Source organism: Emydura macquarii, unplaced genomic scaffold (assembly GCF_026122565.2).
Source record: "Emydura macquarii macquarii isolate MOO-44397 ecotype Brisbane River unplaced genomic scaffold, CSIRO-AGI_Emac_v2 contig_3603, whole genome shotgun sequence".
In the NCBI taxonomy this organism is placed as follows: domain Eukaryota; kingdom Metazoa; phylum Chordata; order Testudines; family Chelidae; genus Emydura; species Emydura macquarii.
In genome coordinates this window covers 1,469,800-1,714,931 of record NW_027133740.1, presented here as the reverse complement: position 1 = coordinate 1,714,931, position 245,132 = coordinate 1,469,800, and the positions used below count along the sequence as shown (strand labels likewise).

Below are 245,132 nucleotides of genomic sequence, written 5' to 3'. Positions count from 1 at the left end.
CTAGATTTGCCTCTTGCAGAATCTCTGAGTTTGCTACAATCTCACCACTTGTGCACCCATTCCAGGCACACACACAAAAAGCCCTCCAGTGCCTAAATCTAAACAAACCATTTTAAAAAGTACATTCTGAAAGATGAAAGGACAGTGTGTGGTGTGTGTGTGTGTGTGTGTGTGTGTGTGTGAGACAAGCACTGTAAAAATAAGGCCGATCTAAGAGAAGTCATAAATCATGCCCACTTATATATTCTTTGAAGTGCAACAAGTCCAAGAAGTAGGTAAAGTGTTTTCCCTCCTTGCTTAGCTGAAATTGCAGAACAGAAATCACTTCCCCACTACTGAGAGAACAGGTACCCTTAGGTCCAAAATGATTCATGCTCTAGGCAAATCATGTGGTCTATGAGTGAGCTCTTCACTCAGTTAGCTGAGAGGTTTATTTTAATTCGTCCAGCTGAAGGGGCTATATACAAATCTGCTCCCAAATTGTACAGCGGCTGGGATTTGAGATTCAGGCTATGACTACACTAGAGAGCTGCACCGCTGTAAACTCTCTAGTGTAGCTGCTCTAAGCTGCTGGGAGATAGCTCTCCCGTGAATTTAATTAATCCACCCCCCAGTGAGCGACAGCAGCTATGTCAGTGGGAGAAGCTGTCTTGCCAGCAGCACTGTCCACACCAGTGCTTAGCTTGGCATAAATTACATCGCTCGGGGAGTGGCTAAGTCACACCACTGAGCGACGTAATTTATGTCGATTTAAGATGTCAAGGTGCCATAACCTTAGATTCTTTGTTAAACTGGGCCTAGAAGAAGATTCAGATTCATTGGTGCTAGAATCTCATAAGCTGTACTTATGATATTTTGTTTTTGTCCAAAATAGCAGCACATCAGCTCTTGCAAAATTTCCACCATTCTAGGCTCTATCCAAACTGGATCCAGAAAATAAGCCCGTTTTGGATCCAATCTGGAACCAAAAACCATTGGAGTGGATCCAAACACATGGGTCTGATTTTGACCCCCACTGCTACCATTCAAAAAATAATAATTGTGCAAAGGGGTGACGGTTGCGGATTATATGATCCAGATCAGCCGTGCCTCTAATCTTGGCCTGTTTTCATTTCAATCTGGAAAGGACCATATGTCACTTCAGTTCTAGCTAGTACTATAACCTGAAAATACAAGTCAATGCAATAGAAGGGCCACATCTGTTAGCATGACTAACATCTCAGCTAACAAATATTTTTATCAGTGGGGATTTCATTACGCCAACATGCTTTATTGTTCTATTTGAACTCATCTTTCCAGTTCAGACTCTCCCAGATTTTAATTTAGATGCTTTGGCAGCCATTGTATTATCTTGCTTATGGTCATGCTGACTATGGTCCTTGAAGAGCAAATGCTGTTGCTTTGGTCTAGCTAGCCATAGCTGAGGTTTGGTGCATCAACCCGACAAAAATAGAAAAGAGGAAGATGTAAGTTAACTCGTTTTCTTTAAGGTTGTGAAACAGCCTTGAATTTCAATTAATTTAGGTAGAGAAGTCACAAGCATTCAGTACTTCTCAGCTTTGGTACACAAAACAATTGCACTAACCATTTTGATGTTTTCAATATAACATTTTTTTGGGGGGGGGGGGGGGGAATTCAAAGGCAGGAACTTTTCATGAAAAAGGAAAATTTTTCAAAATAAATTGATTTTTCATAAAAAGCTCATTTTTTGATGAAATAAATTGTCCTTGGAAAATTTCAACCCGCTCTGCTAGGAAGGTTGTTAGGTGAGAAAAGCAAGAGTGAACCCATCGCTTGCTGGGTCTCCACTTGGGTGGTCCTGGTCATTAGCAAACCCCAGACTCTCTCCATCAGCCTAACGTCCATGGCCATTCCACAGTGGGCCGGGTTTTTTTTGCGCCTCTCAGTCAGAGCGTTGCCTCTCTTGCACCATTCAGGTGGCTCGCGCCATCTTCTGAAAAGACATTTGGCCAAGCGACCTTCATCCCAGAGAACAGGTCCCGGTGCTTGTTGGGGTTGTTCTCCGGGTGCGGGTTTCACAGCATTCCCTGGGCCTGGGCCAGTCCCCAGTGAACTGAAGCCAGTGTCCGTGGAAGGTGGCAGCCGGTGACTGTCCCTTACATGTGGGGATTACACTTACATAGAGATGACCACCCACCCCGTCTCTGAGCCCCAGCCTGCCTCCGAAACCGCTGTGGCACATCCCTGCTCCAAGGGCTCCTGCAAAGGGGTAGGGCAAAGCTGAGAGGCGTAGATGTTGCTATTAACCAGGAGGACGTACAGCTGCTCTGTGCCAGGCTGGCACAAAAGGCCGTTGTGCAATGATGAAACAGGCCCCATGGCTCTTTCCATTGCCCCGTCACACTTCAGAGCATCTGCACCTGTTTCTCCGCTCAGTTGGTCCAGCAAGGGCACCCACTGGCTTCCCAGCTGTTGCCTTTCTTGGCTGGAGACCCACGTCTCACTCCCTTCTGACCAGGGTATTGCCAGGCTGCCCAGGCAGGCCTGCTTGCTTTCTCTTCTGAGACAGGTCACCGGTGTAAGTGCTACACTGATAACTTACCACACGGTGCTTTCTCTGCAAGCCTACTTAATTCTTAAGGTACAAAGCACTACAGAGAAAACAAGCAGAGCTAATAAGCTCACCAAAGTTTACCCTAAGGTGGATTCTGGCAGAAGCAGTCCTTCAACCGCCCCCCCCCCCCCGGGGAGTTTCCTTTTGCTTACAAGTTTGTCACAGCTCCAGCTCAGAACAAGCACCCAGTTTTGTGGCTCTCAGTAGGTCCAGTCCTTCCAACCTGTCTCTAAGGATTGGGGGCCTCCATGAACTAGGGGTCCTGTCCCTTGGTTGGCTCAGGAAGAAGACCTTGAGCCTGGGTAAAACCAGCCTATTTATCCAAATGTAACTCCTTTCTTTGCCTGTTGATCCCGGGAGAGTGAGAATCCAGTTTGAACTAGTATATGTGCACCTCTCCGGGGGGGGGGGGGGGGGGGGGGGGCCTCAATGGGCTGATAATGGAGGAAGTACTACTAAAGGAGTTACATACAGTGCCACAAATGACACATACACTGTTGCATTTTTAACCCAATGGACCCCAAAGGTAATAATCCTAATTCAATCAACTGTAACTTCATTCAATGGAGTTTATCTTAGTTCGCTAAGATTTATTCGGGATATTACAGGATGTTGTCAGGCTGTCACAGTCCCCATCTCATTTTGAGTCAGGATGACTCAAAGCTTTATATAAATTCCCTGTTGCTTCTTTAGACACTCAGCTCCCCAGCAGTTCATTTTTCGAGATCAGTCTTAATTTAAATCAGGGGTTTTCAAACTGGGAGTCGTGACCCTCTCAGTTGGTCACAAGGTTATTGGGGGGGGGGGGGAGGGGGGGGTCATGAGCTGTCCGCCCCTGTGCATGCTGGTAAGAGTGACATGGCATGGGGAAAGGTGATCACTTTTGGGGGGGGGGTCATCACAGCCTGAAATAGTTTCAAAGGGGGTCCCAGTAAAAAAGAGTTTGAGAATGCCTGGTTTAAAGCCTCTCTTTCTGCCTTGGCTGATTTAGGATTCAATTCGTGAGTGTTGCAGATCCTGAGAATTGCATTTTTCCCCTGCAGTCCTTTCAGAGTTAATAGAGTTCAAGTGTAAATCTGAAATTGAAGGAACAGGGCAGTTTTCAAAAGTTCCCTTTTACTACTCTGGGTTTGAAATCCCCAGTTTCATGCGTTGATGGTGGAGGAGATGGACATTGATTCAGGCTGAGATTGTCACGGCCACCACAGGAATTTAGACACCCAATTTTCATAATTGTCAGTTGGGGATTGTGCATCCGAAGCCCTTGAAAATCTCAGCCTTTGTTCCTTTCAGATCTGAGTCCCTCCCACTCTCTGCACCCCTACCCATTCACTTATCCTTCTGTTTAAGTTATCTCCTCCTAAGTAACCCCCTCCCCCCCCCCAAAAAAAACCTGTGGTACTAACATGACATTGGCTGCCATCCTACTCTTCACCCTGCTTGTGTGTTCTACCCCTTCCCCCAGCCTGTGTCTGGCTGGTCTATTTAGACTGTAAATTCTTTGGGGCAGGGACCATCTGCTACTCTATTTGTACAGGGCCTAACACAATGAGGCCCTGATCTTGCTTGATCCTTAGGCACTACCATAATAAACCTGATTAATAATCATAAATACATAAATAAATACTAACTATAAGTGGGACAATAAAGAAATTGGCCCATAAGTTTTTCTCTCGTCCAAATCCCTTCGCTCAGCTTTACGCTCAGTGGCCACTCTGGGTTTTCCCTTTCTATACTGTACCCAATACATGGCTGCTTTTAATTGATGGACTTGGTAATAGGTACAAACATAAGGCCTGATCCAGGACCTATTGTAGTCAGTGGAAATATTCCTTTGAATCAAGGCCTTCCGGAAGTGGGAATCCACCTAATTTAGTTCCTTTATAAAGGGTCACATCCAGTGGGAGTTTTTCAGGCCTCCAGACACGGGATCAGGCCCCCAGCCCTTGACTTGAGGCTCCCCCTCCCTCCAGTCACACACACAGAAATCTTATTTTGCAGGTTTTTCAAAAATTCATACCCAATTTCTAAAAGGGAAGAGCTGAAATAGAAAAAGATCCTGGGGAGCAGTTTCCTTCAGATCAAAGGCAGCACAACATTATCAGTTCATTTCATTTCCCCCAGTCCAAGGGCTGGTCTACACTACACAGTTAGGTCGACACAAGGCAGTTTACGTTGACCTAATTACGTCAACGTCTACATTACAGCCTTCCCATGTAAGTGCCCCACTAGACCAACATAACTCCACTTCCCTGGCAGGCATAAGGCTTGTGGTGGTGTAGTTAGGGGTGAGGTAGCGTCTGTGCAGACACTGCATCCCTTACATCTGCTGTTGGCCGTCTTATCAATTTCACGGCTCCTGCCATGAAATTGACAAGACACCCAGGCAGTGAGAGCACAGCTGCCCCCCCTCTGCTGGAGAGCTGTCCGGCTGCACCCCGCTCTCAACTGGGAGCCTGGGGGAGAATGGACCCTGCTCCTGGCTGGAAGCTGGGGCAAGAAGCCCAAGCGGTCTTCTCCCTGTCTGCTTCTCGGAGGGAGGCTGAGAAGCTGGGGCAGCTGGACCCCACTCCCTGGAGGCAAGAAGCTCAGGGCGGCTTCAGCTCACTCCTGGCAGGGAATGGGGAGTGTGTGTGTGTGCGCAGGGGGGTAACCTGACGGGAACCCAGGAGCCTGTGGGGCAGCCAGGCTCCTGGCAGGGAGCTGCCAGCAGAGCTGAGAGACTGGGCTCTCAGATCCCCAGTCTGCCCCTTAGGTCAGGGGAAACACTCCTGGTGAGGACGCGCAGCACTGACCCCAGGATGGTAGTGTGGACATGCACCACCGCTGCACGTCGACCTAATATAGGTCGATTTACGGTTCTAGTGTAGACATACCGTAATTCTGCTTTCCTTTACAGCAATATAAATTCAGAGCAGCGCCTGTGGAGCTATTCCAGACACACACCAGGGTACTGGAAAGCAGAATTTGCCATTATGTTTATTACTGAAGTTACTGTGTGTACAATTAATCTGATGTTTTCTCCTGCTCAGTGTATTGCTGTGGTTAATGCTGCTCGGGGAAAGATTTTTGACATTATTATTATGAGTGTCTTGCCAATAATCAGCACAGAACTACAGAACAGCACAGAGCCACCACGTCCAGGTATTTCACCGTTATTCCAAGGTTAGATAGCTTCATGTATTTCCTCAACTGATCTATCTTAAATTAATGCAGGTATTAAGAGATGTCTTAATATTTTGGGCCAGATCCTCAATCTGGCGTTAAATCAACGTAGCTATACTGAGTTCAGGGGAGCAAGACTGATTACACTAGCTGAAGATCGAGCCCTTTGACTTTTATTTCCATTTTTGTTTAAATCAGTCCCATGTAATATTTCACCTCTGTTTCCCCCAGCTCTTGCCTTGGCACCATATAGATGAAGGACTCCATTAACTGTGCATTAGTCATTGTAGGTGCCTGGTCTAGTGTTTATCTAACTCTTAAGCTTTTCTGTGAGCTCTGTGGATTTGTTTGGAGATATCTCTTATGCAAATCACCTGCTTCTTATTAATGCATTTAACCTTTCCTACTGTAAGCTCAGGGCTACTTTCAACACAGAATGCAAGGGAAACCATCTAAGGGAAAACAGTGGCTCTACTGAAAAGTCAAGATATAGTCATATGTATTAGCACATTTCTAAGCAATAGGAATATCTTAATTGCATCATTATTTATATGAGCAAATTTGTTCTCCACGTGTTAATCTGTTGTAAGAGTAATTTTTTTTAATGCAAAGAAGCACAAACTTGCCATGACCGAGGTCACACTGGGTATTAGAAAGCGACTGGGAGGCTAGAACTCACCACAGGCGACGTTTAGCAGTACCACCTCCAGAGCGCGCCCGCCCATGGTCGAGACAGGACTGAACCTCGCTGCAGTTATCCTCGCTGGAGGATAAGGTGCTGCTGCTCCTCTCTCTAGAGCTGCAAGGTAAGGCACAAATGCCTGCCCAGAGGCTGGTACATTTCAAACTGTGCAGACACCACTAAGTCACATGAACAGAGGATGGGGGTGGAGCAGGGGGGGAGCCAACCTTTTCTCAGTCTTAAGCCACTACCCAGGAAAAAGTCGATCATGGGTGGAAAGTGAAAACAGGAACAAGGGCCGGTGTTCTAAGCAAGGTGTTTCATTCCCTCCCTGCAGCCCATGGAGTGGGTAGCAAAAGATTATGCAGAGTGGTTTAATGTTGTCCCTGGGTTTCCAGCTTCTAGTTCTGGCTGTTTGATGCTCGGCGTTGACGGCTGCAGTTTTAATGGTCGAAAATACCGAGTATTAAATGGGGAACAGAGAAAGTTGCTTTGCCCCAGTGTTTAAAAATGGTTGTTGTTGTTTTCAGGCTAAATTATTTAGTTAAATGCAGTACTGGGCGAGGCAGAGGTTTGCACACTTACAGTGCACTGCATGGGATGGGTGCAAGAAGCCGGTTCCATTCACCTCCACCAGACAGAGCCCAGTTAGAATGAGTAGCGGGCGAGCAAAACCAAAGGGCGAGCTAGCAGTCCTTGAGCCCTATGGGCAATGCTGACTAGCATACCTGCTCATGCTCCAGGATCTCAGTGAGGTGTGACCACCTGGGCTGACATGGATATACTAATACTGTATTCTGACCACTACTGACCGTTAGCCTAGTACACAAGCTGCTGGAAGGAGGAGCAGACGGCTGAAGTTCTGTAGATAAGAGCATTAACCCCGTCCCGGTGTGTGTCTGGATTTCTTTCTGCAGGACTCTACACATGCCCTATACCTGGAGTGGGGCATGCTGCCCATTTCATCAGCAGGATAAGGGGTGCCATACATTGTTCTCCCCCAGCCATCCCGGAGGCATATGCTTGCATCTGCTCCACGCAGGAAGAATGCTTTCTAGAATGCACACGTGGGCTCTCCAGCTCCACATCCACCCCCCAGCACCCGCTGAGAAGACGGGGGGGCCCTCAGCAGCTCACCCTTTTCAAATACTCTGAACCAGAAAGAGCAGACTGGAATTTACGGCAGGCATCTCGATTCCAAAATGGTGCCAGCCTGTCATCCAAGTCTCTGCCAGAGCTGGGGAAGGATGGGGCTTAGCCCCTCTCAGAAGAGGTGCCATGGCCTAGAGCAAAACAGAAGTACTGTGAAAAATGCTGCAGAGCAGAATTTAATGCTTCCCCATATGCACGTACACCTGTCACCTGAGGCTGTTTATGTCCTAATGGGCCCAAATGCTAGGAACAGATTGAAAGCAGAAGCTGCTAGAGAATTTCCAGGCACTAAGGGACTTGTTAAAGCTCAAACAGTCAATCAGTGGCTCAGCTGGGATTAGAACCCAGGCATCTTTTTGGCTTCCAGGCCTTTGCTCTAAGCAGTTGACAACACAACATCAGTAACGGAACAAATCTTATTAACGTAATAATTATAAATTACATTGCACTAGGAAATGCTTCTGCCAGATTAGCCACTGCAGCATTCAGGGCCTGGTTCTCCTCTGAGTTACACTGTCGTAACTCCATGGTTACTCCTAATTTACACCAGTGTAAGTCAGAGGAGAATTCAGGGTCTTGGTATATAAAAGTGAGAATCATCTCATTTGCATAAGACGATATGATAATTTCACCACCAACGTACATATAAACTGCACGCTAGCAACATAACCCCCACCCCCACTTCTGTTCAGGGACTCTGGAATAATCTCTGCGCCTCCTACATAAACCTTTACCAGGAAGGGCTTTAAAACTAAGCTATTGGGAGTATGTCCAACTCCTGCTCTATTGTTAACACGAGGGCTGCCATCCTCTAGTGGCCTGCAGGCTGTATTACAGAGGGCACTTTCACTGAAGGGGTTTACCAGTTCTTGGCTTCTTTGATTTTTAAACAGGCTACTTTCACTTCCCCTCGCTCTCGTTCCCTTTATTTTACCTATTTATTTGCATTCAGATGTAGAACAACGACCCACCATGTAGTTTGTGGGCACGCGGCCAAACATTTTAAACCTCATAGTGTCACCTGCTGATGAACATCCACCCAGGAAAACTCACCACAAAACACAGCTCAGTTTGTTCTTTACCAGTGGCGCGCTCTCCCCCCCCACACGCAGCGCGCTCAAACAGTCCTTTGCAGAGACAGAGGAGCTATGCCCCCACCCTGAAGGCTCCGTGGGACCAAAATGGAGGCAACTCCTAGACCAGACGGGTCTCCACGGAAACACCGTCGCCCATACCCGCATTGTTCAGGTGTATGGTCTAATGGCAGAGGCACCTCAGCTGATCTCAAGCATCAGATTGGAGCTCAAGGTGAAAGATAGTCTCATCGATAGACAGGCTCCCAAACCGTACAGGCTTTATCAGTCTATTAACATTGTAAGTCACACCCATGTGTAAATATGGAGCCAGGGCAGCTTTTGGAGAAGAAGGGTAAAAATGCTCCATATACAGTGCTCACTGAACTCACCCTGCCCTCCCAGAGCAGTACAAAGACTTCTGGGAAGTGGGGAATAAGGAGGAGAAGCCACAAAACAGGCCGCAAAACCTCACACCTGCAAGGAAAAGGATCAAGAAGAAAATTGAAGAACAGAGGGAAAAAATAGCAGAAAATAGAGTGTGTGGGGGACATGGAGTTGGCTGTGATAATTTATGAGCCACATATGTTATAGCCTGCTCAGTGTGGTGTTTTGCTGTATGTGTATTTTAAATGCATTCAATAGTAGGGTTGTCAAGGATGCATCAGGCAGGGGGAAGTGGATCCAGATACATGATGGGCAGCAAACACTTGAGGGACAATGCCAGAGCTGGTTGCTTTGCTGTGCTGGGGTGAGTCCCTGCAGGGCTTGCCAGGCAGGCTGCCTCAGGAATGAGTCCGTTCTTCTGAAGGGCGGAAAGCAAAAGGTTCAGGAAGGTTTAAAGAGACACAGTCTCCCTTAAGAACAGAGACGTAGATTTTTGAGACTAAGACCCCAGAGCCTGTTGTGTGGAGATCTGGGGGAAGCTGGACCCACTGAGGTCCCCAGCAGGAGTACGGTTAGATTTGAGGTAAGACAGACATGCCTCTTGACTGCGTGTTGTTTTAAAATCCTTTTGCTCTGATGTTATACATTGTTCCTACTTCCTTGATCTGAGATGGCTGTCTGGTCACTCTATGTTCCCCTAACCACTAACTCCCAAAGGGAAGAACCATAGGTGCCTAACCCAGTAACATGGAAGATAAGCAGGGTACTGCAGCCCAGTCTAAAAAAGTGAGAGAATTGCTTGATTCCACCACGGAAGAACAAAGCCAAGAGGCCTGAGAAAGTGCACTCAGACAGATCAGAGAGGGGTTGTCCTGCACAGCCTCAGGATATCCGTGGTTACAAGGCTGAGGATTACTGAAGCCCTTCCAGGCCTGGGTAAACCCCACGCAGTTGGCTCAGATCTTGCAAACACACAATTAAAGTCCAAAATATACTCTGCAAATACATTACTTGGGGCCCATTTACAATATGGGTTTGTTCCAGAGTCTGGTTACAATCTTAGCATACATGAGTCTTAACCATGTTGTTGTAAAGCCTTGGACTTCTCTAAGGGGTTAACGTGATTCAGGGACACAATTAAGGGAGATCTGTAATAGGAAAATGGTTTCATATCTCTTGTGGCCAAATATGTGATGGCCATAACTCAGGTTAAATTAAATGTAAACATGAATTTTTCAAAGCCTCTCTCATTTAAAATGAATGGAAAGCTCAATTTTCTCCTTATGTTACACAGAAATACCAACTACACCGAATGTTTTGTACTACAGTATTTATAATTTTTTATAAAGTCCAAACAAAGTGTGGTTTTACACAGTTCAGAATGGCCTATTTACAGAAATTCCAGATTCACACACTTTGTTGTTGTTGTTATAAATTCATACATTCTGTCCTGATCAGGAGGGGGGAGGTATGGAATGGGAGACAGGCAATTTATCAAGAGAGTTCTGTGCTTTTTCCCTGTCTGATTATCTCTCATCAATCACAATATACAAATACATCATCATCAACATGGAAAATATGTAAGAATTACAAACCGTACCAATTCTCAACTGGGCAGAAGAAATCCTAGCAGCTATTTTCAGCTCCTGCTGCTGGCAGAAATACACAATTTGGCTGTTTTAAATACTTCTGATCATCTAACAGTAAATCAGACTTGAAGCACTTAAAAAAAAAAAAAAAAAAAAAAAAAGGAAGCTCCTGACTTTTCTGCCACCCAAGCCTGTTCGAAATCTCTGAGCATTTAAGAAAAGGCTGGCTATTAAAATGGCTTTTCTCACCTAAGCAATTGGAATACCAGCCACACAAATCTTGATTCACGCTGGCAAGGAAAGCCAGCATTAGAACATGATTGGGCAACAATCATTTACTACAGTGTGTAAAGACTATGGACCCCATTCTCCACTCCATAAAACTAGTTAAAACACGTGGAGGATCAGGACCGGTTATTTTTAAAGTATAGACTGGGCCTGAGACCTTGTCTCCATTAGAGTTGACGTCTGTTAGGACCAACCATTTTTAAACCTCCTAGTGATTTAGGGCTCATCTACCCAACAAAAATGACTGTCTCAGAGGATCTCGTTACAGTAGAGCTGCCCCTTAACACGTGTTAGTCTTGCTGAATCTTAACTCTGTTCCCAAATCATGTTCCAGACCACTTGTGAAAAACAGCTAATGTTAACAACTCCTTGTTTGCCAGAAGATAACACACCAATTAAAAGATTGTCCGGGCAAGCGGAAAAATGAAAATTCCTGTCACTGAACCCTGTTTTTGTCATGTCATCAAAGCCAAAAAGTGTCAGAATTGTCATCAGCTTGAACTTTGACTCCCCATAAAGTAAAAGCATTTGTATTTTATTATAAAAACCCAACAATACGGAACTGAGTCTAAGGTTGACACTACAATGTAAAAATCAACCACCTCAGGGGACCCAGCTACAACACAGCAATAGCCAAAATGGGTAAAATATGGTCTGAGCTTGTAAGGTGGATGGTACAGGTCTATACAATAACCCTGGACTCAGCAAGGTTGGTGGACACAGCTAAAACACTATTGACAGCTTGCTACACACTGAGAGCACTAAGCATGTAAGCTGTGTCTGAAGCCAGCTGTGTTATAAACCAGTCTCCAAGCACCACTGAAACCTGAGTGCTGTATCCAGTTCACACAGCCAAATAGTAGGGAATTACTAGCCCAGTCTCACCCTCCCAAGTACATTCATGGTGTCAGCGTGACCTACAGATCTTGGTCAAACCAGGACAAACTGAAATTTTGTTGAAACAGGAAAAAAAGTGTCAGAAATTTGCAGAAACTGTTAAAACCAAAGGAGGTTGTGGCAGGGAAGCAGTTCCAATCTGAACTATAATTTTGTGGCCTTTGTTGCCTTCATGCACTGAAGGAAAGGAAAAGATGATGCAGGAACCTCTTCCTCCCCTAGCCCCAGGGCATTCAGGTAGGACCCAGAGAGGCTGTTATGCTAGCACTCCTTGAACGTCAAGGTGTGTGTGTGTATGTGGGGGGGAAGATCGCTATCAAACCTGGTGATGCTTCATTGTACAAGAGTGCACAGGTTTCCATAGTGGATGCAGGACCAGGGGTCCTTTACCTTATGTTCACCTGCTGGCACCCAGTTGCAGGTGTGAGGGGAGAGTGTAAGCTGACACCTTCTGCAAATGACAAAGCGTCATTATCCCCATTTTACAGATGGGGAAACTGAGGCACTGTGGGGTTAAGTGGCTTGGCCCAAGTTAACACTGCAAGTGGCAGAGGTAGGAACAGAACCCAGGATTCCTGATCTTCCGTCCTCTAAAAGGTAGACCCCAGTGGCTCCCACTCCCGAGAGACGGATATTTTATCAACAACGATAACGTCGATTCCTACCCTTTCATCTAGAAATATTCTAAAGTGCAATTTTTGGCCTTTCCACAAGTCAACAATAGCAGTACAAATAAATCTTAGGTTTAGCAATTTCATATAATCCCCCCTCCATATGAACATGCAATAAAAACTCTCTACCCCCACTGCTTGGGGAAGGACGGGTGCAAGAGAGAAGCACTGTTACCAGACAGTGCGTAAACTACTGACAATAACAAGGAAGTCACAGTGAAGTTATTCTATGGGGAAAAAATGACTTCACTATAAGAAGATTTCATTGTTTTGGGGACTGGAGGGAGGGACTCAACTATGCCCTTAAGTCGCTCGTACGACTCCAATGAACTTCAGCAGGAGTTGTTTGTGTGCTCCGAGGGCTATATTTGGCCTGAATGTCATTTAGTGTAAATGAGATCTATCCCCAGGGCAACATGGGCCAAATTCTTATCTCAGTGCAACAGCACCGATTTCCGTAAACGAAAGAAGGCTTTAGCACATTGAATTGTGTTTCCTCTAGACATGAATCAGCAAAACAGAAAGCAGCATAAATCAAAGGAGTTAGGTATTTGAAGGTTGGATGAGTGTTCTAAGTCAGCATCCATTCTGTTTGCTACTGCAGTCAACTCATCATTAAACCAACAAGCTCTCTAAGGCTCCGATTCAGCAGGGTCTGATTAAGCACATGCTTTAATTTTGTCTTTGCTGGGACTATTCCCGTGCTTCAGTTTGTTGCTGCATCATAGTTAAGGTGCTTGTGCCTCCAAAACCCCAAAAAGCTGCACAATACAAAGAAAAACACTTGTATCCCTGCAACGAAACCATAGTTAAAACATTATTAATTCATTGAATTATTTTGCCCATGGTAAAATTCATAATGGATTTTTGGTATGGCCTTTTCTCCCTTTTTAGTGCTATTACAGCCATTTATTTACACAGAGCATCACTAATCATAGTACAAAAAAGGTCTAATTTAGTCATAACCAATCACTGACTTTTTGAGCTCTCTAGTGTACTTTCTTTCAGGCCAGTCTTTTTCTGTTTGTGCAGTCCTAGGTCAATATTTATGTTTGCCAAAGTTAAGGTACAAGCGGCTTTGTGGGATCTAAAACTCCCATTTTGCATCAAAATACCTCCATGCAAATGCCATCAGACCTGCTTGGAAAGAGCTAATGATTTGTGTAGGAAATTTAATGTGTCACAGATCTACATTCTTCTACATCAGATCCTTATGCAGCAGAGATTTGGTACAGTCCTTAATAAAATATCCTGGAAAGAAGCACTTAATGAGAACACTTTATCTATTCATCAGTGCTTCTAAAGCCCACCGCCCATTGTAAATGCCTAAGTATAGTCTGATGCCATATGGGGATGAACTGTACCTATTCCATAGTCCAACACACAATGAAAGTGTACAGCATGCAGTCTACGCAAATGTCGAACATTAAATGGCATTCAACAGAATTATCAGCACCAAATGTGGGAGGGTTGTGATCCAAAAAACACAAGACAGGAGGAAAGAATCTGTTTATACTGCAAAAAGACCTCGAAATGTCACAGTAGTTGCCACATCTCAGTTCCTGCCCAATGCCGAATCTCCATCTCTTAGTCAGAAGTCGCCAATCTGTATCCTGGAGGTCATTCGCTGAGCTGTTGAGAAGCAATCACGCCATCGCTATGCCAAGTTTCACTGCTGATTGTGATTCAGGACTTGTATTTCCCCCACCAGCACCCTGCAGTTTTCTGTTCCTATTAATGGTCCGTTAGAAATGACTGAATACATCACGTTCAATCCAGTGGAATTAAGGGAGGCAGCGGAAGGCACAGCAGCAGAGCCAAAGGAAAGGAAAAGTCCCAGGACATTCCCATGGCGGAGCAGTGACTGGTAACCATGACAACATCTAAGTGATGTCACGACAAGATAAGTGCATAGTAACTTTTCACTCTGCTGTCGACCTAATTTAGGCCACATCCTCTCGAACGGTTCAATAAGCAATGCGAGGATCTTTTTTTTTTCTGTTCAATACCGAAGAGGATTTTGACACCGCTTCAATTTTTAAAGCTCCTTCCGTTTTTCAGCTCATGCAGTGGACCCAGCAGCTTTCATGTCAATGGGATGAATTCTGAAGCTCAGAACTTATGGGAAAGGCGACTTAATCCAGCATCCACCAAAACAAAAAAAGAAGAGGAAGGAGTCCTGAGGAAAACCTGTCCTGCAGTTCAACTGCCTGCCCTCTGTTCTGCTGTTCTGCTTCTGGCCAGCTCACTTTCCTTCATTTCAGTCTCTGCCAGTGCCGGGCTACATGTATCACTGTATATTTCTGAAAAACAAGCACACACGTTGTCAGTACAGTGATATCTCAGGGACTTTTAAGTTACAATTTGAAGGTTTCTTTTTAATATCCCAGAGTACACAGCAATAAAACAAATGTTTAAAAAAACCTAATCACAACCCTCATGCTTCGTGGCATTAGCTGATCATCGGGTAGGGTCAGGAAGGAATTCTCTTGAACAACTGGCTTGTTGCATTATGTGTTTTTGGTTTTCTTCTGAAGTATCAGTTATCTGGCAGTGGCAGGTCATCAGTCTAGGTGGAACACTGATTTGTTAGGATCCATCTTTAACTACAAAGTGTTTCTCTTAAACTGCAGCAAGAAATCCTTGTTCATTTTCAAAAGTGCTTTCCTAAATCTTAGCAAATTGAAAGATAACAATAACAACAAAATCATCATTGGCTCTCACTTTCAGATCTCAAGTAAATGGATCACGACGTGTTCTGCTCTTAGTTCCATATTGTTTCCAATAGGAGATAGAACTGCGTAACTGAGTGCAGAATTCAGCCTGATATTTTTAGATATGGGCCAAAACTGTAATCTTAAACCCTTTGATCTTCAAATTCAACTCTCCAAATCCAATCACTGCCCTACAGTTTGGTTTTGGGTCCGATCCAAACCTAGAAAACGACTATTTCTAGTTCAGGTTTGATTGAAATCTCACCGGGACAGCCCTTCTTGAAAAACATTAGCCCAAGACGGTGGAAATATTGTGAGAGAACTTGATCTGCAACAACAGCTCTTGAGATTTTAATGTCATCAAATACAAACCTAAACTGTAGCCCTGATCTTGGGTTTAAATCTTGAGCTCCAACTGGGATTGAAATGACACCTTCTCTAGTGAGGCAGAATGAATATATATTGTACTGTCGTGTGTATGTCTGATCAGGTGCCAAAGTATCTTTTCATTAAACAAAAAAGGAAAATTGGGGAGCTTTTCAAACACCATTAGAATCTGTCTTTATTACCGGCATTGCTCTTCCTGAGGATGCTGTGACTATCGCCCTCTGCTGGCTGTAACACACTGGAAGGAACCCAATTGCTTTTCTCAGAAACCAGCTTCTTTACTAACCTGAAAATTCAGAGAGAACAATCAGTGCATTTCCCCACCTCTCCCCCCACTGGTACAGTTCTTTGTGAAAATGCACACTATAAGGCTAGCTCTTCTGCGATGGCCAAGGGGTAACAGGGGTGTAGATTGCTAGGGTGAGAGAATAGATCTTTTGTAAATAATAACCCATCTTTAGGCCATCTTAGAATCTGCCACAGACCAGACAATGTGGGGTTCTTTTTATTTTCTACAGGTTTTCTCCTGCTTTAAGTTTTGTTTCTGCAGCTGTTTTCAGATTCGTCTAATTGCTTTTTCCACAGCTGTCCTATCCGCTGTTTTTTCTCTCTCTCTTTCTACTTCACTTACCATTGTCCATTTTCTCCTTCCTGTACAAAATGCACTAAATCTCCATCCTCTAGAGTAAGAGAATCTGGGAAACAGGTTTCATAACTGCCTTCTACCCGAAAAAGATTGGATCTCTATGAAAAATGAAAAAAAATACAGCATAAAGTTACTATGAAGGGAGGAAACAAGAAAGGGAGACTTCTTGGTTAATGTACTGAGGTAGGCACTGCAGAGGTTTATTCTTCAGGTAATGTCATAGTTTTTTCATTCTTTTATTTTTGGTCAGCACCTGAGGTTAGTGATATTCAGATAGTGTAGGACTCGCCTGCTCCTTCAAATGCTGCAATTAATAAATCAGCCATCACTCTGACAATGGGTTTGTGTTTGATTTTACTGAGTCATCAGTTTGGCTAATCCAGAGCTCTTCGAATTTACTTATTTTTAAAGGGGTTCCTTTATTTATGGGGGTTTATAGCAGGGCTGAGCTAGTTCATTATAGGATGAAACTGACACTATCTGAGCATGGGTGTCATATTAATGACAACATATTGTACCAATCATTGGGATGAATCTCAATTTGGAGAAAAGCAAAATAACTGTTGAACCTTTCTGAGTTTTGGAAACCAAAAAAAGTGTAGGGTGGGGGGGAGGTGGAGGGACTATGCTGCTTCCCCTTGTTTCTGTATCTTATGTATTTAAACATAGTTTAAAATCAGGAGGTTAAAAGTGAGGGAAGCTTTTCTAAACAACCTAGAGAAGAATTCGATACGTCCCAAAACACTGCCCAGTGTGTTCACAGAGCACTGATGCTACCAGTGCTGTGCAATACTGTAGTTGCAAGTATTCTGGACCCTGCTAGATCTTATACCTACATACGGTCATGATGCAGTTAAGTAGCCTTACATCTTAAGGTTCTTGAAAACTCAAGTTGGTCTCAAACCAACACCATCAATGTGAACTACCATGAACTTCAGGAAATCTGGACACTATTTCAGTTCTGAACTTCTGCACCCTTCTAGAACCAAACCAAATCCCCTAATCAGAATACCCCTATATTCAGGAAAAGTGTGGATCCAAACACTGCAGTTTATACCCACTCTGTGCTAGGAGGAAAGGCTTACAATGAGGCGGGTGTGAAAAGAATTACATTGTTAGGATTGGCCTCTTCCTCCATGTCAGAAGAGTTGGAGAGTTCATCAGTGCTGGATGGGATGGCTTCAAAATCCTCAAAGATGTCTAGTGATGGCATCTGCCTGCTGGGCCAACCTTTGCAAAAGGAAATGAAACAATAGGCTTGAACTACAGTGCATCAGCTCTTAGAGGACTCAAACATTTAAATAGACAGTTCATAGATTCCTCCCCCACCATATTACATACGTGTTTAGCATTGCTAAACGCCTTCAGTTCAAGAATCACAGAATGTAGGGGACACGGAATATTGCAACAGAGCAGACAATTGTGGCAAATAGTGAGTTTGTAGAGACACTGTGGGTTTTCCAAGAGCCTTTTCAGAAAGGCAGGCTGTGTCTCTTCCAATTTTCAAGCTTCTAGCTCACCTCACAGTATGTGTCTAGTATTTGAGGCCAAAGGCTTTTGAATAACAGTCCATCCAACCCCAACCTCCCGCTGATCTTATGCCCAAACAGCTTCCAAAACCTGGCAACTATGAGGCAGAAGTTGTGGGGGGAGGGAGAGGAGTCAGAATGATGCGGGGTGGGCCGGTCTTTTGACCCAGCAGTGAGACAAACATAGCTAAGGTATCAAAAAGAGATGATCTGATTAACATGCATAATGTGAATAATCCTTTTTGCCTGATCAGGGCAGTTGATATCTGATATCAGACAAGATCAGCTGAATTGTTCCTCTTGCTGTTATAGATGGCAGTTAATATACTGTAATATCATAATAGAGAGTAATGTGTTCCGATAATAAATCTGCAGCCACCTAGGATTTCACTGCCGTCATTACAGTGCACATGGCCACTTGGAACCTCACAGCTTTGGTGAGGGTTGGACTCAGATCTTCCAGCTCTGAAAGTGCAGGCCACTAATAGTTTCAGATAAAGGAGAATCTCCGTTAGCTATTAGCAGTACAGAGCCTATGACCCACAGCGGAGCCATTCTAATGCCTGCCAGTGCAACACTCACAAATGGCAAGATGCTGTACCAGGAAAGTGAGCACTGCTGTGGAATACTCCAGGACCCAGCAACTTGTTCTCTCCTGAGTGACTGGCTTTCCATTGCAAACAGTGGTGCAAAGGGAGAGAAGTTCCCACACAGAAGTACAATGTTAGGTTTGAGTGTGTCTAAGAAAAACGGCCAGTGTTCAGGCTGACATTCGTGAGACTTAAAGTTGGAACAAATAAACAGATTCACTGCATGCCCCCACCCCCATGCTGCCTTTGCCCAGCACTTGAACCTGAACGGAATGACTCTTGAAACCATTTCACCTTTCTCTCTGCTATTCATCTGCATGCACCCATGGAAACAGAAGTGACCTGATCCTGCCAGATGGGGTTCTCTTGTTGGGCTCTCTCCAGCATTGCCCCAGCAAGAAATACCAGGGATCTAATGTGAGAGGCAGATTTCCAGCCCAGACACAACAGTCTCGTCTTAGTGCCCTTGGACCCGAAAAGGGGCGTCAAGATACCACATTATTGTATATCCCAAGAGGAATTCTGCTCAGTCATCCAGAATTCAGCCTCCCTCCTCCAGGAGACTCTTGGGATGTACGTGCTGGAATGGCAAATCTGATGCTCTGGGACAGGGAGCAATGTGCTTCCTACTTGGCCAACTGTGGGGGGCTGGTGCGGAGGAGTGGGTGGGGCCATCCCCTTTCAGACAGGTGAGGAGTACATGTTTACTAGGCAGAAGCAGGGACCCCACTCTTCCAAAGGACACTGGGCAGCCCCTGCAGAGGTGCATGCTGGGGGAAAAGTGGAAGAACCGTATGTCTTCCCCATTATGTACACACCACAGGGGCCCAGCAAACATTTGTCTCATGTTAATGTATCCAAGAGGGGTAGATAGCCCGGATGCCGATTCAAACATTTTATAGCTTGTGGATCATTGCCCCTATCAAACACAAAATCGCTACCAAGGGAAAAACAAGATGCAAAGCCAGATGCTCTCACAATATATTTACACACGACACAGACATGTATGCACACTCCATAGCAAAAGCTGGTTTAAAACAATGCAAACCCCAAACTAGTTTTTTTATTTATATGTGACTGTAAAACAACCCTCTTCCCCCCAAAACAGGTGGCAAACAGGGGGTTGGGAAAGGCAAAAGAATAGAAAGGTACAGGAATGAGAGGGGAAGGTGGAGGGAAGGGAAAACAGAGTGATATCTCGGTAGCTATGTGTTAGGGATTATTCAAAGATTGAGTTCAGATAAATATGAAAAGATCTGGTCTAAGTCCCTCTTCTTCCAAATGTTACTGGCTCTTTAGCTGCCAGGTCAGCCCAGGCGCTTGCCTAGCATCTAACCCTGGGCACAGCCTGCCCGTCCAGCTAAGTCAGTGGTTTTCAACTTTTTTGCTTTCGGGGAACCCCTAAGAAGTTTTGAATGGATGTGATGACCCCTTTGGAAATCTTAGACAGTCTCCATGCCACCAGGGGCCAATGAGCCGCAGGCTGAGAAGCACTGAAAGCAATATAAGCTGTTTGGCTAGAAGCACGGCTCTGGAGAACCAATCTGAGAGAGAGATTTTAAAATGGGAAATGTCTGACTTAGAACCATTCAGGAAAGTACAACAGAGACCGAGGCTTTGTTGACGTGGGAAAGTTCTACCAGTTATACTGATACAGTTACACCACTAGAACGCTGTGGGTGGACACTCTGCTTCAAATACGAGAGTGGCTTTTTTTTGGTTTAGCTTAAACCCCTTCCTGAGCTAAATAAACCAAACCCTATTCGTTTAAATTCACCCCTTAGATTATAGCAACAACAACAAGAACAAAAAGCTTTCTTGGACAGACAGAGCCTTAATAATCTCATGCCATTGTCATTCACAGCCGAGACTCAAGATGTTCAGTGTAATCCTTAAAGACCTCCCAGCAATAAAGATTCCTACAATAACTCCATCTCCTCATCCCTCCTCTTCTCTGCTAATTTTCATTGCAATGATAGGATTTCAGAAACAGCACATGTTCAATAGGTTTTCAGAGATGCTATAAAATAACACAAGTCAGATTCTGATCTCACCACAGTTAATTCAGAATGGTTACTCTGAATCCTCTAAATAAAATCAGAATCCAGTCCATTATTTCTATGTTCTGCAGTGACCTAGGCTTGAGGTCACACTTCTTTCAAAGGAAATGATGTTTCCTTTAAAAAAAGGAAAAGGAAGAGAGCAAGGTAAAGAGAGTTTAACATGGTCATATACATCTTCAGATTCACATGAAACTCTCCAAGGAGTGCACTGGGAACATTTTAATTCTGTTTACCTGTCTGTGAAGCAGATCTAGGAACTGGTCTTGTGATGGAACTGCCGTTGCATTTAGTCTGGGCCAATATGGCGTTCTCAAAAGCATCTGTGACAGGAAGGAGAATTTTCTCGCTTACTGAGATTCTTCTTAAAAGTGAAAAACTGACCATGGAACCACTACAAGTGTATTCCTTTACTGCCAGCAACAGCATGTTTGGTCCCTTTAACGCAAATATTGCTGTAATCACATGACTAAAACACAGAACCGATGTGCAGAGAGCAAACGGAACAAACCAAAGAGAAATGTGGATGTCACTTATTCGCTGGAAATAATTGTCAAATGAATGGTGCAGTGTTCTATTCCTCCAAAGTTTCCTTCTTTTTTCCCCTTAACAAGTCGGCCTTGCAGCATTTACAATACTTCTATAGCTCCTAGCGTTTGTTTTGGGTGGCTTTTAATAGCCATCCAAGTGGCAGCTGTTATAAAACGGACTAATAAAACGTTCCTCCCGACCAGGAATGAATGAGATAATTTCTGATCAGTGCAGTTTGGTTGGGGAGGTTCAGCGTTTTTCACGGAAAAACTCAATCCCTTCACGTTACTAATTGTAACTCACGTGGAGCTTTGGAAGCAGCAGCATCCACTAGGAAAGATGTGACAATTGTCACTGCTCATGTGAAGAGAGACTCAGCGTGACAGGGTATGCTGCCCAGAAAAGGATCAGGATGATCCTGGACTCCGGAGCTGGGGTCACCAGGGAGAAGAAAACTGTACAACCCCTTTTCCATCTGTGCCCTGAATCCCGGCCCTCCGACAGTACCCACGACTGTTTCCTCCATCCTCTGCAGTCCGATTTCCTCTGCTGGGGTTTATAAGGCAGCTGGCCCCAAATATTGAATTGGTTCCATCACTGAACCAGCCACTCACCCCTGGCCTACCCAGATTTCTGTAGAGCAGCGCAGATGAAGGAAGCGTTCTGCAGTTTACCTCTCCCTGGATAGCCCAGGCTCATGAATCTAGGGTCCTCCCAAGACCCTGACTGTATGACTTAGCCCTGTCACAGCCAGCCATTAAACTTTAAAAGGGGACATTGTGTCATGTAAGCACCTGCTATTCCAAGTCCATGGTGACTAAACCCTCCCTGAATTGTGAACATTTTAGCATCATTTGTTCAGTGCAGATCTACCTCTTGCCAATAGAAGAATATTCTGCGAATAATAGTCTTAAACTCTGCTTGAATGAAATGAAACACTGCACCTTTAATGGACAAAAATGCCCGAGTCTAGCCTTCTCTCTATGCAGCATGCACATTCCTTCTGCTACCTGCGATGTCTGGGGAGAGTGGACAGGGATGGCCAAACTATAGCTTGCAGGTCAAATGCAGGGTAGGGGTAATCTAATGCTGTCAGTGCTGGTCTCCTCTTTAATGTGAAGGTGCACCACAGTGAGAGTTTATATTAAAACTAAGGCAGAATGTCATTGGCCCCTCTTAATGTCAGTTAAGTGCCTCTCCCTTAGAACCATAGAAGAGTAGGGTTGGAAGGGACCTCAGGAGGTCATCTAGTCCAACCCCCTGCTCAAAGCAGGATCACCCCCAACTAAATCAACCAACCCCAACTAAATCCCTTGATACACTGTCAGCAGGATTCCCATTTGGGCAGCACTGCTGTTAATTCCCCTACTCTGGACTGACGAGATGAAGAAGGACTCAAATGGGATCCAGATTCTGCTTTTGAATAACTCCCCATCCCCACCAAAATCAGAGGGCTGTGACCAAAGAAAGCAGCCACAAAAATCCAGATTTGGCACTGAGTCCAGATTCTGGAACTCAACTCCCTCCCAAAGGGAGTTTGGATCCAGGGTTTTGATTCAGGCCCATCCCTAAATGGGACTCTTTAAACATAGCACAGGTGCAGAGAACAAGCAATGAGGTGATAAACTGGGTTTATGACAAACAGACACCAAACTCAGAACCCCTCATGGATTTTAATGTACTCTACCACCAGTAATGAAGAGATGTGCATTTCATGGATGGTATCAATGAACTATGGACAAGAATTCCATGCATGATGCCAAAACTTGTACCTTCAAACCCCAGGGGAGTTGGATCACTCTTTATTTCATGCCTCTTGACTTTAACTGCAGAACCCAGGGAACCTGTGTGAAGTTTGCAGATGCACAAGACTGTAAATATAGTTGAAATTACAACTTGTTTTCTCATTATCTGTTTGTGAGAAACATGATCGGGAATTGCTGGAATTGACCAGTGTAAAGCGCTTAGGATAATGGATTTACCAAAAAGTAAAAAACAAACAAACCCCCTCCAAAAAACAAAAACAACCCACTAAGCAATTCTGTAAAAAGGGAAGAAAACCACTTTTGTGATAATACACTAAGAAACAAACCCCATCTTGCAGCTTTGATCATTTATAACTGCAAGTAAAATTGAGAGAAAGTAACTGGCCCCAACTTTCATCTCCTGTTTGTCCAGCTGCTGGCAGGAGCCCATTCAAATGTTTCGGGGAAGAACCAGCTCAGCATGGCTCTCCCTTGGATCAGTGAATATACCCGAGCTGGTCTCTTGAAGAAGAGAGGATGTTGTTGTATTCTTGGTGGCAGGGTGCCCCTTGCAAGTTGATTTATTGATAGTCATCCTGTGCCGGGCTTCACCACCCCAAGATGAGGTGATATGATGGGGCTAGTCTGTTAGCGGGAGGATAAGGGAACAGTGGCAAATAGTAGCCCTTGAATGAGTGAGTGAGAATCTTGACTGGATCTGTACTTGGATAAGGGCGAGGCAAAGGTTATGCTTTGGGCATGTCACCCAAAATCTTTCCTTAAAGTAGCTGCCATCAATAAAATATGTAATTGAAAACCATTGACTCTGCCTCATAGCTCTTAAAAATCATTAAGAATCGGGTTTCATTTCTCATCTTCCAGCCAAGGAACCTGCCTACCAATTTTGTTTTGATTAGAATCTCAGTTATGATTTTTGGATTTAAAACTTGAATAATGCAACTGATGTTCTCATCATCATACACGTTTCCTTCAGTAAGCCAATCCACAAAACAATGTTGGGGATACGATCTCCCCTCTGTTCCTCTGTGCGTCTATGGCTTCCCATTTCGTCTCTTTCCTAGTCACATTGTATATCGCACCAACCTACCCACAGCCAAAACGGCAATCAGGCCTCTCCTTTGGGAGCCAGAGGTAGAATGAAAACAACAGATGAAAAGCTCTTTCTCCACGCCATGCCCATTATTTCCATGGCATCACTAATGCAGCTTTCAGGAACTCATCATCTCTTTGTACAGCTCAATGGCACAGCTCATATTATTCAATGCAACTTGAAGCCAACTGTGCTAAGAATAAGGGGCTTGATCCTGTCCCTGCTTAGAGCTAAGCAAGTAATTTGTAGCAAAGAATTTTACTAAATGAATTTAGCTACTTTTCTGGTTTGCAAATTGCCTGCAAATAAGCTTACTATTTTCTCCAGTTTCTTCTTTAGCTCAGAATTATTCCGGAATACTTTCTGTAAATAGCTCTTGGTCTATACATTGTTCTGGAGTGGTTTGTTGTGAGGACCGGGTGACGAATGCGCACATAGATATCACGATTATATGCTTCAGTTTCCTCACTGTGGATGAAGATGACTCTTACAACCATGTTTCTCATGCAAACCCTTGTATTTGTGAGCTCAAAACTGACTACTGCCGTTCCTATTTTCTGCTATCCACTTCTGCTATTTCTATCCACATACCTGCCAGTAAGTATGCCTGAACAAATATTCATAGGAAGAAAACTCAAAAAGGGTGCAGACTCTGGCAAACCAAATTCAATTTCAGTGAATATCTGTGGGACTCTTGTGAGGTATATTCATCCAGATCGACTATGAAACTAACAACAAAACTTCCATTGATTTCAATGGAAAGGGGATCAGGTCCCATTTATATGCATATGATTCAGATATATAGTTCCAGCTGGGCCTCTCTCTCTCTCTCTGCAGATTACATATACTGGAGCCCTCTGCATATATAAAACTTGAGCCTGATGCATAGACTTATCCTTTAAACGTAAGCGTTTGGCAGTAGATGTATCGCAATCAGCATGAAGGGGAAAGAGGCTAGGTTAGCAGGCAGCATGACGGTACCTTTGGTCAGAGCAGATGTGGTAACTGCAGTGCTGATGGAGGAGGCTAAGGAAAAGCGACGGGTAACTTCTCTCTCTTTAGATTCTGGATCTGGGAGAACAGAGAGATTCAGTGCAAGGCAGGGTTAGAGGTTAGTAAGCAGAAGAGGTTATACAGGCCCAAAGCAAAGCAGTAGTTGAAAAAGGGTAAGGTCAGTTGCTCCCCTTAAAAAGACCAAGAAATGTATAATCTAGTCAATGATATACACAGAAAAAAGATCTTTGAAAACATTTGCAGGTAAACCAACTATAATAGCACAGGGGGGAACCGGTGCCAGTTAAAAACGGAGAACCAAACTAGAGTAAGAACAACTGCAAAACACACAGAGATGAACATGACAGTTAACATGCCACAGTTAAATAGATGGGTTATGTGGATTTTTAAAAAGAGAAATATTGGAACTGTTTTTTCTGTGATGACTGATTAACTGGTGGCTGAAAACCACTGAAAAATAAACCCTTCTGGGCTAGGGCCCAGGTTTGTTAAGTATTTAGCTGCCCATTGATTCTCAGCTGGTGTAAATCAGCTTGACTCCAGTGAAGACAGGGAAGTGTCACTGATTCACATCAGCTGAAGATTTAGAGCTCTGGATCTTTTCTTTCAAGGAGCCAGATTCCATTCTGGAGGCATAGGTGCTGGAGCTAGAGGTGCGGGGGGGGTGGGGAGGGGGTGGCCGTATCCCTTCGCTTAAAGTGGTTTCCATTATATGCAGGGTTTACAGTTTGGTTCAATGGCTCTCAGAACCCCCGCTATAAAAATTGTTCCAGCCCCCGTCTGGAGGGAGGCCTCAACTTGCACAGATTTTGATGTGAGCTGCACCCACCTACCTACCTCCAGCTGACTTTGACTTAAAGTATTTTATAACATGGTCCTGTGGACTAATGAACTGTCAACTCCAGAAGGCAGGTGGCATTTCTAAACTTATCAAAACCCCACAGACACCTGTTAAAGGCGCTATCCTGTGAACAAGTAGGCCTGGGAGGAACTCTGCTGACACGGACTTCAATAGCATCACACTTGTGAGAAAATGTGCTCACTTCTGTGCGCTTCTGGATTGGATCCCGTGGGCCCGGATTCTCCAAACACGCAAGCAAACAATTAACTTGACTCAGCCCTGGTCTGCACTTACCTGGTGATTCGGCGGCAGTCGACGGGAGTTATGCAAGCGACGCAGAGTAGCTTGCATAACTCCCATTAACTGCTGTGCTTCCCTTCTGCGCGGCGTCTTCACTGCACTGCGCCGATGGGAACCGCGTCCATTTCCCGTGCTGCCAGCGTGGACAGAGCTTTGTCACTGTTCTCCGCATGGCGACTGCAAAGCCCCAACGCGCTCCAGCATGGAGTCGACCAGAGCTCTTAGATCTCATCGGGCTGTGCGGCAATGAGTCCGTTCTGGCTCAGCTCAGAGCCAGCAAAAGGAATCTGGACATTTATGGGAAGATATCCCAGGGCATGCTGGAGAAGGGACACAAGAGGGATGCTCAGCAGTGCCGAGTGAAGATCAAGGAGCTGTATCAGTCGTATCAGAAAGCCAGGGAAGTTAACAGCCATTCCGGCTCCTCGCCCAGAACATGCTGCTTCTATGATGAGGTGCGTGCAATTCTCGGTGGTGATCCCGCCACGGTGCCGCCCCGCAGCACTGATACCTCCACCGGGTCACAGTCCATGGTCAATGATGAGGACTCCGTGGACTAGGAGGAGGAGGAGGCTGAGGAGAGCAGGGTGCAGGAGAGCAGGGTGTCCGTTCTCCCTGAAATTCAGGACCTATTCCTGACCCCCCGAGCAGCCCAGCAGCACACAGGACAGCACTAATGATCCCAGGGAAGGCACATCTGGTGAGTTTTTTTTCTTCTTAGCATTTCTGTCCTTGTACATTGGGGTGGGGGGACACGAAGGGGATTTCAGATGTTTCGGTGACTGGACTGTGGGGTTACCCAAGAAACAGTTGATTTATCTGATGAGAAACGCTGCGTTTCTCATCAGTTGATATCTCATGGAAACTTTAATGTATATAATCTGTTATCCTTCACAGAGCTTTTCAGGGGAGGGCTGCCTTGTTCCTCCCTCCACGGTAGGATACTTCACTGCAATCAAGGGAGCCTGCATCATGGCGGAACACTGCTGGTACCCCGCTGCGTCCAGCACGTCTTTGTTTTAAGCAGAGCCTCCCCCCACGCTCGCTGCAGTTCCTCTCTGTAAGGGTTTAAAAGACCAGCAAAGGTTCACCCCCCCCCCCACGCTGTCCTCAGATCCTCTCTGTAATGGCACAGTGAGCAGACCCTTCTGGGACGTCAGGAATGGAATGAGGCTCTGTGTTTGTCCTGTGCACTGCATGGCGATCATTTTCTGCATTGCATCAGGGGATCATTTTCTTCACTATGCTAACAGTGGCTACGTTGTTATTTTTCTTTCATTCTGTAGACACCTCTGCATTGGACCGACCCTCATGAAATGCTGCGGAAAGACTAGCTCATGAACACCTCAGCTGCCGGAGAGACAGAGCAAAGAGCATGGAGGCTGACCTTGTCCCAGAATATGGACACGGACAGGGAGAGTCGCAGAGAAATGATGGAGCATAATCGCAGTACCACGCAGGAAATGCTGCAAATCATGCGGGACCAGGCAGACATGCTCCGGCGGCTTGTGGAGATTCAGGAGGAGCGGAGGCGGGACAGAGTCCCACTGCAGCCCCTCCATAATGCTCCTCAACCGAGGGCTTTGCCACCCTCCCCTGACCCCAAGAGGTCTCGGAGGAGATTGTCCAGGCTGCAGTACGTGCTCGCCTCCACCCCGGTGGAAGCGAGCAGAAAGCAGCGGCGGCCACACTGACAGCTGGCCTGCAAACTACCACCCTCCCCCTTGAGACAATGAATGAACACTTCTCCCCTTCCCCCATTACTTGAATGTTCAGAAATAAAGTTTTGCATCATTTCAACACATTTCTTTATTAACTCATATCTTGTTCAGGAGGGATTTGGTGGGCACAGATATTGATGGGGGAGAGGGGGGGAGTTCACCAAAGGCAAACAACAGACAGGAACAGAAATCAGTCCTGCATCTCATTGCAGAACCTGGTTTTCAAAGCTTCCCTAATGCAAAGCGCTCTCAGCGTAGTGCTGGCATCTGGCTGCTGATAATTGGCAGTCAGTCTTTCTGCCTCCACAGCCCAGCCCTGTGGGACCTTTCACCCTTCGCTTCACACACATTATGAAGAACACAGCAAGCAGATATCACAGAAGGGAGGTACTTCTCACTCATGTCCAGCCTAGTGAGGAGACTCCTCCATCTACCCTTTCAACAACCAAAGGCACATTCTACAACCATTCTGCAACTGCTTAACCTCTTATTAAAACACTCCTTATCATTGTCAAAGTGACCAGTGTACGGCTTCATTAGCCAAGGGAGCAAGGGGTAAGCAGGATCCCCCAGGATCACTATGGGCATTTCCACACCCCCGATGTGAGTTTTTTGTCAGGGAAGAAAGTGCCCGCCTGCATCTTAGAGAACAGCCCCGAATTACAAAATACACGAGCATCATCCACCTTCCCAGACCACCCTCACACAGATGTTGGTGAAACGACCCCTGTGATCCACAAGCCCCTGCAGGACCATGGGAAAGTACCCCTTGTGGTTTATGTACTCGGTTGCCAGGTGTGCAGGCGCTAAGATAAGGATGTGCGTCCCACCAATGGCCCCCCCCCGCAGTTTGGGAACCCCATCATGGCAAACCCATCCACTATGTCCTGTACATTTCCCAGAGTCACTACCCTTCGTAGCAGAAGTCTATTGATGGCCCTGCACACTTGATTCACGGCTATGCCCACTGTAGATTTACCGACTCCAAATTGATTCCCAACTGAGCGGTAACAGTTAGGGGTTGCCAGCTTCCAGACAGTGATGGCGATTCTCTTCTCCACCGTCATAGCTTGTCCCAAGCAAGTATTCACGCGCGTCAGGGATGGGGCCAGCTCCAAGCACAGCTCAAGGAAAGTTGCTTTTCGCATACGAAAGTTTTGCAGCCACTGATCATCATCCCATAGCTGCATAACGCTGCGGTCCCACCAGTCTGTGCTTGTTTCCCTGCACCAGAACCGGCGCTCCATGGACTGCAGATGACTCGTTACAGCCTGCAGCAATCGGGAATTGTTCTGCTCGAAGGCTTGTAGCAGGGCAGCATCGGTGGCATCGGTGTTGTCTGTGTTTTGGCTTCTTGCTCTATTTCTAAAATAATCGATGATAAGTCGCGATGTATGTGTCATGCTCACAATAATAGTGCAGAGTTGAGCTGGCTCCATGTCTCTGCAGCAATGGCGACTGCAGGGAGTAAAAAAACGGCGCAAAAATCCTTTTCCTGTTTGTTTGGGTGGTAGAAAGAGGGGGGGAAAGCAGCGTTGCATCCTGGAATGATGCATCCTGGGATGGTCTCAACAGCCACCGTGGCTAGTTGTATTGTGGGATAGCTACCCACATTGCATTGCTTTGCGATTCGAATTAAGGCTGGTCGGTGTAAACACAGGAGACCTGCACAAACAGCATAGTGTGTACATGCTGCTGTGATTTCTAAAAATCGGCTGCTGAATGTCGACTTAAAGTAAGTCGACTTCCCTCGGCAGTGTAGACATAGCCTAAGTCATTTCAGAAAACGGCTTGCAAATTTTATTGCCCATTTTCACTGTCCACATTTCTTCCTTTTTCTCCAAAGGCCTCCTGCTCACATAACGACCCCAGAAACATGCAGCACTTTCCTTCCAGGGATCCTCGATTCTTTCCAAACATTCTTGAGTCAAGACTCACAACACCCCATTCCACAGATGAAGAAATGGAGGAACAGAGAGGTGAAGTGATCTGCTTAAGGTCACGTGGCCAGTCTGTGGCAGAGATAGGAATAAGCCTCGGATCTCCTGATTATCAGTCCCCCCGACATAACCACTAGGCCATGCTTCCTTAACCACTGACCAAGGTTTCTTACTGAGCCTAAGTGATCATACAAGTGAAAATGTAACACATTAAACCAAAAAGTGGCACATTGCAAAGTGGCTGAGTGTTTCCTCCACCCAATCCAGAAACTACTGAAAAAGTGATTGTTGGGTGTGTGTTTTTGTTTTGTGGTTTCATAGAATCTTTCACAATTAGGTTCTTGTGAGAGACAGATCAAAATGGATTATTTCATGTCTACTCAGTTATGCTTTCCATCATCACAATAAAGACACAGACTTTGTCGATACTGCCATGGGAACAATTTTGTAAGAGAGGATTTGAGCAGAGCAGCATGTGCGTGTGTTTGGACGGGAGGCAGCAGCACCTGAGAAGGCAGTGATGGATGGCGCTATGGAATGGAGAGAACATCATGGGATTGTACGCAGGAGACAATGGCTGGAGACTAAATGTTGCATGGGGTGATTTTACCTTTAGGTGGAGCTCTGCGGTTGGAAAGACCTTGTAATGTGAATCGCTTTCTAGCGAGAGCTGAGCACTCAAGGTTAAGGCTGGTGGAAGCATCAGCTAGGAGAGAGAGGCAGAGGGAAAAGAAATAAGGCAGGAAGGGGCACCCTTTTAGCTTATGGGAAAGGAAAGGCTAGAGCCGAATGACAACCAAAAAAAAAAATCCTTTCGATTAAGTCCAAGCTTGTGAAACAGCTGAAAAGGTGACATGAAGCCAGGTAAATTCAACTAGCTGGGCCAAGCTGACCCCTGGGATAAATCAATGGAGTTGCACCAGGGATGAATTTGGCTCGCTGAATTTCCATGGAGAGTAAAAACAGAAAACTGGAGAGGAACGTGGCTATTTGAAAGGGAAACTAAATACAGTTTAGCAGCAAGCTGATTAAACACATAACCTGGCCCCTACCGCCATGCAAAAGTGTCACTGTGATTTTAATTGGCAGCTCATGGCTCCAGTGGGAAATAAGAGATGAAGCATTATCGTGCAGGAAAAACACCGACAATGAGTATTTGTAGCCTCACTGCCACTGCTGTGGTATTACACTTTGAAGCCTAAATCAATTGCTCATATGCTTGGTGTAATTTAAGCCTTACCTGCTGGCTTCTTTCCAACAGCCTCTATGCAATTCAGCTGGCTTACAATGATGCACTGTATCCCTTGATTAGCTGGGATGTCTTCTATGCATGCACATGCCAATAAAACTAACAAACCAATCTCCTAGCTGAACAAACAGTAAAGCTCCCTGATAATTACATTTACGGGGAGAAGTCACAGTTGGGGCTAGATCCTGTGACTCTGGGCTTCCAAGACTAGCAGACACTCAAACAACCACATTTATATTAAGAAAAGAAATGGACCTGAACCAAGACCCCAGATCCAAACACAACTGCCAAACTTTGCACCTTCTTCTATCTCTATAATGGGCAGGTCACACAGGAAAGTCTATGGCCAAGCAAGGACTGTAAGCCAGGTCTCCTGACTCTGTGTTTTGACCACTTGACCATGACTTACACTGTTCTGTTTCACTGCCAATTGATTATCACAAAGATGACACAAATGGAGACCTGAAGTACAAGGGAAACACAGGGAGACAATGCATCCAGATAATATCTAGACTGACAAGCGACAGACAGATACACTGATTCCAAAGAAAAGCACATCCCATCACTTCCTATTTTGCAGACAAGCTGCTATACAAAGGAAACGATCCATAAGAAAGAGAGAGTGTGTGGGGGGTGTTTTGAACAGGGTTTTGCAAGGATTATAAAAGGAATAGGTCCTAAAGATGCCAAGAACAGGGAAAATAAGGTTTATGTACATTCCATCCTTTTAAAGCAAGGGATATTTGTTCATGGCATTTCATCAGGAAGGAGTCGCGAGGAAAATTGTAAGACGTGGATGTGGAGGTTGGGAGTAGTGTTTCACCCTAATTTTGAAGTGTTTATTCACATGGGGGAAAAGGAGAAAGAAAGAAATTGAGTCCTTAATTTCAAGTCGTATCTTTGCACGGATGTGTGCACTAGGATGTTTTGACTCAAGTTCCCATTGTTTCCCAATGCTCTATGTTGCTTAGAAGTTGGGCTTCTATATGTTGTACCACCTTCAGTGGCCTCGAGACATTCACTTTCTTCTGTAGCTATAGTGAGTTGCAAAAGGCTGGGTCCCCACACCGAATACAGCTTCTTGGCCAGCTGATGTTGGCACTTATGGCTGCTAAAGTCATTTGGTCTACTCTGTGTGTAGATATAGGACTCAAGTTTTCAACAAGTCAGGTGCACAAATGCATGCCTAATTTGCATTTGCAAATACCACAAATGCATGTGCAAATCAGGTGACTGCTTGCAAAAACAACCATATTTAGCTATTTACATGCACAGGTATATGATTTGCAGCTACAACTGCATGAACAAATTAAATGCCAATTGCACATGCAATAGCCCATATGACTGATTTAAGAATCAGGTCTATGCATGATATTTTGAAGGCTTTCAAGGATTCGATTTTTATCAGTAAATGTTGCTAAACCTAGACCAACGAAAAAATATTTCCACTGATAATAATCACAATTTACAGTTAGGTAAAGTAAGAAAAATGCGGTTTGAGAACTTATTAGAGACTGTTATTAAATAAGTTAGTTGGCTCTCCCTGGCTAAATAATCTGCCAGTTACCTTCTGAAGTTCACTTTAGCTTATGCTGGGATTTTAAAAAATAGCTATGAACATAGTTGACTAAGTTCTGACTGTAAGTTTTGTAAAACCTTGTTTTTCATAGTGTGAGGTTTGATTCATTCCAACAGCGTCCCTTCGAAGAATCCAGAGCTGGGCGTGCAGCGATGTAAATATCACCCCCAGGAGGTAACATTCCACACTGCCTCCAAACTCCTACCTCTCTTCTGTCTAGTGCTGGGACTGGAGTTCCTGCTCCGGTTGTTAGATGTTTCCAGGTTGGTTGGCTCAAATTTATTTTCATACACACTGGAGGACTTCCTGCTATATCTTTGGACAAAAGAAACAAAATAATAGATAGGTTATCACATGGTGACTTAAGGGGCACTTTTATGTTGATGTTATCCTTCGCTGGCTACTGTGGCGTTGTAGCTACGGCATAATCAACCATGTCATCACCCTTTTCCCCACACACATAATTTACGCGCTGACTGCAGCCTTTTGTGTTACATCCTGTTGGCGGGAAACAATCAGAGATAGAGTGCGACTGGACTCTCGGATCGGAACCCGTTCAAATTGGATAGAAATCCCTAGATCCAAAACCACCTGTATGCTTTTGGTGAGTCAGCTCCCAAACTGGAAGACACCCATTTCTGGCTCAGATATGGCCAGAATCATTCTTGCCAGAATTTGGCACAAGAGGGTGGAAATCTCAGGAGAGCGGCTAATCTTGTGAGATTTCCACCATTCTGGGCCAAAATTTCATCGAAGGAGCTCAGGAGATTCTGGTGCCACGGACTGCAATCTCAGGCTCTGATTTGGCCTATGAACCCAAACACTGGACCAAACCTAATCCAGATCTGGATCCAAATCATACCTTCTTGCCCTATTAATTTCTGCAAGCAACAGCAGAGCGGCACAGTTGCCATGATTTTTTAAGAGTGTTTAGTAGTAGCAGAATTCTGCTGAAAGAAAAAAGCATTTGGATACAAGAGGGTTCCCCTCCCTACCTGTAACACTCTATTCGCTGTTAGGACACTTTCCTTCCTAACAGTGGCTAGCTAGTCCCAGCTGCTCTAGAGGATGGTGCGGTGACCTAAGAGTACACAATTCTGGAATAACCTGCCCCTAGGAAAGTTTTTAAATAGCCATGTCAGTTCAGTATTGGCTTATGCTGTGATGCACGAGGGGTTGTATCACTTCAAAATATGTTTTATCCCACTCAACACAACAGTGGATATTCTCATTATCCATACACGTAGCTAAGATTTTTGTAACCCTACTAAGATCTTCACCCCAGTGTCTAGCTGCAATGTCATGTGCCATCTGCGTGCCTCAATTTTCCCCTCCATAAAATGAGAATTTTCCCCTCCATTATAGGGCCTTTGGGAAAGATATGGCGCTTTCCAAATATCTGTGCTTTAAGTCCCACAGAGAAGGCACAAAATGTTATTGAATGTCCTTATGCTTTTGAAATATTGGACATAACATTAAAGTTAATTTATTTCCTAAACTGCAGGGCATTCTGAGGCCCACTTTTGTATTTTGAACTTCTGACTTGCTTTCTATGGAACATCACCCAAAGTTTATGAATCTCTTTGGACTAAATTTGAATCTGCTTTTGAAGCTAGTAGATGTAGGGGATATTTTTTTTTTAAATCAACAAGGGAACAAATCCAAAACATGCTGACTTTTCGCATTGTTTTCTTCTAACAGTTCCTTTCACGTTATGCTGTGATAAGTATAAATGTGCAGGTGATATAGGATGAGGCCACCCACTTCCCACTTGGACAATGGGAAAGACAACAGTGAAATACTACCTGCGTTTATGTCTTCATTCTCCAGGAAAATAAAATAGAGTTTCAAAGGACAGAAGCTCAGTTTGTGTATCTATATGTCTTTGTGTTCCGTATCTATGTATACACTGATGTATGACTAAACTGTTTGCAAATAAGCAGACAATGACTAATTCACTTATAGTTACACATTTAAAGTTATAACCCATTTAAGTTTTATAAACTGAAATGGATATTAAAATATATAAAGGGATCACTTCACCATCACTGAAATGCCATCGCCTCTAGGGTGAAACCCAGCAACCACTTCCCAATGCATAACAGCAGCACATAACTGTCCAGGGTAGGACCTGACGCTGTGGGGTGAATTTAGACAAGCAGAATTTAAATGAGCAGAGCTGCAATTTAGCCAAGACATCAAGGTTAACACCACTTTGAAAAAAAGTGCTCTGAGATCTTGTATTACCATAAGCATCCAGGATAGTGGTTTTGCCCGTCTCTCTCTTCTGAAAGAGTGGTTAAGGCACTTAACTACACTCCTTTGCAGGTTGCAGTTGCAGGTTTGAGTCTCACATGATCTCATACTGAAAAGCCACCTCCAGTTCACCCAGCTGCACAATGGGTACCTGGATCCATCAGGTTAGAGCAGTCACACATGGTCAGATGTGACGCTGGCCACATCGCTCCTGTGCGTACTGGGGGCTGTGAAACTGACGTGCTTTACCATGTCAGCCCAATGAGCCACTGGCTTGGGGAAATCCAACTTTCCTGCTGCACACTGGGTTTTCCTAGGAGGTCTCCTCTCCATATACTAACCCAGCCCAACCCTGATTTCTCTTGCGGAACCATGACACAAAGGGGGTGTGTCTGCATATGACCAGATGAAAGAAAGCATACCACTCAACAGCACAGAGATGACTAAGTGGCATCATCCAAACAGACTTCTCTGATGTTGCAATGAAGGTTTAAAGTATGACTGTAAACAACATGACTGCTGTTACATTTTCAGTGGCTGAAATACAGTCTAATTAATTAATTAGGTTCTAGCCACAACTGGGGCATTAGTGATACTGGCTGCTCTTCTGATGATACTGTCATTGAATTTGAACTAATCAATGCATCTTTTCCAGTCACAAGGTGGCTCAGGCTTGTCACAGTCATAGGAAGCTCTTCCTATACATGGAAGCATGTCACAGGGTAGGACTGTCCTCTGAACCTACGCCTCCCACCTCTGGCTCCGTGCGAAAATCCATGGAACCCCAACCATGCAGAATGGCTATGTATGGATTTCAGCAGACTGGGGGAAAGGTTGGTGCCACTCCTTCCCTTCTGCTGGTTTAGGATATTTTGTACCCTAGTTCCTGTGTCTTTAATCCCACTGAATCACCCAGTAGAGAGAATTATGCTGGTTAAGATATCTGGTGGAGCAGATTGCATCACTGTTCCTTCATAAAGGTCTCTCATTCTCCTCTCTGCCCATATAAGCAATCACCATGCCTGGGTCTTGCACTGTTGTGACAGTTTGGATGAAAAAGGGCATCTTGTCCAACTTCCTTTTTCCCTAGGATAGTCAAGACCGTAAACGCCTTATTTTTCTTTCTGTTTAATCCACTGCAGGTTGTACTGAAAAATGTGGCCAATGGTTCCCTGAGTTAATTTACCATTGGCTGGAGTATTATACCTAGTATTTCTACTTTGGAAACTCAAAGTTCTGACATTTTAATTGCCAAATAACATGGTTAAATATCTGGTTTGGTTTTGTAAATTTTTCTGGTTGCATTTTACTTTTCATTGGACTTGTTTTCTCTTTCTGTCCTCTGGACAATTTTACCCAGAGATCTTCATCTTGGTTAAATCTTAAACAAGTAAAGCACTATCACTGTAATACTTCCAGGTCTTGAAAAACGAAGGAACACAAAAATCACTTCAGTTTAAAGTCTCTGAAATGGTACTGCAAAGAACTAGTCGGTGAGCCAACAGGCTGGCTGTGTTGAACAGGACCTTTGGGTTTGGTTGATAATGATAAAAACAATCCAAAGCTGCAGGAAATGTTCACAATGATATTTCCTCCGCCACCCCTACCCCTCCACCCACCTACAAAATCTGCCAGCATCCCCTTCACAAGCTCAGGCCGCGTTTGTTGATGGCCTTGTTAAAGTCCATGATCCTTTACAACGAGTCTTGGCCCAATTTCAATTGACCCTGGTGCTGATCAAAATTAATGTGTGCCCGTGGTTCCTTGGCAAAAGCAAACTCCAGTCTGTTGAGTGCATTTTACTTTGAAATTATGGGTTTGTATAAACTCAAAATCCTTGTCTGCATTTATGTGGGTTGAAGATAGTGAAAACTGGGAATGCCTGGGAAGCAACATAGCACACACGTAATTCATCTGTACCTAAAGATACTGAGATGGGAACAGCTAAAAGATATTATTCTGATATCAGTGCTTGGCAGATCACCATTAAGACTGCGATTACCTGGTTGAGTTAGAGGAATTCATCGGCGCATGGTAAACACTTTCGGTGATTCGTTGGTGTAGCTGGCTCGCTTCTGTCAGAGAAAGAATAAAAATAGCTCCAAATTGCACTGATCATTTCCTTGTTGTAGACAGATAAGAGAACATGACAAAGAAAACTGAACTCAGATGTTGAATCAGCTCTAAACCAGATCCCTGGATCCAAATACATCTGAAATGTCACATGTGCTGCTCAGGTGAAAATCTTCAAGTAAAAGCACAGGGCACAATATTTTGGGAGCGTCAGCCTCACTATTGAGTTAGAGAATCAGTGAGATACTGCTGACCTTGACGCATGGCTTCAACCTAAGCATATGTTGATAGAACAAATAGCAAGGGTGGTTCCCCCTCAGTGACACAGATATCCCATTATACCGTCCGTGTATCACTCAGCCCAGAGGCCCTGTAATGTGTCCTATGGAATATATGTTTTCAGACCACCACTTGAGTGCATATTATCCACTCATCTCTTCACAATACTCTGAATCAGGGTCCACTCCATTTCTAGATGTGACACAGTTGGCCCAATCCTGTTTTCATGAAATACATGAAAGAACAAAGCCAAACACCCCCTCTCTCTTCCTACCAAGAGGCACTTCAGCCTGACACATTGTAACTTTAATCAAAAGTTAAAACCTCAACTGACTGTTCTACCCTTTGAAATGTTCACTTCAGCCTTTTTAAAATACCCATTTACTGCATAATAATTCAAGTCTGTCTTTACTTTCTATAATTCTATTTGTTTTAAGATTGTGTGTAAAACCACTCCACTGACCATTTTATCTGTTAATTTACCCACTTTCAATATATTTGTAAAAACCCTATTTTAAGTGTAAGGAGCGACACTGTGAAATGTAATTTACCTACCTACTTGTGAAAAACACTGACAAAAATGAAATAATGTTTGCTTTAAAAATAATATGTGAATTCTTCAGCTAGGAGTTGGCACTGAGTGATTGAAGTGTGAATGGCTGAGCAATTGAGGTGGGTGTAGACAGGGAGAGTGACTGAACAATTGGTCTGAATCAGGGATGTCGAAGCAGATGAAGAAAACACCAGCCTCACCTAAAACATTTGAGGGAGGAAGAAAGGAGCAAAGATAATAACTTTTACCACTCAACTGGCCGAAGAGGAGCCCACCCTCATAACTTTGGAGTCAGCCCACTTCAAAGAACAAAATCTGATCAGACTTGAAACAATGTGGGTGATTAAGGATCACAACAAATGCAGATGCAGCATGACAGAGCAAAAACCCATAGACTTACATGAGGTCTTTTCCCTATAAAATGAGACAGAAAGATGAAGGCTGGGGGTTCGGATCTACATCACCACATCAGCCAGGAGTACCGGTGCGCATCGGCAGAACCTTGCTCCTCACCCTCGTGCTACAGTCACCTGGCCAGTGACTACCACGAGCACCAAGAGGCTGGTAACTATAACATCTGTGAGACCCCTGTGTATGTTTGTCTGTCTCCCTGTCTGTGTGTGCCTGTCAGTGTGTGTGAGTGTGAATGAAAGTACCAATTGAAACGTGTGTCAACGAAGTATATTTTATTAACAAGAATCTCTGTAACTGTAGTATTGATACAATGTTGATATTGTTTTCCTAGTATTTACATTATTGATACTATTTCACTAAGTAAAGAACAATATTGATGTTGTTAGTGTTGATACTTTTTTATTGATACTATTTACCAAATTTCTGTATTCACAATAAACGTGGCTTGTTGCCTTATCCCGAGAGGAATCCTGTGATATTTGTTATTTGAATAACAACACACAAGATACAGAGGGCCCCTGAAGTTAGTGGAGAGACTCCCATTGACTTCAGTTGGCCTTGAGTCAACTGCAGAATGAGCACAACAGACTTCAACTATTGACACCCAAATTTTCAAAGCAGGATGTCTACTCTGACCACTCCTAGTCTGATTATACGTTCACAGTGCTAGAAAACCACAGCGGGTTCCTCGACCCTTAACCAATCTGGTAACTGCTGCCCTAACAATGTGTTCCCATTCACAATTATCAAGTTTGCTGGCGCATGCACAAATTAGAGACAAGTGTGACTCTAGACTCAAGATTGCATCGTACATACAATGAGGCAGTGGATCTGGTGTTTCCTCCTCCTCACCCTTTAGAACATGTTACAATCCATGAAAGGAAGCATTTTTCCCCAGGGAAGCCGAGCCAGTGGGTGGGCAATGGGAAGATGCCTGTTTCAGATCATTTGGAAAGTCTACATAGGAGAGTGATTGGATTAGGGACCTGAAGAGCCTGTCGTAGCTGTATGAGAGAGAGAGAGTCTTCTCAATTGTTTCAGTAGAGACTAGGCCAAATTTCTGCTCTCATATTTGGAGCAGATTTCCTGAGCTCAGTTTCCCCACTATGTCTAACCAATTAAAGGAGAAAGGTGTGATGCCATCTCCAACTTAGGAATGCTATTCAGAGTGCTAAAGAAGCACTCAAGGAAGACCAGGCCATTGTGGAGAAGCTATATGAATACTTTGCATTGGTTTTTGCTGCAGGAGATGGGAGGAAGATTGCCACATCCTGAGCCATTCCTTTAGGTGACAAATCTGAGGAACTGTCCCAGACTGAGGTGTTAATAGAGGAGGATTTGGAACAAATTGATAAATTAAACAGTAATAGGTCACCAGGACCAGATGGCATTCACCCCAGAGTTCTGAAGGAACACAAAGATGAAATTACAGAACTACTAAGTGTGGTATGTAACCGACCACTTAAATCAGCTTCTATATCAGATGACTGCAAGATAGCTAATGTGATGCCAATTTTTAAAAAAGGCTCCACAGACGATCCTGGCAATCACAGGCCTGTAAACTTAACTTCAGTAGTCGGCAAATTGGTTGAAATTATAGTAAAGAAAAGAATTATTAGACACATAGATGGACACAATTTGTTGGGCAAGAGTCAACACGTCTTTTTTAAAGGGAAATCATCAATCTCTCACCAATCGATTAGATTTCTTTAGGGGTGCCAATAAACACGTGGACAAGGGTGATCCAGTGGATATAGTGTACTTGGACTTTCATAAAGCTTTTGACAAGGTCCCTCACCAAAGGCTCTTAAACAAAGTAAGCACACATAGGATGAAGGAAGGTCCTCTCATGGATCAGAAACTGGTTAAAGGGCAGGAATAAATGGACAGTTTTCACAATGGAACGAGGTAAACTAGGGGTACCATTTGGGGGAGGGGCAGTGGTGACTTCTCCCCCTGCCCCCCCGAGTTTCAGCACATGCACCAGGCAGAGCTCTTAACTGCAGCACGGCCTGAAACCTTGTCTTCACAAGCACTTATGCCAGCAAAACTTTTGTCGCTCAGGGGTGTGAAAAATACCCCCACACCAAGTGACATAAGTTTTGCCAACGTAAGCACTTGTGTGGACAGTGCTACGTTGGCGGGAGATGCTCTCCTGCCAACATAGCTATTGCAGCTCATTTAAGCGGTTTTATGATGTCGACAGGAGAGCTTTCTCCCGTCGACATAATGCGGTTACACAAGTGCTTATGCCAGCAAAACTTACGTCACACAGGAGGGGTGTGTTTTTCACACCCAAAGTTGTGCCAACATAAGTGCTAGTATAGACAAGGCCTATGAGTGGAAGATGAGTTCAGCAGAGGAGAGGGGCTGCTCCCAGCTGGCGTCCCTGGGGCAGGGAGTCTGCATTTTGTTTATAAACAGAGGCAGGGTGATGAAGATAAGAAAGGGCTGGTAATTAAATTAAGGATCTGGAAGTCCTGGGTGAGCTTGTAAAACAGGAATCCCTTTGGAGGGAGGGGTTTGAAGACAGAACGGCAGAAGGAATACAGAAGGAATCCTCTGTGGAATTCCTCAGAAGGAATACAGCCAAGGTTACATTCAGAAAAGAGAGAGATGTGAAGAGGATAGGTGAAAAAAGGGGCCAAAACCAAGGGAAGGGATAGCATGCAGCACCCTCGCTGCAGGATCTGAGTGTCTCACAATGTCTAACCTATTTCTCCTCACGGTCTCTCTGTCAGGTAGAGCCGTGCTGTTATCCCCATTGTACAGATGGGACACTGAGGCACAGAGAGACGAAGGGCCAGATTTTCAAAGGTATTTAGGCAGCTGGTGAGATTCTGAAAAGCACTTAGAAGGTTAGGAGCTTTGTAAACCCCACTAGATGCCTAGGTGCAACTTTGGGTGCCTAAAAACCTTTGAAACTCTGTCCCTAAGGCATTGGCCTGAGGTCACACAGGAAGTCCAGGGGGAAAGTAGAACCCAGGTCTCTGAGGACTAACTCCCTATCCACTGGACCAGCCTAGCTCTCTGCTGCATGCTGCAATAAAAGAGGAGTCTAAGAGATGGGAGCAAAACCAAGGCCAGTTCTCTTGAGACTCCAGCAAATAGTCCCAGGCGACTGGGAAGGATGGCATGGTTGATAGCATGAAAAACAGCACAGAGGTTAGGATGGATGAAGAAAGAGAGAGAATGAGAGTCAGTGGAAACGAGATCACTTAGCCCTCAAAGGTTGGTGGGTTCTGCCCCAGGCTAGGTTGCCCAATGGCTGCTGTGCAATTTTACATTGAAACTGAAAAACATTTTGGTTTGTCATTTTTTGTTCTGAGTTTGAGAAAAGGAAGGAATGAGGAAGTGTCTGTCATATGAGTAGCAGATGTGTTTATGACCCAAACTCTTAGGGTTTCAGCTGTATCCAGGCCAATTATAGAACAAAGAACAGAAATTGCATCCACAGAGTTCACAAAGTCGACAATAATTGTCATGATTTGTATTATTCGCTGGCCACCGTCGGTGTGCTCAGCATTGTTCAAAATATGCCAGAAGATGTAGTCCCTGAGCCAATGCATATAAAATGTGTAGCCCTGGATAAGACGGCTCAGATATTTTAGTAAGAAGTGTATAATTATTGAGCACATGTTAATATCTATGAGTGGAGCTGCTGATGGCAACAGAAGTTTTACCTGATTAAGGACTGGAAGATTTGACCCTCCAACTTATTTTCAACTGGAAGACCTGCCCAGAGCTCCTGTGCCCATTTATTTTCCTTTTCTGCCTGCACTGGCCCTGATATACCTCAGAAGACTCTTTTTTCCCCCTCAACTTTAAATGTGGAATTTTCTTGGTGTTTGGTTTTAAATATTCTCCTGTGAGAACTGCAGCTCACTCGCTGTGGTGTTGTGTTTAAGAGCCTTCTGGAAAATAACTAGCCTTTAAACAGAAGCGAAAGTGTTGCCAACGCTCATGATTTTGTCGTGAGTCTCATGATAATTATTGTTTTCCTTAAAGCCCCAGCTCCTGGAGTCAAGTGGATCTGTGATGATTTAAACCTTCATTCTGAAAGGAAAAGTAAGTTTTTAGCCCTCGTGGCTGTGGAGAAAGCTTCAAAATGTGACCCCAGCTCACCCTAAAGGCCCCAAAAGCAGAAGGCAAATAAAAAGAACACCAAATCTATTATTTTTACATAATCACATGATTTTAAACCAGTCTTATGATTTTTGTTGAACCTGGCTCATGATTTTTGATTATTTGAGGTTGGCAATACTGTGAAAGTGACTCGAAAGTGTCAGTTTCATTCCCGTTTAAAATCAGTTTCTAGTCTATTTATTTGTGGTATGGTAACACCCCCTATAACCCCAGGCAGGTGCAGTGTAAACTCACAGGGTCTTGCCCTAGTAGGAATTTTCCAAAAGTTAAATGATCTATTCCAAGCTTGGTGATCTGCAAAAAGGAAGTAGCCTAAATGATAGAAAGTAATCTAGATTTCTCTACCATTGTTTCAATTGTTGTCTTCAAGATAAGAATATAGATTAAAATTTTAAACCTAAGCAGTGTTCCTTAAGCGATTTGACACAAGATGTCAGAACATGTTAGTATTAGAGCTGAATGGGTTTAATATTTATCATTTTCTTTCTCTATATAGGAATTAAATACAGTGCTCCTGTCAGGTAATTTCTAAGTTATCACCTGCAAAAAAACCTAGAGTTTTCAGGGGACTAAGCAGCCCCTGGAATCACAGTTAAAGTTGCCCCCCCCCCTCCCAATTCTGAAACAGCGCCTCTGTAAATAGCGGGGTCCCCCAAGGACCAATAAAACTTTTACAGTGTGCTCTGCCATCATGCATTCACAGACATGCTCTTTTAGAGTTTCTCTGCAAGCTACTTTTCACTGCTGAGTTTATCCATTTTCTTAGCCAATTACTTTTTTTAACCTGATTTTATCTTATTGCTGTGGCATGTTTAGTACAGGTCAAAGACAACAGCTTGTAAGGAAGAAGTATGCAAGGCCTCACTGCACAGTCTGCACTGCCCACAGACAGAGTCACAAGGCCTGACATATCAATGCTTCTTTTTATAGCTATCTATCTATCTCTTAGGTACTTAAACGGCCCATGAGCACCTTATCTGAGCACCTCACAGTCTTTCCTATAGTCATCCTCACAACACTACCCCCATTTTAGAGATGGGAACAGGCCCAGAGAAATGAAGTGACTCACCCAAGGTGACACAGGAAATCTGTGGCAGAGGAGAGAATTGAACCAGGGTTTCTTGAGTCTTAGGCTACTGCCCTAACCACTGGTCTCCTCTCCCTCTTTTCTTCAGGCGTTGTCAGCAAAGCAAAAGACTAATACTCTCTACTTTACTAAGTGCCGAACTCCCATCAGGTATTTCACTTACAAATGATTATGTTGATTTTTCAATATACTGGGCCTGCTCTTGCAGATTTCATTTGGCAGCACACGCCCATTCAATAACCCATCTTACCTCCCCCCTCGGATACAGAGTCAATGCAACGTCACAAAAATCACACTCTTTGTCCTACCTCGGCATGCTTCCAGTTGTCCTGTCAGGACTTTTCTAATCTCAGAAACCCAGATGTTTTTCAACTCAACGGAAGATGCCTATAAACACAGGAAAGGTACACAGAGCAGATATAATTCAACAACGTTGCTAATCCTATGGCTGCTTTAACCTAAATTTGCTTTTAGCCTTTCTTTGTGATAAAACTCTTTGAGCAGAACTAGGACCAAAAAAAGTAAAGGGCATTATACAAAATAAAAAAATTATACTGGCTCTAAAAGTTCCCATCGTTATTTTTCTATCTGGACTCCCAAGTCATTTTCCATCATTTCGTTTTCTTTTTACCCACACCGAAGTCAGCGTTAGAATTTCATGAGCAGCATGACAGAGCAGGCTCAGAATCACGGATGCTCTGAGGTACATTTTGATAATGTGTTTTATTCTGAGAAAGGGAGTAATATTAAAATCACACAATTCATATTCTCTCTGTCTCCTCAACTCCAGGACCAGTGGCATCCAGAATAGAGCATAAGAGGAAATTACAATCTTGTTAGAGGAAACAACAACTCGAAGGAAGTAAACTCCTTTAAAGAAACCATTGTCTTTACCTGAATGATATAGACCTCTTCTCGACCATTATACCAGATCTCAAACTTCTTGTTGTCACCCTTTACATTTTCTGTGATGCCAACAGTACTCATCTGTTTCCAAATAAAAAAGGAGAACCAGGAACCTAATGTTAATTTACTTTTAAATTATATCCCCTCTGATGGGCTCTTTAAAAAGGACGTGACCCATTCTGGAGAACTTTACCGAGTGCATAAAATATGATCGAAATATTTTTAATCAACATAAAATGAATCATTGCGTCCTTTTAACTGTCAGTATGTCTCTAACGGATTACAGAAAGCACTCAGCAGCAGCACATTCGTTAAATTCAAATATTGACCCTGTGATCCCAATCCAGCAAAGAATTTAAGCACATGAATCGACGCATTGACTCTATCATCAAATGTAAGTGCTTTGCAGGCCCTGTAAAATGAACCTCTTCCTGTGTGCAGGCCTGTTGACTTCAGTGGTTTTCCATGCTGACGCAGAGCTCTCTGCCTGTACAAAACTTATTGGGGACCTGGGGCCTAACACGCTTGTGGCAAGGACTCGAGTGCTGGGCTCCCACAACTCCCATTCCATGTTCAGCATCTCTATAGATCAGGCCCTAAGGCTGCAGCTTGGCAAATCATATCACATAAGAATCTGGAGGCCAAAAAAAAAAAAAAAAAAAAAAAGGATTCAGGGCAAAACTGCAGAACTTTTGATAGTTTCCAAACACATGAGGACAAGAGACTGAAAACGTCAACACAACAAAGCTAAGGTCTATAATTCTATAAAACTCTTATATTGTATTTCTCATCTCCCAGATCATCAGGTTAGATACAGAGTCTGTATTACACACGGCACTAATACAGTCTGGTATATACTGCATGTGATTTCTAGAAAAGGTTGCATCAGAAATCCCCATTTGTATACTTGGTCAGATTGCATTTGATTTGTCAAATAATGCAATGATAGAAAGCAGGGCCATATTTAGAACACATACAGAGGACAGAGGTAAAGCTGGGTGCTCGACCTTAACTCTGCATTATCTGATTTTTGAGTGCTTGGTTGCTCAACCTTAATTAGACTGTTGCATAGAAAGTAAGGGCTGGACTGGGTCCTTGTATTTTATAGTATATATAGCAAAATTGGTGGCTCCCCACCACTGCCCTTCAGCACGGAAAGGGAGAATTCCTTATATGTAGGCTTGGAAGGATAAGATTTTTATCAGTAAATGTCGGTAAACGTCAATTTCACTGTCCACATGCAAACCGATGAAAAAAATATTTCCATCAATAAGCCTCAAAAATTACGGACAAGCAGCATTTTTTCATACTTTGCCCGACAAACCATTGGAGTTTGATTTAAGAATATTTACTTTGTATATTTTGACATGCAAAGGTGAAAATTTGTGTTTAACGACTGTAAAGTTTTAACTTCTTGAATCTCGTTATCTATTGTCATTAAATAATGATTAACTGCTCTCCCTCCCCACTCCACAATTTTATACAACTGAAAAATGTAAATAGATAAAAATCTTTTAAAAAATGCTTAAAAATACACATCGATATTATCTGTCAAAATTGTACAAAAAATAAAAATGGAATTCTGCCAAGTGTACTTATAGGGAAGAGACCCTTCACATACATGTCCAAAGAGCATATGTTATAACATGTGCGTGAGCTTAAGACAAATTGGAATTCTTACCCGATTTTACATACGGTACACATATACTCTATACTCTTATGTTTTTGCACAGTTGATGCTTTCATAAACAGACACTATTAATGAGTGGCTAGTGTATTGCAACGGTACACACGCTGAGCCAGATGTTGCTCACTGAAGCCCAAAGGATCACACCATTGTACTTGATGGGAGAATTTTTCCCCTAGTAGTGTAACTGATATTAATAAATAATATTACAATTCAGGGGTGGGAACACCACGCTGGTGAATTTCAAGAGTCAGACAGTTTTTTGGAGCATCATCTGTAGCTATTTTTGTAACAGAATATAGTTTGGAGTTCACAAGCCCGATTCTCCTCCACTGATGTCAATAGGAAAACTCCCAATGATTACAACACGATGGAGCCCTCTATGTGGAACAATGAGAGATGGACACAAAAACTGCTTATCCCTATTCCTCTCTATAGGGCATAACCAGTGCAGAACAATTACAGCTTCACTTTGTACTGAGCTAACTAACGTCATCATTTGGGGCCCTTTCTGCTATAGAAGAAATGGAGTTCAGATGAAAATTCAGACCCAGGTTTCAAAAGCCTCCAGGTTTGTGGGTGATTCACCAAATCACGAAGAGAGGGGTCAATTAAAAAAAAATTCAGAACCAGGCCTGGGTTTGGAATTCAAAGACGTCTGAAGTTCCAAGGTTCATTGGCCCACCTCCAAGAGGAGTTTCACCCAATTAAAAATCAGCCCATTCTCAGAGCGGCTGCCTTATTCAACTTGCCTCCATAGAAAAGGTCTTTCATACGTCTAATCTTGTCTTTAAAACGTCCACCTCATCGCTATTTTAAACTGGATTCAGTGGTGGATATATCCTCTCCTTTCCTTCTGCACCATACCCATTACCTTTAAAGAATTCTTAAAGCTGTATGAAGGAGATTTCTCGTGGCCGTCCGTATTTTCATCCCGTTTCTTGCAGAAGAGCAGGATCTTTGCGTAGAGAAAGAGATGTCTCTGCATTGGTTTGAACCTAGCCAAATCCTTCACCTTGCTATGGCCTTTCTTGTGATCCGTCCAGACGTTGAAGGAGCCCTGCATCAGCAGCTTCCCAAGCTCATGCACATCTCCCTATCGATGGGAGGGGGAAAAAAGAAGGATTTTCACACGGGTGACGTTCAAACCGGAAAAAGCCAAGTCCGATTCATTTTCCCCACTGTTTGAATCAAAGGATTGATTGGTGTGACTAGGGAACCAAAGGTGCCCATTGGGGCCACAGCACTGGGATATCTAGGGTGCTGGGGAGCAGTGTGCAGCTGGGGCCAGCGAGTCAGCTGGGTGCTTCATTTTTGTCCAGCTCCCCAGCCTGTGTGACTCGTAATGGGGTTCACAAGCCCAATACTGAGCATAGGTAGCAGCTTCCCTGCTTATGGGAAATGAGGCTGACCCCAACACCCACAGCTGTCAGTAATAAAGCAAACAAGCCCTGGCTACGAGGGAGGAAGAACAGAGAGGGGCAGCAGAGCGGCTCCATACCAAGCTGCTTCTAAGACACTGACATGGAGACAAAGGAGGCCTGCAAGTCCTGGAGTTTAAGGGCTGATAGATGCGTCACCTAAATTGACTCTAAGGACTGGTCTAACTGTAGGATCATTAAAGGGGACCACTTAGGAGAAAGCTGGGGCCCCTAGAGCGCCTGGCCCAAGATCAGCTGGCAAGGTCCATTCTCCCCTGCTATTTTCCATGCCCGCAACACCTCCGTCACCCCCACTCACAGTTTAGGCCAGTGGTTCCCAACCTGTGGCCTGGGGGCCAAAAGTGGCCCATGGGGGCTTTCAAAGTGGCCCGCGGCTCCACTCCTGCTGGCTGCAGAAGGGAACCACTGCCTAAAGACCCAGGTGGAATGTGTTTCCATAGGGCTAAAAGATCGGTGCAGGCTCCTTACTGAAGCCAAGGGAATGGGAGATCAGCGCTGCCCTCCCCCTGGCTGGGGTGGCTCCAGATAATCCTTCCCTGATGGCTTCCTAATAGATGGTTAGACTCCAGCAGTTTCTTACCCAGGAGTTCTGCCCTTCAGCTCTGCACATGCACATCCCAAAAAGTAGACTATCCTACACAAGTCAAGGGCTCTTGGCAGATACCTCCTAAACCTGCTGCTCTACTGGGATAATGCCTCCCTCAAAGAGCATGTTAGGCCAGGCCAGCTAAGCACATCTACCACACCTGTTTGCCTGAAGAGTCCCACTCCGAATATGGGGAGCAGTTTGACTATAGATGGAAGATGTTTGCCCTGCAGTACTCAATAGTTATCATAGTCTACCATCTGAAAAGGGCGTATCGGCAATGAATTTGAGTGCAATTTATTCCACATCTTTGCTCCAATAAATAAGCATGCCCGAGCCGCCTTTAGAAGTGTCGTCAACACAGATCTTGTATGGCTACACTGTGGCCATCTTGGCTAGCTCCATGTGAGACTTTACCCACATCTTTTAGCTTGCTCAAGGAAGCAAATACAAATATTCTAGCCCCTCAGGGATCGCTTGCGGTTTTGGTGCCATTCCCTGGAAGAGTTTGGGGGGCAAATTCAAAAGTGGAGGTGCCAAAGAGGTGTTAGGTGAGTTCACAGGTGTAAATCTGACATAAGATTTAGAGGCAAGAATATGCAAATTAGATTGTGTCCCCCAGACTCATGTGTGTGGGGAGTTAGTCTTTCCATGCACAGATCACCCTAGTGCCAGGGAAGGGACGTCAGCTTCCTTTGCAGTAGCTCCCCACCCCAGCCCTTCCACGCTCTGCAGCATTTTATGGACTAAAGAAAAAATATCAGACATGTAAAGGTGGCAGAGGGAATTTTAGGAGAGATAATGTTACTACCTAAATTTAAATTAGACTAAGAGAGTAGAAATGCTGATCCTCTCCTTTTAGGCGGACCAAAAATACTGTGAAAACTGGAAAAGTAATCAGAAATGCCATTCCCATGAGATTTCCAACCCAGTTCTGCAGTCCCAAGAGGTTCTGATAGATTGTACAAGCATCTGAACTTTCGGGTGCTCATCCAAACTGAACATCTGAACTTGGAGAGGCCATTGCTATGATGGTTTTGGGAGCCTTCCACAAACCAATGCCCCTGAGACGTGGGAGATCGTAGGAGAATCTTTCCACCCCTCGAAAACTGAAGGGATAAAATTTAAAGATCCCCAACCAAACTCAAAAACAAGAACTCAAGGAAAGCCCTGTCTTTTGCCCCAAGACAACGAAGTCTTCATTATTTCAATAGTATAAACAGTAGACAAATACAGCATGTTCAACAGTGTCACAGTTCCACCAGGTGTCACTGCAGACACTGAGAACTACTGCAGGGATCTGAGAGGGTTTGTAGCTAGAGACAGCCGTTCAAAAAGTTTCAATGAAAATTAACCACCTCATTTTGAGCAGTGGCATCAGGTCAAACCTGGCCTTCAAACTATGATCTTGTTAATGAAGGGTTTGCAAAAACCTGAAATCAGTAGAGATATGTCCTGTCCAGTTTTTTGTTTATTTTACTGCAACGGAAACAGCTATTCACAAATCCAAAAATGTTCTCAGGCAGCATATGCACTGTGAGCTTCTAGTAGTAATATGTCACTAAAGTGAGTGGGAGCTTTGCCCTTGGCTTCAATGGGAACAGAATCAAACCCAGAGCCTATGAAAACCTGAAAGTGAAACTGACTACTAAAAAATGAAACTGACTAGGTCAGTTATCCTTTTCTATTTCAGACATACAAAAAGTAACAAACAGTATAAATGATTTAAAAAAAAATCGTTTTTACAATTCAATTTTAATAATCTAAGGCAAACATACGGCGTGAGACTTCTCGGCGGAGGATAAGTATGGCCCACTTGGAGTACATTTTATTCCAATCTGGCCCGCCATAGAAAGTGACTTTGACACCCCTGATCTAAGGTGTACAAGATCCTCCCCTGGAGTTAACTGGTAGCTTCACTAAACAGATGGCCTCAGGATCTGGCCCTACATATTTAAATATGATATAAGTCTGATCGTGTCCCTTTAAATCCTAAAACAAAATTACAATATCGGGAAAGATGTAAGTTCACTTCTGTAGGTTGGGGTCATAGATTATATAGCCTTTCCCCCCTGAGTTAACACCTTGGAATTTTTTGGGTCCATACTGGGGTCACACACAGCTCTCAACCACTGCTTTACTGTGTACCAGTCAAGCCTGCATCTTCCCATTTACAAACTTCAGTGTCAGACTCCTTGCTCAAAGGCAGTGCATCCTGCTGTCACATCCCTCCCACACCCACCCGCCACACACTTTGCTCAGGTGAAATTTTGTCATTTATGTTCAATCACGGCTACATCTCATCATGCGTCTTTCTGTCAGAGACCTGTTCCATGGGAAGGCTCTGAGCTAGAGACCAGTAATCCAGACTTCTGCAATACTGGTTCGTATATCATGACTGGACCCGGCTGCAACACTGCCAGGTCCACGACTAGGGTACAAATAATAAATAATAATACCACCTCATATCCCGTGATGGCTATTTGGTGCATGGAATCATTCACTGACTTGATGATATCAAGCATGGTGGCCAGTGCCTCTTCCAGTTCAGCGGTGCCGTCTGAATTCTTGCTGCATTTCAGCATTTCCTATTTAAACAATAACAACAGCCATATCAAGCCATATCAAGGGACAGCCATATCAAGGGACAGCTCAAAAGTCCATCCTGAAAATATCCTTGATCAGGGAGCTATGACAAGACCACGACACAGAGAGGACTGCAATTATAGGAGTGGCAGGAGATTTTCTTTAACTACCATCAGAAATAGAGCTTTTAAGCTTTTGGACATGTTTAAGTTCATTTGGATTCATTTATGACCAAACAGGACCATTATGATCATCTGGTCTGACCTCGGCTTTAACATGGACCATAGAATTTCTCTAAGTGGTTCCTGCAGCAAGCCCGTAACTTCTGATTGAGCTACAGCATTTCTTTTAGAGCTACCCCCAGTCTTGATTTAAAGACTGCAAAAGATGGAGAACATCCTGAGGTAGATTGTTACAATGGTTACTTACCTCACTGTGAAAAATGTGCATCTAATTTCTAGTCTGAATTTGCCTAGCTTCAGCTTCCAGCTGCTGGATCTTGTTATGCCATTGTCTGCTAAGTTAAGGAACCCTCTATTATCAGCAATCTCTTCCATTGATGTACTTGCAGACCATCAGTAAGTCACCTCTTACTCTTCTTCTTGATAAACAAAGTAGATTGAGCTTCTTTAGGCTCTAACTGGAAGGCTTGTTTTCCGGATGTTGAATTGTTAGTAGGAGCAGGGAAGATGCAGAGAAATCTTCCGGATCACTTAAACCCTACCTCCATCCCAACTATTTACCAACCCGTTTTGGAAATTTGCAATGTCTTTTTCCAGGATGGTCACTTCAAAGGACAGTGTTTATCTCCAATCAAAAATATATTAAAACTACTTTAAAAATGGGCTGGTCCTCCGCTTGAGATAAGAGAACTTCTCCCAGAATGGGGAATGAGGGGCAAAGTCCTAGGCTTTTTGGAGAACGGGCAGCCAAAAATCAGGAAAATAAAAATAAAACAAATTAAAAGGCCATAATGTGCAGTCTCTCCACATATGGACCTCCTGCTCTGGGCTCCATATATCTAGACCTACACTGTGCTCACAGGGTCCCATACAAGCACATCTCTCTTCACTCCTGTCTTTCATTTCCTAGTCACTGGTTATCCCTGAAGATCTCTAAAGAAAGTTTGGGGCTTAATTCTCTTCTCAGTTACTTACTGAAGTCAATGGAGTTACATCTCGGGATAAGCTGAGAGGAGACTCGGGCCTTTTGATTTTAAATTGAGCCTTCCCCAACATCAATCCTTTGCTCTTGTACAGGTGGAAGTTGTAAGCCTGATACTGATCTAATTTTTATTCCAGTTTTGTACCAGTGCAACTCCACTGCATTTAATGGAGTTATTCCTGATTTATTTCCATCTGAGATCAGAATCAGGCTCTCTCTGTCTTCACTCAAAGTGCCTAAGAAAGAAAAAGTCTAATAGATCGAGCATTTAAAAAGATTTTAAAAAAATTGGCAGGGTCAATACTGAAGTCTTGATGATCAAAGGTGCTGGAGGTCCATCACTCCACTGGGGATCTGCAGGAGCCACTCAGCAGTGCATAGCAATTTGCTGATAAAGCATAGTTGTTGTATCCCAAGCAGCGCGATAAATGCTGTGTGGAAGATTCATCTATTAACTTCTTGGGTTCCAGGAATATGTTTTTTGATTACCAAGTGAGGAGACTAAAGTTTCAGTGACTGACTTCATTTCTAGTGACTCTAACAAGCTCAGGCAGGTTCCTGTTTGTTAACCATTCACTGGTCCTTAATTTAATTTATTATCACGATGACCTGAGCAGTTGGTTGGGCAGCAATGCTGCTGGCAATGGAATGTCACAAATGTCTGCATTAATTATACCAGTAAACAAACAGCACTTCCCATTAATTCAGTTTTGTCTGTCAACTTGCCAGCTATAAAGCCAACAACAGTACAGTCCTTTCACTGTATCTACTCAAGCAAATGGGAATAAAGATTCTGATTGGTTTTGGCGTGTTCTTCACAGCTGCTGAGAGCTGACATGCCACTGGGAGTTAGAGTTAAAGGTTCAACTATTGTATATTTTCTCCATAACAAAATCATGACCCCTATTGATGCTTCTGAAAATGCGTCCCCTCCCTGCTAATTTCCATTTGCTATGGTAGGAGACAGGCTCCTTCAGCAGAGCTGTGTGAACCTTCACCTGGTTTTGTTACAAACCTGAAACTCAGGCCAGACTTGTGAACCTTTTGCCGAAACAAGGTCCAATTTCAGCCCAGGCGGGCCAAGTCTCAGGTGAGCAGAAGTAAAGTTGTGTGTCAGATGGGGCTAAGTTCCAGGTGGAAACCACACAACAGTCAATTGTTTCACCTAACTTTGATTCAAAACTCAGCAACGATAAGCCACAGATGCTACATCTTGGACTGGAATCCTCCTAAAATTCAGATCTGTGGTTTTGGTTCAAGCTCATCTCAACTTTGCAAACTCGGAACAAAATGCAGCTGAAATTGTTCAAACCCAAAGCTCCAGAGGCTTGTATCCAGGTGAAAAGGAAACTGAAAAAAGGGATTCACACAAATCCCAAACTACTGACGTCATACAGTGCTGCCCTTAAATACTTGGCTGTCCATGCCTCTGAAGGAAAGAACAAGATGCACTCTTATGTGACCTGCTGTGGAATCCCTACTATTATGATCAATCTCTACCATTATTATTTAGTTAGGAGGCTGCCATTTAAAATGAGCTGAACTGATTGAAACCAAACAGAGTTTGTTAAAAAACGTGATCCAGGAGCTAAAAGTTGATCTGCCCTTTTCTCACCAAGCTTAGCCTCCTATGCATTACCTCTTCCTAATGATCTATTTCTAATTGTGAAAGGTTCTCCAGAATCACCACTTCCCCACCCTCATAGAAGCTCCTTCCCAAAAGGGCTTCGCGTGCTGCTTCTCGGTGCTCTCAGAATTGAGTGTGTTAAGTGTCCTTTCAAAGGTACTGTGAGATGTGTACAGAACTGGTCGGACCTGATTTGATTCCAATGGCTGTGCCTGTTCTGCCTGAGAACTGTACTCCTTGATCTAATCTCACTTTTGTTCACTTGCATATGTCAAATTAAAAACAGAGCACAGTTTATTATTGCTGTACTGGAGACCTTGAACGTTTCTTTTCAATTCTCTCTCTCCCTTCTACCACGACAGTTCCTAGAAACTGGAAGCGCATGAGTCAAATTTACTGCTGGAATAAGCAGATGCAACTCTATGACAATCAATGAAGTTGCACCATGGTGCAATTTGGCCCACTTACTATATTGAGGATTCTTCAACTTATCTATCCTAGGATTTCCTATATAGCCCATCACCTTGAGATATAGGTGCTGCAAAAATAAATGATTGGCCAGACGGTATAAACTGGAGTCACTTTGTTGATGTCAATGGAGCTATGTCAGTTTGCACCAACTGAGACACTGGCCCTAGATAAGTATACGAAGTTCCATAGTGGACTTTATAATGCTACTTAGCATTTTTAATAGTCAAAGTGCTTCGTAACAGAAACCAATTAACTCCCACAAAACCCTAGTAAGGAAGGTGAGAAAACAGAATCTCCATTTTAGAGATAAGGAGATGAAAAAAGAAATGAAGACCAACGTTTTCAAGAGAGCCCACTGGTCTTGGTGCTTCTATCTTGGGTGCTCAGTTTGGACCTGAATTTCAAGGGTACAAAGTACTCACAACTTCAGCTTAAGTCAAATGTGATTGTCTGAAACTTAGGGCCATTCTGCCCCAAGTTGGGCCCTGAAAAAGTGAACACACCCAAAACGACGTCCTTTTGGAAATTTCGGTTGGGGTAATTTATTCACGGCCAGAGAGGAAGTATAATAAGGGTGAAATCCTGGCCACATTGAAGTCAAAGGGAGTTTTGCCACTGATCAGAACTCAAGACAGCCTGGCATGAAGGCCTGTGTTCAGGCTGCTAGACTATACTTCTCTCCAGTTAAAGCTCCCATAAACTCTAACTAAAGAACTAGATCATTTCTATTCCGTTGTGGAAAAGTGACCTTATTGTTTATAGTGAAACAGTGCTGAATCCAGAACCCGGCTGCACTATGGAAGTGCCGGTTTAATGGTCTTCAGTACCTGTTTTAGGGCATGATCCTGCATAGTACCCTTAACTGTCATTGACTTTAGTGAGCGTTCACAGCATGTGGACCTCCAGGATTAGGCTCTTATTTTGGTTCAACAAGAGTCCTTACTTTGTCTATACTTGCTCATCTACTCAGTCAATTTAACATTGCAAAAGTAGCGCTAATTTATTTCAGGTATCGTCTTTAAGAGGGTTCTGCTATGCAATTCCTTAAACAAAACAGACTATCAACAAGAGACTCAAAGTTCAAGAACAATTGATTGCCTTATCATAGAGAATGTCCTTTAAATTTATTTACCTTTAAAAGCAACTGGTACTTTGTGATCCTCTGGACTGGCTTTAAAAGATAAGCATCTAGAGAGAGTTTATGATCCAGTTTGCGCTGGCATTCCTGTAAGAGAAAGAAGAGGAGGAAAAAAACATTACAAGTCTTAGAAATAGAACAGGGGTACAAATCCTGGAACTAACGTTTAAATTAATAGGAGATTGAACTGTCTGTTGATTCAACAACACAAATATTCACATGCACCAGATTTCACTAGCCAATTTACAAAGGGAGTTTCCTAGCTGCTCTGTATATAATACAAACATCTCTGAATCAGAGCCAAGGTCTGGGTTCAGATTAGATGGTGTTGAAATCCTGTAAGATCTTCTTGTGAGATTTCAACCAACGTAGTTCTGTGAAAGAGGCCCCTTCTGGGACTAGATCTGACCTGGAACCAAAACCAAAGAGACAGGTTCACATCCAGGAATTCCATCTAACAATCTATTTAGTCTCTCATACACCACTCATTGACATGGTTGCTGAGTGCCTCCCAGAATTATAAAGTGTACACATAGTTATATTTTCCTCTATATCTTTTTGAAACGACATGAATACAGAAACTTTCTAAGGAGAGCTGGATGGGAAAAGAGGCTCTGACAGATTTGCATTGCCAGTCTGCAACTAAACTTTACCTGAAAGAAGAGACTATCTCCACATTGCCTCCAGAGGGCTTCAGATCTCAGCTTGTTCTGACAGTATTTTTCATAGACTTGGAGATCCTCTTTCTGCAACAAAAAGAAAAGTTTAAATAACTCAGGAGGAAACAATCCACTGAACTTTAACCATTAACCATATCTTCTCTACATCTTCCATTCCAGACATACGAGACCGAACCAGTTCCTGGTAATAAGTTTCGGTGTAAAAATCTATTGTATGAACTATTTTTATTCTTTCAGATTTCATTACACTAGCAAGATGAGCTTCCTCCTCTCAAGGTCAATTGCTTAGGAGGAGGCAGGTACAGCATGGGGGATGTGAGCATGATCTACCTGCTAGACGAGAGCTTCGAATACAGGGCTAGGAGTTGAGAAATTTCAGCTCAATTCCTGGCTCTGCCACAGACGCTGCAGGATCTTGGGCAAGCCAATTAGGCCCACATTTTCTTGCATGACCATTAAATTTGACGTCCTCAATTTTTGGGTGCTGAACCTGACACAGCTGCCACCTGAGAACCCACAGCTCCCATTGATTTCACCTGTGAAAAAACAGGCCCTGTGATTCTCACATTGGGCACCAAAACTACCTATAATTCAGTGGTCCCCAAACTTTCTCTTTCATGCCTCACCTTACCTGTAATGGAATCTGTCCGTGCCCCCCAGGAGCCACAGTGGAGAGCAGGGGCTGGGAGCAGAGCTGTGGCTAGGACCGGGCCTGCGGTTGGGGCCAGGTGCTGGGACCAGGGCTAACGCTGCAGGTGGGGCCAGGAGAGGGGCCATGGCCAGGAGCAGTGTGGCAGAAACTGGCTGGGGCCAGAGCCATGCCCCCCCCAAAATGTTTCTTCAGAGGCGCGCCCCACATTTTGGGGACCAATGCTACAATTAGTGGGCATTTCTGAAAACATCGCCTTGAATTCATGAAGGTTTATAGAGGGCTTTGAGATCCCTGGATAGAAGGCGCTGTGGAAGTGCAAAGTATTATCAATATTCGATACAAACCTACTAATCTTGGCCAAGATTTTCAAAAGCGTCTAGTGATTTTGGGTGTCTCCATTTTTGGATCCTCAACTTGACCCACCTTAAAGGGGCCCGATTTTCAGAGGGCAGGTGTTCAGCACTTTCTGAAAAATTAGGCTGGTCACAAGTGGGGCATCCAAAACCACTGCACACTTTTGAAAATCTTGATCAACTTTTCTATAAATCCCTAAAAGGGAATTACCATGACCTGGGTGATGATCTAAATGAACTAAGCAGCAACATCTGAACTCGCCAGGAAATCAAACAGTTTAGTTTAAATCCACAGGGAGCTTTTCTTCTCAAGAAAATTTTCCCTTGTCAGCCTTCAGAATTCTCTACCCAGAATAGTATTGGAAGAATCCATACTTCCGGAATTCAAGGTGGAAAAAAGCTCAGTAATTACTTAGAGAGCAATGTTATTTTGCAGCATACGGGGGATTAGATAATCACCTAATGCAAATTCAGATACACAATGCACATAGTTAAACTGCCTGGCACATAATAATAGTATTTATCTAGGGCTTTACATATTCAAAACACTGAAAACATTACAGGGCCCAATCCTGCCCTCACTGAAGTCAGTGGCGGGACCCCATCAAGCTCAATGAGATAGGTAATTATTTCCCAAGGTCACACAGGGGCCACATCTCCACGATGAACTTTTGCAGCTGCAAGCTTTGTCGGCATAAAACAGTTGCAGTCAGTATATCGTTTGTCCGCACGCAAACTTGGGTCCTTGCATCAGCGCTGCGCATATTCACCGGGAGCGCTTTTTCGATGCACAGCGTGGTGTGCGATGGGTAGGCATCTCATTGTGCAACTCGCCACCATTCCGCGCACTGTCTTTTGGAAAGTTCTAGCAATGCATGGTGGGGCAGAAACGAGTCACACAGGGATGACTGGGACTGTGGGGCCAGGTTGCCACCTTGCAACTTTCTCCATCTCATAATTTTTTGCTCCTATTGTTAAGATCCCACAAACCCTCATGGGCCTGGCTGCTGCCTGCTATCTGACAGAAGCATGGAGTTTGCAGAGCTCTGCACTGTTGTCATGAGTATTGCAAGCACAGCGCACACAATCCTGCAGTATTTGCATGCTGCAAGAACCACCAGATCAGTGGGGAACAGGATGATTTCCTGGAGGGCAGATTGCTGTAGTACAGTGAGAACCAATTTAAGATTGTTGATGGTGCTCACAGAACAGCTGCAAATGGTGGAACACCGCTTCTGGGCCCAAGAACAAAGCACTGACTGGTGGGACCACATCCTAATGCAGGCTTGGGATAACAAGCAGTGGCTGAAGAACTTTCAGAAGCAGAAGGCCACATTCCTGGATCTTGTGTGCCAAGCTCACTCCAGCCCACCAGTGCAGGGACCCCAAAATGAGAACTGCACTGGTAGTGGAGAAGCGAGTGGCGATTACACTGTGGAAACTTACAACACCAGATTGCTACCAGTCAGTAGGAAATGATTCTGGAGCTGGAAAATCCACTGGGGAGGGAGCATTGTGATGCAAGTGTGAAGCCCCATTACTCATCTGCTGCTCTTCAGGACTGTACAGAACATAGTGGATGGATTTGCAACAATGGGAGTTACATTGGTAGGAGACAAATTTAAGTGTAGACAAATGCCCAACTAAGATAATGCAAGGCAGCTTCCGTCAACCTAACTTTGTAGTAGAGACCAGGCCATAGTGAATCAGAGGCAGAAGCAGGAGTAAAATGCAGGAATTCCTGGCTCTCTGTCCTGTGCTTAGTCCACTAGACAATTCTGTCTCTTTGGGAGGGGGAAGGAATTTCTTTCCAAGGCATAGATTTTGGCCATTGACCTTGTTTGATTGTCACCTTCCCATGTAGCACTAAGCTGAAATCACCCATTAGGATCAGGTAAAAGGGGGTGCTGGGGCGGGGACAGGCCAATGGCACCTTTCACTATGTTTCTATGATTATGCAGTTGCAACGAAAACAATATTAGTGGTGCAATTTCAAAGCGAGGTGCAAACCTTCCTTTGCCGGAATAGGATTGTTTATGTACGTTGCCATGGAGGGAAAGTGGCAGTGAGTAGAGAACGCAGAACTGAAAGGAATCAGAAAGGGTAATCAAGCAGTACTACTTGCCCCTGGCCTAAAGAAAACAGATACGCTTCAGTCAGGGAGACAGCGATGGTCATTTCAAAAGCAGCATCCAAGGGACAAAAACAAATCTGTGTTCAAACCGGAGAAAGGACGGAAAGCAATCATTAACCTACATAAAAACGGCCTTACTGAGACAGACCAACAGTCCATCTAGCCCAGTATCCTGTCTTCCGACAGCGACCAATGCTAGGTGCTTCAGAGGGAGTGAACAGAACAGGTATCATTAAGTGATCTATCCCCTGTCATCCATTCCCAGCAAGGTCCCAGTGACCTACCAGTCACTTGCCCTGATGTAGCAGCCCTCTGTGTAATCATCATACAGTGCTGCACAAATCAAGGGAACACCAGCTCAGAAAAACATCCCGTGTCTTAAACTAGCTTTTAATTATGGCAAGGACTGAGGGTGTCTAATAGTCAGAATCGGGATTCCCCAGGAGAATACATAGGGCTGAGCTAGTGATTTAGAGCCAGATCTTGAAAATCTCAAAGTTGAGGAATGTTTAGCTCCAGGATTTCCAACTCTAGATCTGCCTATATATTTATATCATGCTCACCCCTGTTGTATCTGTAAGCCTTTGCTCTTCTATGGTGCTTTCTAGCCAAGGATCTCAACGTGTTTTACAAGCATTCTTTGGATTTAATGCAGTGGTTCTTAACCTTTCCAAACTACTGTACCCCTGAAGCCTGAGTCCCACCCCCACGGGGCTGAGGCATGTAAACTTAGTTTCATGGCGCCCCTGTGGCTCCAGGCAATTGCCTTTCTTGCCACCCCCAATACCAGCTCTGCACTTGCGACCCCTCTAAAACTGTCACAACCCCTAGGTTGAGAAACACTGATTTAATGTATTTGGGGCACATATGCACAACTCCAGTAAACTGTATTGGCAGCTGATGGGTGTATTGTTTCACATTGGCTAAGAACAAGGTTTGTTTCCACTCAAAAGGAGCGTCACCTTCAATAGCAAAATTTACCCAGTGCCAAAGCAAACATGGCTGTAGCTACAGGGGAAAGCCAGAAGTCTTTTCTCAGTGGGAAGAAGCAGAAAGCTGCCAAATCGCAGGGAACACAAACACACAACCACGCTTCTGTTTGTGCCTCTCCCCAGGTGCAAATCAACTTTCTTGGAGCTGGTGTGGCTCCTTCAAAAAACAGCCCAACACCAGGAAAAGTCCTTGAATCAGAAGAGGTACTGTGTTAGGAGGGAGTGAGGCTTTTGCCGTTAGTGAAAGATTTGAATTATGGGGTGAAGAAAGTCTGATTTGACCTCTTATTCCATAGACTGTTTTACTAGTTTATTTTATTGGTTCATAGAAACTGACAGACAGTAGAAAGAAAGGGTCTGATTTTCTTTGCACTTTACACCAGTTACACTCAGGTAACCCCATTAACATCACTGATTTATGCTGCTGTATGCGAGAGGGGAATCAAGTCCAAAGTCTTATTGTTCACAGAACGGGGCCTCAAGATGCAAAATTTAAATCCAGATTTTGTGGTTTGTGGGTCTTCAGGTCGGAACTTTTGCTCTGGCACATTATAAAGACGAGGGACCCTTGCAAAGTTTTGATCCCTTGTTAGTTTTTGAACTCCTCAAAGTTCTGGCCTGTTTGGACCTGAGGTTTGTATTAGTCCCATCTCCAATATAGACTTCAGTAGGAGTTTTGCCCAGCTAAGGACCTTAATCTGCCCCTTACACTATAGCTTGTTCTATGCTTTAGTGTATTCATTACAATTAACACTGACTATCAGAAGTAGCTTAGAAAAACAGATATTTAATTGATTTTATTACTAAAACCCTTTGGATCTGAATATTTATCATGAATCCAATACTGAATGGCCTAATTAACTTCACTTAATTAGGATGTAATTATAGAGTATAATAGTTACATTAGTACAATGCCCTTCATCTCAAACCATTTTATAAATTATGGACCTGCTTTTCAGAAGTATGAGTACCCACAATTCCCGTTGAAGTCTTTGGGAGCAGACTGCTCAGCACGTTTGAAAATTAGGATATGTACGTTTCAGATATCTATATAGTCCTTAATACAGGAATTCCTTCATGTACTATGGAAATGCAGCCATCTCTGGTGTGGGATGCATCAGACTGTCAGACAACTGGATGACATCAGGACAATGGGAGAAGGAAAGGTTATGACCAAAGATGGTAGGACAAATCTAATCTCTTATGAAAAGTGGCATGGGAATGTTGTTACTTAGAGCAGACAAGAGCTTGGCTTTTCACATCTCAACCAATCAACCAACCACAGACAATTGCATGGAACTAAATTTGGATCCAGTTTTGCAAGCCTTACTCGTGAGCGTAATTCCATTCTTTTTAATGGAAATAATTTAAATGAATCAGGATTACTCACTTGAGTAAACAATTGCACAGCTGGGCCCTTTACATGGTAGGACAGAAGTATAAATCAACTCTCCTAGAATTTGAACCAATAGCACTTGAAAGTCTAAGTAGTCTAAAAGCAATGTTTAGCACATGATGCTAATTTTCCCAATACAAAAATCTTGTTTTCAACTCTTTTTTCTTGGTCAAACCCTCTGTTTTTAATAAACATGTTTTAAGACCAGTGTGTCTTAATCACATTAATTACTTTTTAATTTCCTTGGAGTGGAAGACAGGTGGTTTTCCCACGCACATAATTCCTAATTACTGTGTAAGGCCATGCATGTCAGCTTTAAATATTCAGTAAAAGGCAGTTAAAGGCTTCTTAAGGAAAAATTAACAGCCAGTAACAGCCTGTAAATCTAAGAGAACCAAGGAAAACGTAGTTCTCAGAAAGGCTGGAAGGTTCCATGAGATTCTACAAAGCTCCAGAACATTCTAGAAGGTTAGTGAAAAATGAATCCACATATGGAATACCTGAAACGTTTCACTTCAAACATTCTATTTTCCCTTTTGTCGCTAACAACAAAAAGAGCACCCCGAGAGCAGCACCTCCCAAGCTGAGCACCCCAGGTGGTCTCCTGGGTTGCCTACCCCTAAATCTGGCCCTGCTGAGGGGAGATATGATTGCTCTCTATAAATACTTCAGTGGGTTAAACCCCAGGGAAGATGAAGAGCTATTTAAAGTAAAGGACAATGTTGGCACAACAACAAAATGGGGATAAATGAATAAAATTAGAAGGTTTCTAACCATCAGAGGAGAGGGTTCTGGAACAGCTTCCCAACAGGAGTAGTGGGAGCAAACAATCTAAGTAGCTCGATAAGTTTATGAATGGGATTATACAATGGGGTTGCCTCCGATAGCAGGGGACTGGACTCAGTGACCCAGAAGGTCCCTTGCAGTCCTACGTTCCTATGGGCTGCTGAATTCTGTGAGCAAGTAAGAACCTGACCTCATCTAAATTAATGGTAAAACTCCCATCGTCTTCAAAGGGAACAAGCCACACAAACCTGGCACTGTTCCACTGCACAAGGGAGGAGACTGGAGGCCAGGGGTGGCCCGAGGGGGGTGAGTTTCATGTACACCGTGGAGCTCAACACTTCGGAGCTTGCTGGGATAGAGCATGGGCAGGCCAGAGGATCTGCTACTGAGCCATCCTCCTCTTAGCTGTGGTGGGGCTGGGGCGCACAGGGCTACTTTGAGCACAGAGTTGCTTGGGGTCAGTGTCAGGATCCCTCCCCGTCATGAAGGCAACCAAAAGGCTCCAATTTAAGAAATCCACATTAATTAACAGCAGCAATCTTCTCTAAACTCGGGCTCAATCCAGCAGCATTTACTCCCGTGACCGTGCCTCACTCACCCAAGTGGTCCCATGGATGCAAGTGGGATGAGTCAGGTGGCTGGTGTGGACGGAGCTATTTGGCTAAGCAAGTGCAGCAGGATCAAGCTCTTGGTTTTATACAAACCCACTGTTTACTTACTCTTTTTAAAAAACACCGACCAAGAAGCTCAGGATTCTCAATGCAATTTTCCAGCTCCTTAAGGAAAATTCTGAGAGGGAGAGAGGAAAGTCATTTACAGGAGATCATTTACATGTGTAACCTAGAAATAGGCGCTATGCTTCCTTCGCAAGGGAGATCAGTGAAAAACCATGATGTCCCTGATCCAATTACTGGACATATACATTATGGAGGGTGGGGAGGGGCCCTTTGGAGAACTGAAGTCCTCGTCAGAGTTCAATAATCAGTAAACCTGAATCAGCTAGTTATTGGACCAAGCTTTTATCTGCAAGTAATGGAGTTATGACCTGTCTGGGTCCCATAGCTGTTGGGGTCCAGTTCCAGTTGGGTGGCCCAACCTTCTGCTTCTCAGTTGGTTCTGAAAGTTGGTGTAGGAGCAGAAAGGGGAAGGGCAAAGGGGTGCAGGGCACATGCAGGTGGGCTCAATGATCCATCGGGCCCAAAATGCTGAATATGAAAGCAAGGAGTGGGAGTTTAGGGCCTGATCCAAAGCCCACTGACTTTGATAGACTTTACATCAGGCCTTTAAGTGGGGGGAGAGACCAGGCTTAAGGGAAGACTGAATGTCTGTTTCCTGCCTGAACCCCAGAAGGGGAAGAACTTTTACTGTAAAAAAAGTGATGGATAAAGCTGAAAAACAGAAGGACTTGTATTGGAATAATTATTATACCTTGAAAAGGGGAGGGACTTTTCTTGTTTTGTTCAGCCATTTGTTACACCTTACGCATGCCTTCTCTACAGAAGGTAATTTGAAATTCCCACTGTTGTTGATGTCTGTTCTGAAGCACTGGGCTTAGCAACAATGGCAAATTTTTAGTAAGTTTCCAGTCTCCTGAAAGAACATGGAATGTGATTTAATCTTGTCTATTAAATTAGTGTTTTCAACACTAATCCAGCTGAACTGATTTCTGACATCTGTTGTCAGGAACAAGTATATTTCCCAGTGTAGACAAGGATTTTGGAGGGGGCACCATAGATGAACATTTGGCAGATGTAAACACCAAGCAAAAGAGTGTAACAAAGGGATTACAGCATACCAGTAGTGGGATGACAAAGATGGGAAAAATTAGGCTGAATATTAGGAAAAATTTTCCTGACAGCAGAGGAAAATTAGAGTCTTGCCTGATAAAAGGCTGCAGAATTTGGTCCCATGACTTATTAGTTTCTCAAAGAAAGGGGTAAAATACCTCTGATTAGGGACATTTAAAACCACTGAAGTCAGGACAAATCATTAGTACATGTACAACAGGGTACAATCCTACACTGAGAAGGAGATGGATTAGATAACCCCATGGGTCTTTCATATGGTGCACGATTCTATAGTAGGAGGTGGATGCACAGACAAACTGAGAACTACATTTCTTGTCTGCTTATTTGTGGGAGACATAAAACCGGTGTATGTAATAGCTTATTAATTACTGCAGTACATTAAAGTGCAGATAACTAGCCAGTAAGTACATGCCTGTTGTGGAATTCGTAGATCTCCAGGAGGTTGCCAAAAAGAACTTCCTTTTTGTTCTGAAGTGCAGATGGAATCAGATGAATTAGGTCAGGATTGTCCATTTCTGAAGCATATCCCTATGGAAAGTGAAAAAACAACAAGAAGCAGCTAATTTTCACCAGGAAAAATAAATACCGTGCTTGATCCTCTGCGACCTTGAGTATGGTGATACGGTCACTCTGTACTGCTCAGAAATCGCACAAGTCTGCCCCAGATCCTATTTGCTCTTTGTTCTCTAAGTAAGGCAGGGTTCAAATCAAGCTGGTTCATAGTGGCTTCCCAAACACCAGCACTTCTCTGGGGGCCCATCAATTCCTGTTGATTTTATGTTTCCATTGAGCACCTAGCCCTTCGTGTTGTATAGATATTGTCCCGACCATGAATGGAGAAGGCGCTGAGTCTACAGACAGACTAAAACAACAGTTCTGAGGGGAAGTCTATGCTTCGAGCTGGAGGTGTAGTTTCCTGCCCGAGGAGACCTACCTACGCTAGCTCTGATCAAGTTAGAACACTAAAAACAGAAGTGTAGCGCAGTGGGGAGAGCAGCAGGAGGGGCTAGCTGCCCCCATGTGATCCCATTCGAGAGGCCAGGTACATCCCTGTGAAGCTAGCCCCTCCTCCCGCTGTGATTGCCAGGACTACACTTCTATTTGTAGCAGGCTAGCTGGATAAAAGCTAGCAAAGAGCTGGAAATCACACCTCCGGCTCCAAGTGTAAACATACCCTCAGAGTCAAAAACTGACCCTGCCCTTTGGGAAGGGAAGGGAATAAGCAGAACAGGTTCCTTGGAGTTCTGCTGCACAGGGATCTCCACACAGGAGAGTTGTGTGTGTCGGGGTTTATTTTGATTTTTACACTCAATGAGAGAAGAGCACCTGGGAGCAATTGACAGGCCTTAATAAATACACTAATAAACCAATAAACAGACCTGTCAATTCCCCCAGCTCAAATCAAATAACCAAGTGACAATGTAAGTATGAAAAAAGTTAGTTAATCCCGCACACAAGTCCCATACAACCACCACCACCACCACCAGCCTTAACCAACACCCATCTGCTCACAGACAATGGAGAACAGGTGGGCCTTTCCAAAGTGAGTTCCAAGGAGTGAAGGGTCCAAGGCCCTAGGTAGGCAACAGCCAGCCAGCTGCCCTGCTGAGGAGTAGCCAGTAGATCTGCCAGCAGGTGGATCCACAGACCCATAAAGGGGTTTTAATAATAGCTGGGGTCCATGTCTTGTATTAGCACCAGTAAAATGGCTATACAGCTGTTCTGTGCTTAGACACTAGATTGGGGGAAGGATTTTTTCCCCCTCAGCTGTACTTATATCCTATGTGCAAAGCCCATACTTAAGTTTGGTGCAATGAAGTTTAGCATTTGGTCCTAAGACAGGTGTGAATTCATTCATCTCAGCAAAGATGGTTTTGGAAGAAATACGCTCTAGATCACAAGGAATTATCTGGGGAAAGTTCTACGGTCTGTGTTATACGTAGGATTGTAAGGATAGATTTTTATCAGTAAACATCAATTTCACCGTACACAAACTGACAAAACAATATTTCCATCGATGATCATCAAAATTTACACATATGCAAAGCAAGAAAAATGCTGCTTGAGAATTTACTAGAAACAAAATCCAGTGATTTAGACTTTTGAATTGGGCTTGGTACAAACGGACTAGCGAATCAATAGAAAAAGTACCATTTGTTGATTTAAGGAATGTACTTTGTATATTTTGACATGTGACATTGATAATTCGTGTTTTAATGGTTTATAAGACTTTAAATTTTTGAATCTCAATGTTTCCGGTCATTAAATAACTGTCTGACCCACCCATAATTTTGTGCAATTGTGAACATTTAAGTAGATAATCTAAAAAAATTGTTTAAAAATAAACACCAATATTATCCATCAAAATTTAACAAAAAAAAAACATTCTGCCAAGCCTAGTGTGACGGGGTGGACTTACCCTGCATCGAAGGCGTTAAGCCAACTCTGTGGGCTGCCGGAAGTCCCATCCCCCAGACCCTGCTGGGCATGCTCCATCTGCTGCCCTAGCATAAAAAGGAGCAGCCCAGCTCGTTCTAGGCTGACCACGGAGGAGGTATGCAGGAGGCTCTGAGCCAGGAGCTGCTTCAGCCCCTGACGGTGGGAGCCAAGAACCGGGGAGACCTCGCCGGAGACCGGCCACCCTTCGTCGGCTGCCCAAAGCCAGACACCCAAGGAGATGCCTTCGCCAGGGGACTTCACGACCCATGAGAGACGCAGGCGGCAGCTGAGCAGGAAGGGGACCGGAGGCCTGCGGGACGACCCTATCGATGACTGGGCAGGAAGTAGCCCAGGGGGCTGGCATGGTGTAACCGAGGGTGGCGAGAGGCACCGGTCATCATGTTTCAGGAGAATCCCTGCTGACCTGGTGTTGAGCTACCCTGGCACCAATAGGGCCCTGGGCTGGGGCTCAGAGGAGCGGGGAGGGTCTGAGCCCCCTACCCCAGATGCCAACCCCATAAAGGGGGCGCCCCACTACCCCAACAGACTGCCAGAGCATGCCACCCTGACCTGAGGGTGATTATTGACTCTGGCTACTAGGCTGTACTGCCCTGATCCGAGAGCGGTTATTGACTCTGACCACTAGGCCGTGTTACCCATCACGGGAGCCAGCCAATAGGCCTTGGATTTGCAGGATGCAAGGCCGGAGACAGTCTTATTGACTGCACTCACTGGAGGCGCCCCATTCCCCTCGTTACCCCCTTGAATTTCCCCACTGGGGGGTGACGGGGAGGGCTTACCCCGCAACACCTAATTATACCGAAGGTCAGAGTTGATTATCACAGTGTTACCTTCCGATGCTGGAATCTATGAAAAACAAGATGTAGACGCCTAATGGTGATGTTTTCAAGTTAACAATGTTAACTATTTCACTGCTGATCCTTATGAGAAGAAGTCTGCTCCCCAGTTTTGTGGGCAGAACTTAGATTAGGGGGGTAGTCGTGGTACCCTATTCAACTCCTGAAGTAAGTAAAATATGCCTTAATTCTTCCCCTTCTTGGCGGAAGTGTCTGATAATGGAAAACCTGGGCAAGGAATGGGAGTTGAGTGCTCAGCACCTCACCCAGGTGATCCAATAAAGGGTAAAAATCAGTGCAAAGAGTACATTTATCGCTCATTAATTAATACATCAAAAGATAAATACCGGCAGCTTGCACAGGAGCATTCACCTTACCTCTATTATACTCTGGAGTTCTTCTACATAAACCCGTTCTGTTTCTATCAGTTCATTTATGATGTGGCTAAAAGAAAGAAAGAGAGAGAGAGGGTTATAATAGTTATCAATGTTGCAACAAAGCATAAAATCTGTTCCTTTTATGTCGCCGCCTCAGGACTGTCCACAAACGATCTTTGACACCTAGGATGATCAGACCCTCACTCTTCAGACTTGACAGATAAGCTCAGAAGGTTAGTATATTTCTCCAACTCAGTTTTATTTTCACCTCTGCTTAAAATGCACCTTGATTATTTCTGTCTCTTTTACATCTATCTGGATCACCCTGAGGGAGGTGAGGGTGGGGGGAGACTTCCTCTTATAGTTTTACTGCTAGCATATTAATAGGCAATAAGACAGAGGCCTTGATTTTCTTAGGTTATGCTTATTTCTGTTTTCTTTCCTTGTTACAAAATAAGAAGAGACTAATGATATTTTTCCCCCAATGCACAAAGGAAATTGCATCGACATAAGATTATAGTGTAGACATGGTCTTAGTGGAGAAAGGGCACTTGTAGCATTAACTGAGAAGTAGCTAGGTGAGATCAGCACTTTATATACCTTTCCCCCTCACACATTCTCACCTCCTAATCAATGGTTGTGAATAGGCCTCAACTACTTCTCCATTGTTGTTTCTTAAACTTGGATATGTATATATATACCTGCTATCTGATTTCTATTCCTTACATCTGACGAAGTGGGTTACAGCCCATGAAAGCTTATGCCTGCAGAAATTAAATTTGTCAGTCTTTAAAGTGATACAGAACTCTCATTGTTTTTGACCTTATCTAGTTTATCTTGCAGGAAAACTACAATGCTTTGTTTCCATTCTTTTACAGCAAGATAACTAAAGTGTGTTAGATATCCTACAGTAAAAACACATCTTTTTTAATCAGTGAAGACATACCGCTAGCTTAGAGTACATATGCCGCTGGCTGCCACTGGCATTTTATGCACTGTTGATTTGACCTTAGGTTGCCACCGCTGAGGTATTAAAGAACAAAACAAAACAGGACATCCGGGGTATCCTGAGCCCACAAAATAGGACAGCTGGCAGTCTGTACTGAGCAATCCTACAGATTTCCCAGGACAGCTACCTCAGAAAAGGGATGATCCTGGGACAGGTAGCAACCGTAATATCACCTGCCCGGAGGAGGATTGGATCACCGTGCTTGAAGTACTGCTGGCCCATCAACACTAGGCCTTCCAACATCGAGAACACTAGTGGGTTTGAACCCATCTTAGCAAAACATTTTTTTGTAGAATTTCACTACTACAGACAAGGTTTATAGTGGTTCGCACAAATATCTGTGCAAATAAAATACAAAACGCACTGTGACTCACACATTACTCAGGACCGTAAACAAAGCATAACTGGGTTCCCCTCCCCCCCAATAAATCCATATTGCCAGCACCAGGCCGTGGATAAGCCAGACCTAGCAGTCAGAGCTTGCATCCAGAGTCACAAGACTGGAGGCAGCTGGGACAGGAAATCAGGAGGTCAGAGTCAGGAGACAAACTGGGAGGTCAGAACCACAACTCAGATTCCAGGAGTCACACCAGAAAAATCAAGTAGTGGGCACAAGAAGCACACAGTCCAGAACAGGGTGAAGCCCAATTGTTCAGACAGCTTCTTCCTGCTGGTGGTTTAAGAAGAGCCAGCCGACCAATCAGCTTCTCCAGGACTCCACCAATAGGACTGCAGGGGTGGAGCCTCAAACCAGAGCTGAGCTCCCAAGGTAAGCATAAGCAATCATCAGGCTGCCAGCTGGAGGGGTGGAGCATGGCTGCTTCTGAAGACCCAGGTTCAAGACTCAGGGGTTGTGACACATGTAGTAAACCAGCTTTATCTCAGCAACCCCAGATATGTAATAGACCCAGGACGAGGAACAAGATGCAGCTGTAGTGATGCCCACTATACCAGATCCAGCCATACTGAAGTGCCAGTGGAAAACTGGTATCTTAAATAAGACAACTCATTACTCACACCCTGATCAGATACACATTGGAAATTAATGTTTTTTTACTTCTGCTTCAGTTCTGAAAGTATTCAATGTTTGTAGGCTTATTACCTGTTCTGATATATTATGCATTCAATGTCTGACAACAATGCTGCACTCTGATGCCACCTTTAATACTGCAATCTCCTGCAATGTCATCCTACATATGGTGATATCTTGATCATGGTTGCTTGCTATTACTGATATTAATAAACAAAAAACCCTCCATTTAAAAAACCCAACACTGCAATGGAGTTCAGCAGTGCTCAATGGAGCAGAGGTTGGGAATTGAGCCACTCTATCTTCCACACACAACGCAGATCATCTGGCCCAAAATCCTGCAGTGGATGAGACATGATGGGTCACCTCTTAGAATCATAGAAGGTGAGGGTTGGAAGGAACCTCAGGAGGTATCTAGTCCAACCCGCTGCTCAAAGCAGGGCCAACCCCAACTAAATCATCCCAGCCTGGGCTTTGTCAAGCCAGACTTTAAAAAGGATGGAGATTCCACCACCTCCCTACGTAATGCATTCCAGTGAAATTCACTCCTAGTGAAAAAGTGTTTCCTAATATCCAGCCTAGATCTCCCGCACTGCAACTTGAGACCATTGCTCCTAGTTCTGTCATCTGCCACCACTGAGAACAGGCTAGCTCCATCCTCCCTGGAACCCCCTTTCAGATAGTTAAAGGCTGCTATTGAATCTTGTCCAGTGCCTATGGTAGTGGCTTCAGGTCAATTCTCAGCTGGCTGCATGCTGGGGTTCAAATTCCATTCCTCCCTTATGAAGTAGTACAATAGCAGTGATGCTCAGACCTCAGGGGTTCAGGAGCAAAATCAGCGATCAACATGACCCAAAAGAGACGCAGTAGTGTGAAGTCATTGTTTCATTCACTACAGTACTGTATGTTCATATTTAAACTGTATGACAAAGGAAATATTTAGTTGTACATATTATTCTCACAGCAAAGTGAGTGACCAAGTACTATCATATTATCAGCTGTAATTGGTTAATAACACAGTAAAAGCATCCAATAATAATTAAATCATACAGTGTTTTAATATCATGTGCTGCAAAGAGCCGCAGGAGACAAAGAGCAACTTGCAGCTTGTGGGCCTCAGTCTGAGGATCACTGCTCCCCAGTTTTCTACAGCGACGGTATAAAATACCACACCTTAGAACAGGGGTACTGCAGCGTTCCGAGTTATTACTATGGAATATGGTAGTAACTGTTGAGTTCTTCAGCCCTGTGCACCTTTTCCTGAGTGCACACTCCTTTTGAACCATGCACTCTGTGTGAGGCTTTGGCTTTTAGTGTCAAGTTTTGCCTCAAGATATACACATGCAACTCTAGCGGACTTCAGTGGGAGCTGCACATGCAGAGCTGAGTGTGGTATTTGGCCCAAGAAGTGTTTTAAGAACATAGTGCGACTTGCTTTACTTACCAGTTGTAACAAATAAAGCTGTTTCTGGTTACTCTGCTCTTTCTTTTCACAGCTGGGCTGTCCAGGTGCAAGCAGTTACTAGCATTCACCAGGGTGTTTTGCTAGCTTTTTAATGTTGCAAGTGATAGTAAAATTAGAATGAAATAATAAAGACAGCATATGGATAGCTCCTGGAGACAATGATTAAAGACCGATCCAAAGCCAGGCTAGTAAGCCTAATTAATATAAATTACAAATCTCAGAGGACTAGTTAAAATTCAGCTAAGGTCATTAGTGGCTCAAAGTTGTTACCATCTGATGGCCGTTTGGTGGTCTATTTGAAAGCAGTTAGGTGATCCCTGTTTCATTTACTCTAGACTAGCACATTTGGCACCCTGCTAGTAGCAGTCTCAGCAGAGACGCTAAGGATTAAGTTGTCCATGAACTAGTAATATGGCCTGGGAAGAAATGCACACACACATCATATGCATGGATAAATGCATGTGCAAACCCCATATTTGCATGAGCAAAATGGTGCTTGCACATGAAAACTCCTATTAAAGTGCACACTCACAGTTTGTACACACAACTGTGGGTTTTGCACTTCCAGTCATATAGATGAATATGGTTTTTTTTTGTGGACACACTTTAGAGGTCAAGGTCCAGGGTCTGTTCTCAGTTATATTGGTGTAAAACTAGAGCAACTTCATAAAGACAGCAGAATTCTGCCGGGTTTATTTTGGTGGACTTTTGAGAGCAGAACTGCAACTCAAGTTTTTTAAACATGTCCCCACAAATTAGATTGTGAAAGATCATCTCTGAATCATAAATTTATAAACTCCTAGACTCTAAGGTCACAAAGGATATGATCATCTAGTCTGACCTCCTGCACAATGCAGGCCACAGAACCTCACCCACCCACTCCTGTGATAAACCTCTAACCTATGACTGAGTTATTAAAGTGCTCAAATGATGGTTTAAAGGTACAGAGAATCCATCAGCAAGTGACCCATGCCCCATGCTACAGAGGAAGGCAAAAACCCCCCAGAGCCGTTGCCAATCTGCCCTGGGGGAAAATTCCTTCCCGACCCCAAATATGGCGGTCAGTTAAACCCTGAGCATGTGGGCAAAACTCACCAGACAGACACCAAAGAAAGACTTCTCTGTAATAACTCAGAACCCTCCTCATCTAACATCCCTTCACAGGTCATTGGCATATCTAATACCAGTAGTCAGAGATCAGTCAATTGCCAAACTAGGCTGTCCCATCATACCACCCCCTCCATAAATGTATCAAGCTCACCTTGGAAGGCTATTCCAGAACTTCACTTCTCTGATGGTTAGAAATCTGTGTCTAATTTCAAGTCTAACTTCCTGATGACCAGTTTATATCCATTAGTTCTTGTGTCCACATTGGTGCTGAACTTAAATAATTCCTCTCCCTCCCTGGTATTTATCCCTTTGATGTCTTTATAGAGAGCAATCATATCTCCCCTCAACCTTCTTTTGTTTAGGCTAAACAAGTCAAGCTCTTTGAGTCTCCTTTCATAAGGCTGGTTTTCCATTCTGCAGATCATCCTGGTAGGCCTTCTCTGCACCTTTTCGAGTTTGAATTCATCTTTCTTAAACATGGGGGACCAGAACTGCACACACTATTCCAGATGAGGACTCACCAATGCCTTGTATAAAGGTACTAACTCCTCCCTATCTCTACTGGAAATACCTCATTTGATGCATCCAAGGACCACAATAGCTTTTTTCATGGCCACATCACATTGGCGGCTGTGTAGTCACATAGTCATCCAGGTCATCAGGTCCTTCTTCATCCTGTGATCAGGCCCTTCTTCTCCTCTGTCACTTCCAACTGATGCGTGCCCAGCTTATAGCAGAAATTCTTGTTATTATGCATGACCTTGCACTTTCTACTATTAAATTTCATCCTACGTCTATTATTCCAGTTTACAAGGTCATCCAGATCTTCCTGTATGATATCTCGATCCTTCTCTGTATTGGCAATACCTCCCAACTTTGTGTCATCTGTAAACTTTATTAGCACATTCTCACTTTTTGTGCCAAGGTCAGTAATAAAAAGGTTAAATAAGATTGGTCCCAAGACCGATCCCTGAGGAACTCCACTAGTAACCTCCCTCCAGCCTGACAGTTCACCTTTCAGTATGACCCGTTGTAGTCTCCCCTTTAACCAATTCTTTATCCTTTCAATTTTCATATTAATCCCCATCTTTTCCAATTTAACTAATAATTCCCCATGTGGAACTGTATCAAATGCCTTACTGGAATCTAGGTAAATTAGATCCACTGCATTCCCTTTGTCTACAAAATCTGTTATCTTCTCAAAAAAGAGATCAGGTTGGTCTGACATGATCTACCTTTTGTAAAGCCATGTTGTATTTTATCCCAATTACCATTAACCTCGATGTCCTTAACTACTTTCTCTTTCAAAAATTTTTCCAAGACCTTGCATGCTACTGAGGTCAAACTAACAGGCCTGTAGTTACCCAGATCACCTTTTTCTCCCTTTCTTAAAAATAGGAACTATGTTAGCAGTTCTCCAGTCATACTGTACAACCCTTGAGTTTACAGATTCATTAAAAATTCTTGCTAATGGGCTTGCAATGTCATGTGCTAGTTCCTTTAATATTCTTGGATGGAGATTATCCGCCCCCCGCCCCCTGATTTAATCCCATTAAGATGTTTGAGTTTGGCTTCTATCTAGGATGTGGTGATTTCTACCTCCATATCCTCATTAGCCATCCTACCACTATCCCCAAGGTCATCATTAGCCTCATTAAAAACGGAGATATTCGGCCATGCCTAGATTATCCTTAACGTCCACCTGGGATGCAGGTTTCAGATAGTTCCTGTAACTTTGACTTGAAGTAATTCCAAGCCTCCTCCACCTTGAGCTCCATGAGTTCTTCAGTCCAGTCAACTTCCCCAACTAATTTCCTTAATTTTTTCAAGTTAGCCCTTTTGAAGTCAAAGACCCTAGTCACAGATCTATTTTTGTTTATCCTTCCATTTAGTTTGAACTGAATTAGCTCATTCTCACTCGAACCAAGGTTGTCCCCTACAACCAGTTCTCCAGTGAGGTCCTCACTACTCACTGATACCAAACCTAAAACGGCATCCCCTCTTGTTGGTTCAGTATCTATTTGGTGAAGGAATCTGTCAGCTATCGCATACAGGAAAATCTGGGCCCTGTTATTACTACTAGCACTTGTCCTCCAGTCTATATCTGGGAAGTTAAAGTCTCCCATAATCACAGTTCCCAGTAATATTTACTTCATTAAAAGCCTTAAAGAGGTCCCTCTCCATGTTCAGATCAGATCCTAGTGGTCTGTAGCACACCCCAAGCACTATCCCAGGGGAAACGCTAGTAGTTTTCTTCCCCAGTGTGATTTTTACCCAGACAGACTCTGTCTTATCAATTTCATCACTTCTAATTTCTTTACAGTCTACCTCCTCATTGATATACAATGCTACTCCACCACCTTGGCCTTTATATCTCTTTCCTAAATAACACATACGCTTCAATACTTGCACACCAGTCGTGACTACTATTCCATCACGTTTCTGTTATTATCTGGTTTCACTTCTTCTACCAGTAGCTCTAGTTCCTCTATTTTGTTACCCAGGATCCTTGCATTGGTGTACAAACATCTTAATTTTTGGTGTTTGGCTTCACTCACATTCCTTACCTGATTTCGCGCAGTCATTCTACTGCCAATATTGCCTATTAGACTGGTATCTACACTACTCTTCCTCCTAATGTCCATTCTGCTCCCCACTGCTGTGTCCTTTCTTACTTCATTTTCCTACCTCTCAATGTTAAAATCAAGCATGGTGATTACCTGGGCATCTCCCAACCATCTTCCCCAACTCCCTAGTTTAAAGCTCTCTTCATCAGTTGTGCCAGCCTCCATTCCAGAAGTGCATTTCCCTCCCTACTCAGGTGAAGTCCATCCCAAGAGAATAGTCCTCTGTCCATGAATGCCTCCCAGTGACCATACATCCCAAAGCCCTCCTTGTAGAACCACTGCCTGAGCCATCTGTTGATCAGCAGAATCTTGTCACGCCTGTGTTGTCCTCCTCTAGGGACAGGCAGAATCCCACTGAAGATCACCTGAGCCTCCATTTCCTTAAGAGTCTTCCCCAGCCTGGCATAGTCTCCCTTGATATGTTCTAGTGAGAATCTGGCCGTATCATTTGTACCCACATGAAGGACAATCAGTGGATTCTTTCCCGCTTCTGTTAGGATCCTCTTCAGCCTCAGGTCCACATCCCATATCCCAGCACCTGGCAGACAGCACACCCTTCTGTTCTCCAGATCAGCTCTGGTTACAGGCCTGTCTGTTCTTCTCAGCAGGGAATCCCCAATCACGTAGACTTGCCTTTTCCTGGTGACGGTGCAATTCTCCAGCCTATCCTCTGTTCTTCTGACTGCAAGTCATCTTGTCCTTTGCAATGCTCTGCAACAATTCCTGTATCTTCCTGGAGCTCTTATTTGGTTGTATCTCCATTGGCTTATCTTCTCTTCTTACTTGCCCTCCCACCTTCAGTAACCATGTGCTGTGCCCCTTCTTCATTTTCCAACTCTGCAAACCTGTTTCTGAGCTCTATTTCTCCTTCACTAGCCTGTCTTTTCCTCTGCCAGGTTCTTGCAGTCACATGCTTCCACTGGCCACTTTTCTCACCCAGCATTCCCCCTCAGAGTTGGTTGGTCCTGCTTCCATCTGCAGATCTGGGTTTTTCCCTTCAGCTTCCTCATTCCTTTGCTCCATCATCTGCTCGAACCCCCTTCTAAACTCAACCAGAGTTCCCACCTGCATCTCCAACCCTCAAATCTTCTCTTCCATCAGCTCTATGAGGCGACACTTCATACAAACAAAGCTCTTTTGAGGTATCCCCTCCAGGATCATGTACATCCCGCAGTTTCCACATCCAGTCATCTTCATTGTCTCTACCACTACCGCCTTCTGTATCTGTCGTAGCCTTTCCCCCTACTTCCTGTCAGTCAGACACACAGAAACAAAAAAAACCACCAAAACCAGCCCCAACGAGCACCCCAACAATACCAGAGCACCACACACTCCCTCCCCAAACTCCCACTCCCCTGTTTTCAGCTCCGTTTGCTGGTTCCAGTGCTGCTGCAGCTGTGCCTGTGCCAATGCCACTGCCCAATTGAGTGGCTGCCTTTATAGGCCCCCTAATTAGGGTCAGCTGATCTCATTACACCACCCAGTACCTGCTCCTGAAAACTGAAGGGGAAAAAAAGAAAAGAAAACAAAAACAAAGACACACAACTCCCCAAAACTCACCCCCTGCCCGTAAGGCCCACTCAAACTCCCCTGTTTTCAGCTCTGTTTGCTGGCTCCTGTGTTTAAAGAAACCTCTAATTTTCTCCACTTCTCTCTCTCCTTCCCAAAATTAGAAGGCCTAAAAATAGAATAAAAAGTCACTACATAGTAAAGAGAAAATTAGGCGCTGGATCTGTGCAGCAGCATTGGGAGCTGGTGGGGTTTTGTTTAATATTCGCAATGTAAATTTTTAAAGAATGGTTGCACAGTTCAAAGATATCATTGCATAAATGTGTCATTTGGCCTGCTGGAGAAGGTCATCTCAGATGAACCTTGTGTGTGTTTGCATATTGCGTGCAGTGATGCTGATTTACTTGAAAACAGGATGTAGATTTTTCCCTACATCATTTCCCCTTTTACAGAGCAGGTTTTACCAGGTCTTAATTTGAACCTGATGGAGACACTGAGTTTACAAGGGAATCTGAAGAGCAAATTATTGGTCAGCTGGTTTCCCAGTAACCTGCCATGCACAAACAATAGTAGGATGCCTTTCCAAGGTACATAATAGAAGAGTCCAACAAGGAAAGGAAGCCTTGAAAACGTGTTGTGTCTGACTGACTATAAATAAGTAAGCCAAAGAGGATGGTTTTAAAAGCTTGACTCTTTTCTGGATCATAATTTATGTAGAGATTGTCTGCTCTTTATTTCATTCTTTTGAATCTTCGCTGTAGAAACCCTGTTGTTTTTTTAAATTTACCTATTATCTTCCCTCTAATCTTGATGAGAGAGAAATCTCCATGCAGAGCATATAAAAATACAATTCCTCACATGACGAAATGGTTGCATTAATGGAGATTCTGCAGGGACGCCTGGGCTAGGTCCATTACAATTCTAAGGACCTCACAGAATCTGACAGACTTTTCTTTCGTTAGGTTTGATTTTATTATTTTTATTTAATTCTATAAGTGAAACAGATATGCAGATTTATTACAAATAATAAATACTTTAATATTCAAAATGTTATACAAAATTTACTTAACTAATCCTTACCTCACCCCTGTAAGAGACAAGGTCTGTGAGGCAGTATGTTTTATCGGGCCAACTTCTGTTGGAGGAAGAGACAAACTTTCAAGCTTCACAGAGTTCTTTGTGAAGCTTGAAAAGTTGTCTCTTCCACCAACAAAAGTTGGTTCAGTAAAAGATATTAGCTCACCTACCTTGTTTCTCTTATATCCTGGGATCAACACGGCTACAAGAAACATTGCAATCATCCCTGTAAAACAGGTAAGCTTTATTACCTCCATTTTACAAACAGTGAAACTGGAGCAGAGAGGTTATAATTCAGGAGTTCCTGGCCCACAATCTGATGTTCAGATCATTAGACCATGGCTCTGAACACTGGGATTTATAATTTTTCCCCTCTTCTCCCAACCCTCCTGCCAAGCCCTGGTAGCTGGGCTTGCCATTGGAAGGTTCTGCATGGAAGGAAATCTCCCTGTTCCTGTCCAAGGCTGTGGAGTGGTAGCAAAGCCGCTCAATAGCTGCTACTGCAGTTCCAAGAGTACAGTGTCTTTCACCCCAGGTGCACAATGGATGGTGGATGAAAATTCTTTTCTGCTGCTGCTACTGGCTCAAAGTGGGACTTAAGGGGGCTTCTGTAATCAACCAGTCTTTGCTCATCCGAAGATCTCCAGCTGCTTTTACAAAGTGTTATGTCACTACTGTTTCGACTCTAAGATCCTTATTTTCATGTGCATAATAGCAGTTTAATCAGAGATCCAGGCCCCAGTGTGCTAGGCACTGCACGAACATGTAGTTCAAATAGTTTTTTCAGTAATAATAATTCCTATCTATTCGAATTGCATTTATCGCCCCTCAAGTGTGCACTGACAAAATGATCGGTGCAAAATTTAGTCACTCATTAAGATCAGAACGTTTCCATCAGGGACATGGACGTGATTCTAGAGGTATTAAACCAGGTATTTTTTTCTTCCAGTCTCAAGAAAACAACTTATACTGAGGGACAAATTTTCCCTTTGCCTCTTGGCAAGCTCAGGTGAACAGGCCTGGCACAGACTGTTTCTCTCCTGTTCAGAATTACATGCTAGGTAGGATCTCAGCAGCACAATCTTAATCATAAGAGACAGCCTGCAGTGATGAGGTATTCTTACTTCACAACAATGCATTCTCTTACGAAACTATTGACAGAATAATACAGCGCACTACATTAAGGGCATTCAGTGAGACTCTGAACCTCCCTAACAGAGCTGCAATCAAGGTGCTTTACAGTGTGATTGTGTATGGACACAAAAATATACGAGTTTTAATAGAGAAACTCACACACCCCTGCACAGGGGATCCAGTGACACCTGAGATGTTCTAATGGTCTGGAAATTGGTGGTGACATCCCTCCAGCTGGGGTGGAATATTCTCTGAGTCTTCCTTGATGTAATGAGACAGTGAGAGTGTAACCTGACACCTGCTGCAGGGATGTCACGTTCAAGGAAAAATACACTGCATCTATTGACACAACTGTTGTTGCCAACAGGCAGCCGCTTTTTTTGTTGTTTTGTTTCTGTATGCTCCAGAACACGATGGGGTATAAAGTCACTCATGCTGGTCAACATAAAGGAGACCCTCACCCTGGTATCTGGTACGTGTGTAAAATTCAGATTCAAAGTGCAAACTCAAGTCATTTTCTAAGGACAAGGGCACTGTAGTATAAAAAACAAAAGCCCCCAGGAAATGGAGCAAAAAACTATTCCATTGTTTCCTTGACCCAGTCTTCTCCTGGGTGTTTCCAGCTGTTATGTTAGAAACTACTCCCAAAGCTTAAACAGACCAGTCAGTGAAAGGACCAAGAGACCACAAACTGAAAAACAAAAGACCATAAGCAAATCACGTAGCTCAAGGGATGGTTTAGAGCTGGCTGGAAAATGGAAATTTCCCATGAACAATTTTGATTTTTTGGGGGGGGGGAGGGGGAATTCGGAGTCGAAAATAAAAAAAAATAAAATAAAAAAAATCAAAATATTCACCATTTTTCAGAGGAGGAAAAATTTTGAAAAAATTCCCTTTCACTTCTCCCAAAATGGAAAATTCCTAGGGCAGCTGCCTGTCCGTGCTGCCTTACTTCTTGAGAAGTTGGGCAGCCCAGGAACAGAGATGACTGGGGTGTCAGGGAATCAGGTCCCATGCAGCTGCTGCCTAGTGTTGCCCGACTCCCCAGAGGAGCAGCTGCCCAGAGAGCCAGGGGAACCCAGCCTGGCAGCGAACCAGGCAGGCCACGGTTCAATTAAATCAGCACATTCTCACAGAGTGCTTCAATTCCATCAAATCTGCATTTTTTTTTGGACAGAAAACTGTTCTGCTGGAACATTTTCAACCAGCTCTACTGATATCTCAACCCCAGTGAAGTCAAGGGGAAGACTCTCATTCACTTCAATGGACCGTGGATCAGGTCCCAAGTTCGAAACAGGTACTAGTAGACTTCCTAGAACCACAAGTTCAAATCTCAGTAAAGGATAACTCTGTCCTTTCTCCTTCAAAGACAGGTAACATGAACACCATGTAGCTTATTCTATGTGGCTCTTCTGGATGAAACCTTGTAAACAGAAATCCTCTCTTCTATGCATGAATATCAACAGACGTTCTCTATTAGAGGAGAGATTTTCCTTGTTCGCTTAGCCAAAATTTCCAGTGTCTCCACTGCAGTGCTGCATGGTCACCGCAGAAGTAGCCCCCTTTAAGTGGTTTTGTGTGCATTATATATAGTCAGTAAGGCCAATGGGATTTAGATCAGGTTCTTGACAGTTAGGGCACTAAGTCATCCGTCCAGCTTTATGACTGTCACACAGAAGGTGAAGGTGTAGGTGGTAAGTCATAGTGGTCAGAGCAGAACCAGAGGGCAGAACTGCAAGCCAATGATCGAAGCCACAAGTCAGGAGCCAAAGGGCAGAGCCGGAGGTATGGTAAGAAGACAAGCCAGTGGTCAGAACCGGGAGTTAGGAATCAGGAGTGCAGAGGCACGCGAAGATTAGAGCTGGAGTGGAGCAGGCAAGGGCAGAGCAAGAGCTGGACAGGAAGCATGCCTGGCTCAGCTGCAGGCATGGGATGCATTGAGCAGTCACTGTGCGGCTGCTGTTCTATCGGGCTTAAATGATAAGCTCTTGGCTCTTCTGGTCAATCAGGGAGCACAGTCCCTTAGTGCAGGTTTATTGGGCCCAGCCAACCTCACGGGGTTGCTAGTCAACTGAGCCTGGACACAGCTGAATTCCTGACAGTGATCTGCATTTCTTTAACTCATCATCTTTATTTTTCTGTTATGATCTTCCAGAACTTCACTGTCTGGTCTCCTTAAACTTTCAATTAAATATTAAATCTCAATTATCTCCAATGATAAAGGCCTGATTATGTCCCTATGCAATAAGAACATAAGAATGACCATACTAAGTCAGACCAGTGGTCCATCTAGCCAAGTATCCTGTCTCCAACAGCGGTCAGTGCCAGAGCTTAGGAGAGCATGTACAAAACAGGGTAATTTTTGGAGAGATCCCCCCACCCCATCATCCCCACCTGCCTGCTGATGAACAAAGAGTTAGGGTCACTCCAAGCATGGGGTTACATCCCTGATCATCTTGGCCAATACCCACTGATGGGCCTATCCTCTTGAATTTATTCTTTTTTGAACCCACCTATACATTTGGCCATCACAACAACCCCTGGCAATGAGTTCCACAGGTTAATGTTGCATTGTATTAAAAAAAAAAAACTTCCTCTTGTTTGTATTAAACCTGCTGCCTATTAATTTCATCGGGTGACCCTGGTTTTTGTCTTTTTGGAAACACTTCTCTATTCACTTTTTCTACACCATTCATGATTTTAAAAACCTCTATCATATTCCCCCTTAATTGCCTCTTTTTTAAACTGAGCAGTCCTAATCTTTTTAGTTTCTCCTAATATGAAAGCCGTTTCAATACTCTTGATCATCTTTGTTTCTCTTCTCTGAACCTCAAAGTGAGGGTGCACTATAGATTTATACAGAAGAATGATGATGTTTTCTGTTTTATTTTCTATCCTTTTCCTAATTCTTCCTAAAATTCTGTTAGCTTTTTAAACTGCTGCTGCACATTGAGCTGAAGTTTTCAGAGAACTACCCATGGTGATTCCAAGATCTCCTTCTTCAGAGGTAACAATTTAGATTCAATTTAGATTTCATTATAGATGTGTAGTTGGGATTATTTTTTCCTGTGTGTAGCCGTCAGGCAACTCCCCAATGTTCCCTTTCACTTACATTCTTCTTCTATTTCTTCCATTGTGATTTGGCCTTGTACATGGTGTAAATACATCCTATACTGATAATCCTCTCTGACTGCACTATTTAAAAGGAGTTCACTATTGGCCTTTTGAAGCCATAGTTAAGGTGCATCTGTTAGTCCTCCTTAGCTGGGACAAAGAGGACGGTGATTGAATTACACCTCAGCACCTAAAGCATTCACATGTTTCAAATTTAAAATAATCCAGTGAGCACACACTCTGCTGTTGTAAACTTGAGAGTCCATAGAGATTTCAGTCTACCAGAAAAAGGCCATCCTCAAACAGGGACGTGGTGGGGAGGCGTCTGGGAAAGAAGTCTGTGACAAATGTGTATGCAAAGGGCACTGAAATTTATTTAGGAGGCGTGATCACCAGCAAAATAAACTACTTCAAATTTTTTTATTGAAGAAGCTCATTCTTTCCCTACTCAGCTAACAAGGCGGGTCCATCAAAACCAGTCATGAGTTTACTGAGCATTTGTTCAAGTGTTTGCCATATAAATACATTGTTTTCCTGCCCCAGTGACCGTGATAAACAGGATTAAACAGAACTGATGCTTTCTCTCTTTTCCTAGCCAAAGGCTCCATTTGTTGTCACCAGACTGGTCTCAGAGTCTACATGCATTATCACCTGCTTATATGGGATTTGACCCTGAAGGTGCTAGCTAAGGTATGTACAAACAAGCTGGGGGATCTGGAACAATGTGAAGTCTCAAAAGGAAGATCTGGGAAATTCTTGTTTATGCTAAGGACAAATGAACCATTCAATTTACTTGGGCAAGTTTATTGGTAAAGGTCTCATCAAAGGGCTTGACCCAAGAGTGGGAGTAGAGAGATATCATGTGCTTCAGCAGAGAGATTGAGAATGACCTCGTACCTGGGAGTCCTTACTTTGTTAAATTCCCTGTGCAATGAGTTTTAATCCACCTTAGGAACTAGAGGACCAAGACATCTGAGAGTTTAACTCAACTCCATTGGAGCCAGGAACACCCCAATTTTACTCCCAGCTCTGACACTGCTTCCCTTTGCAACCTTGGACAAATCTCTCCACTTTGTCTCAATTGCCCCATTTGCATTATCTGGTTGTGTTAGAGCTGTCTAGTTCTCAGCCCTCAAGAAGTAGATAGGCAGACCGTCAGCATGCAAGGTGAAGTCCATTGTGCAGTCGTAAATATGTGCACGCTGAAGATGAAAAGGGGGAGCATAGCTAGGCCAAAGCTCAATGTTTTTGAAAATCCCATCTTATAGCTTTAGATTGTAAATACTGGAAGTGTCAGGCTACAGCCACTGCCAGGACAGGGCATAGAAGGCCCCACCATTTGAACTGACCTGATCCATCCGCTCTGAATTGTCCCCTCAGTTATGCAGGGAGTTTTTAAATGGAAGCATATATCAAACAGACAAGCAGGAATGACAATCCATTAGATATGTAGTTTACATAATAAGGCCAAGGGCAGCTTATTTTACTGAGAACTGTTAGCATTCAGGAAAATAGATATTCAAAGCCAAGAGGTAGGACTTTTGATATAGATTTTTTTCCCCATGACTAATTAATTAATTACTAAATGCTCAACTACCACAGTGATGAGTGTGGGTTGGATCAGTGGTTCCCAACCTGTGACCCGGGGACCGAAAGTGGCCTGCGGGGTCTTTCAAAGTGGCCCGCCGCTCCCCCTCCCGCCGGTTGCAGAAGGGAGCCACTGCCTAGGTAGCCAGGTGTACATAACAAGACTTTCAAAAGTGATCTCATGATTTTGGATGCCTACATTTCTAGGTACAGGCCCGGATTAAGGCATAGGCACATGCCTAGAGCCTCAGCCCCTGGGGTCATGTGTCTTCAGACTCTAAGCTTCTGTTAAAAAAGGAGAAAACGGTAAAAGTGTCTAGTGCTTATGGTTGCAAACAAACAAACCACAACTGAAATGAGAACTGAATGTAACCCATGTAGTGATGTTTCCCGAGTCTAAAGGCAGCCTGAATCTACAGCTCTGAGAAATGCCCCATTCATCTTAATCGCTTGTTAACTGCACGCACAACCTCTTACTCTGGGGAAACCCCTGGCAGCACCACACTACTGGAGGAGTCTGTATGTGTATGTTCTCACTTCCACGACCCCATCTTAGTTCTGCTGCAGAAGGGTCAGCAAAAGCCCTGACGTACAAAGTCCTCTCCTACATTGCATGAATCCTTTCTCCTTCAAGACAGACCACAGCCCACTTGAAGACAGGTAGAGGTGGTCCAAACTCTCATAAGATCCAATGCATAGAGCCCTGGAGAGTATCACCCCAACAGTGCTTAAAAACCCCATAGAGGGGCAAGAAAATCCACAAACTTCCAACACGGGGTTTTTTCCCAATTGGGAGGGTCTCCTAGTTGTTTCTTTTAGGGAGAGGATGGGAATACTTTGTGTCCTCCATAGAAATAAGGGTTTAGTGGCAATTAGGAGGCTTCCAATTTGGACGTTTTGGGATACCCACAAGAGGTCCAAACCCTCCATGGAATTCTTGGGCCACCCATCCCCCAATGCAGCATGACCTTCTCAGGAACTGTGCTACAATGCAGTCCCTGCTGTCAGCTGCTTCTGAATTCCCACTCAGAAGGAGTTTCATTACCCAACCTTTTCTGATTTATGAAGTCCAAACCATACAGTACAGGAGCTTCCATGGGATTAGAGGCAAGGGGGAGGATATGCCATAGAAATGCAGTTTCTACAACCTCCCTCCCCCTCATAGACCTGATCTGGCTTCCCTCTGCACATAGGAGCCAAGGGGATACTTGGGCCCTTTATTATCTTGAACCACAGTGCTGAGTCCATAGTTAACATTACAAGACCCTTCCTATTCTGAGTCATAATTCTGAATCTACACAAGGGACCAAAACCAACCTTCTGATTGGTTTGAAATTCCCCATACTTATAGTAGTTGTGTATTGGAGGTGATTTTTTTGTGGGTGCTTTCTTGTTGAAAACCTGAAGGGAATTGGCTACGTCCATTTTCAGCGCCAGAGCTGTGACTTTTGGAGGAGGCATCTGGCAATTATTCATCTGCACTTAAGCTGAACTTGTCACAGACGCGTCTTCCACGTCACGCACAGTATATGTTTCCATTCCTTTGTAGTCATAGCATGGCGTTGTCCTGTATGTCAATTAGCCTAACTGAGGAGGAAACCTGATGGAGACAGGTAGTGATGGGGATTTCCCCAGGCAATGTCAGCCTAATGAATAACAGCTCCACTTAAGAAAAGGGAGTTTCGATAAAAGAGAAGACTTTGTAGGTTAAACAAAACAAAAACCCTAAACATTTCAGGTTGCTACAAAAAGAATTAGTAAAAGAAAAACCAGAAGCAGATGAGAGGGGGTGTAAAACAAACTACACCAGTAGAAATTAGTGTTTGACATAAGGGTTAAGGTTTTAATCACACTTACAACAGAAACTCAGGGCCAGTTTCAGAGGTTCTGATTAAGATGACACAGCTGACAGATCAGTGAGTGGGTGTAAGTGTGAGAGGATCTAATTTTATTCTATTTGATATAAGTTCTCATGCCACTTTCATCAGACAGTATCTCACCCCCTTCTGATAGTGCAGTAAATCAGCGTTTTCAATGACCAGTCCATGGACCAGCGCTGGTCTCAGAGATCTCACTGACAGAGTTTAGGAAGGCAGCAAGTCAGTCTCTGGCATCAAAAAGGTTGAGAAACATTGCATTAAATGATATGACTAACATCTGTAACATGGTTTGTTCTTTATATCACCCTCTCCCAAGGGAAAATAATTGTGTGTGCTGTATGAGGCTTTGTTTTGTAAGGGTTTTTTTTGTGTGTGTGGGGGGGGGGATGGGAGGGTTGTTTTTTGTTTAAATACATGGTGCTCTGTGTTTATATTAGAGAAGGAAGGTTGAAGAAGTGCACTGGGAATGAAAAGTGCTGAGGACGGTGGTAAAAGTCCTGTGAAAGTTTATTCTATAGCTTCAGACTTGACCCTGAGAAAGCTCTGTCTCATGCACATCTGAGTTTTATTATTATGGTGGAGGGTTCCACTGTGCCTGAGGAGCAGAGTTGCCAGTCACAGTCTTCATCCAGAGCTTTTAGATCCTGAGCCATCTTTTAGATACCCTGGGCTAAGACCATTAAGTGCCTTGAAGATAAAGACCAAAGCCTTGAACTTGACTTGATAATCTATAGGAGTCAAAAGAGTCCAAAGGTGTAATTTGCATGCCAAAAAGGGTGTAGCAGCAGGAAAAAAAATAATAAGGGGTGCAAAGATGTATATTGAAGTAGGTAGAGTGCTTACTTTACTTTAACTGATCCCTTCTTGGCGTGTAAATTGCAGCAGCTTAGACATCTAAGCGCCATCCACTTCCTGACATATAATTTAGGCCACCTTTCACATCCCCTGAATTTAGCCCTCAGAATTTAACAACAAGCTTAGCTAAAGAGGAAAAGGCATTGTTTGTTAAGGCTGCCAAGGCATAAAAGGAGTGAAAATTTCTTGGAAGACAACTTTATAGAGTAGGTGGCTTGGTTTCAAGCAAAGCTCTGCTGTGGATTTAGAAGAATAAGGATGACACACAGGGCAGGAAACCTGACTTACCAGTCTCAGAGGGTGTGACAGATCTAACACAAGACTTGTGTATACTAGACTTTTTTGAGAAGTCTCCAACCACTGCACTACCAGCAGGTGGGAGCGTTAGGACTCACGCAACCACTGGCATTACCACCTTTAATTTAGACAACATGAGATTAAAAACACCTGTATACGGTGTACTCTAGTTTACCAAACGTTGCTATCAGCCATGGAGCTGCAGCAGATGGAGATCGTGGTCTCTTCTAACCCTAGGATTCTAGTGCAGACACAAATAGTGTGCCTAAACGATGGCCGGCAGAGAAAGTCAGCAGAGCTGGGTCGCTGACAATGTGGGTGTGTGTGTGTGTGTGTGTGTGTGTGTGAGCTCTGTGTGTAGAGAGAGAGAGAGCGAGCTTGAAAGCTGGCCTCTCACATCCCCAGAAGTTGGTCCAGTAAAAGATATTACCTCGCCCACTTTGTGTCTCTGATATCCTGGGACCAACACGGCTGCTACAACACGGTGTATATTTTGGGGAGATAGGGTTAAAACTTGAGGGCATGTCTACGGAACTGCTTCAGTAGGTCTAACTTATGTTGCTCGAGGGGGCAAAAGAGACACCCCCCTCTCCCGAGCGACAAGTTACAGAGATCTAAGCACTATCCACACCAGCGCTAGGTCGGCGGAACATGCTCTCCCAAAGGTAGAGTAATTATGCCGACAGGAGAGCGCTTTCCTGTCAGCATAAAACGTCTTCACTAGACGCGCTACAGCAACGGAACTCCGTCAGTGCAGTTGCACCAATGTAGTGCTTCTAGTGTAGATCCACCCTTAGTGAAATCTAGCTTGCGTCTGCTGGCTGAATTACACTTTACTGGAGAATAGTATTATGATTTATGCATGGCAAATAATGAACTGAATGCTAAGGGAGAAGAGAAATATTTGGTGTGTGAAATAGAGAGGATGAGGGTCTGAAAAGAAAATGCAGGATCCTAAACATTAGATGGCTCATCTCTTCCACACCCAGCCTGGTAGGGCCTTGGTAATTGAGTTGCTCCTTAAATCAAGGAACTGAATTCAACAGTGAGCTACATAACCATGCGCTTTATTGACCATGTGTGGATGATGCATCCCACACCCCAAGCAGCGTGACCCCTATATATTGCGTACTTGGTGAGGGCTCACACGCCTCTTACGTGTAAACCAATCATTCCTGGGACATAGGTTAAGACAAACTCCGTTTGTTGTGATCCTAATCCCCCAGTGTGTCTTCTGCAAACAGACTGTCTGATTCTCTGATGTTTGTATGGCAAGCTGCAATCCACAGCGTGCAAGGACCCATCTAGCTACAGCAGATTTGCACAAAAGATGGGCTGAAGTGATTTAAAATAACTCTGTTGTCCAACACAAAATGGGTACCAGAGTTAACAGCAAAAGTGACTGCTTGTTCTAGATATCCTGATTTGGGTAAGATGGTTTGAATAAGAAATACTATGTAGGGTGAGACTGTCTGTATCATGCATTGTTCAGACTGCAGACTTTTTTGGGTAGCTATTTTGTTGCCTTATAAGCATCGAGCACAATACCAATAAACAAACAATGATAATACCACAGCACCATCTCCTCTGGGAATGGAAATTCACCCTCCCAACCACCCAGAACTACTTGAAAATGTCAGTAAGAATGTAGTCCCATTGCTATTGTATATACATCTCTATCTGCCTCAAGATCTCTCAAACTTGCAGCACATACTTCACTTCAAAGGTCTTCCTAAGCCATTGGGCTGTAATTAGAGTTGTGAATGCTGGAGTCAATCTGAAAAAAACACTAACAAAAACCAAAAAACCCTGCACCAAAGCTTGCAGGTTTAAGAGGAACTATGAAAAACAGGCAGCAGCTTGAATATACTGTATTTGGTTTCTGGCTGGCTGGTCTTTGACACAGGTACATGAAAGAAAATAGATCTCTGTGTCAAACAACAAAGCACGAAGTATACTTTTTACATTAAATCTAGGCTCCAAGTCTTTATTCTCAACCAGCTGGATTTTTACAGGACAGGACGTTAGCTATAAAAACAGTACTTTCGGGGCTCAACCCAGAAGCCTCTGTCTCCAACATTCAATCATCCCTTCCCCCAAGAAAAATTACCTTAAATACAAGTCTGTATTATATTACAGTGTTAACTTAATTGCCCCAGATCCTCCTCCCACATCTGCATGCTGGAGGGACCCCTTGCAAGGCAACCTCACTTCTTCTACGGAGAAGGAGAGGCTCAGCTGTCTCTGGCTCAATCCTAGTTTCTCTCTCCCGCAATACAAAGTTAGTAGTGAACACAGTGGTGACAATTACAAGTATCGGACCCTGATGCTTTCATTGGTCCCTTGCACTAGTAGACCTTTTTAAACACTGGTCCAGGCCAAAATTTTGCAATTCCCAGAACTAAGGTCAGTGCAACTTTGCAATCGCTGATTCAGAACAGGAACATGACACAAACAGTCTCAGTCTGAAAACAGACACTTCCCCCCACCCCCAGAGAATTCTGTCCAGTTCACTCATTCCAGCACTCAAAGCTCTGAAAATGGAAATGGCTAAGTATTATTTTAAAGGACTATACAACTACTGACTTATATGAAGCCTCCTGATCCATGTTGAGGGGGTAGATTGGTGTTATGAAAGATGAACCTGATCCAAAAATCCTGGATCTGAACACTCCAGGAGTTTGACTCCAGCTACAAACATAAACTTGAAGCCCTTCTCTATTATCTCCATTTAATAAATGCGGAAGAATAGAGAGCTTAAGTGAATTGCTTGAGGACACACAACAAGGCAATGGAAGAGTTGAGAATAGTCTTGTCTCCCCAAACTTAATTTAAAAAGCAAGAATTATGGTGGCATATCCTGCCATCAGCATAGGGTGCTGGGCTTGTCCCTTGCCAGATAACACTTCTTTACAATGTTCCAGTCTGAGTCATTATTCAATAGTAACAGAATGTGGAAATTTATCAACAGAGATGATCCTATAATCTCCAAAATACAAAACACACACACGTATGTATGTATAAAACACACATACAACCTTCGTTACAGGTGTTGCTATGCTCAAAATAAAACAACGCACAGGCCAGAATGATGGCCCATTGGTAGTACCACTAACATGGAAAATCCAAGTTCAAAGCCTGTGTGAGATCTTGTCAATAGAAGCTGTGACCGAAGTAAAAGCAGCACATTCAGGGATAGGTAAGCTACAAACCTCTTCAAATTTAGCAACCCTTGCAGGACAATCATGGGCAGTGCTGTGTGTGAGCCCTGGAAGTCCTTGCAGTCAATACAAAGAAATGAATGTCACCTCCATTTTCCATGTCCTTCAAAAATCTTTCACTAAAAATTTAAATAGCCCAGTGGATGCGATATTTAACATATATTTTCCATGGCACACATACCCAGAATAATTCAATATATTAAGTTCTCAAAATTGGGAGTGTGTCTAGATGGTAGAATGAGAACTGGGGGTCAGAATCCTTGGGTTCTTGTCCTAGTTGCACGTCTGAGATCTTTGTATTTTTACTCCTTTTCTTATTGCAGAAACATTACAGGATGAAATGTCAACATTCTAGCCCTTCTGTCAGGCACATGTTGCAAGTTCTGTCTGTTTTGAGAAAACTCAGTCTGCTAGAATCATCAACATTTTGTTTGTCACGCTGAACCGGGGGAAAAAAAAAAAAGGCTATAAATAGAAATGATGAATATTGAGGTTACTGGTGAACTTCATACTAAGGCTCTGGGGGGAAGCTGCATGCAGAGATACCTGCCTTGTCATTGTGAATGTAGAAGGCTAATGATGCAAGGAAAGAGCGAGCTTTAAGAAGTGCCTTTGACACCACTTTGCATAAGTAAACTATGCAAAGGAAAATGAAAAAAAGACGGACTATACACAGTTTTGTCCTGGCTGAAAACACCCTTCTAATAAACATAAACAGGGGAATAAAAAACTCCTTATAAACATGTTTTAAAATAAATCAATTAAAAAAATATCAGCACATACAATTCAAGAGTTGTTCTGTCAGGAACAGAAATTTAAAAAAAAATTAGACATTTGCAAAATATTCCAGTTGACCGTGTCTGTTTCAATTTTTTAAAAAGAATCAAATCTGTAGACCAACCTAGCTAGCCGTCAGTTATTGTCATGGCTTCTGACAAGAAAGACCATGTTGAAAAACGTCTGGAGTCCTTTAAACATATTCTTGTCATTCAAAAAAAAAAAAAAAAAAAAGAAGAAGAGGAAATTCAGAAGACTATAGGGAAACAGAGAGACAAATATGAAAACGTTGATTACCGCAGTCCTAACCATTTCCTAATTTGAAATGGTTAGGACTGGGATGGCCTAAATATTAGTTTGGGGAAGTTGTTGCTTTACAATTAAGTCAGCAAGTTTGTCAGAATAGGTCAGAGAATGAGTGATTTGCCTTTTGTAAAATGACATCAAAAGCACTCCATTTTTTAAAAAAATTTCAATGTTTTCATCACATTGAGCACTTCCAGACCACCACTCTGACCAACTCAATTCCCATCATAACTATCGTATATCAACTGCAAAATACTACAAGCAATGCAACATTACGGTAATAAAGTTAGATGAAGTCCAGAAATGCACAAATTTAGGTTCCTGCATTAACCTGGTCACATACACATAGGGCCAGAACTTCAGGCCCATTAAACTGCTTTGCCACCCTGATGGTGCAAAACCAACCTTAACGGGGGCTTTGTCAGCCAGTTGAGGATTTTCCCCTTTGTTAGTGTTGTAGCGCTGCTGCAGGGACTTTTACATTCTTCCTTCCCAGCTCTGAGTGTAGGTAGGAAGCCTTACTATGCAGTGTTGTAGTTGGGGTTACAAGTGGCAATAGAGGTAAGTCACATTGTTTTCACTGTTGAAATAAAATTCCAGCATGCTGTTTTAATTTCTTCTCGGATTACCCATTTAAATGGATGGTGAAAATAGGACAAATTGGTGATCCTAGTGAAGAACTGCTGAGACTCTCCAGAAATCTACCATTAAGTAGAACTACTTTCCACAGTGAAAGGAAACAGAGGAGGTAATAGACCAAAACCTATTAACCTGATAGCCCATTAAGGAAGATGAATGAAAACAGAGACATTTTGTCTTGCCTATCAAAACCTATGAACTCTGGCAGGAATCACCAAAAAAAAAAAAAGGAAATGTTTGGGAGCAGCAGGGTAGGAAAACTATTCTAAATTATCTACAGATTTTTCTCAATTACGGTTCTTTAAATGTCACTTGAAAAATGTGGTAAAATTACACAGCACTCTACAAACATTCTCTGGCAAAGAGATTTCGCCATCACAAAGAATCACACATATTGCTGTAGGATCAGACAGAAGAAAAAGGTGTCTGGGCAGGAGAATACAGAGCAGTAGTAATATTAAGAAACACAGCAGCAGAAAAAAAGATAAGTGAAAGGTCCTTTAGGCATTAAAAGATTTCCCCATATAAAATCCACCAAAGGAAAGCAATATCATTTAGCAGGCTGGAACAGATGTTCTAACCATTGTACTGCCTCTGTTCTTAGCATGATAATTAACATTACTAGTTGGTTCAGTTTCACGCTTGTGATTTGCAGAGATCACTTGTTTCATAGAAGTGCTGTTGCGGTTAATCAGTTAATGATCACAAAGTAGTATACAAGCACTGAGGATCATTATGATCAGTCTGAAAGCATCAGCAACTTAATAGAGACTATCAAGTATTATTCACATTCAACATCAATTATGCGAAAGAAATAAAAATAGGCTAACATAACAAGACTGTGCTCTTATATATTGGCATTTAATAGCACATCTCAAATTGCTACATAGATTTCCTCTTAAAAACACATGTAATAGTTGACAATTTACACATGTAATAGAGACACACGTAATGGAGACAATTTAACTTCATCCTAATGAGTTATGTCCCCTATGTATTTTTTCTTTGTGAAAAATTTGGCTCAGATCTTATAGTGTCTTTTTTTAAAAACAAAAATCAGTTTTACGGCTTTATTAAAAAAAAAATCTCAAGACCTGAAACATTTATACTATCTTTCTTTCTTTCAACCAATTAATCCAAATCTATCATTGTCTGAGAGTGATTTAACTTTGACCTACAAGAATTAAAAGGGATACTGTCAGGCCAATTGAAATTTTTGTGTAAAAACAAAGGGTTCAATTTCAAAAGCGTTTGGCATCTGCTCTTACCAGCAGGAGGCACCTTTGAAAATAATGCCGCAAAAGATCAATAGAAATATTTCCATGGTTTAAAACAAACAAACAAACCAACCAAATTTTTAAAGGTTTTTCTAAACAACACTCTCCCTCAGCATTTGCAACCCAAACATTGCAACACCTTGCTAGTACACAAAAGCCAGAAAAAGGGAAACTGGTTTTTTGTCCAATGAGAGAATTGCAAGAAAAAACCATCCCCATGAAGGGCAAGTAGCAAATCTGACTGTCAAATTCTTATCATGTAAATGTCCTAATCTATGGTCAATTACACAAGGAAAGCCAATTTGCAGATATGTTTTTAACCTTGAAAGGGAACATTTGATCTTTTTAGAGTTCTTCCCTGCTCCCCGATTTTGTTAAAGAGCATAAGGAGAGAAATAACTTTCCTGTCTCTCCTGAAAAGTACTTTCAAAGTAGGCATAGAGCCACCACACAAACAAACAGCACCTGGAGAACCAAGCAGGAGAACTCCAGCATTGGAAACACTCACGGTTATGGGACAAGAGCAAAGGAATTAATGTATGATCTATAATCCTGGCACAGCTTCACTCTAGAACTACACTGCAACATTTTGAAACAAGAAGTGATACTCCCATTCTCACCTAAATTACTGAGTCTCATTTTCAGGAGCAAACTGATTGGCTGATGACTTCCCTGTTATATGGTGGGTGTGGCGGCTATGCGAACAAGCCAACTGGCTGTAGATGGTTAGAAGGACAGAGGGCAGGGACAAGAGTCGGGTTTTTTTTTTATTCCTGTTTGACCGGGAAGAGAAAAAGCTAATATCCAGCTTCACTGATTGAAGGCAGCTGACTCCTTTGTCGGGTAAGTGTCTTTCTTCTTCTATAAAGTTGGTTTGGTGTGATGAAAGGGATCTTATTTTTAAAGACCCTCTAGAAAATATCCCCCCTTTGTTTAAAGGAGCAGTTGGCTGGCTGTTCACTGAAAACAAGTATCTCCAACTACATTGAACGAACCCTTTAAAATCCCACGTATTTGGGGGAGCGACGGGGTTTTCCTCTGGTTTCGGCTCGTGGGGTCAAACCGTTTTACAACTGGCTTGTTCAGGGTGCTTCCTTTTACATTCGATAGTGGATAAATGCTGCTTTACAAAAAGTGGGGGGCTCTGGCCCCATTTTAAACCATGTATTGCCGCGTGACCTACTGGACTTACATAGGGACAGAGCCGGGTTAAGTTCGGGCGCCTCTCTTCCCGAACTCTAGTTCGGATGGACTTCGGAAGTAGAGGAGGTAACTTACTAGCGTTCTGCTCGCTAATCAGACTGAGCTCGCTCTTTCTCTTCCCGGCTTAATGGGGGATCCTCTACAAGAAACTTCCCATGGCCCCTTGGGGATTTTTTTTTCCCCGCCCAAGGAGGGGAAAGCCTGCAGCTCCGCAGTGAAACAGGCCATTCAAAGTGGCGGGGTGATGTGAAAATCCTTTTACTCCATCCTGAAATCCTTCTCAGCCCCCCCCCCCCCCTCCTCCTGATTCTTGCTGCTGTTCCCACCTCCGCCCAGAGAAACCAGCAAAGCCGGCTCCAAGAGTTTCTCTGCTGCTAAGTGGATTGCAACATTCAACCGCACATCGGATCCCTGCTGAAATCTTCCTTCCTAGCAAACAGGCGGATCTTCTCCTCCCCAGAGAGTGTAGCATGCCTAGGTGCTTGAGCGATTCCTTTTCCCGCTTCGCGGGGTGGACAAAGGCCCCCTCCCAGCTCTCCACTGAAAACGACTTCGGCTCAAAGTCAAACCTGAAAGTGGCATTGCAGAAAAGGGGCTGCAATAAGGGCCAGGGAAACTTTTTGTCTCACTGCATGGGGCTGGACGCCTGGCTTTTCAACCTGAATGCAAGTTTCCATTTCTATTGTGTGTTGTGGTGGATGAGCTGTGCCGTAGGCGGGCGGGACGGAGAGTGTTTCCACAGTAACCTTTGTTTCTTCAGAGGAAAAAAACATCCGCCGGCCACGTGGTTGCAAATTGCAATGAGCTGCAGTAGCCTCTATGACCCCCCCGGCCGGAGCCCAGTCCCAGGCCAGTCCGGACGGAGAAGCTTTGTTCCCCTAAAGAGAAAGTCTTGCTGATTTTTTTTTCCCAAGGATGAAACCGATGTGGTTCCTCCAGAAGCTACTGTAAACGCCTGTAGAACTTAATAGAGTGAGATGTTTTCTAGAGGGCTTCCCCCTCTTCCCCCCCCATCCCATAGAGTTCTAGGACAGTGATCCTCTTCCACATTTTGTAGGACTTTTCCATTAGGGTGGAGTATACAGGGCTGAAGCTCCAGCCAGATTTGCAAGGGCTTTTAAATGTTCAATGGAAATAGGTGGTGCCTTTTCCATAGGGTCTCTATATCTTTTTGACTTGTTCACAATCTCTGTCTGGACAAGGCTTGGGGTTTATGGAATGGATTCAGATTTCTGATCCATCTCACCACAACGTGATGAGGGGCGTGGCCCAGTTTTCTGCTAGTCTTGAAGTCTTGCAGCCCAGTTTGGTCATTAGCTGTTGTCTGGGCCAGCAGAAAACGGTGGCCGTTGTGGAGTATGGTTCTTTAAATCTTAATCTGCACTGCAGGAATTGAGGGAAGGCTGCTCACAATTTCCTGGTGATCTGAACCAGTCAGGATTACTTCATACAGTTTACCCTCTGCTGGGTGAAAGCCTGACTGCAGGGGCAGCATGAGAGGAGGGCTTCTGTGAAAGAAAGGGGTGCCCTTAAGAATATGGAGGCCCCCTTGCTTTGTTCTTGGAACCACAGTGGAAGGCGTGCAAACTGTGGGACACAGGTTTTTGGAGAGTCTGCCCTCTTGCCCATCCCAGGGGGGTGGAAACCTAACTACTTTCCTTGTAATCCTATTGCTAGTGGGGTAGGAGGAAAGGAGTCAATTTAAACTCCCTAGGCCTGGTTCTTCACTGCCTTGCATTTCGTGGAGTTGATTTACACCCGTGCAAAGTGGCTGTAAAAAGCTACTCTTTTGAATTAGCCACACACAGCAGGGGAGGATTGGTACCAGTGATTTTCTGCCTCCTAATGGGTTTTTCCCACATGCAGAAAGCTTAGTTTTGTGACTCCAGTACCCTTTATGCCAAATGATGCAGCACCTCATGGCAGCAGTGTGTGTAAGTATCCGAATCCAGTGCAATTACTTCAGGGCAGGGAGAGAGGAGTTTCTTCTGTCCTATCATCTCTGCAATATTTTGTTTCCACCGCTCCCTCCCCTCCATCCCAGCCCCTTTGCCTTTTCTCTTTGCAGTTGGAAAGGGTCGTCCAGCCTAGAAAATAAAGGAGCAGACTTTTTTAAAATAAATTAAGTCACTTCCTGTGGTTTTAAAAAAATATTTGCATAGAAATGCTAGCACGTAAATGGGAACAAAAGGCAGTTAACACTTCTCTAATGGGACAGACAGGGTGCGCGATATATCACACCTGATGCAGCAAGCACAGAAAAATCTCTGGTGTCTAGCTGGAGACAAGTTTTCTGCAAGGCTGGACTGATTTCAGTGTGAAGGTTGTAGGCGTTGGTGCTATTTTAAAAAAAAATTAAAGTTACAAAGACCCTGTTGAAGGGAACAAGGATGGTGGCTAGACAAGTGAACAAATATATTTAAAAAAAAAAAAAAAACCCAACCTCTGCACCCATAACTTTTTCCGTGGTTGCACCTACTGCTTAGTAAGGTGGAAAAATCTGACTTTGATCCTTTTGCTGTGGAATGGAGATACGACTTAACTGTGTGGTCTTAAATTGCTGTAGAAATGTTAGTAAGAAGCAAGATGTTTGGGGAGGAATGCTGTCCATTGTGGTAGTCAGGACTCTACCTGAACCTGGCCAAACTGGTAATGACTATTTGTACTGAGTCAGAAGAGTAATTACCCAAAGGCTGGGGAGGAGCATGTGGAAATTTCTGAAGGTCCTCCTCATCTATGTGTCTGAAATACTGTAAAGGCTTGGCCACTGTTTCTACAGCAACCAAAACATATTAAGCTGTTTACATATGAAAACGAAGTGAGATCCATGCCCTAAAGAACTTGTAATCTAAATAATCCTGCTAATTGAGGGCTTCATCTAACTCCAGTGTTTTTGACTACATTGAGCTTTTTCTTAAAACCTCCCATTGTTGCTTGTGTGGCCAAAACTACTGCTTCCATTGATGCTAATGCAGGTGAAACCCAATGCACAGGAGCTGTGAAAAAAAGCAAGGCTTTGGTGTCCCCTGAGTATCTTACTATCTACTTACACTTAATTGTAGTGTCTCTCCAGTAGCTATGGATAATCCCATGGAGGTCTCTTGAAGAGACAACTTGAACTGAACTCTGTATTCAATGGGGAGCCAGTGCAGAGACTAGAGTATGGGGCGGTGTGGTGGTGATGTGTTCACTAAATCATAGTTTCTCAACCTGTGGTACGTGAGACACAGGCAGGCGGTACCCAGAGTGAAGGGGAAGCGGGCGGCAACAGCCCTCTTCCAGCCAAGCCACAGCTCCCCGGTGGGAGGTGGGTGGCAGCTCCCCCCCCATTTCCTGTCAGGTCCCAGCCCCCAGCTTCTGGGGGAGGTGGGCGGCAGCCTCCTGTGTCTGGTGAGCTGGACTTGCAGCTGGGTGGCAGCCACCTGCGTCCTGGCTCCAAGCTGAGGGACAGCCTCCAGCGCCCTGGCTTGAAGATGGGCAGCAGCCGCCTGCCCACATCTGTGGGTCTCAGCCGGCACGAAAGCCTCCTCTGCCCCAGCTGGGATTGGGTGGCAGTCAGGGCAGCTGCCTGCAACTTGCCCGAGTGGCAGCCCCCCTCCCTGGCTCAAAGCCCAGAAAACTTGTTAGTTTCACTGCTCTAGCTGAACAGTGAAATTGACAACTATGACAGCACCAGATTTTACCAGTTACCCTCTTTTCCTGTCTCTCTCTCTCTCACCCCTTCCCCTTCTCAAATCTATGGCAAAAAAATTGGCCTGGCGCTTTATATTCCCCCGCATTGGCATTCCTCTCAAAACCTCCTAGCTTTGGCCAACATCACCTCTAGCCCAGGTACATACTTGAGTTGCACACCCCTGGTGTAAAGCTGGTAAACCTACCCACACGAGATCTGACATCTGTCATATCCCGGCCTTATATACTCAGCCCTTCTTCCAACATACGGCTCCCATTAGTCTGTAAATATAAAATCCCATGGAAAATTGAGAGTGTTGGGGTACTTATTAAAATTTTCAGAAGTTAGGGGGTACTTGCTACTTAAAAGATTGAGAAACACTGCACTAAGCAAATGGTCTGCTGCGTCTTGTACCACTTAGAGCAGCGGTTCTCAGACTTCATTGCACCACCACCCCCTTTGGACAACAAAAAATTACTACATGACCCTGGGAGGGGAGACTGAAGCCTGAGCCCCACCACCCTGTGGGGTGTGTGTGGGGGGAGATCTGTCACCTGAACCCTCAAGCTTTGGCTTCAGCCCAGGTCTCATCAAATCTAATGACAGCCCCGACCCATAACTGAGAACCACTGACTTAGAACCTTTTCAGGGCATTGGCTGTGCTCTCAGTTACTATAACACAGCCTGGTGCTCATGTGAATACTTAGATCACGGTGGCCACATCTGTGTCTGAGAGGATGTGGGTGTACTTGGTGGTTGATGATAAATTTAATTTGCCAGCCTGACTCTCTCATAATGCGTATCTACTCTCATTTCATCCTCCTCCCGTTCCTGAGGCCTGTCTCTCTCATGACTTTCCCTTCCCCCATTTTGTATAGTGGTCCTTTCCGTGCTACTTCTCCCAACTTCCCTTTTCTGTTTAAATGCCTTCTTTAATACATTTTTCACTAAACTTCCCACAGTGATTTCCTTCCACTCACACCTCCCCCCCGCCGCCATCTTAAAGAGGTGCTGGTACCAACCCTTCCAGTGTATTATGGAGCTTAACTGTATTGTCTGTCTGACTTGGATTCAGAACTGCCAGTTTGTTCAGCGCCATACAAACCTGAAGGGGACGTAGCTCTTACTCCAAGAGTTCACAGTCTGTCTCTAACTACAGCATGTATCCACAAAAATACTGTCTGTCTCTGTCCTTCAGAATCTCTTCAGTTGGCACAGGGGTGGCCAGCCAGTCAGAGACCAAGAGCCAAAAAATAGCTATAGATACTGCAAAGAGCCAATTCTGGCAGATCAGTCAATTTCGGTGGCAGCTTGTCAATTTCACTTTTCAGTTTCCCCTCCTCTTACCCTCCTCTGAAAATTCATTTGGGGGGCAGCTTGTCAATTTCACATTTGAAAGTAAAATCTTTTTGGCACCCCATACAATGCGTGGAGCCACATTTGTATGAGCAAAGAGCTGCATGCGGCTTGCGAGCCGCAGGTTGGCCACCCCTGAGTTAGCAGATGTCTAATCACAGGCACGCGCACGGGGTGTACCCAGGCACACCCTAATGCAGGGGAATCATAGATGCCTTTTGTATCCGGGCACTTTGTATGTCGCCTGCATAGTCATCTCTGTCAGTTTCAGGTCACCGCTGAAATTGTGGCGGGCGCGTTGGCGCACTGCTTCTCTGCCGCCAAAATACCCTGTCTCGCGTTGTTTCTCGGTGGAGACTAGTACGTTCTGAGAATTCCGCTGGTGGGTAATTCAAATGTTGCCTGTCGGCGGAGTAGAGTTTGACACCCCTGATTACCTGGGTGCACACCCTAATGAAAATGTGCTGCGCACGCCTGTGTCTCTAATGTAGTAATGGGGATCTAAATGGTGTGACATAATAAGCACTATTCAGAAGGAAGTCTTGGAGGTTTTTAATATTTATACAGTTACAAGCTATTTCACTGTATTAATGGAGTTTCTTGGGGACCTCATGATCTCCCAGTGAGAGTGAGGAAAGTTCTAAGGGCCTCTCTATAATGAGTTCAATTTCCTGAATTGAAACATGTACAACCAACTGCTTCATAAGGCACCATCAGCACCAAGCCATAAACTGCTTGCAGCTTCTTAGGAATAATGGGAGCACTGTAGCAAGCTTGAGGCTACGATAGTGCCAAACAGGAACTGCAGAATGATGCTCTGAGCCCCAACTTTCACAACACGCTCCGCTTCAAGCAGTTGATGCTTTGCTGTCTTATTCTCTCGGTTGCTCAATCCTGGGCCTGATCTGTTTGGTGTGTGTGTGTGTGTGCGTGCTTTTTTTTCCCCTAGTATCTCAGTAGTAACCAGAAGTAGATGAGGGTCTCAGAGAGTTTCTCTGACTGAGCAGTGGAAACCAATCTCCTGCAGATCTCTGTGCCTGTATTCTACCCAATTCAGGTCTGGTTTAGAATGTCTGCTGTCCTGGATTGGTGGCATCCAGCCAACTGATCAAGTTCAGAAGCAAACATAGCTATGTAATGAAATGAACGGTCTATATTTGAATTCTATCATAGAAAATAAAGTAACTCCAGAGGACATGGCATCTATGCTAATAGCACAGACTCCTATACTGCTGCCTCTCCACATGAGATCTCGGGTGGTTTGGTGCCATGCACTAAAATGCTGCTGTCTGGAGGGTTGTAGGATCATTCCCCTCAAAGGATAACTAACTATAAAGACACATAAGATTTCCCCCAACCCTCCCCTGGCTTATTTCTTTGATTTGCTAATCCAGAGTGAGGTGGGGTAAGGGGGCCCAGACGTGGAGCAACACTGGTTCAGGTGCTGGATCACAGCAGGTGACAGCAAGCTAGGTGGGAGCGAGGTTTAATAAGTACAAGGATTTGAGACGAAGTTAATATAATACTATGTATACTGGTTAGCACCAGGAGCTGTATTATAGCAATATCTAGCACGGTTGTAGATACGACCAGCTTAAAGATCCTTCTTGAAACAAAATCCGGTTATTCCATGCTTTGTTTTTTCTTCTGGTGTCTGAAAGCTTTTTAATTTTAGCTCCTGCACAAATAAATGACTTTCTAATCTGACTCTTGAAATGGATTAATAAAACTGGTAAACGTATGTAAACTAATCCCTGAAGCAAAAAAGTTAGTTAGATTTCCCCGACAGCCAGCTAAACCATCTTTTTACTTGAGTTTCATCCATATTAAATCCTTAAATTCCTCTCTGGGTTGGTGTTTTAAAATGAAAAAAATCTATGGTTAACTTTTTTTATTTATTTTTTAATGTGAACGCTTGATATTATGGTTTACAGATCTATAGCCCATGGACTGGAATAGAAATTGCTTACTTTTTGTGGAAAAAGGCCAGTAAATAATGGGCCTAACAAATCTAGTAGGAGATTAAAATCACGTTTAGATCTTCAAGGACATCTTTCATTATGTTGCTGCAGCCTGTCTTGCTCAAGTGTTGGTGTGGGGGAATGCTGAATTTTTTTTCTATGCTAAGGAACTTCATAACTGCTATAAAGCTTGCAAGTGCAGATTTGCACAACTTGCAGGTTTCTCTGCCGCCACAGTCTAAGTAGATGGACTGGTATATTAACATTGCACTGACTTATTTACTACGGAAATTCAAAATGGAACTATTGTGTGTGTCTGTAGCTCTCTCTCTAAAGGTGACACAAGCCATCTTTAAAGTGGGGAAAACTGGACTTCTATTTCTTTATGATGTACAAAGAAAACCTGAGGATCTTTCTTTTTTTCTTTAGAAATTCAGATACTGTCTAGTGTGGGAAAACTCCACTCATGGCTTTTACACTAGCAAACTTAAGTGTAATTTCAACACTAGCGTAGGTGCATGCTGGTAACAAATATCTACATTGTGTGTATATCCATTACAGCTTCCACTGGTGGAGTTGTATGGGCTGCAATAAGGTCTAATTGACAAAGTAGTGCCAGCCAATGGTCTATCAACACCAACACTCCTTATTGTTGGCATAAGCAAAATTGAATTAGTGTTAGCTACCATGAGAAGCTTACAAAAAATGTACCTGCCCTACATACCTACAGTGAAAGCAAATTCAGATTCCTAGTATACACAAGATTGTACCAATTTGCTTTGAAAGTTGTATGGCATTGGAATAAAAATATGAATGTTTAATTGTTCCACTCTTGTATTGCTAATTTGCAACAGTTTGCTCTGAGATTCCAGTTGTATTTTATGGTACTACCTAGCAGATGATCTCCACTGTAGAAAGGAAGAAATCCAGGAATTTAGCAAAGTTGTAAAAAACATGTCTGGCTTTGACTTTTCAGCTTTTCCTCTTTCTGTTTTCTAGTGACAAACTTGACTTCCTATTGCTAGCTTGTCCTGCAATGGTTTCAATCTCTTTACACTTTGTATATTTGAAACAACAACATTTCTAAAAAATTGTGTTGTCCTCAGCATCCGTATGGCCTACCACATAGCAACTTCCTGAGCAGTGCAGCTACTCAGCTCTTCCTACTCCAAAGTAAATAGAAGGTGAAGGACTAGGCTTGCAAATGAGCATAGGGTTTAAAAATTAAAACTAGATCTCCCGGGTTTGTTTTGGTATGCAGGAAGTCACCTCAGGGTCTCTCCTCCACTCCGACAACCTACTTTGGTCTCATAAGCAGACAATGCAAAACTTTTGTGTATATTAAGTCTGTTTACTTAGCTCTTCAATATTTAAAAAAAGCTTTGACTTGGGCCTGGTCTACACTGGCCACGGATTTCGGCGGCAGTCGATGGGAGATACTCAAGTTACTGTACATAGGTTGCATATCTCCCATTGACTTCCTAACATCTACTTACTGCAATGTCTCCGCTGCGCTGACAGGAAATGCCCTCCCATCAGTGCAATGCTACGCTTCTTGCCAGGGTGGATTAACGGAGTTGGCTTCCGGGTTCAATTGAGCGAGTCTTCACTGCCACTCAATCGAATCTGCAGAATTGATCCTGCCCTGTCAGCACCAGCAGTGTAGACATACCCCGAATGTGGCTGCAGAGAAACCTGCTGTCAGAGCAAGCAGCTGGACCTCTAAATCTGTTGTAATTTCTGTTCTGAGGAGCAGATGCTTGTTTTGGAGCCAGGATGTCAGTTAAAAGGGAAGGAATGAAAACTTTTTTTCTTTTCTTTCTAGTAGAGGATAACTTAGGTTTGGCAAGTCTGCCATCTTATCTTCAAATTAACATTGTACACATAGACGTGCGCACAGGGTCACCCTAGTGGAGGGGTATCATAGATACCTTTTGTATCCGTGCTGCGAACCTTTTTTATGGGCACCCGCGGCGCCATCTTGATCTGCTTAATGCTGCCGCCGAAAGTGTGGAGGGCATGCGGTTTCTCGGTGGACGGAGCTGCGTGATCTTGCGGCGGATGGGGAGAGGCCATGATCTGCTGCTGAAATACCCTGTCTCGTGTCATTTCTCGGAGGAGACTAGTACGTTGCGAGAATGTCGCCGGCGGGTAATTCAAATGTTGCCCGCCGGCGGAGTTGAGTTTGACACCCCTGATTACCTGGGTGCACACCCTAATGAAAGGTGCTGCGCATGACCTGTGGTTGTACACAATGTAGTTATAGCTGTGTCAGTCCTAGGACACTAGAGAGACAAGGTGGGTGAGGTAATATCTTTTATTGGACCAACTTCTGTTTGAGCGAGGATAAGCTTTTGAGTCTCACAGAACTCTACTTCAGGTCCCAGACCTGAAGCTCTGCAATATCCAAGTTTAAATACAAGCAACTCCCTTTGAATAAACTGTTAGAGAACCTAATGTTGTAGAAATAAAAATCAGAAGTCTTGCCAAAATGGGAAAGTTTGCTTGTAAACAGTGTTTTGTTTTGTTTAAACTATTACAGATCCCTGTGCTGACATTCTTATTTAATTTTGAGTGGTTTGTTAACTGATGCTAAACTAAAAATAAGCCTGGTTTAAACTAAAATAAGGCTGTCTACACAACCTCTGTGCTAGTTTAACTTTTTTTTTGTTTTTGTTGTTGTTGTTCTTTGGGTGTGCCTACATAAGAGAGCTGCACCAGTTTAATTAAAAATGATGTATCTAATGTCCCTTTATAATAGGTATTATAAGTCTATATCCACGTTGAATCTCAAAAAGACTAGTTTTGGGAGTATGAAAGGGGTACCCTTCCTGCTAACAATCTGTCTATGAAATGCTCCTTAATGTTTTCTGTGTCCTTTATTTTAAAAAAGGATGTTACAGGCCAAATTCTGCTCACAATTAATCCCTGTAAATTTATGGTGTCTGCGTCAGAAAGCCTTGTAATATTCCCAGTGTAACATCACCTGTTGTCAAGAATGGGTGTCTATAACCGGTGTAGTGAAGCAGTTTAACAGGTGGTAAAATCTGGACAAACTGTACTAAAAACTGGTTAAAACCTGCTCTGAGCTAAAGCCGGTTTAAACCTGTAAAAATTCAACAATGTTGCAAAAACACTCTTTTGTAGCAGCCTTGAGTGCTGAGAAAGATGGAGGGAGAGGTAGGTAAATATCAAATTGGTTCTAGAAACTGAAATGTCTGAAGAATTGTGCAAATGTGGCACAGCAATTGGATATGGCAATGCAAATCAACTATCAAAACTATGGTAGATTGTCGATTTTTCTCGATAACCCAGCCGTGTGCGTCCGTGCGTGCGCATGGTTGGGTTTTTTGTTTTGTTTTGTTTTTTGTTTTTTTGTTTTTTTAATGGTAAGGCACTTAGGGTTAAATGTTGGGCAATAACTTTACTCAATACACATGCAAGGCATGTGATTCATGGCTAAAACAATGCCTTGCAGTGCCTCTCTGGCACAGACCTGTAATGTATGCCTCCTCTCCCAAAACCCCACCTACTGATAGTCTATAGAGAAGCAAACTTGCAAACCTACAAGGTTGCTGTTTAAAGTGGTTTGGTCTCCAGGATTTATTGAGGACCAGTGACTCTGATGGGTTTTGAAGACCCTTTTAATTAGAACACTACAGTATTGAAACACTGAAATGGCACGTCGTGCGTGTGACTTTATACACTCCCAAGCTGGGGGGGAGGGGAGAAGGAAATAGATATTTGTGTCTAGCTAGAGCGTAAAAATATATATGAAAATAAATATTTCATGTGATTTTCCACTCAAATGTAAGAGTGTCTGTTCAAAAGCACCTAAGCACCCAATTTTCAAATGTAAGTCACTCAAGTTCACTTAGGGATAGGATATCTATCTTGCTTTATTAAGAGATCAGGCATGTTAAATGCCAGTGCTACAGTCAAATAAAGCGACACAGTAGACTTTTTTTAAGCAGGCAAAGAATGTTGCCCTTTCAGTATGTGAGGCCTTAGTCTGATGGTTTAGGAGGTGGTTGAAAGTTGGTGAGTTTTCTTCACCTGCAGGCCGTGCCAGACAGAGCGAAATAGCTGTGCCAATGAATGACTATGAAACATCAAAAGCGTTGGAAACAAAGTAGTCCTTGTACTGCATGTGCCCATGGCCAGTCTGTGCACAGAATTATTTATAGAGCTCCACGTTATTGGCACTTCACAAAAAAGGTCCGTGGCCTGAGTGATTCTGTGGTCTTATGAGCTAAACAATGTTATGTTTGGATACTGCAAAAACTTAGTGACAGCAGATCTCGTGTCTTGTTTCCATAATACTTGTTCAGCGTCTTAGATAAAACAAACGCTTTCTTGAGAGGAGGATTAGGATTTTCTTTAGGCCTCCATGGAAAATTTTGAGGGTGGTTTTGTTTCTTAAAGGAAAGACCTTGAAGGAGAGGGTGGAAGCATGATGGAATCACAGTGGAAGAAGACACTGAAGCAAAAATGACAGAACAGTGCTAAAGGGTCAGGAAGTGAAGGATACTCCAATTTATGGATATTGTGGGAATCATAATTTGGCTACGTGGCATGCTTACCATACATGTAATGGAATGTGTCTCCTCCCCCCTCCCCCTCCCCCCAAGCATTCTGAGGGTACTTATTTGTGTCTGCAAATGGGGACTGACACGCTTTTTTCCTGGTAAGTGCCTGACTTTTTTGTGGCTTGCCAACTTGAGACGCCTTAAAGGAGTGCAATTTTCAGAAAGTGCTGAATGCCCATTCTCTCTGAGGTCCAGTCTGTTACAAAAGTCAGCTAGGAGTGTGCAAGAAGTCACAAGTCCAAGGTGACATAGCTATGCTGCAGAATCCCCAGTGTAGACACAACTAAGCTAACAGAGAGCTTCTGTTGGTTTAGCTAATGTTGTTCAGGGAAGTGATGTTACTATGGGCTGGTTTACATTAGAAAATTAGATTGACCCAGCTATATTACTCAGAGTGATGTAAAATCCACACCCCTGAGTGACATGGTTAAATTGTCATAAGTCCCTGTGTAGAAAGAGCTAGGTCAACAGAAAAATTCTTCTGTTGAGCTAGCTTCTGCCTCTTGGGGAGGTAGACTTGGACTTGTCTACACTGGTACTTATGCCGGCAAAACTTTTGTCAATCATGGGGTGTGAAAAAAATCACTCCCTCGAGTGACATAAGTTTTGCTGGCATAAGCGCTGTCTACACTAGCACTTATGTCAGCAAGAGAACACTCTCTGCCGACATAGCTACCACCACTCGTTTAGGTGGTTTTATTATGTTGGTGGGAGTGCTCTCTCCCATCAACATAACGCAGCTACAGAAAAATTTTGCCAGCATGAGCACATGTCGCGCAGTGGGGTGGCTTTTTCACACCCTTGAGTGATGTAATTTAGATCGACATAAGCAGTAGTGTAGACCTACCCTTACTACAGTGCTGGGAGAACCCCTTGCCTGTGTGCTGCTTTGGTCCCTGCACAAGTGATTGCCGATGGGCACAGGAAAGTTTCCTACAATGGGGGAAGAAACAGAGCAGCTCTGCCGATGAACATCGAGCAGTGGCTTGGTGATTACCTCCAGGAAAGTTTCCTAGAAATCTCTCTGAAGGATTTCCTTGAAATCTCAGTGTGCATTAACACACTTTTCCACAGCACTGCCTAGCTGAACAGGGGAATGGGACGCACATGCAAACACAGCTACTCTTGTGCATTTCTATTCCTTCAGCCAATGCAACAAAGCAAAGGACAGCTGTACCTCATGTAACCGAGCAGCATCAGCTCAAAAAAAATCACTTACCCAAGCTCTCCTCTCCTGCACGCCAGAGCTGTAGGGCTGAGACTGACTCGAATCCTCCTGGATAGAGAAGAGGTCTTAGCTCCCCATGTCAGCAAACAACCTGGTCCGTTGCTCCGCATAGTCATACAATTCGACCTCCTCATTCACGACTTCTTCGTTGGGGTCTGGTGTCCACTGCCTCCAGGCCGACAGAGGTATCCATAGGTCTCTTGGTAGTGGAGGTGGAATCACCACTGAGGATGGCTTCCAGCTCCTTATAGAAGCAGCAGGTCTCTGGCTCCGCTTCAAAGCGATGGTTTGACTCCCTAGACTTTTGGTACCCCTGCTGCAGCTCCTTGATTTTTCACACGGCACTGCAGTGTTTCCTGTTCATAGCCCTTCTCTGCCATGCCGCAAAATATCTGACCATAGGTATCCTAGTTCCTTTGGCTGGAGCAGAGCTGGGACTGCACAGCCTCCTCTCCCCAAAAGCCAATCAGATCCAGAAGCTCCGGTGTGCTCCAAGCAGGACAGCGTTTTGGTGCATGGAACCGCCATGGTCAGCTGGGAAGATGAGTTGTGAGCTCTCTACACCAACGAAGCAGGAAGTGGAATTTCACAAATTTGCTGGACTTTAAAGGGTGAGGGGTGGATGGCTCTAGGGCAGTGGAGTTCAAACTGATGGCCAGAGTGGTCAGGATGGGCATTGTGGAACACTTCCTGGAGACCATTTACCGCGACAAAACCGAGCGTGGTGTCTACACTTTAGCTTTGTTGCTAAAAGTTTGGCACAAAAAGCTCTACGCCTCTCGTCGAAGTGGTTTTATTTTGTTGCAAAATCGAGGGAGTTGGGTCGGCAGAGGAGGGGGGATTTCAGTGTGTACACCAGCTCTGTTTTGGCACAAAATGCCAACTTTGGTTTACAAAAGTCTCTAGAGTAGACCAGACTTAAACAACGCACTGTTTTTGCTTCTTTAGACGGTGAAGTAACTTTCCATTGAAAAAACGGTCTTAAACAGCTAGTTTGAGATATGGAAACTCACTAACAATATGTATATAGCTAGTACACAAATACCTTGTAATGCTGGCTGCCACACAGGCTATCTCTGCAATCCACAAGGGACTATAAAGACTGTATAGCAAATACAATTGGAATAAAACATGGTCTGTCTAGAAACTTGAATGGGTGAGGAATAAATCCTGCTCTCAGCTACATCTGTGTTTGCCCTGTTGCCTTTGGTTGGGTGAATTAACAGAACTTGGCCCTGGATGATTTAAGGTGACCCCTGGTTATTCCTGATCTTATGAATTTTGAGGGTGATACTATGTTGAGCCATGTCTATGCTTAATATATTGCTATAATGCCATATGTTTATAGTAAAGGAGTCCTACATTTTTATGTGGATTATGCTTTGCTCTCAACTTGGTTGTATGTGGGTTGTAGGGTGTGGGTTTTTGTGTTCTGGGGTTTGTTTGTTTTTGTTTTTTGGCACAAATAACTTGGTTAAAGCAGGAATTGGGTGTTAAAGATGGAACAAAATAAAAGTAGCCGGGGTGAGGAATGTACTAACTAACAAGGGATACAAAAATAACAAGGTGGGAGACCAAACAGAAAAATCTGAGGACAATGATCTGGTGAACCGCCTGGTGCCCAAACTCGCCTCCCCTCTATTGAGGATACTGGGATAACTGGGTGCTATTCCATGACTTTATTTGGGGATGTGTGCTTGAATTGTCCTACCAGCTTTTGGAAAGTTGGGTTGTGTTTTTTCAACCTTTTCTCTGCAACCGCAAGGGCTAGAAATTTCTTTTAAAAGAAAGCTGAGATTCTGATGGAACTACTTGACTCCATAAACAGGAGTTTTAAGAAAAATGCTAAATAGGAGACATGTTAGTTTCACTGCTGTTTTTCAGAACTCTACTTTCCCATCTGCTGCTGTTTGGCAAAGCTGTGAGGAGGAGGAGGAGGAGCAGAGGCATTGGTGCTGTCTGCAGACTCCTTCGGTAGATGGCACTTCATTGGCTCATGATCTAGTAATGTTTACAAGATTACCTATGCAACTCTACGATTAATAAACTACTTTTTAAATAAAATTTTAAATTCTAGAAAAATAAATAGTTTGGGTCCCTGCACTTGCTGGAGAAAGCATCTCCCTCACCATGGGTGATTATATTTTCAAGCCATGAACCTATCTCTGTATTTAGATTTGGGGTGGGTTTTTTATTTTTTATTTTAAGAATTATCTGCTCCAGATGCATGCTTGGGTCTAGCAAAAGTTGCTCCTGCTTCAGAAAGGTCTTAGTGGGAGGCACTAAGTCAGCAGATTTAAACGGATTGTATTTGTGGTAAGGAAATATGCTGCTGCACTGAAAGAGCTGACTCTGCCTACATTCCCCTGGAGGATAGAAATATTCCTCATTTCCCCCTTCACATATACACAGCCTCTTAAATTATCTGGAACAGGAGGAAATGTGTTAACCTTTCACCCTCAGCAAATCTTGTGTAGACTTAACAAAGGAGAACCTATGACTTGATGGTATTTGGACAGAAAACGGCTCTTATGGAAAACGATACATTTTGTCCTAGACTAGCTTGCAGCTTAAACTCCTAAAACTTGGAAAGCTGCTTGAAATCCAAACTCAAAAACTGAAACAACCCTCACCTTCTAAAGAGAGAGAGAAAATACTTACTGAAGAATGGATAATCTAATATAGCCTTTACCTCCTGACATCTCACTGTTACCTACAGATAAGGTCAAAGATTACTTTTAGAAGACGTTCATATCAAAGTCAGATCCTCATCCTGCAAATATTTACTCCCATCAGTAGACCCATGAAGTCACGGGGGCTGCGTATATCATATATAAATATGTGTGAGGTTTTAAGGAACCGGACGTCCATTTCAGGCTAATGTGACTTAAAAGCTAAAATGTCAAGCAAATGTGCCTAAAATTAGGCTACTACTGCCATATATTTTGATCTTCAGATACACAAGTCTGAACTCCCCTCCTCCCCCTTCGAAAAAACTGCTGAAAACCAATGTCTGAGTGAAGCTCTGTGTTTCAGTACCTCCTGTAATATAGATTGTGAAACCATGTAGGAATAGATTAATTATGTACATGTTTAAAATACATATTTTACATGTGATACCAGTATTGTCAACTCTAGTAAGTGTTCAAAAATCATGTCTGCCCCACCACAATCATGAGATTTAAAAACAGTAATTTTGAGAGGGGGTTCTTTACCATGTGACTCCTTTTTTTGAATCTTTAGGATACCCAAGGGTCACGTTTTTCAAGCTTTCTCAGCAACCAGGAGGGCCAGAAATTTACACTTTATTTTTAAATGAAATCTGAGATTCTCATATAATTGCTTGCCTCCAAGAGCTGGGTCTTAAAGAAAAACAAGTCTTGTCTCATGAGAGTTCACAACACTGTTTAAGGCACCATATTGTAGCCTATAGAACTAGCCTGCTTGCTTGCATTATTATTAGAAATATTTTTCATATATATTTTCATACAATTGTGCTATTAAATAATACAATTATATTTTATTCAGCTGTAATGCAAAAGTACCTTATAGGCCATCCTGGATGACAGCTATCACAGGCCTCATCCTGAATGACAGCTACCGTTAGTATATATATATATTTAACCTTTGGCTTAGATAAGTATCAATGTATAACCGGATAAGACATATATGGTCATAACCTTTACCCTAAACAAGTCAAGAGACATTAAAAGGGGAAGGGGCTGTCCCCGGTTACGCCCAAGAAACTTTACAAGAACACCACAGAACCCACAATAAGCTAAAAATAACAAAGGTGAGATAAAAGACCACTTGGAAAAGGATGTGGATATGTCAATAATATGTACGAACTTAATAGCCAATAAATTATATGTACCCCAAAAGTTTGGAGGTGGAAAGGCCAAGTATGGGCCTGGAAGGAGGATCCATATTCTTGGGGGTATAAAAAAGATCAAATCTAGCTCATGGGGGCAGTCGACTGTCAGCTACCCCTGCTTCAAGTTTTATTTAGTGTTAAAATTCATTCTTTATTTTATATTCTTAAAGTTGTAATGTTAGTCTTAGCTTATAGCTCTTAGCTTTAAAGCAGCTCTTATTCCACTCAACTCCAACTAGAGAAATTAGACATCTCTTTCAACCAAGTCCAGGAAGGGTGTGAGTATACTAGTTTAAAGCATATCATAAATATATCTATCAAATAAGTCTTTACCTTTAAGATTGTATTAATCCATTATCAATTTAATTATTCATTTTATTTTCTCTATATCAGTGATTTGTTTATTATTTTGTGTTATTTTAATAAATTTACAAAATTATACAAATACTGGTTATCACTGAAATTTTTCCTGTGTTGTACCCGGTGTCCTTATAAAACTCACCTAAAGCCTGATTTAGAACACAAACCCCATAATCCTTTAATTAAAGCAATTGGCAAACCTCTTACCCTCTTCAATAAATTAATAACTATAAAATCAGGCTACAATATACAAAATGAGATGTCAGCATTTCTGTCCTCATTCTATTCTGCTTTCTTAAATACAGTATTCTTTTGTGGCTTTTCAGGAAACAGTCTTTAAACAATCTAAATATTAAACAGCCTGCCTTTGTGTCGCTTATAGCTATATATTTTCTTATGCCATAGTTGCTCACTGTTCTTCTAAAATCTTATTCATTTTAGGGTGATACTGATCCTAACTAAAAAATACAAACTTGTGCTGGAGACTTCTTGCATATATCAAAATAAATATTTTAATATTTTGCCCAGTGCCTTCCTTCTTGGCAGGTCTTATTCTAGCAATAATATATCTAGGTACCAGTCTACAAAGAACACCCTTCGAACACATAACTGTTTTTGAATGCAACATTTTTTTGGGAGGGTGTGGTCTGGTGATGAGAAAACAGTAAAAGCAATTTATAGGCACAGGATATTGTGAGAAGCCTAATTTCTTTCTACTCAGATAGTTTAAAATTTTTAAAATGTATAGAGCTTTGAGATCTTACAGCTATCCTTACCTCTTACCCAATGTACAAAAACTCCTGAAACACTAGGAATTGCAAATCCATTTGCAGTGACAGAAACACACTAAGAACAAATCTGTAATTGAGAAACATCTGCTGAAAGGTGCTACTTTTGTGGGGGATGGGATAAAAGTATACTAGTTAGTATACCTCATTATTGTGAGATGAATAGGCGTGAACTCACCTTCAGTTAACATAATTGTAAGGATAGGCCCCACCTATGACAAAAGGGGTGAACCAACACTGGAATTTTTGGCTGAGTATTGTTTTGGGCAGCTATGTGTGTGGAAAGAGAAATCACAGAAATAGAAAACAGACCAGAACAATGGGGGGAGAGGCAAGAAAACCAAGCAGCAGCCTGTAAGCACAGTGTGACCCTCTGAAGAAGCTTGAAAGCTTGTCTCTTCCACCACCAAAAGCTGGTCCAAACAAATATAGTACCTTGCCCACCTAGTGTCCTAATATAGGTTGACTTACAGCCACCACAATAATTACTGCAGTGCTGATGTTCACACTACCCTCCTTGGGTCAGTGGAGTGCATCCTCACCAGGAACACTTTTGTGGGCCTAAGAGGGGCAGTGTGGGGAGCTGAGAGACAGGGCTCCTGGTGGAAAGCAGGCATGGGGGGGGGAGATGGGGCAGCTGGACCACCACTCTCCGTTCCATGCCGGGAGCCAGTTCCGGGCTTCTCTCCATGCCATTCCCCACTGGGAGCTTCTTGTTGCTGGGGAGTGGGATCCAGCTGTCCCGCTTCTTCCCTCCCCTCCCTCTGCCTGCTGCCCTGTGAAATTGACAAGGCTGCTCCATTCCTGGCAGGGAGTGGATGGAGAAACCACCCACAGCGTCTCCCCTTCCAGCTCACAGCCAGGAGCCCAGGTCCAGCCACCAGCGGCTTTTCCCCCCACTACCATCTGGTTTTCTTGTCAATTTCAAAGCTCGGTGACAAGAATGAGAACTACCCATGTAAGGGAACGCAGTGTCTACATTGATGCTGCATCACCCTATCTATGCAAACATAAGCCCTACACCTCTCGTTGAGGTAGTTTTATTATGTCAACATACCAAGGGAGTTACATCAACTCTCTAGTGTAGACCAGCCCTAGTAGAAATCAGCTTTCTTCCTCCATCTTGCACACATTAGTTTGTGTAAGGTATGTGATTCATGAAGAGTTCTGTACTATTGAAAAATTCTCTTTAAGAACACTGAAGCATATGTGGGAAGATGCCAGGTTATCTTGGGGCTAGGAAATGAAATAGACAAAAAATGCTGTTCTCTGAAGTGGGCCTGACTCACTGTTTTTAACTAATCCTTGTAAAGCGTACCCAGATACTGCAATAGAGCTCTATAAATTCTAATACTACATCTTTCTGCTAAATAAACTTTGCTAGTATCCCTTTTATTCAGTTTTTGCCAGCAGTCTGAAAGTCTACCGTGTATGTACACTGACTGATAGGAGGATTTTTGTGTTAGAAAGCGGGGGGACATTGTTTAGGCCCTAGTAAAGGTAAACCTCACAAAGGACACACCAAAGGTAATCTCTCTGATAGCAACAGTAAATATACTATGTAATCCAACGAGGCAAAGTGCTATCTCTTCGGGATAGCACTAATGTGCTCCTATAAAAGCATAAGGAATTAATAGAATTATTTCCTTCTTAGTTTCTTCCAAATATTAACTCATTTGGGAACTTGTTTCCTTCCAAAGTAACTATTTTACTTTTCATGATTATGGCATTCTCAATTATCACAAAAACTTCCTTGATATATCTTGATTACACAGCAAATTTTGTAACTCCTTTCATCCCATTGCATCCTAGAGTACTTTTTAAACAAAATATAATATTTTTGTATCCTTTTTATCTTCAGCTGGCATTTTTAGCCATATATGCATGGCAACACTCCCCCCACCCCATATTGAAATTGCATGGAAAACTATAGTTACCATAGGAAGAACACAGCTAGTCTAACTGGAGTTCAAGCAAGATGTAGATGCCAGTGCCCCTATATTTAGAAAAAGGGCCATTGGATCTCTAATGGCCACAAGCAGTCAAGATTTTGATTTCACATTATCAGTCTGGGCATCTCCAGCAGCTGAACTCTTCCTAGCCATATATCCAATGCTGTGTAGAATGATTGGTTATTTCGCTTTTGTCCTCTAGAACCAATCTCTTGGTGCCTTTTGTAGGCTAGGCATTCTAAGGCTTTCCACAAAGTAACAAGTTAGCAGTAGTGTAGTAACACCTAACCCGTATCACTCTGGACAACTTAACTGGTTAACTCATTGGTATCAGAAAACAATTCTAGAGCATGATTCTGCCTTCACTGTGGACAAGACCTAACAATGTAGGCAGGGAATTGGAGGAGCATATCAGATAGATCATGCTGCTTTTCATTCTATCAGGGAGCTTGTCACCAACTGGGTCCCTTAATTTTAAAGATGGAAACCAATACATTTTCTCAATAGTGAATCAGCTTGGTTTTATTTTGTGGGTAGTGGGGAAGAAGTACAAACATTGCTCCTTTGGATTTGTTTGCACTTGTATGTTACAGAAATCAATGATATTGGTGGTTTGTCTTGTCAGGCATCTGGACCCAGACCACTAGTAGCTTAGAGTACAGTTGCTATCATGGGGATGCAGTGAGTCTGATTTTTAAACTTGGTTTGCAGCTGTAGCTTTGCTGGAAACTGCATCCCTATTGGATGCACTGGCTCCTCTCTTATGAGCACTAGGCTCCTCTCTTATAGGCTTTTCTAATCAGCCTATAGTACTGGTCACACACAATTATGCCTCCCAAGTACTTGATCGGTGAGGCTGATGGTACTTCCCTTCCATCATGGCTACTCTGTTATTTAGCCAGAGGAGATGACTGGCTCCAGTGTGTCCCCAGACCATATTGGTCAACATAACTCAAGACATGAATTCTGATCCATTACAGCACTGAGTTGCCCAATCATCTAAATTGAAGTTGATCTAATTTGTAGCAAGAAAATTCTACTAGCTTGAGGCCTAAACCTATGAACGAGAGAGAGGTAGCAAATACAAATGTGGGAGGGCCACGCACAAAATGAGTAAATCCAATCCCTCCACACTATACTTTCCGCCCTACTAGCATTTTAGGAGCTTAGTTATGGGACTTCTACCAGGGTGTTGCCATTGGGCTTTCATATGTGGCTCTGGTTAGTAGGCATCTGCAGCTTGAGCCCTGTTAGTTTTCTGAGAAGCTGTTTTGTCTCTCCAATTCTAGAGCTTCCTGACTGTTGGGAGGGAGGGATGGAACGGAAGGAGAAGCTTTTGCTATTCTACCACTTCCTTGCTCTTTTTTTTTTTTTTTTGGGGGGGGGGGGAGGGGAGTGACCTCCACCTTCCGTTAATGTTGGTTTTAAAACTTATCCCAGCAACAATATGAAATTGACTATGACAATTCCTTGTTGGCAAGTGGTTTCATCATCTCATTTCAGACCTAAGGAGTGGTGCTTCTTGGTAAACAGACTAAGCTGGCTGTCTGCAAAATTGATAACCTTTGAGCCAATAGCATTGCCTTATTTGAGTAATTGAGGGATATGGGCAAAGGGTTGGTTGTTTGTTGTTTAAAAAAAAAAAAAAATCAGCCTACATATTAATAGGGAAAGAATAGTTTTCTCATGAACTGGCAAAATTTTGTGCACCATACTGTAAGCTTGATAGGACAGAAAACAATTACAACTTTATAGAAACTACTTTTCCCCCCATGTCTCTCCCCCTCCCCCCCCAAAAGGCTCATTTAATATCTGGATTTCAATAATATTCCAGCATCTCATCTGTATTCTGCTTACCCACTGAAACAAGAGTAAGCTTTGCAATGGCATTCTGTTGTAGAGAGTTGCTGAGTTTTTAAACTCGGTGGAGGTGCATTGTGTAACTTATGTATCCAAAATAAAAAGGGTTTAAACTGATGCTATAAAAAAGTGCTGATTGTTTTATTTATCAGACTGCTCATACAGCTGTTTTGTTGTGCATCACTATCTGTAAGCCTTAGTTCTATCACCCAGTGCTACCATTTAGCAACCTTGCCAGAAACAGAATTGTACAGAATTTTGCTCTAGCCAAGAGGCAAGTGACTGTCTACACTGTGGTGTCTGTTTTTTGTCAGCTTGAAAGCTTAGTTGCAAAATACATGTATGTGTTTCAGGTAGTAACGCACGCTTGCAGCAGTAGAAATAATTAACTCAAGCGGATGTGTTTGTGATGTGGTTGGTTGGCAGTGAATCTTTCCTTTTTGAAATGTAGTCCTAAATAAATTAATTTTTCAAGGAATGAACAAGTTTACCCTGTGTTGGATGGCTAGGTATCAGTTCATTTATCTAATGGTTATCAAACAAATAAGGGCTGTGTGTGGTGAGGAACAAGAACTGCATACCTCCTAAGCCTCTGCTTTGTTTCTACCTTCTAACAAACACTGTTGGTTTTTTTTTTTTTTTTTTTTTTTTTGGGCTTCCTGTCATATAAACAAAAAAGGTCCTTCATGTGGTGATGGAGGGGGGGTGATGGCAAGCTAACTATGCTTTAAAACATTATCAAAGGAACAGAGGCATTTGATATCAGTGGCAACTGCTACAGGGCTTTCAAAATTTTCATCTGCAACTCTATCCCGTCTGGAGATGCATAACATTAAAACCTACATCTACAAAAATTATATTTTAAAATCTACGTCTACAAAAGCCACATCCAGATGTGAAAACGTGCTGCTTGACGAATCTTTCGGAGGAAGGGAGCGTGCTCTCAGAGGGAGCAACTGTCTAGACTACAGCTCCTCCCTTGGCCCTCAGGGGCCTGTTCGTGCCTCCTGGCAGGTTAGATGATGGGTTGCCAGGTGGCTGTGGCCTTGCCCTGTCGGTATTGCTGGCTGGCAGCTTGGGGAACCCTTCCCCCGCCCAAGGAGGCCTGGAGGGGGGACCGGAGGCTGAAGCGTGGCTGGCACGGGGTGGGGGCCGGCCAGGGGCCACCCTTCAGGGCTTCCCGACCCTGGCACAAGGAGGGCCCGGGGCCGAGCTGGCACCTGCTGCCCAGGTGGTACTGGCCAGAAACCTGCCTAGGCAGGCGGGCTGCAGCGGGGGGGGAGAGAGGAGGCGCTGCCACCTGCCCGGGCTGCTCCCTCAGGATGGGCCCCCAACATCCTCCCCTCCCCTCCCCCCCCACGGGTGCGTTCAGGACCCCCGGAAACGCGGCCCCCTGGGGTGCGGGAGGGGCGGTGGCGGCACCGGAAGCGGCGCCCCTTCGAGCCCCAAAAGCCCCCCCGCTGCCCCGTCCCAGGCCGAGCGGCGCTGAGGCAGCGGCGCTGAGGACAGAGTTTTCCACAGGACGGTGCCCGGGGCCGAGCACCTGGACCCGCCGGCAAGGGAAACCGCGGCACGAGCCGCCGCCTCAGGTCCGCGCCGGGCCGCCCTTTTCCCGCGCTCTGCCCCGGCTCCTGGCCCTGAGGGGAGAGGGGCTGCCCCGCCCCCATCGTGCAGAGAGAGAGGTGGGGGCTGCCCCGCCTCACTGGGGCCCTCTCCCCCCACACATCCCTTCCCCCCCCTCAGCCCTGGGAGCCTAGAGGGGTGCAAGGCTCGGGTGTGCCTCTGCCTGCCTTGGACCCAGAGCTGGTGGTGATGGTGGGGAGGGGAGGCCGTGTTAAGACCTACCAGAGGAGGCTTTGGGGTACCCCAGGTTCAGGAGTCGTTAGCACCCTCCCCTGATCGAGATTTAAAAAAAAAAAAACTATCTCTGCACCCAACCTTGCTGTCCGCCTGCCTGCAAAACCCTCTCTGGGTTCAGGCAGAAGCCTAAGGGCGCACCTTTACTCCTTAAATACCGGTGTTCTCTGCTCCCATTTACATGCAAACTGTCTAAAGACACACCCTTAGCAATCAAACCTCCCACCCCCAATCGTTGGTAGCCTAAAAGTCACATTTGTCTGAATCCTTTTTCCCTTCTGTTGTTGAGAACTCCCGTAAAATTACTGTCCCTGGAAGATTAGAGAGGGTATCTTCCCCTGCCCTCCATCCCCACGTTTACTTGGCATATTGGACAGTACTTTTGACAGTAATTTTGCTGTCTTTCTTCCCCCCCCCCCCCCCCCCCATGTAATCAGTTTCCTTGTTGGTTACATGGATCTCTTAAAACAAGGAGAAGGTACATGGGGGTGGAGGTAGGAATGAGATCAGTACAGAGACTGGAATTGAGGTGTGTGGGTTTTTGTTTTTTAAATCTCTGGTGAATAGATTTCCAGTTGAGATGTCTCTCTTTAAGAACCCTAGATGTGTATCTTTTGCTTTCTCCAGTCTTTTCATTCTTACAACTGTTGTATGTAGGGGGTAGTTCTTGCTCTAGATGTACAATTAGTGGAGATCCACTTAATTGTTCTTTTTAGAAGTAAATTCTGAATCTGCCTATAATTGCTTTTAAGTTAATATAGTGCCTTACTAAAATTGTTTTTGTTTTTTTCCACCTTTGATAGATCTTCACCTCTCCTGAAGCAAAGGAGTATGTAAGAAAACATCTCTTTGGAAGTACACAGTTTATTTCAGCAAAATATGGTGCAGAGGAAAACATCTGCTCTGCAGGTGTTGTGCTTCAAACTCTTCTGCACTCTTTCATTCTTAGCAAAATGGCTCTTAAAAACAGATGATTTGTGAAATCCGTGCACTTAGCTGACATTACGAGGATACTGTACAAAAGGCAACATGCATTACAATGGACATCTCTTGTGACGGGGAGATTCTATGAATTCAAATGAAAACAAGAACGTCCTAAAAACACTGATCCTTAACTGGAACAAGTATTAAAGGGACTGCATCAGAATGTTTGTCAGTGCCAGGAAAGTCAGAAAATGCCAGTTTGTGCAGATACTTGCCACTTGCTTCATACTGTCTCTCATGATTTTCTGGGGACCACTTGATAATCATATTGTGAGCCATATGAAGTCCTATTCTTACAGATACCTCATAAACAGCTATAACTTTGTGAATGATAGCCTGTCTGTTAGCAGGGGCAATTTGGACAGAGTAGTAAGCTACCGATACTTGATCAACCACAAGGAGAAATGTCAACAGCAAGATGTCCTCCTTCTATTGTTTGTAAAAACTTCTCCAGAGAATCGACATCGGCGAGATGCAATTCGACAAACCTGGGGTAATGAAAAATATGTACATTCTCATCTTAATGCCAACATTAAAACCGTTTTTGCTTTAGGACGACCAACATCTCGTATGCAGAGAGCACAGATGCAAAGAAAACTTCTAATGGAAGACCGGAAATATAATGATTTGATCCAGCAAGATTTCTTGGATACTTTTCACAATCTTACCCTTAAGTTCCTTTTGCAGTTTGGATGGGTGAATGCATACTGTCCTCATGCCAAGTTCATTATGTCTGCAGATGATGATATTTTTATTCACATGCCAAATCTCGTGGCATATCTCCAAAGTCTAGTGGAAATTGGTGTTCAAGATATCTGGATTGGACGTGTCCATCGTGGAGCTCCTCCCGTGAGAGATAAGACTAGCAAATACTACGTTCCATATGAAATGTACCACTGGCCTTCTTATCCTGACTACACAGCTGGAGCCGCATATGTAATATCAAGTGATGTAGCAGCTAAAATATATGAGGCTTCACAGACCCTTAATACAAGTCTTTATATAGATGATGTTTTCATGGGTCTATGTGCCAATAAAATGGGAATTGTACCACAATATCATGCATTCTTTTCTGGGGAAGGAAAGGCTCCGTATCATCCCTGCATCTATAACAAAATGATAACCTCTCATGGACATGTAGAAGACCTTCATCACCTTTGGAAGCAGGCAACAGATCCAAAAGTCAAAAGCCTTTCCTCTAGATTTTTGGGTAGAATATACTGCAAAATAGTTAACATTATGCTTCTTTGCAAACTATACTATGAGGATACATATCCCTGTTCAGCTGCATTTTCCTAATACTTGAATATCTGCATAGAGATTCACTGAGCCAAAATGGAGTGACAACTTTTAACTGTTTATCCAAAATATGTCAAGTAAACATGAAAAGAGGTAAGATTGAAATGTGAATAGCTTTAGGTCCCAACTTATTCTGCTCAGGAACTTTACCAGAATAGCTCTGTATTGCTGTGCTAGTTTCCACATACTGCAGCCTATATTTTTACACTCCTTTTGAAGGGATTTAAGTATTGACTAGATATAATTATTAACGGACTTCATTTTTTTAGACGTTGAAAAGCCTGTGAAAAGTTATTGAACTTGGGAGTACAGAATTTGTCAATAAGCCTTGTTAATTGCACTCTTCCATTTGAAAACCAGAGTGTAAATTGAAGTACATCATTTCAAAGAAATGACTTGCAGTTGATGCTCCATTTAAACATACTTTTCCATAAATAGCACTTTCCAAACAAGAAGAAATCATATTTCTGGTACCATGAGTAGAAGGGTATATGGCAGTTTAAAAAATAAAAAAAAAAAAAAGTCTGGGTAAACCAATCAAACGTTCACCATTTCTGAATACAGTTCTGCAAAATCAGACTATAAAAATCAAAATCCACAAATGGTGCTACAGGTGAAAGTTTGCTACAACATTTTGTTCTCTTGAGTTTACCTAAACCCTGCACAGCATTAGTATGGGGAAAATAGTATTCACACTGTCCTTTTAACTGGTGTTTTCAAGTAATGCATGAGCTCTCTTTAGAACAGAAATTTATGGAAAGGCACATTAATAGTTTCTGCAACACTGCTTTAACAACAGCAAAATTTTAAAAATTAAGTAGACTAATATTTTTAATCTTAAAACACTTTCTGAAGTGGTATTTTTTAAACACTCCAAATGTTGATAAACTAAGAGCACATGTGTCGAGTATGGCCTTCCAGTTGTAGGCAAGTTAAAATTCTCCATTAAATAATTCAAGGAAGTCTGTCATAATGTAGTTAGTTCAAATTATTCAAAAAGTTGAAGTCAAATTTGTGCATACTTGAGCACTAAGAAGAATGTGTGGGTGGAGCTGGAAGTAAAGGCAGACGGCACAAAGAAGGGGTAGGATGGAAATATTGATAGTAACTTGTAAAGATAGAAAATTTAGTAGAAGAATTGAAAAGAATCCATTAAATTGTTCCCTCTAAACCTAATGGGTTTCAAGCACAGATCTTTGCCTTATGACCTTGTGAAATAGTCAGTGTCAAAATAGATTTGGTTAAAGAGAAAGATACAGGTTTTCTATTTCATATGAAACTCTTTAACATAAGCAACATAGCTAAGATTTCAGTTTACAAAGGCTAGAAGTAGATGCGATTAAGACCCTGAATACCTCCATTGCTTGTAATCTGGTGGGCCTATAACCATGTCAAATCTTTTTAAAGCACAGTTCTGGGAGAAGGACTCAACCATCTTTCTTGTTGCTAGTCTGGTTGTAACACTGTTTCCCTGTGGTTTGTGGACAGGTATTTGTTAGTAACTCTAGTAGCCAAAGCCATGGTAGCTGCTTGGATACTGTTAGGTGTGGGTGCAAGCGGTGTTTGTCTCTTGTTTTGAGAGCTGTTTGACATTTGGTACAGTTCCAGTGTGAAATAGGTCATAAAATCACTTCAGAATGCTTGAATTCAAATCCTCACTCAGTGGCATGGGAGTAGAAATACAAAACAAAGGCTGGAAATGACAATGAGTCTTCACTTTTAGTGGAGCTTTGGCATGTTCTAGGAGGTGGGCTTTTCAACTCCAAAAGCATTGCTACTTGCTTTCTAGGAGAATATCCACACTAGTCTTTTTTTTTTCCCTAAATTTCCCACCATTGACACCACAATGCTGTAGACAGCAAGAGAGCACTAAAGTAGGCCAGCCACCTGTATTTAACCCGTTTCCTCTTAACTTTGCTCAAATCAGGTCTAGATGATCTGCTAACTTAAAAAGGAGGCAGCTGTTTGCACCTTCTTGTTTAAGCTAGTGCTCACTCTACTGCAGCTATCTGTAGGACTGCACAATGGTAGCACATAGACATCTTCGGGCAAAAAGTCTAGTATCAACAAGATCCAGGAATAAACGTCTGTCAGCTGGTTATTGGAGCATGACTGATATTTGACTCTCTGCAAGCCACTCTCTTACTCTTCCAGCTGGAATAAGAGCCTGATGTCTACTAGAATGAGTGTTTCTCTAGAGTGAAGATGTAAGGAAACCACTGAACTGACCATAGTTGGACCAGGTCTTGACTACCCAGAGAAACTCACAAAACAAGGTTTGGTCTCCTACCAGCAACTCAAAAGTGATACTTTTAAAAATGAGAAATTACTCTTATCCCATCTTGCTGGATAATGTTATATAATTTTGCAACTCTAAAATGTTTACAGCAAGACAAATACAGTTAATCCATGTTTTTAATGAAAAAAGAGGTTGATTTACTGTACTCGGGGAAAACTAGTTTTGCTTAACCAATGTTGAAGGTAATAATGGCAAAATAACTAAAATATTACAAGTTATAGATTTAAATTCCTGAGAAATCTAAAAATACATCACATTGTGGAAAAACTTTTATAACTGGTAGGAAAATTTTTGATGGCACTAGCCACTCTGAATTGATTATAACCTGTGGCAGAAATAACACACTAGAAATCCCAGCTAGTGTAAAATAGTTAAAATGCAGTATGCATGTAGATGTATACCATTAAGGCCCTGATCCTGCAAGCAAATGTAAGTGCTTAACTTGACTCACATGAGTCAAGTCAAGCATATGCTTAAGTGTTTGCAGGATTGGGGCCTAAGTTAGTATCTATAACTTGCAACTTTATCTAAAAACTTAATTTGCCATTGGGTGAAAATATCAATGTCCCTTTTGACCATTGAAATGCTTTTGTTTACAGCAGGTCTGTTTTGTTAGAAATATTCCTTATCTTAAAAAGGACCTTGATGTTTGTTTTTGGTTTTGGTTTTTTTGCTGCAGTTTAAGAGGAAAAAGGTTTATAACTTTGAAGAAAATATGATGGCACTCCTTTTTCAAGGAATGGAGAAGCTAGAAAATTTCTTAATCTTTGGCTCTAAACATTGACTTAATTTGTACTGATTGGTTTAGGGAAAAATTATTTTTGGAGAGATGCGCGTGTCAGTGCTCCAATGCAGGGCTGTCGTGTTTTATTTTCACAATTAAAACATGCACCGGCCTGAATGGTCACTTCTCAATTACCAGTTTTGACATTGTTGCACAAAATGTTTAATGCTGAAATTGTTTATCTGTTTGTAGGTTTGCATCAAGTTTCCTTTGATATTACTAATTTTATACAAAGAATTAAATATTTATTCTTGAAACTTTTTGCTCTATGACAAATGACAATTGTTTTGTAAAACTTCTTTCCATTTTGAATAAACAGGGTTTGTGTATTTTTTAAACTGGTAAACTTTTTTGCATTTTTCCAATTTGCACTTCTAGTACCTGACATCCTCTGCTTTGGTGCTTAAAATTGAATTCAGAATACACTGTTTACTTCCTCCTTGAGAGAGAGGACTTGAACCTTACTTTAGTACGTGGTGGGTTTTGTTTTTGTTTTTTCTTTTCTCTGTTTAATATGTCAACCTTTTTAACTTCTCCTCTTGGTTTATCATCTTTCTTATGGAACACTAAAGAATCCTTTTGCTCACCCCGGAGTCCCATGTTGCATTCACCACCTTCTATTGGAGGATTCTGTTGGAGACTCCCTTAATGATCCACTGATAACAGGCTTTGTGGTTTTTTTTTTTGTTTTTTTTTTTTTTAACTGGCAAGAGGGATTACTGTTTGGTTTACAATGTGTTTCTCTCCCTAGGATCTGAAAGCTCCTCCCAATAAAATTAACAACTTTTTCTACAACTTCCTTTTACGGTGCTCATCATATAGTTGCTTTATTTTAAAGCCAGGCAGCGAGCTTTACTAAGAGAAGAAGAAATTAATTTTAGTATTTGGAAGAAGACTGTTGTTCCTCCCAAATGGAATTATTTTATGCTTCAGTGATCTAGATGTGGGTTCTTCAGCTCTAGGAGCAGTGCTATTTGCTTTCTAAGAAAATGTCTGTGCTAGCCTTAGTGGAAACAGGTAGAGCTAAAGACCAGTATTGCTGCCGGCTTTCAAAAGTGGTATCCCTCTCAATACTAGGAACAAAATTAAGTTAGTTTTGAAAATTCTTTCAAAATTGCCGTTCATGGAACTAGTTTAGAGCATCCACGCTACTGCTCTGTTAACTAATCTCTGCTGCACTAATCTATCAAATCTATGTTCAAGACTACTGCTTGTCTCTAGAGGATTGAAGACCTCTATTACAGTTTTAAGAGATGCTGACAATTTTTTAAGTCACTATCTTTTAAAAAAATCATTTTTATTTGATAAAACACTAAGATCTTCAAAGGTATTTAGGCACTTAACTCCCATTGAATTCAGTGGAAGTTAGGATCTTAAATACCTTTTTGAGGATCTGGGCCTGTGTCCTGAACTTAAAAAAAACCCAAACAAACAAAAACTTCATTTTTTTCTAATCCACCCGTTGATTATTATAAGGCTCTTTTAATTTGACACACTTTCTTCCTTGCTAACTGACTATATACTGGGAAACTGGCAGTGTATTTGACAGTATTTTGTATATAAAGTAAACTGAATGAAAAGAAAATCATTTTTCTAACTTCAACTTTAGGTGTTATAAATAACAATAGTAAAGGCAAAATTCATCCAGAAACATCGCTCTTCAAGATGAATCTCTCACATTCACCATAGGCAACTTTGTCATATTACAGTCTTAAATCTCCATTATTTATGGATTGGATTTGCAAATCTGGCCTGGAGGGGAGAGAATCATTGAGAAAACTTAATCTCTTTTAAAGTTCTGACTCATGTGCCCATCTCCAAGGGGAAAAGCATCTGACTATGGGATATGAACGTGGAAATGTCATCCGTTAGTACAGGTTCATTTCATTTCACAGGTTTATCATTTCAAATAAACAACCCAAATTTTTAAAATCTGCTGCCTTTATAATAGTGTGGGTGTTAGGGGGCCCCCCCTCAGTTCTTGGTTCACTGACAGAAGCCGAAGTCCAGAGTCCTGCAGCAGGCAATACAATGGGTTTACTGAGATAATCCAGTAAGCATCAATTCCAATTCTTCACACCAGTAATTTTTTCTTCCCCCTACTTTCTGGTTGACCTCAGTTTTTATAGGGTATCTTAACCAATCATTTAAAAAAAAAATTACAAGATAATTCTTTAACCAATCCTAACATTGTAACATAATTCTCTAACCAGTCATACCCCACCAGCTTAACCGATTACAATTAGTTATGCAACAGACAGAAACCATCGAAGAATCAGACAGAATTTATCAGAAAAGTGGGTATGGTAATGACCAAACAATATGAAGTCTAGATTCTACAACCCCAACTGTTGACAAGTGTTTAAAAACCAGACAGAATGCTATCAAACAAAGTTTTCTTTAAACATTCTAGGATCTTTTCTTTAGCCGGAGGCATTAGACTTGATTGCCACCTTAACAGCCTGGTTGCCTTATTTTAATGTAATTTGTTTTGGAATGTGTGGATGACTGCACACTTCCCAGTTTATGGCTGCCTCTGCTGCTTGTTTTTGCTTAACCAAAGTACAAGGCCTCAGACTGTCACAGTGAGAGGCGGCCTGTGATTGACAGGCAACCTGTGACTTTTGTTTCTATACCCTGTAACAAGCTAAGTGATAAGAATATACTTTAGAAATCATAGGCCTTTACAGGCAGGCCTAAATATCTATATTCTAACAATGGGTTCCAAGAACAGCGCATCTTCAGCACCTGCAATGCTATGTAAATAGAAATCTAGGCTTTATTTCCTATGCTCTATTGTAAAAATGTTGTATTGAATAGTGGTATTTTTAACAGAAATGACCATGTGAGGTAATAAATAAAAGTGCCCACACACAGTAGAGAGGATTAAAAAATGCATAGGGAATATAAACCAGACTGTCTCCAATAAAGCTTCAATCCAGCACATCCACTTAGTGGTTCACAAGCAAACATACTAAAATTACTTCTCAGGTTAAATGTTTACTTTTTACTTTTTTTTAAAAAAATCTCTCACAAATCTAGGTTAATTGCAATGAAAACTATAAACCCATTAGCCAATTTTCTATGAAGATTTAGCTTATATGGACAATGAAATGTCAACGAGACTACACCAAGAAGAAGGGGGAGGAGGGCTGAGGGGACAGCAGCATCATGTGCACTAAAAAACAAAATGCCCACATACCTTTCGCATTTCCTGATCACACACAATCTTCTCTTGCTAAGTAGTTCTTTAAACCCAAGCTATTTCAAGATGTTTATGTATAAACTTGTCGATGAATATGCAAAGCTCATTCTTAGTTATGGCCTCAAGTATCATTTTATATAAACAATATTCCTAATTTTAAATTTAATTGATTCAAATGTAAAATATACCCTCCCTCATGCCATGTTTTGATGACTTTTCTTGGTCAGAATTCCAAATGTTCTTTAATATGGTGAGTATCTCTGAGTGACTCTGACTCTCATAATGAGTGATCAATCTAGTCTTGAAGAAAATAAATTTCGTGTGGTCATGTGCTTTTGAGGGAAGTATTATCACTGAATAAAAAAAATACTACCTTCCATTACGGCAAAAGGAAAACGGTAGTTCCTGTCACTAACAACACTCTTCTGCATTCTTACCTCCTCCTACTGGAAAGATTCTCCTCGCTTTCACTCATCACCAGGACTCTGCTGGATCCACCTTGACTGGCTTCATGCATCACTTCAATCTGAATTAAAAATAAACGCATTTTAAAAACTGAATAGTTGTAATTTGCTGACTGAAGACTCACCTTTCAGTTGCTTTAAAAAAAAAAAAAAAAAAAAGGCAACAAAGGCAGAATTTGACCCTATGTATTTTAGTAAAGCAAGTGGCAACTTCTATATTTAATTCAACTTTTTTACTCCAATAATTAACTTATAATGTGGGTTTAAAAAAACAAAACAAAAAACGTCTTGCATTTTCAAGAATATTTTACGACCATATGTATTATTCCTTTTGGCTATGAATTGTTTCATTTATCCTATTGTGAAGAAAATTACTCCAGATACCAGAGACATCCTTGGCTTCTTGTAAGGTTTTTTATAAAAATCTTCATTCTTAGCTCATAACATGAGATAAATGTTATATAGGGAGTAACTCTTTGTACTTATCTGACTTGAATAGGAATATCACAAACTTAATTCAGTATTTTATGGATGCTTAGCATGTTATTAAGCATGGTGTTTTTTTGTGTGTGTTTTTTTTTTTTGGTCTTGCCCAAATGATGATGTGTCTTAAGCTAAACTGCATTCAGTTGTCTTCAGACTTCAAACTTTATATACAGTGCAGAACAGTGCATTCCAGAGTATTGAGGGGTTTTCTTGTTCTCTCTCTCAAACTTTTAGAATCGGTTTGTCATTCTTTTGATGATGATGCTTTTTCACAGGCTTTTAACATCTTAGATTTATAAAATAGGAAAGGGTGGATATGCTTAAATTACCCAAGGGCTAAGCATTGCACTGTGAATGATCTTTCAATATATTAACACCCTGAAGTAAGTTTTATACAGTGTACATAAATATCAAAATGCTTTCTACTCAGCTACACGAATAGCCTGGTAATTTTCCCCTAGGCTTCAGTGGAAGTCTGGGATTCACTGTGCTTCTCTGGTTCTGAAGATCTGGGCCAAAACTTGCTTGCCTTAGGGCTGGTCTACATTACAGAGTACGGTTGACAAAAACTGTCTCTTGTCGACAAAACAGGGGAGGTGTACCCACTGAAATGCTCCTTCCCTGATGTAACTCCCCTGCTATGTTGACATGATAAAACCACCTCAATGAGGGGTGTAGAGCTTATGTGGGTGTAGTTAGAGCGACACAGTGTCAGTGTAGACACTGCGTTCCTTACATCGGCTGTTGGCTCTCCCCACTGGAGAGCTGAGGGGCTGGACCCTGCTCCTGGAGGGGAGCAGCGAGCCGAGAAGCCCTGGGCTGTGGGGAGAAGGAAGGGGGAGTGAGAAGCCGGGGCAGCTAGATCCTGCTCCTTGGGGGAAAGAAGCCTTGGCTGGCTTCGCCCAGCTCACAGCAGGGAACAAGGAGGATGCAGAGGTGTGTGGGGGAGCCTGTTGGGAGCCTGTGGGGCAGCTGGGCTCCCGACAGGGAGCTGCCAGTAGAGGTGAGAGACCAGGCTCTCAGCTCCCCACACTGCTCCTCTTAGGCCATTGGAAGCACTCCTGGTGAAGATGCACACCGCCGACCCAAGGAAGGTAGTGTGGGCATCCACCAACGCAGTGATTAATGTGATGGCTGAAAGTTAACCTAACATAGACTGACTTGTCTTTGTAGTGTGGACAAGGCCTTATTCTCAAAAGTAATCTGCCTTGATTTCAGTGGGACTACTCATAAGAGCAGAATTTGCTCCTTCAGTAGTGTCTTCCATGAAATCCATTCTCGTAATTAATCTCCTAAACTGCAGCTCAGTCATGGAGCTGCTGAGCCCCCTCATTTCCCTCTAAAGAACAGTATCTTGTATGATCAGATACTGGATTTTTTTATTTATTTATTTAGCCATAGCATGTAAACTGTACTTGGAGAGATTAACATAGCAGGCCCAGTTAAGCAAGCCACGGAGTGAGTTTTGGATATGGTCTCCCAGGAAGGCCTAGAATTATTTACACATTAATTACTGATACTTCTTGCTTGCTTGCTTTCTGTTAAGTGCCTCACTCCATTTTGGTTTATGGTGGTTAATTATTTGATTGGACATTGAGGTAGCTAGATTAAGCGCCAAAGCTGCTCTTTAAGCAACCACAATCAGAAACTTGCTTTTTCATGTGTAAGCAGAGCAGCCACATGATTATTCAGAACTGATTAATCTCAAGGGAAGTATCTATTTAAAGCAAGCTCGTTTGATTCTTTTTGCAATAGTTCTCTCTTCGGTAAGAAGTCAAAAGGCAAATGTTGAGGCAATGTTGTTGCAGGTGGCTCTACCTGTATATGTTACAGAACTTTTCAAACAGGTCAAGGAATGCATCAAGTCTTTGGGAAGAATAGGTGTTTACATTTGGAAATGGGACTGAACCACAAATTTTGGATGCAGAGCTAAACGTCCCTCAAGTTTCTGAGGAGGGTGAAGACCCATCTCTGATTTATATCTAATATGTGTAGGTTTTTATTCCACACTCTTCACCCTAGCGTCAGAATATCTCATATCAGAGAGTTTCAAGGAGAGTCAGCTTTTGTGTGTATGTGGGTGGGATGGAGATGCATGGCAGGAAAGTTATGTTAAAGTGTTCTACTGTTGTTTTTGAAAACAATGATGGTCTGTCTTGTTTGTAACTCAAACCAATGGTCATTTAAACTTGAGCTGCTAACACAATCGTGGATGATAGTGTAGACACTCCATAAACCTTTGTTCCTGGCTGTGTCGGTACTAGGGTGAACTATGACCAGGAACAAATGTTTGTCCTGGAACATATATTTGTGACGTGTCCATACTACCATTTACAGTTGGTAGTGGGGTTAACTTGAGTTACACCATCACCAAAATCTCTAGTCTAGATGGGTCAGGGTAGATTGCTAATTTAAGAGGAATGAGCCCATCTAGGTGTTTGTTGAAAGGTCATCAGGTCTCAGTTGCAGAGGAGTGCTCATAGAGAAACTCCCAGAGAACCACAGGCCCCGAGGAGGTGGAGGACTGCAACTCCCTGAAACCAAGGGGAGATGCTTTATTTCAAGTTTATTTGGCTTTAATAAAGAAGCACCCCAGCAGGGGAATTTTATTGTACACCCCTTGGGACTCTGGGGTTCTTAAGGGCCCATGAAAGAAGGGTAGCTGCAGTGCTGCACTCTACCAGCAGGGAGTGCTATGGCACAGGTACACTATGTTAGAATGGGGGACAGGCAGCGTGGGGGGCGGGGGGGAGAGAAAAGGGAATGTCAGGATATTGTCATGTGAGCCGGTTTTTTTAAATATTTTTAAAAGCACAAAATTGCCTTTGACTCCTTTTATAGGTCCCAGCAGTAAATTCCATCGTCAGGAGCTAGCTGTAAAATGTACATAGAGCTTTAACAATAATAGAATGAAACTCAGTCCCTGTCTTGAAAAGCTACCTTACCAACTAACTGAGATGGGACAACTCAGGACAGCAGTTCTGGTAAGGGAGTCTTCTGGAAGACCACTAAAGGAAAAGTTTGGGAAGACATGGGTGTTAAGGAGCCACTCCCCAAGATGGGACAATGTACCTGGCAGATAAGAAGTGAGATGTCTTATGGATATAGAGGATCATAGGAGAGGGCATGCAGTTGAGGGGGGGGAAGGGGCTGGAGAAAACAGATGAGTATCAGCAGAGTAATAAGTAATGATACTTTAGATGGAGCTATGAAGGAAACTTTTCCCTTTGCTTAATATCCAGCTTTTAAAATTCTGTCTGGTGTCCCTGTGACTGGTCAGGCGTGGGGGAAAGCTCATTGATACAAATGAACTCACTAATGATGCCTTTCACCTTTGTGCAAGTGAGGCCATAGGGATGAGTCATGCTTTTGCTTGCCAACTAATGTTTTTTTTGGGGGGGGGAAACAGGAACTAATCCAACAAACAAACCCCATGAGCATGAATCATGCCATTTTCTAGGAGCATTTCAATAATGCAGCTGAATAACTACTATAGTAAGTGTCCAGGAAGAAGCTGCAGTTGTTTGTGGGTGCAGCCTGAAAGGAAGTTTTGGAATACGGTACATCCCGTAATCCGGTCTGAGAAAAGAATGGCTTTATTAAAAAAAAGTCACCGTTAGAATGACTTTCAGGAGTTAAGTCATTTTCCTCTAGTTACAAAACAGCGTGCTACTGTGTCACCTCCCTTGCCTCACTAATAAACCTCTTTGTAGGGGGCTTTTTTTGGGAGGGATGTATACACGATCCAAAGTACAAAGAAACACTGCCCAATACGGATAAAGGGGACAACTGTGGTTGGACTCACATTTTAGGGGCCGTGCTCAAAACAAGATGACCACCACCAATAGCCCTCTCTCCACTGCTTTCTGAACCCTTGGTGTCCTGGTGCTCTCCTTCCCCCTACCCACCTCGATACGTTTTAGGCTGAGTCCAATTGTTAATGGAAAAGTAGATTAGGCAAAGAAGGTAAACATTAAATGTATTCATTTTATTACATTGCCTCCCCGTAGGCAGAGCTTTGTACAGCAGCTTTGGGCTAGGTGTGTACGGAGCTTACATTGGCAGTCAAAGAATTGAATTCATCTCCGTGTCATGTAAAATCTGGATAATGCCTACAGATGTTGTCTGGTTGTATGATGTCTTAGGACAAGGTAAAGAGAGCTGGTTGAACTCAGTACTAATGGAATCTGCTTCCAGCTACAATGACTGCAGAAAGGAGACGCCTTTCCAATGCATTTGGAGGGATGATGGTGGTTCTAGATTTCAGTTTGAACAGGTAAGTAAGAGAGGCCTGCTGCTGGGTTCAAGCGAGCTCTGACATTCTCTTAAATTCCAGCTGAGACATTTTAGCTGAGTTATTTATTCAATGAGCACCCACAAGTGTGCAAGGTACCAGAGAGACAAACTAAACAGCATCTCTGTGCCAAGCAAATTGCAATTTAAGCAGCAAAATGACACCGAGGGTCAACCAAGGGGAGTAGAAAGGTACTGTAGCGGAATGAGTCAGTGTTACAAGGCCATGATTAAGCAACCGATAGTGCACATCTCTGACACATTTTGTAAATTTGTAGATGTCTTTGCAGATGGAAGTATGTGGACATTGGCAACCTTATGAAATATGCTCATACTGGAGGCACAGGGTAAACTTGTAACTGCACATGAAACAAGCTGAGCAGACTACCTTACACTTGCATAGAGAGCTCATTTATCCAATCTCTAAAGAAATCATTGAAGTATGAACTGCAGACCACATTAAATTTTGGTTTAGATACGTTAACTGCATGTGACCAGGGGGTGGGGGAGGCTACCCCTCTTGGTCTGGATTATAGTAGTGTAATTTATTTGGCTCTGAAAGCATCAGCTATGAGGAAACCACAACTGCTGCAGGATGTAGCAGTATTCCTTCTGAGCAACCCGAGTTAGCAAATGAACCTCACTCCTGTACTCTACTGGCTCCCCAGAGACTATCACGATGAGTTTAAAGATCAGCTTCTAGGCTGCAAGGGGATCAGGGCCTGGATACAACAAGGACTCTCTCACTCTCTGGGACCTCAACCATTAGCTACAGTTCCACTTCTCAAACAGTGGAAATGTCTACTGCAAGGATGATGCTCCTGCATGCACAAGACAGCACTTCCTTGGAGGAGTGGCCCAGGCTTGTTGAACTTGCTCACTACAGCAACCAAGAACAACCACAAACCCCACTGTATGTGGGCCTGAAAGCAAAGTACACTTCCTTGATCTTGCATGCAACAGCAGGTATTGGATTAGTTTACTTCAAAGTAATGAGTAAATATCTCCCTTGGTGAAAGAAACTCCATCAGATATGTCTTATTGTTTAATTTTTTCTCTGGAAGGGGCTTGGATACCATGGTGATGAGTGTGATACAAGATCCTGAACTGAACAGCACACTGTTTTTGTGTGGTTAATTTTACTAAGGTGAAGTCAGATGAGAGTCCCACTTTAGACAAAAAGCTACTATACGACACCTGTAAGCAAAGAGAGACAAGGTGGATGAGGTAAAGTCTTTTACTGGCCCAACTTCTGTTGGTGAGAGAGACAAGCTTTTGAGCCACACAGGGCCCAACACAGCCACAACTACTCTGCGTACATGTTAGCTAATGCATTGTAATGTGGGAGGGGTATTCAAGATGCACTTACAATACATAAATGGCCAGGTATTTTCTTCCCAAAGGAAATTCAGCTTTCACTTGAATGTTTATGCTCATGTAATCCAGTGTGAAACTGATGTAGAACATATGGGAGTGGTGGAGGGTAGGTAGGGTATTTTTCAGATATTTTTAAGGAGTTTTTGTTGCACCATACAGTGATATCACCTTGCATTCTGTCACAGTAGAGACTGTTTTAAAAAAAACAAAGATGTTCCTACCTTAATTCCGCCTTTTGTCTTCTTAACACTTTTCTTTTTTGATAACTCCACCTCAGAAATGGACTTTGGTGGACATGGAATTTCTGCTGATCTCCTAGTGGTAGCTGAGGGAATCAATAGAAACTAATATCAGAAAACTTGTGCTATCATGCTTAAATCCTAGTTCCTATTGAAATCAATGGAAAAAGTTCCAATGACTTCCTATGGGGACAAAGCATTGGCCTTCAGTAAACTGGCTAGTGGCAGGTAGTTTAGCTTCCAGCATCATGAATAATAGAAGGAGGAATATATCAGAGCATTGTCTTCAGTGAGATGTTAATAACTGTAAAAGCATAAGAATAAAAACACCTGACTTAACTCTCCACCCACAACAGGACTGCTTGTCAGTTCTAGTTACCAGGGAATTCCGCACTATTTTAAGAGTTATTTTTGGCATGGAGGTGGATGGGAATCTTGTTCAATTGGGTACAATAGCATTGGTGCCAAAAAAAAGACCTGAAAGTGTCCATAACTTTCAAACCAAGTTTTCAGTGCATAGCAGTACAATTATTGGTTTTCTTTTGTACTCACAGTACCTAGACACCAGTGAATGACTGGATGCTGCCACAGCTGCTATGCCACGGGGAATGTAAAAACAAAACACACTTCTTTTTTTTTTTTTTAATGGGGTTGGGGGGAAAAAACTGTTAGTGGAATGGAGATTGCTAAATGCTCAGAGTCTGGTGTGCCTCCGAATCAAATTACTCGCTGTCTGCGTCCATGTTCCGGACGGGTTACAGAAAGCGCCATCAACTATGTGGTTGAAACCATACTAGTGAAAGCTGAGGACAGTTATTACTTGCATGGTTTCCTTGTTCAGTGTAGAAAAGGAATTTTTGTTTTTCATAACTGGGACAAAGCTATCCTGTAAGGAGTGTTTTCCCTGTACGATTTCAGCACATGGATGTGTCCTATGAATGTAATCATGGAGTGCTCAGCCAGTTGTGGAAATGCTCATGAACCTGAGAAGACTACAGTCTCACAAGAGGCTCCATTGTGTCAAGCGTCTTTAGTTTGGCTGACGGTGACTGAAGCCACCAATGAACCAATTGATGCTACTGGCAAATCATCAGCAGCAACTAGACTATGTATCCTTTGGCTGCCATCCAAAAGAAAATGTGTTAGCACATTCTGAGGGAAGGAGATCTGTAATACACATGGCTCCAGAATGCAGTTATTTCTGTTATTTAATAATAATATAACCAAACTAGACAAACAAGTAACTGAGCTGGCTCATAGCAAATGAAAGTGCATTTAAAAATGTAAGGTAAACATTAGTTACGTTTATCTTTGATCACCACATTGATATAGGCATGGTTATATATACTGTTAGAAATAAATCTGGACCCCAAATGAAATGGTTAAAGCAGGGCTATGTCAGGTGGCAAAGGACAAACTTGCTCCTATTCTAGTGTGCAGCCCTTTCATTGTTTGTTCTAGGGACACTTTCTAGTTAATTCACCTAAAGGCCATCAGAAAAAATAAAAGCCAATATTTTTTGGGGTGTATTCACTGATTTTGAGTCCCTCCATAGGTGGGTTCCCCAAAATAAAGCTAATTATGGATTTAGGTGTGGCTTGACATGAGTAATTAAACAAAGGGGAGGTCCCATTTCTTGGACAACAGGATTCGGGCAGTAACTTGATCAGTATGCCAAAAATGGAACATTTGTACTAAGATAAGTAAAGGGGTCCCCAAGCTAAAAGACAGAATGCCTGAGCTACCTAATATAAGAGGGAGAACGCCCAGGGAACCATTTCCTCCGAACAAGATAACAATGGACAAGAGAAGTCGGGGGCGTAAAGATGAGGTGAAGAATAAAGCTGAATATGCACAGCACAGGGACAGACTTTACAAGGAGTGGTTCTTGCAAAGTAACCAAGCCCCTCCCAAAACATGTGATGCAATGTGAATATAGGAAGGGGGTTTCTGTGTAACTGTGTAACTTTGGATATGTGGTAACCCTGTGACTTATGTCTGAGGCTGACCAACTCAGCATAGCATTGCTATATGCCAAACAAAGGAACCTGAGTGATGAGACAGGAGCTGAACTGAGTGGAAGAGGTCTCCGAGCCTACACTAACAACGTTCAGAGATGTTATGGACTCTCAGCTCTCACTGACACCTGCCTGTCCTTCTTGGTGGGAGTCAGGGAGGGCTGGTACTTGTGCCAGAAAGAAGCAGATAAGCCCGAATGGAGAAGGCACTGCATAATAGAATCAATAAAGAGAAGAACTGAAATGTCTCTCCTTTTTCATACATTCACAGAAATCAGGGTGACCCCACCCCAATTATGCACTCAGACAGAAGGATTGTGTCTATCCCAGAAATGTATCAAAACAAGAAGGATATTTCTTCTGTCTTTATGCGCTGCCTTCCCCTTAGCCAACTGCACAATCACTGCAGTTAGCAACAAAACTTGAGATGGCCTCTCTCTGAATCCTTCATTTCTCTTTGCAACTCCCCACCCTGCATCCTGTCCCAAATCACACAAGGAATTTGCAGGTGTACTTATGCATTTAATTATTGATACATGAAGATTTGACCAGAGACAGCTTCCTGCATAGAACAACTGAAGCCATTACCATGATGAGTGAGAATGACTACAAAACAACTTAGTTGTATGGGGTCCCATGAGTGAGTTGAACTCCATCCACTGATTGTTATTCAGTTCTCCAATAGCTCTTTATTATGAGGTATAGTGGGAATCTGATTTGTTTTTAAGTACCATTTCCAACTGCTTGGTAGAAAAAGACTTTTATATGGAAACAGCTGTTCCCTCTGGAAGGTGGTATAATTTCACTTAGAAAATGGTATAACTAATTTTTTTAGCAGGAGGAAACAATAGTTAGTAAAAAAATTAAATTCCCCTCAAAATTCTGAAAAGACGTCCGGAAAGGCTTTCATTCCTCACCCTCACCCCCTGGTTCAGGTGTTCACCTCCTCTTTTCTCTCACTTTATGCACTTTTCTTGCAGTAGAAAAGTACAGTGTGTGTGTATGTATGTGTGTTTTGTTAAAATTAAGCACATTTTGAAAAAAATAGTTGTCCAAAGTTTCACCAGAACCAAAACTTTTTTGTGAAAACCCTTGGGTTTGATCAAAAAGCCATTTTGTGTCCAAAAAAAGTTTCCTGGAAAAGCATTTCAACTAGCTCTGCTAAAATAGCCTCCCACCCTGCTCACACTGAACTATCTCCCTGAACCTGGGGTTTAGTCAGCTGGATTGCTCTGGAAGGCGGCTTGTTTTCTAAAGTTCTGCATGTTAAACATGCAAGAGCTGGGCTGAAAGGAGAGGAAACTGATGTGAAACATGAGAGCTTTGCCTAATGCAGCACTGTCAGCAATAGCAGCTACACTGAACTAATCATTGCTCTGAAGGCTAGAGAAGTGATGATAATACTCCTATAAAAGTCCTAGCTAATAACAAAATGCAGTCAGCCAGGAGGAAGGAAAATCAATTATTCCTTTGATGTCTTGACCATGACTTGAGGTTGAGGCTCCAGTTGGTTCAGGTACAAGTGCCTTGGATATTTAACTTAAAGATGAGTTCCTGAAAAACCTAAGCACAGCTTGGTCTATGACCCAGCAAATCCCCAGGATCAGTGTTTTAAGTCAGTAGTGGCTTTACCGGAACAGTTTGTATTTCAGATGATGTGAGTAAAGAGAAGCAAACAGAAGTAAGGAATCCACACCATCAACTCAAAACCAGCCCTCTGAGTTTCAGGGAGAGGTTTAGGTCCTGTATTCCATCTCCTGAGATGGATCCAAAATGGGAAGTGGTCTGTTTTCTGTCATGCAATAAAATGTGTTTTGAGCTAGGCAATGTCTTCTAGAGGTGGCTGCATGTCACTGATACCGTACGTGAATCGTTGGGGAAGAAATGAGCTATATGCATCTCAGCTGTTATTGTTATTAGTTAGTTCCAGTAATAGCAATATTTTTTACTCCAACTGTCAGATGAGGCTGTATGTTTCAGCCCCTTTCCTGACATAGTTATACTCTACAGCTCTTTATTGAAAGTTTTGCATCAGCTACTTGTTGCTATGTAAATATTAACCCAAAACACACCTACTAAAAAGAATGAGGAAACAGGCCAAAAAGGTATCACAACACAGTCTATTTGCATCCAGGTAAAGTCTTTATCTCATCCAGCTGACAGCATGCTTTTCCATGTAAGAGTAATCAATCATCTTGCCCTGATGAGAGCAGATGTGAAAGGAAGGAAAATGCATAGCTGTTCACACAACTATTTGAAAAAAGACCTTTTACTAGCAGAGTTGCTGCTACCTGGAAATACGATATTCTAAGTAGTTTTTAAATCTGTAATCTCTAGGCAATAAACTCTTAGGGTGGGATATTCCAAGGGACATAATGGAGTTGGGGGCAGAGGGTTAAAGATATTTAGCTGCCTAGTGAATGTTCAAAAATGCTTGGAGGCTTAACCCCCTCTGAAAATAATGGGAACCAGGTGTTTTTGAAAATTTCACTAAGCACCTAAAAATCTTTCCTTAGGTGCCTAACTCCCATTGAAAAGACAATGTCATGTGGGCACCTAACTCCCTTAGGTTCCTTTTCTAGTTTAAATCTTTCATTCATAAAATTTGATTTACACAGCTGTTAGAAGGCTTCATGCGCAGAACAAAAAAGTTGCGTAAATACACTAAATTTATCCACATAAATTGAGAGTCTGCAGCCACAGTTTCGCTTTGAAGTAGGGCTTGTAAAGCAAAGATTGCGGCAGAGGGGAAGTTACTGCATATGTTTTGTTAGGGAAATTGTATTAATTAATTATTACAGCATCCTAAGCCTCAGATTCCATCACCCATATTGACGATGAGTAGTACTTGTTCCTCAAACCGGGCCCTAACCATGTTTCCTGATTGCAGACTGGGTTTACAAATAAGTTACACATTAAGGGTTGGCTCATCCATTCAGGGTTTAGCTCAGAGGAAAGGACAGTGTGTTGTTGGGCTGTTCCCTGAGGCAGCCCAGTAGGAAGCATAGGACCTAGGGAGCTAGTCTCCCTACTGCTCCAGTGGGGGAGTAAGCCAGGACAGGTTGCAGTGCACACATCCTGATGTGCTGCTGTAACTATACTGCCATGCATATTATATTGAGTCAACTCCAGCCACCTCCTGACCTTTTCCAAACAAAGATGTCAGTTAGTGGCTCTGTAGAATCAGCTTCCCCCTGCATGCAGGAAGTGGAAAAAAAGGATGCACCTTCCCCATCTATTCTTTTGCACAGGACAGGCTACAAGCTGGCCCTAAGCATATTAACCTGTGTCTGTAATCTATAAATATCTGAAGGGTGTGTACACCAGTGACTGAGAATTATTCAGCATAATAAAAGTAATTAGTAGGAGTAATGGGATGAAATTAAGGAACAGAGCTGAATCCCTTCACACACTGAAAAGTACCTTGATCCTCAGTTCAACTGATTTCAAGGAATAAGGTACTGCTTGATATGAATAAGGGTATCAGGATATGGCCCTATGAGAGGGGAAATTTTAGACTGCATATAGAGAGAAGCCTCCAAAGGGGGAACAATAGACACCTCATTGCCTGGGACATTTAAAACTGGAATGGAAAAACACAAATAAATGTACTAGATCTGCAGTCTGTGGAAATGAAATTTTCCCTAGAGGATTAAGTGGTGCATAAATTTTGTTTGTACTGGTCCTCTGCACGGGAGTGAATTCACCCAGGGAAAGGACCCAGGGCCCACATCCTCAAAGGTCTTCAGGCACCTAACTCCTATTTAAATCAATGGGAGTTAGGCACCTAAATACTTCTGAGGATCTGGGCCGAGGTGTCCTAAAACAGAAGGTCTATTAACTCTGGTTTTCAAGCCCCAATTCTGCACTCCAGACCCAGTTAAAATTGCCATCAAGCGCAAGGAGTACAGAATGAGGCCCCTCATATAAGTATCCCTCTGTAAGAAAAAGAGACCGATCAGTTTCTCAGACATTGCCATATATTGTTGCTGTCCTTGTAGCCACAAAAATAAAAGCCTCTCTTCTCCCTGTCCTCTGTATAGAAATACTATGGGCTGTAAGAAGCTAGTGGTTTCCCCAAGAGCCATTAATGGAATTCACACATTCCTAAATCAGATAATTCTCTTCTGTCCACCTCGTCTTCTCCTTCCTCTATTTTGCAGGATATCTTCCTTTTATCCTCGGTCCAGATGTTATTCATTAGTGAGTGAGTGTCATGTATTAGTGAGCGTAAGGAATGCCAAAAAGGAGCCAATGAGCGGTCAGCTAGAGATGAGACGTAGCTGGTTTAGCTTTTAGTACTGAAAAGGCTCCAGGTGTGCTCCCTCAAACGAAGTCAGATATCCAAGCTGCCTGGAGGATGAGTCATTGTGTTTGTCTCTGCTATCTAATATACACATAATAACATAATTGGACAGTGCCCATTGATTCAATACTTTGTTTTATCCTCATTGTTCAACGTGTGGCCCTAGGCCTTATTAATTGCACATCATTCAAACCCTGCTCTGAAGACAGACTTATTAATTTCCTCACGGGCTTTTCCATGGTGCTCATCATTATAGAATCTGAGGCACAAACAATATACCTGGGAGGTGAGGGGATGGTATTACCTCCATTGTACTGATGGGGACCTGAGGCAAAGAGATGAAAATCGAACGTTTCCACTAATTTTGGGTGTCAAACCTGTGCCACCTAGGACCTGATTTTTCAGAGTACTTAGAATTATATCGCACATTATATAATTCAAAAGCACAAGCAACCTTCATCATGGCATGTCCTAATTTTTGAGTGCTTGACTTTGCAACATTTTAATGTTCTTCCTATGCAGCTTTTTTTTGTGTGTGTGGTTTCCTAGGTTTTTAAAAAAGCAAACTTGCTGTTTTTATCATTTTGTTTGTATTAGGCAGGTTCAGGCATGTGGCCAGCCCAATGCCCATGTGCGGTGTGTAGATTAATTTATGAAATGAGGTGCTTCAGAATGCAAGTTGGTCTGAATTTCAATATTTCGATTTCGGCCCTGATTCTGCAGTCCAACAGAGGAGCACATGACACAAGTCCAGAAGGGGTGGGGGAAAGGCAGTTTGCAGCTACCTGTCCATGACCTGCCCTCTCCAGGTTGCCTGAAGCTATGCCACCTGCCAACAGCCACCAGCTGCAATTAGGACAGAGGTCACACCCATTTACCTGGCCAAGTCCCCTGCACTGACATGCAGGAGTGGGTGGCCCAAGTTTCTGCCCCTTCCCTCACACACGGCAAAGAAGAATTTCTTTTTTACCTAGGGGTGTGTGTATGTGTGCGGGGGGGTGGGGTGTGTGTGTGTGAATCTCACAATAAAATTCACAGGAGCATTTAATGCCCAACCCCTGCCACCACCACGTATGCCCTTTCTTTGAGCATTCTGTACTGGGGTGAATTGCACCGTTCGTCCCTTTTCTTGGAGAATCAGAGTGGGGAACAGGGTCAGCATTTTGTTCTGCAAACAGGGAGTGTCCTTCTAGAGAGCTGGCAGGCGAGAAGCATCTCTGGATGTTTGTTTTTTTCCCCTGCACAGGGGATCTCAGTTAAACAGTCAGGTATTGCGCATCTGTGGTCTAATTAGATATGCAGCCTATAGAACAAGAGCCTTACTTTCAGGCCTCTAGCAGCTGCTAACCCCATCGTATTTATTCACCTGCCTACTTATTTACATAGAGATTCTCTCTCTCAATGCAGTAGCTTCCTGTTGGCATATTCTGCTTTGCAATAAAGTGACCATATTTCCCTAAGCTGAAAACGAGACACCAGGAGTGGATAGAGACAATTCTTCTGCCCCAGTCCTTCTCCCTCCTATTTCTCCCCATCTCCTCCTCTTTGTCCCTCTTCCTGACCCACTCTGCCCCTGTTTCCCTCCTCCCCTGCCCGCTCCTCACCTCTCTGCATTGAGAGAATATGAGCCGTGTTGCAGGTGGCCTCAGCCCTGCTGCGCGGGGCTCTCCTGAGTCGCCTGGCGTCGCTGCTTGCCCGAGTCCTGCCACATGGGCAGTGCTTCATTTCAGCTGAGCCCCGGCACCTCTAGACTTGGCACCTTGGCACCTCTGGGCTCCCAGCCGCCACTCTCCAGCCACCCACCTCGGAAGGCAGAGCCGCCACCAGCAGCAGTGCAGAAGCAAGGGTGGCAACCCCCCATACCATGCCACATTTACTTCTGCACTGCTGCTGGCGGCAGCGCTGCCTTCAGACCTGGCCACCTGGGCCAATCTCTGGCCACCCATCCAGGGCTTAAATTGGGCACCTCTTTCATTATAGATTAAGCACCGCATGTGGGGCTGCCCCCAGCCACCTGACGTTGCTGCTTGCCTGAGCTGATGTCATGACTTTTTTGGGGCAAAAAATGGGCATTTATCCCGTTTGCTCTTGCCCTGGGGATGGGGAGACACAAGCAGAGGAACATTCAGAGGAATCCTTCCATATATGGGCTCCAACCCTGCAATGGAATCCCATGAACTCATGTAGAACCTCACTGACTTCGGCTGAACTTTACAGAATTGCGTGGGCCTGCCCACATAAATCAAAGCGTCAGGCCATAATTCAGAGAAAAATAATTAGCTTCTAGATATAAATGAGTATAAGGCTGTGTGACGCTGGCTAGATGGGGGAGGGGCATTTATTATATTATTTAACATCAGTACGTCAGAATCATAATAATTCATGTGAGATATGCCAGGTCAGGTACTGTTAGATAGGCTATAATGTGCTAAGTAAGATGAGGATGTTTGTGTTCATGTGTTATATGTGTAATGGAAGTTATGGATATGGTTGATATATCTGTATTTCAAATTGTGCTGTGTCTGGGTGACACCCCAGACAGGATGGCTGCAGCACTAGCCTGCTTAATGGCCCATTAAGGAAATTCACAGGTACAAGGGGCCCAGGGGGAGAAGCCAGGGATATACCTGATGAGTCACCAGGACTTACTCATGTGACTCTGAACTCCATCTTATTCTTGTAAATTTCCACAAGCAGCATGGCAAAGGCCAAAGGACATAAAAGGCAGCTGCACCACATCCATTTTGTCTTCAGTCTTCAGCCTACCTCTGGATCAACTCATCTACAACTGAACTTAAGCTGTGAAACAAAGGACTGAGACCCATCCAGGTACTGGATGTACACCAGAGGAACTATACAAACCTGCAAACTCCACATTTCTACTGGAAATCTGATGTATATGGACTTTCCAATCATTTGTATGTATGTGATCGCTTTGATCATTTAACATTTCACTTATGGTTTGTTTCTTTCTTTTTATAATAAACCTTTAGTTTTAGTTACTAAAGGATTGGCTGGCAGCGTGGTATTTTGGGTAAGATCCAAACTTATATTGATCTGGTGCTGTGGCTGACCCTTTGGGGTCAGTAGAAACCTTTTTGGTAAAAAGTTATTTAAAACTCTATGCTCATCTCTTTACTGGACCTAGTGGCTGATTGGGAGCCAGAGACTGAAATGCAGTAAAGGGGGCTGTGTACATTTTTATTTTAGCTTCTTGATAACCAGTGTGGGGAATCAGAAGCACTGTTTGTGGCTGGTTGGGAAGTCTGACTTCAGTGTCATCGATCAGTGTTGGGAGAATCTGCTCTCCTTTTACAGCCTGCCCCGACCTTGGCATTTTCAGGTGGCTACCCTAGGCACGGATGGGTCACAGGCTGCTTAAAGAAAAACTGGTAGCTACATTTGGAGTAGTGTGTGCCTGGTAGTACTGATCCTCTTAATATGCAGAAAGGATCTTAGGGAAAGTCCAAAAGAGGACAGCTGGAAGAGGTATGGGATGTGAGGAACCTGCACTTGTTTAGCACATTGTAAATAAAACACATAGAGAAACACCCGAGCCACTCTTTTTAGGTGACAAATCTGAGGAACTGCCCCAGATTGAGATGTTGATGGAGGAGGTTTAGGAACAGATTGATAAATTAAGCAGTAATAAGGCACCAGGACCAGACGGGATTCACCCAAGAGTTCTGAAGCAACTCAGTTATGAAACTGCAGAACTATGAACTAGTATGTAACCTATTGCTTAAATCAACCTCTGTACTGGATAACTGGAGGATAGCTAATGTAATGCAGATTTTTTTAAAATGCTCCAGAGGTGATCTTGGTAATTACAGGCTGCTAAGTCTGACTTGGAAGCCTGGGCTTCTGACGTTGACACTGAATGTCAAGCACAAGCTTTCATGTTCACTATAGGACTAAACCGAACTGTGAGAACAGAATGGGTGCATGTCTGAAAATCTTCTTTCCGTGGCCTACCTAATGTTGCAGGCCTGGTGTTCTTAGGTGATGCTCGCTTGGGGGAGGATTCAGGATGCGGGGCGACAGGTTGTACCGGCCGAGTCTGCTTGGCTGCCAGCTTCTTCAAACTCACTTGCCTCTTGTCAAACATTTCTTGCACATCTTCTAGTTTTTGTAAAACTTTTTGGGCATTGGCCTGGAAGCAGAACAGGTGTGGATTAGAGATCATTCACAGATGGACAGAGGTGTGGGTGCGGGATCCTTGCAGTCAAACCTCAGACTAGCAGCATTAGGCAGGTAACGGGAATGAGCTGGCACATACGCTGCGTTCTGTCTTAGAATAGTGTGAGCGCTGCACTCAGCAGGCACTGTACACCCACTGAGTACTTCCCTCTACAGTACACGCTCCCCGACACAGGCTTTGTGGAGCTACCTGATAAGGACTACTTGTGTGAATAAGAGCTGCACACCTGAGTAAAGGCCATTCCCCCAAGTGTCCACGTTTGTGAATACCTTGCTTTCTTAGATCTCCTTTCACATTTCTATCTGAACAGAAGCCAGGAGAGAATATTTGAAGGGTACATTTTGAAATTCCCTGCTGGTTTGTAGGAAGGTTTAAACTGGCAGTGTAAAAATTCAACAAGTTTCACCTTTATCTCCGGGGTTAGAATCATGTCAAACTGATTGTAGAATTCCTTAGGGTTAGACAACTGGTGTTCCTTAGCCGTTCCCAGGAATTTCTCTATGTCACCCAGGGCAGTTTCTGCTCCCTCTTGTGACTGGCACTTGTCCACAGCTTGAGAAGCTAAGAGGTAGATTCCAGTTTCACACCACTGGCTCGCCTTTAAAAGAAAACAGCGCAATTAGGACTTCGTAATAATGGTACAGTCTGAGCCTTCAACGCCTTACAGGTTTGCTGCCTCTTCCTGAACACTCTTCAACAGAACCAACATGCCCATGCTGAGAGAACAGAGTCAACACAAGATGCAGTGTGCATTAAATACAAGGAACTACAATAAAGTGTATTGGGCCAAATATGACCCAGCAGTGTTTTCCTCAGGAATTGAAATTAGAGGGGGTGTTCAAATTTACAGAGGGGGAGGGGTTGGAAACCACTAAATTGGCAACACAGTGACCACTGGGAGGATGGGGGAACTTTGGGGGGGGAGGTCTAGGGAAAGCCCTGTGACCCACTGTAACCCCACTGACTCAGCATTGTGCTTCAATGGAGTTGCATGCCAGCACAGAATTTGACTCACTGTATTGAATTTAAACAAAAGCAAGTAAGTCTAGAGTCTGTCACTCTATCATTAATCTGCCTTGTTGTGCCTAGTTTTTGGAGGGATCTCAGAGCAATTCCTACAGCAATCCACTTTCCCAGCAGGCTGGGCTCTGATTCCCTCCTTACCTGTTTTAAAGTATTGGACTGTCGATGATGACTTCATTTTTAAAAATAACGTAATCACCGTCCATTATTTTTATACAGCAGAAGAAAGTTAAAAAATAGATACTTTTTCAGCTGTCTGCTCCCCCAGAATGTCTGCGACACTGTTAACATAGCCAAATGTCTACTGTTACAAAACCAGTCTCATATCTTTACTGCTGCAAAAACACAAAGTGATTGTGCAAAAGAAAAGAAACTCCACTGAGGCTTAACTTATGCACCAAGTTTCAAGCCAAATTGATTTTAAAACGAGGGAGTCAAATGTTTGCATTATAAACTCGCTGTTTCAAAACAACTGCTAAACCTTCATCAACTGTTAAATTGTACAGTTCCTTCAGACATCAGATTGTGTACTGTAACTCTGTGTGAGTAGATATACTATACACTGTATTATGTGCTGTTACTTGAAAAATAGCCTGACCCAGCCAGACATACTTTTCTGTCTGATGAGTCAGTGGGAGCTGAGAAAGCTGGGCACCCACTAAGATCCAGCCCACAACACGTATGTAAAGCAGTAGAGAGGATAGCTATTTTTTGCTCAATAACAGTGATTTATGCTAATAGTGTAAACAGCTGATACAGTAGGTAGACTCTGCTGGCTGAGGGGTTTCCATTCACTTAGAACAAGTCATCCATGAAACAGTAGATTGGATTTGACACGCACACTGTTTAATTGCCCGATGCACTTCAGTTCCAGGAGATACTCTCACTCTGCAAAGACCCACATGCACCAACACCTCAGCACCTTCTTGAGCCTGCCACTTCTCCAGAATGCAGCGTGGCTTGCCACCTCTGTGCGTAATTGGCTAATGGACCGTAGAAGCTATGTGCCCTGAGCAGAGGCAGCAACTAGGACAAGTTCCCAGCACAGACGTCTGTAGCTTTCCCTCAGAAATCTCTTTTCAGATGAAGCCTAGATCTTCTTGGGGCAACCTCTTTCTGCATTCCCAATCACCAACAGCAATTTGTAACATCAATAATCAGTAAATAATTTGCACATATAATTTTCACCTGCAGACCCCAAAGCCCTTTACAAAGACAAGTAAGTATATAGTACCCATTTCACAGAGGGGAAAACAAAGGCTCAAAGAGGTTAAGTGATGTGCCCAAAGTCACACTGGGGCAGAACGGGAAATAGAATCCAGGTGTCCTGTCACCCAGCACTGTGGTCAATCCACAGCTGTCGTCATCAAATGGAAACAGGAATATCCTTAAGTAAACTAATTGTGCCCTGTACCTGAGCCCAGATCTGCAAAGAATTCATCTCTAAATTTACAGGCCAATCCTGTGACGTGCTGATCACGTCCTGTGACAAACTGAGCGCTCTCACCTCCCATGAGAAGCAGCTGGTGTTGAGGATCCTAACTATTCCACAGCCCTTGGCCCTGACTGTCCACCTAAAACCCCGCCATATTATAGATGTGAAAAGCAGCAAGCCGCAATTGACTGACCCACCTCCATTGACTTCAACGAGATTGCAGGCCCAACATATGAACAAGGAATAATCTGCCCGGAAAGTAAGTGTGGCTATAGTACGAGCTTCAGATCTCCCTTGGCACTAGCATAGGATTGAGTAAATGGACTCATAAGGGAGACTAGAGGATTTCATTAGTGCTGTCTCACTTGGTTTAACATTCAGTTCAAATCAATCCCTATGAGTCCAGATAGATAACTGAACCTTATCTGAACTCCCCAAACCTCTTGGGGCTATAAAACTGGGCTAGCCATCTCATGAATAGGTGTTTACAGGAGGTTTCTGGTAATTCCTGTACCAGATCCGGCTGAAAATACCACAAGACCAGTCACTTTCTCATGGCATTTGAGCATTTCTGCTTCCCATTCCAGGCAGATCACAGAGGTGTAGAGAAGCCTGAAAACAAAAGAATGTACCAAGCAATGAACTGATCATGGGCAAGCCCCAATAGAGGTTTGGTCCTTGTTTTAGGTTTAGATGACTTATTTTACCTCAAACCCTAGTTCTAATCTGTATAATTCAGGGAAACCACTGTTCTATTTTATGCTATCCATTCTCTCTCCCCTTTCTGAGGCTGGTTCCGCAGCTATCTTCCTCCAGCTGTGCAGAGTTGCTGATTTGGGGTTAGAGAAAAGCATGTTCACTATTTTCCCCAATGTATGATCTTTCAACTCAATATTTTTCAGTTGAGCATTACTAGTGCTTTCCTGTATGAAGACTTGCTCACCTTGTCTAACTGCTTATGCAGCTCGAGGGACTTTCCCAACATATCGTATTTCTTCTTCGTCTCATTGGTAAAGTCATCGCAGATGCGCCTGAGTTCAACACACTTTGGCCTAATGGAGTCAACTGCGTAATGGTTGTTTTGGATGAGCTGGTCTCCATGGAGAGCTAGTGACTGGGCCTTTTCCAAGGGTTCCTGTGCAAATAACAAGAAGAAATGAAAAACCGTCACATCTTCCAGGACAAGCCAAATCTAGGCGACTCCTCTCTAATTCCTGCTGAAACCTAGAACTGCATTCATTTGGCTGACACCATGTATTGTTTTACACCTGCCTTGAAGACTGGCCTCATGATCTGTGAGGTTGGTTTATTTTAGTTGTCGTACAGATGTTTAGCTGACTCTGTAGGCTAAATCCAGAAGTCAGTCTAAGGGACTCTCGTTGTAATTTATGCCTTCTTCTCCTACACCTATTTAGACTCAATGAGCTATGCTCAGACGTGATGTGTAAGAGGTGAGAGTTACAGTACGTATGTGTGGTGTCTACGTTGCTGTAATTTACACAATGAGAAGGGTGGGGAGAAGGAGCAAGTATGCAAGATTATACTCATTTAGACTTCCACGGTAGACAGGAAGAAAATCCAAGTCTCCTGGATCTCAGCCGTACGCTTTAGATAAAAATCATTTTCTGCTTTTGCAGCTGTTCATGTGAACTTGGTGTTATTTAAATGATTCACTTGCTTGATGTTTCCCAATGATGGTAAATCTACTGATTATCACAGCAGGCTAACTGATGGAGTTAGAAGGCAAAAAGATCTGGAAAAGAAAGGTTGTTTAACGCATGCTGTATCCTTTGCTGGAAATAACGGCTCTGACAATACTTACTGCAAGTAAAACAACATTTAAAGGTGTCTGACTGGAGAATTTTTCAAACTTTTGCTAACTCTGTGCTTTCAAGTTTCAAGAGGGAAACCTGATCCAACACCCCAGATCCAAACCTCCTGAGCTTTGTCGGTGTTGGAATGTCAAAAGCAGATTTTGCAAGTAGCCCCTGGCTTTATCGCGGACCAAATCAAACCACTAGATCTTAACACCCTTGGAGATTGGACTATTTTACATCTGGATCCAAATTTTAAAAGGCTGAGCTCATGTCCATTTGTAAACATACCTATTTAGGAGTATGTAACTGCATTTTCTGCCTGTGTAGCTCTGAAAAGTAAGTGTGGTATGTGGACAAAGTTCTACAAGTGACTGATAGCAGTAATATGCAGTATCTGAAATATGAAGTCCAGTAAAGTGCAAACCTGTCCTTTCTCTTCCAGTTGTTTCCGTTCCTTCAGGAGATTCTCCACTCGAGTCACGCTGTCTCCAATGTCAGTGAAACCAGCCTGAACTTCCATCAGATTATCCAGTTCCAGTTTTACCTACAAGAAACACAAATAGCTTCATATTATAACAAATCCACAGCCTCCTAGGACTTAATGGCTCTCTCTACGCTGTACACCAGGGGCATGCAGAATTTCATGGTGAAAGCAGTGATAGAACTCAGATCCTCCTGTTCCACGGGCACCAGCCCCAGTAACAGAGAAAATTCATGAGCTGTTAGCAGTACGGGGCCTACGATAAAAAATTAAGCAATTCTTATTCCATCCAGTAGAGGACAGTGGTAGACACACTAGCCAGATGGTTGTACAATATTACCATGTTACTCCATCATTGAGTGAATAGGTGTAAGGACAGAGCAGCTTCCACCTGAGACTTGCTTAGTATGTTGCTTCTACTGGACCAGCCAGCCAGAAGCTCTCTTTTGGATCAGCTGATACAGCTTCTGTCTACAGAAAATGTGATGCTTCTATTTTGAGTTTCTGTGATAACGCACAGGGAACTAGAGCAGATCAGAAAAGGGGGGGGGGGGGGGGGAGATGATTCCTGCTCATCTCCCTCTCCTCATATTTTTTAATCAAAATATAATTTTGACAGGAGTTTTCTTGCCTGCTGTATTGGGGACGCACACTCAGTCCAGTCTCTGGCTGAAGGACTCTGATAACTGAGGATGTCCACCCTAGCCTTTGGCCAACATTTGGCAGAGATGGATCCAGCCTAAAACTGTTCTGCTGTTCCACAGGATTATTGGGGTCTTTAATAACCCTACTCCTGTAATTGTCAGTGTGTTTATGCAGCAAGGAAGCGTGGCAGACTTTTGCTGAACCAGTGCACCAGATTAACGAGTGGCTTGGATTCAATGGTAAAAGTCATATACAATGAACAGGCAAATATAGCCTACTCTCATCTGTACCTGCTAGAAATGCTTGTATCCTTTCCCTGGACTGATACTTCCTCCCATACTAGGCCTTCTTTCCTGGACAGTCTTCCTCCCCACACGTCTCCCATCTGCCAAGGGACTCTTTCTGTTCCCTTGTCTGGGCTTGGTGCTCCACTTAATACTGAGCCTTTGAGCTACCTTCTAAATGGAAAAGCCTCTCTACGCCAAGGCGGAGGGCTGCAACCAGCCACGCACCACAGAGCCATTTTGTTCTTGATGCATTACTGAGTTTGACCCACTCATATTTAAGGGCATGGAACCTAAGGATTCTGCATTAATCCATCTCTAGGGCTTAGTACACATTTACCGGGAAATTCGGCAGCAGTTGATGGGAGCTATGCAAGCTACACAGAGTAGCTTGCGTAATTCCCGTCGACTTCCTAACTTCCCTTTAGCATGCCGTCTCCATTGTGCTGCGCTGATGGGAAACGCATTCCCGTTGACACAGCACTATGCCTTTTGAGGAAGTGGTTTAATTGAATTGACATCCAGATCGATTGAGCGGGTCTTCACTGCCACTCAATCGATCCGGATAGATCGATCTGACGGTGGCGAATTTGCCCACGACAGTGCGTACATACCCTAGTTGTGCAATTAAGACCTGACTCAAAGTCTGTTGAAGTTGATAGAAAGAATTCTGTTGACTTCAGTGGGCTTTCGATCAGCTCCTTATCAAACATCAGTTCCTTCAAGATGGTAACACTTTGCATGAGGCTACCCAATGATTTTACTAGGAAGTGAACTCTTCCTGCCCCTGCATCACTCTAATTCTTCCTTTCTTACTGTGACTTATTGAGATACCATGTCATATTTGATGTCTGGATGAGATTTTCATTTTAGAATACATGATTCCTATTTCATTATAAAGATAGCTTTCTTTTGACGAACAAGATACACTGATTAGAAGAGCTATCTGGAAACATTTGAGATTATACCAGAAAAGAAAGTCTATATTTAAGAAAGAAGTAAAATACCTCTCTGAAATCATGTTCAAAGTGTCGGAGCTGCAGGCACTGTTCTAGTTTTAGGTGATGTTTGGACCAAAACTGATCAAAAGCTTTTTCTGTTTCATCCAACTGGGCCAATAACCTGTTAAGAAATTAATTGGAGAGTGAAAATGACTTGATATTTATGAGTCTGCTGTTGTTTAGTTAGTTAGCTAGTTATGCAGAGAAGGGGAAATTCAGCCAGATGTTTAGGGATTACAGAAGGGGTCTCCAAAGCAGAGAAGGCAGACACGGTGGTGCTGGGGACTCTTCACCACACATATGAGGAAGAGCTGGGCTCCACGCTGACTCTGCAGAAGCAAATGTGGAATGGAGTTTCGCAGAGGGCCAGAGGAGGGGTGTGACCAATGAGTCTGTGATTACATGGATACAGTGGTCACAAACTCTTATGGAAGAGATGCCCAGGGGCTGCAGTCCCTCTTGCTGGGCTGGAGTAGCAGCTGCAGAGCTGTTCCATACACAGCGTGAGGACTCGGGAGTGAATTCTCTCCCTCCCAGTTTCCTTTTAGTTCTTCAACAAAGTTAATTTATTCCACCTTTGTGCAAAGTGTGTAAATTTCCCTCGTTCACTTAAAGAATGTTCAAAGTATATAGCGCCTATAGCTCGTCATTCCAGACTGATCCATCAAGTCCAGTATCCGACCTGTGGCAGTGAACGATTTCGAGGGCAAGCACTGTAGCTCAACGTACCCGCTCAGCTGTTCAGTGCTGTATGGGGGGAGTGGCGTGAAAAACTTCCTTCCCCGATGCAATCATCTGACGCTCTGAGCATGCAAGTATTTTAGCATGAAAGTTGGACTAGTTGTAAATGTGCCCTGCTTACATATTATTGTTCTTCTGTCTTTTGCATCAAGCGCCTGTAATTTCCAAAGGCTGGTTGTTGACCACACTAACAACTTGAGAGCTGAGCAGAAGTCAGTTGAAAACCCCCAACCATCTTTTGCCCACGAGGCCAGCACGAGCCAGTTGTTTAAATGTCAGGGTAAAGGAGACATGGAACAATAATCACTAACGCTGAGGAGGGAACAGCTACAGACCAAGGTGCAGAGAGCTTACACAGAGCCACTGTCACCTGCTCCAAAGCTCCCATTCCACATCCCGCTCCAGTCAGTGGGAGTTTTGCCAGAAGCTTCAGTGGGAACCAAGAGTCGCCCCATTGTATTTAATGTAACCTGAAGGATAAACTGAAATGCAAGGAAACAAGTTCTATGCATTATTCTACCCACTCTCAGCAGACGGAAAGCTGGACGTATTTCCCATAGGCACGGTTGGACTCGATGCTATGGCTCACTTTCTCAGAGCACAAACCCTCAGCAGCAGCGAAATCTAGGCACAACACATTTCACAGCACTTGCTGGTTTCCAAAGGCCAGCCCAGACAATGCTGCTCCACCCCAGCTGGGATAAGCTGAAGTGTCAGGCTGATGTTTAGTGCTTCGCTTCCAGTGCACAACGGTGTGCATTACAAACTGCTGCACAATGACTGTAAACTCCGGGACACTAACCAGAGCCCTCCAGGGGGAATTGGGACATATCCCTCTGGATTGCAGCTGTGGATGAGATGCATTGCAGAACCTTCCATACCTCTGTTTAAGAGGAGCATCTCCATTCACAGTTCACTGCACGTTTCCACCAACACACACATAGCATTCTGGTTTAACACACATATAGGAACGCCCCACTCCCACCTGGATTAGGAGAGTGTGCGGGCGGGCGGGAGAGTAAGATTGCACATTAAATCTTGGGCCTTGTAGTCAATAACCTCACCAAACAGGACCAAGGAGGCTCAAGGTTTCTTTGAACTAGCCCCGTTAGTTTCACCAATGAATGGCTCATAACTGGACCTTCCTCGTACAGAACATCCAGTAACCTATCCGATAAACGACCTGTGAATTAATGATTTAATATTTTGTTTACAAACTACCTATAAAGAATTATTCAAATTAGGATTTAAATCACATTTGCATTTTTCAGGGGGTCAGTTAGCAACCTGGAGGATGTAATCCCAATTCACCCACCTTTCCACTGTAGCTACGTTCTCTAGCTCATCCGGATTGAGTCTGCTCGTGGCGCTCCGCGTGACTGGCTCTCTAATGCACGTCAGCAGCGTGGCACCCTGCTTCACAGCTAGTTTCAGCTCATCCTGGAGAGAGACAAACACACACACCAGTTCAAATAAGGTTGTACCAAACCCCAGGTTACTGAAGCACTGCCAATGCCAATGGAGGATATTTTTGGAGGGATTGAAGTCTGGAACAAAGCCAGAGGTGCTTGTTTAGTGGCCTGCCTAGAAACAAAGAGAGGCAGCCAGATGTGCTCAGTGACAGTAATGATTTTGGTGTCTCTTGATAATTCTGAGTTTTCTGGGTTTCTAAATGGCCAAAATTCTCCTTTTGTCAGAGAGTTTAAAGCCACAAGGGACTACTGTATCAGCAAGTCTGCCCTCCTGTATATCACAGGCCACCAACACCGCCCAGTACCCACATACTAAACCCAATCACCAAAATTAGACCAAAATATTACAACCCCAGGGGACTAGATTATTGGGTGCCACTGGAAGAGACCAGTGCTCAGGACCCGCACAATGGCAGGGAAATGGTTAAATGAGATATACCCAAATAATCCTAGCGAGTGACCCACACCCACACGCTGCAGAGGAAGGAGAAACCCCCCCAAGATCACTGCCAATTTGACCTGGTGAAAAATTTCTTCCCAACCCCACACATGGTGACCATAGGATTAGTTCTAACTGCTTACCTTGCCCATCTATAAACTGTTGTCTTCCCTGATAACCAACAGGTCCTCGTCTTCCTTTACACAAATTATTTTACCCATTTATAAATAGTTAAGTAGCTACAAAATACCAAGACTGGACTCTCAATAATTTGGGGAATCAAACCGTGGTCTCAATTTGCCCAAAAAAAAGGGCTCTCCTTGACATGGGCCCATTCACAAAGGTATAATCTCTGTTAAAAACTCTCCACAAAAAGGCATAAAAAAAACCAATAACCGAGGTAAACCGGTTTATCATTTGGGTTCTGTGATTTCTGTTCTTTTGTTTAATATTTTCTCTTCCTTTTTTAATAATAAAATAAGTATGGTTAATAATTGCAGTTATTTTGCTTAGCTTTAATCATGGAGTCGTAAGGTATGTGAAAAAACCCTATCACTAAAACAGAGGGAGTCACAGCCCTAAGTTTGCTGTAAAAAAGACAACAATCAGTCAGAGCTGCCCTTCCATTTCTTGTGATTCTAAACTACATATTTTTAGTCGTTTTAAACTGTAATTTCTTGGGATCCAGCTATTAAAAGCAACCCCTTTCAATTTGTAATTTAGAGAGTTTACAAGGCTGAAAAGTGTCAACACTGAGATGTCCTCACACACAATGGAATTCGGCTGGACATGGTTTGCTTACAATGCCGTCCGCAGAAGAAGTTCAACAAGTGCAGGGTCTCAATCTCCAGCAGGGGATAAGGGCAGGAAAGAGAGGAAGGAAAGTCTAATGATTAGGGTGTGGGAGTATTGGGGGACTGTCTCTAAGAGGCTCAGCTTCCCAGACAGAGTATTGGTGTTATGCACAGCCAATTGGCACTGGACACAGAAAAAGCAGATCTCTTGCAAGTACCTTAAGCACTGAATGATCACTGAACACCATGGGGTACTAGCGTGAGACTTAGAGACCAAAGCTCAATTCCCTGTGTCACCACAGACTTCTTGGGTGACCCTGGGCAAGTCACTTAATGTCTTTGTACAATGGGGATAATAGCACCGCCTTAACCTCACAGAGGATACATTCATTAAACATTGTGAGGTGCTCAGGAACTGTGGTACTGGGGGCCAGATAAGTACCCAAGGAAGATGGCATCTAGTGAGCGGCACTAGGTGAGCAGTCATTTGAAGTTTGTTTTGACCAGAGATTAAAAGGAGGTTGATTCAGTATCACTGGTGGCCTTGTGCAATTTGCTGCTGGGTTCTAACTACAGCATGGCTCCTTTTGTGTGGAATAGAACTGTAAGTAACTAGAGCATAAAATTGCTCTGAAATGCATTTTAAAGTCTCGTGAGGATTTCCATTAAAAAGTCTTTGCTACTTTCATAAGTTTTTGTCTCACTGTGCTTCATTCTCCCTCCCACACTGAGCTGGGCTGCACAAAGGAAAGTAGCCTCTCTTTTAAATCCTTGGGGGTGACCGATGTTGTTGTTCAGTGCTAACAGAACAGAGCAGGAGTGAGTCAGTGCAATGCCTATTTGAGAACACTAGAGGAAGCTCAGGAAAGGAGTCGGGGACGAGGGAATAGCAAGATGGCAGAGAGCTGTTCCATTGATTTTTGTGAATTAATAAAAATTCAATTTTGTTTTAGTGCTTCCCTCCTTCAGACAAAATCCTAATACTATATTTCCTTCTCCAGTTATGTATATGAATTAGTTTAGTTGATGCTGTTCTCCTCCACTTTCTGCAGCAAAGCTCCTTTGACACTGACTTACCTTGCTTGGCATGCCCCCACCAGATGAAGGGCCTAATCCTACTGAATCCTACTGAAGTCAATGAAAAGACTTCCACTGATTTCACTGGGCTGTGAAACAGGCTCTATGCTTTCAGCAATCTATTCTAGGCTGACTTCACAATTGATTTCAAAATGCTGAATTTCCAAAGCTGCCATGAGAAAAAAAATGCAATGCAGCAAAGGGTGCTCACTTCAGTGAACTGAAATAGCTATTTAGTATCCTTCTGGTGCACAGTTATCTCTGCCAGCGGCATCTCAAGAGCACATTGACTAGCTAAGGCCTGCTCCTGCTCCCACAGAAATCAATAGCAGCAAGAGAGATTTTAGCAAACAGAGACAGTATAAAGGAAAACGTAACCGGGATGTAAAAACGTTATTAATGTTACGTATGTATGTGGTATGTGAAAATGTTATTAACCGGTATGTAAAAATATTCGCTCTGAGTGAGGAACGGGGGTGGGTTAAAGCAGTTGGGAGCCTGCAGCCCTGGTTTTTATCCTGGCTCTGAGAGGAGAGTGGGGGTCATTACCTGCTCTTGCGAAACCTCAGTTTATTTCCTCACTGTCTGTTGCTTTTGTCTGCATGCCAAATGGATTGCAGGAGTGCCCTTGCCTGCTGTAGTTACGTGTTTTTGGGCAACTCCATGTGTTAATGCATTAATTTTTGATGTTAATGCTTACTCTCAGTTTTTCACTTTGAAATCCTTTTCAATCCATTCTCCTGCAATCAAGTCGCAGGTCCTGTCTTCTAATGTGCTCTGTGACCTATTCCATTTTCCCCTTTATTTGATTTACCTATCCAGTGAAAGTATTGTTTGCTACTTCTCCCTCCTGTGCACTTACTTTTCCCGTTCTGACAGGCACCAGCCTAGATCTGATCTTTATCAGCCTTTTTTGGGGCACTCTCCCGACTTGGGCACTAGCCCTTGTGTAGCTCCCTTGGTGTCAGTAACAATGGCAGCGCTAGAGTAGAGAAACGTGCGTGCTTTCTACCACCAAGTCATCTGGACCTGCTCTGAACCGCCAGGTTTCCTGAAAGATGCTGGCAGAGACACAGCCAGGGAGCGTGGATATTTCAGAACTGAGACTCATCCCACTCAGCCTTACTGTGTTAAGTAAGATCGCTGATGTCAGGTGTTGCTGTCAGAAAGGAAGGAGGCGAAACTGACCTTTAGAGCCAGCCTACAGCACTCGGTAAAATTTGTACCCATTCTGTCTCCAAACGGCACAGGCAACGCAGCCCTGCCACTCCTCTACCAGGCAACCCCAAAGAGTCAGTACTCTCGTTCTAACACATCTGTGGGCCAGCCTCTAGCATTAATCTAATGCCAGCTTCTGTAGCTTCCTAAAGAGCTTTAGGAATTACTAGTTACATTGGAAAAAAAAGAATGGCACTTTATTTTTAACTCCTCCCTGGAGCAAGCCGAGGCGGAGTCAATGCAGAGCGCAAACCCTGCTGTTGGGAAACCCTACGTTGCCCCAAGGGGCAGGGCGGTTACACAGCATTGCTCACCTTCAGCTTGTTGTGGTGCCCTGTGTGGGAGGAGAGGAGTTGCTCCGTGTACTGCACGTCGTTGGGAAGCTCAGTCTCTGCCAGGTCGGTTCCAAAGGTCTGGAGCATCTGTGCTGTCGTTTTCACTGTCATGGCGAAGTTCTCGATGGCCTGGAAGAGCAGTGGCATTACACAGAGTCACAAGCTGGTTGTTTCACAGTCCAACAGTATTACTTAGTGTACGGTACTGTGCTTCGAAGTGGTGAATGTAACAGACTGATGAAGTGTGTCACGTCGCCCTCTAGTGGATGGTCCACTATGGGATAACAGATAACTACTGCTACTAGCTAATGAAGTTAGTCCCTTAATTCAAGTGATCGAGTTCTGTGCTGTAGTGCTGAAGGTCCCAGGTGCAAGTCTTGCTGACAACCCAGGCAGTGCATCATTACATAAGGTAGATCAACAGGTATAATCACCTCCATTTCCCTGCTGGGGAAATTCTCAGACCTAATGTGGCTTGCCCAAGCCGCAGGGGGTTGGTGTCAGAGCCAAGATTAGAACTTAAAGAGTCCTGTTCAATGCCCACTAGAACATTCTGCAGTGTTGAAAGCATTTAGGTAAGGCTTTGTTTAGGCAGAGAGGACACTGAAATACTCAGCAAGACCGGTTAATGTCTTTATAGTCAGATCCTTGCTGATTGGAGAGTATCTGTCTACCTCCCATGTGGCAGGATGCACAAATCCAGAATGCCCATCTCTACTTGTCATTCCCTTCCATTCCTTCGCCCATATCGTTACTGAAAACTTAACACAACGTTGCGTATTGCTGCTTCCCCATCCCTTGAATGCTCCCACACAACTGTTTCTCACAACCAAGTCAAGACTGATCAATTTCTTTCCTTTTTGTAGATGAAAGTGAGAGTTGTGAAGGCTATGGAAAGAAGCAAGGCTTCAAACCACTCGCTCCCAAACTCGTTTTTCGGGGTGAAATACTTTGATCAAACATCAGCTGTGACAAAAAAGGCTTTTCATCTTGCATCAAGCAACTGCATGGGATTTTTTTCTTCATGCTCCAGGAATGCTGCCCTATTTTATTTAGGCACAAGCAGAGATTGCGTTCCTTACAGCTGCTAATGATTCCTACTTTGCTTTGTCTCTCTCAAATGTTTACACTCAGACCAAGCTAGTTACAGCTGTGCTCAGGATGTTTTCAAGGCCAGCTGTGCAGTGCATAGATAGTTGTTGCTAGCTTGATTGCTGTAAGATTCCCTGCTCTGGTGAAGACTGGAATTCTTGATTAACAACTATGCTATCTGCGTGCTATATGCTCAGTGAAAAACAAATCATGGGAGACAGTGTTGAAAAAGCAGCAGAGAAAAATTATAACCAATAAACCTCCAAAACCCAGACAGTATATATACCACATACATGCCCAGCTTAACTTTTGTGGGACTCTTCTGTCCCCAATACACAGCACAGGCGTTCCTCCTTTAGCTAGAAAAACATCTTTTTAAAAAACTGAATCATGTTGCAAGTTTGTGACTGTTTGCAAAGCCCACAAATAATCCACAAGTTCCATCCTCCCCTGAAGGGACAACTTCTTGTCTTTTGTAAAGGTATCTCTTCAGTACAGCTGAGACTAGAGGCCTGATTCTCTTCTTACTTAGGGTGAAATCCTGGCCCCACTGATACCAGTGACAAAATTCCCATTGGTTTCAGTAGGGACAGGATCTCATTCTTACACTGCTGTAAGGAAGGAGTGACTCCAATGAAGTCAGTGAAGATACAAAGTTTGGGAGCCCAGTATAACATAAGAACGGCCATATCGGGTCAGACCAATGGTCCATCTAGCCCGGTATCCTGTCTTCCAGCAGTGGCCAGTGCCAGGTGCATCAGAGGGAATGAATAGAACAGGTAATCATCAAGTGATCCAAGTATTGCAACTTGTCTACACAAGGACGTTATTTCAGAATAAGGTAGGATATGAATTTAAAGCACAAAATAGCTATTCTGATCAATTTCACCATGTAGACAAACTCATAAGAGAATGGAAAATGAGACCCTAAGTTGGTATGGCTAAAAAAGATCATCATGACTTCAAGGGGGCGGGGAAACTCAGCTTTATAAGGGCAGCAACACACATCCAATTATATTATTAAAGTGGCATGGCAATTTAGCAATGAGGCATGCCAGAGAGGCCCATTGGTGGTTCACCACTCAGTCAGCAACTCTCTTCTGGCCTGATATACTCACTACACCTAACACACTGTGGTCATGATATTTATCCAAAAGGTGGTGTCACCGGAAAACTAATAACTCAACGATTATTAACACTCTTGTACGTATGGTAAATCCACAAAGGACTTGATGGATACATGCTGGAAATATTGGACTAAAATATGTTTAAACAAAGCATGTCCAGGGGAGTTGATAACTAGATTTTCTCCAGATCAAGGAAAGAGGGCAACACCTCAAGCTAGGTGTGGCTAAATTCAATGTTTATTTATTTGTCTGGGTTGCAGGAAGAGATCATTTGCCGTGTAAAAATCACCAGTGGGGGGAGGAGACAGTATGGAGTCTACACCTGACAGCATGTTTCCACACCCTGCAGGGAAAAGGAGCTTTGTCTGGGCTAACTTTTCATAGACTACATTTCAAAGGTTCACTGGACTCTAAAAAGAAAGGGGAGAGAACCCCACAGTTATCCATAACTGGGCAGATTCAAGGGGCCTGTGCTCTTATATATCTGAGAAAAGGGGATCCTTCAACCAAGAGGGTTGAAGTCTCTGGGGAGTCAATATAGGTGAGAAACCTGCTTAGGCCAAGACTGTAACTTGCTGAAACTAAATTCAGTCTTAGAAGCGTATTTTTGCTTTTGTTCGTTTGTAACCATTTTTATCTTTATCCCTTATACCTGAACTCACTGAAATCCTCTTTTTAATTGAATAAACTTGTTTTATGTTTTCTCTAAACCAGCCCAGTGCTTTGACTGCACTGACATGATCGTTAATGCCAGTCAAGATAACAAAGCTGCTGTTTCTGTCTCTTTAAAGGAGAAACACATTTAATTGCTCTGTGGGTGTTCCAAAAAGGGCTGGACGCTGCAGGGAGACAGTTTTGGAGAAATTGGAGGCTGGGAGGGGAGTGCTGGAGTCACTCTGCAAACAGTATTTGTGCGGGGGAAGCTTGGGTATGACCAGCATGCTTGTCTGCTGGCTGTTGGTGTATAGCTGTGAGCCACAGCCACATAGCATTGAAGGCACCCACAGCAACAGGGCAGGTGGTGACACAATCCTTTACTAATCTGGGCTGAACCCCAAGACATCACAGAAGGAGACATTATAATCCCATAAAAAAGCAAGAGGCACGAACAGCTGGAAAGCACCCCTGCATGAGAAAATCATGCCCTTCGCGATGCAGTTTGTCATAAGAAATTAGCCAGAAATATTCTGAGACATTTCTTCTGAGAGTTTTAAGCCTTCTTTGGTGGACAATAACAGAGATCGATCAAAACCAACCACTCCGCTCAGAACACTTCCAAACTCAGGGTTTAGTTCTGAACCTCCCCTAAGGTCCCAATCCTACATGCAGATATACCCAGGTGGACCTCTGCACCGCTCACAGCCCCAGCGAAATCAATCCCTTCGCAGGGTCAGGGCTCAACTTTGTATCTTGCTCCTTTCTGCAGAAGATGAGCCAACACCTTGGATCTTAACACTCCTGAATTTGGGGAAAGGTCTTTGCAGCTGCCATCTTTTCCCAAACAATAACATACTGGTGTGTATGGAAGATCAGGCACTGAAATACATTAATCAACCATCCAAGCCACCAACATGTTCCTTCAAGGTCAATAGAATAGACAAGTCTTTCTTTGTGCCTTCCAGTTCCAATTATTAATGACATACTGCTCTTGGGTTATTGAAGAAATGAGACCCACTCTGTCATGCATTTTTACATCGTGAAGAAACGAAAACAAAGGAAAATAAAATCCAGTGGCTTACGTATTTTTTTCCTCTCAAACACAGGGATATTTGATTCTCATGAAAGTGAAGTTCTTAAGCTCTGGTTCAGCAAAGCACTTAAGTACATGCTTAACTTCAACCACACACTGAAGTCTCATTGCTTTGCTGCAAAGAGATGCTTTGTTGAATTGGGGTCCTACTACAGAGAATCATAGAATCATAGAAGATTAGGGTTGGAAGGGACCTCAAGTGGTCATCTGGTCCAACCCCCTGCTCAAAGCAGGACCAATCTCCCCAACTAAATCTAAATCTAAATCAGAGAAGCATTGGAACGTAAGCTTCTTCACACACCAGTATTACCATGCCCCCACAAGATTTTGGGAGGACCTTTTCTTCCCCCATTGTGTAGTGGATTTGTGTGAGTAGATTCCATTAAGCTCTAATAAAAGTCACAGGCCTAACTCCAATTTGGAGAATCCTCCCTTAATATTTCAGCTGAAAACATCATCTGGAGGCTTCAGGATGCAGAATTGAACGAATACAAGATGCAATACTCACCGTTCGATGGTGTATCCACTGACTGTGGCCATATTCCAGGGTTCCCCCTAACTCCCGGGTTAGCTGACTTTTGTCAATGTAGCCATGTAGATCAGAAACAGAATTTAACATGATGATCTGCAATGATGAATCCAAACACAATTCATTAATAGAGAGAGATAACGCTGCACTTTAGATCTTTCCTCCTAAGTTCCCTATTTACCTTATATGTGTACAGCCAAATTCTGTGCTCACTTAGACCCTGCACCATTCCAACAAAGCCAATAATTTGTCACTATTTTAATATACATCTGCACTTTCATCTGAGCTCCCCTGTGATATATAGATAAATATTATTTATTTTACAGATGGGGAAATCAAGGGAGATGGAGGTTAAATAACTTGCCCAAGGTCATACAGTGTGTCAAGGGGAGTGCTGGGACTAGACCCTGAAGGTCTAATTATCTCTGACTTACACCAGATTTATACCAGTGTAACTCAGTGAAGTTACTCCTCATATACCCGGTGTAAGTAAGAGGAAACTCAAGCCATGAGTCCTGACACCTATTTCCCTGCTCTAACCCCTACATGAGCTTCCTTCCTAGCACCTTTTAAAACCTAGAACTGCGTCATGAAGAAAGGTAGATTTGTATTAAGCTTCAAATTCTTGGATTCAGAGACTCCAAGTCCCAGAAAGGACCACTGCGATCATCTAGTCTGACCTCCTGTAAAACACGTCAGAGAATTTCCCCAAAATAATTCCTACAGCATCTCTTTCAGAAGAACATCAACCCTACCTTTCTGCTACGATCACACACAAGTAGTTATGCAAATAACACACATTTAAACGTACGGTGTTTTTTTTTAACAGCGAGAATGCACAGTGATTTGAGCAGCAAAATGGAGGTGATGAGTAAAAAGAAGTAGAAATCTGAAATGCCAGGTTTTGACAAAACACACAAAACATACTTGTTTGCTGTACCATTCAATGTAATGCAGGAGGTGTGGCTATGCCATTGAGATGCTACCCCATTACACAGCCTGGCAGCTGCGCCAAAACACCATCCAAGTTCGTCTAGTCAAAGCCATCCCGCCACCCATGGGGAAGGCTGCCATGAACACTGCTATCCCTGAACAGACAGTCAGCTGCAAAAGGAGCAGGAGAGGACGGATGATACAGCTTCTTTTGAGAACAGGACCCCGGTCTTCAGCAATGCCCAAGCTCGAAAGGAGGAGAAATATGCCCCTCTGGCCAAAGCCTTGAGTGCTAGGGGATACAAGCTTCAAATGCATGTGCTGATCCTCAGAGCCTTGGGTGCATGGGATCCCAGTAATGGGCAAGTGTTGCAGGAATGTGGACTCGGTCAGCACTCTGCTCTGCTGCTGCAGCGACTCTTAGTGTCAGATACCATCAGACGGTGACGGGACATCTATTTAGAACATATCACCGGACGTCGGCAATACCAGGAGAAATTAACCAGAGTGTCATTGGGAAGCGAAGCCAGGAAAGTAACTGAAATACTCTTCTGATGGATTGTATTTTCTGAGGGACAATCTATCCTAAAATTCTCAATCACTGAGGGACAATCTACACTCATTGCTACATTTCCTTTTCACAACCTTCTCTTAGTATAATTTTTTTATGAGTGAAGATTTGGATGCTAATGTTTTAACTGTATTGTAAAATGTATTAGCCTTAATTTGGGATATTGCAGATTATGTACTATATGTATTTTATGACTTTTAAACCAAATTTTGTACTTTGGGATAATTTAAGCATTATGCCCAGATGTATAGAAACTCTTTCCTTAACCTGTGTATTAGATAACTTTAATACTAGCTTTAATAAAAAAAAAATTAATTGAGCTTTTCTTTAGCACTTTTCATCTTTGGTTGGATTTGCCTCCAACATCCCACCCTGTTAGCAAGTGTTGATCCTTTTGGGGAAAGTTAAGTGGATTCTGCAAACATCTTGTTATTCCACCTGGAGAGAAGGGAGATGGAAGTGGGTGTCAGTAGGAGAGAGGATATATGGTATGGGCCGAGCAGTTCTGCAGGAGGAATCCTAGGAGCAGACATGCCTGGGAAGAAGGGTGGAGTTGCTCTTTGTTACCGGATTGTTGTTTTCTTTGTTAATAAAGTCATACACGGGGAAGAAGATGAATGTAAACTTTACACTGGGTGTGAGCTGAGTTTTATACAGCAGGTTGAGAAAGCCTGTTTACTTCACCTTAGCAAATAAAGCATAATCTGTCTCAGGTCTGAAACGCATAAACATTTCAACTGAAGGCTAATCAGTCGAGGGAGGCTACGATATGGAGAGCACGTAAGGCCCTGGAAAGTGAAGTCCTCCACGTACATCGCATACACAACGTGTCAGTAATGTTTCTCCTCGCTTCCCAGTCAACATGCTGCAACGTGGACAGAGCCTTTGGGGAAATAGTAGCTCAGTCTTCCTTCCCATTTGATTCGTGGCTTCTCAGCTAATGTTGCTAACAGGACACATGTCCAGCAGGAACTCAAAATAAGACCACTCCGGTTGTAGGCCTACAAACTGCCACCAGCTGGAAAAGTCAGTGAGTCACGATAGTACCAACCTGGGCCAGATTCAAATCTCCATATTTCCATAACCCACATCTCCATAACTTCAACTCTCCATAGCCCATTTCTAATCCTGTGAACCAACCAGTCCCTTGGCACCCTTTATGTGACATTTTTAAGCCTATTGGTAGTTATGCCCTTAAATCCCTTACATGATGGATAACATTCTGTGGGTAAGCCAGTGAGAACAGACTCATTCAGCAAATCCTCAGTTGTTTATTCCAACAGAGCATTTATTTCAGACAGGTGGACCTGACCCTTGGTGCAGAAAAGGAACTGGAACGTCAAAGACCGTTCTTATTGCTACAGGTTGGAGGGAAACAGACAGCAAGAGCGGCCATTGGGCCTAACTGTCCTTTTCAGAAAATGATATATTGGACTCCTGCAGCACCTCCCATCTAAGGATCTGAAAGTGGGTTACGAACATTAATGGATTCATCTGTACAGGGCCCTTATGAGGTAGGGAGCTACCTAGAAAAGGTATCATTATTACCCCCATTTTGCAGAGAAGTTATGTGGCTGATATTCAGACGTCCTGATTGCCCACAGCTCCATCTGAAGTCAATGGGAGAAATTCAGCATCACTGAAAGTCACATACTAGATGACTCGTGTTGTAAAGAATTGGGAATGGAACCCAAGTTTCCTCTGTGTTAACCTAGGAAGTATGATGTAAGGATTAAGAGCACAGGAGTGGGAAACTGGAGTTCTGGGTTTTATCCTTGCCACTGATCTGCTGTGACACCTTGGGCAAGTCACTTAACCTCTCTGTGCCTCTGTTTCCCAAGCTATACTGTGGAGACAACAACAGCATGCTTTGAACACGATCCTGAAATTGACTCCATATGGATGGACGTTTGCACCTATGTGGAGTTAAACGCAGGATCATGGCCTCAGGTACTCCGGTAACTGGCACTTTTTACATGCAATAGACTAGATGCTTCAAACAGGTTGCAAGGTTTAATTCACCAATCTTTGTAAAGCACTTTGAGATACTCAGGTTCCTGGACCCTGAACTCAAGGATCCTGCCATAATCACCTCTGTGCACCGTGTGATATCATGGGATGTTTCATCTACCCAAGTGAAACACATGAAAAAGAGTAAAGTCCAAAGAAAAGCTACGCACAGAATGTTCATCCAGAGCCTGCTTGGTGGTGATGGAAGCCAGAAGGCCCACAGAGACTAGCTCAGTTTGGATTAGCATCAGCCTGGAGCATAAAATCTGTAAGCTGGATGGGAAGTGCAAATCAGTTTAGAAACGTCAGTCTTAACTGCTTTGCTGCTGATTTCACCCCTCCACACTCCACACTGACAGTCTGCTGCTGCTCCAGTCTTCTCCTGAAATCGCCATGGAACACTGGCACGAACTTCTAACACGCGGGAAGAGTTTTACCTCATCTAATCCTAACTCAGCCGCCTCTCTGCAGAGGAAACACACCACCCATCGGCTGCGTGATGCAACGACCCTTGCCAGCCCAATGACTTTCTTTAATTAATACAAATCTCCAAACAGTTTAAAGGTGAAGGGACAAGTAGTGTGGTCTAGTGAATAGGGCAACTGGTCCAGGCGTCAAGGCAACTGGGCTCTTTTGCTGGATCTGACACAGATTCACTGTGCGATCGTGAGCAAGACACTTAGGAGGAAATCGTTTTAAAAGTCGCCACTGATTTTGGATGCCTCACGCAAGACATTTTGGTCCTCATTTTCAGAGATGACGGACACGCGTAGCTCCCACAGATTTCAGTCTGAACTGTGGGTGCTAAGCACCTCTGAAAATCGAGGCCTGCAGTGTCTGAAGCTGGGCATCCAAAAATTGAGGAATCTAATATGAATGGAAGCTTTGCAAAATGGAGGCCATAAGCTCTCTGTGCCTTAGTTTCTCCACCTGTAAAAAAACACTGAATCATTCTTATATTAAGATAAGAATAATAATTAATAACTCAGTGCCCAGTCCTGTGAGCACCCTCAACTGCCAGGCATCAACGCTCTTGACCCTGATTTCAACCACCACCCAGCATCTAAAGCAGAATCTTTACTCCTCTCTCAAAAGATTTCAGTAGTACAAAAGAGGCTGAACTGCCAGCAAATGTAATTCTTTAACACACCCGTCCCTATCTGGGCAGTGACATCTGATGCAGCAGTTGCTATGGAAATATCCTGAGCTAACTGAGGACAAGAGCATGCATTTTTATAAACAGGGTTTTTTTCACTCTTGCGGGGTAATGGGAACATTTTTCATCTTTAATCTGACAATGTAATGAAAGATTTTATGTCTTTGTATTGCTTTTATGACTATAATTAACCAACACAAACCTGCACCACCGCAGCCAATCGGAGAAGGACCAGGGCCAAATTCTTCAGTGAAAAAGGTGGCTCTAAGCTACTGCCCACGTTGCAGTGGAGATGGGGGTGGCTTGCACATGAGACATCGTTCCTGTAGGCCTTGTGATTGGCTGAGGCAGGCGCTAGGCACGCACGATCACAGAGGGAGCGCGGCACACACCACTCCATCCAGTTACAGGACACAGCATGTGTTCTTGTTCAGCCAGCCCAGCTCTGTTGGCCCAGAACTAAGCCACTTTCAACCCACCCTGCCAAGTCCCATTTAGGAATCCTGTGACAGCTAGATTCCACCAGTCCTCGTGTACCAGAAGGACCGTGCCTACAATCACCCACTGGTGAGTATATGTTACAAGTCCCCTTCCTCTAGGCCCAGTCCATGGAAGATACGAGTCTGTTACAGCCACTGGTACAAAGCCTCGCCTCATAAACTCAAACTGGAGCAGCTCATGATTTCAGCGCTGGAGGTCCCCACTTCAGTCCCCCAATGGGGCGGCCAGGATGGCAGCTGTCAGATGCCCCTATACCTGAGTTACAAAGGGGAACCAAGGCTACTTGCGACATCTACCTCCATCTCCTTCCCTTCCACATCGATACAGGGCATGGCACAACCTAGCCCACAAAGAAGCATTAACAGTTCTGCTCCTGCACATCATGAGGGCAATGGGCATTTGCCATATGGAATCGGGCCCAAACACTGAGATATCCACCAGTTCCTAGCAATTAAAGGGGAGAGGGTGGGTTCTTTGGCCAATCAATTTACACCCAAAGCCCAGTGTAAAACAATTAAATAAAATCATGATGAAAGCTCCCTATAAAATTGTTGTTATTTACTATTAGCGGGTTCAGCAATGCACAGAATATGAATTAAAACAGTGTGAAATAATAATAACTATTACACATTTTTATTTGTAAGAGACCCCCCTACCCAAAGGCAAATATACAATTAGGAACAAATCTGAAAGAAGCTTAGGTAACATGGCTTAATGTGGAAACCTCAGAGCTGGCACAGAATTGACAACATGCATCAAATTATACTACACTCCACACAGCCCAGCCCTAAACACACACATTTAAGGTATATAATGAAGGAAATGAACAAACATGCCTTGGGTTGTGGGGTGGGCTGGGAGCACAAGGTCCAATATAAACGGATATAATGGCATGCAGACACACAACAGGGGCTCTGACAGATTGTTGGTGGACAAGAAGGCCTATGGGACTACAGGGGAAATAGAATAACCCTTTGTGACAGGGTGCAGCTGGCATTTGCAGTGCCCTAGGGAGACCCCACGCTCCTACTACATCCCGCCCACGGAAGCAGCAATGTGGGAGGAAAGGAGCAGCGAAGATGGGTCTTCCAGGCCTGCCTAGAGTGGACTGGCTAGAGCAGCCATCTTGGAAACTACAGAGACATGGTCCTCCAGGGGCTAGAAGGATTAGCAACAGCCAATCAGAGCCCAGCCGGCTCAGATAAAAGGAGCTGCAGGGTCATAGCAGGGCAGTCCCTGGCTGGAACCAGAGGAGCAGGGAAGAGTGCTCCTCTCCAGCCAAAGGAGCCTAGGGATTAGCCAGGGTTTATCTCTGGCTGCACTTGCATAGTTGGGTTGCAGGGAGAGAAGGAGTTGGGAACTGTGGCCCTGAGCTAAGGATGAAGATAAAGGGGCCAGGTGGGAAGAAGCCCAGGGAAGTAGCAGCAATGAACTGAAGTGAGCAGTATGTAGCTGCTGGGTATAGGGCCCCTGAGTTGGAACCCAGAGTAGTGGGCAGGCCCGGGTTGCCCCACCAGCAGAGTGGCATAAACCCAGAGAAGTGGGGGACAGGCATAACCTATGCACAAGAAGACGACAGGGCTCATTGGGAAGCCTGAGCAAAGAGCTGACTTTCAAGGGCACAAAGCCAGGGCTGAAAGCCACTGGTGAAGGCAGATGGACTCTTGCTGGACTCTTTGGTACCCCAAAAGGAGCTCATTTGACTCTCTGACCCGGCCAGAGAGCTGAACCACTGAAATGCGCCAAGCAAGGTTGACAACCTGAAAGGGGCACCAGGAGTGGGAAAGGACTGCAGTACTGCATGCAGCCACAAGGAGGCATCCAAGAGGCGAGAGTCCCCCTTCAAACCCTTATAGGGAAAAAAAACCTGTACTCTACCGCGTTCGCCCCAAATCACCCAGCATCTAGACCACTTTTGTAGTATTTGCTTTTATAAATAAGCACTTGTAAAATACCACAAGAGTATTCATCAGGACAGGAGATTTACAAGGGTTTTACGGTTATAGTCTGCTCTGCTGCCGATGTCATCAATTTCTTTTACCTGTCACTATACGAGGTCACTGGCATTTATGACTCAATGGCAACAAGACAAAGCCTGGATCTGCTCTGAAAAGTGATTCCATAAAAATGGCTTTGTGGGCCTCCAGACTGATTCACTATCAAGGATTTCCGTATCCAATGCTTGCCGTTTACAAGCTCGCAGACCATGATTTTTTTGTAGCTGTCAGCTCTGCAAACTCTGCCTGGGATCTGAGAGTCAAGCTGGGTTCTTTCCTTCTCATGCATCGTGACCTGACAAACGTTCTACAGATCAAATCATGCCTTGAGTGACATGTTTGCAACCCCACTGTCTTCAGTTGGTTTGCCCAATTATAACCTAGTGGAATATAGGCAAATCTGTAGGTGATCCATGAGGTGGAACAGAACTCCGCTTACTCCCTCTCAGTGCCGCTAGCTCTGCAGAACTAAAATTTAATTTTCATCACCTGAGTGAGAGGATGACTCTGAATATACCCTGGGAACAGCTCCATTAAGTAAGAAGGTGTTATTTATTTCAGAGCAGGACTGCACTGTGATGTGAGGTCATATCCAGTTATCATCTTATGGCAGCTCCAATGGCATCTCATGGTTAACTCATCAGTATTATTGTGACTGATGGTAGCAGAATCAATAAACACTATTTAAAAAGAGCAGTGCAAAGGTTACAACTCATTTACCTTCCCCTTCCCAGTATGTGAATCTATCCCTGAAACAAAAACAGGAAGAGAGAACCCATTTGATCAAGACAACAGGGTTCATTTGAAATATCCCCGCACATCATGGCTCGTTTGATCTTGTCTGAGTTTCTTCTGGGGCTTTAAATAATTGACACACACTCAGGCCTGCTTGTGTGGCGCTCTGATTGCCGGGGCAATTAAACTGTAACAACAGGGTTCAAAGAGAAGTTGACTGATACACAGCGACAAAAGACATGGAAACAAAGAGGACACGGGGACAAAAAATGCATGCTTACCGGTACCTTCATTTTAAAGTCATCTCGAAAGAACTTAATGCCGATGTCAGCGATTGTCCTTTGAATAAAGCGGGAGGGCCGCAAGACAAACACCAGCTGCAGGTTCCCTGGAAACGCTCCCTGGAAAGAACATAAAAATGTTACAAGGGTGCAGTTATCAAATCCTATCCGCGTGGAGGAGCACCGTGACATTTTGGATGCCTTCTGCCTCAGTGGGCTGCTGAAATTCTTCAGGAAGTAGGCAAAAGTGGGGAGGATGTGATGATTCCAGAGCTGCCCAGATTGAATGGCTGTCATCATCCGTTCCATTCGCCATGCGCCTGGCCCATTGCCGATAAAAGTCAATGGAATGACTCCCACTGACTGCAGAGGGCTTTGGATCAAGCAGCACAACTGCCACATGGGCAGACAGCGGGGACACAACTCAGAACCTTCTGCACCATAGAGTGCAGATTCTTGCAGGCCACTTGAACTAAAGGAGAATCTCCCGTAAGCGACTGTAATATCAGGGCTTCTCTCCTCTTTAGGCTGCAGCCACTAGAGGGCGACAGTCACACCCATTTGAGCAGGTCTGGCGTTCAATGGCGTTCAAGCAGTGGTTCTCAATCTTGATGGCCTGTTGCAAGCCAGTAAATTGCTTTAGTACAAAAAATATCTGGCTTACTAAATATTTCTTGCCCACAATACTTAATGTACACTAACGTAGTAAGTACTCGGCGTGTACCCTAGTGGCTGCTCCTGTCCTGCGGGGCTGGTGGCCTTGACTCCTTGCTCCGGGCAGTGTGACCTTTGGGGTCGCAGTGCCACTTAGGTTTGGCCCAGCACCCCTGAGCAGGGGCTAGCCAGGCCCAATTTGCGTGGGTGGTGTTATTATGCCTTGGCACATGGGCTCTCGGCGCCACTCACTCAAATCTGGCTCACCTGATCCCTTCTCCATCATCATGCCTGAGGGACATCTGTCTGTGTCACATGGTTCTCCCCAGAGCTTGCAATGCACAGAAAATAAAATCCAGTCCAAGCTGAGTGCAGCTGAACAGAGCAAGGAACTGAACAGCTCCGTGAGAGGGTCTGCGTCCCCAGGAGGAACTTGAATCCAACTCAGACGTGCACCTCTGAACTCTAATGCGACAGGCGTTCGAATTGAGTATTGCATGTAAGCATGTGCATTCAGTATAGAGTGCGTGTTATATACAATACACACATATTCACCTGCTGCTCTTGTTAGCGCTAACAACCACTTTCTTGAATCTGACTCTCTCAAATGAAAGTGGGAACAGCATTCAAGAATTTCTATCAGATCTGCTGTCAAGAAAACATGAGTCTTTAGAGACGCCTCCTATGGGCCCCTTTGTCATTCCGAGTACAACAGGGACAATCTGTTACCTACTTCCTCTAGCGTGGCCCACTTTAAATCAATGATTTGTCACAAGGTCATCCCCGTGAATAGGGCTCACATTTAAATTCAGTAGGAAACAAGGTGGTGGCATTCATTATTGAGGCTAACCCGTCTCTGCCCGTTAACACGAGTGTGGCACAGCTCTCCAGGGTGGGGAAGATGCTGCATTAGCAGCTGAAAAGGAGTGCAGGAGATCATTCGCTGTGCTGAAGGGGCAGCGGAGAGTTCTCATTTCTGGAAGGTAAATGACGGTAAACACAAAAGCCAGGCACTTACTGCTATCCGTGTCAGGGATGCCTTTACTGCACTCCATTTGTCCCGCCGTCTGTCTATAACGATGATGAATCCAATGCTGGCAGCTTCCAGGCTGAAAAACAGATTACACGGGTATGCTGGATTACATGGAGGTAGACCAGTTCCGAGCAACCGGGCTGCAGCACGACACAGCATCCTCCGTGTCACAGTCCCAGCCCATTATTAAAATGCAAGGTAGAGCGGAGAGAGCGAATAACCAGCACTAATCTGCGTGTGCAAGGGAAGCCAGCAAATTCCAGCATCAGGCTAGCAGCCTCCCCGAAACATGAATATTTTATCCGTTATATCTCTCGGCTGTCTTGCTACTGGCTGCCAAAACTATGTGATGTGAACAGTTTAGGATCACATATTGCTTTGTACTGGGACTGAAGGGAAAGCACAGCTCTTCCTTGCTTTGCAAAATAATTCAAGTTCTTAGATACCCGTCCTCCCTCTTAGACCTTTGCATTGTTCTCCTAAAATGCTGACAACTGCATTTAATCCTTACAAGGAGTGGAATTTACCCCTCCTCCACATGAGGCCCAAAGAATTAGGGGGACAAAGCGGGAATTAAGGAGATTGGAGTCTCACCCCTGCCCAACCCACTGGCAGGCCATAGGGCTGCCTGCAAGCCACTCAATGGATGTTACGTCAGCATATGGGCTGGAATTGCTGAGTTACTGGATGCATGGAATTGCAGATCTGCCTATTCAGGGCCAGCATGGAGCCCCTCTCCCTCGGTGACGTTCCTGTGATGCTGCTCCTTTCACCCTGCTGGCCAAAAGAGCTCAGGTGGTCCTTGAGTAGGGCGGAAGCTTTTCAGCAGCTGAGCGAGCTTCCCCCGCCATGCGCAGGTAGCACCTCCCGCCATTGTCATAAGCCAGCAGTTTTCCTGCAGAATCACCACAGATGTGGGGCAGACAGGAGCGAACAAACAGGCTGGTGCTTAGTCAATATTGTGCTCCAGGAAACAACTCAGTATTCAAGGCACCGCTCCACCAGCGCCCCCTTCCAACACACCTAGAGTCAAATAATTCGTTTTACTGGGGAAAGGTGACAGATACATTTGTCCTAGAGACTGAAATCCTCTCATCTAGTCCAAGACGGAGTAGAGCATGGACGGCAGCAGTGCAAGCTTCCTCACAGCAGCAAGCCTCAGTCACGTCCTAAATCACCAGCTGGAGGGACCACCATTCATAGGCATGAATGGGTCCAAGTCTTACTAGCGATATGCGCTCGGACAAATGGGAAGAGAAAGAGCTTATGACCCTGCTCCAAAGAACATTGCAATCAAAGGGCCAAATGCTGCCTGGCCCTTGCCTGGATGCAGGGCGGGATGAGTGGATGTAAAGCGCCTGCACCTGATTCCCGCTTGCACAATCCATGCTCTGGAGAGCACAAGGACTGCTCCCACCCTGCTCTGCTGGCCACGTGTGGCTCCCCCAGGGAAGCAGGGAGGGATGGGCAGGAAGCAGGACATCAGGGGCAATCCTGTGGATGGTTTTATGATGTGATTGCCTGACTTAACACCACCCCGCTCATGTCACGTAAGTCGCCAAAGGGCCATCAGATGGTAATGCTTTTGAGCCTTGTGCAGGATGCAAACCAGCAATCTGGAAGCAAAAGTTCTGATGCTATATAAATGATCATCACTAGGATTAACATGAAACCCAGGAAGGATCCCTGAGCTACCTAGTCCCCCAAATCAATAGCTTTTACTACTATCCTCTGATGAGCATTAGAGCATTCAAAGGCCAGAAAACTTTTTTTTTTTTTTTTAAAGCAAGATTTTCTTTTCTCTTCAAATAATTCAGTGAACAGCATGAAAATCTATGAATGCCGAGGAAGGGCCGTGGCTGTAGCAATTATTGAGGTACCTCCTGCCTCTCACATGCAACAAAAATACTTCCCAACTGTTTCTTGTCAATAGCAGCCAAGTCTTTCAAGAAAGACTCTGGTGTGCATTTGCTTTAGAGCAGAAAAGACGACCTCCTGACATTTTGCTTATTGCTAAACTGTTACAGGAAGGGAGGGGGGGCCTAACCCCGGATCAGCACACTTTGACATTACCAAAGGTCTTTATGGATCTTATGGATCTTACCAAAACAGCCAACTGGGACTAGAAAGTCCTGTAAAAGTTTGTCAGTCTCAATACATTTGGGCAAACCTTAGAGGTTTTTAAGGCGCGGCTTGACAAAGCCCTGGCTGGGCTGATTTAGTTGGGGTTGGTCCTGCTTTGAGCAGGGGGTTGGACTAGATGACCTCCTGAGGTCCCTCCCCACCCTCATCTGCTATGATTCTATCATCTATCAACTTCCAGCTGGAGTGCTGCCTACAGTCTCTACGCATGGGCACCCTCTCACATCAGATGGAGAGGAGCCAGGACATGTGGTTTGACTCAGTCTCTCTGCCACAGTGATTGATGCTGCTGCACCACAGATGAAATGCCAGGAAATTGGGTTACAATCCTAACATCTGGCAGTCTTTGACGTGAGCGGATTGAAAGCCTCCACAGCAGAAAGGGAGAGGCTAGAGGGGCGCACGTGGGTGTTACGGGGCAAGAAAAAAGTTTGGAAAGTTATAGTAACTTCGGGTGAGGGAAGTTTTTCAGGGATACGTCTGACACAACAGCAACAGAGGAGGTCTCTTCAGCAGCACAGTTCATAGAACATCTTCATTAGCACAATTCCTGCTTGAATTAGAGACACAGTAACAAACCCTACTGTAGTTCCCTGCTTGGCCTGTGGAAAGGCCACTTGACACCATTTAAATTACTTCCTCCTTTGGGTGCTTTTTTTCCTCCTTTGTTTAGTAGCTTGTAGAGAAACAGTCATGCCACTATGGAAAGGAAACAAACCCCTAAACAACTGCTTAATGTTGTAGCAGTGTAACCAATCTGTGCGCTGCACCAAATATGTAATTACAGTATTGATTGCAGACATACCTAGGGGCCAGAAACCTGATCTTTCAACTTAGAAAACCGCAGACCTCTACTGGAACATGTGTAGGGAAAACTTCCTTAGCTTGCTGCAGTAGCTGGTCCTTTCTTATTCCTGCCACTCGAGGGCACCATCACTGACATCCACATAGCTAATACACTGCAACTGTAAACTGAACAACTTCCTTGGTTTTCATTATAAAAAGGCACTTTTAGATGGCAACACATTTTAGTTAAGGCCGACCTGGGCTTGGTTCAATCCACTGGCCTAGTGATTAAAATACCTATAAACGGACCGTTATTGATCCATCACAACTCCATGTAATAGACAAGCGATGTGGTTTGTTAAAGGTAAGACAATATTCATTCGCAGATATTTTAAACTCTTCTTTGAAAGCAATATCCAAGCTGAGGCTAATCTGAAGCAATGTAGGCAGACATTTGATGCTAAATGCTGTCACAACACAATAGGCACCAAAGCAACCCTTGCAGCCTCATTTAGTCATTCATTTCAAATGCTGACACGTGCAGACTCAGTCTCCTAATTAATGAAGCCTAGCTCTTTCTCCGTCAGTTTTTTAAATTAAATCCAAGAAGGCTCCTCTTACGTTTAGTTCCCTCTGTTCTGACTGAGGGAGAGGACCATGCTAGCTGACTAGAGGACCTGGTTCTGCAGGGCCACCAGACTCAGACACAAACCTCTCGGAAGGTCTAAAACGCCGAACACAACTTATAGCAGTGATCCACTCCGGCGTCAGGCCTCTGTGCTTTGGCTCACCTGGGAATGCTGGTTAAATACGTCACGACGTTCAGAAAATCCTCATCGGGTATATCGCTGAACCCTGCATACTCTGGGAAAGTTATAATGGGTGCCCCGTCCTTCCCTCTGCCTCCTGCAAATAAGAGAAGTTTTCAAGAGGTTAGAAAAGTCCCTAGAGCAGAGGATCAGCCAATGCGCAGCATGTCACGAAAGGTTAGCACGTTCCTCACTGAGAAGCAGTGTGACCCACTGGACTAGGTGCCAGACTAGGATGCAGCAGACCGGGGTCAGATTCTTAGTTGCTATAAATCAGTGTAGCTCCATTATGCCAATTTACACCAGCTGAGAATCTGGCCCCTAGGTTCTGTTCCCGGCTCTGCCACTGAATGGCTTTGTGACCTGGGTCAAGCCACTTCACCTCTCTGCCTCAAGTGATCATTAGTGATGCTTTCGGGGTTCACAGATACCTGCAGTCCTGGGTGGTGACTGTAAACGCTTTGGAGCCGAGACCATGTCTCCCTATGTATTTGTGCAGTGCCTAGCATAATGGGAGGCGGCGCTGAACCTGACTAGGGTCTTTGGACCCTACAATAATGTAAATATTAAACAATATTTGAATTAGAATAATAGAACTCCAGGAGCAAAGCAAGCTTCGGGCTTTCATTCACAAAAATACTCAAAGAGGGGTGCTTTAAACGAATCAACCAATTCTTACTGTTTGTCCCTCCCTTTATTAACTACTCAATCATACAGGCAGGACAACTCCATTTTACCCACACCCACACACACACCACACCCACACCCACACCCACACCCACACCCACACCCACACTCTCTCTCTCTCTCTCTCTCTCTCTCTCTCTCTCCATCCCCGAACTCCAGATCACACTTCATGCCTCGCCCGTCTCTAGGATGGGGCTGATCCAAACCCCCACGAACCTTGGGGAAGTCTGGATGGAGAGCTGAGCTTTGAGGCTCACGCCCCTCTCTTGTTCTCCTGTTACAATACTCAGCTCAACAGGGAAGCCTTAAGCCATTAAGTAATGCAGGAGTTCTCCAACGGGGGTCGGGACCCCTCAAGGGGTCATGAAGTTATTATGGGGAGGGTCGCGAGCTGTCAGCCCCTGCACATGGTTGTCAGCTGGACCCTTCAGAGCTGGGGGGCCAGAGAACAGTAGCTGCTGGCTGGGTGCTCTGAAGTCTGTGCACCCCCAGAAGCAGGGTAGAAGTAAGAGGGTGGGGGTGGCATGGCATGGGGGATTCATCATTTGTGGGGGGGGTCATCAAAGCCTGAACTATTCTCAAAGAGGGTCCCAGAAAAAAAAAGGTCTGAGCACCCCTGAAGTAACGTAGCCCCAATCCAGCCCCCAAACCAGGTTTCCTGATTAGTGGCTGTGCAGCTGGGCTGATGAACAAGGACATAACCCAGAGCCCGTTAAAGTTAATGGGATTCTTTCCATTCACGTCAGTTGGTTTGGGACAGGAGTGTCAGCGAACGTCTGGACGAACAGGGTGGGCGTAAGTAAGGGCGTGAGAACGTTCAGGGTTTTTACTCCACGGGTCCCATCCGATAATTGCAGCTCAGAAAGGGTGTTATAAAAAGATCTCTTCCTCTTTAGTGAGTCTCTCCCTCTGCCCATCCTGCTCAAATCAGCTGTTTGGCCCCAGCAGCAAACCCAAGGAAAGGTTAACCCCACAGCACTCCTCGCCATTTACTCAGGCCTTTCTCACTGACACAAGGCGAGATCTGCCTGAGGAGGGGCTGAGCTGCACCTGCTCCTGCCTGAGAGAGGACTCAGCAGACGGTAAACTCTACGACCTTCACCTCGGGGAGTTTCCAGGGAATTGTCCTTTCGGGGGGAGGAAGAGGGAGCAAGGCCCTTCCAAACCACCTGGATTTGGTGGAAGGCTCCCCATCATCCTCCCACAGCTGCAGCCCCCGGGCTGCCCTCCAGGCCTCTTTCCCCTCCAACTTGGCAGTCTGGCCCTAACGGAGCCAAGTGTCTTGAGCTGGGTCCCGCTGCATCTCAGTGGCGGTCACAGAAGGGAGCTGCGGGCAGTTTCTTGCTTTTCCCCCATCCTGCCTTGGCCCTGACCCCAAAACGCAGCAGGTTTTATCTAAGGGATCAATGCCTCCCTCCAGGTGAATGACCCAGGTAGGGGTGGCTGTGGGGTGCGGAGGAGAGAGGAAGTTTGGCCTCAATTCCCTTTGCTTGGGCAGGGGGAGATCTGCCCTCAGAGAGGAGGCATCCTGGATGTGGCCCATTTTACGTCACGTTTCGTTTCAGAAAGAGCTCAGGCTCTCTCTGTCTGCCATACTTCCCGCCCGCTGCCCTCACTGCTAGGTACGTGCCCCTGCTCCGCGTCCTCCTCATCTCGGCTGGGCCCAGAGTTCCCTTGGCAACTACGGGACAGATCCTCAGCCAGCGTAAAGCAGCCTTGATCCATTGGCTTCCATAGAGATGCACTAATTTACACCCGTGGAGGCTCTGGCCCTCTTTATTTAAATATAAATACATGTATTTATTATTATTATTAATTTATTTATAATTTAAATGTATTTATTTATTTAATATTGGCTCCATTTGAATGCACCCTCCTTTGCCCCACCATTGATCCCCATCCAGGCCAGTTTCTCACCTCCTTTACTGTTTCATTAACATAATGCTGTGACGCTGGTAGACCAGATGCCAGGTCTCGCCCGAGCCCCGGGCCAATACACTTGTGTGTGAGTATAGATCAAAGTGATTGTTACATGTCTAAGAGTGCATTTGGTGTTTAAACTTCAGGAAACCCAGTGGGACGTTGCTTGCATTATTTTCACTTATCTGTATTCCATTAGGATGTAGAAGCAAACATCTACATTGTGTATACCCTTGCACCTAAATAACCCATCGCACCAGAAAGATGCCTTGTGGAACGCAAATGAAGAACTTTAATAGAAAAGTGCTAATTTCAAAGCAAGTGGTCATTGCGTGTGATAATCAGAGGTCAGACTCAAAATGCATTCCTCGCTTTCTGTCATCAAAGGAAAAACCCACGTGGGTAGTGACACTGTCAGCTTGTTTTCTGTGAGAAGAAGGTATAAATATGGGTTCAAGGAAAGATCCTGCATTTCTGTGCTCTTTGGACTCCTACTGGCAAGGTACCAGCTGCAAAGCAGAGATCCCCAGAGACAATCTGGGTACTCTGAAAAGACTTTTGAGAAACTGGCAGTTTATTTCATCACTGCTACCATTTGGAGTTACAAACTGTGACTCACTTGTGCATGTAGTTTACCGGCTTTAACCTCTCATTTTCTTTTCTTAGCTAATAAACCTCTTGTTATTTTACTATAGAATTGTCTGCCAGCATTGTCTTTGTAGTAAGATCTGGAGTACCAATTTATCTGGGGTAAATGACTGGCCTCTTGGGACTGGAAGCAACCTACATGTGACATGATTTTTGGTATAAGTGACCTTTTATCACAAAGTCCAGTTTGTGTGGGTGGCAAGATAGACTGGAGAGTCTAAGGGCACTGTCTGTGACTCCCTGGTAAGTGTGTACTCCTGAACCACATGGTATAGTGATCCAGAAGTGCACATTTGCTACTGGGTTGGTGAAATCTAATTATAGAACACACCACCATCTTGGGGCATCTGCCCTGTTTTCTGACAGTCTGCCCTGAAGTTGGCACTCGAAGTCGTGAGCCACTCCAGACAGCATGACTAATGTTTCCTCTGTTCTCCCCCACTAAGTCTGCCAGAGTTCTGCATAAAAAGGGTTTTTCAGTCGAGCTGCTTGGCAAAGGGGTGGCTCCATTAGGACATTTTACAATGTTTACCCTCTATTTTTGTTCCCTTCTAATCCATGGGATCATTTTAGTTACAGATGGAAAAGACCACCCATTGCTTTAGCTCATCCAGTAGGTACTCCCTGCCAGGGGAGAATACAGGCCCACAGCTATTAAACTGGATCTCAGCCAGACAGCAAGGGATTATTATCCAGGGAATAATCTTTATAGTAGATGTGCTGAGAGCCATTGAACCAAACTGTAAACCCTCTCTGTGATGGAAGCCATTTCAAACCGGAGGGAGGGAGGGCAGCAACCGCCCTAGTTCCTGTACTTATGCTATTATCAATGCTGCACTGAACTTAATTATCCACTCTTTTACATGGCTCAGAAACTTGGATAGCTTACGCCAAATATAGCAAAAGACTTAATAGCTTTCATATCAGATGCTTGCGTAAAATTCTTTGAATAAGATGGCAAGACAGGGCGACAAACGTGGACGTGTTAAAGCATGCTGGGCTGTCATTCACGGGAACGTTGATTAGTAAGAAAAGACTCAGGTAACTTGGACATGTCAGGTGAATCCCAGATTACAGGATCCCAAAGAACATGCTTGGGAAGGATCTAGAAAGAGAGGCAGAAGGCTGCGCGGATTTCAGGATGCTTGCAAGGTTGACTTAGTATCCTTTGGAATCCTTGTGGATGATGGGGAACGGAAGGCAGAATGCCGCTCTGGCTGGCAGAGTCAGCATGGAGACAGAGCGAAGCGTTGCGAGGCGGATTGGATCAAGCTTTGTGATGACCGACGTCAGAGAAGGCAAGAATCTGCAGCTCAGACTCAGAGCATTGCTAGTGCATGGGTGTGCCCTACCTGGGGACGGGACTGGCACTTGTGCAGCCGACTTAGCAACCATCAAAGAACTCATTGGCGCATACCCCATGCTCGGTGAAGTGCGATGGTGCCACTCACTTACTGAACTTAATATTAACTAAATAAGTTATAAGCCACCGACTCCCCATTAACCCTGGTTGATGGCAAACCCCCATTCCCTGCTGGTTACCATAGTTCCATCACATCCAATCTATCTGCAGTCAGCAGTGGGCTGGAGTATGTCACCATCCAAAATTAATCGGAATTTCCCCTGCCATCTGCACTGTTGCTGCATCAAATCATCGGCCGTTTAGCTGCAGATAGAATATTTAGTGACATCTTGTGGGCAAGACGGGTAACGTCAAAGGAAATCAAACAAAGGCCCCACGCTTCCTTGCTCCTATAGGCCAACCCCAGGGACTTCTGGCACCCCTCCATTAATTCCCACCTCCAGCTCTCTGTGTACCACCCTGCCCTTCCACCTCTGTTTCAGTCCCAGCTGCTCTAAGGGTTTGTCTACTCGTGAGAGGTATTTTGGATTAAGGTAGGATGTGAATTTAAAGTGCAATCGTTAGTCTGGTTAATTTCCCATTGTAGATGAGCCCTAACCTGCACCTGCTCCAACGACTCCTCCCCCCTCCCCCCCCCGCCCAGGAGGAGTCTGGTCAGCTGGGGATCACTGCAATGCAGGGGCCCTGAAGCCAACATTACCTTTTCCTCACCCATGCTGGGATGGGGGTAGGGGGGGAACAGCGACAATGTAGCAAGGTCTCTGCTAACGGAGGATACCTCTACATAAGGGAAATCCAGTTAAGCCAGCTTCAAAGAGTGTGCAAAGCAGAATTAATGAAGCCAAAGAACTTGGCCCATTACCTGAAGATGTCATCTGTGCTTCTGCGATGAGGAAAAGAAGCATCATAAAGTTATCTCAGGAGACAACCATGTGGCCTAGCAGTGTGAGCCGAGCATGAAGAACCAGGAACTCCTGGGTTCTGAAAATGACTCTGACACCCACTCTCTCTGCAATCCGCTGGCATCTCTCTGCCTCAGTCTCCTTTTCTCTGAAATGGGGGTGACACCCCTTACCGGTGCCTAGGCGTGTTTGGAGAATTCATGGACTGAGCAATATTTGGAGATGAAGGAAAGCAGAAATCTGCACTCAGTTCCTCCCCTGCACGGAAGCCAGTGAGATTGCATGGCTGCAAGCGAGGGCACATTTGGGTTCAGAAAATGCTAAGCATTATTATTATGCTGGAAAACTCAGAACATCAGGCATACAATGTAACAACTGGCAGCGGAAACAGGAGAAGTGGTCTGCCTCACCCTCGCCCAGATCTGAATTGGTCATAGCATCTGGGAGGATGGATTACAAGGAAAAAGCCTGCTGTCAGTTTATTTAACGCACTAATGACAGGGGAGGAAAGCTCATTACACACCAGAAGAGCTTGGAAAGCACCGCTCTGTTTCTGGCAGAGGATTTCCAGCCATCTCCAAGTGCCAGGCCTGTCATTTTCTTTTTTAAACTAAACTATGCCTCGCTGCAGTATTTGCTGTGTTCACATCTTTATGCTAATTACTGCAGATTCTGAATGGGCAAACTGCAGCCCTTCGAGGGAGCCATGGGGAGGGCTTTTTCAGCCGCTTATGTAATGGGTCCTGAAGACAAGGGCACAACCAGAATTTTGCTAATGAATGGGCCCAGCTTACCAGACCAGCTGCCCCAAATTTACGTGGCATTGTAGCCCCATGCACCAGGTCAAATTTGCGTGAGTATCGTGCATCCTGGCAGACAGGGTTGCAACATCGCTCACTTAAATTTGTTCCAGGCAGCCCTCTGTTGTCCAGTCAGGAAAAGACCCCCTTCCTCACCCCCAATGCACCCCTACCTGAAGGCACTGGGAGGGCTGAGGGCATGAATTAAAAACCAATGGGAACGCCACCATCCTACTGTCCTTACTCAGGCAAAATTTCCATTGAAGTTCCATTGGCATAAGGACTGAGTAATTGCCGTGGAATTCAGCCCACAGCAGCCAAAGTATGTTCTACGGATGCGGTGCACAGCACCTCCCAGTACTTCTCACAGGGCCTTATTCTAACAACATTTACACCACGGTGAATCCAGAGTGACCCCACACGGTGCCTGTCCCAGCTCCAGGTAGTGCAGTGCAAAAGACAGTCCAAGAGTGGGGGAGCAAAGGTAGCCGTTAGCCGCTTTTGTGTCCTCTGGCTTCTGGGCTGTTCTGGTGGCTGCAGCAGCTCCTGTGGCCCACTGGACGCCACGGTGGAGCCTGGCTCTGGGCCACTGGGGTCATGTGGCTGCCGGATCCAAGTGGGTGAGGGCAACTGGCGACAGCAGCGGCAAGAGCAGGTGGCGCAGCTGGCAGGGCAGAAGGTGAGAGGGCTCAACACTGGCTCCAGACTCCTGCAGCCAGACCCGACTGACTCCAGATCCCTGTCCTCCGGAGACACCCCAGCCAAGCTCCTGAACCCCCTCAGCCACCCAGCGGGATCCCAGAGCTCTGCTCCTCAGAGAAACCCCAGCCAGCTCCCAGACCCCTAGCCTCTGGAGACACCCCAGCCGCCAGAGCCCTCCAAGACAGACCCCAGCTGCCCTCCCAGACAGCACCCCCTCTCTCAGCACCCGGGCTCCCACAGCACCCGGGCTCCTACTCCACACCCCCTCTCTCAGCAACAGGGGAACCTCAGCATCCCCAGACACACTCCAGCACCCACCAACCCAAACGCTGCAAAAACCCACCCGGCAATCCCCGCACCCGCTGCACCCTTCCCTGCCCTGGCCTCATAGCGTCTACGTTTTATGCAGCTCCGGGTCCAACCCTCGCTGCGGCTCGGGGAACGGGGCAGTAAATAAACAAACGTATGCAATATGCAAATGAGCCGACTGAATAATTTGCATGAAATGTCCCGTGTAGAGCTTGCCAGCTGTGACTGCTCTTGGAGGAGCAGGAGAGGGTGACTTTAGCAGCAGCATTTGGAATGGACGGGAGGGAGGGGAAGGAAGTGGTCAGAGTAAAGCTCACGAGACTCTGCCAGTGCAGAGAACGGTCATCTCAGCCCTGCATCCTGACCCCCCACTTACGCCGCTGCTCCCGTTTCTCCCAGCTCCCTGCCTCTCTCATTATATATTCCTCCAATCCTCTTTCCTGACTTCTCCCTCTGTGGGGTGGGCTAGGGGGTAGTGGGGAAAGGGGTGAATGAAAGGAAAAAAGTCAGGATGCTCAAAGGAACCAGAGTGAACATGGGCACGCATGCAGCCAGCCTGAGGGGGAGTGGAGTCGTCAGCATTGTCAAATCAGACGCCTCCCATTGGGGTTTGGAACACACAGTAATAGAACTCGAGGGGTAAAGTGTGAACTCCCACGTCACAGATGAGCGAGGTGGATCGTCCAGCCCCGTGCTGACACAGGCTTGTTCCCTATTGTCGGTGATGAGCTGGGGGGAGGGGGAGGGATGACGAAAGCAGCAGTGGCAGGAGAGCAAAGGCAGGAGGAAGATTTTCCATTTTGTACTTTTCTAAAAATTAACCCGTATCATGGACAAGGAACGACTGAAGCGGCTGTGTCCTGCCCGAGGGCTGGATGCCACCCGTACTTACACTGGGAGGCCCCCTCTTGGAGTCACGCCAGCGTGAGATTAGAGTGAGTGAGATTAGAATTAGGCCCCCGCCAATCTCAACCCCGCCACTGCTCAGCTGGGATACTCACCTGAACCTGGGAAAACCCTCCCCCCGCCTACCCCCGGATACCCGGGAGCTGAATATTCACCATCTGACATTCAGCTCCCTCAGTCCTAGGGCCAGGTGACCATTTATTTTCACCGTGCTGGGTTTTTAAAAATGCTCAAAACTCCCATTTAGGCAGCTGGATCAGGGCCAGGTTTTCAAGGATGCTGAGCAGCCAGCCGGTGCCATCGGGACCCTGAATGGCCAGATTTTTTTTTAAAGGGAGCTTATGCCACAAAACGGCACCCAACACGCTGAGCCCTTCCACAAACAGAGCCAATTCTTTGGGTGCCCACATGGAAGCGGAGTTGTTTTGATAATCTAGCTCTAAATCAGTGGGATCCCCCACAAGAAGTGACCATAGACCAATTGTTTGTGCCACTAATTTAAAAACTTCCCTAGCTGTCTTGCCCCCTACAAGCAAATGCACAGCCTGCCCCTCCACCACACACACAGACTCCCACCTCAATGGCAGTGTTGAGTGGGGCTCAGTAAAATGGGGAGAAGGTGCTAATTTGTCTTTGCTGAGGGGTTTCACCTGCTTAACCCAGAATTTGCACTGTTCCGTACACTGGGATTAAGATTTTTAAATGGTCTAAGGGATTCGGATTCCCAAGTCCCATTAAAATGAATGAAAATCGGGCACCCCAATTCCCTATGTTACTTTGAACCTCCCTACTTAAGCATTCTGCACCCAATTTATTACACGCACTAGAGCCTTCACCATCCACCACCATCTTTAGAAATGCTGAAAGAGCAACTTGCTGCGTACGCAGCACAGATAAAAGTTAAGAGGCTGAGCATAGCCTCAAACACCTGAGCTGCTCTCAGGCAAAGGCCAAGGATTAATGTCAAGAAGTCACGTGCTACCTTTAGGGCATCCGCATTCGGCACACTCATCAGATGGCGCTCATTCTTTCCTCGGGAGTTATTGCACCACGGGACTTGGCAAGGATGTGAGATCAAAGGCCTACCTGGTGGAGAGCCACAAGGAATGGGTATAGTGACTAATACTACATAGTACTACATACTAATTAAGTAGCAATACTACTTGTATAATTATTGGCACCATCCTGGCACTTCACAACCATTAATGGAAAGTCCCATGAGGCAGGTAGGCCTCACTGTCTCGATTTTACAGTGGGGGAGAGAAGTGATGTGCACAAACCCCAGCGAGAATGGGGCAATGCAGTCCTAGCTAAGGTGCTTACTTGGCGGTCGTTACCACAGTAACTGAGCACCTCACTACATGTTTAATGTATACAGTCTCACAACATACCTGGGTGGAGTTGATGGGTGCTGGAGTGTGTCTGGAGACGCTGAGGTATCTGGAGTAGGTGCATGAGTGGTGGGTGTTATTGGGTTGGGTAGGGTCTGGGATGTCTGGGAATGCAGATTTACTGTTTATCCCCATTTTGCAGACAGGGAACAGAGGCACAAAGACTTCGTAACTTGACCAAGGTCACAAAGGAAGTCTGTCACAGAGCAAATCTGAGGTTAAGCCTAACCCCTAGACCATCCTTCCGCCAGGCCCGGACCACATCGTCCCTTTCTCTGACACGCATGTTACCAGCTTTTTTACACTCAAAGTGTTGTTGGAGCCCAGATGATGACTCCAAGAAGAAAGCAGGGAGAATTAAGAAAAAAAAAAAATCAGAGAATCAACGCTTCCACTTCTAAGCCCTGAGCTGTGTCGCACAATCCTAACTGGCAGCATTAATCTTCCTGGATTCTCTTGCCAGGTCTGCTGAACAGGGCAGAATGATGTTTTCCCAGACCTGAAGAGGAGCTGTGTGCAGCTCACAACAGTGTCTCTGGGTATGTCTCCACTGCCAGGGCTGCATTGGTCTCCACAGATCAATGCAGTGGGATCGATTGAGCGGGCAGTGGAGACCCGCACAATCAAGCCCGGACAGTAAATCCATCCCTCCCTCCCGAAAAGAGTAACACTGCGTTGACCGGAGGGTGTTTCCCATTGACACAAGGCAGTGGAGATGCTGCGGTAAGGGAACGTTAGTAAGTCAACTATACGTAGCTTGCATGTCTGCCGCCGATGGCTACGTAGACCAGGCCTCTCTCACCAACAGAAGGTGGTCCAATAAAAGATATTACCTCACGCAGCTTGTCTCTCTGAACGATGTGGTAATTGTTTTGTGCTCACCAAACAGGGACCAGGCTAAGACTATTTCCATTTTTCTTAGCCATCATTAAGCCATAATTTTTGGATTATGGTGTTCTTTCTTATGTGATGGGCAGAGCCCTAACACTCCTCTTCACTCACACCCTGTAACATACCCCAGAGATGTCCTTCAACAGACATACTAGCTTTATGTCTAGCTAACTCATCACCCTAGTACTTTAGCATCTCAGAATCACTGGTGATGCTCCAAAACAGCTGGTTTTCAGACTTCAGTATCAAAGTAACATGTCAAACAAAGGCTTTGCAATCAGTTAAATCTACATCGCATGCATCTTCTTATTCAAGAATTATTATTCAGTTTGTGCTTGAATTACAGGGACACTGGCAATTTAAAAAAAATCCTGGGTATCATTCTCCACTACCTTGCCTCTTGTGTCATTTACAACTGTGCAAGCTGAGTGTAAAAAAGCTGCCATCAGGACGGGATAGTGTTTATACACTCACTCTGCACTGGTGTAAATGACTGTATAAGGTGCAAAGCAGTGGGGGAGGAAAAAAAATCAGGCCTCACATACAGTATGTATAAAAAAATCAGATGTCCCGTCTGTGTTACTAGACAATACCAGAGATCGTTAAATAAGGAACAGATTTTTAAAATCTAATTTGCAAATATCACACAATGCTCTTGGTTTGCTTCTTGCCATTACAACTGGACTAGTCGGTTTCGGTTTCAGATGGTTATGTGATAGATAGCACAATGTAACGATGTTTGGGCTGCAAACACGGAAGGGGAAGGTTTATTTGTTTAAAACACTATTTCTATTGGAGCTGAATGAAAACATTTCTATTGGGCTTAGGTTTTGTTAAAGCTTATTTTTACAAAACCTATATTTGGGGCTACAAGTGACCTGACCACCTCCGTTTCAGGTTCTGAATTCGTATCACGGAACGGGGCATTTTTAAATTTGGCAACTAAACGACTCTGCACAAGGCCACCAGAAAACAACTATTCCTTTTTAAAAAAAATACCAACACTCAGCCCTAGCCCCTTTTCTCTCCATTCCCCCCCAAATCAGACTAATATGAGCATGAAAGTAAACAAACTGGCTTTGCTTTAGCCAATACTCCCTATTTTACGATCTTATCCTCCTTCTGTTGCCATTGACTCCAATGGGAGAAAACTGGGCCTTTCGCTAGGTTTGCTAAGAAAATGGAACTCTGCTAATACACTTCGTGACAATTTGTCTAATAAGGTCGTGATTTAGTAACGGGCTCAGTTATTGCCCTAGCTGATAGATTGGGTTCTTTTTTGACAGACGGAATAATTACAGATAATTACAAGGTATGAAACAAAAGGAGGGCAACGATACGCTCTCTTTTAACGGCATATTTGCACAGCAATTTATTAATCTATCCGCATGTCAGGAGCAGCATCTTACCAATGGTCCTCCATTCTAATTCACGCCCACTTTCACCTAAGAATAGCCAGCATTTTTGCACCACCGAGTTTTATGTAATCCATCTTCCTTCATAATCAAACAACCGCTTTGCACATTTATGCAGTCGGTGTTGTTCCTGCTGCCATCACATAATGGGAGTGTTGTTTTTGAAAGGAGGAAATGAAGGGCTGTGGCTTTTAATCAAGAATCTAACCATGCGAACTCATGCTCCCATCTCACAAGCAGACATGTGACCAGGGCACACTGGGGCAAAAAAATGGAGCAGCGTAGGGGAGGTACGCAGGGTCATGTGTGCTCCCCTCCCTCCCCCCGATTTCTGCCTTCCATTTAGCACAGAGATTTTCAAACTGGGTGAGCGGCACAGCTCCAAGCTGTGCCCGACATGCTCTTGTCTCTTGCCAAAAGGAGCCTGGTGCTGTCTGGCAACACCCCCTGGAGCCAGCCCCTGGCCTGCCCACAGACCCTGGCTGCCATGAGATGCTCCCCGAGGAGCTCACTCACCGGTGTCCTGGCGCACCTGGCTCTGGAGTGGGCAAGCCAGCGCCAGAGGCGGCTCCGGCTGGCGCTGGGCTCCTTTGGGGGAAGAGGCAAGAGCGCATTGGGGTGTAGTTACTGCCCACCCAGCCTGGGGAGTGCCTGGCCATGCAGAGGCCACTTCTGACCACAATCAATCAAAAGCAGAAGTGCCAAAATAGCACAAGGAAGGTTGTTCCAGCTGAACTGTCCTCCCCCATGGGTGCTGGTGTTTGCATCACCCTCTAGTGACTGCTGCCTGCAAAGAGAGAGAAGGCTATGCACCCAGCTGGTATCAATCATCATAGACCCCGTGACTTCAATAGAGAGAGACCACTTTATATGAGCTGAGCATCTGACTCCTCAGGCCTGAGACTACCACAGGTAATGGAGAGATTCTCTTTTAGTGCAAGAGACGAGCGTCTGCAATTTTGGGGCAGGTCTGAATTCTTTCCCTGCCGATGGCTGTTCAGCCATGGCATTGGTACACCACAGCATTTGGAAGCAAGAAATGCTGTAAGCCTCAGGAGATTTCCGGTCTGAAAGCAGGCAAACCTCAAAACTCCGAACCACTTGTGGTCCCCCTATCACTAATGAAAAGCAGCACGCTGGTAGGAAAAATGGGTGGAACCGCTCAAAATCCAAGTGAGGTCACATAAGTGAGAATTACTGTAACAGCAGAACGGGGGAAAAGCTCTCAGACCTGTTTTCACTGGATGAAAAACGCTCCCTTGGCTGGATGAAAAGGAAGATTTCATTTACATAGAGAAATGCACCTTTGAGAATCCGGGCACTTTTATGTAGGTGCCTACATGTGGGTTTGAGAGCTTACCTCGGGCACCCACGTTTGAAAATGGTGTAAGTGCCAAATCCTTGCAAAGAAAACCTAAAAACTATGAACCAGGTATAAACTGATGTTTGTACGAGTCTTCAGACAGTTCCGTAACAATGGCTTGGAGCAGTGTGACCTGATCTCTTTATCTCATAGGGGTGCTGACTCTAGGATGACAATAGCGGACAGGTGATCTGCAAATAGATGAGTTTCTGACATTTTGGTATGATAATTCAAGAAAACCTGGAAAATTCTCCCCCCTCCCCCCCATGTTATTGTGCTTGCTGTGAACATCCACACATTGAAGAACTGGCCTGCTGGACTTTTAACCAAGGCACCCTTTCTCCAGCATGCTCATTAGTTATTTGAGTTCGATAGCTGTTAAACAGTCTGACTTAAAAATCCTTCCCACTTTCAGTTGCTCCCAGGAGAAAGGGAATGAAGTTGAATCTTAGAGTAGATTTCTGCTGAAAGGTAGAGAAAGAGGCACTGCTTGCTCTGAATTGTCTAGCTGGGTAAGAAATATTGGAAATGTAGTCTTCCTATATTCGCCCTTGACCTTTTTATGGGATGTTTAGTTTTGTTAAATGGATCTGGAAATGCCTTTTCCTTCTTGTTTAGCAAACTTCCCCCGTCCCCTTTTTTTGTCTCAAACCCTGCAGTATAACAGCATTCATAAGATACAATCCTCACATTTTACAAGGCAGGAGTGTGAAAGCAGCATGCAAGAGGCACTGAGATCTGAATGCACGTACTCTTATTTATACTGATTTATTGCTGCTGGAAAACACTACATTAGAGCTGGAAAACACTGTGCTTTTAAACAGTTTTGTGTATCCAGTGAACAGAAAAAACAAACCGGGCACCCTGTACAGGAGAATGATTAGTGAGGGTTTGGGGCATTTTTTTTTTCAAAGGGATGGTTATAAACCAACAAGGAAAAAATGTGAGCCCAGTCCTGCTCTTATTGGAGTCAATGGCAAAATTCCCAATGAGTAACAGGAATAGGAGCCCCCCCCGCATCTCCCTTTTCTAGACTGAGAACAAATCTAAGAAGCCACGCCCGTGCTAATTTAGCACTTGTGAAAGGGGCCAGGTAAGTAGCCCTGGAGAAGTCCTTTAAATTAAGGGGGTCTCTGACTTGTCCATAGTGCAGCCCTCATTTTAGCAGTGAGATTGTCTCATGCACCTTTCCCTTCCTATTCACCACTGCGCCGACCATCTCCCCTCCTATTCCTGAGCCCATAATATTTATATTTTTATGTGGTTTAGCAGCTGGCAACAAAGAAGAGCAGGTAGCACAATATCACCAGCTTCGCCGAGCAGATTTTGGGTAATTTAAAGCCGTGGTTCCCAGAGGATAGGTGCAGCTTTCCTGCCACCTTCTACTGCCCCCACTGCCACACTAGGGAACTGCACCATGGTGGAAGCAAGTGACCTGGCGTGAGCTGTGACGACAGTGTTCACACCGTTGATATTTTGGTTGCTCACGGTGCCCCAAGTAGCATAACCTGCCAGCCAGGCTGGGCCTGCAGAGCGTTGATCCTCAACCACAAGCCCCAGCACAGCTCCCTGCAGCAGATGGAGAACGGACATAGTGTATATTAATAAGCTTGTGCGCAATGGTTCTGAACAACATGAAGAACCACATATGTCTTAAGGTCCAGGGTTATGCCCCGCCACACCCGCAGCACTATCAATGCAGCTGCCATAAAGAGGCACCAGCCTTCCCCCAAGCTGCTGAGCAGACAGCAGCAGGCAGAGTTGACAGCGGCTGAGTACCTCCTCCGCTACTCATGGGTCTGCCCTGAAGGGTGTGGTGCAGAGCAGAGATGAGACTAGCCGAGTGCCAGCTGCATAGGAGTGGCTTGCCAGACCCCTTGCTCTGAGCCTACAAAGCAGTCACTGATTAGTGAGCAGAAGCACTGCGGGATTACCTGGGGTGGACTAGCTTCACTGTTGCAGTTGCTGCATCATTGTGCTTCATCTACATTGACACAGCAACAGTAGATAATATGGTGCTTCAATTTGCTTGGAGCAACTGCAATCACATTAGGGGTGTGGGGGTGAACGCTTGTGCCCAGATGCAGACACTTTTGTGTGGACTTTTATGTGAGATAAGAGGGAAGGTCCTTTCATGGATCAGTCACTGGTTAAAAGACAAGAAACAAAGGATAGGAATAAATGGTCAGCTTTCCGAATGGAGAGTGGTGTCCCCGAGGGGTCTGAACTGTGACTTTTGCTGTTCAACATATGCATAAAAGATTTAGAAAAAGGGGTAAACAGTGATGTTGCAAAAATTGCAGGCGATACAAAATATCACTCAAGACAGTTAAGTCCAAAGCAGACTGGGAAGAGTTACAAAGGGATCTCATTAAACTGGGAGAGCGGGCAAAAGATGGCAGATGAATTTCAGTGTTGATACTTGCAAAGTGATGCACATTGGAAAACATAATCCCAACTATCATACAAAATGATGGGGTCTAAATTAGCTGTTATCACTCAAGAAAGATCTTGGAGACATTGTGGATAGTTCTCTGAAAACATCCACTCCACGTGCAGTGGCCGTCAAAAAAAAGCTAACAGAGTGTTGGAAATTATTAAGAAAGGGATAGATAAGAAGACAGAAAATATTATGATTCTATATAAATCCATGGTGCCCACACATCTTGAATAGCATTCAGATCTGGTCATCCCATCTAAGAAGAGTTATATTAGAATTGGGAAAGGTACAGAGAAGGACAATAAAAATGATTAGGGGTATGGAGCAGCTTTCGTATGAGGAGAGATTAAAAAAACTGCGACCTTTCAGCTTGGGAAAGAGATGACTAAGAAGGGATATGACAGAAATCTATAAAATCTTGACTGGGGTTGAGAAAGTGAATAAGGAAATGTTAATTTTCTCCTTCTAATAACACAAGAACTAGGGATCACCCAATGAAATTAATAGTCAGCAGGTTTAAAACAAACAAAAGGAAGTATTTCTTCACAGAACGCACAGTTAATCTGTGGAACTCATTGCCAGGGGATGTAGTGAAGGTCAAAACTACAACAGGGTTCAAAAAAGAACTAGATAAGTTCAAGAAGGATATGTCCATCTATGGCTATTAGCTATGATGGTCAGGGATGCAACGCCATGTTCTGATTGTCCCTAGCCTCCTGTCTGTCAGAAGCTGGGAGTGGACGACAGAGGATGGATCCCTCGATGACTGCCTGTTCTGTTCATTCCCTCTGAAGCACCTGGCATTGGCCACTGTCGGAAGACAGGATACTGGGCTAGATGGACCATTGCTCTGACCCACTATGGCCCTTCTTATGGACGTGTGTTGTTTGTTAGGCGCCCTAGGGAGATGCCCCAGTGGAAGCACCAGAATGAGCTAATGCAGAAGAGGAACAAAGGAGCCAGCTCAGTCTCCATGCAGCCCTTGGCCTGTCTGCTGAGACTGAAGATAATTATCAATTGTGGTTGTAGATGAACACTGGAAACCAGAGAGAAACCACTCAACTCAGTTCACGTTCACTTTGAAAAGCCACAGACAGTGGCAACTTCGAGTCAAGGCCTGGATTTGAACAACAGTTTAGAAAAAGGCTCGGAGGGGGTGGTTGGCGGGGGAGGGGGAGGGTAAAGTTTACAGCTTGTCCCCAGGCCTCTGAACCAGCCTGTCCCCCATGGAGATAAGATCTAATCATCACTCGATGACCTCATTTAAATCAGGAGCAAAAGCCAAAGTCTGGAGTGCGGAGACTTGTTTAAAAGAGCTGCCGAGGCTGAGTCACTGCCAGACAGACCCCAACCCCCCGGCTCTCAGTCATGCCTGGCAGTTTCTCACATCAACATGCAGCACCGTACGTGACATGCTGCCATAGGTCAGTGTGACGAGGGTTAGACCAAACCAGTTTATAGTTCCAGAGCAGGACTCATGGATACCTGGCTTCCCTCTCCCCAAAGCACAGACAAACGGACTGCCCCACGGCATTGTAACACTGCCAGCTGGCGTGCGAGGACTCTGCCCTCTGCCTAATCCAGCCTGGTCTAGGGCCAGTCAGTCGCCGTTTGATGAACAGGGCTCTTCTTCAAATCAGTAGGGCAGTAGGGCCTCTGCCTGGGTCTGGCCGATCCTCAGGGCAGGCATGCTGGCAGGGTAGGGGGCTCTGTCCCGTGCGCCAGAGCTGACTGGGAGGGTGGCTGTAGCCCCCGCAAAGCTGCCTTTGGGCATGGAAAGAAGGGGGCACAGGAAGTCCCCTAACTACAGGACTTGGAGGGGAGATTTTGGGGACAGGTGACTGATGTTGCCACCCCTCCAGAGAGGAAAAGGGAGGGGTGCTCTTGACTCACTGGCTGCTTTCCTGACAGTCACTGAAGCAGGAAAACCCAACCGCCCATGCAGAGATATCCGAGGGGCCTTGCCACCTTCTGGTATCACTTTCCAGCAACCTCACCACCATATGTGGCTGTAGAGGAGGAGCCTGGATCGCCATCTCTGGGGAGGGGGTGGGGTTGGGCACAAACGTGTGGCAGCACCTGCAGGGGACTCGCACACTCATCCCCCTGGAATATTTCAGGAAGTTACCCAGAAAGTGCCTGGCTCTAAATAGCAGTGAGATACACAGCAGTGCAATAGCAGGACAGGCTCAAGTTATCTGGCTGCAACACATTAATCTCTTGCTAAACTCATCTACCCAGCAGAACACAAAACTTCTGCAACCTGCATTTTTCACTTGCATCTTAGTTGCATTCCTCTTGTCATGTGGTTTTCACTTACTTACTGTAATTGTAGCAATAATTAACCCAGTTTCTGTCCATAGATCATTAAAGAATTTTTAAAAAACCCCGTTAACTTCATTATCATCGCCCTCATTTTACAGATGGGAAAACTGAGCCTCAATTACATTGACCGACATATCCAAGGTTACACGGCAGCAACGGAATTCGAACTCAAGACTCCCAATTCCGAAGCTCAAATCAAACCCGCTACATTTCGAAGACATATCATTTAGGGCTGCCCGATCCAGCAAGGTGCTGACTAGAGCTGGCTGGAAAACAAGAATTCCAGAGCATGAAAATGGCAAGGTTTCGGAATTTGTTTTCATTCCGCATTGGAACAAAACTGAGACATTTTGAAATTCTTCATGAAAAAAGCAGAGACGCCCCCACTCCCAAAATAGCCTGTCGTTAAAGTATTCATAGAATCACAGAAGATGAGGGTTGAAAGGGACCTCAGGAGGTCATCTAGTCCAATCCCCTGCTCAAAGCAGGACCAACCCCAACTAAATCATCCCAGCCAGGGCTTTGTCAAGGATGTAAAAACCAGGTTCCAGTCGCTGCTCCACCTCGTGTCTCACTGGCCCAACGCATATTTCATAAGTCCCTGCTCTGAATCAAGCAGAGCACAACTTTGAACCTAGGTCTGGCTACATCCCAGATGAGTGCCCTAACCACTGGGCTATTGGTTATTCTGAGGTGGGCCTCCCTCATACATATTTTGACCATAAATTCCATCCAGGACCACTGAAACCAAAACATTTTCGTAAAAAGCTTCAGTTGTGGCAAATAGGCATTGCCAATTGAAAGTGTTTTGTTGAGAAACTCCCAACCAGCTCTCAGGCTGAGTGCCCTCAGCTCCACCTCCCCTCACTGGAATTGCTCAGTACCTTGCAGAGAAAGGCTCTCAACTTTTCTGAGCCTAGGTTTGGTAAATCACAAGTGGGGGGTGTTTCCCTCCTAGGTGGGGGGGGCATCGCTAAATCGTAAGAATGCTCAGGATTTGCACTGATATGAATGAATCTTACAGAGCAAGAACATTCGTTTGAATAAGAGACAGAAATTTGCTGTGATGCTATTTGCAACCCTTTCATTTGGGGTTTGAGAATTTTTGTTTGCAGAAAGAGAAAGTGCCTTAAATTTGAGACTGTGAAAGCATATTACAATTAAAATAAATAAAATACAAGTAAAATCCCTGTTCCATCAATGAGGAAACTGAGGCAGAGAAGGAAGTGACTTGCGAAAGGTCATACAGGTAATCCACAGCAGAGACAATTCTAGAACCCATATCTTAATTCCTAGTCCTCTGCTGTGGCCAAAATAGTGATGCTATTGTTGGTTACATAATTAAGTAAACATTTAACGATTAACTAGCTCTCTGAGGCAGGAATCACATCCTTTGGTGTTTCTGTAAAGTGTCACACAAACCTACAGAGGAATATAAGAAATACACAATAATCAAATCGTCTGAAAAGTTGATAATCTTATACTCCACGTGAATCATTCCAAAACCAAAAGCAATTGGGGGATGGACACACCCAACTCCCAGACAAACCAAATACACTGTGTGAAATATGTATACATTTTTGAAAAATATAAATAAATGCTACTTTAGTTTTTTACCGTCTAAATCTACTCAATATCCAGTTGATTTGTGGGAGAGGGAAGAACCTTTGTATGCCTGAAAAACAAGCACTGTGAGCTGGTGTTTAATCAACTCTGCACACTACCAAGGTTTCATATTAACCATTCTGACCATGGACAACCTTAAAAAGATTGTTGCAACTGCAATGCAGAGCTGGGAGGATCAGGAGCAACCAATGTGGCAAATCTCAGCGTGTTTGCAAAAGAATTCAAGAATATAATTTAAATTCGGTCCTTACCTGACAGGATGGCAAATTGCCTGTGGAGCTGCTCAATTATGTCCACTGCAACCAGCGGCCTGATCTCCTGTTGCATGATTTCATCTGTGCAAGTGAAAAGAGAAACCCTCACTGAGTTAACGAGCCCCTTCATTAGAGCTTCATTAGAACCCAGCAAGACAAAGGATACACTCAGAGGTTAAGAGCCTGGCGTGATCATTGGCTCAGATGTTATCATATGACTCTTCATAGTGGAGAAGCTTATGATGCTCACAGAAAAAGTCCCATCTCCAGCCCAGTTACTTTTTTTATTGTCCTGTGTTTGCAAAGAGCGTTTTTCATAAAGCAGCTCCAATAGATTTAGCAGAGCTTGCCACAAGCTTGCTCAAGATGACAGGCCTCTCTTTGCAACTTCATGCTCCATATTAAAGCCGCTGCATCTGGGCTCCCAGATAAAGCAGCTTTTCAATCCTTTGAAACAGTGATGGCTATTTTAGATACAGTACCATGTTCCGCCCCCTTTTCCTCTGCACTCCACAGAAGGATTTTCTGAGTAATTGACCAGCCCCCTCTCGCCCAGCTTCCTTTGCCCATGTTTTTTTCACAACAATAAAATACATAGAAAAAGGAGGAAATAAGGACCTCTGGGGCTTTCTGCCCACCAAAACAACACCTGCTCTTTTGAAGAAAAGGTTTAAAAGTAGCTAAAGAGACCAAGCAGAGCATTCTAAGGGCTAGTCTACACTTAAAACTTCCAGCGGCACAGCTGTATCGGGCAAGAGAGCGCTTCCGACATCATAAAACCACCTAAACGAGTGGTGGTAGCTATGACGGTGGAAGGGCGTCTCCTGCCGACATAGCGCTGTCCACACAAGCACTTATGCCGGCAAAACCTATGTTGCCCAGGTGCGTGTTTTTTTCACACCGCTGAGCGACAAAAGTTTTGCCGGCGTAAGTGCTAGCATAGACAAGACCTACCCGGATGCATTTAGTGGTCAGGAAGCAATCTTACACTGAAGTAGTTAGTTTCTTTCCTCTGCAGAATGTGGGGCTTCACCAGCTTTTTTCAGCTTGGATCAGAAATGGTTTATTTATGTGGGGATAGATCAGGGGTTCCCAACCTTTCTGGCTCAAGGGCCACAGATATCATTTTTACAACCCTGAAGGGCCACCAGTCTCCGCCAGCAGCCTTCCCTCCCCCTACCCTTCCCGTTTGGAGCCAGACAGAAGGAATCCTCACTGATCTCCTGTCCCCCTGGCTGCAGCAGGGAAACTGCATGTGTCCTGTAGCCCCATGCGCTAGGTCCCTAGGCAGTGGCTCCCTTCTGCAGGCAGGGTGACGGGAGATCAGTGCTCCCCTCCCTCTGGCTCCAGCAGGGACCCCAGCACCTCGGGATCCAGGCGGAGCGCTTTGCCAGGCTCCCTGCTACAGCCAGGGGGAGGGGAGCACTGATTTCCAGTCCTCTTGGCTGCAGCAAGCATCTTGCTCTTGTAGCCCCATGGCAATGTGCTCCGCCTGGTCCTTAGACAGTGGCTCCCTTCTGCAGCCAGCAGGAGGGGAGCTGAGGGCCACTGCGAAAGACCCCAAGGGCCACTTTTGTCCCACGGGCACAGGTTGGATCAGAGTTTCTTGGTGTTTGCCAGCCAGGTCCCATTGTACTAGGTGTTGTGCATACATATATAGGAGACAGTCCCTGCCCTGTAGCGTTTACAATATAAATAGACTGGAGAAAGGACGGAGGAAGGAAGGAAGCAGGATATCCCCATTTGACAGATGCGGAACTGAGGTCCAGAGAGACTAAGTGACTAGCTCAAAATCACCATCTTTCCTCTCAATATGCAGGCATTAGGCTATCAGAACTTCAATGATCTGGGACTAACTTGCCAATACGTTCATAGTGACCCATCTCAGAAGCGTTCCAAAAATGCTGGGATTATGGTTCTCGTCTTTAAACTGCACAACATCAATTGGTCAAATGTCCACGCCTCCCCTCATTCTCTGGCCTGCTCTCAGCAGATCAGTTTGATCCCAGTGAACCCTGCCAAAGCTTTAAGAGAGGCTAACTGGAGTGCGCTAAAGTCATTACCCCCTTGCAGAAAGAATGCGGTGATGAATAAATATGCAGAGAATGCTAAGTAGCGTCTGTTCCATACACCAAATGCAAAGGAAAAAAAATCCATGCAACAGAACAGTCTCTCCCTGGGGACATGAGCCAGCACATCCGTACACCCGGGAACCAGGGTTTGCAGAACTGGGCCTCTACACAGCCGCATAAATTAGCCAAACAGGCCATGATGTTAAATTAGCCCTCTTCCATCACCATCTCCATTTGGCACAATCATTTCAGATTGCAGCTGAGTGCTGCTTGCCCTCAGTTTAGTGGTTTCTTATTTAGTCTCACTGAAAGATCAAAGAGTTAGAAAAGTCAGAGGGACTGTCCCAGGATACAATCCTTCTGGCTACAAGCCAGACAGGAGGATTACTAGGCCAATAGATCGCTCCTTAACAATGACTTCCCAGACTGCGTTTCAGGATATATCCCATCATCCTGGAAACGCTCTAACTCCCGGACAGCTTGGTTCTCTGGAGCAGCGCCTGTAGCCAAACAGCTTTATTTCTTAGACAGAAGAGTAGACTGCCTCCCTGGACAGAGGTTTAGCACAGCACCTTGGCTGATCGGACAGCTGAAGGTCAGGTGACACTGCAGAGAACTGGGACCTCAGATAAAGATGGAAAGATTTGGTCTAACTTCTTAGAAATCGGATGAATTGCTAGTGGACGGAAACGGATGTCACTCTCCATCCCCCCACTCCGCTTCCTCCCCTTCCTTTACCTTTTTTTTGTTCTTTCACTCTTTTCCCCCCCCCCCCCCCCCCCCCCCCCCCCAAATAGGGAGATCAATAAAAGCTCCCCAAAGTTGGAGGGGTGGGGAGGGAAGTGAGAGTCTCCTCAGAACAGCAGGAGTTAGGTTCTTTTAAGCAAGCGGAAAGTCAATCACAGGGAGAGGAGGAATGGTGCCAATTGCATTGCCAAAAGATGGCAGAATTATTCGAAGGACTCAGCCTAGCTTCCACAGCAAGCAGCCCTGCCAGTGGGCTGAGCGGGGACACCTTGAGAGTGGAGATCAGCCCCTCTGACCGGTCAGTGAATGGCCCCTCTGGAAGTTGGAGGCGGTGCTAATGAATGACTGGGGAACCAGCGCCCACCAGTGGAGGAGCTGGGTTGAGTGGTGTCCATAGGGCAGGGAGAGGGAGCGGTTTTACTCTACTGCCTAGAGGCCTCGACCAGGGCTCCAGACACACAATAAGAGACAGTCCCTGCCCCAAAGAGCTTACAGTCTACATGGACAAGAGAGGCAGAGGGTGGGAAGGAAAACAGAGGGGTGAAGTGTCTTGCTCAAGATCACACAGCTAGGAAGAGAACCCAGGTCTCTTGACTCCCATCCTGTGCCCACCTCACTAGAGCTTCTCAGCTGAGGTGCTGCCATTCCTGGCTCTGACCTGGCCCCTCCTTCGGTGCTCTGGGGTTTGTCTTTTAATCAATTTAAAAATAGTGGCCACTTCTCTAGCTCTTTCTGCCTAAGATCTCACAGCACTGTAAGCACCCCATCGTCATTACTATGCTTATATTACCAATGGGGAAACTGAGGTACAGTTGCGAGCTAAGAACTCAAAACAGGAGCTGCTGTGGAGGGTGGCATAGACTCATTAAACCAGTTCTAGACACCCTGGAGAATCCCTCCACACCATCCAGAAAGTCCCCAGGGGCCAGATCTGCTGACAGCACTGTCCTTTTACGCTGCCGCAGCTGCGTGAAAGCACCATAGGGCAATGGAGAAGAGAGCCCTGAGGCTTGGTCTACATTTACCCCGGTGATTCGGTGGCAGTTGATGGGAGTTACGCAAGCTACGCAGAGAACTTGTGTAACTCCCGTCGACTGCTGTGCTTCTCTTCTGCGCGCCGTCTTCACTGCACTGCGCCGACGGGAACCGCGTTTCTGTCGATGCAGCGCTACGCCACTGGAGGGGGTGTTTTAACAGCATCGACTTCTGGATCAACTGAGCGGGGCTACACTGACCGCTCAGTCGAGCCAGAGAAGTCGATCTGATGGCGGTGACTTTGCCTGCATTCTGTGCTGCATTCTGTGGTTAGTGTTGTAGTGAAATCTGCTGGGATGAGACCGAATGACTCCTGTGTCCCTCCTCTCTGTGACCCCCCCAGTTACATCTCAGGAGGCTCCCTCAGTGAACAGGCTTTTAATTAAATGCTAGCAGTCTAAGAGGACTGCCTGGGCACAGAGATGAACCTAACTCCTGTGGGCTGGTCCCCACGGGGCCGGGGATGAAGCACAGAGGGGCAGAGCAAAATGGCAGAAGCTTGCACGGCTGCTGCCCACGCTCCACCCGCTCTGCAGCTGATGAGAGGGTAGAGAGGGAAAGTCACTCCTGATTGCTGCCCGTTTACACCCACTCTATTTTAAAATCAGATTGGCCTGAAGCAGCACCATCACCACCACCACAATTGAGGGCAGAGGTTTTGAGCCACCAAAGAGTCCTTGCTGGAACCCAGCAAACCTCGGATGTGTCCAGCAGGAGTCGCGAGCTTTGGAGTGATGGCATAGCTAGAGCCCTTCCTATCCCCTTCCAAGCCTACCTCTTACATTTCGTTTCTCCCCCCACCAAAAAAGTCAACACTGCATGGGGCAGAAATCAGATTTTCTTTTCGTCCCAGCAAACTCCTCCATAGGGTTTTGTTTGAGATACAGAATTTGTCACGGTTATTGTGCGGGTCTGATCAGGCCCATTCTCTGCTCCCTCTTTTACTATCTGCCCTTTCGCAACGATGTTGTGTCACAAACTCACACTGCACCAGCATAGAAGTGCCCCCAACTGATCCCCACAAATCAAGGGCCTATTTTCCCCTGCGGAGCACCTTGTGTCGTCATTTGTAGGGGAGTAAAGTGGAGGTGGGATGCCACTAGAGCAGAATTCTCCACTCACGTGGGTGGCAGAGCTTTGCACACACTTCACACAGATGTGTAAGTGACCAGAGCCGATGCAAGGCAGGGGAAAACTGAGGCCCCAAACATTCAGAGATTGTTCTGGAACCCACCACCACATCTTTTCACTGAGTCACCAAAGCAAGCAGGCCGGCCGCACCTAGTGGCCCCAGCATGGTACAAACCCAGAAAGAGAACATTCCTTCCCTAATGCACACATGTCTGAAGAAAAACCTAAGTCTTTCATTTAGTAGGGTCCCTCCCCCCTCCAGGTTTTTAGAGTGAAGAGGTTACAAAAGCAGCAAAACAAACAGAAATCAGCCCGCCTGGTTTATACTCCAGCCCCAGCACAGGGTGCACAGCTCCACCAGCATACAGGCAAATGAACACTGGATCGAATGAACCTCGGTGGAGAAGGACCAGGAGTCCCTGAGCACAGACTTCAGAATGGGCTCACAAGTTTCTCCAAACCTTTGGTAGTTCAAAGGTGTCTGATGTCCTCAAACCAGTCAGGGTCTCACTGCTGAGTTTCCCAGAGGACTGGAAAGGTGTGAGGTGAGGGAATAAGAGTTGGTTGCCAGGAAGGAGTCGGGGCTCTCACCTGGGAACTGCCAAAGGAGGTCAGACAGACAGAGGGAAATGAAGTTTGAATGTGGCATTCACTACAGCGTGGCTGGGCCCTGGGCTAACCAGAATGGACTTAGACCATGTTTTAACCTTCGTATCTCTACACTAACCTACGGACTTCCGAGGCTGTCTCCCAGCTGACTGATAAACCCGACTGTTCTGACAACTCTGCCTGAGTGTCCCTGCAAATACGTGGTGAGGTGCATTGATCCCTGAAGAGTGGACAAGTCTCTGCCTGGCGCCTACCTCGGTTGACTCATTGAACAGACCTCACAGTGCGAAGCAGGGGTGCTGGAGTCCCAGATGTCAGTCTAAGGAAGAGGTGAGGCCGCACGGCCTACTCTGAAGGAAGAGTGAGACCCCTTGGGGGTCTGGCACATCAAAGGGGTTCCTCCAAGAGATTGGTCCAAAACTGGGGAGTGCAGCACCAGTCCTGTGGATCCGTGACAACCACATCTAAAAAGATTTGTGAGTTTAGCTCTTTGGACCTACAGAAATGTAGGACACTGAGGGTCTGATTATCCTCTTACACCAACGTCGGAGCAAAGTTACTCCAGCAGAGTCACTGGAGCTATGCCAACGTAAGACTAACATAAATCACAGAAGAATCAGGCCCCCTAAATGAGCTCTGCACCCCCAATTTTTTCTTCTGTGAAAAAAGCAATTACCCTAGCTATCTGGCTGACCCAACGCCTCTTGTTGATTCTCTAGAGAGGGAAGCGGCAGTGATACAATCTTATCTTGAAGGGGAAAGCTGCTCAGTCATGCTTCATGATTCCTCGCTCAAAGGGAAGTCAGACCTGGTGGTTGGTGTTGGGTTTTTTCTTTGAAACGTGGTGCTACATTTCTGATTGGGAGACTTACACACCCTCTCCCCTGGCAGGTCGGGAGCAGAGCCCACAAAACCAACCTCCATATGAGCCACCCCACCCCCAGCTGATTATAATCTATGACAAACATCATCTTGTTCCCCTTGCCCCACCCTTCGCTGAGCAAAGCCAAGTTAGTTTATAGGCTAGTGGCGACTAATGGTTTCCAAATGAGTGTCAGCAAGGCGAGCTGGCAGAGTGAAAGACGCGACTGTCTAGCAGATTGACACAGCTGTGCTTTATTGCTTAATGAAACGCTATGAGGCAACCAGCCGTAACAGGACACTGGGGTTTCTTTGTTTTTAGTGACTGACCACTACAACTGCCCTGCCTGCTGTCGAGTACAACATCAACCCACCATTTCAAGCCACTAATCTTGGACTAATGAGCTACAAATTTCCAGAGCAAAGTTCATCCCCTGCTTAATGATGGTGGAATGATGCATCTTGCATTTGTATCATGTTATGCGGGTGTGGGGGTGAAAGGAAACCTTTGTCAAACTCAGGAAGGATGCCATCCTAATTCCCAATTTTAGAGCAGAGATCAACGTCCTGTTCTCAAGCTGACCCGGAGATTAGAATCATAGATTTGTGCAAAATTCAGATTGGCATGTTGAAAAAACACAGGGACATGCGCAGGGTCAGAGATTTAATCAGAAACACATGGACTGAAGGTTAATGTTGGATTTAAAAAAAATTAAAGTACTATGAAGATACAGGCCCTGAGTTTCAAGGATACGGAGCATCTACAGTTCCCAACTGACTTTGTCAGGAGCTGCAGGTGTTCAGCACCTTTGAAAGAATCAGCTACACTCCAGTCAGTTTGTAAGGAGAAAATACATTTCATTAAAAATATATATAATATATATATATATATAAACCATCCACTCAATTCACAAACAAACTTTCCTTTGCTGTGCTTCAAAGGATTCAGTCAACTTAAACATGAGGGTTGAGATTTTCAAAGCACTCTAGAGGATTTTAGACATGAACTTTCCATTAATTTTCATAGAAGATATTGATCTAAACTCCTCAATTATGTAAATTTAAATCCAGGCATTTTAAAACAAACCAGTTTCCCCGATCAATAAATGCATCTTGGATTATTACACTGGGAAGATTTGTTTCAGATCCCTATTTCTCCCCCTTCCCTCCCCCTTATTTTTTTCTTTTTAAAACTCTCTCAGACAATGAAAATCAAGAGAGCAGTTTCACTTATTCTTCCATTGAATCGCTGATGTCATTTTCTCTTACAGGTTCCCCATGCTGCAGTATTTGGGTTGCAAATGCTGCAAAGGAATATTTATTTTCAAGCAAACAACTTCCACTTACTTTTTGTTTTGTTTTCATAAAATTTCATGGGAACGTTGTAGGATTTGGAAAAAAAAGTTTCTGTTTTCAAATTTTAAATAATCCTGGACCCCTCACTGACACTGAAAATAACATCCTGTCAAACCTTGGTTTTGTTCTCAGGACAGGATGGACAAATCTAGTGGTGTGGGAGCGACACCTCCGTGTGCTGTAATGCTGCAGGAAGGCAGGTGCGTTCGGCTATGAGGATCAGAGGCCTGGCACTGCGGTTCTTAACTCAGGCCAAGAGCCTATTGACTTGAATGATGCACTGCGGATGCACTTGTAGTCCCTTAGGAAGCACCAGCAGCCAGGGGACAGTGTGGCTGGGATTTCTACTGCGGTACTTCCCACCCTGGGAAGAAATCAATGCAGTCTTGCAGGTGGCTCTGTGGGCTGCCCATGAAAGGGAAGGAAAAAGGTTAAAAAGAAAAAAAGCTCTTCTGAACAATTCAGAAAATTGTGTCCCAGAATTACCATGTGGGCAGGTGCTGAATTAATGCCCACGCGGCTCTTTCATCACCAGGCAAATCCTCTCTGAAGAAGTTTCTTCTCTCCGTACTGCTAAATCCGGATCAGTCTTTCAATCACCCTGAGCCACTAATGACTAACGCAGAGCTTTGTCTCAGCTCCTCACTGTGGGAGGATCTGTGAACGTTTCTTCCCAGTCTGAAGCCTTCAGTGGAGATTGCTGAAGTTACATTTGGTTCGTTTCACTATGTGGTCTGGCTTTGCTGGCTCGAGATCCTGATGTTGTTCATTTTTAGCTCTAAATGACAGGGGCGCAGAAGGCAGAGATGAAAGTGGCCTGTGTGGTGGTGATGTATTTCCATGCTCAAAGAGCAGGCCTCTCCTTTCAGTCTGAATGACTTCGGATGAGCATGTCCAGTCTAACGTGTGACCAGAGACACACCAGACCCCCAAGTACTTACGCAGAAAACTAGAGCATGAGGTACTATCTGGACATCCCTCATTTTATGAAGTTCCTTGTGCTCTGGTATGTAGCATCAGGATAAGGGTAACCGGATGACCAAGAGATCTACACGCTCAACTCAACCCCAAAAAAGGAAAACAGGAAGGAGCAAGAAGGAGAGCATCGGGTAAGTCTCCTCTGTCACATGTTGCATCTGTTCCGCCTCACAAAATGGCAGCTGACAGTCGCTATGCAGGAATTTAATGGTGCAATACACATAAAGTGACATCAGTTCCACAGCTACATACACCACTCAAATTAGTGAGTGTTTGATCCAAAGTCCATTGTAGCCTACGGAAAGACTCCCTTTGATTTACACGGGGTTTGGACCAGGTTCCAAGCTCCCTTATTTGACCCTTTTGCTAAAGTGTGCTTAAATTCCAACCCACCAGTTGAAGCAGGTTGAAGAGAAGGCCTGAGGTGTCTCTTCTCAAGCTGATGGAACTCAATTTTTTTGAGTTGAGGCGCTTGGATTCTACCTGGGGGGAGGTGGGATGTCTAGCTGCCATATGACTCAGTCCTGTTGGCTGAGCAATTATTCAAAGATCTCAAAACATAGAACATGCCACGGCGATGCAAAGCATCATCGTTAGCGTCAGCCTCCAGGGGAGACCTTTGAATTCTGTCCAGGCAAGAGGATGAGCGTTATGGCTGGGGTCATCTAAGGAGAGAGGGACGACGAGAAAAAAAAAAAAACGTTCTCCCCAGAGCAACGAAGTCCTTGCTTTCCATGCACGTGAGCTAACTGACACATAGGCTTGATATCAAAAGTTCCTCGAATGCCCCCGGCCACATCAGCCAAGTAACTTGTCACAGCAAACTGCAGCCCTGCATTTTCCCACGTGTAGCTCATTTTGATCAGACCTGTTTCCCCTACTACATACATGTTTGTGTTTTCACTGAGATGGGACTGAGCCCCAGACTTCGGATCCAGATCCAAACTTCCCCCAAAGCTCAGGGGTGTTTGGATCAGGTCTCAAGTGGGTGCTTAACTTTAAGCCCAAATGTAGTTGCACTGAAGCCAAAGGAAATGCTCATGCACTTGAAGTTAAGCACATACTTAAATACTTTGCTAACACAATTTCTATTGGGGGGAGGGACAGCCAGGAAGGGCAGATCAGGTGTGAGATCCAGACCCAAACTCTCTTGAAAGAGGGGGGTAGATCAAGAGTTCTAGTTCAGGCTCCTCTATCATTTTGACAGATCAATGAAATATTATTCTTGGGTCATATGGCAGCGTAAAGTAGGTGAACAGGCTGAAAAGGTGAGCAGACTGACACTGACTTTGGGAGAGCAGATCCTTACTGCAACTACTGCTCGTGTGCGCTCTTCCAGGTTTGTTTTAGTTCCGCGCGCCAGCTGCAAGAGAACTTTGGCCCAGACTTCTCATTAGTGGGAAGAAAATGCTTTGGTCATTTTTTCCAGTCTAACCATCTCTAGTGAAACGGTCTGGCGATGCTTGGCTTTTTAAAAGGAGAAAAATGAGAAAGCCCTCAGTAAATCAAATTCTTTCCTCCAGACGCATGAAGCAACTGGAAAGAAAGTGAAAATAAATCAGATTCCTTTTCTACTAGAGAGTTTATATGTCTTTAGGACGTGCAAATATATTTAGCTTGTGAATTTGGGCCAGGAGGCCACATGAATTTAAATGTGTATTGGGAGTTTTAGGTTAATCCTATAAAAATTCTTTATCCAGAAAATACTTGCTCCAGCAGTACACAGATGATTATTACTGATTATTAAGGCAATAATTCATTGGGAGGTGTCTGTGTATGTATTTACTGTTCAGGGTTTAGGTTCTTTCAAACACTGTGCTTTACTATGTAGCTGCTTCTAATCATAACCAATAGCAGGGTCATAAGATCATACAAGTCTGTAAGTGTAAAAAACGCAGGAAACTTACATTATGCTTGTTATGAACATCTTTATATTGTGAAGTAACAGGCAAACAAACACCATTTCAATGTCTTTTGGCAAAATAAAATAGGAGTTAGTTTGAAGTGGAGACTGCAGGTGGTGTCAGAAAGCTCAAACAAACTTCTAACTAGCAGAAACTCTCCTAGCTGCAAAGACGTCAGAAACCAGAGTCTAATCTCAGTTATGCCTGTAATGGATTTACTCCAGATTTAAAGCAATGTAACCGAGATCAGAATCTGGTCCCTAGATAGCAAACATTTCTTGATGGTTTTTAACGTCTCTCCCCCACAGCAGGGTATATTGTACCATCTTGCCTAAAATCCTAGCTACACAGCCATGCAGGATGGAGGGAATGCTTTAAAAACTCCCTGCTCTGTAAACAGGATGCAACAAGAGGAGGCTTTATATTTCAGCACCAGCTTGTTAAAGTCCATTGTGGGTGACAAATAGTATCCAGCAAACTGCAAAGTTAGCAATAAATGCCTAATGCCTATTACATTTGCTATATTACTTTGGCACTAAGTCATTGAGGAGAAACAACAGACTGGGCGGCAGGAATCATTCCACATCACCCCCAAACCTCGCCAGCAGATTATTTTGCAAATGGAATGACATCTTTAGGAATCCTACCCCCAGATTAATTCTTTATTTTTTCACAAAGCACCATCATGTTATAACCAACTTATTTTTATATATAATTACTGCACAAGGCGACTCTCCAGCCAGCGAGCAAAGGGAATGTTCTGCTGCTCCCTCCTGAAAGGAGGAGAGCCGGCTCCAAAATATTTCTTGGTTACTGCTGTTATATGACACAATGTTGAGCCGAAGCAGCCAGCAGTGCCTTTTGTGTGTGCCTCAGTAACACGACTAAGTATGATTTACCCAAAGCCAACCTGTCTGCCTGAAGAGATCCAGCCGCCCTTCTCGGGGTCTTCTCCAAGCTGCGACCACCATCTCAATTCTTTAAAAATTCTGTTTAAAAAGACTGAAAAAAGGGACGCCTCCCCCTCTGAGAATCAAACACACACACCGCTCCCTATGTGCCCGCTTCATCTTACAGGCTGTCTGGCTGGCTTCTTTGGAGTCTCTTCTGTAATAATGAGTTCACATTAGGTGGAGAACGGAATCAGCCGCTGCGGAGGGCAGATCGGTCCTGGATTGTAACGGGTCTGCTGGCTGCTCGGTGCACACTCAGAGAAGAGATCACATAAAGGGCTTCATAAGCCACGGACACAAACCATCTGGGGTTTTGACCTACGCAATACCCAGTCGTTAACCCTCTGAGAGGCACAATTTGGCTTCTTATTCCAATTGGACTCTCAGTTAGGAATTTGGATGTTTAGAGAGTGTGAAAGGCACTGAGATACGATGGTGATGAACAGCATAAATACCGACACAGAATAAACAGAGCCCTTACTAATGGATTTAGTATAAACAATTTGATGGGGACACCATGGGGGTGGGGGGGAAGGAATTCCCCACAATGCCCCCAGAATACTATGGATTACAACAATGCTACTACAGAGCATAAAGCTACAGCTGCAGTTATAGCACATAGTATCTTTACTGATGTTCTAACTACATTACTGTAGTACTGCACTTCTTTTTTAAAATATGGGCATGTTCACACCTCAAACTTAAATTAACCTATTTTACGTCAGCACACAGCCACTGCAGTAATTACGTCACTTGTGCATGTCGACACTTTGCTCCTTGCGTCGGCAGTGCGCATCCTCACCAGGAGAGCTTGCACCAATCGAGCTGTCAGCGTGGGGCATTGTGGGACGGCTTCTGAAAGCCAGCAACGGTCGATGTAAGCAATGCAGCGTCTACACTGACGCTGCGTCAACCTAACTACATCGACACGGACTCTACGCCTCTTCTGGAGGTGGAGTTATTAAGTCGGTGTAGCGGGCGATTCACAATGGCGGGAGCAAAATTTTAGCATAGATATTTCTAGAGTAAGGTCGAGGTAAACTGCCTTGTGTCAGCATAACTCTATAATGTAAACCAGGGCTAAGGGCCTCAACACATCAGTAATCAATTGAATTAACAATGTCCCCAATCCTACATACATTTCATCTCATGCATAAATTATTCACATACTTAAGCACTGGTATGATCAGAGCCAATGTGGTGATATCGATCAGCTGAATGACAATATGTTCTCATTTTAGGAGCAGTTTTATCGACAAGGTTTTCCCTTTACAGATATGATGCTCTCACTACAGTGCTGTTCCTTTAGATGAGGGAGGCTATGTACTCTACATAACCCATAACACAGCATGGCTCTTTGTCCCTCCCTGGTGGCTAGGACACAGATTTGAGTCCATGACTGCCTCCATGCAGATGGAACTGATCCTTTATCTTAAATTGCTGAGAAGCCTGCTTTTAGATCCAGAATTCAGGAGGTCAGTTCCACAGGCAGAGCGTCATTACCATACCACATCTAAGTTATCATTATTTGGGTTTTGTTATGCAGTACTGATATGGTGCTGGCACCTACACACCCCAAATCATGAAACAAGGCCCCATTGTTTATATGCAAATAAAAAAGACGGTCTCTGCCCCAAAGAGCCCACAGTCGAAGACAGCAGGTCAATAAAGATCAATAAAGCGAGCACAAGAAAACAAAAGGAAGACAAACGTTATGTTACCGCATTAATTTTCTTCCTAATTTTCCCTGTAAATTGCGTGCGAAAGACATGACTTGAACATGGGTGATGTACCACTTCTATTGATGTGAAATACCGCCCTCCACTGGTTGGTGAATTTATATCAAGCTTTTTCAGATCAGCTTCAGCCGAAAAGGGACCCTTTGCTCCCTGGGAAGGAGGCTCTGTTGGAGTTGCACGGACTAAGATCTAGTCCGAATGCTACTTTCACGCAGTTAATTGACTGGAATCAAGTCTGTGCACACAGGATGCAGTTCCAGGGGTTAGGCTGATCTATGAAAACCCCAAAATATCCACGCAGAGGATAAATCTAAGAGTGTTAGGGGAGTGAATGTAATGAATGCTTTGTGTAGACCACTGCCCTCTACGGGACAGAACATAGAACATCTGCTGGAGTGCTTTAGTCTCCTCCACTAGTAAGTGTAACTCACTGCATGGAGCACTGAATAGTTACAAATGCTATGCCAGAGGCTACCAATAGGTCATTGGCTGACAAATGCATCAGGCCATGGATCACTTCACACTTGAGCATTTCCTCCCCTCCCCCATAGCCCAGCCTGTAATGACAGGTCTGGAGAGGAAATGGCAGGGCGGGCCAATGCGTCAGAGGGTTATCCCCTAGATGGCAAGTGAATTTAGTGGCTAATCTTTCAAAAGGACTCCCGGAAGCTGAAATGGTTTTTGAATTTTGTGGCCCATTAAATCCTTCAAAAAGGAACAGGAAACCTCAGAGCAGCTATCCAGCAATTTCATCAGCTAGATTGAATGTCTCTAGTGACATTTACCAGTCTTTGCATTACTCCAACAGAGCTACAGCAATTCACCTTATCTGAGCATCCTCTAACTCTCATTGCTTGTCCTTTAGTGGTTTGTTTCACAGATAAAAGATCCACAGTACATAAGAGAGAAATTTTTTTTTGTCAAAGGGCCAGATCAACTGGTGTAAATCAGACCAGCTCCATTGACATCAACGATTGACACCCTCTCAGGATCTGGCCCCAAGATTAAAACTCTCTCGTTTGTTTTTGCGGGTATCAGTGGCATGACACACACAGAGTGCAAGTGATAAACAACCGAAAAATAGCTGCCCTGTGAACAGCTAACAGGCCGCTGTTTCAATTCCAATATTTTAATTATTAGTATCCATTTGTTCCTAACAGGTTCAGTCACTTTATAACCCAATTTTGCAGCAGTGTCATTCCATGTGTCAACAGCGTCGAGAAGTGACTACGCTGGACGTGTGGCCTGTGGCCAGGCATGGAGCCCCTCTGTTTACTCATGTGCCTAAACCCCTCTGCAGCGGTGTTTTCCACCATCTGAACCAAGCCTCTTATTGCGAAACCACTACTGGAAATATCCCAGTCAGCATAACCTTCCCCCGCATGATCCCCACACGCCTGAGAGGGTTTGATACCACCACAGATTGTGTCATCTTTCCCTGAACCCATGCACAGGCATGCACAGGGTCAGAGCTAGGAGGGGTCGGGATGGCCAGTCAGCCCTATGAAGCACCCCCCACCCTACCCTGAGCTTGGGTCCTCCTGAGCTAGGTCACTACCACTCCTTGGGGCGGGGTGGCGGAGGAGAGAAATGATGGAGCCCTTCATAATTAACAGAGTGTAAAAGTCATTCTGGTCAGCAGAGCCTCAAGCATGTACATCCCCGTGCCTCGGACACCCAACACAAGCCAAAGCAAAGGTGCATCGTTGCAGCAAGAAAGCAAGAATCAAAGAGCCAAGCCAAGCACGAAATCGTTCCAACAAATCAGCTGGACTCAGCAGCCTCCATCATAACCAAAGAGGCAGAAAATTCTCTTCTGAATAGGAATGAGATGCCACTCCTGCAAGGGTTTCTGCTGAGATTTCTTGGCTAAAACCCTGGGTTAACATCTCTTTGCCAGCTGAAAGGGCCCTGCTCCTCCTCTTCCCAGAGGCCACATGCCCTGGCCAGGCCAGAAGCTGTAGCCCAGGGGTGAGCATATTCCCCCCCATTCAGAGCTCACCAAGTCAGTCATCCTAGCCTCCCTCTGCCCCCACAGAGCTAGCCCGGCCAGCCCCTCTCTCCCATTGCTGCTGCCTCCCACCCCTGGCATGGAAAACACAAAGGTCAGCTGTAGGTAGGCGGGGCGCTGAAGATGCTGTACCTAGGGGGGCACAAGATCTAAATCTAGCCCGGCTGCTACATTCACTAGTACTGATCTGTTGAATCTTTCCTCATATGGAAGTCAAGCTATGCCTCCACTGTTTTCATTGCCATTCTCTAGTCCTTTGGTGAGCTGATGTTGAACAGCTGCTGTATTTCAACCCAGAGGTAGCTGCATCTCAGTGGTAGGAGAACTGTTAGGTTCACACCTTGCTTCAGGACCCTAGCACTTTTTAATATGATGTTTTATGTTCATTTTCCCTGCCCTAGGACCTGTAGCCTTTTAAATTAAAAATGTTGAATACAAACAAACAAACTCAAGAAAAACGTAGACAAATATTAACTTAAAAGGCAGGAAACTAGAAAGCGTCCATGACTAACTGCGCCGTGGCTTTAGAGACATGTTATGTTTGCACAGCTGCTGCAGATTTCAGTCTTCACTTGAACACATCAAACAGCCATCCTTCTACAGTAACTAGCATCCACATGAAGTCACCGGGCAGCTGGGGAAGAAGGGAGCCTCTCAATTACTTAACCACTGAAAGAGGAGGGGGATTTTCAAAAAGCACTCAATGAAAATCCAGCCTGGTCTCTTTAAAATGGGATTTCCTCCTGGAGACAGGGACTAATCTTTCAGGCTCAGAGCCATAGAGGGACCTGGGTATTGCAATGCCTGACTTTTCAACACGTAGCAGAAAAAAAATTCACTGGCACAACAATGCAATCCTGTTACCAGCTCCTTTGATTATTCAGAGTCTTGCAATATTTGGTGTATTTCTTTAAATACCCAGCTGCTGGAGTCAGGCAACGACAGGAGAATCTCAACTTTCATTTAAAAAAAAAAAAAAGTTTCCATCCTTCTTGTTTGCAGAGGAAAGCTTGAAAATGTGAACCCTAAAGGCTCAAAAACTAGGAAGCAAATTAAAAGAACCCCCAATCTATTAAAAAAAAAAGTCTTACAATTTTTAAACCAATTTCATGATTTTTCAGGGTCTGAGTTCTGATTTTTGAATGATGGGGGTTGGCAATACAGAAGTAGAGAAGCGCTGGTAGAGTTTGTTAGCATGTTTATATGCAGGATGCAGCTGCCAGTGCTTTCAGCTATTTTGTGCCTTTAATCCTAAAGTACTATACTATGATGCTTAAATTAACACTTGTACATACCCTGGTGAGACAGAGAAATCTTATTCCCATTTTCCAGATGGGGAAACTGAGGCACAGCAAGTTTTAGTGACTTGCTCAAAAACCAGAGAGTAAGCAAGTGGTAGGAAAGGGCCACCTGCACACAAAATCACCACATACCACTGGGTTTGTCCCAGATTTGAGACTGCAATATTGCAGTGTGGCAATGTTTCCTAGTGGGTAGAACACAGCACTGAGAATCAGGACTTCTGGGATGAAACCCTGACTTCACTGAAGTCAGTGGGAGTTTTGTCATTGATTTTAATGTGCCCAGGATTTCATCTCTGGTTTCTAGTCCCAGCACTGCCACTAAGTCTATGTTACCTTAGGCAAGTTACCTGAGTGCTTAGCCTCAGTTTCCTATCTGTAAAATGGGAACAATAATATTTACACCCAAGTCATATGGGGGTTTTGCAGTTTAAAGAATTAGCATTTGTAAAGCACTTTTATCCTCTGATAAAGTGCATTGTTGTGACATGCTGTATCTCCAAGGAGCACTCGGTAATCTGCATACTCATCATTCATATATGATTGTGATATTTCATGCCACGTAGGATACCATATGAAAGGTCATTATCTGCCAAAACTTATTGTTCTGTCAAAATATGTATATTGTTAGTGTGTATGAAGTTATGAGATTTTGCAGTATGGTTGTTATTGAAATATGTTGTGAGTTTGGGAGTCACCCACAGTCAAAACAAAGGACGTGACCCCCATCCAGGTAGATGTTAAATGACCATTGATCAGTAGGGGAATGGTGAACAAAAGCTTTAAAAGTCAATAAAAGACAGTTGCACAAGCCCCACACAATGGTGATTGCTCAACTCTGTGACTCAGCAAGGTCCATCAGGACACGCCTGGGCCAGTTTCCTTCCAGGGACACAGACTAAGGGACAATGGCATCCTGAGACCACCTCTCTCCTCCCCCACCTATGCTGAAGGCAACAAGAACACTGGGAAGACAAAGACTTTGAACTAGGAGATTGGTCCCAGGCTGAGAAGGAAATTCAGCCTGTATATTAAGAAAGGTAACCTACCTGCAACATCCAGTGGGGTGAGAAAAACTGCTTGATCCAATTACTGCTTAATCTGATAAGGTTTAGGATTTAGACTGTGTATTTGCTTTATTTTCTTTAGTAACTATCTCTGACCTTTATGCCTACCGCTTATAAACACTTAAAATCTATCTTTCCATAGTTAATAAACTTATTTTAAAGTTTTATCCTTTCCAGTGAGTTTGTCTAAAGTGCTTGGGATATCTGCTCAGGTTACAAAGGCTGGCGCATGTCCACTTTCCTTTGACAAAGTCGTGAGCTAATTTATAAGCTTGAACAACTCAAGAGGAGGTCTTGAGCACTGTAAGAAGGTATATTTCTGGGGTTCAGGGCTGGGGGCTTGGGAAATCTGCTGACATTTCCATGTATAGTTCATGCAACTTAGCTGGCTGTGTCTCTGCATGCTGGTGGCTGAGTGATAACAGCACTTGGAGGGGTTTGTTGCTTGTTACTGATGCAGCTTTGTGAGAGAGAGGCAGCCCATGCTGGAGAATTAAGTGGGGACAGAACAGTACAATCTGGAACTGTGGGACCCTGGGGATACTGTTATAATTATAACTACAAATTATATTGTTAAAATCTGTGAAACTTCTATACCCCTGTAGCAAGTTACAATTTCCAAAGCACGGGGGCCTCAACTGAGAATGCTCTGCTGCTAGTCCTGGAAACCTGCATTTCAGGAAGACACTGTGTGGATTTCAGCTGTCCTGATACAATATGCGAGAGAAGCTCTGCTCCCTATAGATCTACTCACTACACTACTCTAATGTCTCCAAGTCACAGTGCCCAGCACAATGGGGCCCCAATCCAGATTGGCCACTGGACACCACCATAATATCAACAAATAAATAGATGACTACCACCACAGTAGGTACGGCTGTTTCTCCTTCCCTTTCATCTAACTCCTCTCTGCACCTTTTTTCGGAGATGATCTGAAGCCACCAAGTTTGGGTCTGAAATGCCCTTAAGTGTAGAACTAGGGAAGAAGGCCCAGCTGGGTAGCTCAGCTCTGGATGTAGACCCAAACCTCAAAGTTTGGAAGCTTTTGACCCTAGAGTGTTTGGTTCTGTCACCTAATACATTAACCAGATTAAAGCAGACAGACTTTAATTTGAAACAAGAACCATTATATGCAACTTATCTATTGATATCTGCTTCTAGCACATAGCGGCTGATGGGTATTTTTATATGAAAAATAGACTGGAAAAATAAACAGGGGCTTAGAACTTTTGCACTAACAAAATGAGCAAGGCCATACGAAGAGTGCTAGAGAAGTTAAATTTTTCTTTACATTTTCTCCTCTTATCAGGCTCTTCCCATAATCTCAATGGATTGGAATGTTCTGCTACAGTGATCAGCCATTGGACGGAAAACAACGCTGACATTTAAATTAACATCATTCTGCTTCAGAGTTAACACACCATAGGAATTTCACAATGGAAAGAGCAAGAATTTTTTTTTTTTTTTTTAAACATGAAACTTAAATTCTTCAGAAAGTAATGAGGACATTGGAAAAGGCTGGTGTGATGCTATGAACAGTGCCAAGTCTTCTGAAAATAGATTCCCAGCTAAGCAACCACATCAAAATTTAACTCTTGAGTTCCAGCAATTACTGATAAGGGACATTAAATAAGGATGTCCGTCATGTTTCCTTTAAGAAGAGAAAGCCAAAAGGGTCAGATTTTTTCAGATACCAAACATCTGAGACTCCTATTGACTTCAGCGTGAGTTGTGGATGCTCAACACCTCCAGAAATCAAGCCCTGCCATTACAAAATCAACATCCCATTTATTTTTCTGCCATCTGATCCTACCCAAAAGCATCTTGGAACTAGCTTAAATTCTGCCCTTGTATCATTTACATAGTCAACCTGCACATATGACCAAGGTTATGTCTTCACTGACGGCCGCAAATTTGCCACTGTCAGATTGATCTATCTGGATTGATTGAGCGGTCAATGAAGACCCGCTCAAATCGATCCAGAAATCGATGCATTAAAACCACCCCCTCAAGGGGCGTAGCACTCTGTTGACAGGAACACATTTCCCGCTGGTGCAGCGCGGATGCCACGTAGAACAGGAGTTATGAAGTCGATGGGAGTTACGCAAGCTACTCTGCATAGCTTGCGTAACTCCCGTTGACTGCTGCCAAATTTCCAGGTAAGTGTAGACTTGGCCTAAAAGATTATTTTGCCTAGTAACTTAAATGTGTATCCTTTTCCTTGCAACCCACATTGAGGGTGAGTGAAATGCAATCCCTAACCCATACAAGTCTTAACCATACAGAACACGGGAGCGTGGACAGTTTGGGCTAGATTCATTTCTGGCGTAAACTCATTGGAGTCAAAAGCATCACACTGGAGAAGGAAAGCAGAGAGCCAAATTCTAATTTAAGGCCTAGTGTTGGAGCCCCTTCACTCACAAGCCTCCCATTACTTTCAAATGAGAGTTTTGCATGCACAAGGAATGCATGCTCCAGCCGTTCAAATGGAGTCCTTAGTATTCGACTTTTTATCCTATTTACATCATCCAGGATATCAAATATCATTTGCGGGGATTTCAATTATGTTGTTTAACCTTCTGCAAATAGTGGGTCAGGGGACCATCTGTTACACTTTTGTAAATCAGCTGTTGAAGTCGGGCCAGGCATAATAAAATCAGAATCTGGCCTGGTCTCTTAATCATTTACAACTGGCTCCCAGCAGAAACCCATTAGGAGGAGATTAAAGTGCCCTTTTAAGGATACTGGAGTTTTCTTTGCAAATCCGATAACAATTTAACATGGACACCACCAAACAAGGATGAGCTCTCTTTCAAAGAAGTGGTACATACCTTTCCTCACCATGCACTCAAGCTGAACGCACTTTCTGAGGAGATCATAGTAGGATTTCATTTCTCCTTCCGTTATTCGGACAACGGTGAAGGGCAAATTCCTGGGCACCTGTTGCCCGCATCTCTTACACCAAGAAGCCATTGACTGAGCCAAGAAGAATCTCGCTGTCAGAAATTTGCTCTTGCTGTTTCTCTGCTGGTATCCAGCTTTGCTCATAGGCTTTCAGTCCTAGCTGGTGGTGACTTATCCCACTTAAGTTCATTCCAGGTCATCGTACAAGCTCACGGTTGCTATTGGCCGAGACTTTTATAGGCTTATTCTCTGCCCCACTCGCCTTCAATATCAATTTACTTTACTCTCTCATTTAGAAGTAAAGATGTGAACCGAGGCCAGCCCATACCCTGAATGGCTTCCTTATTATTAAGGTATAGCTATTACAATCTAGAATGGGGAGGCAGTAATGCAATGACAGTATTACAGAGCATCTCTTAAATGAGTGACCACGCTTGCTAATAATTTTGATTAGAAAGGGCTCTCTTTACTAGTGTGTAATAAAACCCGAGATTGCTCAAATGGAAAGAATTTTTAAACCCTGCATTTACTTGTCACTGTTGACCTGGTTTTATTTGCTTTTGACTTAATTCGGCTTGGCGAATGGAAACAGACTGCTCTGTGAAGTGGATCGAATAATAAAATTAGGTGTGTGTAGTACAAGAGCACCTAGATGGTCCCAACCAAGATCAGAGCCTTGTTGTAATAACACATCATACGAGACAGCCCCTGCCCTGCAGAGCTTACAATCCCAATGAACATAGACTGGCAAAGACACAGGAGGGAGAATGGCCCAATAATGCATCCTTTTTTCTCTGCTGGTGCAAATCAGCACAGCTCTGATCAGGAGTGAAAATCAGGGCTAAATAAGGACTCAGAAGCGTAGTCTTAGGCCTCTGGTTTTGAAGATCCTGGCTGTTTACCACCAATAAAATGCAGGGCACGAAGGGGATGGTGTGATGTGACTGAGGTAATTTAGCCCATCGGTGGACCATGCAGAAGACGTGAATCCAGAGGAGGGATCTGAATGTGAAAGTGGTCGGGGCCGATGCACTGGGATAGACAGATCATGCCATGTGGGGGGAGGGGGCATCATGGAAGAAGGCAAAGATGGGAGTGGGGTAGCGAGACACACTGGGGATGGGAAGGTGGGGGGCAGTGGGGAGTCTAATAAGTAAGATCCAAGGTGTCAGCCAGACCCCAGCAGTGCAGGGAGTCGAGTGCAAAGTTTGTATTTGATGGAGTGGGCTAGGAGAGGACAATGCAGCTGGTGTAGTCTAATCATCGATGGGCAAACGAAACCCATTTTGGATGGGCTGGAGGAGAGAAATATGGCTAATCAGGAAACCAGAAAGGAGGTGGCTGCAGTGAGGGAGGGTCTCTCTACACTGGAGCTGGAGGTGTAATTTCCAGCTGGAGGAGACGTACATGCACTGAGCTAGTGCTCCACAAACAGCCGTGCAGTCGCAGCAGCAGGGCTGGTGGGACAGGCTAACTGCCCAACTACATACCTACGGCCTTGGACGGATCGCACTCTGCTGGCTAGCCTGCATCGCCCACGGCTACCCTAATTTCACCTTGCTAAATGAGCTGAAAACGACACTTTCAGTTCCCAGGTAGCCACACCCCGAGGGGGGAGGTAACCAACACATGGACAGCGATGGAGCACTGGTGGCTAGAGCACAGAACTAGGAATAAGGAGATCTGTCTGTCTCCCATTCCTGGCACTGCAGAAAGCGTGGGCCAGTCACGTAACCGCTCTGTCTCTGCATCCCCGTCCCCCCGTAAAATGGAGGTAACACTTCACATGGGCGCCGGGAGGCCTCGTGAATGTTCCGCTTGGAGCGCCTCACCTGGAGGCTCCCAGGAGAGTGCAGAGTATTTTACTAGACAGGGACACAAGCACAGAGAGGTGCAGTGATTTGCCCAGCATCACACCATAAGACAGGGGAAGAGCTAGGAACAGAACCCAGAAATCTGGGCTCCTCGTCCTGTTTCAACCCTTGCAGAGCCAGGCCTTTTTTCAAGCACTCAAGCTGCCTTTCCACGCCACACACAGGGCATAACGCTGCATGGCTTGTAAACCCAGCTTCTCTGCCGGCACACACTGCACTTCTAAGATACCTCTCGATGCAGGTCTATATCCTGGAGGGCAGGATCCAGCCCTCAGACCCAAATTGCCCTCCCAGGTCTGCTATCCCCAGCTCGGTGATCCTGCTCTCCCCCTGTGATGTCAGTGAGAGAACGCAGTACCAAGGCAGCTAGCTACATGCGGCTCTAATCTGCACTGCATGTGAATGTGGCTGCCAGAACATGGGAGGGGAGATGGGGAGGGAGCTGCAAATCCACGGAGCATATCAAACTACAGTGCACAATAAACATTTGAAAGATTAAGCCTAAATCTTTCCCCAGGAAATACTGATCCTGCCTGTTATTAATGCACATCACTTCTAATCCCCTTAGACATTACTATGGCTTCCCTCCCACCCCCAGTTCCAAATAAAAATAGACACAGGCTGATTGTGTCTACTATGCATTTAGCAATGGGATTCATAAAGCAGCTGTGGCATCCCTGTGGGATGAAAAGCTGCCATATTTCAATGGTTATATGGGACGGGGGGTGTTTTTATCTCTTTTTATAGGCAGGTTGACTTTGTTCATGTTTTTGTAAGCAGCTGAGTGGGATTCTCCAGCACATTAAAGTGCATCAAAGGTAGAAGCAATATTGTCTACTGGTTAAAACATAGCACTTGGAGGCAGGACTCATGGATTCTTTTCCCAGATTGGCTGCTACCTTGCTGTGCGAGCTTGGGCATGTCCCTTACCCTCTCTGTGCCTCAGTTTCCCCATCTCTTAAAGAGAGAATTCTTACCTACTTCCCAGGGGTGCTGTGAGACTGTTAAATATTTGCAAAATGCTTCAAGATCCTCCAGTCACAGGTGCAGTGTAAGCACTGTAGGAAGTCCTACTAGGTGCATATAGGACAGTTCTCCTCTCCAAGACAGAGACTGAATTAGCTGATCTAAATGCTTATTAAATAAAGTCTGTTGCCACTCCACCCCTGTAACCTCAGCCCTTCAAGTCGATGGCAGTGGTGTGCAGAGCGGCCCTCTAACACTAGATGAGTTGCTCCCCAAGACTGGCTGCATTTCCAGAGAAGTGAATAGTTTCACTATGTCAATATGTCCAGCCCAAACTCTGCCCTTGTAAGCCAGGTCCTCCGTGAAACACAGCATGCTGAGCTGTGCACTGGATCTCCAGGGCTTTCATAACAGTGCTGTTGAATCTTCTACAACTCCCTGTTCTAACCGATTGTATTTTACATTGATACAAGCACTTTTTGCCCTGCAGGATCCCCCACCACATCACAAGCTCCATTCACAGAGCGCTAGGAAACCTGCTTTTACAAAAGTGCCAGAGGGTTCTTTAATGTCCAGGCAGAGCAGATTGGACCTTGGCTTCTCCAGTCTCACCCAAGAGACTCACGCCACAATAAACTGCATTGTTTGTATTTCATACATCGTGGAAGAATGAAGGACTGAGCTGACCCAGCCAGGATTTGAACCTGTAGTTCCAGTGAATCTAGGTCTTGCATCCCCATTCTAGATTAAGAAACCAGCATTTGCGGTGCACTGCAGAGGAACAGGCACGTATTCCACCTAGTGATGTGCACACCTGGCTCCTAGGAGCTTGATGCTGTTTTTGTTTCTAGAAATAGCAGCCAGGTTGTTTTTCGCCCGTTTGTTTGGGGGACAGAATTGGCAGCAAACAAACACATCAGCTCAGCTCGGCAGCCACAGCAACCATTGCGTGGCCCAATTCCAACCTCAGGTACGATGGTGTAAATCTGGAGTCACTCCATTATAGTCAATGGACTTACTCTAGATTTGCACTGGTGTAACTCCAAGCAGAATGTGGCCCACGGTCACGGTGAGCCAATCTTCTGCTCCGGTCAGCTGGGGAAGAAATTGCTTTGCTTGGTATAGGACACCAGTAATAACAGAACACTCCATCCCAGGTGACACTTGTAGTTCCTTCTCTTCACTCAATGGAAGAGGAAACGCCACTGCTGGGTAGAAAGCATCATTGATTCCCCCCCGGTAGTTATTTAAAGGTAACACAACATCTGTGGCTGCTTATACTTACATGATATCTGCAGCCATGACATTAACTATCAGAGCTTCAGATACACCATCGGAAAGATTCTACCCCGATTTATCTCCTGGCAGGTTGGAGGCAAAAACAACATTTGGGCCTATGATTTTTAAAAGCAAGGTGCTGGGCACCCTCAACTCCTGCTAATTTCTGTTGCAGGAGTGGGCACTCGCTGAGCTTTAATTGACGAAGCGCAGTCTTTAAGGGAGACCATGGGAGCAAGATGTCAAACTAGTGATTGTGGCTGTCCTTTCTCCTTGGTGAACGTCCTCTTGGTGATTAGGTCTGAGGCTGTGCTCTGCTTGAGATGAATAGCTTAAGACAGTAGGGTAAAAAAAGAGTCTGCTCCATTATGGCCAATTGCTCACATTTGCTAGTAGTTCTGGCCACATAAATTTTCATCCCGTTTATCTGTCCCCAGCTAACTATCATGATCTCTAAAAGAGGAGCCAATACCAAGCCTCCAGACCTAAAACTCTAGATTTAACCATAACTTCCTCAAAGTACAGAGATCTGTGGCTTGAGCCCACTTCTAGAGATAGGGGCAGCGTGTGCAGTTATTATATTATATGAATTGCTTCTTCTGTACCTTTACATTTCTAAGGTGCCTCCCTGGCAGCTGTCATTTTGCAAGACAGGGCTGATGCAGCATGTTACTGAGACGCACACACTGTGCTCTCTCAGAGATGCATAATTTCTTCTCTCATTTTCTTTCCTTAAGAGTCATTCTAACTGAAAGCATATTGCTCTTTGCATATGGAAGAACACAGTAACAGGATTAAATAGTATAGTTAAATAGACAGATGTGCGTATATTTACTTGGATTCTGATCACTTTCATTGCTGTCACAGCATGGGCAGGAATAGCCCTGCTGTCCTAGACATCTACACTTAAATCCTTGAAAAACTAATGAGGAGCATGCTTTCTGCTCATGAACTGCTGCTATTACCTAGCAACAGCGTAACCCAGATCCACGCTGGCTTGGCTCCGAACAAATGAGTAACTATCTGCAAGGAAACCCTGTCAGCAACTAAATATCTTGGGTCAGATCTTCAGCTGGTGTCAGTAGGAATTGCTCCAATTATTTCAACGGAATTACACCAGTTTACACCCAGACTCATCTTTAAGTCACATGAAATTACTGTTCTCATTATGCAATCTCTGACATAATGGTGTGATTACTGCACCAGATCAGTGTAGATGCATCTACACTGAAGGTGCTGCACCAGTTTCACTTGGGCTATTTTTAAGTCAGTTGAGTTAAGTACTTTTTAGTACAGACAAACCCCACACCTCCTCTCAGGAAGAGAACCCACCCACTCCCCTCTCCATCCCTGGGGTGACAGTCCTGATACCACAAGTCGGCTCAACATTAGTTAGCTTAGTTGTCAAGCAAGGAGTGTTTCAGGTATCAGCTGTGCCACCCTGTCATGCTAGTGGATTACAATTCTTGTGAAAAGTTGAGCCTTCTGGAGCCTGACAGCAGCAAGGGGGCTCTGCAGTTGATGATTTCTGCCTTCTGCTGCACGGAAAGCGAGGTGGCAGCAAAACACTATTAAGCGCTCCAGGGTCACAACTTATCCATATGCACGTTAATGAAAGCAATCAGAGGGGAGGTTGGCTTTCCATTTCTCGTCTCCAATCGAGCCTTGCAAAAACCGTCCTGAAAATGTACTAGCCCAGCTACAACACCAACTCTGACACCGCTTATCGGACCTATGATCATGATCAAAATCAACTAATGATATCTTGCTCACGGCTAAAGAGAAAAAAACCAACTCGCTCACCCCAGGCAGGCAAGTAGAATTTTGCAAGCCTGAGAAAAACAAATCTAAGCCCATTGTAGATACGAACAAAGGAGATTTATTTATATAAAAGTCAGGGAAATTCCTGTTCCATCCCTTTAAATGGTTCCCTGGCTCCAAGCAGTCCCATGTATTTTCCTCCATTTTCTATACGCAATAATTGCAAGTGCAGAAAAATGCTATTTGTGTTAGCTATATTGGGAGAGGCTGTTCACCTGGGGCCGTAACTCGATCACAGACGTCCCCATCCCAGGGATCTTAAATTATTGGTCATTTTAGAAGCCTGAAAAGTGACTCCTTTTCACAGTACGAACTTACTTCTCCTAGTACAAAACCTTCAGAAAGACAGCGTAGATTCCTGTGCTCAGGTGGATCCTTTAAAAATGGAAACATTCCCCTTTTCCAATTACATTCTATTGATGGATGGCTAATAGAAATGTAAACAAACTGGGATTTACAACGGTAATTGTCACAGTCATTTGTTGTAGGATCTCAACAGCTGACAAAGGGAAGACGGGAAAGCTATCCCTGCTAGTGGCATTAGGCCTATGGGGTAGCATTGTTTTGAGTCTCTCTGCTTTGCACTCCAGTGTACAACTGCTGGAATTACTGCCTTTGACTCCAGCCCCATATGTTGGACTCTGAAATCCCATTACATTGATCTGCTTAAAGGGATTGCCACTGAAAGCAGAACATTTATGGTCACCTTCACTGATGAGAACACCGAACCCCATCAGAAGTCTCCGTAGGCTGGGGTGAGGAAGTTTGAGGGGCAGCCTAGCCAGAAAGAAAAGATCTAGAATTCGGAAGATTGTATTTTCAAAATACAACACGACTGGATTAATGAGGTGGCTGGAAGCCGGGAATTAAGCGGAAATCATGCCAGGTGAGCTGGTGGGCAGAGAGTTCACCTCAGTATGCAGAGGGTTTATTTGCTTAGGTCTCTTGACCTCTAAGTTTAAGTGCGTGTGGGTGAGTGTGCGTGGCAAATCTGCATGTCCCACTTGGCATCCGCTAGTGAGATAAGCAACAGATGTCTAAGATTACCAGCCTGCAAGTGGCACAAAGATAAAATGGCAATAGCTCCAAGGGTTAGGTATGGCTGCAAAGTTATCATCATTTTGTTTTGCAGCAGAGCCGAGAGGACCCAATCAGTGCTGGGCCCCATTGTGCTGGGATCTGCACACATTTAAAGAGAACGGGGCTCCTGCCCCAAAGGGTTCAGGGGTGGAGTATAGGACAGGAGATAAAAAGTGGATACAAACAAACCAGTGAGGATGGAGCACAGGGTAACTGGGAGACAGTTAAGATCAGTGAAATGAGCAGGGCACACAGCACCCCCGCTCCCTAACCATGGTCATTGCTAACTACTGCAAAATGCCTTGATATGGCCCAGACTCCATTGCTGGGATTTGGAATTTTATTTTCTAGCATTGGCAAAGCTGCTAGAGACCCCAGGTGCTTGTCTGAGGAGGATTACACATGGCCACTGACTCACTGGGTAGCCTGGGGTCTCTCATTTAGCCTCTCTGTGCCTGTTTCCCCCTTATAAGTGTCAAACCCTTTTCCACAGGGGGAAACAGACTGAGGCCTGAGTGTTTTCAAAAGAAGCCACCAATTTCAGCTTCCCAGCTTTTGGAGGCCCAGCTTTATTACGCTGGCCTTGATTTTCAAAGGTGGGAGCACCCACCGCTCCAACTGACCTCAGCTGGAATTGGAGGTGCTCAGACCCTCTTAAAAAGATAAAACAGGCTCTAGCTCTAAGATATATGGCTCCCATCATCTAGTATCCAAGCACCTCGCACGCCCCTGGGAGGAAGGGAAGCAAGATGCAGCCAGATTAAATGACTTGCCCAAGGTCACACAGGAAGGCTGCAGCACACCAGGGAACTGAACGCGAGTCTCCAGAGCGCCAGGCTAGCACCCTAACCATTTAGGGAGGAAGGATGGCCCAGTGATTTGCTCAGGCCAGCGGCAGAACTCGGAATGGAGCCCCGCTCGCCAGACTCCCAGACTGCTGCTTTAACAACCAGATCATAAAACACAGCCTCTGAAGAGTTTCCACAGCGGCTTCACTCAGCGGTTGATTTTGGTGTCTGACCATTTGATTGGCCGCTTGTGGATGCTGCCCACTTTGGGGAATAATTAGGATTGCATTGCTGCCAACGATTTTAGCTTTGTTTGGCCAACACGAGCTTGTTCCTGTACCCAGCGTATTCCTGCATGTAAAGATTCAGGGCCATATTCAGCCAAATCCCACTGAAGCCACTGGGAAATGCATCCAAGGTCACCAGTGCTGCATTTAGCCCTGCTCTCACCGCACTCTGGCCAGCACAGGGGACTGTTTCCTAGCTGGAATTATCCCCTGTGCAGAAGAGAGGTTGTGAGAATATTTAACAGCATTTTAAAGGCAGGCTCTGCTTCTGAGTCAGCAGTGCCTACGTACTGCCTGCAGCAGGGGCTTCTGAAGACCCAGCAATAGCTGCCTTCTGCATTCAGCCAGCAGAGAAGAATGAAATACAGGTGTCCCAGGGGAATCACGCTTGGTTACACTGTGTGCGAATCCTCTGGACACGGTTGGCTCAGAGAGGGAATCCACCCTCCATCCTATCTTCTATATGCTAGGTCAGTGGCATATAGGAACTATAAATAGCCACAAGCAGTAACAAGAGACCCGGCCCAGTGCCAGTATAGCTGTGGGCAAGCCTAAATTGCCCTCCCTTCCCCCCCCCCCCCCGCCCTGTCCCATCCCATCCCATCCCACCCCATCATCAAGAGATGAGCCCAAGCACAGACTTAGGGTATAACTTTACTGCATTTCTGGAATGTGCAGCAATTGATAGCACTCGGGGGCGGCGGGGATGAGGCCTGCTCTAAATTGCATGGGGGGGGGGGGGGTTTTTTTACAAACCCTGCAGCACACTGGAATCAAAAGGGCAGAAAGGTGGCTTGTTTAGGGAGACCAGATAGCAAGTGTGACAAATCAGGGCAGGCGACGGGGGGGTATAGTTGCTTGTATAAGACAAAGCCCCGAATACTGGGACGTCTGGTCAACCAAGGCTTGTTCCTTTATGGTGCAGTTATTTAAGATGCAAAAATGGAGGCCACTGTCTGCTAACTGTACGTGCCCTGGCTCCGCATCTCAGTTTACAACCTGAAGTGATGTTTTAAGGGACCCTGGCATAGGGTGCTCTACTCACCACAGGCGCATCTCCTGGTCTGACACCTCTTCCTGCGGGCGCTCACACATTCTCTCTCTCTTGGGACTCGACGGCTACCTTTTCATGGCTTGGCCCTCCATTCAGGTCACTGCAGTTTTCCCCTTCCGGGGTTTGTGTACCAAAGAGTCCCTCTGTACCAGCTGTCCAGGCCGTCTTCCAATTCACTGACCTTCAACGGTGCCACTTCCCTAGGGGCTGGCAGGGGGACCCAGGCCCACTCTCTACTCTGGGTTCCAGCCCAGGGACCCTACGTTCAGTGGCTATGGTCTGCACTGTCCCATACCTCGTTGCTGTTCCCCTGGGCTTGCTTCTTATATTGCCTTTATCAGGCTCCTTCTCTCCCCTGCTGTGCATCTGCCCTTCCCAACAGGCCAAGCTCCCCTCTCTCCATAGCCTCAGAGGAGAGAACTCCAATCCTCCACTCTGCAGCCTCCAGCACAACCCCACCTGCTCCTGCCCAGGTGAACCTCATCCTTTAATTAGTCCTCACTGCTGCTCCTCCTCCAGGTGCAGCCTAGGCAGTTAATTGGCCCATCTAGCATCCTTAACCCCTTCAGGGGCAGGTGTGGGGTGAACTCCCCACCACAGACCCCAACAGAGCTGCTTTAGCTTATGCACGGTCCCTGTTTTGTCTGTTTGGTTTATGTTGTGCACCCACATGAGGTAATTTACCCACAGAGCCTTTCACCCCTGAAGTCACCAGGCTGATATTGGCTGCTAGCAATTAGAATTCAGACGCTCGGGAAGTGAATTAGTTTTCAGTCCAGTTTCCACATCACAACGGCCAAGGCTGGATGGCCATGGACGCTCAGATGTCACGTCGCACCCGAGACATGGTCCTTCCTGAGCCTGGGGGAGGAGTGTGGCTTTTCTTCCATTATTAAAGTCAGTCAGGAGTGTCCAAATTGCAGCCGGAGGTGACCCACAAAACCCACCCAGCCTCCCTCTTCAGACAGCTGCTGCAGGACAAGGACAAAGCCAGTCAAGTGCTGGGTTCTACTGCCGATGAGCATGGACGAGCAGTTTTGATTAATCCACCAGGGAAGCCAAGAAGCCAAGCAAATTGAATTCGACACAGGGGTGACTGGATGATGGTCTCTGGTCTGTGCAATACAGCAAGGTCAGACTAGGTGATCACAATTGGGCCGGAAGGGACAACATCTATTAATATTATCGTGCAATTTTTTTTTTAAAAAAGATGCAAAGCAGGTAACAACGTCAGAGCCCTAGTAACTGCCCTGGCCCTGCACAGCTGATTTGCCCCGGCTTCCTTCCATGCACTAGAGCTACCCCTGCAGAGTCTGATAATGCTGAGTTAACCACTTCATAAAAGCACTATTGTGCTCAGTCTGGCTAAGAATAATCTAATTGTTTCATGTCTTAGCAAACAAAGCATCATTGTCATTTGCCTCCCTGGGCTCTGTCATGTCACCTTCATGCTTCCTTACAGACCACTATGCCTCTTCTTTGCTTAAGTCTAAGTCACTTCATCTTAGTAGGTGGGGTTTGTAGATTTCGGTTTACAGGAACAGGGATAGGGCTTGTCTCCTTCTCTATCTCAAATCACAGGACCCGGTTCAGGCAGGAATAACCTGTCTCACGGATGCTTTTATATTAAAATGCAAATAACGTGGCAATATCTTATAAAGGGATACACGAAGCTGTGGTCAGCTTCTCTGCCCATGTCTCAGCAAGGAGCTCTAAGTCAGCCCCAGGAGGTAACAACTATCTGGCCACAAACAGGAAGCAAATCAGTTAGTCGTGACCCCTAGCACAGGCCAGGGGCTGGGTTTGGGAAGTACTTGCTGCATGCCCACGCACACAAAAGAAGAGCGGGAGGGTTGCTTTGCATAGTATTCACAGAAATGGATAAATATGACAGTAGTTATATGACCCCCCCTCCCACCAGAAAAGCATCCAAGTGCTTCACAGTTATTAACCTCTCTTCACTCCACCGCTGTAGGCAGGGAAGCCCCACTTTGCAGATGAGGAACAGAAAGAATAAGGGTATATTCACATGGCAAAACAAAAAACGTGGCAGCGAGTCTCAGAGCCAAGCGTCTACGGAGCCGGACTGGAAATAGCTACGTAGATGGTTGGGCTCCGGCTCTGAAACTCAACTCACCTCCGAACTTTCCCCAACTGTCTACACAGCTACTTTTAGCGTCGTAGCGGGAGACCAAGTCTGTAGACCTGGGCTCTGCGACTCGCTGCCATAGGTTTGGTTTTTTGCCATCCAGACGTACCCCAAGTCATTTGCACAGGGTCACACGGCAAGCCGGTGGCGGAGCCATGAATTGAACTGTGGCGTCCCAGTTCCCAGCAGAGCGGCTTACCCACAAGACCGTCCTTCATCTCCATCATACCTGCCAGAATAAGATTACTTATAGAGCAAGCCCATGACTTTCCTGCCCATCCTCCTTTCAGATTCAAGAGCACAGACCCCGGACTGCCAGCTATGATGAAATACCATCACTCGTCAGCAAGGAACGCCTCTGGAACTCACACAGCTGACTGAGCCTGCTGGACTAGATCACGCAAACATGTACACATAGCTCTCAAGCCTGCGCGGTCCTGAGCACCTTCAATGCCCACTGAAGTCACGGAGAGTCAAGGACATTCAGTACCTTGTAATCTCAGACCTGTCGATAGCATCATCCCAGAGAGTCCCAGCTCACCTCAGAAGTGGTTATTATAAGTGCGGCCAATAGTCCCACCCTGAGGCACTTCCCATTTTAAGTCACACTTTCAGTTACTTATACCTTGGCCCAACTTTAACCATTCAGGCTGACATTTTCCACGCTGGGGGTCTGCCTCCAGCTGAATGTTTTCAGAAAGTTTCAGACCAGGCTTTTCCCAGCTGGGAGTGTAAATGCAACATTAGAGTCTCACTGGTCTTTTGGCCTTCCTGGACTGCTCTTCAGTTCCCTGTGCCTTGTAGGCCATAGTTCAGGGCTCCCCGACCGGAGCCTACCTGCTCCCTTCTATTCAACTGTTCCCCTTCTAGGGCACCTGCCCCAGGACTGTCTCCCTGGATCTTGCCCCCTTCCCAGGGCCCACCACAGGGATCAATTCATCCCTGAGGCTCTCCTCAGGGTGTCTACCCCAGGCCTTCCGAGAGGGAAAGAGTTCCCTCCCATCTTTCTCTGGAGTCTTCTCCCTTCAGCTGACCTCCCTCAGCTCCTTCTAAGTCCCAGGTGCCTAATGGGTCCTTAGCTAACTCCACCTCATCTGGCCAGCAGGAAATTAGTGAATCACCACCAGAGGTGCCAAAATGATTATTTTTTTTCCTAGCAGGTGATGTGGGTTCACCTCATTGGAGGGTGTCAATAGGATCACACATGAATCGAATTTCTGCTTCATAGTTTTCTCTTTCAAAAAATAAACCTAGGAAGCTACACAAAAAGCTGTATTAAAAGAACATTATTAAAGTGAAAGGGCCTCAGGATCTTCCATATCCTTGCGAAAACAGATCTGACCTCAGCTCTCAAAGTCCCCTCCAAAATATGTGCACCGTTAAAAACCCAACATTCGTCACTCCAGGTAACCCACAGTAATAACCTGCTGCACATAGCACAGGGGACGCAACAGTTTCATAAGCACTGCAGAGCGGCAACCCTGAACTCAGTTTATCTATCATAGAAGAATGAATGATAGAAATGCACCCACAGTTGGACAGCTGCCAGAAACCAGACCTTACGTCACTAAATTGCAAATGGGGGCATTGAATAGCTCAGTGTTTCTCAATTAAATTTGGCCATGGAACCCTTTTGAACTCCATAAATAATTGCGGAACCCCCCAAACTCTTAACAGTCTTAAAATGTCGAAATAAGCAAACATCAGCATTTCTCAATTAAATTACACTTACATTCAATACCCTCCCCGAAAAAACAGGGACATCTTCCCTTTTTCGGCAGCACGGAAAACAGCTGCTCTCGGCGGCACGGAGGACAGCTGCTCGCGGAACCCCAACAGTGTTCCCGCGGAACCCCAGGGTTCTGCGGAACACCAATTGAGAAACACTGGAATAGCTACAACACTTACTGTTTTACATAATGTGGGAGGCTTTAGAACTAGTGTTCTTAATCTTGGGAACACGAATTCGACTGCACAACAAGCTAGAAAATAAGTCAAGTCCCTGGGTTACATTTGCTGTTGGCTTAGTCAAAATAATTTGCCTTGCTCTAATGCTAATAAAGTGCTTCACAACTGACACACCAGCATGATCGTGGTTTTTAATCACATCTGTAGCCTGCAGTTCAGGTTACCAAACCACCAACGACCAATACATTCGCTCAGACAAATGCAGCACAGTCAGCCATCAGATTAGGATCTATTTCTTCTATTCACTATAAACCAAACTGAAGTTAGGCACATTTTCTTAAAAGGTGAATGAAAATTCATGAACTGTGTATGGAATTTGGACTTACAAATGTCATCGGTCTTCTCCAGTGGTCAAAGGGTTAAGCAGATATGACAACTAAATGTATTTTTGGGGCCCAGTCCTCCTGAAGTCAGTGGAACTGCTCTTGTATGTACAGGTTATACGTGTATTGATCTTTGCAAGATCAGGGCCCAATACTGTAAGCTCTTAGTTTCTGGGATCATGTCTTCCTACTTGTTTGTACAGGGCCTAGCTCAATTGATCCTACTGCAATATAATATCATCATCATCTTCAAGAAATTAACAAAACAGCCATTTACTAAGGCCCTACTTGAATCATGGGATGATTTTCAAAAAATTCCAACTAAGTTGTGGACTAGCCATGGAAAATCACGGAAAAATAAGAATGGACCTTATAATTTGCAGTAATACGGTCCATTATTACTTTTCTGTGATTTTCTGCTGTCAGGAGCCCGGGGCTGAAAGCGGCAGATCCCGCTGTTGGTGGGGTGGCCCAACGCTCCCCTATCAAAACTGTGATGGAAGCCTAATATTGAAGGATCTGCGATTTCCACGACATCGTGAATTAAGGAGGACCTCAGCCATTACTTTTATGTTGCCTACGCACAAAGAAACAAGTTATACTCTTGTGTGCTCTCCAGTGACTCGGTAGCAACAATTAAGTCCTATTCTCTGAGCTGTACGGCTATGTTGAAACCCTTAGTCATCCTGGTACACAGGGCGCAGACTTTGAAGAGCAATCAATGCAGAGCTATGTTGGGCCCCACTGCAGTGGAAACATGAAGCTGTTTTTCAGAGATACTGAGCACCTGCAGCTTCCAGTAAAGTCAGTGGGAACTGCAAGTATTCTGTACCTCTGAAGTCAGGCCGAAAGCACGTGTGTGCGCACTCATGTATGTAGGGGCAGGAGAGGAGACGAGGAAACCGTTTATTTTGCCAGATGGAGAAGTATAAAATGATAGCGATATTTAATTCTACTTTCACACTACAAAGAAGGTCTTGCCCAGAGCCAGAGGAAGGGCTGTGGTTTCTAGTGCTCCCCCGTGTAAGTGATTTATTTCGTAATAACCTTTCCTAATCAGTTTGTACAAACAGCTCAGCAGAACCTCCAGTCAGGCACCAGGCTGAAAGGCACAAATGAGGAAATCAGCAGGTGGGAGCAAAGAACTTGGGAGTGAATCTGGGACCTGTGACAAGAATAATTCATGTGCCAAGGCCTGATTGATTGACTTCTGCCTACAACATGTTCCGCCGCCTGACGGCATGTTTAGTTGCTGCCTTCCTTCCCCAATGGTGCATACCAGAAGGGGAGAGGGATTAGTTCACATGCTCTAATTTGCTGAAGGGACACTGGAAAAAAAATAACTGTTTGAGGCTGTTTGACTCCAATGGGAGTTTGGCATTTTTAAAAATCCCACGAGGCATCTCTCAGCATCTAAATACCTTTGTAAATCTGGCCCTGGAGCAACACCCACCTCCTACAAAGCATACCAGGGGATCTCTTATGTCCACCCAGAGCAAACGTGACACTGGGTTTTAGTGTGTCAGCTGAAAGATCCCCCACACACTGGGCATCAGTACTGCAAATTATTGGATGCATCTTCCTCGGAGGGATGGTGGACTGAGTTAAACCTATGCTTCCAAAACTGTGGGTCCAGTTCTGCTGTGCTTTCCTGTCATTCAGAATATTGTCTATACTGCTAAAAGATGCACTTACTTACATGGTTCTGTATTTAAGCATTATACCACCAGCTCAATTCAATCTAAACTTCTGTTACAGGGGGCAGCACAACATGGATACAGCTTTCTGCCCCCCTCAATCCCTACCACCCGGAACAAGAGGAGGACATCAAATTCAAAACCAAAAAGCCTCCTCCAAGCAGAGAGTAGTGAGCACAAGTGAGACGTGCCAGAGACTCCAGGGCAAGTGAGGGCACTGGTGAGGTCTCATTTGGAGTATTGTGTCCAGTTTTGGGCTCCCCACTACAGAAAGGATGTGGATAAACTGGAAGGAGTCCAGCGGAGGGCAACAAAAATGATTAGGGGGCTGGAATGAGGAAAGGCTGGAATGAGGAAAGGCTGAGGGAACTAGGCTTGTTTAGTCTGCAGAAGTGAAGAATGAGGGGGGATTTGATAGCAGCCTTTAACTACCTGAAAGGGGGTTCTAGGGAGAATGGAGCTAGGCTTTTCTCAATGGTGGTAGATGACAGAACCAGGAGCAATGGTTTCAAGTTGCAGTGGGGTAGGTCTAGGCTGGATATTAGGAAAAACTTTTTTACTAGGAGGGTGATGAAGCACTGGAATAGGTTACCTAGGGAGGTGGTGGAATCTCCATCCTTAGAGGTTTTTAAGGTGCGGCTTGACAAACGATTTAGCTGGGGCTGGCCCTGCTCTGAGCAGAGGGTTGGACTAGATGACTTCCTGAGGTCCCTTCCAACCCTAATCATCTATGATTCTATGCTTCCTAGATGCTACATAGCTTGTAATGCACCTGGCGGGAGCTTAACCTCACATGGAGATTAGATCAATTTTTCTGTTTGAAATAACCTTTTCTCTGTACACTGTAAGATCGATAGGACGGCTCTTGTGTGTGTCATCAGCTTTGTTGTTAGCTCTCATGCAGCAAACACCAATATTGATCAATTTAGAAATGGGGACCCCAGTTCCAAAGTGAAAGTATAATGGATAACTGTGAACTTCAGACTGAAAGTGGGGAGGGGAAATATTTTAAATCGTCGTTTGTTGTGATCTGGAGGATTATTGATTGGTTAAGAGGCAAACTCTTGAGGTAGTAATTATAACCACAGCAATCCCATGAGGATACTGACTCCAGACCCAAATGTACATTTTAAGTAGTATTAAGGCTGTAGCATAAATAACTAGGACTGGGAGAATTTGGTTTTTATTTTTTTTTAATTTCAACACATAATATCAATGTTTATTTTTAAGCATTTTTTCTATGTATATAAATGTTCACAGTTGCGCAAAATTATGGGGAAGAGAGGGAAATCAGATATTATTTAATGACAGTAGATGTTGAGATTCAAAAAGTTAGAGCTTTATAACCTTTAAAACACAAATTGTCAATATCACTTGTTAAAATACACAAAGTAAATATCCTTACATCTGACTAATAAATTCTCAAGCAGCATTTTTAATTATTTGCCCAGCTGTAAGTTTCTATCATCAATGGAAATATTTTTTGTTTGTTTGTGTGTTCAGTGAAACCAACATTGATCAGCATTTACCAATAAAAAAACCATTCTTTCCAAGCCTATAAATAATCAACAAATCCAAAGCTTTTGGTTAAACATCTTGTCTCTTCATCTATAATTAAGTATGTGCGTTGTAGCTCAACCCTCCCTCTGTTTGTCTGCCTTTAGATTGTCAGTGCTTTCATTTCTGTCTGGAAAGGGCCCTGCATATGACACCACTACAGAAAATCATTTTTTAATATTTATACTGCTGTAATTCCTATCATTGTTGTGCTAGGCACTGTACAAACACAATACAAAGATGGCCCCTGCCCCAAAGACCTTACAGTTTGAAGACAATAATAACAAAGCCACCATCCTAATACTATTGAAAGGGACACCATCTTCTGTTTTTTATTCTTGTTTACTTGTCGTAGGTACAACTAACAGCTAATTCACTATAACAGAAAGTGATTGGGGGGAAGGAACAACTGTCTCTCTTTTTCAATTTGCTTGCTCCGGGCCTTTACAGCATCTTGTGCATAGTCAGGTTCACTGTTTCCCTGCACAGTAAATTTCCTCTTTGGTTTGTGTGGGTCTTTCAAACAGCAGCAGGGGAAACCTTTTACCTGCCACTCCTACCCCACAGGAAAAGGTGACTGTAATACTTGAGAGGTGGGGCTCAAAAGCAGAGATAGATCCTATCTTTAAAAATCTAGTCAGTTAAAAATAATAAAGGTTAACATGACATCGTATATTTAACTTATTAGCAAATTTCCTCGTTACAACCGTTTAAGGAGAGTCCTACTCACCTGGGCAAATCCATTTTGGGGTTTATAAACACAGTAATCCTCAAGAACAGACAAGGCTCCACTTCACAGATGAGAACTGCGAAGGAATTCACTCACCACAGGAGCAACTGTTGATGGCCAGGCATAGTGCAGGGGTTCCCAACCTTTTTGGCTTGAGGGCCACGAATATAATTTTTACAACCCTGAAGGGCCACCAGCCTCCACCAGCAGCACCCCCCCACCAAAGCCGGAGGGAAGGAGTTCAGTGAGGAGGCTCTCTCATACCCCTGGCTGCAGCAGGGAAACTGCATGTGTCCTGTAGCCCTGTGCGCTCCACCTGGGTCCCTAGGGAGATGGGAGATCAGTGCTCCCTTCCCTCTGGTTCCAGCAGGGACCCAGCACTTAGGGACCCAGGCAGGGCACTTTGCCATGCTCCCTGCTGCAGCCAGGGGGAGGGCAGCGCTGATCTCCCATCTCCTTGGCTACAGCAAGGAGCCTGCACCGGCAACGCACTCTGCCTGGGTACTTAGGCAGCGGCTCCCTTCTGCAGCCAGCGGGAGGGGAGCCATGGGCCACTCTGAAAGACCCCGCAGGCTGTGGGTTGGGAACCACTGGTGTAGTGGCTCTCTCCCTGTCCAGCATCCCCTGCCGGCAGTTTCTCCAGTGGTCTTTCTTCCCATGACTTGTCCCCCCGGAGAGGTCATAATTTAGCTCAGCTCTTCTGAGGTAATTTATATCCAGACTCAAACTCTACCCTTCCCTGCATCAGTCCGCTGCTCATTTCCCCCCACTCCTGGGCTCAGCAGAGTTCTGCCTCCTTCTATCACAGAGCGCTGCCTCCCTGAGCCCCCCCCGAAGGCCCAGCTCCTCCAGACCCAGGCTTCTTCCCTGGGGTCTCTTCTCCCAGGCCTGCTTTAGGACCTCTCTCCTTTCAGGGACATACCAGCTCCTTCGTGCAGGCCCCTCTACTGTTCCTTGCTCCCTCTAGTCTGGGCCTTCTTCCCAGCTTGCCCTCTCTCAGGGTTTAATTCCCTTTTCAAAACCCCCTCTCAGGGCCTGCTGCCCCAGGGTGTTCCCTTCCCCTGAAGGCCAACTTTTCTTCCCAGCCTTCTCCTAGTTTGGCCAGGGATCTTATTCTTTGCTCCTGGGCTTCCTCCTCACACCCTCTCTAATCCTAGAGAGCGACTGCAAACTCTCTCCCTTGGTCTTCTTTTTAACGGCAAAGCTGACCTGACTGAATAACCTATAGCTACCACCAGCTATAATCCCTGAACACTTGGTGGTTTGTATTCTCGCACTCCGCCCTGTGGCCAAGCCCCTTTCTACTATAAACATCTTCTCTTGACACTAACCAGCCTGCTCCTGCCCAGCTGAGCTTCACCTTTAAGCCTGGTTCCTCCCCTGCTCCCTCCCCTCCCCAGTGCAGTCAGATAATGCGGGCCTGAGAGGCCATTTATGTTAACCCATTCAGGGACCACGTAGGGTACACGCCCCACCACAGAACCCAAAGACAGAGAGGTTACAAATCAAAATGGGGGCAAGTTATTTAGGTAAAACTATTCAAAGACGGGTGCTTTTCGTTAGGCAGCTACATTCCGCATGAGGCAACTCACGCAAGAGGCCTGACTTTCAAATATGTGGGACACTCACAGTTCTGTGATGGTATGGAGGGTCCTGGTATGGGACATCCTACGCAACTGGGGAATATTTGCAGAGAGACAGAGAGGAAAGAGAGAACAGACATTGAATGAGGCAGATATAGAAAGACAAAGTGGAGTGAAGTCAGGAAGGGAAGCTCTAACCAAAAGCAGGAGAGACACAGCACATGACATTATTAAACAGAAAGCAGATTGGTAATGTTACATTAAATACCGCGCTTGATAAACAGTACACACCTGCTTTATCCCTTTAAATTGCAAGGGATGTGGCTTTGGGGCGTGGCCTTGTGGGGCAGAAGTATCTTTCATCCTGACTAGGAGGTCTAATCCTTGGACTACTAAGTGTCCAGTAAATTTCCCAAGCCCTGGTGTGTGCGGGAATGGAAACTAGAAATAGACCATGACGTTTATTTTAGGTTGTGTTCTTAATGTTACCTGTGTTCACACCGAGGCTTCCTTGGGAGATAAAGAGCCAACGCAATCACTTATCACACCACCTCTCCCACAGCTCACTGTCAAGCAATAGCTCATGTCCACAGCCAGTCCAATCCTGGCCCCACTGAGGCCCATGGCAAGACCCCTATAGGGGTCTTCAATGAGGCTAGGATTTGTGCCTACTAATCTTTCACTTTGCTAGCGGTGTAATGAACACCCAATCTGGGGTTGTCTTGCTGCTGGGAATCTTAGATTCTGGATGTAACAAAAACCATGGGGCCTGGTTCCCCAGTGTCAGTCAGGAGTAACTCCCTTTCAACTCAATGGAGTTGCATCAATGTAAACCTGACATTAAGTGAGGAGAGAATCAGATCCCATTTGTCCAGCTGGAAGCCGTAGCTACAGCGTCTTGCACATCAGCATCGTTTGTATTGTATCTGTGACTTGGTATAGCAGATTGCTGCTCCTGTATACAGGGCCAGCTGGAAAGAATTCATTGCCTGATGCAAACTGGAAATTGTGCAGCCCAGCCACTTGCAATAAGCAGTGACTAAACGTCTTGCAGCCCCTAATATCTTGTTTCCCTAGGCAACCACCTGTGCTGCAGATATGGCAGAGCCAACCATGCTTTATGAAATTTGTAACACAAGACAAACATATGCATCGATATTTTGAAAGCTCTTTTAATAATGATTCATGCCCAGATATTATGGTGATGGGGGGACAGATCAGTAGCTGGCTGGGCATATACGCTCTCATAGAGAGTCAGTGGGGGACTTCGCTGGGCTCTGAGTCAGGCCCACACTAGCATTTTTCATCCACATATCTGAACAACACTCCACAAAGGTGACTAGAACGTCATCCCCCTCATGTCATGGTTGGGGTAACTGAAGAGCAGAGATATTACTGTCAACATTCGCAGACGTGTTCACGGATTTTGGGAACCCAGTTTGAGAAATCACGTGCTTGACTTTCAGAGATGCTGAGCCCTCAAAAACCCAATGGAAATGCGGTTATAAATGACTTATCCAAGGTCTCAGTGCAAATCAGTGGCAGAGCTAGGAATACAACACAGGTCTCTAGGCTCCCAAAGCTGTTTGGTACTGTGGTTATGGACCAGGCCAGCTGTGTTCAAAATCCGAGCGCCTGCCTTTACCACAAGATGAAGGGCCCAATCTGGCAAGGTGCTGAGTGCCATCAACTCCCATTGACTTGGACAGGACTGAAGGACGCTCAGCACCCTGCAAGATCAGATTCCAAGCTATGAAATGGTTATTGCCCAAACAGTAAGTAATAAGATTCCGGATTATTTGTAGTGCTTAGGAGACCTAGTCGCGGACCAGACCCCTTTGTAATGTGCCATGCTGGAAGAAGATTTCACAAGCTTGAGAAAAGGCATCTGTTGAGACGGCACATGACTGTTTGAGACAATTTGGCCAGCTAGAAGAAGGCTGGAGAAAAATGTATAGTGATTTTTAAAAAGCAAGAAACAGCGAGATACTGTAAATTTCTACATGCTTTTGGCAGAACATGTTAAGGAGATACTGTGACAGCAGCAAGGTTTTGGGTTCCCTCTGAGGCTCCCTCTGCAGTGTAGCTAATTGTTTATTCCACGGCTGCACAACCCAGGTCAGGAATTGTGGTAGCCTTCAGCATCACAGTCTGGGTTAATGAACGTGGGAGCTGGAGAGCCAGGAATGACGACCAGGTCTCTATTTAAGCTGCTGGATATGGTTAGCTATGCATTCATTGTAACAGAGTCCTGTGACTCCTCTAATGCAGTCCTGAGAGAGCTCTATATTCCCTGTGCCATACACATACCTCCAAAGGCCCGAAGGGGTTGTGACTGACCGTACAGCAGAGAAGTGCTGTCTATGGGTTGCTCTAGGCCCTGAAGACACAACTCCATTCCTTCTCAATCAGAAGAGCAGCATGTGGTGGTTCCTCCCTCCAGGGACTAACCATGCTAGGCCTGATTCTCCTTTCAGTCACACAGGGTGTGAATCAGGAGTCATGGTCTCAAAATCACTGGAGATACTCCAGCATAAATGAGAGAAGAATCAGGCCTGTTGTCCGGTTGGTGCTCAGCACCCAAACATTAGGACCATTGTAATTTTCGAGAGATCGGTTTTCAAAACCACTCCAAAACAGATGTGTAGCAGAAGTTAGGCTGCTTTGGCTTTTGCAATGCAGCAGCTTGTCCCGCAGCAAAATGGATGATGCTGGTTACTCAGTGTCCAGGTGCATTTCAGATAAGGGCAGCTTGGCCTCCCTCTAGACCATGTCAGCTGGGACTGCAATACTGTACTGGCTGGGGATTGTCCAGTTAATGGCTGGGATAGATAGAGGTGGAAAGTGGCTGCTTTGTATATTACACTCTGAAGTTCACCACTGATTGTGGTCGCCTGCATATATCTACGTGGCACTTAACCTGTAATCCAGCACTGCTGACTATGCTGTGTAACAGTTTACAGCTCTGCTTCATTTTGCTACTGGAACATAGAGAAAGATTTCCCTTTCCTGAGAACAAAGAAAAAATTCTGCCTCTCCAAGGGGGGTGAGGGGTGTTCCTGAGCTCTGTCATTTTTATAACTGTGCAACGCACCCCCTCACTTTTATTCTCCTGCATCCCCTAGCATTCAAGAAATTTCTGTCACTGAGGGGGCGGAGAATCAGAACGTGTGACAGACAATAGGACTCCTCATCAAAGTCAGGCACAACAAGAGCAGCTTATTTTTCAGCAGATAATTTGGTTCTAGGCATGGTCACCAAAACCTCATCATCATCCGGAAGCGTTGTAGTCTTGGGAGAGGGGAAGTTTCCATTAGTGCTCCTAAAAATCTGGTCCCTGCAGCTTTTGCCCAGGCCCGCCACTTCATTCTGCTTATTACATTGCAAGGAATATAGCAGTAAAGGTCAGAGATGGGATGCTCATCCCATCAACCCAGTGTTCTTTGGATCTCCCTTTACTAAATGGGTTTCATATCTATTGCCTTTTGTAAGGCTGAGGAGCAGCTAGATGCCAGGAAGTGAGGGAGACAAAGGGTGTGCTTCTGATCTTAGTTACCCCAGTGTAAATCCACCAAAATCAGTGGAGTTACTCTGGATTTACACAGGTCTAACTGAGTTCAGGACTTGGACATGGATCGCCAATAATACACAAGCTCAGTCACTTCTCAAACACAAGTCTCTCTTATTCTCATATTTGTAGACATAACATATTCTGCACTCACATAGCACCTTGGACCAGAGGTACACGGATCTTACACTGAGCGCACCACACACTGTTCGTTCTCCCACGGTCCACCAGGTGAGTCTTTCACAGCGGAGCCCGTTGTCTGACAGTGAAGGTGCCTTTCCCCTTATTTGAGGCCAAGGAGCCTGTCTTTGCGACAAAATTCTGACTAATAAACCAGTTCCTGCTATCAGAGAGAGCAGTATTCCCCATCCCTGGCCATTTTTTGCAGGTTACTGGGTTTACTGGTGTGGGTTCTGCTATGCTAAGAAGTGGTATTTTTCCATCCATTCATTTTAAAACAGCCAACCCCACAATGCCTCTTTCCCCCTCTCTCCTGATACCAGTGCTTCATTTCCAGGTACGTCAGTTGCGTTTCACACGGTGAGTCACGTACAATAAAAGAATGATGCATTGTATCAGGAATTCTGGTCCCTCTACAAGATGCATCATTCTCTAGCACCATTTACTGTCTGGCCATAAAGCGACATCACTGCATTGAACCCATATTCCTCTGCACAGCACCAGCTGCATCTCCATTGTGGCTGGGAAGAAGTGGAGAGGATTTACTGCCCAGAATGAAACCGATACAATGGCACAGTGTTATCCAGTCGGCAGAGCCCTGAGCTGGGAGTCTGGAGAATTGGGTTCTGCTCTCAGTTCTGCTAATGACTTTGGGCAAGTCACAGCTCTCTGTGCCTCAGTTTCCCCAGCTCTAAAATGGGATGATGGTGCTCCACCATCTTTTCTACACCACCGTGAGATATGAGAGCTAAGTAGTAATATGTAACTCAAGCATCTATTTTTCCTTGGTCCCTTAACGAAAGTCTGAAGAGATGAATTACTGCAACCAAAACATTTAAGGTTGATATCAGCGTGAGGGAGCTTATTAACTAATTGCAGTCCCAAATGTTTTTATCAGTCATCAGAGAGCACTGTGCAGAGTGGCTCATTGTGGTCTGGATGCTGAGTCACCCATCAGGGCCTGTGCATCAGGGGCTAAGAGAGACTTCAGGCATGTCACAGAAAGGGCGGAGGCAGAGCATCAGCCATTAAACTACTTAGCTCACTGTCTCCCCAGCAGTACTGCTGTTCCTTCCCCTGGCCCTTCACCCTCTCGCACTCCAGGGAGGTGCCCCCTCAGGGGATTCCTTCCATGCAGACAGAAAAGGGGATTAAATAAGAGATGAGCTGAGAGATGGAAAAGGGCTCTCCACCTAATGAACTGTCAGGCATTTTGATTGAATGCCATGTGGCAAATTTACAGTACAGCTGTTTCCTAAGCTTCTCTCCAATAATCATACTGGAGCACCAGCACCATCTCCTTCTCACACTCCCACTTATTTTATTTACCACTTACACCCAGACAGAGGGCTGTGTAGAATAGTCACACCTGCCAACTCTGTAAGCAAGCGTTGAGTTCTACCCGCGCTGCCCTCCAGCTCACACTAGTGAGTGACTTTCAGTGACTATGGCCCGAAAGAGCTTGCACAGGATGGCCTCCCACCCCCACTGGACATTGAAGGTGAGAAAGGGAGGTGCCGGGGGGGGGGGGGGGGAGGGGAGGGAGTGGCTAGTTCATCAAGTAAACCTCTCTGCAGCTGATTTGCTTCCAATGCTTGTGACCCAAACTGCGGAGTTTGCTTCTCAAACTGAGCCCCCCAGAGTTTGCACAGCCCCTTCTATAAGCTGAGAGCTCCTGCTTTCTACAGCATGAAAGCGTGGGTTCCTGCTGATTTCAAACACTTAGCAGCAGAGCAAGGCAGACAGCTCCTCTCCATTCTTATCTTGATTGATTTTTTTTTTTAAATGTACATGGTATTTCAGTAAGTACGACCATAAAACACCGGAGCTGGCTGAGATGCAATCCTGAGCCTACAATGGGGGGCTGAAGGATTTGGCCACGGTTATATCAGTCCCCCTCCCCCAGCTGAAGACATACGTCCATCATTTGTAACCAAAGTATGCCACTTGGGCTACCTAGTTACAGCCCCATCAGCTTTTAGGTGGCCAAAGAGCAGTAGTGACTAGTACCACTTTTTTTTTCAACCTGCGTCTGGCCAAGCACCTTCCTCTCCAACATCAGTCTTGACCTGACAATTCCCATGGATGTCACCTCCAACACGATCATGGGGCTGCACCATAAATCCCTTTGGAAATAGAAGCTAGCGCGGTCTATGGGAGCTCGTGGTACCTCCCCAGGCGCACATCACACCTCTGCTCAGGGATGTTCACTGGCTGCCCATTGGCTTCTGGCTGACATGAAGGTCTAATTCCCTAAACGGGCGGAGACTCTTACTTGTGCCACGCTGCGGCAGTGGAGATCACAGTGGATGGGCAGGAGCCCCTTCCGGAGGAAAGAGGGAGCTGTCAGCCAAGAGTTCTCCGCGTGGGCCCCTTGCTTTCCAAATTAATTCTGCCCATAGGTCCCAACTCTGCAATGCCTTGCAGGTAGTTGGACCCTCTTGTGCACATTGCAGGAGGAGGGCTGTAGCCTGATGTAGCCCAAATCTGTTGGCTTTCCAAAGCCAGCTGTGGGCGTGTGTGTGTCTTTTTGTGCCTGGCTCTGCTTTTGCTTCATCGGAATGGGAGCTTTTCATTGGCACTACACCCGCTAATCCTTGCCTCCATCATTACAGTTGTACTGTGCTTTTAATTAACGGACAAGGAGTCTACAGTGAGTCTCAAGGGTCCTTTGCTGCTGTGTTTAAATTCAAATGCATAAATAAAATGAAAAAGGTAACACGCAGTACACAAAGGCCAGGGAGTCTGGAACAAGTATTTGTAAAAATGTACATGAAGGGAAAAGGCTCAGTAAAATAGATAGACTTTATCGATGTGAGACAGGAATGTCCAACGTGCAGTCAAATTATTCTGTGTTACTGTATAATCTATGCATAACTCTTCCATACAACGCTATGACGTGTCCCATTGTTTTATGCTAGGCTGTGAATCTGATTCCCAGAGTCCAGTTCCATTCCTCCGTTGCTTTACAAAGAGTTAATACCTTTTAAAGCAGCTCTAGTCATTGGGCTGAAATATGCCTATTGAAATGACCAGGGACATGGCTGTAAAGAAAACCCAATGGGAGGTTTGGGGAAAGTGCTTGTTATACCCGTCTCCTTGTGTTTGGCGTCAAGGCCAGCTGGGGAGAGGGGCCCTAACGCCTAGCAGAAGGGAAGTCACTTCTGTGAATGATAAATAGCATGAGTTTGTGGTGCATCCAGTTCCCTGTGCCTGCACCCCAGGCATACTAGCTCCAGCCCCGAGGGGTGCGGAAGGCATGGAGGAAAAGTTAAGCCTGCCAGGAAAGGCTTTCACTGCCACAGACTTTTCTAGCGGTAGATCTGCTGCATTGCCAGAGATCCATGCCGCCTTGCAGCTCGGTACTCTATACCACTCCAATCCCTACAGGGCCCCAACTTCATGGAGTTCACACCAGTGGGAGAAGGGAAGCAGGTCCTGCCGCTTAGACTGAATTCGGAGGGTCATATGGGGTACTGCCCCTCCAGCTCCAAAGCCCTCACCTACATGTCCCACTTCTCTGTGGGTATGTCTGCTCTGCAGCTACAGGTGTAAATTTCAGCTCAAGAGGACGTACCTACGCTGGCTCTGATCAAGTTAGTGTGCTGAAAACAGAACGGGAGCTGCAGCAATGCAAGCGGCAGGAGGGGCTAATGGCCTCAAGTACATCCTAGAGTCTCAGACGGGATTGTACTCAGGGCAGGTAGCTGCTCGTGCCACCATGGGCACCCTTCTATTTTTAGCAGGCTAGCTTGATCAGAGATAGATTCCAAGGCCCGACAAGACCAGTGTGATCATCTAGTCTGACCTCCTGTATAACTCAGGCCACAGAACTTCCCCTAAAGAATTCCTAGAGCAGATCCTTTAGAAAAACATCCCATCTAGATTTAAAAATAGTCAGTGAGGAAGAATCCACCGTGACCCATGGTAAATTGTTCCAGTGGTTAATCACTCTCACTGTTAAAAATTTACACCTGATTTCCAGTCTCAATTTGTCTAGCTTCAACTTCTAGCCATTGGATCGTGCTAGACCTTTCTCTGCTAGATTGAAGAGTCCATTATTAAATATTTGTTCCCCATGTAGATACTTATAGACTGGAATCAAGTCCCCCCTTAACCTTCTCTTTGTTAAGATAAATAGATGGAGCTCTTTGAGTCTATCACTATAAGGCAGGTTTTCTAATCCTTGAATCATTCCCGTGGTTCTTCTCTGAACCCCCTCCAATTTATCAACATACTTCTGGAATTGTGGGCACCAGAATTGGACCCAGCCTGCCAGCTGCAGTTGCACCAGCGCCAAATACAGATGTAAAATAACTAGGGCCATCAAGCGATTAAAAAAATTAATCATGATTAATTGCACAATTAATTGTGCTGTTAAACAATAATAGAATACCATTTATTTAAATATTTTGGATGTTTTCTACATTTTCAAAAATATTGATTTCAATTACAACACAATACAAAGTGTACAGTGCTCACTTTATATTTTTATTAAAAATATTTTCATTGTAAAAAACACATAGTATTTCAATTCACCTCATACTGTAGTGCAATCCCTTTACCATGAAAGTTGAACTTACGAATGTAGAATTATGTAAAAAAACTGCACTTAAAAATAAAACGATGTAAAACTTTAGAACCTACAAGTCCACTCAGTCCTACTTGTTGTTCAGCCAATCGCTAAGACAAACAAGTTTGTTTACATTTACGAGAGATAATGCTGCCCACTTCTTGTTTACAATGTCACCTGAAAGTGAGAACAGGCATTCGCATGGCACTGTAGCCAGCATTGCAAGGTATTTACGTGCCAGATATGCTAAAGGTTTGTATGCCCCTTCATGCTTCAACCACCATTCCAAAGGACATGCTTTCATGCTGACGATGGGTTCAGCTCCATAACGATCCAAAGCAGTACAGACATTCATTTTCATATTCATTTTCAGCATCCGAGTCAGATGCCACCAACAGAAGGTTGATTTTCTTTTTTGGTGGTTTGGGTTCTGTAGTTTCTGCATTGGAGTGTCGCTCTTTTTTTCTGAGAGCATGTTCCACACCTCGTCCCTCTCAGATTTTGGAAGGCACTTCAGATGCTTAAATCTTGGGTCGAATGTTGTAGCTATCTTTAGAAATCTCACATTGGTACCTTCTTTGCATTTTGTCCTATCTGCAATGAAAGTGTTCTTAAAGCGAACAACATGTACTGGGTCATCATCCAAGACTGCCAAAACACAGAATATAGAACGCGGGTAAAACCACAGAGCAGGAGACATACAATTCTCCCCCAAGGAGTTCAGTCACAAATTTAATTAACACACTTTTTTTAAACGAACGTCATCAGCATGGAAGCATGTCTTCTGGAATGGTGGCTGTATCATGAAGGGGCATAGGATTGTTTAGCATATCTGGCACGTAAATACCATGCAATGCCAGACCACCTATGACTGGCCAGAAGATTGTGCCCCATCCTGTCGGGCACAGACCCAGCCACAGGGATTCACACATTTGTGACCTCCGGGCGCAATTACTGCAACTTGTTATATTTGGGAATGAAGTCACATGCCCTGGAAAAGCTCCAATCAGCTGCAAAATACAGGCCAATCAGGGCACATGGCCTCAGTGCTCTGGGGTCTGCACTAGCTACTCACTGAGCACAGAGTGTAATTCATGATCCTTCCTTACATTCATTCTGCTCTCTCTCTATTGGATTGGCTCTGGCTACCTCTCCTTAAGCACCCACAACTTCCCTTGACAGCTACGTGCCACCAGGAGAATGAAACCATGATCAACCAGAGGAAGGTGTCTAAGCATGGACGGCAGAACTTATGCAGGAGTTGGAACCAGTGTATTCAATTCATTGCCACAGGGGAGAAGAGACTACAGGTATCACCAGAACTAATTGCAAGACTCAGCTCTGCCATTTAGCTTTCCCTCAATAATTGCTTCACACAAACAAACAGACACCCACCCATGGAAATGAAAACAAACACCTCGAAACGAATCAGCTATTTCTGCTATCAGCCGGAAAAGGGGGGAGAGACAGAATGGGTGCTATTGTAATACAATGCGATGGCTATATAAATAGGAACACAGGATTTGCCAGGCTGGATCAGACCCAAGGTCCATCTAGTTCTGTATCCCATTTCTGACAGTGGCCAAGCCAGATTCGTTAGAGGAAAGTAGAGGATAATCTGCCCCTCTTTGTTCTGTGTTTGTACAAACCTAGTACAAGGGTCCATTGTCACCTTTGCTTTATGTGTTCCCAGTATATGGTTAAAATATGGAATGAGGCATGTAGGGGTGATCAGTCCCCAACTGAGGAGAGTAGCTATAATTCTCTCTCTAATGGTTCCTTGATGGTAGATAGGCACATCTAATCTAAAATGAGCATGCTACCCTTTTTTATAATCAATTATAACACCCCCTAATTAATTAACATTAAATCCACCTTTTTTACCATAATTCAAATGTTTGCTACTTTCTCATTGGCTATTTAACATTAACCATCTTAATTAGCATGTGTAAATACTACACCAATAACTACCAAACTAGAAAGCATTTTCTACAGCATCAACAATTTATCTAAAACACTTGTAAACATGTTTTGGTCCAGGCTGGTTTTTACATGACCTGGGGTTATAGCCGAGCTTGTCTCTCTAACTTGCCTCTGAGCTGTCTCACTTCACTCATATTTTACCAGAAGCCTATTTTCAGCAAATAGATTTTTGGGGCTACTTACATTTCAACACATTTCTATATAACATAAGCAAGCATCATATTTATAGACTGCACAAATGACTGTTGCTCCTAAGAGCTATGGTAACACAAATCATAGCAAGAATATCCAGAGTGGTGGTGGTGAAGTTCTTGGCCTCAACAACTTCCTATGGCAGTGAGTTCCGCAGTTTAATCACACACTATGTGAAAGAGCGTTTACTTTTATTGGATTTAAATCTGCCACCTTTTAATTTCCTTGAATGTTTCCTTGTTCTTGTGTTAGGAGATAGAGACAACTGCAGAGTTACCATTTCCACTGGTTCTGGAAACCTTTTAGCCTCTTTTCTTCCCTACTTTCTGAGTTAAAATTACCATATAAGTATCTTGGGTAAACCTAGAGAAGAACCCAGAACACTATTCTGGATTCACAGTTTTCAACAGTTTCACATGTTCTTTATTTCCAAGAGTGTTTCAACAAAACCATTTATAAAGTGTGTTTGTTTGTTTTAAGTACAAAGCATTATTTAAAGTCCCATGAACTTCTACACTTTGGGGAATGCAAAAAGCATCTGCAGATTTTAAAAGGTTTGATTAGCTATATTGATTATGTTTTCAAGTTTTGCTTACTGTTCAGTTTTTAAAAAGCCAGTGAATATCTTTTTAATAGCTCCCCTTCTGTCTAATAATGAGTTAATCCGATTTTGCAATTAAACAGCCTAACCATGCAGAATAGGAGAAAACAAAGAGTGACTGATGTGGGAATAAAATAACCCCATCACATTTCTGCAGATTTTGCAGGGAAATCCTTGCAGATTTAGCAAACATTTTTCTGCAGATTTCTAATGTCTTTCTTCATGGGCAATTGGAACAAAGGACACACCCTCCGTCTGTATCAGAAGTGAAGTGAGGAAAACCGATGCTTTCCGGCGGATGCAAAAAGGTCAGTCATCACTAGTTGCTCACTGGGACAAGAATCTTAAAGGCAGAATAAATCCAAGAAAATGGATTTGAAATGAGATCCTGAATTGCATGAATGCTCTGAGATAGTCCCGGAGACCGAGGGCAGAATGGTCCTTGAATGGACAGTGTGGTTTTCTTTTATTTGACTTCAGTGGGATTGCACTTGCACAGGAATAACA

The 245,132-nt window shown here is 44.5% G+C and overlaps 3 protein-coding genes and 1 long non-coding RNA gene across 4 annotated transcripts in view; 1 reads left to right on the top strand and 3 right to left on the bottom strand.

Moving 5' to 3' along the window:
- The window catches only part of LAMP3 (lysosomal associated membrane protein 3), a 23,419-nt gene extending 16,954 nt beyond the window's left edge, over positions 1 to 6,465 (bottom strand). The window contains exon 1 of the mRNA XM_067536506.1: positions 6,420 to 6,465. Coding sequence (XP_067392607.1) covers positions 6,420 to 6,465 — 46 coding nt within the window. The remainder of the gene's footprint in view (positions 1 to 6,419) is intronic.
- Positions 6,466 to 10,347: 3,882 nt separating this feature from the next.
- Positions 10,348 to 170,102, bottom strand: MCF2L2 (MCF.2 cell line derived transforming sequence-like 2). Its single transcript, XM_067536595.1, is given in 34 exon segments — positions 10,348 to 14,782; positions 15,763 to 15,866; positions 16,212 to 16,324; positions 17,338 to 17,456; positions 20,642 to 20,728; positions 22,709 to 22,780; positions 24,774 to 24,863; positions 32,642 to 32,751; positions 36,695 to 36,767; positions 43,553 to 43,631; positions 44,139 to 44,231; positions 46,712 to 46,933; positions 50,328 to 50,453; positions 54,846 to 54,938; positions 55,505 to 55,597; positions 62,564 to 62,633; positions 64,065 to 64,180; positions 67,326 to 67,392; positions 67,475 to 67,484; positions 75,196 to 75,275; positions 94,365 to 94,384; positions 111,634 to 111,653; positions 111,918 to 111,951; positions 133,547 to 133,552; positions 142,704 to 142,847; positions 143,302 to 143,493; positions 146,297 to 146,488; positions 147,595 to 147,714; positions 149,588 to 149,702; positions 151,638 to 151,762; positions 155,637 to 155,786; positions 160,135 to 160,251; positions 168,340 to 168,459; positions 170,012 to 170,102. Coding segments are annotated over 33 exon segments (3,165 nt in total). The 5' UTR covers positions 168,352 to 168,459; positions 170,012 to 170,102; the 3' UTR covers positions 10,348 to 14,681.
- Positions 92,961 to 122,198, top strand: B3GNT5 (UDP-GlcNAc:betaGal beta-1,3-N-acetylglucosaminyltransferase 5). Its single transcript, XM_067536598.1, has 2 exons — positions 92,961 to 93,082; positions 117,744 to 122,198. Exon 2 carries the CDS (start codon positions 118,087 to 118,089, stop codon positions 119,221 to 119,223), a length of 1,137 nt encoding a protein of 378 aa, XP_067392699.1. The 5' UTR covers positions 92,961 to 93,082; positions 117,744 to 118,086; the 3' UTR covers positions 119,224 to 122,198.
- Positions 170,103 to 179,512: 9,410 nt separating the features above from the next.
- On the bottom strand, positions 179,513 to 183,073 carry LOC137145703 (uncharacterized). The gene is made up of 2 exons (XR_010917734.1): positions 182,983 to 183,073; positions 179,513 to 180,747 (listed from the first exon to the last, which is right to left on the bottom strand). It is a non-coding gene; the product is annotated as an uncharacterized lncRNA (long non-coding RNA).
- Between the last annotated feature and the right edge of the window lie 62,059 nt (positions 183,074 to 245,132).

What these genes read in the sequence shown, in the direction of transcription:
- B3GNT5 (XM_067536598.1), top strand. Translation starts at nt 118,087, where the DNA reads ATGTTTGTCAGTGCCAGGAAAGTCAGAAAATGCCAGTTTGTGCAGATA.